The 288,358-nt window shown below is 38.4% G+C and overlaps 1 protein-coding gene across 1 annotated transcript; it reads left to right on the forward strand.

Moving 5' to 3' along the window:
- Nucleotides 1-77,111: 77,111 nt before the first annotated feature.
- On the forward strand, nt 77,112-199,373 carry MAN2A1 (mannosidase alpha class 2A member 1; the record flags this gene model as incomplete). Its single annotated transcript, XM_082013450.1, has 22 exons — nt 77,112-77,246; nt 89,662-89,922; nt 100,925-101,069; nt 110,857-111,028; nt 112,742-112,869; nt 114,421-114,594; nt 117,624-117,810; nt 123,003-123,180; nt 127,782-127,984; nt 133,443-133,628; nt 134,960-135,074; nt 137,965-138,032; nt 157,095-157,260; nt 159,203-159,433; nt 159,544-159,666; nt 167,689-167,803; nt 171,502-171,635; nt 172,742-172,883; nt 175,272-175,405; nt 192,452-192,646; nt 197,575-197,685; nt 198,609-199,373. 22 exons carry the CDS (start codon nt 77,112-77,114, stop codon nt 198,759-198,761), a joined length of 3,456 nt encoding a protein of 1,151 aa, XP_081869576.1. The 3' UTR covers nt 198,762-199,373.
- Nucleotides 199,374-288,358: the final 88,985 nt, after the last annotated feature.

Consider the following 288,358-nt stretch of genomic DNA (forward strand, 5'->3'; position numbering starts at 1 on the left):
TATTGTGGCATTTCACTACTTAAAGGGGGCTTCTAAGAAAGATGGTGACAAACTTTCTAGCAGGGCCTGTGGTCATAGAACAAGGGGTAATGGTTTTAAACTAAAAGAGGGTAGGTTTAGACTAGATCTATGGAAGAAATTTTGACAATGAGGGTGGTAAAACACTGTCACAGGTTGTCCAGAGAGGTGGTAGATGCCCCATCCCTGGAAACCTTTAAGGTCAGGTAGGACGGGGCTCTGAGCAACCTGATCTAGTTGAAGATGTCCCTGCTCATTGCGGGGGGCTTGAGTCCCTTCCAACCCAAACTATTCTATGATTCTGTGAAAAAGGGAGGAAGGGGGGAAGAAATTGGGGAGTGAGAAAAAGCAGAAGAAAATTAGAAAATTAGATGTACAGTAAAGGAAGAAAGCAAAGCCAACCCACTGGTATTTAGGATGAAGTTTTCTATCTGAAGTTACTTTTAGACTATTTCAGTCAGTAACATGTTGTCCTTCTTAGTTGACCCTTTGCTTAGGCAGGTATTGAAATATTGCAGATTGTTACTCTCAGGATTTTAAAACATCTCTCAGGTTTGTCCCAGAGATTTATGTCTTACTAGTAACCAGTCATTATTCCTCCCACAGAAGATTAGTATTTTTCTTCAGCTTACATAAAAATCTTACAGTCACAAATTTGATTTATCCTATTCAAATTATTTGTGTTTGGAAGATATTGAATAAGCGTTTTCAAAGTCTGTTAACACTGACACAATAATATCCTCTCCCCATCAAATCATGCTTGAATTCATATTACTAATATTCAAAATTTACATCTAGATTAAAAGTAAATCAATCAATATCATAATGGCAGTCATCAATTTTAAAGTAGAATTATGAACATTTTGTGATATAATCTAAAATATGTACCAAACCTGAAGCACAGAATCAAAAGCCAAAATGAAATGACTCACACAGAAATGCTTAGAAACAACAAAGAAGCCAACATCCAGAAAAGAATCCAGGGAAATCACATGTCTTGAAACAAAAGGAAAACAAACTGGGTAATGGAAGGCATGCTGGCAGAACAAGCAAATACAAACAGCATACAAAAATGTACAGGAATGACTGAAATACGGTATGAAATACAAGAAAAGGATTAATGAGGCAGACAGAAAAATGAGCTCCTGAAGTGCCTAATAATGATAATGAAAGGGAAGAAGGAAATGGAAGAACAGTATGGCTAAAGCAAATGTGTTGCACAGAGCCCATTTTTCCACTGGTTTTGCTTTGACATTTGTTTAAAACAAGCAGGGTTTTGTCTAGCGGTCTAATCCTAGGCATAAGGCTAAGAGAGCAAAATCTTTGCACCCTGATACCCTTCTCTGAAAGGAATCCAAAGGCATATTGAACTCTTGTTCTGAGAGCACCCACGTTGCGCAAGTGTAGTCTTTAAAAAACTGCTTTCTATTGACAAAGCAGTGTCATGGAATCTGTTTGACAAGACAGAAGGATAAGGAGGAGGATGTAGAATAGTAATAGGAGGCAGATTACAGAGCTGTTGGAAGCAGCAGACTGCCACTAGTCTGTACTAGTCTGTTTTCAACAGCAGTTTAATTTCCAAACTGACTCCTAGTAAAATGGTGTCAAGCATATTTCTCACCAGCCCAGACTGTAGAAAAATCTGCAGATTGCAGAAAAATCAGCAGCCGCCAGCTGAATGATGGCTGTACAAGATGTAAGGAAGTGACCAAATAGACCCTGAAAGTTTCCAAGGTGTTGGTATGCAAATGATGAGCTGATTAATTACAGAAACTTTAATGTCTTTAAGAGATCAAGAAGATTTAGGGCAAGAATGTTGGTGAAAAAGTAAGAATTTCAATCAATTTCAATCAATTTTCATCAATGATAAATGAATCCAGTGAAAATTTTACAATTAAGTCCCCTTTTCTATGGCCCAAATAGAAGACTGTCCAGATCTTTTAAATCAAATTCTAACTTTTAGCTAATCCATGAGTAAGTGCTTTAAAAATAGTGATATTAGAACTGGTAGCAGTATAGATCTGCTGAGCCTATGTTTATTAACATATAGATGTAGATTGATGAAAATGCCGGCACCTTGTGATTTATCTCTTCTTAAAGAGGTGCCTAGCATGAACAGCTAGTCAGAAAGTTAAGATGTGAGTACTGGTAAAACAGATGTTAAAATCCTGAAGACAACAAGTAAAGAAAGAGGAAGCCTTTGTTTTATTGCAGTTTTGCTACTCTGAAGGTTACTCTGAAGGAAAAGCAAAACAGGTGTGTCAGATCACATGAGCATTTCAGAAGGCTAAAAAGCTGCCTAGGGAAAAAAAAAAGAAAGGTCAAGGTGAAGGCATCTGCTGTGAAGATAAAAGCAGCTGTTCAGGCATGGTCTGAAGACAAAAAGCTGGTGTCTAAGGAAGGGGAACAGCATTTTGACAGCTGAAGGGTATAGCGTTCTCACCAGAGACCACCCGTGACTGGAAGAAGTGGAACTACCTTCAAAAGTCATCTGCTTTCAGGTAGAATCACAGGATTTTGCTTTTCTTACCCCATAACTGTGTTTTAGCATCACCTTTTACCCAGCTGTCTCCTAAGTATTTGAGACACAATCTATGGTCCAGACTGGTACCTGTCAATAATAGAGAAAAGAATTCAACCTTGTTTTCTTTTAAAAAGTGTAACTGTACGGAAACCACAGTGGGAATGGTTTGTTTCAACTGTAGGACTAATCTACAGCTATCATCTTGTAACTGCACATGCAAATAGATCATTACATGAATCCATTATCACAGACAAGTACTAGATGTGCCGCTATCATGGTTGTACCAAACATAACTTCAATAAGAATGAACACCCGAAAAAGCAGTAGGAGTCTGTATTGCCACTGAGAAAAGCCAATGAAAACAGAAAATGCTGTAATGCAAAAGCTGTTCATTATGGGAAGCATTAGTAGAACTAATTTCATGTTTAAATTTCTGTCACTTCATTTTAATTCTAGATGCTCACTATTAATGGATAATAAATTTATTTATAATATTTGTAACAAGCTTTGAGGATCCTTTCATTCAACTTAACCAAATCTATCACTTACACTTCCTGTCTTTTTTGTGGAAATGCAACACTTTTTGCTGATATCAAACACTCCTAATGCTTTGTTACTTCAAGTAGGTGCTATGTATCACTCGGTTGTTCAGTTTATAATGCAGGCTCATTACCATACTCATTATTGTGAATTATAGAAGTTGCCTGGCTGGCCTTCATTAACCATCTGGCACTTAAGCACTGATTTGTGTTTATATATAATGTTAATTTTGCAAAAGCACCTGAACATCCACTGTATACATGGATTTAATCTGTTTCTCAATATTTTTGGAAGACCTCAATCATTGTTCCAGAACCATATTTTGCATTATCTTTATTATTTTGTTTACATACACAGATGACATCACACAATTGCATGTATGCAATAAGAGAGAGAAATGTTTTCCCTTCTTCTGCTCTCTATTCAGTAAAGTGGTTGTTTTTGCTGTCTTAGCTAGTGGCTGATTTAATGAAGCCTTGACCAGGATCAGATTTTGAGACTGTGCTCTTTACAAAGCAGTAGTTTTGGGCCTAATACATTACAGCTTGGCTTCACTGCTTTAGATAAGTTTCAAATTTCTTTGATGAATTGCTTCTGAAACATTCAGGAAAAAATATTTTTAAAAGTACAGTATTTCAGTAATTCCATTCTATTCCCCACAAGGCACTGGAGTCTAGCCTTAAAGAATCTAAAGGAGAAGTAATGCAGGTTGCATATAGCTCCTTCTTCCTTTTGAGGGCTGAAAAATTGCTTTTACTTCTAGGTCTTGATCACACAAAGTCTTCAGTGGAAACAAAATAATTTGTAATTACTGCACTATCATTATCAAATATATTAAATCATCAAGGTTTCCAAACAGTCATTTAAAAACATTTCAAAGATATCTTACAAATACTGTATTAACAGTTTGAAAACTTCTGTAATGTCAGAATCACTCTCTAAAACTCCTGAAAAATGTATTAACCTCAAATTACAATGCCTGTGTCTTCAGCAAAGTCTCCATCTTTCTCAGTTGTGTATTTCTTCAAATTATTTGCCTGAGCATAGACACTGGTATTTTTTCATAAGCTTTTCCAGCTGAACAGTTGCTTTATCTAACTCACGGCCTTGTGTTCCTGTGCCATTAAGAAAATTCACCCTAGCATTGACAATGTATTTAGTTCCCCCAGGCCAACAAAGCCTCATATGATAAAACTTTGAGATGAATCACTCTTCTTGAAAGTTTCCACAAAAGACCTCGGTGAGCAGGTTCTGTGTGACCAAGAGAAGTCACTGTGATCCATTTAACCCCTTTGCAGCACTGGTTGGTGAACCAAGATACTAGAGCCCTGTGGTAGAAGACTTATACAGCTAAAGTGGGACTTAGCATGTGTGGGGGCGTGTAAGGATCTTGATCTACAACTAGGATTTTGAAAGGTGATCCTAACCTGCTGCCTGATCCTGGATGAGCTTGAAGGTGACATACCTGGTGCTGCCCTTTCAGACTGATCCTCAGAGCCCATTTCGGAGCACTCATGTTGTTTTGAAACGAGCTACAGTGTTTCCTTCTGTTTTCATATTCAGTTCGGTTCTCCCCCTCAAAGGATATAAACACACATTTTGTGCCTTTCTTAAGAGTTTGCTGTGTATAAGCTACTGTGGTTAGAAGAGTAGGTGGGTAGGAAAGCTGCTGAAGTTGTGTCATTGTGCAGCAGAAAGCAAAAGAGGACTTGGACCATCTTGTGAAATAGGTAGTTAGAGGACTTAGACGGCAGCATGTCTTCAGGTGTTTTCTCCCAGCACGGTTTTTATCATGCTCCATATATTGTCATGGGTGAATGCATAGGGTGGACTCTCAATGACACAGGCTCTTCTCTTCCTGAGGCCGTGTTTGGAAAAGAAGAGCACCCTACTAAGAGCTTTTAAAGAAGGACTTTTGGCCTTCTTGGGAGCTGATCCTTAGCAGAAGGTGATGTCTCCAAAGGACAGGATTGCATTTGCTTTGGTGACCTCACCAAACTCTCTAGACCAGCTCTGACTGGTACCCCAATCCAGTGGCTTCTTTGTTTATCCCATGTGCCATTCAGGGTGTTCGTGCATAACGTTAACTGGATTCTGTCCTCCATTCCTGGGCCAAGCAGCTAACCCAGCTTTTGTTTGGCCGCATTATTAGCAGTAAGGGGGTTTCCTCTTCCTGCCTGCAAAACTTTTCTACTTCACACCAATGAGAGGCATGTGTTTTTAAAGCAGAATGCTCCTGTCCAGCCAGAATGAAGGGAGAGTGTGAAGCTACCAGCATAATAGCCCGGTTATAAGGCTGTGTTAAAGACCAGTAGTATAACAGTAAACCATAGACTTGGTGTAGATGAAATTAGGTAAAATCGGTATTGTCCAGATTTAAAGCAGATAAACTCCACTCCTTTGCATTTCCCCTGAACTATGCTATCAAGTAGATATATTGACCATTCTTCCCCTGGAAACATGCAATTTATCTAGAAAGTTCCTGATTATTTTGATGTGGGCCTACAAGTTAAATGAAATAGATATTCAGGCTGACATAGCCAGACTATCAATACTAGGCAGTATTTACAGCAGTGAGGCTGGCAGTAAACTAATCTTAATATAATTAAACTGGATACTGCAGACGCCCTACAAAAGCTTCCTTTTAAATTGAATTACCATTGAGATTCTGCATTAGTGATCTCAGCAGGTATGCCCTATTAACTGGGATTAAGACCATTATGTGAGTATCATTGTTCAAGGGTAAACGATAAGACCTGTGAGAATCTGTGAACAAACCCTTGGTCTTCTGACACTTGGTAAAGCCGTCAAGGACTCTGAGCACCTCAGTAAGGTGTAATATTCACCGTCCTCACTACAACTGACAAGGAGTTTGTTCCTAATGAGTACGGAAGGGAGAAAGCGTTCTACAAGATGTGTGTGAGCTTGTTCACAGTTTGGGAATAAAAGCTCTACATGTTTTCCAGACGTCAGATTGAAAAAATACAAGCCCTACTCTTTAATCTTCTCTGTCTAATAAAATGAAGCAAATGCACTAGCAACAATTTCTTGGTGCAGACACCTCCTGCCTCTCAGGCATTTTCTGCATGAGTTTCTCGTGCTCTGCGGTACCCGAGGCTGTTGAACAGAGGGGTGCTGCTGCTGGCCCCCGGCGGAGGCGGGCAGCCCCTGTGGAGCTGCTGCCGAAATACTCCCGCGTGGCTCGGCTCTTACGCCCTGCTCTAGCTGCTTGTTTCTGCCCCCGTTACAGGTCCAGGTGGGCAGGCGGCTTGATCCCTTAGGGCTTGTTTTTTTTTTTTATGTCCTCCTGTGCTTTCTCTGTACACGAGAGAACTAGCCTCATTCCTTATTTAAATAACATAATTTTAAGTAATGCTTTCATTACCTCCTTTCTCATTTCGAGCTCCCACTTCTTAAATTCTACTGACGGTAGGAATAGCACAAAGAGCACGCTTTCTGGATTCACTGTTTGTGTGACAATTATCTTATTTAAAATAAGGCTGTATATGACCAGTTCATTGCAATAGATGGACTAGATTACCATTCATAATAATACCTAATGATTTTTGAGCAATTTTCATTATTTGTCAGCCCTTGTTTTGCCTTCAGAATCTCAGAAGTCAACAGTTCATATAAAGGATTTCTGCTCTTTACTGTACTAATACATACAATTAAGCTTAGAGGCTAATAGGTATTTGGATTGTGATGGGATCAATTAGCTATGCTATTCCTTTGGTTAAATTGCCAGAATGATAGAAGTACAATGGTAGAAAATTGTTTGCTTAAATGAAACTGTGCTTCTCCATCTTCTATTATTATCATCAGTGGTAGAACTAGTTGTGGAGCAGTAGGAGTAAACATTATAGGAGTAGGTGGTTTTAATAACAATAGAAAAATCATCTTCTATGTAATCAATGTGTACTGACATGCTTTCAAATCAGCGTAAAACTAATGTATGGTGGGGACTTCCACAACACTGTTACCTTCTGTTTCTCTTAAACCAATACTCATTACTTCTTAAATCTTTTGAAATTAAATATAGTATGAATTTTCATATAATCAGAACTGAACAATTATTAATTTAAGCACCTTTGAAACATGAATTGCCATTTAGGGTAACTGTAGTGTTTTCCAAAGAGTTAAGCCCCTAATGTAGGCATATACAGAATTTTCAATTACATTTTATAGTGCCTATTGCAAACCATTTTGTTCTACCAGAAAATCACATTCATTTCTGAATTGTACTGTCACTTTTATTGATCATTATTGCTTTAGTCACTGCTGCCATAGCCTCTCTACCCTGTTCAATAGAATATATCAGTGTAGCCCTTTTCTTTGAAAGAAAGCATTATATTTTATCAGAGGTTAAGACTGTCTCTGTATAAACAGTTGTTACTGCTGCTGTAAAACTTGCCTGTTTGGAGACTGACCAGTTGTTCACATATTTGGTCTGAAGCAATATGCATACATTTTCCAGGAAACATTGTTATTGCATGGATAAAATTCAAATTAATTTCACTATTATTCTGTGCAGCTGCACATTGTGATTAGGTGGCAGAAGCCAGTAATCACTGGCTCAACACTGCTCTGTATTTTGGAATATCTCTTTCTGGGAATATTTGTGAGAGCCATTATAGCAGACATTTTTGGGGAGATACTTTTGAGTAGGTGCCTTAGTCACTGCCGTGATTGTGGGTTTGTACAATGCATCACGTGCTGTCTTCAGCCTGCAAGTTCTTGGAGAATGGCTATTTATTTTGAATCCTTTATGTATACAATGGTGAAGAAGCAATCTCTGGAGGACAGCAGTATTACCACTGCTGAGTGAGATTTGCCTTTGCATAATTACCTACGTGTTCTCCTTTTTGGATGCCACTTGTTCTGCCTAATCTTGCATTGCTTGCCAACTTGAGCTGAAAACACAGTTAAGACTAAGTGTCGTGTTGCGTATTCTCCGTGCTGGCTCTGCAGACTTCCCAATGAGTCAGAAAAGCTGTTTGTCAGCGGTTTAAAATCTTGTCTTGGCCTTATCATGGCACCGCAAGCTTTTTCTCAAGTTCCAAATGAACATCAAACTGTTCAAAGTCAGGGGATCAGGATCTGCCTCCATCTGTGAACATACCTGAAAATAAATGAACTAAGCATTGCATTGGAGTGCAGAATGTGGACTGTACAAGGAACAGTCTGGACCAGGTCATCCATAGGAAAGAGCCACAGATTCATTTGAGTGATGCATAAATAGTCATCGCAGCAAGAATATATATCAAAACTTGCACTGCTTTTCTTCGCTTTTATCTATTCAGTGAAATATATATAAGTAGGTGATAATCAATTTTTAATCTAGTATTCATTTCATGTTCCTGAGTGTAATATGATTGTAGTGGGCATTATCTTTGTACAAAATATTCCTTCTTTTTTGTAAGTTTTGCAAATTACATATATATAGTTAGTATACTTCATCATTATATAAGTTTTTAATCAAATACAGAGCCAACTGAAACTGAATTGCATCAGAAAACTTTCTGTAATCACACAGTGTATTTAGATACGTCATACATTATAAAATAAATTACTCCCCTTGCAGCTCAGTAGATTGGACTGGCCTTTAGGTTTCATTTACAATGATCCAGAACACTGGTAATTAACTTGCGAAGCTGGTCCATGAATATACAGTTGGAAGTATCTGCCATTTTGCGGAGGCAGATTTAAAGGGAAGAGAGCACAGAAAAGGGCACATTCATTTTTTCTGTCATGTTTTGATAGCCCAGGAGAATATCTTAGGAGATTGCTTTTGTATATGGACAAATACAATTCCACTTAAGAAAGGCTGCCATATGGATACTGAATAGTTGAGAAAGGACATCTGGTGGTATACTAGTTTAAAAGATTAATAATTATTTTCTCCTACCCAGTGCTATCTTATAGTGGTAATATCAGAAACCAATATCCAAAGTTTCCTATAAACTTTTGAAGTTTAGCATTCACTTTCAAAGGTGTATTTCTTGAATTTTTGTTCTTTGTATCTGGAAAAGAACCTGTTACGGGTGCCAATACCTTACATTTTAATCCTCCCCCTCAGCCCCTCTTTCACCCCGTAGATCCATTGAAAGGTTAGATTCTCTGAGGTACAGAATATGGTGGACAGCCACCAACAAAATACTTAAATGGTTACTCAGCTGTCATTGAAGCCAGCAGGATTTAAATGTGTTTAAATCCTTTGCCAAGAAGGGGGCTTTGCAGAAATAGGATGCAACATTGTGAAGGAGTTAATTCCAGCTTCTTTTTACTTATTCAAGAAGTTTTATTTATTCACTCTATTAGTCTACCCTCCTGCAAAAAAGTCATTAAAACTTCCTTTAAATGGTTGTTCAAGTAACGAAATGAGCTCTGGGGACAATAAAAAGGAAAGAGCTACACATATCACCCACTCTGAAGTGCTAATTAGAAAACTTTGCAACTTCGATTGAAGTGGCGTAAACCAAATTAAAAAAGAGAAATTGCCACTGAATTTAGGTATTTTCTGTGTGGACAGCTGTCAGTGGCAGTGAATCCAAAAATATATGAACAATCGGTGATGATTACAGTGACAATGTAGATGACTGAGGAGAGTACAGATAAGTAAGCTGATCTACATTTACTCTGAGACACTTAACAAAGTAAAGTCTTCAGTCCTCTTACTCACTTCTTTGCTGAATAAGGAGTAGATCAGATTTTGGTGATGGTCCTGAGAAGGAAACAGTGGGGTTGTTTGTTGAAAAATTTCCATCTGGACTGAAACCATGGGTGTAAAGAAAAGAAAGAGGTAGGTGTGGGAAAAGCTCTGGTTACCTGTTACCCAAGGAAAACAACACACTGGATGTGACTGTGGAAGATAATCTACTTCATGAGGGAAAGTAAACAGTAATTTATTCCCCACAAGTTGTAAAGAAAATAGTACTGGAAGAAACTTTTGTCCTGGGCCACTGAACTCTAACAGTGTGCTGAACCCAGTGAGTCAGTATAGCCTAGAAAATAAAATACTCTGATTTTACTGGACTGAAATTTACCAACTCAGTAGAGCCCCTGGTTTTATGATGCATTTGAATTTCTCCCAAAAGCCTTTACCAGCTAATTACTCACCCTTACCAGAGCGCTGCTGCCAATGACCTCTTCTCTCCCCTTGTCTTCAAGTGCTAATGACCATCACACCTTTTCCCCTGTTGATAATAAGCCTCTTTGCTCTCTATATAAGCAAGCTCCTTTTATTCCCCTCTTCTTTTTTTTTCCCACTTTTATAACTAGTTGAAAGATTTCGTTTAAAGTCATAGCAATTGTTCCCAGCCTGAAGAGAAGCCTGTTGATTCTCTTTTAAACTTGAAGAATGGATCACATGTCTGATAGCCTGCTTTTTTCCAACAGTATCAGTTAGTATAATAGGGGATGTAACCTCTCCCAGCAATCCTTTTCTCATTCTGGTCCCCAGGGACTTTAAAATTCATTCAAGTACACTTTCTGAATTATGAGTACTGTGCCTAGAAGACACAGATGGACACCTGCACAGTTTGTTTGTAGAATTATTGCTGTATCTAACAGCAGTCAATCACTGGGCAGACATTATCTAGACTGACAGATGAAGAAGCTTAAAAAAATTATAGGGACATTAATATTGTCATGGGCAGCAAGAGCCTGTCAACTTACTGTGTTTGGACATACAGTCCTAAAAATTGGCTGACATGAGAATCATAAAGCCATTTGGCTATGTAAACCAGAGATAAACCACTACAAACAGATTTTTATGTTTATCAGTCACGCATCTGTTATAAAACATGGCAGTCTCATATGTGATTGGTCAGCACAGTATTATTTGTATGTAGCTTATGTTTCTAAGAGTCCTGTACAATGCAAAAGCTAACCTAATTATTTTTAAAAACACAATATTACAAAGCCTGCACTACATGTAAACATATTTTAAAACAAAACCAAAACCAACCACAGTAAAAACATCTTGATATAGTTTTATTTTTAGACAAGAACTAAAGATTCAAACAGGAAAAATAGGTTTAGATGTGGCCTGCCCATTGTAGCTAGATATATTCTACAGCTCTTCAGGGTTCTTGCATTTAACAGCCAACAAGCTAGGTATGTACAGTTTTCTGTAGGAGTAGCTCATTACATGAGTGATTGGTCCAGTTACCAACTACAGAAAGTCATGGCCAGAGTTTTTTTCTTTCTGCTTCTTAGTGGAAAATCCTATTCTATTGATCTGTCCATTGAAGCATTTACTCCTCAACATTTTAATGGTATAGTAGTTAAAAGGAAAGCAGAAGTCTTGTGTCATGCCCTTCACTTCTCTTATTTCAGGGTAACAGTTTCTGCTGAAATGTAAGCTTCTATTTTCTTTGATTAATCATAATCCAAACAGCAGTACACTTAATGGCACACTGAAGGACTGTTGGCTAAGAGTTCCCATTCTGTACTGTATTTTGATACCAGTCTGTATGACTACTTTTCCATGAACGTGCACAGAACTCAAATATTTGCACATGCAAATCTAGTAAATCTAGTAGCTGCCTGAGCAAACATGGGCACACGGTTCAAAGTTCCTGTGAGCTTTTTTTAGAAAATCTGCCATGAGAATCTGATTCAAGGTCTTACTATGTGACAAAATACCCAAAGTCTATGAAAACAAAAAACCAACGCTGCTTTTGCACTTATTTAAAGGCTGTATTGGTAGGCATTGGTAGTTATTTGCCATTCTATCATTTATTATGCATTTATTATATATTATTTATTTATTATGTATTTGTATTATTTTGAGTGAACAATACATTACTGTCTCAGTGCTGCCCAGCCCCGTTCCAGGAGCCCTTTGTTTTTTTCCAACCCCCACCTGTGATCTCTTGATCCCTCTTCTCCAGCTGCCCTGGGCCTTCCTGTCCTACGCTCCCATTCTCTTTCTCCAGGATACACCTCATCTGTGGAAGGCTTTTGATTCTCCTTCCGTTTACAGATGGGAAGAGAGGAAATAGTGTAAAAGTTCAGGAATGCACCTGTCATTTCCATGAAAATATTTACACCTTTTCCTTCCCCTTCCCCTCTCTGCTTTCTACCCTGCCTGTCTCCCTCTTTCCCTTCTCCCTCTCCCCTCCTCTTCTGCCACAGGATGGAAACTGCACAAACCAGTTAATTTTTTTTTTGTTCTCCTGGGTATGTGTGCTTTCTGTCAGTGAAGAACCTGTATACTTTTAAAAGTTTTGGGCATAAGGAGGAGGAGAAGACAGTAACATTGTGTGACTGATTGATCAATATACATCATTGCTTAGGCTCATAGCCAAAGCTACTATTAGTCCTATTACACAAAGACTGGAGCTTCTGAAGCACCCTGTGGAAAAGTGCCGTATTCTCAAGCAGTGGAACCTGCCAGACTTGTGAGCCATTACTGAATGGATAAACAGTACAGATTCTGGGTAATAAATGTGACGTGGTATTTTATGTACTGCAGACTGACAACATTGCTGCAGTGAGGAATGACACATTTTTAACATCCTACAATTCCTCAAGGCTAACTCCCTGCCAGTGATAGTCTCTGCTTGTGACATAACCATTTTCTCTCCGGTAGATAGAAAACCTTGCAGTTATGAGTAATGAATTCCTGGCAATTGGATAATAACTATTCCCTACATTAACCTGTTAGCATCAATGCCCATGGGACAAGTTCCTTGCTGGTGTGGGCAGGTTGGGGGGAACACAGATGGGAGGAGGAAGGTGATGCTCTCTGTGTGCATGTGCATTTGTGTGTGTGTGCATGCACGTATATGACTGTGTCTACAAGGATTACTTGGGTCATTAGAAAATCTTCACATATTCAAATTCTATAAAACACACTTTTTTCTTAGATTCTATGGAAAGTACAGTAGCCAACAATGCATGAATACTGGATATAATCAGGCATGAAGTGTCTTATTTTCTGAAAAGGTTATTTAATCATTTAGATGTTTTCTGTTTGTATAAAAAAATGTTTTCTCAATCACAATGAAAAATGCTACAGTGTGCTTTTTAACCTTTTCTGCTACTATATTGTAGACTATAATATTAGAAATACGTTCAAGCAAGGATGAAGACTACTCTGTGTTAGACAGTTCTCTATTAGTTGTTAAGTCATTTATTTACGCTATGCTTTGAATAGCCCCACTAACATTTGCAGTATGATTCTCAGTGATTATGGATTCACAATGGTAGTTTGAATCGCTACAGTCAAGTCTCTGAAGAAAATTAATCGCTTTTATTGCAAAGGTAATTAAGCTTGCTTGTAACAATTTTCAGATCTGATTGGAAAGAAGACAAGACTAACAAGTATATCTGAAGTTAAAAAAAATGCTACAGTATGGCTTCATTTTTCCTCCTTAGCTTCTGATATGCTGATAGAAAAGTAACTTGCTTTAGGGAAAGATCACACACTATTTTAATAAAAATATGAAACAGAAAACTGTGCATGTTTGTTTATACTTACATATTCTATAAAACGTATTTCCTGAGAGCTCATAAAAACTGAGGGAAACATGACAGCATGACTCTTGGGTGATAATCAGCCAGGGTTTCTTTTTTTTTAATAGGTCAGTTAATGAAAAATAGTTTAAAAAATTTTTTTACAAAAATGCTGACAGATATTTCCAATACAATGACATATGTATGGATGCAGATGCATAGCTATGCATGTTTATATACATATATGAATGTGTGCATATATGTGCATACAGAGATGCACAAACATGTATACGGGTCTGTAGTGCCCACTCACACTCAAGTGTTTTGGCTGCTCTGTCAACAATCACGTGGCATAAGACTACTGAGTCTCAATTCAGATATTTGCCTAATCACATTGTTTACTTCTAGTTTACAGACAAGAAACTGAAAAATAACTTCAGAAATAATCTCATAAGCTTTTTTAAACATGAATAATTTTACAGTAAGACAATAAAATAATAATTTTATAAGAACATGACCCTGAAAAACTTTTATATCTTGAAGTCCAGTGAAGGACTGAATGATAAATATACTGCACCTTGGAGACAGAAGACCTGTGAACTTTTCTAATGCTTTGGCAGCAAAATGCTATGTCAGAAACAATAAAAGACTTAAATATAACATCCAACATGAAGCAATTGTTCTTTGGGTGAACTTTTCTAAAAACCACACTAAATCTGTGCTATTTTAATCCATGGGATTTCAAGAAAATAACGCTGGAAGTGAAGATGACCTCGTGTATCTAAAGCCATGATCTACCTTAAACTTACGATCTAGAGACTCTTACTGGCAATTTTAAAGCTCAGAATCTTTCAGCACCATTTCTGATGCTTACCTGAAGACATATTTCTTACATAAGAGACAATCTGCAGGAAACAAAAAGGTTTTCTTGATAGGTGGAAAGATGTCATGCATTAGTTTTTATGTTATTTTATAAAAATTATTGAAAGTCAATTCAAGAGTACTGTTTAATTATGTTAAATCTGGACAAATTTGCCTTTACTTCCTACATGTCAAGTGCTCGATTCTGCATGAGAAGAACACCTCATGCCCTGGAAGGTCCTGCCTTCCTGACCTGCAAAGCACTGGATGGTCCCAAGGACCTCTTCTTGGGAGTTATCCATGCACTGTTGCCCTGTTCTTGTTTTATCCCTAGACATCTGAGTCTACAATGTAGGCCTGAGACAGGAGACTGGGTTAAATGAACAGGATAGTTGGTCTGATTCATTATGACTACTTTCATTTTATGTTCTTATAGTCTGTTTGAACTCACCTCAGCCCCAACAGCACATAGCTCTTCAGGGAGACAGCTGCAGTTAATTACTCCACCTCAATCTGGGGAAAGTTAGAATTGCTGAAGACAGTTTTATCTTAAAACACTGCAAGAAAAGGCAATAATAGACTTCCATCCCTCGTTGCCCTGTCACACCTCCACAGTCTTCCTCAAAATTGCGTATATTGTCGTATCTCATAAAGGCCATGTTCTTTTGACAAGCTTAGTGAGAGCTGTATTAGAGAAAGCTTTCTACTGGTGGTTTCTTTTTAGTCTCATTCAAATGACTGGATCGATAATGCCAAAGGTTCCAGATGGATGTATGCCACTAACTGCTGAAACTCTTCCAAAACGTACCCCTGTTTCCTTAGTCCATACTTGTAGATACATAATCACACTTTTGAAAACATTTTTGTGATGTTAGGAGTGATTACTTTTATTTGCTTACAATTACTTTCAGAAGCCCCCATCGTGAATTCATGACTGTAGGCCTGTACAAACCTACGACATTTTTGCTTTGCTGCACTGCACTGCGTTGGATGGGAAGCCTCACTGAAGTCACGAGAGCTGCTTGTGTGTTAAGGTACTGCTCATTGTGAAGAGAATCAGTCATCTGAGCATACTATGGATAAAAATAGTAATGCAAGTAAATTATTTTTTAATATTATAAAAATTATTATTAAAATTATATAAATATGTAAATCTCTGATCTGCTTTCATTAATTGGCTGAAATGATACTAATGTTGCCGAAATTGTAAACACAAATCAAAACCATGCTTTTAGCTTTTGATAAGGTAAGAAGATGGCTGGGGGTGGGGATTGTTGTTCATATTCTTGCGCAGATAACAGAAATAAAGCATTCTTAAACTATGATTAAATGTATTGGTCAGTCTTGAAGTCTGTCAACACAAGATAATATGTACAAAAGCACACAAACAATAGTTCTTGCAAAATAAGTGACTGAAGATGTCACATGCTAGGAAGGTATTGATTTGTGTGTTCGGGGCTATAATTCTTGCCCAGTTTGGCCATATGTATCCAGAAGTCTACCTGCTGAAAATTGATTCTTTAAGATTATTTCAGAAACAATAATCTTTTCCCATAGAAACATGCATTTAGAGGTTGTTGAGCTCTCCGCTTTCTACTCATCTTTTTTGTGGAATTTTCTCATGATTACAGGATGCAGTACAGTAGCTCTTTAAAATTAACCTTGTAGTTCTGGCAAAAAGGGGAAGACGAGTAAGTGCTGCTGGAGACAGAGACTGGCTTTATGATTAAGGTTATGTCTGCCCAGTATGTTCCTACCGATATACCTAAAGACCCTTCAGTCCTATGAAGATAGTGTGAGGGCTGTCATCTCTATATGATGAATATAACGGATGACAGCACTTTCAAGAATATGGTTAAATCCTTTTTCTTTTTATACACCTTTCATGTCTCCTCCTGGAACTCAAATAATGTCAAAAGAAACATAGCTAAGAGACAGGCTTTGTGAAACAGATTCTTACAAACTCTTAGAACAGGAAAAATGTTTCCATGTTTTTTTCTTTCATTTCTTAATCCGGCTAGGACTGATTCTTACAAGCGTGGCCCCTTACAGATTTCACAACAAGGCCACTGCAACACTGTACCAGTGTACAAAAATGCAATTAAGCTATCTGTTAGAAAATAACAGTGGCTATAACCACTTCCTTTGTTTAGATCAAGAAGAGTACTGAATATATTCAGGAAATGCAAAACAACATGCACTACGTGAAGCACTTCTGTTAACACAGAAATGCCGCCAGGCACAAAGGGAACAAGAAATCCTTGAGAGGAAGACTGAAGAAAATGAAGAAGCTGTTCCTATGCAAGTCTGAGGACTTCCACATCTTCAAATTACGCATTCCTACACTTCAGTAGCTAGTGTACCGACTGAGTCTTTCATTAACCGGTGAGGAGAGGCCAGGCGTGCATAACATACTTAATGTTTGGACCTTGCGACTTGAAAGGGTTATTGCCGCTCACCAGGCAGTAGTGATTAAAGACTAAAAGCTAGTCCCACAAAGACTAAAGCTAGGTTTGTGAAGAACATATTTTCTACACAGAGAGGGACATCTCCATTACATTTCTGCGTGGGATTAATTGCCAAGCAGTATACCACCTTCTGTTGTGCTTTTCTAGTGGACTTTTACAAAGAAATATGCTAAGAATAGGCTCAATTCTTATCATTATTCATCTGTAAAACAGCTGGAGAATATAAAAGCTGTAACTTCCATGTTTGGGATATTTATGATCCTAAAATAGCAAATTTCTTTCTAAGTGTGTTTATTTAGAAGAAATGACAGTGAACTCAAATTGCTCAGGACAAAAGCTGCACTGAAATTAAAGTGAAAGCACAGCAGTTAGACTGTATGTACATTTCAAACCAAAAAGGAGTCCACAAAGGACTATCAAAGCCTCATGCCTTGTAGGTGGAAATATTTTATGCATGCAGATGGGTCTGTGGTATTTGGCTTGCTATTACAGTGAAAATAGGTAGTTACATAATGATATGTTACATAAACATGTTTCTTTTTTGTAATTTTCAGTTGTTTTGCTTGTTTTCTTTCACTGTTATGCATCAATTGAAAAGTACATTTGAGCAACTGGTCATTTCAGTCAAAGAGTAAATTCTGCCCTACTAAATGAAGCATTTAGTACTTAGGAAATCTTTTCTGAAGCTGTGTAAAAATGAAAAAGCTATTATATTGTATCTCAAAGGCAGCTTATTACAGTTTCCTAACAGGTATACTGTATAAAGCCTGGACTCCAAAAGCACAATATGAATCATTCTAAAAAATAGTAAGTTGTAAACTGGAGTTAGGCATATATGCAAACCTCTTCCTGTAGCAGCTTCCTATAATCCACTGCTTGACATGGAGTATATTTTGCAGATACCTCCATAACACACTAACTGATGATGATAAATATCTTATGATGAGATGTTAGCTATTAGCATGTTGGCATAATAAAAATTTGGGGATAATGATGACATCTGCTTCCCTGCAATTCTAAGCAGTCTGGAGAATATTTTTAAATTTGAAGCTCTATTTATATTCCCTCCTTAATGAATAATGATAGACTCCACACTAAAAGAATATTATATGTATGGTCTTGTCATTCTTTCTTTGATGCAAAGGGTAAAACTTCATTAAAAAAGTGTGTGTTGCAACTTTGCAAATGACAAAATACAGACTTGGCTTCTAATAATCCAGTCCTGTGACTTTTATGGTTCTGGTCCTGGCAGGGAAGAAGTTTTTCTGCTTCAGGAGTTCTTGTCCTTTGCTACAGTACTTAGTAAAGAGCTAGAAACTCTTACCAAGTGAGGGTTTCTGTTATTGGTGGTGGGGACACAGAAAGGAACAAATAAAATAGTAGTGTCTAGCCATCAAAGGGAAATGTTCTGAGAACAATGCAACACAATCACATTCTTATTCTTACCAAATCAATCTCTTTGAGCCACTTGGCTCTAGTATGGAAGAACCACATCTCTCTGGTGAGAGAGGCAGGGTGCTGCGGGGATAGGATAGTGACGTATTAATTTACAATGTCCCTTTCCATAGAAAGAGACAATAATAAAAGAAAAGATGTCATGAATTCCACCATCAACAAACCTACAGCTATGATTTTTTGCTTTGTACAGATTATTTTAGATGAACACATGTTCTTTGTCCTTCCAGCTCCATAGAAGATTTATGGAGCTGCAACATATGATATGGAGAGACCTTCAAAGCAGCTGGGAGAAGAATCTCCCTCACGTGAAGGAAATCTTCACGTAAAATTTGCTGTAGAAGGGAGGGTGATGTTATTGAGGAGGCATGAAGCTTTTCAACTGACATATCCCATGAGGCACAGGCTGTGCAGCACCTGGTGTGGGAGAGCACCATATTTCAGCCCGCCTTCATTCTGCCTCTGGAGGGGTGTGTTGCCATTTCATTTGTTCTCCCACCTCCAGAGACAAGGGTGTGAACCATAGTATCTTCTTGAGGTGGTATTTTTGGTCATTGCATCACAGTATTTTAAAAATTGAATATAGCAGAATTTCCCATTTTGAAACACATCTTTCTCACATTAACGGTAATATTCCAGGATTGTTATTAGTGTTTACAAGTATGCCATTTCTGCATCCTCATCTCGCTTCCTGTTTGTGGCAGTCTTGGTGTCTTTATAGTACCTGTCAGGAGCTATAACTTATATATGTCTGTTATCCCACTGAACATCTATTTTTCTTTAGACATTCAAATTTGCCTATGGCTGGCTGTCCTTTGGTTTGCTGTTTACTGCACTGTTATGCAGTACATACCTTCCCATTCTTTTATTATAAGTGCAAGAGAGACATGAGCACACCCATTTGTTTAATGGTGTGTGTAATGTTTTGTAATGGAGCTAAGTGGTTGCTGGAGCAATTGATAGAAAATAAGATTTGTATGACTCACTGTCACAATTTTTTTCCCCATTAATTCACTATAATAATAATTCTCACTAATTTGAATTATCTCTAATTTATTTTCTGTTCTTTCAGTATATTGGCTTACTTTATACACTTACGTAATTCCGTTAGCCACATTTTTTAGTTCCTCCACTGCAGGCAATGCTTAAAATATGTCATTAAAAAATCCTGAAAATCGTAATCCTGTGAAGACTTTGAAATTCAGATATGTTTTTTCCGTAAGACACATTAATTCAGGCGTGAATGACAAAATGTAACAATTCAATTTATTTTTGTATAATGGCATTCATACCAAATTTCATTAAATGCTTCTGAAAGACAAGAGTAGTAGCAAGATAAAACCTTGCAGAACTGACAACAGTGTCTTTGGTGCATGCAGAAAGTGACAACAAAGTAGTGTGATAGATTAGAAAGAAATGAAAGTTAAAATACAAAAGAGAGAGGTAAGTATTTTGTAATTGAGTCAATAGAGTAATATTAGTGTCAGGAGGAAGTAACAAAACTGGAGAAGGTGAGTGTGGTCCATATTCCTTGAATATGAACAGAGAGGTGAGGGAGTGATTAAATAAGGGAAAGTGGCAAAGGGGAAAACTGCCAATATGTGAGAAATCACAAAGGAAAGAGTAGTTCTGCACAGCCATGGGAGAGCCAAGAGGAGACCAAGGCAAGGGAAGTAGAAGTAGATGGTTCTTAATTGACAGGGCCAGTATGGAGGAAATCTAAGGGGAAATTTTGTAAATAAGAAGAGGAAACTTGCCTCTGTTGTGGCAGACTGGAAGTCTCCTGTGGTACACCACTTATTCTCTGAGGAAGAAAGATCTGGCTTCAATATTACAGACACTTTACATTTAGGGATTAATATTTTGCGTGTATTAAGATAGAAACTATTGAAGTACCAGTGTAACCCTGTGATAACAAAGGATGTTTGTTCTCAAAGCAACTGTTTTCAAGCATCTAAGAGGAAGAAAAAAGGGGGAGCAGAAGAGGAAAGCAATCACAGCTGTAATCTGCACAAGGAAGTCAGAAAAATTCTTGTAGATTAGGAAAATGGAGATAGTATTGCTATTTTTCATCTAGATTCTCAATATGTCAAATTTTCCCGTATTCTTTCCTGGCTGACTGGTGCAGTCTGCGCTGCACTGGCTGGTAGTACCAGGGGGGCTCTGGCTGAAGGCTGTCAGGCAGGAAACGCTGACATGCCTCTTACTACTTCTCCTTAGCTCCACAGAGGCACCAGGTCAGCTCGCTTGTCCTTCCATTAACTTCTGCGGTCCTCCTCTTCCCGAAGACAAGACAGTAAGAGGTGAACATAAAGATCTCTCTCCAGCTACGCGCACAGTTTTTAGTCACCAGTCCAGTGGATCTGCTGACTAAAAGGTCAGGGTTTGCTGGGACTGAGCTGGTTGTTTTAACACATCACACAACACAGCAGAACGATTCTTGTCAGCGCTGGCAGGTGTTATGGGGCCCAGGTGGTGATGATGGTGCATTGCATCGCTACTGTAATAACAGAGAGGAAAAAAAAAAAGCAAAAAAAAAAAAGCAGAAATGGGCAGCCACATAGCAAGAAGAGATTTTAAGGCTTGTAAGGATAAGTAATGAAAAAAAAAAAACCCACCCTTAAAATTCAGGAGAAATGAGTGTTACAAGAGAAGGACAAACAACATCAGTGGTCAAGGTGGGTTAATTGTTAAAGAACAGGATTTTCATAGTTGGGGGAGCTCTGCTCTGAGGCTAGAGTGATGAAGGAGCTACAGTGAGGTCTGATGACCTGACGATGGAGGTTTGGGAGGAGCAGGAGGAAGGGGTGGAGATGAAAGATTTATGCGTTATTTTATGTAGCATCCATTTTGAAGAAAGGTGATTAACATTTCTCTTATTTAGCTTTTGTATCTAGAATTTTGGTACTGGTGCTTCACAGATTTTATATGTTTTTTCTTTTTGGTATGTGGATTTGCTTTTCAACACAGTGTGTTTGGGTTTTCCCAAATGTGATGAGATAAGGCTTTTGAATATATGTGCATATTTATGTGTTCATTTTCCTGAAACTATTGTGGCTTGCTTTGCTAGATACTTGAAATCCGTACTGAAATCTAGCCTATCAATTTCAAAAGACTGAATTTGTCAAAAAGGAATTACATGAATTCAGAAAATAGACAAACCCAAGCATTCTGTATCAAAATAATCTCAAAGTATAATGCAATGGATGATTACAGTTTAGATCTCATTACTTCCTTAGTATTTATAACATATCCTTAAAATTTGTGTGCAGTATTTTGCACATATAACAGCATTCCAGAACTGGATTGTAATCTCTAATTACATGAATACTTTCATTGATTTATATGAGATGCTTCCTATGAATAACCATTAAGCAATGTATGTCTATTCCCCATGCTCACATTCTAGCTTGTAGTTTTATAAGGTTATGGTAGTGCAAAGTGCTTGATATTAAATCCTTACTGACAAATGAGGAGGTTTATTTTATTGACCAAATTGCAATGTGTGCAGATTAATAAAAGTATGACTTACTGGGTTCTATGTCACGTGTGTAGAAGAGCAGGAAGAATTTGTGCAATTCTGTAGGGGGATGCTGTGTTCTGAACAAGTTTATGAGTCCTCATCAAGTGGAAATGCATAAGTTATGAGCTTCTCTTTAAAGCACTGTTATTTGCAGTAGTAAAAATGGCCAGCTTCCTCAGCTGTATGAGTTTCATAGCCTACACTTTGGAGAGGGGAGGAGACAGGTAGGACTGCAAAGCTGGCATTGAATGGAGACATGTACAGACTAGAGGAAACGGCCAACAGGAACCTCATGAAATTCAACAATTCAATGCAAAGTGCTGAACCTGGGAAGGAAGAACCCCATGCAGCAATCCAGGCCATTGGCATTTTGGTCTGTATTGACAGGAGCACAGTCAGTAGATGAAGGGAAGTCAATGTGCCCCTCTGCTCAGAACTCTTGAGAACAGCAGTTACCGCATCCAGTTATTGGGCCCCAAATGCAAGAAAGACGTTGATCAACTGCAGTGAAACTGGGCTTGTTCAGCCTCAAGAAGAGAAGGTTTTGGGGAGAAGAAATAACAACCAATACTTATGAAAAAGATTATTGAGAAGATGGAGCCAGGATCTTCACAACAGTGTATGGCAGGAGGATAAGAGACAATGAGGACAAATGGGACCAACAGACGTTCAGACTGGATAAAACAAAAAAAACTTTTTCCCCATGAAGACAGTCAAGTCGTGGCATAGGTTGTCCAAAGAGGTTGTGCAGTCTCTATGCTCATTTTCAAGATCTGACTGGAGGAAGCCCTGAGCAACCTGGTCTGACCTCACAGCTGACCCTGCTGTGAGCAGGGGGTTGGACTGGAGGTCTCCTGAACTCTCTTCCAGCCTGAATTATTTTGTTCTGTGGTTCTTCACGGCTCCCAGGTAACTGTTGCTCCACTAAGGATGGTAATTGGACAGGATGTGTTCGTCCATCACAGGGAATCCCTGTGAGAGACATTAGCAGCTCTTCTTTTTGCTATAAAGAAGGATGTGGAATACCCAGCAACCTGACTCCACTATTTATCATGTGTGATAGCCCTGGCGTAAGAGGCATGAGTGCATTAATAACCACAGCCTTGCTATGCTGTGCTATGGCTTATTACACAAAATGAGTAAAAACTGTAGCAGTCAAGGTGGAAAGCCTTGTGCATGTCCTTACAGTGTAATATGAGAGGGCGGAACACTGTTTTTCAAAAGCTGCTGATACAAGAATCAAGGAGAGTGAACCTTGTTCCTCAGCCTGAGAAATGTGTAAAAAAGGCTGGGGAAAAGATCATAAGCCTAGGACTGATGTGCATTCTGGATCCAAGCCTGTAAAACTTCAATCAGCAATATGAAAGGGCTTCCTGTCCCCTCGTTCTTTTACCCTGGTTATACTCAACAGAAAGATGTGTGACTCTTTCATGACTCCTTTTTATTTTGGTCTCACCTACCTTGCATAGTGCACAGGGAAGAGGGTAAAGACAGAATTACGATGACAGTAAACTGTCACTCTTATCAGTCCTCTCAAATGTTGCAAAGAGTCTTACTCAACCTACCAAATATTTCTTAGCTCTAGGAGACAAATGTTAAGTCAACTTTTTTTGAGTAAATACATGTCCTTGAGTCTAGAACTGACATACATAAGTTTGCTATCCTAAAATGGAGGCATCCATTGTCACTGGATAGAATTGGTACACAGGCAGGTAATCCTCTGCAGAGTTCTACAAGATACTTCTATAACTTAAGTGTTGGCAATTCTGGAGAGGTAGCAGCCTTACGGATTTTAAATGTTCACTGAGCAGGCACACACATCTCAATACAGTTGCGTACTGTATTTTCAGGCACAGGTAACCTTCCCCTTTTATGCTGTGTGAATGGAGTTCCAAGGACACCCAGAGCTCAGCATGTTCTTCAGGGAATATAGCTGGCCAAAAGTACAAGCATGAGTCCCTGGAGCACCTGAGCACCAGGGCTATGGAATATACATGGACAGGCTGTTCACAGCCACCAGAGTTTTGTCTTATGGGCGAGGGTCGTGGTAAAACATCTTAAAACAGTTGCAGTATTCATGCATCCAGGAGCTAACAAGGTCAAAGATGTGACTATGGTAAGCCTATGGTAAGCCTCAGCTGCACTTTTAAAGAGCTCTTAATCAGTTCAGTGCCAGCAGCTACTGTAGTAGGGTTGCTTGAAAGAGCACACACTCTGCTTGCTATATGCTGTGCTAGCAAAGTTCCCATTCTGACAAATAGATTACATTGAAAATAGCTTGGTTATTAGCAAAAACTCTTGCTCTGTGCAGTCTTCAAAAACTGGATAAAACATGATTGAGTACAAATAAAAATATGCTCTCTAGCATATTTAGGATACCGAAGAACAGTCTGGCAGCATACTAGCAGGCACAGTTAGAAATCTATTAATAAATTCTGATCAATTTTGTCCTCTGGAGTTAAATGTGATTCTTGCTCCATTGGAGCCTTTCCTGGATAGAAGGAAGTTAATACAATACACTATGCCAGAAAAAAGTTATACTGAAATGAACAGAAAATGATTTAACAATAATCCAGTTCCTTAATGATTTTTATGTAAAAATTGGAATAATCAATTTAAGGAAAATCTCTCCCCATTTTCTTTTATTATAGTTAATGGCTAAGTTAGATCTGTTATTTAGTCATTCTAAATAATATGTCTAAAGACCACTACATGAATACAGTGATACAAAAAACCTGATTCATTTTGCACCTCTTCCTGCTTTTGTAATCTTTGTCAAGTGAATGGAATAATTTGTGCCATTTATGTTTCTTATTACAGCATTTGTCATTAGAATGAAGTGTCAGGAAGCATTTAGACTGTCTTACATTTTATGAATTAAAATAGTGTGCCATAGTGTTGTGACCTTTTTAATATTCTGCATTTTCCTCTATTCCTTGGTGTTACTCCCTTTCTCTGCATATCTTCTCCGTTCTATGACGGGAAATGTGAACTTACATAAAGAAGTATACATAAAGTATAAAGAAGCAAAGGGAACAAAACAGTATGCCTCATGAAAAGAATTCAAAGGTGATTATTCATGCAGCGTGGTATTGCAAGCTGTAGACCTTGCAACAAAATAAGGTTGCAGATACATCAATAGCCTTGATAGAGCAACACCCTGCTACACAGCACTTCGAGAACATGCTGTAATTAGGGGGAGGACTCACTGCCGTAGATCTGAAGGATACACAGAAGTTTTGGACTTTTCTACACATAAGAAGTCTACAGCACGGTTATAAAAATATTGCTAACAAACATTGGAAAGGTTAAAAAAATCTCTGAGGTTTAAACTAGTATCTGACTATGAAACATTAGGATGAAACTTTCAAAGAGGTAATTTATGTCACAGTGGCTCAGTGGAAGGCTCTTTTGCATTGAAATACCTAGTGCCTGCCAATCTTGGAGACAGTATTAGATGTTTGAGCTGCAGTTTTTAACTCACTCATACGGCTAACAGGAAAACAGATAGCCTGTCATTGTGGTTGAGTCAAACGACATGCAATCACAGTACATCCATGACACTGTTAAGAGGAAGAAGAACTGAACAAGCAGTGTAATGAATTATGTAATTGCTAACGAGATTTCTTTATTTTATATATGATTTAAAATGCAGCCTGAAACAGACAAAATGACTGCTGACTGCTTGTGTCGCTCAACCTTTCCTTCACAGTTGGATGATGATGGAAAAATGGTTGCAGAGATCACAAATATAGTTATTACGATTTAAAACTTCCTGATTAAAGGAAAATATTAGCTGACTGACAGCAAGATGCTCTAGCAAATCCTGATCACTTTCACCCAGTCCTTAGTCTTAGAATGGGCTTTTCCTACAATATGAATACATGACAAGAGGTACAGGCTTAATATTTCAAAGGAAATACAAATAACTCGCACACTTCAGCTAAGATGACCAAGGCATTTGTCAGAACAAAGCAGTATCAAAACACCTATTCTAGTGGTCACACAGCAGGAAAAAGACATATACAAATCTGAGAGTGACTGGGTAACTGATGACTGGTCCTGAAAGGCGTGTGAGACTGGGTACAAGACAAGAAGTCCAATGGAAACAGCAAAACCAAATATATGGTATCCGTGTGCTGAGAAGGACTCGGAGCGTTCCCCTGTCATGACAGCAGGGTATGGAAAATGGCAGGAGCATGGCTAGCGGTGGATGCACAAAGGCTGGTGGACAAGAGAAGGGAGGAAAGAATCAGACACTCCTTTTCATAGGAGGAAATGGAGGCAGGGGCAGGGAAGATGGTGCTGAGTACCCTATTACCACGCCTCCCCTCCTTGCAGAGAAATAGCTTGTCTTTCTCTTCATATCAAAGTTTTTGCATATCTGTATTAAACCTCCTTCCCCCTCTGATGAATCTCCTCTAATTTTCCAATATCCTGTTTGATGTTAAATGCACTGAAAGTATACTAAGTAACTACCGTTATCTTTATTTAAATTAAATTAACACATTTTAAAAGAAACAATTTTAAATTAAATGCAAAAGTATGACAATCTTAAGTTAAGGCCTGAAACTACTATCACCTTGACAACTTAATTTTAATAAATCAAGCTATGTGCTACATCTATGACCTCCCTCAGATATGGAAGTTAAAGGCTGTATAATTATATACAGAATAAGAAAGTTGGGAAACATTTAATTTTTTAAGCCAGCTCAAGCTTTATGAATATATCTTAGTGTAATATATTAGTGTACCTGTATTATTTTCAGTATTTCCCGTGCTATCGGTGTGGATATGTTTCACCCAAAAATAAAATCTTTTTGAATCCTTCTGTGTAGAAAATGTTTTGCCAGTACGTTTGCTGTAGAGAACTACTTCAGAGTAGATGTTTTTTATTTTTCTTTTCATTGAAAGCAGTTCTTCAAAAGGCTGGAGGCTGAAGAACTCAGAATTATGGTTTTCTGCTTCCAGGTGATGAATGAAAAACAGGCACTACTGGATGGGTGGCTGTGCTCTTACCACAAGGGCACACTGCTGACTCCCGTCCGATTTGCCCACCAGGACCTCCACCTCTTTTTCTGCAGATCTGCTCCCTAGCCAGACAGTCTTCTGCAGGTGCTGTTGCATCGAGCTATTACATCCTAAGTGTAAAACTTTGCATGTTCCATTGCTGATCTTTCATGAGCTTCCTTTTGGCCCTTCCAGCCTACAGTTTGGCTAGCCAAATACCGTGGGAGACTGTATAAGTCAAGATAAATTACGTCTGTACATAGCGCCGGCCATTTCTTCAAGGAGACAAACAGGTTGGTAAAGCACAAATTCCCCTTCATAAATCCACATGAGTTGTGCCCAATAACCTTTCTGTCCTTCCCGTGCTTTAAAATGGTTTCCAGGAGGAACAGCTCCATAGAGACACACGTGTACTAAGGTGAGTTTGACTATCCTGTGCTTTTCCAGACTCTCCCACTTGCCTTTTTGAAGACGTGTTTAACATTTGCCTTTTTCCAGTTATTGCTCCCTTTTCAGTCTTCTCTTTTTGTAAATGTATCCATTTCCACTGGCTTTTCTCAGACTAATTTAAAATACTTCTTGTTACATTTCAGTTTAATTCCTATTTAAATCCAAATAAGGCTTGACCCAAACTTAGAATAAAATGAATAGAATAAAATAGAATAGAATAAAATGTCTGAATGTAATAAAAAAAAGAATGTATAAAGAACATGAAAATGTAATAAATATAGATGAATTATTGAACACTTTCTCTCATGTTGAAAAGAAAAAATAATGTGAACAAATACCTATGACGCTATAGAGCTATTTTTTGAAATAACTATAAAGTGTTGTCTTTTTCAGCAAAGAAAGCAACTAAGCAAGTGTAAATGTTCCATGTTTTAATGCTTTTAAAGCCAATGAGAATGAACAACTGTGCAGGAAAATTACTGAAATTACAAATGCGGAACTTGATTAAATAGAAGTTTATTATTTCTGTTATCAATCTGCTTACAATAAGTGATTTCAATTATTTATTTACCGGCAGTGCTCAAAATAAGCATCTGTCCCAATCATTTTAGCAGAAGCTAATTTGTCTGTAGTTTTCCTTATCACCACTTCTCATATTTGTTTGTATCTTTTCATTTTTCCATCTGTAGCTTCCTATTGTAGCGCTGTCCAGAGTAATGCCCATGTCCTCGTCAGTTAGGTCACTTAATTTAGACTTAACATGTACAAGTAGCTCCTTTTTTCCCTTCAGTGTGCATTACTGATACATTTATCATCACTGAAGTCCCTCTGTCATTTCCAGTGCACTCCAATGAGTCCCTGTGAAATTCCTTGTGGGTTTTTTTTCTGACATAACTAAACAACATAGTTACCTTGCTTCCTGTATACTAAACAAAACTAGGACTTCATATAGACCTGCTTTTATCTTTCTGTCATGATAAAGTGTACCCTTTCATATTTTTGCTTATCTTTTTCCTTCCTAGCTTTTGCCCAAGGCAGCGATGTGTCTTTTATCTCCTGACTTTCTTTAATATCTGCTTGTGAAAGACTTTGTTAATTTACTTGGGGGGGGGGAAAAGTTCATTACATTACCTGCCTTCTTTTTTATTAATTTTTAACACATTTCTGTGGTTGCAATAGATTACTGAAAAATCTCTCCCAGTACTGGGTTAATTAGTTCTCACATAATAATCTTCCAGCCATTCTGATACTCCATTTTAAAGGTATTTTAAAGCTATTTATCTGGTGCCTATGTACTATGTACCTGCGCACAATCATGATTTTTTATAACTTGAGCAAAAGATTAACTTTGTTACTACTATTACTTCATTGTTATGCATATATCTGAGATCATAATGACTCATCACTATTCCTTGATTGGCAACTCTTATTTGGGATCATAATCAATCTGTACATTTTAGCTCCAGTGGTTTATGTAGATCATGCTCTGTAAAGGGCTGGGATGGCCTGTTCCTATGTCACTAGCTGTACTGGGTCGGGTCAACCCAGTACATTGGTAGTGACACAGAGGAATTACTGGCACAGATGTTGATTTTTTTACAACCTGCTTTCAGGTTTTCTGAAATTTTAGATGTAATATATTTTAACTAAATCATAAAATGTAGAGCATTACTGCTATAAATTGTTGTAAAGATAATATTGCAATAATAGAGCAGGTACACCTCGAAGTGACTGCAACTGTGGATAAGTCTATGCCACAGCAGATATACCCCTGGAGAGACTGTGGCTCATAGAAGGGACTGCAGTCTGTGGATAAGTCCAAGCTGGAGCAGGGGCAAGGGGAGGAGTTCATTGCAATGTTAAACCCTATGGTCCAGTACAAAGGGCCCAGGGGTGGAGATTGTAATGGACGTACCTTTAAACTGTTGTAACCCATGATTTGAGTTGCATGTTATAGGAACTACTGTAGCAGGAACCACCTGAACCAATGGAGGACAAGCCTTACAAGAAGCAGTGCCAGTGCAGCAGTGACCTGACCTGAGCTGGCTTTGGTGTCCAGTAACTCCATGTAACACCCCACCTCGCCTGTCCTGAGTGACCACCATAAGGGATGGAGCCCAAAGTCATGGACTAAATGAACTCAGCAGACATTTCACGGACATTTTGGAAGGAAGTCTATGGACTAAGGGGATGAAAATCTGTGTATTATATTAAAGGAGGGGAAGGGGGGTGGTGGTTAATGAGGTTATACTGGATACTGTGGTACCTGAGCATAACGTAAATGGTATGGAATAAGGGGTGGATAATGTCCTGGTTTCAGCCAGGGTAGAGTTACTTCTCTTCATAGAAGCTAGCATGAGGCTATGTTTTGGATTTGGGATGAGAAAATGTTGATAAGCTGCTGATGTTTCGAGTTGTTGCTAAGTAGTCAAGGACAGTCCAGCTTCTCATGCTGGCCTGCAGCGAGCAGGCTGGGGGTGCACGGGGAACTGGGAGGGGACACAGCCAGGACAGCTGACCCAGGCTGGCCAAAGAGATATTCCCTACCATATAACGTCATGCTCCGTATATAAAGCTGGGACAAGGAAGAAGAAGGGCGTGGAGGGACGTTCGGAGTTATGTCGTCTGTCTTCCCAAGAAACCATTACGCGTGATGGAGCCCTGCTTCCCTGGAGATGGCTGAACACCTGCCTGCCCATGGGGAGTGGTGAATGGATTCTTTGTCTTGCTTTGCTTGCGTGCGCAGCTTTTGCTTTACTTATTAAACTGTCTTTATCTCAAACCATGAGTTTCCTCACTTTTACTCTTCTGATTCTCTCCCCTGTCCCACCGTGGGGGAGTGAGTGAGCGGCTGTGTGGGGCTTAGTTGCCAGCTGGGGCTAAACCACGATATTTATGTAGTCAGAATTTGACATGGCCCTGTTACTTGACCAGACTAATAATTCTAAATGAATATCGATTTATTTAGACCAATTTTAGACCAACTTCATTCTGTCAAATTTATATAAGTTTGTATGCATATGTAGAGATATAAAACCAGTTTTTCTGTTGAACTTCACAACATTTTAAATAATGCTTAAAGCCAAAGTGTTTATCTATTATTTTTCACAGAATCACAGAATCATTAAGGTCATCAAGTCCAATCATCAACCCAACACCACCATGCCCGCTAAACCATGTCCCAAAGTGCCATGTCCACACATTTTTTGAACACTTCCAGGGATGGTGACTCCATCACTTCCTTGGCCAGTCTGTTCCAATGTTTGACCACTCTGTCCGTAAAGAAATTTTTCCTAATATCTAGTCAAAACCTCTCCTGGTGCAAGTTGAGGCCATTTTCTCTTGTTCTGTAGCTAGTTGCTTGGGAGAAGAGACCAAAACCCACCTCACCACAACCCCCTTTCAGGTAGTTGTAGAAAGTGATAAGGTCTCCCCTCAGCCTCCTCTTCTCCAGATTGAACAACTCCAGTTCCCTCAGCCCCTCCTCATAAAACTTGTTCTCCAGACCCCTCACCAGCTTTGTTGCCCTTCTCTGGACACGCTCCCACAATTCAATGGCCTTGTAGTGAGGGGCCCAAAACTGAACACAGTACTCAAGGTGTAGCCTCACCAGTGCCAAGTACAGGGGCACGATCACTTCACCACTCCTACTGGCCACACTATTTCTGATACAGGCCAGGATGCTGTTGGCCTTCTTGGCCACCTGGGCACACTGCCGGCTCATATTCAGCTGGCTGTCAACCAGCACCCCCAGGTCCCTTTCCACCGAGCAGCTCTCCAGCCACTCCTCCCCAAGCCTGTAGCGTTGCTTTGGGGTTGTTGTGACCCAAGTGCACTTGGCCTTGTTAAACCTCATACAGTTGACCTCTGCCCATCGATCCAGCCTGTCCAGATCCCCCTGCAGAGCCCTCCTACCCTCCAGCAGATCAACACTCCCACTCAACTTGGCATCATCCGCAAACTTCCTGAGGGAGCACTTGATCCCCTCATCCAGATCATCAATAAAGATATTGAACAAGACCAGCCCCAGAACCGAGCCCTGGGGAACACCGCGTGTGACCGGCTGCAAGTCAGATTTAACGATGTTCACCACAACTCTCTGGGCTCGGCCATCCAGCCAGTTCTTTACCCAGCGAAGAGTAAACCTGTCTAAGCCATGAGCAGCCAGTTTCTCCAGGAGAATGCTGTGGGAGATGCTGTCAAAGGTTTTACTAAAGTCCAGGTAGACAAACTAAAGTCCAGGTGGACATCCCTTCATTTAGCCAAAACTAGCTACATGTCAAAAATGACAAAACTTAGATGGAGCCAGATAGTCATCATTAAGATAAGCTTTTCTGTCTATAAAAATAAAATAATATGGTCTTATTTCTACTGTATCTAGGAAACTGTTAGTTGCTGTTGTTCCTATGGCCTGGTGAATGCTAACATGGTATCTGTTTTTAGAATACTGACTTTTAAATAATCATTTTGTTGAGTAGGCGACACTCTAGGGAAATTGAAAACTAAATACTAAGTTCTGATAGGTAGATAGTCAGAATGGCCTTGTGTATAACATGTATGTCAAACTGAGAACTGGTAAGGCAACAAAGTATTAATATGTATAGCCGTTGAATATCAGACATCCTCTTAGGTATGTGCAATTTAATTGTTCCTTTCTTTTAAAGAGAGTTGTATATCTAGGAAGAATATCAACTGTGAGATCTACCATGGTTAGAAACTCGTTAACTAGTATTTTAAACACCTACTTTATTGACTTTTAAAGATTTGTTTAGTATGTGTTTGTCTTTTAGTATGTTTAATTTGCTTGATTCTCTTTATATGTTGCCCTAGGAGGGAAATCAATTATGCAAATCAGATATTTCTTTGATGTTATCTTTTTGCTTATACCAAATGTACCTAACATCTCCTTTCCCTGAACATACTACAGGCAAACAGCCACACAAGAAAAAGTCCCATCTCCGCAATCTTTCTTTCACGCTTGCTTTTGTTGCCTGTCACATGCTCATGCACGTTCAGGCAACCAATACCCCTGAAAAGTTTTTTTTTTAATGTAGTTTCTAGGTGGGAACTTATCTTTATATTGATAATTTAATGATTTCTAGAATAAAATCATGACATCATGCGAGACTGAGTTTTACACAACTTCAGCTTGCAACAGCTGTGGTTCCACCTGTAACACTCTTCCCTGAATTCCTTTGGCTGTAATTCTCCCCAAGTATTCCCAGTCACATGCTGTATGTCTTGTCAGGTTTCCAGTGTGACCTAGTGGTTATCACTACACAAAAAGGCATTTTTGCTCTTTCTGCTTAAATTCAATCTACCCGTACGCTATATCCAGCTCTGTGGCTGATGGTAGCAATTAACATTTTCCTATATAAAAGTAGCATGCAACACATTACATGATTTTATGCTGAGGCAGCTGATCCCTTGAAAGAAAAATCCATTAATCTGTCCAGGTAGGTTCCTGAAAATATTGTCAAAGGAGAGTATCTCTTGATGCTCACATGTTCCTCCAGATTTACTGAATGCTTAGCACACAGGTACAAATGCTAGTCAACCTAAAGCAGGATTCTTGTCGCTTGCTCAGTTTGAGAGCACACAACAGTGAGATGGGCCAAATTAGGAACTGCTTCAGCTAGATTTACACATGCCTTTGTAAAACAATAGCGGAGGAAGGAAGTACACCGTACTCCTAGCTGGCGCAATTAAACAAAGGAGAATAGAAACTCTGCAAGGGGACTGGAAAGTCCCTGATCCTCATTAGTGAGCTTTTAAAAATAGTCCAGCATTCTCTGTGCCATGTGTCTGCTGAGAACCATTTCCCCATTTCTCATTATGTATGAATGCTGGTGCACTGGGCAGCTCCAGTGCACAGTTGATTAATAAGGTCAGAATTAGAAACTGAGAGCTTTCCTTTTCTTAGCATCTAGTGCAGTTTTCCCTCAACAGGATTTTCTTTGCAGATTTTCTGTGATATGAAAAGTAAAACTTACTGGAACAGAACTTAGGTGTTTTATCATAGAATCATAGAATCTTTGGATTGGAAGGTCATCTAGTCCAAGCCTCCTGCAATGAGCAGGGGCATCTTCAACCAGACCAGGTTGCTCAGAGCCCCATCCAACCTGACCCGGAATGTCTCCAGGGATGGGGCATCTCCCATCTCTCTGAGTAGCCTGTGCCAGTGTTTCACCACATTCATTGTCAAAAATTTCTTCCATAGATCTAGTCTAAACCTGCTCTCTTTTAGTTTAAAACTGTTACCCCTTGTCCTATCGCATCAGGCCCTGCTAAAAAGTCTTTCCCCATCTTTCTTAGAAGCCCCCTTTAAGTACTGAAATGCTACAATAAGGTCTCCCTGGGAGCCTTCTCTTCCACAGGCTGAACAACCCCAACTCTCTCAGCCTTTCTTCATAGGAGAGGTGTTCCATCCCTCGGATCATTTTGGTGGCTCTCCTCTGGACCCGCTCCAACAGGTCCACGTCTTTCCTGCGCTGAAGTCTCCTGAGCTGGATGCAGGACTCCAGGTGGGGTCTCACCAGAGCAGAGTAGTGGGGCAGAATCACTTCCCTCCATCTGCTGGCCACGCTGCTTTTCATGCAGCCCAGGACATGGTTGACCTTCGGGGCTGTGAGCATATGTTGCCATCTCCTGTCCAGCTTTTCATCCACCAGTACCCCCAAGTCCTTCTCGGCAGGGCTGCTCTCAATCCCTTCATCCCCCAGCCTGTATTGATAGAGGGGGTTGCCCTGACCCAGATGCAGGACCCTGCTCTTGGCGATGTGAGCCTCACGAGGTTCACATCAACCCAGTCCTCGAGCTTGTCCAGGTCCCTCTGGATGGCATCCCATCCCTCAGGCATGTTAACTGCAGCACTCAACTTTAGTGTCATCTGCAAACTTGCTGAGGGTGCATTCAATCCCACCGACTATGTCATTGATGAACATACGAAACAGTAGTGGTCCCAATATGGACCCCTGAGGTATTGACCCCACTTGTCACCAATCGCCATCTGGACGTTGAGCCATTGAGCACTACTCTCTGGATGTGACCATCCAAACAATTCCTCATCCACCGAATAGTCCCCCCCTCAAATCCATTTCTCTCCAATTTAGAGAGAAGGATGTTGTGGGGGACCGTGTCAAAGGCCTTACAGAAGTCCAGATAGACAACATCTGTAGCTCTTCCCTTGTCCCCTGATGCACTCACTCCATCCTAGAGGGCCAGTAGGTTGGTCAGACAGGACTGGCCCTTGGTGAAGCCACGCTGTCTGTCTTGACTCACCTCTCTGGTGGAGGATAAGTTCCATGATCTTCTCAGGCACAGAGGTGAGGATGACAGGTCAGTAGTTCCCAGGGTCCTCCTTTGTACCCTTTTTAAAAATGGATTCAGTGTTACCCTTTTTCCAGTTTCCAGGGACTTCACCTGACTGCCAGGACTTTTCAAATATCATGGAGAGTGGCTTGGCAACTACACCAGCCAGTTCCCTCAGGACCCTGGGATGCATTTCACCAGGTCCCATAGACTTGGCCTGTCATATGAGACCCTGGACACTCTGTGGTGTTCTACAGTTTTTTACAAATTCTATACATTAGGTTTTTACTAGTTTACACTAAAGTCTCTTAAACAGCATAAAATATTTTTGAGAAATACATTAATTGCCTGGACAGTCTTTTTTTTTCAATATACAATTGCTGTATATACAGACACCTTTTTGTTTTCAGGAGGGTAAGCCTTGGCTTTATCTGAATTATGAATAAAGCAACTCAGTAGCTTTCAAGCGTCACAATGCTGTCAATCCAGTGTGACTGAAGTTGTCTTCCATACAGTGATTAAAGCCATGAATTTCAAATCAATTTCAAATTATTTTAGCTGGTTACAAGTTACACAACTTTCTTCCCACCACTGCAGCCAAGGTTTTGCACATGCAGCTAGCTAATCCTTTATCCAACTGTATTTTTATTAGTATATTTTACAAGCATATTATTGAGTATTCATTAGCTGTTCCAAATAAAAGCCTGTGCCAAGGATTACAAATGTTTTTTGTTTTTTTTCAGATTCCTCCTTGTTTTGCCTGAGATTGTGCAATTTTTAATTATGTGATACTAGCTATAGTAACTGGTCCGGTACTTCCAGTTGTTTCATCTTCAACTACCTAGGATTTTCGGTTTGAAAAATTTAATGGAAATCAAACTGGAAACCATAATAGTCCCCACCAGCCTGGCACATAGAAAGAAGGAAAGATAAATTAAGAGGATTTTATCCATCTGCATCATCAAATGATCCTTGTGCAGAAAGCAGAGTTTGGGGTAATCACACATACTCACAGAAATGTTGGTTGGAAAGAACCTCTGCTGCTTGAAGCATGACTATTTCAACACAAGAACTGGCCCAGCTGTGACTTTGTCCAGCTGAGTTTTCCTCAAGGACAGTCTTTCCACAGTCCCTCTGGATACCAATACCACTTCCAGTGCTGCCCTGTTCTTCTACTGAAGAAGTTAATCTTCATGTCCAACCTGAACTTCCAGGTTAAAACTAGTGGCTTCTGCCCCTTGTTTCCCCTTCTGCTTCTACAGAGAAGAATCTGGTTCTGTCACCTTTGAAACAACCTATTCAGGTAGTTGTAGGAAAGTATTCAATTTTCTCTCAACCTCCTCTTTGCCAGACTAAAAAGGCCCAGTTATCTCTACTGCTCCTTCTATATCATGTGCGGTATGCCATTAGCCATCTTGATAGCCCCAGTGGATTCCTTCCAGTTTCTCAACATCTACCTTGAACAGATGGCCCAAAACTGGCCACCTTATTCTATGTGCAACCTCACCTTAGCCGCAGGGAAGAAGGTAACTGCTGGATCAGGGTCCTTCAGGGTGTGGCTACATTTTTGTGCTTTTGTGATTGAGGTGTACTGTTGGCACATACTCTGCTGTAACCCCCATGTCCTTTCCACCAGGGCTAGTGCTCAGAGTTGGTTCCCAGTCTTGGTTGATGGAAAGGATTTTTCTGTATCAGGTACAGATCTTTCCCGTCTTGTGGTGGAACTAATCCCTTGTTTGTCTGATCCTTAAGTTTCTCAGGGTCGCTCTGGACTGAAGCACTACTATTAGGTGTGCCAGCCACTCCCTCTGATTTAGTATTGTCTACAGATTTTCTGCTGATGTGTTCTGTCTAGTCACCCGGGTCACTGATGAAGCTATTGAACGATACAGACCTCAGTACAGATGCCAGGCTAACTAGGTATCCCAGAGAGATGTTACGGTATTGATTGATTGCTTGTGATTCTGGTTGTCCACCCAATTTTCAGTCCATCTAGTAGTCTGTTTGTCCTGCCTGTCTCATCTCAGCTTCCAAATGAGAATGCTGTGGGAAGCAGAATCAAAAGCCATACAAAATTCAAGCTATTTTACATCCACCACCCTCCCCTCATCCACATTGACAGTCATTTCATTGTAGAAAGCAGTCAGGCTGATCAAGCTCGATTTTCCTGTGGTAAATCCATACTGACTTTTTTTTGATTGCCTTCTAGTCTTTGTCAAACTAAATTCATAGAATGTATCTTTTTAATTTTTGGAGTAACAGTGACTCAAGAAGACATTTGCAGATATCCAGGTCAGCTTTCAATTTCTGACAGATGAGAGTAGAACCCACCTTGCAATGAAAAACTGCAGTATTGTATCAATGGTTCCCACAGAGAAGAGAGTTACTACGTAGTTTGGAGACAGCCATGGAGATTGGGTACTGAACTTTGCAGCTGATCTTTGGATTGTCTGAGGACACATTAGATTAATAATGTAGCAAAGTAAGTGCTAGTCAAAGTAGTCAAATCACTATGCATTTAAAACAATAAACTGGTTGGAATCAGCTGCAGGGACACTTTACCAAATCTGTATCTTCCACAAACACTGCAGTACAGCCTGGGATCTTGGCCACCAGTCAACTCCTTGCATCATTTTCTTTGCTGCTTCATTTATTATAGTTGTAAAATATGTAATGCATTTTAATGCATCTTTCTATATGCTATAGCCACAGCTATATATTCCCTGGTTGTCCCTAAAATTAACTGGTTAAGCCATTCCTGATGGCATACCGGCCATCATTTTCTATAACATCAATAAGAATATCTCTAAATTTTCAAAATAGTGGGAAAACAGACCTCTGTGCTGTTGAATGATACAGTTTTCTAATATACTGAAATCTGGTTGCAGGATTTGACACAGATTGGATTAAAAGAAAAGGGTAAGTCAGAAAGCTATTTCTGAAATTAGACACAAAATCAGACAAGACACCAGGTAAAAATCCTTTCCACTGTACCTAAACTGAGACACACATAATATGTATATGGACTCAGAGTTTCTCATCAGTTTCTTCTGTTGATGCTAGGGAAATACTTTTCTCATATTAATTTATTCATATAGTTCAGCCCAAAGACTAGATCCACAATTATGAAAGCTATAGGGAACTTAAGATGCAGATAGACTTTTTTTCACTTTCCTCACCTACAAGAGGAAAGTCCGAAAAGATAGGACTTGCTAGTTTTAAAAAAATTCATGGGATTATTAATTCCTTCCGTCTACTAACTGTATGTAATAATTTGTTTTCATTACATCAGTTCAAAGTAAAAACTATTAGGACATAAGATTATTTAAAGATGTCCTTCCAATAATGAATAAAATTATTTAAAATATTGCTTTATGTTTTTTTTTAAACTTGACCTAATTTTCTACATTTCTATAATTTCTACCCATACTGACATAAACAAAGAAGAGTTAAATATTCTTCATGGGCAAAGGAGAGGAGAATGATTTTCTAATAATAAAACAAGAACACATAAATGTAGACAAAATTTATGTTAAATTTTATAGCTGCTCAGACAAATCATAGAATCATAGAATCTTTGGGTTGAAAGGGACCTTTGAAGGTCATCTAGTCCAACCCCCCGGCAATGAGCAGGGACATCTTCAACTAGATCAGGTTGCTCAGAGCCTCGTCCTACCCGATATTGAACATTTCCAGGGATGGGGCATCTCCCACATCTCTGGGCAACCTGTGCTGATGTTTCACCACCACCATTGGGAAAAATGGTGGTGGTGAAACATTTTCTTCCTTATATCTCATTGAAATCTACCCTCTTTTAGTTTAAAAACACTACCCCTTGTCCTATCGCAGCAGGCCCTGCTAAAAAGTCTGTCTGCAGATATTACAGATCCTTCCAGAAAGCAGGAAGTATCATACTTACTATAAATTCTGTATTAGCTATAAGCAAGCTGTCCAACGATTTTACCACTAATGAGAATCAACCTTCCTTTGAAAAAGTAACTAAAAATTACTCATGAAAAACATGATAATAATGTTCATTAAAGCAAGATTTCCTGATTACTGATTTAAATTATGATTAAAATTATTTAAGTTTCTCCACCCTGCTTCTTTCCTTACCAGGTTCTGCTCTTGCCATTACAAGTATGGGGAACAATAAGTGTCCAATATATGTATATTTTTACTCCTGTGAGACCTCCTGGAGACTACGCAAAGATACTAATATATTTCTTACATAGAACGCCTTATTACAGTAACTAAGGGAAAATACAGCTAAAGATTATAGCTTGTTTCCTGGACTAGGCACATAAGGAAAAAAGTGTGCTTACTTTCCAAAGTGAACTCTTAAACAGAGTTAAGAAAAAGGTCAAAAGTACAGAGTAACTTGGATCTATTGCCAACTCCTGTTCTTTTTCTGTCCATGTCACTTTGTCCAACAGTCAAAAAGACATTGAGCAATGACAAAATTTCACCATTTTGTGCTCTTCTTTTCCTTTTTGCCTTTGTTGATCATTTCAGTCAAACTTTTTGCTATTTTGGATGGCTTACATTTTGGCTGACAGCTCAATCCGGCTATGCAAAAGAAGATAAGTTCTCTGTTAGTATTACAGATATTCACAAAATAATTTGTCCTATTCTATGGAAAAGTCAAAGGTCATTTTTCTTAACTTTTGTAAGCAGTCTACTGAACTTTCCCCCTTGCAAGGTGATCAGATCCCATTAAAGTAGCTTTATCAGCTACTAGCATTTATCAGAATTAAACTCACCTTGGATGTGCTTTTCATTCCAGGTAGTAAGGTAGGGCTTAGCTTTTCCTCAGGGCAAACATGTTATCCTGACCTACACTCAGCAAAGAGGTACTATTTCAATTTTTAAGCTCACGGTGGCTAACGACTCTTACAGAAGAATGTGACTGGAATAAACCAGGGTGCAGACTTTTTAATAGGGTTTGTCTGTGCAGACACTCAGCATGGCAGCCATCAGCCTCTCTAGGAGTTAGCAGTCAGGTACCTAGTGCTCAGAGGTAAGAGCTGAATGCATTTCAGGTACCAGTAATTACTCAGATGTGGGACTAAAGAGAAACAGACGTTTTCCAGGGAATGACTGAGAAGTGAATTGTTGCAAATACCGCAGGCTCTGGTTAAGCAGAGACATTTGGAGACGCAGCAATTCCCAGAACAGCTCTGGAAAACACAGACGCTGGGCTCTTCACGTCCCCAGTCCAGCACATACCCTCTGCAGTCTGGTCGCAATAGAGGTACCTGCATGAGCATTTTGGCTTAGGTCAGGTGTGCACTTTTGAAGTGAATCTCCTGCAGGTCCCTACATGCTCCGGTTCAGAGTTCCCAGAGGGCACACACTGCTTTCAGATGATGCTAAAGCAGAAAGGCAGCCCAGCGTAGCAGCTTTGATAGTGCAATGACCATCAGACAACCAGACTGGTGCTAATCTGACATAAAACCCCTCTGAAATGCCTATAGCACAGGTGTCAGACAGTGTGTCACAAAATCATTAAGGTTGGAAAAGACCTTGAAGATCATCAACCCACCACCACCATGCCCACTAAACCATGTCCTGAGGTGCCACGTCTACACGTTTTTTGAACACTTCCAGAGATAGTGACTCCACCACCTCCCTGGGCAGCCTGTTCCAATGCCTGAGCACTCTCTCAGTGAAGAAATTTTTCCTAATATCTAGTCTAAACTAGATCATAAACTAGTGTCATAAGACTCTTTCCAACTTCCCCTTCCATTTCACAGTAAGGTGAAAATACCAGTGGGTATTTGATCTCAGATGACTTTTCAGAGATAGGTTACTTGTCCCTTGCATTGATTAACTGCATGTTGCAGTGTACATCTAATTTCTCAGAGTAAATGGACTGTACACTATTATTAACTGTGTGTTTCTTGGGCACTTTGCCTTTAGCTAGCTATTTCTTTACTGAGCTAGAGGCCCATTAAAAATCTTTGCTGTAGTTAGGGTATGGTGTTAACCCGTAACATTTACTTCATGCACACTGGTTTACAATGGTTTAAGTGTGACTGAGCAGAAGCAAAGCACAGCTGTTTTAACCTACATCTGTGATAACATGTTACAAGCAATGAGAGCAATTAATCTTGTCATTCCCCTCATTTTAATGTCCTCCCCTACATTTTGCCTACCTTCTCCATTTGACATTTATTTACATCTACCTCACATATGGATTCAAAAATGTTTAAATAATATTTATTTATAGATATTCGCACAGAGCTCCTCTGTAGAGCAAAGAGAAGACAGGAAAATACTCTTAATTTTTCTTAAACATGCTCAAGATCATGATGCAAATTCTGTGTAACTGACACTTTTGGATATTTTCACATTTACTTTTTTCTCTTGAATCAAAGGTTACAAACTACAAAGGAAGACAAGTACTGATTTAAATTTTAAACTCTGGTTGCATTAGAAATACACCACTCACCCAAACTGACACCTGATCCTCCATACAGCCATGTACATTTCATCAGTTTGGCCACAAAATACATCAAATAAGCACTTGTTTCTATTTGCCGTTTTCTTTTAGTGCCCAGAGGACTTGTTGGTATTTTCATTACATGATTAATTCTCCGCTATGTCATGTACCTTGGGTGTCTGATTAGTCAGGATGTTTTAGTTATATGGTGATCTTAGCAGTGGATATTCATTATCAATATGTTAAACATTTGATTGTGTTGCCATTACATGTGCAGTAGACCCTTATTACAACACAAAAAGCTGTTGTAAAGCACGATATTCTAGATAGGTCCAACTGAGACAGCAGTACAGGGAGTCCTTAAATCATACTGACACAAGTCCAGTTATCCGTAACATTACATCAAATTAATGTTTAAATACAGAATGGATATTTAGGTGGACAAGCTGCTGAACAAGTGCTTTAATTTTATTAAATCTGTACATTCAATTGAGAAATAAAGGAACGAAGATTACAGTCTGGACTAAAAAATAATGGTTTATATGATATTACTTTTTACAAAGGATTGCTGAAATAATAAATTGCTGCATCCAATATGAAGCATGATATTAAACACAAGAAAGACACATTGCATTCACAGGTTTACTACATTATTTCTGTTCTAAATTTCAATACTGTAATATCTTAAAAACCAAAACTGAAAAGTAGATGATTGCTTTATACTGCAATGACACACCTTTTGTATTTTCAGAAACAAATACAACAAATAAGTTCTCACTGAAAAGACAGTGTATAACACAACTTGTCCACAAACATTAAGGGTTTTACCTTAAGTTTTTTGTTTGATTTTATTTGCTTTCCCTTTTTCAGTTTTCTGGAGCAGTTTTCCAGATTAAAAAGAATAGATTTTGCATAGAGGTAATATATTTTGGCAGTTTTGTCTCAATTTTTTAATGGAAATTTATTTTTGTGTTACATTTTATCTTATAGTTCTTCAGATTTTTATAGTAAACAATTCTACACTCAAACGCTTTGGTTTAATTTATAAAATTAAAAAGATCTGAATATATCAGCATAATATCCCTACAAAGAATTCTTTAAAAAGAAGTAAAAACGATTCTATAGGTGAAAATTATTCATGTACAGTCATTCAAAAGTCAAGACTGTTTACTAATAAATCAATTTTTCATGTTTCCAATTAAAAACTAATTATAATGCATGTGCCTGCTCCCGTATAATTAAAAAAATTTGTGAAAGGATTACAGAAAGACACCTGTGTGTTTCTGAAGCAGAAAGTATGGGGTCCTAAGCTGAGATCATTATATAAGCAATATTGTTCTGTTCCTTGACCAATTTACCATTGTTAGAACTGATTTGAAGTGTAAATATGAACACATCTGTGTACATGGATTGTAGCTAAGGCTGTGGTATCTAATTAGTAATATCATTAGTAGCTGATGATCTTATTAGTCAATTTTTAAGAAATGAAAATACTAGATTTTAATCTTCATGTTATCTATATATATCCATATCTATATCCACGTGTATGTCTATATCTATGTCCTTATCTATGTCTGTATCTATACCTGTATCTGTACGCAGCAATGCAAGTTGTATATTTGATGGAAATTTTAAATCAGCTATTTTTATTATACATTTGATGTATATTGTTAATCTGTTATTTTTATTAATGAATGTTTTTCACACTTAAAAATATAGCACATGCAGGGAAGAAGACTAAGTTCTCATTCAAATTTCTATTTAGTGCAGTTGAATTTCAGTGCAAAAATCATATTAGAATTGAAAAGAGTTAGAGAAGTTATTTCATGTTTACTTTGCATCAGTCATTAAGCACTTTTAATTTAGGCTTATTTTCAGACTTTTTATTTTCTATGATCAGTCATGACTTTAGTCAGTATATGCAGGCAAAATCTGAAGTACAGTTTACACACATTAACAAAAATTCAACACCTAGATTTTAATTTAAATAATACCACATGGTATATGTGGGCAATATATATGAATATATATAAAACAAGCAAGTTAGCCTGATTTTTTTATATACAGTAACCTAAAAACATTTTAGAAAACATGTATCATGTGATGTATTGAATATATTCTTACTCTATGTCATACACCAGAAGACCTTAAAGTGATTAACTAATTACCGAGTATGCTAATTCTTCAGCTCTAGAAATTAAGAGAGGTCATTTCTGAAATGGGCTTGACTTGGCCATCCTGCTGTGAAATGAAGCTTGGTTAACCAACTGTATGCCAGTCGTGGAGACGCATGTCTCTCTAGGGTGACGCTAAGAATACTGAAAGTGTGTCCTCATGAGGTCCTTAAGGATTTTTTAAAATGTGGTTAGTTACCAAACAGTGTAACAAAAATTTGCCTGCATGCGTTTAGTCATGAAGTACTCATATGAAATGACTAAAAAAAAGCCAGTATACAAAAGGGAGAGTCATCAGATGTGCTTTTTACAATAACAGTCTCAAGAGTACATGGTCAATTGAAATACCACACGGACAAGCAGCACAGCACCTACTTGACAGTCTGGCTGGAAAAGTTACTCTTGTTCCACACTGTATACCCTCTCCTTTATCAGGTTGTTTTCTTCTCAGAGCAGTGTTTCTGACAACAATAAGCAGTACTGTGAAAATACCTCCTGACAGCCCCTGTTAAGCTGTGCCTAGGCTGTCAGCCCTGCAGCCAAAAACATGGCATCAAACCATCTCGTAGGTCTTGATAAACCTGCCCGGAGTGAAAATAAGGACATGACAATAAGCTTGACAGGTGATTGACATCCTGAATGACAGCAAAGAGGCTGAAAGGGCAAGGAAACACAATGGTAATGGGAGACTGCAATTACCCACAGGTAGTTTGAACAGATGTCCTACCAGGTCATGAAGCCGAGACTAAATCCTTAGATACCATAAATGACTGCTTTGTGGAGCAGTTAGATGGGAAACCTCAATAGGAGAAGCAACATCTCAGCTGGTCCTGAGTGCAAGACTTTGTTCATAAGTTAAAAAACCACTTGAGGAACATGCAAAACTAGTGATAGGCAGGGATGGTAGACAAGATTATGGAACATATTGGGAAAATGGCCTAAACTAAAAGTTAACATTCCTAGGACCAGATAGTATTGACCCATCAGGTTCCATAGGGTTATTAGGAATTGCCAGCCACATAGTATAATATCTTACTTAAAACTCCCTGTGTACCAGAGGACTGGAAAATAGTTGATGCAATGCTAGTTGATACAATCCCCCAGCTTTATATGCTGAGCATAACGTCATATGGTATGGAATATCCCTTTGGTCAGTTGGGATCAGCTGTTCCAGCTGTGGCCTCTCCCAGCTTCTTCTGCACCCCCCAGCCTGCTCACTGGTGGGGTGGTGTGAGAAGGAGAAAAGCCCTTGACTCTGTGTAAGCACTGCTCAGCAATAACTAAAAAATCCCTCTGTTATCAACACTGTTTCCAGCAGAAATCCAAAACACAACCTCATACTAGCTACTGTGAAGAATATTGTCTCTATCCAAGCCAAAACCAGCACAGGTTCTCTGAATGAACCAAGGTTCATAGGGATACTGAAGTTCTGGCATCATAAGCCCTTGTAGGAAGTAATCTGTCATTAAAAAAAAAAAGGTGGGATTGTACACAGCTGAAACGTAAAAAACTAAAGGTCAGAATATATGCTCAGTTTTCACACATACAAGAATGAGTGTTTGGAAGTCCTCCTTCATACAACATGAACTTACTTCAACAGAATATTGTGCAGAACAAAAGTCTGCATGAGTTCAAAAGGGATTAGAAAAATCTCTAATACTTAGATGTACTTGTGGTTTAAACTAAAACTTTCTTGTTTTTAGAAATGCAAATAATAAAAAAAAAACCCTGTATCAAAAATACATGTCTTCATTGTGGATAGGACTTCGGAGTTTCTACATCCATAAAGTGAGGATATATAGTTCAGGGAAGTACAGTATATGAAGATCACTTACCTACTATTTACACAGCACTTAGAAGATTTTAAATACTCAATAGAAAAAGAAGACCTAAAAAAAAAGCTCATAATGATCTTTTTCTTAATAAGTTTATGAATTCTTTATAGGCTTCAATCAGTGCTCATCTTTACCTAGCAGTCAAACTCAAAGTACAATTAGGGAACAGTCTTATCTTCCTTTACCCAGGAAAACTGCCAATTTGGTTTTTGCATGTCTGTGAAGTCAGAAGGAGTATTCAACTTCACAAAATACCATGAGATATTTCTTGAGAATCAGACACAACTACTTTTTAACATTACCAAGATTCTATGCTCTTCAAAGGAAGCAGCAGAAGAAAAGTAAGGACTTGTAAAAAAAACAAATTAAAGGTTCAAATAATTGGCAAGCTGTAGCCAAGCAGAATCAATCCTGGTCCGACTGAATGCACTCCTGCTTTCTTACTTTGTGCACTGAAGCATATAGGGGTCAGGGCTCAGGCTTGGTGAGGGAAGGTGGAGGAAGTCACCACAGCAGCTCCTCTATTGCCCCCTTTTTTTCTCTGCCCCTCTGCTCTGGTGAGACCCCACCTGGAGTCCTGCATCCAGCTCTGGAGCCCTCTGCGCAGGAAAGACATGGACTTGTTGGAGCGGGTCCAGAGGAGGCCACAAAAATGATCCAAGGGATGGAACACCTCTCTTATAAGGACAGCTGAGAGAGCTGGGGTTGTCAGCCTGGAGATGAGAAGGCTCTGGGGAGACCTTACTGCAGCCTTCCAGTACTTAAAGGGGGCTTATCAGAAAGATGAGGACAGACTTTTTAGCAGGGCCTGAAGTGATAGGACAAGGGGTGATGGTTTTAAACTAAAAGACGGTAGATTTAGACTAGATATAAGGAAGAAACTTTTCACAATCAGGCTAGCGAAACACTGGCATAGGTTGCCCAGAGATGTGGTAGATGCCTCATCCCTGGAAACATTCCAGATCAGGCTGGATAGGGCTCTGAGCAACCTGATCTAATTGAAGATGTCCCTGCTCGTTGCAGGAGAGCTAGACTAGATGGTGAGGGACCATACCACTGACCCTAACTCGTAACCTTAAACCCAACACTAACTCTAAACTCAAACCCTAACTGTAACCCTAGCCCTAAACCCTAACCCCTAACCCCAACCCTAAATCCTTACCCTAATCCTAACCCTAACCATAACACTAACCCTAACCCCAAACACTAACCCTAAACCCTAACACTAACCCTAAGGTACCTTTAAAGGTCCCTTCCTACCCAAACTATTCTATGATTCTATAATTTAGGCAGCACATTCCATTCTGGTAGTTTAATGTCTCTTTCTGTACATGCATACAGTAATGTGGTCAAACTCCAGGCATTCCCACAACTGTCTCTATAGCTAACACGAAGGTATGGAAATACCTTTCTTCTTATGCATATGTGCAGCCAGCACCTATAGACTACAGCTATTAAGAAGCAGAATCCAGAAATCCGATCCTTGCAGCTCTTATGGCTCTATCAGGCTGCAATGGATGCTACTTCTGTCCTCACAGAGCTTTGCACAGGGCAGTGACATTCCTAAAAAAACAAAGGAGAAACGTATGGACTTTCTGGGATATAGCAAACTGCCTGAAATGCGAGGGATCAGGGAATAGATTGTATCTGAGTATTAAAGTGTTCTCTCCCTTCTTTCTGTAATCCATCAAGATGAAAGATTAAGAGTAATCAGATGTACAATTAAAAGGATTCAAAAAATGGCTTTCTCTCTGTTTTTCTAGTGAGAGAGGAAACTGAGTATGCAAAAACTACAGTAGAGTGGTATGTGATATACTGAGAACAACGAGTCTCATGCTCTCTCACTTGTTGAAGGCTCCTGAATCAGCTGCGTCAATTTTTGAAATGGAATAAATGTTCTGAGCCCTAAATAGGTTATTACGTAAATTTCAGGTCTCAGAAATAAGGATCTGAGGCAAAAATTTTAATCATGTTTAAAGTGATGAATATTGAAAAATGTCTAAAGCCCCTGAATTGTTTGCACAGAGTCAATACCACTAAGGTAAAGCAGCACATAGAAGATTTATGGGACTGTAATAGGAAATTAAACCTAAATTGATTCAACAAATTACTGCACATAAGAACAAGCTGAATAATTTAAAAAAGTCAATATGAATAATTTGAGTAACTGGAGAGTACAGAAGAAAAGTGTTGCACAAGTCAATGTTTATTGCACATCTATTTAGTGACTATCTTGAAGCAACAGTTGTTGAATTAAAATATGAGTATCAGGTATTTTCAAGTGTATGAGAGGAGAAAGGGTAAGAAACAGAACAGATAGTTTCTAACTATCTGAACACTGTGCTATACAGTGCTAATATCTGGAGTACACTTTTGCAGAGGAACATCTGCAAAATTTAATTGTAAATACAAAATTAATAATGTCCCGGGATGTAGGGTCATTAGAATATAAAACTTACTGGACTCAAAACAAGTACTAGCATTGCTTTAGTAGCAAAGATATACAAAGATTTATTCTGACAATGAATGTGTTTGTTTGTTTATTTTAAAAAATGGCACTTACTCGTGTATTTTCAGATCCAACTGCAGATTGGAAAAAATGAAAAGAATGACACCCATTTTAAAAATATATAAAATACAGAAAATTAATAATTAAAAACATATGTCTTTATTTCCTGAAAAGATAGCTATAACGCTTAGGAAAATTAATTTAAGATATTTCTGGATTTTAGAAAATATATAAAAACTATGATTCGCCATCATAAAGCAGTACATGAGTTCAAATTTCATTTTAGCAAATGATTGCTGCTATTTTCTAATTTTTCTTTAGGATTAGCTAAAGGCCACTTAGGAAGGAGTGCTGTAGCATACGCACACACCAACTGACTTAAATAATTTTGTTTGTTACTTTTGTACTTCCACAGCTAATTCAGGGGATTTTTTAATCTCCTTAACTTAAAGGCTTAAATCTTTTCTTCTGTGCACCCTCCAGAGAGAAGGGAAAATCAAGTCGAATTATAATTCCTGGTTTTCTGTCATTCTGCTGAGACAAGTGGATGGAATTTGTGTGTACTGTGATCTTAATTTTAGGAAAAAGTGAAGACAAATAATTAGGAAGTTTTATAGCATTGGAGACTCCCCAAATGCAAGCTGGAGTACAGTGAAAACAGTCCATTACAACAACCTGTAGGTGGGCTGCAGTAGTTATTCCGTTTAATTAAAATCATGAAAACCAACCAAACTACAAGCCTGTTGACTTCATTACAGTTATTTGGAAAATAATAGAAAAAATTACAATGTCTGAAGACCCAACATACGGAAAGCTTCAGACCTGAACAGTGAGGTACTAATGCAGATTTTGAGATCTGTGCGGAATATGATTGTATTCTTTGCAGATGTAATAGCTCACATAGGTGCATCTGTTCATGTACCACGAGGCTGTAATTTATTAATGAACATTCATTATGAATTACTGAAGGGGGAAAAAAGATGTCTCACTGTTGTGCTTGAATTCTTTAATTATCTCGCTGATTTAGTGAAAAAAAGTCTATCCATATTTCATTAAAGCATTTGATTCCGTACTCAAGAACAACATCATCTTCAAGAAATATCAGAATGCAGCACAGAAAGGCAGAACAAATTGAATTAAAGAGATGACACACAGTGAAAGAGAGGACCACAGTATCTTCGGACAGCAGCTTTCAGGTTGCGCACCGAGACCGGCGTTGCCGTTCAGGCAGGCAAGCAGAGCTGAGGTGGTTTTCCCATTGCGTGGCCGAAGAGGACTTCTGAGGGCGGGCTGGGCTCTGACCAGGCTCAACATGGGGTTGCCCGACCCGCAAGTGAGCGCAGAGCCTGCCCCAAGGCTGCCCGGGGGCTGTGCAGCCGCGTGGGTGGGAGGGGAATGGGCAGCAGAGTGCTCGCGGGTGCACCCGCTGCCTGCCAGGGACGGGAAATGAGCTCAGGTTCAGGACTGGGAGGTGCTGTAAGCGTGGATCATTTGCTCTGATTTGTGCCTTCCGACAAGAATGCCCAGCGCTCATGTAACCCACCGGTTGCTCTCAGGACACTTTCATAGTGCGGGCAATTGCCCCTGTGGTGGCTTGGGAAGAAAGAGTAACTGAGGAGAAGTGAAGCGAGCTGCTGCAGGCCACCAAGTGGGACGGCAGCAGAGGTCTGCAGAAAACCCCCTTCGCCCAGCCCTCGCCGCGGCGAGGGTGCGGGAGTGATGGCCCCCCTCCGCTCATGCACAGGCAGAAAAGAGAAGGAATGCTGCCATATATAGCACCGAGCAAGCAAGTAAGGCTTCACGGAAGAAATTTGGAAAAAGATGTGCTAGGAAAGAAACAATATGTTTAGAAGTTAATTTTCACTGTATCAAAAAAGGAGAAAAAAATCCAAAGAGTTAAAAGCTGGACAGATAAATTAATGGGGTTTTTTGACACCTGTTCTAAAAGAAATTTTGTAAAAGGGTACTTTTAAAAGCAGATACTTGGGTGTAAAATTTATTCTCAGTGAAGAGTTTTTCAACATACAAACACTTTTTTTTTTTTTCCCTAAAGAGCTTGTACCAGGTAAGATATCTACAGCCCAAACAGGACAGTCACTTCAGGAGTGAAATGTTACATCTGTTCCTCTGGACATCTGTTCCCTGCCTAGAAACCTTCTTTTTCAATAGAAACATGGCTCGATTTGGGATCCATTATTCAAGATGCTTCCTGCACATGGTGGCACACCATGGAGTAGACAAAGATATCCATCTTTAATAACATTTATCTCCCTGCGGGTCCTTTAATTCTGACCTTTTCTCCCTGCAGCTTGGCCAATTTCCACTCCTTTTCCCTTTCAGGCCTACCATGCAGGAAAAAGAAAAGAACAGTATTGAGGAGGTGGATACAGTAAATTTTTTTAAAATTGAAGCTTTTGATGCCATTATACAAAAGTTATATAATCAGGTTCTCCCAATGGCATTCTATTATGAAAAGATGTCTTTCCAGAGGCATTCTTGCTTCAAAATCAGTCAAGAAAGGACATGAATTTATTATTGCTTTACTAAGGATAGGTTAAAGGTCGTGAGAGAAAGCAGTAAGAGGAAGGAATATCCCAAACAAAACTGAAATGTTCCATTATTTTTAAATTAACCACCACGAGGTGCCACCTGAGCAGCTTTATGAAGTACTGTACTGTACTTCTGTTTTATAGGACATACATTTCGCCTGTTAGTGAATTTCATTGCTATTATTCTCTCTCATTAATATTCTTTTACTGCAGGTCTCTTTGTGGACATGAATGACCTTGAAGGGAGTATGCAATTTCAAATGTACCTAAATTCGCTGATAATGCTAACTTGGGCTGGATCAGTAAATAGAGGAGAGAGCCAACCATTTTTAAATTATCAGATTGGATTAGGCGTAGAGGCTGATAAAGTAGCTCATTCAGATTAGCATGGAGAAGTGTAAGATAATGAAACAGGCTACTAGAAATAATCATCGTTTCTTTGGGCTACAATAATATAAGTTTCAGAATTTGGAACAAACGGACAATTTAGGAGAGACTGATGGTAATTAAGACTGTACTTCTGCAATTTTACATGCTTACTTTCAAGTCACTTCAGTTCTTCTGAAAACAAATGAGGCATATGGGTCAAAATCATCTTGCACGGAGGAGACTGAAGACTGTATGAACAGAAAACATCATGTTGAAGAGCTTAGTTATCCATTTTGTTTCCTTTTGCTGATTGAAGCAATTTCCAGATTAATTTGAAACTGTGCAATCTCTTCTAGCAGCACCAAAAGATTGGTTTGCTCTCAAACCAGCATAAAGGTCTTGATCCTTCAAAGACATTTAAATAGCTTGATCTAGCAAAAGGAAGGAATATTTCTAGTTGGCTCATCATAATTTCTGAGCCCCTCCTGATTCCGCAAGCTCTATATTTTACAGTGACGTAAAAGAAATCCACCGGGCCCAGCAATTGTTGTTATTTATATTGTAACTTCTAGAACTCCTAGTCATGAGCCATATCTTACTTTTCCATTCACAAGGTAAGCACCTGTGTCAACTACAAATGACCTATTAAAGAATATTTGATTCATATGTGTACCTTTCAATGACAAAGAAGGTCTGAGGATAACTCACTTGTTTAACAAACATGAAGAAATGCTGCTGCCATGCACGAGTATTCTGTCTCTGGGTGAAGCTACAAAAGATAGTTGGAATGATTTCAAAGGAGGAGATCCTGCTTCCTCTGCCTCCTCCTGCCCTTGCATCTCATGTCCATTCTCCCAGCCATAGGCTTTCCCACCCTGCCTTGCTTGGGCTCTGGCCCCTCTCCCAGACTGCTTCAACTCACCAGACCGGCAAAAAAAGTGTTCAATTCACTGTTAGGTTTGTTTTCTCTCAGTTTAGGTAACCAAACTGGCATCACACAAGGCTGATGAGTGCTAGAGCTGGCAGAAGGCGGGTGCGGAGGAGGAAGCAGCCAGCCAGGAGCAGGGTATGGGAGATGCTGCTGCCTGTGGAAACTTGTTCCATTGCCCCCGGACACAGAGGATAACCCTGCTCCCAGCCCCTTCTCCAGCTCCCCTGGGCAAGAGTCTGTGTGCACCAAATGAAGCGGGCGGTGCACGACGTCACAGAACACATGGCGGTATCGCACTTCTCAGTAAAAAAATAGCCCTTTTCTAGCACAACAGGGTCAAGTATTAGTGTTCCTGCTAGGCTGTTCACAAGTCATGTTTAAATTGCCAAGTAAAACAAAACAGTTGATCCATTTCTTTCCATCTGTGAAAGAAACACTCAGTCTGTCCTTCATATCTCCCAGCTACTCATCCAAGAAAATATTTTAATGTTGTCTAACTTGGATATTTTTAAATATGAGAAAGGTTCTATGTTAGTCAGTACTTCTTAATTTAATTGGAAGAGTGGCAGGAATTTAAACAAATAGAAATACAAGCTTAGCTTCATTAAAACAATGCTTCCAAGTCTTTCTGCTTTTAGTTTATGACCAGGCCAAAACTGAAAAAGATTAGATGTCATTAATTCTTTTAAATAATCCGAATTCAACCCTGCCATATTTCAATTAAATCAAGAAAATAAAATAAGTCTTTTTGTTTGCTTCTGGTATTGATGGAAGACATTCTAGAATAATTTAGTTTATTTAAAGGCAGTGAAATGTGTTAAAAATAATCAAAGAAGAAAATTAATGATTCTTTGGAGAAATATAGGAGCAAAATCAAATTAACCTTTTCTAAATGAAAAAATTAATTAAAAAAAATTCCAAGAGAGTTTGTCTTGGTTTTCTTTGTGTATCTTTGTGTTTATGTCGTCAGGCTGCTCCATCCTTCATGCCATTCCATGGCAATTTCTGTTTGTTTGGCCAAGTTCAAAAGTGTTTACTTCCAGCTAATGCTCCCTCCCAGCTGTAAAACTTAATGAGTAGTATTGACAAAGTGAGTCTAAAAAAGGTTTGGAAATACATTATGTAAAATACAATGTATTTTTACAAGTCATATTTCCTAACTGATACTACACCTGAAGCACATTCAAATTCTTATAGAGATTTAATTTGTATATTTGGCTGGTTCAAAAGTTAGGGACAAAGATAGGTAAGAAAGTACCTGCCACATTTTAGTTGACAGGTTTCTGATGCTGGACAGCAAACCGGAGGCAAGTGGCTTTTGGTGAATTTGTATAGTACTAGTGCATTCTTTGACCCGATCCTGAAAATAACTGACCTGGCATACCTGCTCTAACTAAGGGAATTGGCTGTAATTCTGTAGGACAGGAGCATACAAAGCTTTTAACTCTGCTGCTTCATGCAGAAAATTCAAGAAAATTGCTTTTCATCCTCAGAGCAGAAAGTAGCATTTAGAGCCCAACCAGACTCCTTGAAGCTGCAGGAGTTTCTGCACTGCAGAGGTGCCTGATGCCCCATGGCCCGCCCTGCTCCCTGTCTGCCCCCGGGGGAGCATCCCCCAGCTCCTGGGGAGCAGCCTGGTACTATCCATGTGGCCGGTAGAGATGGAAGAATTTGCAGTAGTAACAGATATCAAGAGAAGGAAGCAAAAAGGGAGAGGCAAAAGGGTGGGGTGAATTTTTGCAGGATTTTTTGTCTGCCATGTTCAGGATACATTTCGGCTAATTAGCTTTACCATGCACATTGATATTCATTAGATAAACATCAGAGAGTAGAACACAGATTTGTTGTGGCAGGTGTTTAGAATTGTGTAAATCCAGGTGAAGTCTTCTTTTATAACTTAAGATTTTGCCTGAACGCACAACCTAACTAAACCATCTGGGCTTGTTACATGGTGACCTATCACAAGTTTTGTACATCTGTGTGGGGGCCTGATGAATTGTCTACAAAAATAAGACAAATAGGCAAATGTGTACAGAATGGATCTGCATGTGAGCTCAGTGCAGAATGCATTGAGACATAACTACTGGACCTTAATGCATTGGCACTCATTTTCAAGGAAACGGGAAGAACAATGTTGAGAACATACCTTTACAGATTCACTAGCTACATTTAAAAAGGGGGGCGGATCAGAGATCAATTTTGAAATTCAAAGCACTTCTAAAATAAAAAAATTACATACCTTTCCAAGGGAAAATGTAAGGTTTAGTATAAAATCAGAAGAATTCAAATTGAATGTTTGGTCCTGCTTTCCCACAAAATAATGATAAATATCAGTAAATAAAACTGATTAGCAGACATCCTTCTCGAATTTGAAAAAATGTAACTTATTTAGCTGGTGAAATAAAAAGTTTCATTACAGGGGATGTTAATTTTTAGGTGACTCATGTTACTAATTTTCATTTTTATACTTCGTTAAAAATTATTTTACCATAAAATTTGAATAAATATTTCACATTTTAAAAAACTATTTCATAAACAAATGTTCAAACAAAATATATGTTAATTTAAACTAGAAAAATAAAGGAAAATGGCGTAAAAATAATAGAAAAGGCAATTACAAATGATAAAACTTCAATAGGAAGAGTGAACAATTTTGGATGGAATAGTTGTAGCATGATTAGGCCCATCAGCTGCTGCACACTAAGCTTGGTCTTCTGACACTTGCAATACTTGATGGCAAAGGCCCAGTTGTATCACACCCCTGAGAAACATGCAGCAGCACTGACGCTAATAAGGTCAGCGTGAGAATGGGATGGTCCAAGAACATCTAAGTATTTCCCAGTGCAGGAACTATTCTAGGCCATGCTTTTTGATTGGCATGTGCCTCTTGCATATAGGCTGCCGCCAAGACGGTAGGAAGAGAGGCAGAGCGGCATAGACAAAGGGAGTAGAAGAAAGGATGACTGGAGCTGTGTTACGGTCAGTAACTCAGGCGTCTAACTGGTGCTGCTAGGTGATGGCTGCAATGCAGAACAGGCTTTTCAGAAAAATTTAGGTATGCTAGCATACCAGCTGCATTTTACATCGGTCAGCCTGCCTGAAGCTATCACACAGCATATGGTTGTTGGTCAGCATCACGCAGATTCACAGAGGGTAGGAAGCATGTGTCATGCTTCTGCCCATCTGGATCCAGGAGTAAGTGATACGATGGGCTGTGCTAACCCAGCTGGGTTTGGGTTGCTCCAATCTCAGTGGGATGCTCCTTTCGTAGTTTTACCTGTGAGACTTCAAAAATATGCCAACACACCTCACCCAAGTTGTGAGGTGCCAGGGTGGCTACTATAAACATGTTCTACTATGTGCTAGTTTTGGCTGAGATGGTTAATTTTCTTCATAGTAACTAGTATGGGGCTATGTTTTGGATTTGTGCTGGAAACAGTGTTGATAATACAGGAATTTTTTTTATTGCTGAGCAGTTCTTACACAGAGTCAAGGCCTTTTCTGCATCTCACATCATCCCACCAGTGAGCAGGCTGGAAGTGCACAAGAAACTGGGAGTGGACACAGCTAGAACAGCTGATCCCAACTGACCAAAGGGATATTTCATACCATAGGATGTCATGATCAGCATGTAAAGCTGGGGGAAGAAGAAGGAAAGAGGGGGATGTTCAGAGTAATGGTGTTTGTCTTCCCAAGCAACCACTATGCGTGATGGAGCCCTGCTTTACTGGAGATGGCTGAACATCTGCCTGCCGATGGGAAGCAGTGAATTAATTCCTTGTTTTTCTTTGCTTGTGTGCGTAGTTGTTTCTTTGCCTATTGAACTGTCTTTATCTCAAGCCATGAGTTTTCTCATTTTTACCCTTCTGATTCTCTCCCCCATTGTGCCGGGGGGAGTGAGCGAGTGGCTGTGTGGTGCTTAGTTTCCAGCTGAGGTTAAAACACAACAGACCTTTTTGGTGCCCAACATGGGGCTTGAAAGTTTTGAGGTAACAACAGATTTGATTGGAATGTGCTAGATTGAATTTATAGCTGTTATTGCTGTTTAGCTATTAATTGTCAGGCTTCTGTGCTTGCCATGGGGCTTGCTTGCCTTACTGTATATTAGAGTCTAGTGCTTATTAGTGGCTGATTTTTACTTTCACTTCTTGCTGTACTGCTTACAGTCTTACTCTGCTGTGCCTGGGAACATTCTGATAACAGCAATGCCATGCTCCTGGGCTGGCAGATGGCCAGGGCATCGCTGCTCTTTCTGTGCTGCTGTACTGGACTGGATCTCCAGTATGAACTTGAGTTGAAGCTTCTGTGACCTGTAGATGAGTCCACACAGGAGAGGACACCCTGATGTTTCTGTGGCTGTGGATAAGCCCATGACAGGGCAAGTACATCTTGAACCTGCGTCTGCGGCTGTGGTTATATCTGTGCCACAGCAGGTATAACTCTGAAGTGGTTGTGGCCCAAGGATAAGTCCACATGGGAGAAAGTACACCGCAAAGCATGTGTGGCTGTGGATAAGTCCACGCTGCAGCAGGTACACCTTTCAGCATCAGTGGCTGTGGATGACGTCATGCTGGAGCACCTCAAAGTGTGTGGCCATGGGATAAACACATGGCACCCAACATGGGGCTTGAATCCATGACCCTGAGATTAAGAGTCTGCTCTGTCATGGGCTCATCCATGGCCAGGGTTAAACCATGACATACTAGAAGACTAGGATCCAAGGAAAGCCTTAATTGCAATTACTGGAAGAAGTCATTCCTGGGATGTGTGCGTCTACTTCTCATGCATCCAGGCCCTGCCCTAGTTGAGGAGCTACATGGTGACCATGTTGCTCTACAATACTGGGTCAGGAATGGACCCTCTCTTGCTGGCATGCTGGGCAGTCACAGGCCTCACCAGGCATTGATAGGGCTGTCTGGAAGATGGGGCAAATGTTGGGGATGTGGGAAGCAGCTCTGGGGAGAGGAGAGGAAGGCTGAGAAAGCTGCTGGTTTTGTATACAGTAGCCTTGAGCCCAGATTAAAAAAAATGGCTTGAACAGTGAAAAGGGGTCACAGTGAGAGAAAAGTGCTGCACTGGATACATCATCACGTGTTATATAAATCAGATTTTTAAATTTTTTTTTTTTCCCCCTCAGCTCTGTGTTGCTTTCAGAAATGCATGCAAGAGAAGGATCTTGTGCTATGGATGAAGCATCCAGTGTCACTTTCCAAGAGTGATACCATGTCCTCTGTTGGGAGGGGGCAGAGCAGAGGATCATTTGGTATGTGTGCACACACATAGCCATATAAAAATGCTTGCCGGGTCATTCTTGTTTGGTAGACAAGTATGCTGGTTGTGTTTACTTTAACACCAGGTGAGATGTGGTGGCAGGATCCTGCAGTGTGGTCTAGCTGTCAGGTATCTTTCAGCAGTTGGTGCTTCTGTTTGCTGCAATTGTTGTTTGAGGCAATGAGCAGAAGAGCCCTCAGACTCTCACTTCTGAAGACCCAGGTTTCACTGATCAGAGGAGCCCCTGGACTGGAATTCACCACTGGGTCTGAAGGTACTAGAATTTATGTCAGTAACAGTTCCTCCGTCCATTGCTGATGTAATTTCACTGAAAGGTGGCACCTTGGAGTAGAAAAAGAGACTACTAAAGTGCAGTCCTTTGATTTCCAGGCCTTGCTTAGCATTTGGGAGACTCTGCGGTACCTCCCTCTGAAGATTCAGTTCAGCAAAGCTCAGTGCAGATACTTACACTGAACTGCGATGGGTTTGCAGTCCTGGCCCTGGACCTCAACATAGGTCACCTTGAGTTTTTTTAGTATGTCTATGCAAGCTCTGAATCTCCACCACATCCACACATCTGGAAGCTGCCCAGTAAACAGGGGGCATTAGATGGAGCTGAATAGCCTTGGTCCTGGCTGAGCTTCTCAGGAATACAAAGGACCTATCTTCCCATGTCCTTCCAGGGTCTACAGTTCTTGAAATATCTGTCTTTTTGAAAGTGACTGCTTTGCAGAGGACTATAAACGCCATGCTGCTAAAGCACAGCCTGCATGGTGTGAAATGATAGGAGGAATGTGGGGGACAGAAGACAATGTAGATCAAAAATGCCAAAATGGTACAGTCTCATCTGGAATACCAAAACGAAACATTCCCTGGAAGTTGCTGAATTATGTCAGTGAATTATTTAGAAAGTGTATTCCAAGAAATATGCCAAATCTGTGCCAGAAAAAATAATAAAAGCTTATTGCCATAGACTACTGCATCCAGCTTCTGGGAAATGTTCCTAAAAATACTGGACACGTCCAGGGGAAAAGGCAAGATAAACCCAATTTGATACTGAATGGTATCAAGGGATATAAACCAGCTCCGTAAATAAACTGAAAACTAGTAATACAAGAGCTTCAGACTAATACCTTATTTAAGCATACTTTAGGTTGCTGTTACCTTTATGAAAATACAGAGTGGATTAACTGAGGCCATTTTAAAATAATCAGAAATTCACAGTTTTGGAATGAGATCTGCACATAAATGGGGAAAAAGCAAGCACAAAGCATAAATAAAAACAAGGCTAAATCCAAGCACAGGGTTCTGGATGGAGAGCCACACAACCTCCAGGGAAGAGGAAGAAATAGGCATTCTGCCTCCCCAATGAACCTTCCCTCCTGCGGACCCTTTTTTCCTTGACTGAATAGGAAGCCACATACTTGAGAGAGCCAGATCATAAGCCTAATCAATTCTTAATAACTTCTAGGATATACTGATGTTTTGGTAAGGCTAGGGTTTAAGAAAGGTTTAACTGTATTTTGTTGTCTTCTCCACATTTCATAGTATTGTAACATTTATGACAACTATAGGTGTAACAACTATCACTTTTGCTAGTCCCCACAGAAATTAGGTTAAGCCACTGATAGGGAAAAGAAACTATTAAGCATCACTGTTCATGCACTCCTAATTGGATCTACCCTAATTGTATATATCTCTTATTATTCAATAAGTGCTGTTCCATCATTCTTCCACTAGCTTTAAACAGTACTTCCCATTCCTGTTAGGAAAGAATAAGCCTAACCAGAACTGGAACTCTTATTATATACATGATAGATGTGTCTAACTTGGCCTACGCAACTCGTAGCTTCTTTAGTGCTAAAGTAGGGCATAGCTAAATAGAGAAGAGAATTAGGCGACAAATGGAATAAAGGTCTGAAAAAATTTCCTCTGAAAAATTCCTCTGATCTTGTTTGGATTTTGAATCAGACCCTGGAAAAAAAAAGTGGTGATGAAGATATGTTTGACAGAACTGACTTCTAAGAGGGGAAAAAAAAAATTAAGAACATTTTCTTTTGTTCTTTGTTATGCTAATTTCTGTAGATCTGCATAAGCAAGTTGCTGATCACATCCTCCTAGGACTGCTGTGCAAAAGGACCCTAGGAATGGTCTGAGTGACTCAAGCTGGCCAAATTACTACAGCCAGCATTGCCAGAAATGTTATATATACAAATGTTATATATAATGTAACATATGGTAAAATTAAATAAATTCATACCTTTAATATCCAGTTTGATGTTCTTGATAATTTCTAAATCATGAGTGTTTAGATTTAACATGTCATGTCACACATTTCAAAAAATGAAATAATATTTTCTATAAATGCATGAGTTATTAGAAAATAAATTATGATAATACCATTCAAAAAAACAAGGAAAAAATGGTAGTCCTCTGTTTAAATTCATATAATAGGTATTAATTTTTTAAGTTACGCATAATAAATTCAGTGTGAAGAAAATATATTCAGCATAAACAATACAAATATTGTCAGCAAGAATGTATTTTAAAGAAAATCATAGTTAAATAATTTGCTGTTTTCATTTCATTATTCAGTGGACAAGATCAAAACAGGAGGAAAGTAGCAGTTTTATATGTTCTGTGGATCGGCTGCTAAAACACCTCCACCTCTTATTTAGTTCAGACGTATGAAATCTGGTGGAAGGTTATACCTCTTTTTCATATCTCAGTCTGTGGAATTTTAGCTTATTTAGAAAGTACTGAGTGGTCCTTTCTTTATTATCTACTCTCTTGGTAAATGATACTTGATAACTGAACAAAGAGGAAAACAGATGGGCAAGATAAAGGCGGTTTGTTAAGCATGAGCTAGAAAATACACAAAGATAACACAGGTCAACGCATATGCTAAGATATTATTTAGCATGTTACAAAGTTGGTGCATCTGGATAATATCCAAAAGTCAGGATTGCAGGACAGTGCCATTTTTGCCAAACTTTTGAAGCACAGCTTAGTTTTCAGAATTCAGAGGTACAAAAGTTTAACATCAGCAGTGAATTATTCTGCTGCAGTGGAGGTACAGGCATACTGGGTTGTGGTTAGTCTCTGAACGCAAATGTGATATAGTCCTCTGTTCCTACAGCCTCTCCAAATCTTAAATACTCGTACTTACTTTCTTATTATATCAATTTCCTCAAATGACACTCTTGCTGATTCATAACACCAACCTTTTAGAAAGACAGTTATGCTAATACATACCTCCTTAGAAACTTCCTTAGGTATTGAATAAAGAGACAAATAAGTTTTCTTTTAGCAGAAGGATTTTTGTCAAGGTAAATTCACCACCTGTTTAGGTTCATCAGATAGTATGATTTAACTGTCATGCTCCCAGAATGAATCACAGAATCACACAGAATCACTAGGTTGGAAAGGACCTTTAAGATCATCAAGTCCAACCATTAATCCAAAACCACCATGTCCCCTAAACCATGTCCTGAAGTGCCACATCCACACGTTTTTTGAACACTTCCAGGGATGGCGACTCCACCACCTCCCTGGGCAGCCTGTTCCAATGCCTGACCACCCTCTCAGTGAAGAAATTTTTCCTAATATCCAATCTAAACCTCCCCTGGCGCAACTTGAGGCCATTTCCTCTTGTCCTATCACTAGTTACTTGGGAGAAGAGACCAACACCCTCATCGCCACAACCCCCTTTCAGGTAGTTGTAGAGAGCGATAAGGTCTCCCCTCAGCCTCCTCTTCTCCAGACTAAACAACCCCAGTTCCCTCAGCCGCTCCTCATAAGACATGTGCTCCAGACCCCTCACCAGCTTCGTTGCCCTTCTCTGGACACGCTCCAGCACCTCAGCATCCTTCTTGTAGTGAGGGGCCCAAAACTGAACACAGTATTCAAGGTGCGGCCTCACCAGTGCCGAGTACAGGGGCACAATCACTTCCCTGCTCCTGCTGGCCACACTATTCCTGATACAGGCCAGGATGCTGTTGGCCTTCTTGGCCACCTGGGCACACTGCCGGCTCATGTTCAGCCGGCTGAATGTTGCAAAACAAATTAAAAAACGGAGGAAATGTAGCAATATACTAACACTCCCCTCTTTTCCTTTCTGTCAACTCATTTTTAATGCTCGTGAAAAGTGGAAAGAATATTGAAGAATCATATTCTTTTTCACAGATAAGTTAATTTCCCAGTGCTGCTTGGATCATACATTTCAGTCTAAGAAATGCTTGTCTACTGTGTAGGAGGTTTTACCAGCAGACACCGTGAAGCCAGTGTAGTTCTTCTGATAGGGTATAATCAGTGCTGGCTGCCTTTCCCAGATTCATCAAGCCCTGGTAGAAAAAGACCATAGCAAAAGATATATGGCTTTGGGGAAAGGCCTCCTTGTGTCTTGTAGGAGAGCATGTGATGCAGTATCCCATGGGTTCTCTTTTCTCTGTATTTTAGACTGGGTATAACGTATAGTACAGCTCCACAAAATCTCTCAGAGTACTTGGGCAAAATTCCAAGAAACCCCTCTGTTTCCATTCTTTTTAGTGCCATTTATCTTTCTTAACATGCATTTCTTGCTACTAACACGAACGCTGTATTGATCAGTGGAACTGTCTCATATATATTGAGAGGGTGAGAGGTACTTTTCTATTTGCAGAATGACAGCATCAGGAAAGACAATCAGCATTTTCAGAATAAGATTTAACTATCACCTGACTCAGCACAGGTTGTGGCATGTATCTTTAGCAGACAGAAAGAAGGCTTAAAATGCCTTATGCCTAGAACAGTCATTATTACAGAAAATATCACTCATGCTATTGAGTCACGATTGCATTTCATAACATTTGTGTGGCCCAGAGGACATTCTAGGTCCCAGGCTGATGGGAAGATGTTCAATTTACCTGCTGACTTCAAGCAATCTGAGATATGCCAATATTTTGCTATGTGGCAACATAAGATTAAAAGAATGGTTTGACAGAACAAGAAATCGTACAATGTGAAAAGGAATAATTGCTTTGGAAAATTTTGACGTCTGTGTGTGTCTCGGGACAAAGAAGATACATCCATTTTTCTCTTGAACTAGAATTGTCTAGAAAACATTTCTTAAGAAGCAGAAGTATTAATATGCAAGATTCTCAGTGTATGCAGTAGATACTAAAAGATCACAACCAAGGCACGGGCTGTCAGAGCACTTGCTCTGACTAGGCTAATACAAAGCCTGGAAGTGAGGACTGCAATCACAAAATACCAAGATGGAGAAGTAAAAGCCAAACCAAAGGCAAGGCAGGAGCATGCCTAGTGCCCAGTTTAGGTACCAGTAATCCTAGCAGTTTAACACTGCAAGGCAGGTCCTGAGGCATCTTGTGGGTCAGATGTGGAACGTGCTGCTGAAGGCAGACCTGTGCAGCAGTCACGACCGGTCAGCCGCGAGCCCAATCAATCCTGGGAACCCAAAGAGGACCCAGCAAAGGGGTAGCTGCATTTATGATCCTGGTGCGAAGCAGCGCACCGAGTAACACAGCAGCAGCGGAACTAGCATAGGTACCTACCAGTCGTTTAGGCTTAATGGCCAGCCTTTATTTCTTACACAGTTTGGTCAGGTTGTCAAGATGTGGGAGACTGGCTCCTGCCAGAATGCTGCCTGCTGTTTAATAGTCCACGCAGAGCATAATTGCAAGTGACAGTAAGTTTACTCATAGCGGTTCTTATTATTGTCTGCCAAGGTTAGATGATAGGTATACTTCTAGAAAGACTGAAAACCCGGTGAAGGGTTTTACATTATCTGGACAGAAGTAATTTTTTTCTGTATTGTCAAGTGGCTGCTGTGATGTAAGCCTGCTGATGTTTTGATCAATAGTGCACTCTTGACACTTAAGTCTTTTGCGCTGAAAGATGCAGGATTTCTTTGAGTACTAAAGATCAGTCTTTCCTACTCAGTTTTACAGTGTAACATAACATAACTACTTAGCAAACATCTCTGCAAAATATGTCTCATTTTTGACTGCTATCAAACACCATGTTATAATGAAAATAAATGTCCAAGTTCAAACAGGAAAGTACATACAGAAATCATTTTGAGAAGAAGATGGAGAAAGGATTTTGGAGAAAATAAGCTGTCTATATTCATGAAGCAGACACTTCTGCATCACATCTACTCAAATTCCTTTTTTACTGTAGCCAGAGACGTTTCCAAGCATTTAACTCTTGCTCTCAACATCATTTGCATTTACAGCTTTAACGTTCTCTCCCACAGGCACCAATTTAAGGACAACTCTCAGTTCAGATCAGATCGCTGTCCATCATTACTAATAGGAAGGTACCAGGATTTCGTTTTAAAATGTCAGTGATGAATACCTAAAAAAGAATATCTCAATAGGAATATTCAGGATTATGTTTTTGCTCCTTAATCTTGGTAAATCTGTTGCATTTCATTTCTCTTTAGCTGGCATAGACCCTATCCTGCTTTATCTCTGGGCTTCCCTGCCTCCCATTCCAACAAAAAATCCACACTATTTCTGATCCAATATGTGTATATCAATGTTTTAAGGAAATAGAAGATTTTTCCTAAAGCACATAAGAGCATAAAAGTGAGGTGGACCAGGCATCATTCCCAGAAAGCTGTGCTAGGATTTGACAGACAGGCTTTCAATCATGCTTTGCCCCATGAAGCAGAATCAAAACATTGGACAAATGAAGTTTCTTCTGCAGGAATAGCTGTATTGTCAGCTTGGGGGGGAAGAACTTTTTAAACTGTGGCATCACTCTTTGTCTGCTTAGGTGCTGAATAAATGCCAATATACTAAAGAGAGCTCTTACTTTGTTTGAGGAACAGGTTTATATCCACAGGTGAATGCAGGAGAATGACTTATAGAACTGTATGCATACAGACAGATTATGCTAAAAGAAACCAAGTGTCATTGATAAAACTCTGTAGTAACGACCAAGACAATGGTAACACTAGGATATATAATTTCGATTCCATAGCCTTTAATTCAGCTGAGACTTTGAGCAAGTGTGCCAACTGTGATGGGTAAATAGTTTTTTGTTTTGTTTTAATCAGAGACCAACTGTGAGATTACACATTTAAAATAATTCACTGCAGAAATGTAACATAATTGTGACATTTACTCTTACTGAGCAAAGATGGGTCCAGACTAACTGTTGATGCAGAAAAAACCACACAGCAATAATAAAATAATGTTTTTTTAAAACTACTGATAATCTTCTTATCTATTCAGACTTTGTTTTTCAACTTGTTGATATTCATTAAAATACCTGCCTCCTACACTTGCCATTATCAACATTAAAAAGTGTAATTGTAAGCTATTCTAAACTGTATTTGAATGCATAGCTTTCTAATTGACAGTTATTGCTGTATGCATTCTTTTGATGACTGTATCTTATCTTTGCTAACACAAATATATATTTAAATATTTCTAGGTGCATGTGAAATTCTTTCTGCAACTGAAGAATAATTATATTTTACAAGACAAAAAATACATCTATTCCCAAACTGTTGTTAAATGAAAATAATGTTTCACTTTGAAAATCTACACAACTAAATCAGAAGTCATGTTACTTTTGTAATTTTTCTATCACATCAAAGCATTCCATTATAAAAAAGAAATCAAGAAGAGATGATGATGGTATATACTAACTTCTATCTATTTACAAGGAATGAATAGTCATTTTTCAGAACTTGGGAGTAATCAAAAAATTGAAAATTGCTTTCATCACAGTTCTATTCCACCTGTAGTCAAATCTGGCTCAAAAGTTTTGTCTCTTTTTTTTTTTTTCCTTCCTTTGAAGAAAGACTAATATTTTGGTGGCTATTTATTCATTTGGGTACTAAAAGGCAGCACGAGTCTCTGCATAGACTTGTAGATGTTACTTAGGTCTGTGTTTTAACCTGCTATTATTGTTCAGCTATTTTTTTTTTAATATAAAAAGTTTAATAGCTTGTTTCATTCAACAAATTAAAGGTGACTATTCCATGCACCCAATTCTGTTGAGGTTTTATCTAGTCCGTGACAACAGGTAGCAGTAATACAATTTCAGAATTTTACTCTTTTATTGACAGATCACTCTGAAAACAGTGACAAAAGACATTTTTCCTAAGATTTCTCAGATTTGTCTCTTTTTATTGCAAGTTAGATAGTTTCAGAACAACACTGCACATATCTTTTCAGACACCTGGCCTAGGCTCAAGGTTAGGAACTGCCCTTTCAACCGTTAGGTGAAAAAAGAAAGAATCTGTTTCTATTTCTTCTACTAGAATTTTGTGGTTTTCACATGTGTTTTGATTAATTAATTCTATTCCAGAACTCAAGCTGCTTTAAGATAAATTATCTAGTTTCACTCAGTTTCACAAAGTTCTACATTTTTGGGATAGTTAGGCAGATGATTTCTAAACTGCATAAATTCAAAAATCCTGTGTAATCAGAACAATTTTGTTGTCCAATATGATACTCAGCTTCCTTCAACTTATTATAGATGCTTTCCAATATATTGTATTTCTTTCAAAGTAATAATACAACTCCAGAAAGATAATGCTATGTTCATCCATTATGACAGTCTGAATTCAAAATTCACATTGTTTTCTTGTTTGGCCCTGGAAAAGTTGTCCCAAAAGGTTTATGCTGCCTAGAGAGTATCTTAGCTCTGCAGAGGCAGGATACATCAGAAGAACAGAATTATTGATAGCTTTTCATTAGTCACTAGTAACGAAACAAATCCAGGACTCGGTAATGAATTTCAGTCTTTCATGTTTGACTGTTACACACAATCCAGACACACACAAAATTCAGACCACTGCATTCCTGGGTTAAAGTTGTAAGTAAATTTATCTTTGTTTTCCAGTTAAACTGCTTTACAATTAAAGGTGTTGTTTAATATTCAGCTTAAACCAATATAAGCTGATGTTCTCTTGCTTATGCTAGCACAAGTTTTTCTGCAATCAAAGGGACAGTTGGATTCAGGAACCCAGCTGGCTCAAAACAAATTATTTTTTGTTTCCTTAGGTATCAGCTTCAGTGGTTGGCTGATTGCACTGACCATACACCATCATGAGCTCTAACGCTGCAGTAGAAGACATGTGATGTGAATTCAGGAATGGGGTAAACAATAAGACTGACTCATTAGCATTAGGGACAACTTAGGTCACTTCAGGTCACTTAAGGCCTGATTTCCCGCCTTGTGTGAGCTGTGATTCAGTAAACTTCAATTATCACTCTTTTGAACTTACGTAAAGGTGGAAAAGTTAGCCCTTAAATGTCAGTTGACGTAGTGGCTAGCATTAGCACTGGTAGAAATAAAATACACAAAAAGAAAGCAGGATGTCTTAAAAAACAAGGCAAGAGAATTGTTCTGTCAAGAAACATATTATCTAGCAAAAGATTTGCTGCGTCAGCTTAACCGTGAAAGCAGTTCTGGCATAAAGCTATACTTTCTCATCTAAGAAACGTTTTTGAGGCTGTATCCCTAACAACTCTTTCGTGATGACAATAAACAGAGAGGTTCATTCTGCTAGGTGATAAGAACTTCAAAATCACTAATTCATTATCCTTCCAGATTCACCACCCTCCATCCTAAATTTAAAACAGATTCAGCAAATGCCACAACTGGAAGACAAATGCTACATTATTAAGTAAATGATAGTGGCAGATGGTTTTTGGTTTCTAAAAATGGAAACTAATGACACTTGATTTTCTAACTACAGAGTGGTTTTCAAATGTTTACCTTCTAGTTTAGTGTCATATAACTGAGGGAACAATTTAAATCTGCTTAAAATTGTAATAAAGATCTTGACTTAAAAGTTAAATTCCAAGATTATCTCTAGTCCTATGTACTACAAAATACTCACATTAATCAGTGAATAGTCTGCTGTGTAATTTATAACTAATACAACACATTAAGAAGAGAAAAAATATGTTAATAATTTAACATATAGTCATTATGATTTAGGAAATTACATTATCATATACTTTCATCAAGTTACATATCTACTTTATTGGCATCAAAGAATTTCATCAATGGCAAAGAGCTAGGAGTTTTTTGTTTGTGAGGTATCTGTAAGTTGCACATCAAATATAACACAATAGCCACAGTTCATAATACACACAATTTTGGTTTAACTGGAAGCACAAAAATACTCCATGGAACTCCTCAGTGTTTTTGTTGTACAGTTTAAATGCATAAATGTGAATATCCCCTTAATGGCTATCTGCAATTCTATCACAAACCATCGATCCCTTCCAAAGTTTTTTCATTCAAGCTTGTAAGTGTTGTAAAACTTGTTGAAGGTACATTCTCTCACTATTGGCATGTAGTTAAATTATTTCTTATCCAGTTGGCACACATCAAAATACAGCTTCATCTGAAGAGCAGCAAGGGGTTATTAGGTTTTCTGAAAGCACAGCAGGCATGAATCACTAGGAGCACTGCCCCAACTAGAGTTTTCTAGCACCTATCTGATCTGAAGTCTCTTTTGCCAGTATACACTGAGCAATGTCTTCAAGACCATTGCCATACAAGACATACTCTTGTATGAGCATACTGTCATTAAAGCACTAAGCAACCGCTTCATAAAAATGTCTTAATTTCTTTTTCTTCATGAAAAAGTTCTGAGCCCATGTTTGATCACCTTATGTTATTAAGCGGTCGCACCTATTCTTGAGGACCCAGTTTTTGTAGAGATGTTGTACCTGATCTATATATGCATGCTCATATGCTCCTTTTCAGCTGTTACACTATGCTGAAGGACAAATTTTTGCACGCCCATTTTCCCTGTCCCTTAAGCAAGCTTCACAATTTCTGCTGTTGCCTTCTAGCAGTAAAATGAACAAAGTTATGAACCACAAAATCAACACAAGCTCCTCAAAATTTATTTCCCTTCTGAAAAACAGATCTTGGTCCTAGTAATTACAAAGGCAAAGAATCATACCTGCAGCATGTGACTTGGATGAAATGACTTTTGCTGACTCGAATCCTTTCCTTCTATGATGATAAGCATGAGCAGGCAAATTAAACCCAGCCCTTACAAATGCAAGAATAAAATGACACAGTGTGAATTTCTGTGCACAGATCAGACACCTGTATTACTTGTCATCACCACAGAGAGTGCCAACTGAGTCTTGTATCTTACTGACATTGGCAATGTGGTCATGGAGCAGACATGGTCATGTTGACAAGCATGTGATTGCTTGTGATACAGTTAGCATGCCGTCAATAAAAAGCTATAGAAGTCAATCCTCTCCCTGTTGCCTCCAGCAGGGAGGAGATTGGGAGATAATTTCCTCCCTATCAGTCACAGCAGAAAGAAAGAGATGAAAGAACTAAGGAGCTAATTAATCACTGACTGAAGAAACACAACATCATCAACAGAAAAGCCAAGATACAATGTCAGGATGTTATCATACAGCTACTTAGTGACACCTATTTAATGCCATTTGATAATGAACTGTCTGAGGACCACTGAAGTTGAGGACAGTTGCAGTACTTGGTAGCACACATTTGTATTAGGACTTTTTTCCTGTCTTCTGTGCTGTGGTGGTGGAGGGCACTACGCTTACTATTAAATCTTTACATGACAGAGAACAACATTTTTTCAGACATCTCAGCACTGTTCCTTATTTAATGAGGAAAAATAAAATTCTGTAATAAGGCTCATGTGTGCTTTGTCTTCCATAATTTTTAAAAGCAGTAGCAAACATCAATCGAATATTACAGAAAACCAATTATAACAAAGACATTATGGTCTTACAGAATTAATAAAAATGGGCAATCAGGTAGAAGACAGACAAGTGATTAATGCCCTTCTGATGGAGAAGTTTCACAGTTAGCTTAACTCCTATTTAAACGTATCAGGTTTCCTAAGGGAAAGATAGGCTAATGAATGCCACCGCTGTTGAAAGTGGTGCTGTCCTTTATTAAATTGCAGCAAATCAAAGAAGAAGGAGCAAAATGATAGGAAACTAAGTCGTATTTGTTCTGTTGCCAACAGAACAGCCTCTTTTTTTCCTCCTACCTTTCCCTTTTTACTTTGAAACTGAAACTCTAAAATGCTTTAACTGTAGGACACCATGTTACAAAATTCTTCCTTTGTGCATCTCCCACAGGAATTGTGGGGGCATCCTCACCAGAACTGTATAAATAGTGCTAAAATCTTTCTTTATTTTTCTTTCTAAATTGTGACATGAAGTAATGGAATAATGCAACCGAATATTGTGCCTTCCTACAATGTAAGTAAGTCACGTACTGCAAGGATTATCTAAGCATGTTACAACATGCTACAGCATGTTAAAAACTCCCGTTTTTTCCCCGTTTGTTTGTTTGTTTGTTTTAAATTAATACTTCAACATCTCACAAAGTTCTTGCACAGGAATATTGCTGCCCAGTAGCCTTTAGTAGTCTGTCTATCTCCTTGCTGACAGAGATGGATATGTGGCAAATCAGTCTAAACACAAAAATGGGCTGGTGGGAGAAAGTTGCAAGGTACTTGACAAGTTGCAAGGTACTTAATGGGCATTCTCTCTGTTTTCCAACATATAACAACATTCTCATCTTGTTAATGTTCATTTTTTTCTACATTAGTGTTCTTTAAGTGTCCGCTTCTTTAAACTGCACATACAAATGCACACACACATTTCCTGCAAAACTTTCTGTTGGAATCTCAACCAGCTAAGCGACATTATGGCTGCCACCACCTCCTTGAACCTCAAGCAGCAGCCAGGGACTGTGGAAAGCACTCCCCTTCTGCAGGGGCAGTGCTGGGGCTGGTGGTGACATGCTGTCCATCCCTTTGGTAATGTGTGCAATACTCTGAGCTTTGTTCAGTTAGAATTAATCTTTAGCACATTTGTGAGATACATGTATGGGCAGCATAAAAGGTAGCTATTTTAGGGTTTTTTTAGGGAAATTTAGGAAGGTAAAAAGGATTAGTTCGGTCTGAAGATATGTAACTAGTGGAATCTGTACTCCTGTGATGTTTGTTACCTTTTGTCCATTTTTGTTTCTCTTCTTTTAATAATGCATGGACTTTTTAGGCATGGGCTGCTTATGCAATATTTTTGGTTGCTTTGTACAAAGCCTCACACATTAAGGACAATTTTTCACAACCTTCTTGCCTATAGTCAACTGCACCAGCCAGAAGAAAAAGGTATTTCTCAAAAGGTGAAATTGATTTGTAATATTCTTTTCACGATGTACTTTTCAGTTGAATTGAAAAGAGATCAAAGGAAAAAATAAGAACCAGAATATCATCTGAAAATATATTATACTTTGTTCCTTGCAATTCTGAAGCTTTATTTTCAGTAGGCAGTAAGCAACAATAGACATATGCAAATTCTGTTCCATATTGTCAACATTATTCCAAGAAAAGTAAATTCGTAAATATATGCTATGATTCTATGATTCTATGCTGTGATTTAATTAGTTTGTATACCAAACGTTAGATAGCTCTGACATTCTTAGGGATGTTTGCATTTGAAGTTATAGTGAATTAGCTGTTCAAATAAAGAGCCAGAACTTCTGTAGAAATGAACAGTTGTTTTCTATCAAGGTGGTCCATGAAATACACATTCCCATATGCCCGCATACACTCCAAGGCTCACTATCAAACGTACTTCTGGATCATCCTGGCTACCTAGGCCATTACTGCATAATGTGAGGGGGAGTTGTGGATGTGCTCAGCTTCTTTTTTATAGCATATGGTTTAAAACTTGTGGATTCAAAATATGCATAAAGAGCATTGTGAAGTTCCCTAATAATTATCTTTTTTGCCCCAGGTAAAAGTTCAAAAAGAATGAAACATCTCTAATACATTTAATCTTTACATTAATATAGATGACTCACATATTTGACCCAATTTTGTACTTTAGAGGCCAAGTCAGGTGGTCAAGGCTGTATTTTAAACAAATATATCACAGCAAAACATAAGCTAAGCTTGGTTTACATTTATTTCTGTTGCTTGACTTACAATGATAACATAGACTTTCTGAAGTAGATAGTACTAATTTTACACTTGTAACTGGCTGTTTTTGCAAGTATAATATGTGCTGCTCTGATGAACTTTTTTTGTTACTGTTTGCTTTTTAATATTTGTTAAATATTAGTTAATACAAGATATAAACTGATATTTCTATGTGACCTCTTACAGCATATCTGAGACATTGCTCTTTACTTCAATGTTGCTAATGCAGAACTTTATCTCCAGCCATTACTCGTTGCTTTATTCCCTTTAAACTATGTTTGTACTTAAAGATTTGCAGTTCCCAGAATGGTTTCCCAGTGGTGGATAATTCTGAGAATAATCAGGATAATACTATATTTTTTATCTTCGACTAAATACTGCCTTCCTGTTACACTTTCTAGAGATGGTATTTAGTATATTTAGGATACTTGGAGATGCAGAAAATTGACTATACCTGTTTTGGAGATGTAACCCTAGTATTACATAATAGCTCTGATCAGCATTTCTCTTGAGAACTGAATGACACTGGAAGAGGCCCCCAAAAGTTCTGTTCTACAACTTTCAGATCTTCTTTCCTTAGCTCAGCCTATGCTTTACTCTTAATGCCAGTGCTGCATTGTTTACAATAACAGCTTCTCTCTCTGTGCTCCCTTTTTACTTCATGTTGAATACTAAAAAATCAGCTTTTATTTTGAGAGTAAAATATATGTATAGCAGATACATTGCTCATTTTTCTTGTGTTTTTATTCTATTCTATTTTTTAAAGAATGTCCGTATAATTAAAGACTCATGACTGAGTACACAAATAAAAACCAGATATCCAACAGCATTCATCAAAGAAAGAAGGCATTCTTTCACTTTCTAAAAATACATTGATACATTGTGTAATGACTAGATGCATCATGAATGAACAGGCTTGTCCAGCAACTTTTTTTTGTTGTTATTTAAATTTTTGATTTGAGTATTTGTTATAGAATGGCATATTATTATTCTGTAAGAACTTTAGTAGGCTTTCACAATTACACACATTCAGCCAGGCTTAATGACATGTGGCTTGCACGGCTTACTTTCAGATCTTTGAAGGTAACTTTTTGATTTTTGTCATGCCAAGCTCCTTAAATTAACATTTTTGCGAAGCTGCCCCTAGAATCCATCTGTTTTGACTCAGCCTATCTAGAATTAAGGCAGGACTGTTCAGTTCAAGGTTCTTCAGTAAGAAAGGGCTTTGTTACAGTTAGTGGACAAACTGGCCTTCCATTAGGAAAAATTAATTCAGTGCTCAAGGCAAACATCCTTTAAGCAGGTTAAGACATATAGTTCATTAAAAAAGCTTGGAAAAGGACATCAGACAGCACTTGGTGAGAGGGATCATATAGTTGTACTTTGACCTGTAAGAATGGTCAGTACTGTTGTTTGCAGACAAACAAAAAATCTTCCATGGGTTTGAGAGAGACTCATGATTCTTAAAGGACATGCATTTAGCATTGTTTTATTCTATGCCTTTGCAGTTTAGTGCAATCTATAATAGATGAATATAATAATTGAATTACTTAGCCTATCAGGATAACAGAATACTTTCACAGATTTTTTTTACAAGTGTTAGCAACAATAATTATATCTTTATCCACTGAGTTAGCGTGCAGTTAAGAAATCTGTAAAAGTTATACCTATATAATATTTTTATATTTTCCTCCCTGTTTGGGTGGTAGATCCCTTCACATACGGAGTTTACTTGACTGTACAGTTTCTTAACAGCCAGAGATAAGGTTTCCATAGTCTGTAGCGGAAAATGTAATTTAGATACGATCAGCCTGATCAGTAAGAAAATAACTATTGAAAAACTAGTTTCCTCTGTTTGCTATTAGAGGCTAGATCCATAAAAAGAACTTGGCATCTGAGAAAGGGATTAGACAAACTTTAGGTCCCCAAAATCCAAAACTGGTATCTAAAAAAAATCCACTCAGCAGCTGCCTATGGCTTAAGACATATCTGTATTCAAGATGAAACTTCTTCATATGACTACAGCTCTGGTCCTGCACTTCCACATAAGTTTGTCCCAACTTCAGTACCCAGGTTCCCATCTAACCATAAATGGGTAGAAAAAAACACAGGCATAACTCTGAATATAAAGGAAGAAGACTGCATCCTTCACAAAATGCAATTCTTGACACATAACTAAAAAGAAAAAAAAAAGTGGGAAACATTGGTATGTCCACCTTCTATATTGTAGCCTAGCACACAGGTTACTGGCATGAGACAAAGGAGACCAAGTTTCAAACAGTGTAGTCTTGCCAGTGCTGAAATGTTTTGACCCACAAAATGTGTGTGTATGTACACATAGATAATATTGACATAATATGTGGACTACAGGCATATATAAAAGTATATATAATATGTATTTATTTAGGGCTTCATGCATAGAGAGATATGTATATAAAGCCTTAAGTAAACATGGCTAGTTATAAAAATGGTCAGCATCACCATTTTGTTCCTTACACACTTCAAAAGTGGAAATAGTATATCTCTGAAAAATAAACTATGAACATCTATATTCAAGAGAAAATTCAAAATTACAGAGCCAGATAGTTTAAAGTATATGTTTCCACTCTCCTACTTACATGCCTAAATCCTGGGAGGGCGCTGAGTTTTACACAAAAGACTGCCTGTAATGTTTCCTGTTGACTGCCCAGCTGGGTTCTTCGAACAGCTCCAGGTTTTTGAGGCAAATGCTCCTCCTTATGCCCTTTGTATCATAAGTCAGGCATCTAACAATGGAACCTGAATTTTACTCAAGAAGATTTTTTTTTAGGTCTGAGCACTACATCTCTAGGAGAATCAGAACTCCGCACAGGTTTTAATACTGTATAGTACTGACATCCATTTCATATTATGTGTGCAAGAAAAAAACAAAACAAAACAAATAACAAACCAGAACTGTAAAGATTGTCGTTCTTGTCTTTGATACGACCCATACCAGCTTTATAGATGCTACACTAAAAGTTTCAGTTTCACATTAGCTGAGTCCCTCATTCTACATGATACATTTTTATTTATCAGCTACTAAGCATGAGAATACTACAGTGTATCTAACACAACAGAACAGAGCATATCTGCATGTTATCTAATCTTAATTGTCACCCAACAAAAATCTGAGACCACAGGAATAGGAAGAATTGCAAAATCTAACACAGAGAACACTATATGTCACGATGTTGCCTAGAAAACCTGCATTGGTCCATATATACATTGTCATACGATTTTAAAGCAACCAGCATTTGCTCCCCTCAAACAAATATACATTAAGACACAGCTTTAAAGTATAAGACCAGATACTACTTTCCACTTCATCCCTGGTGGTGATTAAGATTCAAAACATGGTTTTACTGTAACCGTAAGTTGTTACGTCTCATTTTACTCCATGTACACCATTGAAACAGTGAACCGACAGTACAGTGGTGAATTTCCTTACCGTTTTATGATGTTCTAAGAAATCATAGTTTATTACAAACATTACAGTTTTATGCATAAAAGATCCTTGTGAGGAAAGGTCTAAGCTCGTTGCTAGAGTTCTACATATTTCTGCAATTTCTCTGTATGTCCTGAGAAGGAACGCAGAAAGCAAAAACTGCTTACCAGCTTTCCATAGGTATTTCAGTTCGTGTGACTTAATATCACTCAGAAACCCTGTAAACAGAGAGGAGAACAGGGTCTGTGGCAGTATTTGTTCTCTTAGCCCCCATGACCACTACTGTCTCTCTACGGTACTCTTGTCAGCAAGTCATCAGTTTCTGACTTTCTTAACAGGCAACACAGGTGGTCTACAGAGGACTGATTTGCTCACAGTCTTGTTTTTCCCCTTGGGGCACCGCATTACCCTGTTCAATGAATTAAGTAAATATTCCATAAAAAAAAGAGGGAAAACTGTATCTATCTGATCATGCGCAAGATGAACAAAGGCTTCAGAGTCAACCTTTAATAATACATAGCCCAAATCCTGAGGCCATTTTTTGTAATCTTAGTTTACTATAGATTTAAATATAAATTCCCTCTTAAGAAAAGGACATTTAGAAATGACATCTTACATAGATCACAGCAAAATTGGATTTTTGGATTCACAAAGATATCTGAACTCCACTAACAAAACAACAAATGGAATAGAAGCATTGTATTTTCTGCGGGGATCTGCCACTAGAGGGGGAATACAGCAGACCTGAAATGGTAAGATCCTTGTGTTTACAGTTTTTTTGCTGAACAGCACGCTAATGCCAGGTTTCAAAGCTCTTGGGTTTTATTCCAGATTTTGTAGGGGACCCATCTGCATCTTTCCTCTATTTTGCTTGACACCAAGCATTGGGCCTGTCCACCGTCATTCTTTCCCCCAACCTGCTTCAGCTCTTACTCCTTCCTAGCTTTCCCTGGTTCTCACTCAGCCCCTCTCCATTTCTACACTAGCCCCCATTTTTTTTTTTAATTCCCCAGGTTACTCCCTGTATTGTCCCTGATGTTCAGCTGCTTTTCTCTTCAACCTCTCTTTCTCACTCACCCGCTTTAGAAAAATCAGCCTTCCCAAACTTAAAGGCAGTCCGTAGGCACAATAATGCAGTTTCTCTGCTGCCAGAAATTCCCACCACAGTAGCTCCTAACATCCCCACCCAGTAACTGCAGGAGTCCTGTACTGCCTTTCAAAGCCAGAATCAAACACTTTAACTTTTTGTCCAGTGGGAGAAAGGAGGGAAGTTATGAATAATCGAGCCCTCAAGTAGGTTCTCTAAGATATTGGAACAAGCTCCAAACATGGAAAAACTTAGTAAAGATTTAAGCTTCTCGGCTCTTGCAAAAGTCTACTGAACTTTATTGGCCAAAATTCTGTGTGTTATTACAGTTTTAACAACTTCGAGGGAATTTTCATGGAAAAAGAAAGTAGGGACAGTAACACATACATCTTGATTTCAAGCCGTAGGGATATGTCTCAATGACAGTCCTTAAAAAAGAAGCACACACAAATGTTTTCAGCATGTCTCGTCCTCAATGGCAGCCAATGTGTAAGCGCTTCCCCAAAATACTGGTCAGAAGCAGACACCAGGCATGAACATTCTCAAACCTGAGCAGACTAAATCTGTAACAATTAGGAGGAGCTAAATGCTGCAATGGAGGAGCGGGGCAATCTGAACGGTAGGCCCACGACGAGCCGGTTACAGCTGTGGCCCATTCTTACAGGCACATGCAGTGCTTCTCATGAAGTCTGCTACTTATTCAGGTGTAGAAAAGCCTGATCCAAGCTGGAGCTTGACAGTGGCCCACAAACATGCCTCATGCCGCCAGCACAGGAACAGGACATGTACAGAGAGGTGCGAGGGGTCTTTGAGAAACAACGCGGGGATGCTGGGGCTCGTTGGGTGTCAGAGGTCACTCCACGCTGCCCCCTCCTCCGTTCCCCGCCCCGCAGCGGGGCACGGTAAGGCCCGGGAAGGACGGCGGAGGCCCAAAGCAGCCCTCTCACCTCCCACGCGGGAAGCTGCCACCACACACCGCCTCGCCCACGGGGCGCCGGGGAGCGCGGGGAGACCGTTACGCGGCGCCGCCGCGGGGCAGCCGTCCTCGCGTCGCCCGGTGGGAGGCAGCTCGGGGCCGGCTGCACCGAAGCGTGGAGCGGGAGGAGGGAGGTTACCCTCCTCACGGCGGCCCCGCGGGCAAGAAGACGGGGCGGCGGCGGCCGCGGCTCCCCCCGCCGCCGGCAGACGAGGCCTCCTCAACAGCCGCCGCGCGCACTCCCCCCGCGGCGCTGGGGCGGTACGGGCCGGTGGGGGCGGTGCCGCGCGCGTGTCACGGGCGCGGCACCGCCCACCCGCCCGGCCGCGCGGGGGCGGAGCGCGGCGCTCCGGCGGCGGGGGCTGGCGCTGGCGGGCGGGGGCTCTCTCGGCGCGGAGCGTGTGTGCGGTGGCCCGCGGAGCTCCGGCGGCGGCAGCGCTTTGGCCGCCGGGCGGGGGAGGAGGTGCCAGACTCCGGCGCCGCTTGCCGGCAACGAGGGGGAGCGGAGCGGAGCGGCTGGTGAGGCGGCCGGAGGAGGAGGAGAAAGGGGGGAGCAGCAGCGGCGCTCGGTCGGCCCCGTAGCGCTGCCGCCGCCACTTCCCCGCTGGGCGCTAGACTGCCCGGGAACCCGATCCGCTCCCGGAAACTCGGTTCGTCTCTCGCCGCGGCGGCGGTGTCTCGGCAGGGCTCTCCGCCCCGGCGCCGTGGGCCTGGGGTAGGGGGAAGTTCTCGCACTTCTCCGGAGAAGACTCGGGGCTGCCCCGCGCCGGGGGCGGCGGCACCTCGGGTCCCCGCCGCAGCGGGAGAACTTTCCCCTCCGAGCGCGGGGCGGCGAGTGGGGCCCGGCAGCGCCGGCCGCGGCGGGAGGAGCGCGGCGGCGGGGCCGGCCGGGCGGCCGCGGAGATGAAGCTGAGCCGGCAGTTCACGGTGTTCGGCAGCGCGGTCTTCTGCGTGGTGATCTTCTCCCTCTACCTGATGCTGGACCGCGGCCACTTCGACCATCCGAAGAGCCCCCGGCGGGAGGGCACCTTCCCCAAGGTGAGCGGGGCGGCGGCCGGGGCGCGGCGGGTGGGCGAGCGCCCGAGCCGAGTGTGGAGGCGAGGGCGACGGTGCCGCCACCGGGCCCCCGCCCCTCTCCCCGCCGCGGGTGCCGGGGCGCCGAAGCGCGGCGGCGCAGCTCGCCCCCTCCGGGCCGGCCGGGGCGGCGGCGGGTGCTGCGGCCGCCGGGGCGGGGGACGAGCGGTGCCGCCTCTGGGCGGCGCTGCTGCCGGCCCGGGCCGGGGCTGTGGGGAGGGGGGGCGGCTGGCGGGGGGGGCCCACCCGGGCGGGACGGGCTGGGGGCTGCGCTGCGGTTTCCCGGGCCGGCCTGCCTCCTCGGGACGGGGGCAGGCAGCCGAAGGGGCAGTGCAGGGCTCACTCTGCACTCTGGGAACCAGTGCTGAGGCCGGGTAGGAACTGGCGGGGAGAGCTGGGAACTGGAGGGTAGACCTTAGCTGTGGCATCAACAGGTAGGTTGGCAGAAATGCTGACTTTATGTTACTGCTTTCCTTTTCGCTAAGCCTTGCTTTGGAGCCATAACGGGCTGATTACCTGGCTACACCGCATGGTAAACGAAGCAGTTCTTTAGTTCCTCGCTTTCCTTGTTGTCCGTGGGAGAGTGAAATTTAAAGCTGTCTGTCGTGGTAGTGTCTAATAAGGAATGTTTAGCCATGACAAGAAAAAAGTATTTTAGAGAGTACCTGATATGCTGTGCAGAATGGCAGAATACTGCTGTGTATAAATAGCTTTATTTTCTTATGGCAGTAGACCAAAAAAATTATAGAAGGGAAAGTTATAGCTTATTTATGCCTGCACCATATTTTGCCTTTTGTGAAATAAAACAAATGAAAGTGATTTTTTTTTTTTTTAGTACATCAGTGAGGCTTCAAGTGAATAGAAGAACTCAGAAGGCTTATTTAAAAAGTAACAATTAGCTCTCTGATAATTTTTTGTTTAATGTGAACATAATACCTGATACCATTTTATTAATGGTAAGGATTAAAACCTTGAGGTAAATGTAAAGAAAGAGCACAAAGTTTGTTCTGCCTTTATTCCTCTGAGTTACAGTTCAGGGGTCAGCCGCTACTCTTTGCAGGAACTAAGGGAACGTGCAAGAAGCTTAGGAGAAGAAAGCAAGACAAGGCTGGGTACAGCAGCTGTGTCTGTTGAATATGTAACTCCAGCAGGAGAGTAATGCCATGTGTGGTCCTTGTAACAGCTAAGTACAAGTGCTGCTTTGGTGATATGGTCAGTATCTTATATAAGGAAATCACTTCATGTGTCTTTATGCCACCAGTTGAGTTTAGTCTGGCTAAGAACAGGAAGGCTCATACGTGAGTCTCTTTTTAATGTTAGATTTTGGTTTGAAATACTTGAGTGCGCAGTGAAGACTTATTAGATGTGTTTTGTCTTTCATTGTCAGTGTCCTGCAGTTGAAATTCCTGCCTCTGTCCTACAGTGTAATACTGGTTTACAGTGTAATGTGGTCTTATCTCTTGTGACCAAGGGTTTAGTACTTTAATCTGTTGTTACACCTCTTCCTTCTACGTGATCTAGCTAGAGACAAACATTTCTCCTTCCGTCCTCCTCCCTCCCCTCAGTCTTCTAGAACAGTCTGTCAGTGTTTACTCATTTTTTCCTTTTCCATATCTGAATTTCTTTGAGGCTGCTAACTCTGGAGAATCATCTGCCTATCACTGTTTTGGTCCTTCTTTAGGTGAACAATTACCTTTTCCTTTCTTACTGCTTTATCCTTTGAGGAAGTTACAGATGAAATTGGTGTGATTTTTGCCATTTCCTTTTGCTGCCCGTAGGGTAGAAATTTTTCACTTTGTTACAACTGGGAAACCTCTGACACCTAGTAAATGCTTTCAGAGCCCTATAACACATCAGTTTAAAGTAAATGCAAAAGATAAAGAAGTGAAATAAAGTCGCCAAAAATATTTGAAAGGAACAGCTCTAATCCTACCTCAGCTGACAAAAAGCTGTTTGTGTCAGTGCAGTGTTGCCAGAATTCAGTGTAGTGTAAGTGAAACTAGCCACAGATGTAGAAACTTCAAGCTATTTTTGTTTGTGAAAAGCTAGGGCAGCAGTACGTAGTCTACCAGCAGATCTAAGAAGGCATTCTCTTTCATGATGATGAAGGTCAGAACTTTTTTTGCTTAGAAGAAGGAATTGAGACTTTTTTTTCACAAATTATTGGATAGATTAATTTCGTAAGTCTTTCTGTTCTGACAGTGTGCTAATTTTTCATCTTTGCTGTTTGACTGTGCAGTTCTGGGAACAACATACGTCACCTTTCATGTCCTGGAAGTTGCATATTGATTAGTTTCTTCTTCTTGGGCTACGTGGCTTACACTAAACTCAGAGGACAGAAGTGGGTAATTCTGGAAGCAGTCTCCTGTTTAGCTTATGAGTGCTTGTCTACCTAGGCTTTTTATTTAATTTCTGCCAGGATTAGAGTTGGAATTTTTCAGCTGGCAGTGCCCGTTGGTCTGCATTCACCTAAAGTGGCATGGTGCTTAATACCAGTAGTAAAGTAAATCATTAGGATTGCTGCTCCATTTTCATTTCCGCTTTTTATTCCAGACGAGGCGCCTTCTTTTTGCAGGGTGTTGGGGTAGTTTGCGTCAGACTTGGTCTTGTGAACCTGTCCTCTTTCAGGCTTATCTGCCAGTGTAGTCAAGAGTTGTCCTTCCTGAGCCTGCTTTCTAGTTTGAGAGTTCAGGTAGTTGTTCAAGGACACCAGCAGAAATGTCTTGCAGAAATAATTTTTTCTCCCAAGATCTCCCAAGGTGGGTCAGTATCCATAGGCAGATGCCTTTATGTGTTCTTTAACCGAATACTTGTAAGTGCCTTTCACTGCTGTGCTAAACAGCACTTGTGGTTAGGCTTAGGAGGCATTGGTGATGTTGTGTCTTTTTAGGTGCTGGGTTTGCAAAAGCTGGCATCAGTAGTCAGTTTTACACTGAATGTTATCCACACCTATCCATGGTAAGGTGGCATTGTGGTGACTGCAACAGAGCTTGAACTGAATTGATTTATAGCCCTGTCATCTTTGGTGGTGCATTTAAATCCTAGTATTGGAAAATCTGTCTGTTGCTGTAGAACTGAAGTCCCTGCTAATTTTTGGAAGATTAGGTCCCTATAATACATGGAGATCAAAACTTACTGGCCTCTCCTCTGTAATTCCTGCATATATCTTTCTGGACCCTGCACAGTTGTCAGGTGTATATTATTCTTATGAAGACCATATCACAAGCTCTGTCTTTCTCTCTGAGCCTGTTCCTAGCCATAGGATGCTCCTGTCTCAGGACACATCTCATGTGTCCTGTCTCAGGGTAGGAACAATGTTACAACATTGCGCAGAGACAAGCACAAGGTGGAGGAATAGCCTTAGGTGCATTTTTAGGTTATTATTGTACCAGTTGTCAGTACAGATCATTGTATAAGAGTCTTCTAGTGGAATACAGTGGAAAAATGGTTGAGTATATTGTTATTGTCTGTAATAAGGTGAATTCTCTGAGAAATCTTGTGTGCCTGTACAGCAGAGGGAGGTTCAGGGTGGTGGTTAGTCTGGTGTGATCTCCTCTGCAATGAGTGTCAGGTGCAAGTGATTTGTGGGCTAAATTGATATGTACTAAATGAAAACTAAATTCAAATCAAGTCTGAAGTGGAATGAGTCTATAAGCAGCTTATCTGGAAGAACTTGTGTTACTGTATACAGGTGAATACCAAATACTGATAAGCCCATATTAATCTAGTCTGTATTTTGGACCCAAATAGGAAAAAAAAATCATTAGCCTAACACGGCTTGTTTTCTCAACTAACTTTACCTTGACTTAGAACAGATCCATAAAAGCTGTTCATTTACAAAAGCTTGTGTAGTATTTCTTTTGATTCTAAATTTTGCTAGATTCACACCTAAACATGCATGGCACATTAAAAAGCCAATTGAAAAAAATAATTAAGTGGAGGATTTGTTTGTGAGAGTATCTTGCTTCAGAAATACATGGCCTTTGTGTAGTCTTCACATTAAAGTTCATTTTTAGTGAATTCTATGCCTGAGAAAGGCAAAACAGCAACACAACACAGCATCCTTTGTCACTACCCGATAGGTGATGCTTTGGACGTGCGCTTTTTCCTCTAGCTGCTTTCACACAGCTTGTTTTGGCTTTTATAGGACGTATCTCCCCACTACATGCAAGGTTGTTTCTGGAAATACATTTTTAAAACTCATGTCTGCCATGATTAATGTTGATAACTGGAATGGCACCAAGTGATTGCTGCTTTTTTTCTTCAGTCTTTTCCTTAAACTCTATTAAAAGGCAAAGCACAAATGTACAGCAATTTCCAGCCTTACTCTTCCCCCTGCCCCAACAATTCTTATGTCAATAAGATCTCTCTCTTTGCCTGTTCTGTGTGTCTGTGTGTTGTCATTCCCCCTCCTTATGGCCTTATGGCCACCCTTAATTGAAGCTTACTCTGATCTTCTCATGTGTTAACAGCTTTTATGGGCTCAGCAGTTGCATTGCATTGAACAGAGGTGATCAAGTACAGTTTCTCTAAAAGCAGCTGGCTTGTTTGTTTGTTTCCAGTGTCCTTCCAGCAAAGCATTAAGTGGCCTGGCTCTTGGTGGTACTGCTAAGTATTCTTTACTGGAATCATGCTTTCAAGGCATCTGCACAATGCATTAAATACTTCTGCACAAATGGCGCAAGGGGTGATCATTTAGTATGGAGTGTTATTTCATCTGAGCTTGCCAATAATTTGATAGTAGTACCACTGGGCCAAAGTATGAAGCATGGTAGGGTGGAGCAGGAATAGTAGGAAATTAGGACCAAATACATGGCAGAAACACCAACAGTTCTTTGAATCTGTGTGTTGAACAAAGGCACCTTGTGAACTTTACCCTAGAGTACTGCAGAGGTAGTACTTCCCCTGCTGTAAGGAAGCACTATTCTCAGTCAGCCCTTAGTCTCCATTAGGTGGCTGTAACTGCAGCGTATCAGCTCATGCTTGGTAGTTACCATGCCCCAGTTCTGTGCGGTGCAAACCTCAGCTCCCTCCAGTGTCGGTGAGTCTGTACACTTCTTGTTTTGAAATAGCTCCTGGTACACTCTAAACACCTTTTCCAGCTAGAGTTTTGCTAGGTGCCTTGCCATAGTGAATTAGCTGAAATAAATTGCTTACATGGACTGTGAGTACATGTGTTTTGTTGCTGCATGTTCTTAGTAATCAGTGTATTTTTATGAGCTCTTTTGGGAGCTTTCAGACCCATGTTGTGTAACAAGGAACAGGACTTCTGTATGCAGAAATATTGGAAGCAGCATGATCAGATATTTAGGAAATGTTTATTTTACTCGGAAATGTGCATAGTGACAATTAAGGTTGTACATAATTTTGAAGCTGTCATCTTCTGACTTCTGAGCACTCAAAATTTGTGGGCACAGTGACCACGATTAGTAGTAGCATTCTTACGAGTTTCACATCAGAGAAGACTGAATGTTGAGTGAAGAAATCCACAGAAGGAATCATCGTTTTCCTGCATTTGAAACATGTTGACTTAATTAAAAAACAAACAAACAAAACCCTATTAACAACACTTAGTAAGGTCACAATCTAAAAGCCTTTGAGTGTCAAGGGAATGATCTTGAGTGTAAGATGATGAAAATTTAGGACTTCCTCTGTACATTGGGAGGGGCTGTCTTTGTGAACGTAATTTCAGGGCAGTAACAATTCTTTGTACTTCCTAATGTTCATAGACTGTATTTGTCTTCATTGCTTGCACATTTTCTGTAAATTTTTGGCTAAGCAGCAGTTGAGCAGAAGCTAATAGCTTCTTTCAATTACAGTTTTTAAATCCGGTGCAAAATGCTGAGTGAAATGCATTTTTCAGAAAAGGAGTAACACCATCTGTAAATTAGCACTTCCTTCTGCTACGTAGAGTCAATGTCTAACTTAAACTGTATAAACTAAATGGAGAAAGTTTCCTAGTTTGCTCTTACTTGACCTTTTCTTTGTCTGACACATGGTTTTGTTATTTTAAGTTTTGACTTGTTCAAATAAAAATAAACATTATTAAAATGCTTATACTTTTAATGCCATGTAAGCTGTGCTTCAGTTTTGTACTGCTAGCCATTTAAATAAAGATTCAGTATAGGGCAGGGAGGGGAATCAAAAAGGAGATGAACCTGAAACATATTTCAGCTGGAGTAGTTGTGAACATTTTTCAGATTAATTGACTTTAAAAAGGGAATCTTTCTAGATTTGTCTTCATCTCCCTTTCCTTTCTCCTTGCCTTCAGATCACTGATGATGGTGTCAAATTAGCCTGTAACAGTATGCCTTATTTTTATCTCTGTAAATTACATGAAACTTAAGTCTAGGATAATAGTACGTTAAACACACCTGTTATTGCTGCCTCCGGTAAAACAGAATGTGGAAGTCCATCAGCTTCTTAGACTCTATTTGTCAGCCTGATGCATTTTTGGAATAGAACTTTATCATTTTTTAAGAGAACAGACTTTTGTTTTGTACTTCAATTAATTCAGAAGAATTCCAGTGTCTTTGTAAAGTGAGCTTGTTTTGAATAGTACTTTAAAGGTAGGAAATTATTAACAAGGTTATTTATGTAATTTTCATCAGCACAAATGCACATAAGCCTTCTGCACATATTAATAAAGGCTTTAAACCTTGACTAGACCTTTTGACTGATCCATTGTACACTTGGTTTTTTGTTCTGCGTCATACCTCGTAGTGTAAATACATGCTGAAACAGTGTGTTCAAATATTAAGCTTTGATGCTACCTCAGGTTGCATTTTTAACTTTTACCTGCTTGCTGTTTTTGTAAAGGAGGTGACCATTTAATTCTACATTTAGTATCTTCTGTTTACTTTATGGTGCTTTAACAATGAACAGAGAATGCTTTCTGGTCTTACCATTTTGGTATGCTGGCATCTGATCAGAGGTTTATGTTAAGATTTTAGCAAAGTTAGTACATGGTTTGTAAAGATGTACCTGGAAATAGTTATTGACAAGACTGATGCAGAAAATTAAGATGACTGCCATTAAGTGCAGCCAGAAAACGAGACTTTTTGAGTCCTGTTTCCTCACCACTTACTGCAGTAGATCTCTATAGGCAACAGTCTTGACTTAACTCCACATCCCCTGGAGAGCTCTGTTCATTGCAGTACTCTGCTTTCTTCATCACAGCTCATCGGTGTACCAGAGCCTCGTATGCAGGACACTGCCAGCTCCTTTGCGGTCTCCTGCTTGTTCATGTGTGTGAGAAGGAGAGTGTGCTCTGGCTGGTTTTAAACCAAGCACTTGGTGGTTGCTGGCTGAGTTTGAATACAAATAATCAAGTTCAGCTGACCTAACATCAGAAGTCTCTAATGTGGATTTCTCCTCTGGCTGCCTGTTTCTGTGAGATTTCCTCATCTGTGGCGCTGTCATACTCCCATGTTAATTATTTGAGCTGGCTGTCTTTTTCCTGATGAAATGATCGTTAGTGGCCTGTTGAAAGCAACTGCATGTAGAGGAGGAGTGAAGGAGTTCACAGAGGAAATGGAAGTTGCAACTAATGTCCTTTCTGCAATGTACAATGCTTAGATGGGAGAAACTGTCCTCCACTTCCACGGAACAAAGCAGCTTGATCTTTCATTGTGTTACTGGACGTCCCTCCTTGTGCTGGGTGGCAGTGTGCTCCTTTCTGGAGAGAGTCCTTGCTACAGATCGGGCCAGCGTCAGAAGCAAACAGAGAAGGAGAAGCAGCGGGCAGTGTGAAACAGACTGCTTAGGAGTATTTGGGGCATGAAAACTGCTGAAGGGTTCAGACGGACTGAAGCATAAGGAACTGTTTATGTAGCTGGTTCATGTGGTGGTTAGCAGCAGGTTGCTCAGTGCAGCTAGTAGGTGTGGACAGTTTTTGTTCCAAACGGGAGGAGGGTGTGCTGTCCTGCTCTGTGCTGTCCTCACATGGAAGATTTTGTTGGTTCAGTCCAACCCTATGTAACACAGGGGTGGTGAACAGATGAGCTGCTCATGTGGTGCTGTTCTTCTACCAATGCAGCTGTACCTACTTTGGTACTGTTGGATTTGTTGGTACTTTGCACTTATACAAATAGTTGCTTTGCACTTATAGAAATAGTTGCTTTGCTGTGGAGTAACAGCAGGGTTGCCTTTCTTGATTTTTAGTAAAATCTTTATTTGCACAATCTTATCAATATATCAAAGCAGAGAGAAATGAAAGAAAGGAGTTTATACCAGAGTTGTTATAAACTTGTTAACTGGTTTGTAGGCCAAGTGATTCATGTAACTTCATATTGTATTTCCTTATGTTAAAACAAATATGTAGATTTAATGATGTTCAGTTGGACTAAGACATACTTACCCAGACAGCGTACCTCCAATTTTCTGTGCAGTCTTCTGTGCTCAAAGTCTTGGATTAGGATTGCCTCTTCTCTGAGAAGACTGGATGCTGTAAAGTCATGGCGAGGTCTGCTGACATTTGTGAATTGTGCACCTAGCCAAATTTTGCTATCCAGTATCTCCAAAGCCATGTAGATCACAAGATTTCAGGCAGAATTGATTAAGGTAAAATCGGTGCATCGCTACTCAGATTTAAAAGAAAAAAATAATCCCCCCCTCAAATGTGTGCAAAATTTTCAAACTTATTTAAAAAAAATGCTGTTTAAGTATATTTTTAGTAATGGAGAGGTCCTGTGCGTTTTACTTTATAATTAGACCTGTTTAATGCCCCCTGAAACATGCTTGTAATCTGTTTTACCAGTAAATCAACAACTGTTACAAGAAATCAATAAAATGAAACCGTTTTAGAGTAACTTCACTGTTTTGTACTGTTCGGCCTTGACTTTTAAGTTGAGCAGTGTGAGTTGTTTGCCTTCCTTTAAAAATGTTGAAACTGAATTTAATTTATTTTTCATATGTTAATTTTATTGTCTTGGAGAGTTGCAATATTTTCTACATTTAGCTCATATTTTAAAATAATCTTACTATTGAATACTGTGTTCTAGGCATTGTCTACTCCTATCTATTTAAAATGAGTAAGAAAAAAAGGTGAATGTACAATGAAAATAGACCTAGCTTTTGCATAATTTGGATCCATGTGAAATTTTCAGCTTGAGAATGGATTCCTAACATCAACAATTTTCATACTGAATGAAAACTGGGATCAATTTATAGTTTGTGACACTCTTGTTTCTTAAAGTTAACTTATGGCTGATGTATTTCAGAACAAAAATTGAAAATATTTTTAAAATCTCAAAAGATTTGGTTGCCTTCCAGTGTTAACTTGGGTACTGCATGAGGTCATAGTTACATGTTCTGAACTGTAGCTTTTTATTCCATGTTTTGCTTTCAAGTTGAGTTAGTACATGGTATGTTTAAATGCTTTAGGAGAGACGTGTGGTGCATCTCATAGTCTTCAGAAAAGAAATCAGGATTGTCTTTAATGTCCTCTGTTAAGCTTCACGGTGGGAGGTCTTTGTAAGATTTCTTTCTCCAAATATCAGAATATCCATCTCCAAAGTTAATGTACTTCAACGGAAAATCACTGCTCTTCAGAACCCTAGGTAGGCTTGAACACTCCACCTTAAAAATAAATTATTGCTGAAAGTATATAGTAACATATAAAATCAACTTGTTATTGCAGATATTTGAAGGTTTAGAGTATAATAAATTAAACGAAAGGTCCATCTTAGAGAGATGAAATATGACATGACCTCCAAACTGGAAGTTTTTATCTGACTGTTAGACTTTGGCAGTATTTGCCAATGGAAGGATCAGTCTAAACATGTATTTGGTGTCTTTTTAATGTGTGCATTTTGTTTTACCTTTTTTTTCCCCACTGTGTCTGTTATTGGCCAGTGCTGGTGAGACTATAATTGGCTAGATGGCATAAGGCAGATTGGTGGTCTAATCTATGACCAGGTAGAGGACAGGCTATTGCTAAGCTATAGAAAACTCTTTTCCTGTAGGAAGAAGTAAAATATTTCTAGAACAGGTGTAAATGAGAATATAAATTTTAAACGTTTTTCTGATTTTGCAGTTGTAGAGGCAGCATATATAGAGGTGGGATAGGTGTGAACAGCTTTTTAGTTGCTTAAACACTTGCTAACTTTGGTGAACTGTAGTCGCATTCAGTGAAGCAGGTAATAATTTATATAGAAGGCAGCTATACTTCAGCTTCTTAGGAATCTAAAGATCAGAGCCAATATTGTATTGGGCAGCCTGTAAAGCCCCAGTCAGAATTATTTTATATATATTATTTTGAGAGCAAGTGGCATAATAGGCTATTAGTTTTCTGACTAGAGAAACTGTCCTTTCTTTTAAAATGTCACAGACATTGAAAGTGAAAATACTAATTTTACACAAAAATGTGTACACACTATCTCTAATGCAGCATTTGAAAGATTTCAGTCTTGGCTGTTTCTTTTATGCCACCAGGGGGCATGGAACTACAGGTTTTTTTTCCTTTCTAGCATCCCGTAATCTACATATTGATTTCCTGTTGTTCCCAGTTCATCTATGTTATAAGTTTCTAGTATTTGTCTTTAAAATGTTGAGATTCTAGGATGTTGGCTGTACATCTCAATTAGCTTAATCTGGATCTGTTGTCAAAATACATTTTTGTGTTTTGGGAAGCAATAACTGTTTGCCTGTGTTGCATGTTAAAACCTGTTGTTATTTTCAGGATTTATCAATCTAAGCAAAAACCCAAAGCAGTGAGTCAGCAGTTTATACAGCCCAGAAAATAAGGGGACAAACTTAGCAACAGTTTAAAAAATACTAAAACATGTCTTCTGCAGAATTACAAAGAACTTCCATAAAGATAGAATTAGAGGAATGACCACTTAGTAGAACCCAAAAGGCTGATTGGTGTCTCTTGGTAAGGTCTGGTTTTTTTATTCCTGCAGACTTCTCAAAGGGAACAGAATGTAAAAGTCACAATTTAGAAAGGAGGCTTAATCCTTTGCAAACTATAGCCTAACTACAGAAGTTGGAATTTGCCACTTAAAAGGAAAATGCAAAGACCCCAAGTGAATTGTCGTCAAAGGGGAAAAAAGTGTCAAATACAGATGTTGTGTCTAATATTATTCTGTATAACTTAGGAAATAGGGCATCGGTTCTAGGAAGAAGTTTAACTTGTCATTAAAATCAGAGGCCACAGAGTCTGCTGAATCAATGTTATGTGTTGAATGTAATGGGTAAAATGTAAATGACTGAAGCTGCAGAAGGTTTTGTTGTAATGACAGAGTCATGAAAAAAAAACTCATAGATTGTATATTTTGGGGCCTGACTTTAATAATAGGAAGTGACTGGCTTTTTGTTCTCCATCTTATTATTGTTAGGTTGAAGTCAGTCTGAGGCAAGAAAGAAAGAAATTATTTTTAAGACAAAATATCCCTAAAAACACGTTTAATAGTCTGGCCTTTTGTGATTCTGTAAAAGCGAACATATTCATGCCAGAAAAAAAGCATATCTCAAATAATTTGGAAGGAGTGGCTAGTACATGAGAGGGCAGCGGCATTTCCTGGTATCTTGTTCTGTCCATCTTGTATTCCAACAATACAGTGATTAGATGCTATTAAATTGCTTTGTGGTATCTGTCTAGCCTTCCAAGTTGCTTTGGGAGATACATTGACTTCTTTCAATTCACGTAGATGTTTTTCTATATCGTTCCTCTTGTGGTGCACACTAGAATCATATATAAAATCCTGTTGTTTGGCAACTGAATATGACCTTCTGTCTAAGAGTAGTATCAGTTTGAGCTGTCTTTTATGGATAATCTTGATGTTTGTATTGGTCCGATTACACATATTATTACTATGATCAGGCTGTTAAGGGATCTTTTACTCTCCTTTAAGTGCTTTTGTTAATTTCTCTCTAAATTTCACTGAAAATAAGAAACTCAGTATTTATTGAAATAGTATTTTGCATGTGGAGGGGAAACCTAAAATGTATACATCCTGTTAATCCCATCATGATGTGACTGCCTTCTAAAAAAGACTTTCTCTTTGGTATTCTGATGTGATGATAAATGAAAAGATCATATGTTTTCAAATCTGTGAAAGACATGAGAAAAGTTGAAGTTGGCATGATTGGTACTTGAAACAGTGTGACCTTTTAAGAATATCTTTGTATCACTGATTCAATCTTGTGCTGCAAATGAAAGTTCATAGTGGAAAATATAACTTTTGCTCTTTTCTCTTATTCTGAAAGGAGAAGGTTTCATATGTTGGTTCAATTTTATTAATTTGTCTTTACATAAAATACAGAATGAAGATTTATTTGATGTTTTTTGTGTGATTATGTTCTATTGTGAAATTGACTTTTTAAAATTCTATCAAGAATTTGTCTGAGAAATAATTAAACTTTTCTTTTTTTACAGGGTCAGCTTTCAATACTGCAAGAAAAAATAGATCATTTAGAACGCTTGTTAGCAGAAAATAATGAGATTATTTCAAACATACGAGATTCTGTGATCAATCTGAGTGAATCAGTAAAGGATGGTCAAAAAAATCCAGAGGCTATAAACTTCAGTCAAGGATCTGTCTCTGAGCTCTTTCCTTCTGCCTCAGTCTTGCTTGCAGTTGATTCTGAGGATTGTTTGTTTGCTTCAAAAAGTGGAAGTCATGGTTCAGGTGTCCAGGTAAGCAAGTATGTCTTTCTCCTTTATGCTGCTGGACTACTAGCTGTCATTACCTTTTAATTCTGAAAATGTCTAATTACTGGTAAAAACTTGATACTGAGCTCCTAATCTAAGACCTAATAGAATTGTTCGAGTGACTTGTGTTTACCAGGTATTACGAAACTGCTCATTACCTTTTAATTCTGAAAATGTCTAATTACTGGTAAAAACTTGATACTGAGCTCCTAATCTAAGACCTAATAGAATTGTTCGAGTGACTTGTGTTTACCAGGTATTACGAAACTGCTCATTTTTCCCTTTTTTTAAACTCCAGAAATTGAATAGTGATTATGAAGAGCCAACATTTCAGAAAGTTTAAAAGTTCTTAACTCTTTTCTGTTTGGGCTTTTTTTATTATACTCAGATTATTGTCCAGTACTATCAGAAAGTCTTTGGAAAGAATTTATCTGAGAGCCTTGTTCAGTTGCCAGAAATTGCTCTAAAATTTGTGACAAATAAACTGGAAATAGTGGATAATCTTGATTTAAATAGGGTTTACATTTTAGAGGTATGAGTGCAGATGGGTCTTGATGAGGAGGTGAAGAATGTTCCAGAAGAAATAATTTAAAAAAAACCTCAGGTACTGTGTTCTCTCCGGAATGCTACTTCTGTATTTCAGTATTCTTGTGTGTCTCCAGTTTGTATAAGCACTTTGATCAGAAAGGAGGAACATATACCATGTTGACTGGTTGACATGAACTGTGGAGGCTGAAGTTTGTAAAGTCACTTCAAGTTGAATTTATTTTGCTTTCTGGTGATGCTTGTGAGTTTGTGGACTCTTACATATTCAGTTTTAATGGAGTGTTTCAGGAGTGCTGAGAATACAGTGTGAAGTTTGTGATCTGTACTGTTTTTGGGAGTCATGTGGGAGCACTATAAATATTCATAGTACTCTAAAGCAAAGATTAAATTTTGAGGTCCAGCTTTCTTATTCCAAATGTGAAAGTATTTCTATTGCAGGAGAAAGACAGTGGAATTAAGATGAATAAGTGCACATATTAGAACAATTGTAACCTCTGATGTATCATTCATAATGCCTTTAAGCTCTTCAGGGTTAGGCACCACTTTAATATGTCTTTTACAGAGAAAGTAGGTTTTTTTTTGAAGTCACTATCTGCCTTGTTCACAATTCTAATATACATTAAGACTTCTGTGCAAGAAAGTAAAGCATGTGGTCCTATGATTACATGTTTTCCAGTCACTGGATTGTTAACAGGTTATTCCTTGTACAGTCTGTTACCATATAAAGTGATGTGCTTTTTTAGGTGCATTGGAAATAAATTATAGTAAATGTGAATTGTGAATTTTGAGGTAAAATTTTTGATGCTTAAAAGTTTTTTGAGACTTAAAAGTCTTGGACGTGTTAACCGGTTATGAATGGAAGGAGAACAGTTTAAGCAAAGACGTTTTACATGTTTTGCTTCACATTTGCAGAATGTCAGAACACATAACTACTATCAGCTAATGTACCTACCTAATGGTAGGCTGTAGTGGTGAAACTGCTTTTTCATAGTTTACTTTTAAGGTTATATGCATGTACTTAAGTAACAAATGTAGCAGGTAATATTCTTCATGCTGTTCCCCTACTCACACTTTCTTGTCTTGTATTGCACAGGGAGGGAAAGCTCTAATGTTCTTCGTGTCATTGCATTAGTACCTTGTGCTCAGCAGGTTATCCACCATCATCATTAAGTCACTTTAATACCACTTCTGTATACAGCCTCTCATCCTACAAGTCTCACCCGCATTTCAGTTGTGGAATCTAAGACCTTAACTTTAGCAGAATTCTTGTAACACCACATTAATGAGCTGATCTAAATTACTGTATTTGAATACAGTTTTACTACTTAATACTTTGCCAGGCATGATGTATTCTGCAAGCTCAGTTAATTTATTTTCTTCTCAATTTTTTTTTGTTTTTGTAAAGACTTGAGAAATTCTGAGTAGGTTAATTGGACCATTTTTTTTTAATTTAATTTAATTTTTTTTTAAATTCTGAAACCCAGCTTGTTAAGTGCTAATTACCTGCTGTTCATAAACATTACCTTAAACCTCCAAGTTTGGACCTTACCTTTTTCATGATTGTCTTTTAAATGGGTGTATGAGAATGAAATGAGAGACTAGAAAGAAGTAAGAGCTAGTATAAGTGAGACATAGTGTTTGGATAAAAATCACTTTAGAGAATGAAGGCAAAAGAGGCTTCACTGAATAAATTATGGGAGTTCATTATAGTCTGATGTAATGGACAAACCACTATATGAATGCATTCAAATAGAGATTAAAAACCTTTGTGATATTTCAGTAAGAAATATTACCAGGACTTGCTACTCAGAGATGTATTTTCTTTCCTTAAATCGGACTAAACAAGTTACTATTGACATGAAATCCAAAAGATTCTTGGATAGGATAGCAAAAGGATTTTTTTCATGGAGGAATTCTAAATGAAGAAATTGTATACTTTGTTCCTTGTGGTGTTTGTAAGTAGGTAGAAAATTGTAATAGAGCTGGCCACTGAAAATAACACTGAATTGATGTAATTCAAATAAAATAGAAAACTAATGTATACTTTTTTCAAAAGATAAAAATGGAGCTAGGTAATAAAGCCAACAAAATTAAGAACTCTGCATTAAATATCACAGAATCACAGAATCACTAGGTTGGAAAGGACCTTCAAGATCATCAAGTCCAACCATTAATCCAGCGCCACCATGTCCCCTAAACCATATCCTGAAGTGCCACATCCATATGTTTTTTGAACACTTCCAGAGATGGCGACTCCACCACCTCCCTGGGCAGCCTGTTCCAATGCTTGACCACCCTCTCAGTGAAGAAATTTTTCCTAATATCCAATCTAAACCTCCCCTGGCACAGCTTGAGGCCATTTCCTCTTGTCCTATCACTGGTTACTTGGGAGAAGAGGCCAACACCCTCGTCGCCACAACCCCCTTTCAGGTAGTTGTAGAGAGTGATAAGGTCTCCCCTCAGCCTCCTCTTCTCCAGACTAAACAACCGCAGTTCCCTCAGCCCCTCCTCATAAGACTTGTGCTCCAGACCCCTCACCAGCTTCGTTGCCCTTCTCTGGACACGCTCCAGCACCTCAACGTCCTTCTTGTAGTGAGTGGCCCAAAACTGAACACAGTATTCAAGGTGCGGCCTCACCAGTGCCGAGTACAGGGGCACAATCACTTCCCTACTCCTGCTGGCCACACTATTCCTGATACAGGCCAGGATGCTGTTGGCCTTCTTGGCCACCTGGGCACACTGCTGGCTCATGTTCAGCCGGCTGTCAACCAGCACCCCCAGGTCCCTTTCCGTCGGGCAGCTCTCCAGCCACTCCTCCCCAAGCCTGTAGGGTTGCATGGGGTTGTTGTTATTTTTAAATTAATTATTTAAAAATCAAATATTATTTAATTAAATAATTAATGTTTAATTATTTAATTAAACAATATTTTTATTAAACCTCATACAGTTGACCTTGACCCATTGATCCAGCCTGTCCTGATCCCTCTGCAGAGCCCTCCTACCCTCCAGCAGATCAACACTCCCACCCAACTTGGTGTCATCTGCAAACTTACTGAGGGAGCACTCGATCCCCTCATCCAGATCATCAATAAAGATATTGAACAAGACCGGCCCCAGAACCGAGCCCTGGGGAACACCGCTTGTGACCGGCCGCCAGCCGGATTTAACGCCGTTCACCACAACTCTCTGGGCTCGGCCATCCAGCCAGTTCCTCACCCAGCGAAGAGTAAACCTGTCTAAGGCACGAGCCGCCAGTTTCTCCAGGAGAATGCTGTGGGAGACGCTGTCAAAGGCTTTACTAAAGTCCAGGTAGACAACGTCCACAACCTTTCCCTCATCCACTAGGTGGGTCACCTGGTCATAGAAGGAGATCAGGTTGGTCAAGCAGGAATTGCCTTTCATGAACCCATGCTGGCTGGGCCTGATCCCTTGGTTGTCCTGCAGGTGCCCTATGAGCACTCTCAAGACCAACCGCTCCATAATCTTCCCCGGTACAGAGGTCAGGCTGACAGGCCTGTAGTTCCCAGGATCCTCCTTCCAGCCTTTCTCGTTGATGGGTGTCACATTGGCAAGCCTCCAGTCTTCTGGGATCTCCCCTGTTAACCAGGACTGCTGATAAATGATGGAGAGTGGCTTGGCAAGCTCCTCCGCCACTTCTCTCAGTACTCTCGAGTGGATCCCATCAGGCCCCATAGACTTGTGGGTGTCTGGGTGGTTTAACATGTCCTTGACTGCTTCTTCCTGGATTATGAGGAGTATATTGTGCTCTCCATCCCCATCTTCCAGTTCAGGGGGCTGAATACCCTGTGGATACCTGGGCTGGCTATTAAAGACTGAGGCGAAGAAGGCATTAAGTACCTCAGCCTTGTCCTTGGAGACAATGTTCCCCGCCATATCCAGTAGGGGATGGAGATTCTCCTTGCCTCTCTTTTTGTTGTTAATATGTTTGTAAAAACATTTTTTGTTATCCTTTACGACTGTAGCCAGACTGAGCTCTAGCTGGACTTTTGCCTTTCTAATTTTGTCCCTGCTTGACCTAATGAGATCCTTGTACTCTTTGTGAGTTGCCTGCCCCTTCATATGGTCATGACCTGACACTTTTTTAGGTCATTAGTTCAAGCACTATCTGGAATTTGTGTTCAAAGAAGATAGAATTCTCAACAGCCATCATGGTGAGCTGGAAGGTCTTTTAACTGATACGGTGAGGTGTCTCCTCTCTTGTCCTTCTCAACTACTGAAGCATCTAACATTGTGCTTAGTAATGTTGCTCCTTTTAAAAATGAGGCATGAATCACTTTAAAAAAGGTGGCCTGAAGAGGCACGAACTGTGCTTTTATTTCTTCTGTGCAGTAGTTTAGTGTTCACTGAGGTAAGTGTTGTGATGTTTGTCCAAGGTTTCATCTGTTTGAGTCCCTCAATATAAAGAAAGAATAAGCCCATAGAGGAAAAAAAGACAACTGATAAGTTTTCAAATGTTTTAATTCAAAAGCTTGTATCAACATGACTCTAACTTCTGAAGCAGCCATAATGAAGACAGGCAGCATCCTTTTGGAATTTCTATTGGTCTGCTGGTCTTACTATAGTGCTTACTATATCAGTATTTTATACTTGGAAATGAACTTAAAATATGTCCAGGAAATACTTTTCTTTGACCATTTTTGCTTCTTGTTGACTAGGTACTTGGAACTTATTCTTCACTTGCAGTCATGTAACCTGGTCAAGTGATGATGTAATTTGTAATTAATCCTTTGCACAATTCTTACTGAGAATGGTGTTATATGAAAGATAAAAATAACATAGCATCTGTCTTCTGGATGCCTTGGATTCTGATTAACCTTTGAATCACAGAATGACTGAATGTTTAAGGTTATCAGGGACCTCTGGAGGTCACCTGGTCCGACCCCCTGCTCAAGCAGGGTCACCTAGAGCCAGTTGTCCAGGACTCTGTTCAGCTGGCTTTTGAATATCTCCAAGGATGGAGATGGTACAACCTCTCTGGGCAACCTGTGCCAGTGCTCAGTCACCCTCACAGGGAAAAAGTATTTCCTGATGTTCAAAAGGATCCTCCTGTGTTTTAGTTTGTTCCCACTGCCATTTATCTTGTCACTGGGCACCACTGAAAAGAACCTGTCTCTTCCTTCTCTGCATTCTTTCTTCAAGTATTTGTACACATCGATAAGATTCCTCCAAGCCTTCTCTAGGCTAAACAGTCTCAACTCTCTCAGACTTTTCTCATAGGCGACCTGCTCCAGTCTCTTCATCTTGGTGGCCCTTTGCTGAACTTTCATCAGTGTGTCCATGTGTCTCATCTTTCCAGGGATCAAGGTGAGGCTGACCAGCCTGTAGTTCCCTGGGTCCTCCTCCTTGCCATTCTTGAATATAGGAGTGACATTGCTTTCCTCCAGTCCTTGGGCACTTCTCCTAATCTCCAAGAGCATTCAAAGGTTCTTGAGAATGTCCTTGCAGTGACATCAGTCAACTCCCTCAGTACTTGTGGGTGCAGCCCATTAGGGCCCATGGACCTGTATGCCTAGTTTGTTTAAGTATGACCCTGACCTGGCCCTTTTCCACCAAAGGCACATCTACCTTTCTCCAGACTTTTTCCCCTGATTTCTGGGGCCTGGAATTCCTGAAGGCTGGTCTTCCTGGTAAAGGCTGCGGCAAAGAAGCCGCATGTCCTGTCACCAGGTCCCCCATCTCCTTCAACAGTGTGCCCTAGCCTTCCTTTTGTCACCTGTATACTTACAGAAGCCCTTTCTGTTGCCTTTGACATCCCTTGCCAGAGTCTTCCTTGCCAGAGTCAATTCCATTTGGACTTCAGCTTTCCTAACTTAATCCCTGGATGCTCAGACAGTGTGTCTGTATTCTTCCTGCATTATCTGACTCTGGTTCTGCCCTCTGTATGTTTCCTTTCTGTGTTTGAGTTTTGCCAGGAGCTTCTTGATCATCCATGCAGGCAGGCCTCCTGCATTTTTGTCTGACTTTTTACTTGTTGGGATGGACTGCTTTTGAGCTTGGAGGAGGAGCTTGACTATTAACCAGTTTTCTTGGGCCCCTTTTCCCTCCAGGGTCTTATCCTGTGGGACTCTGCTGAGCAAAGAGGCTGAAGTCTGCTATCCTGAAGCCCAGTGGTGTGATCTTGCTTTTTGCCCTCCCTCCCTCCTTTCAGGGTGCTGAATTTCACTATCTAATGGTCATTGCAGCCAAGGCTACCTTCGCCTTCACAGCCCCAATAAACCTCTCGTTGTCAAGTATGAGGTCCAGCAGAGCACCTCTTCTCACTGGCTTTTCCATCACTTGGGTTAGGAATTTGTCATTGATGCAATCCAGAAACCTCCTTGATTGTTTATGCCCTGCTGTGCTGTTCTTCCAGCACATAACAGTATGGTTGAAGTTTCACATGGGGACTAGGTCCTGCAAATGTGAGGCTGCTCCTACCTGCCTGTGGAGGGCCTCATGGACTTGTTATTCCTGGTCAGGTGGCCTATAGCAGACATCCACTACAATGTCACCCATGCTGATCTGCTTTTTAGGCCTTGCCTATAAGCTCTCAGCTTGCTTCTCACCCATCTGCAGACAGAGCTCCTTGCACACCAGCTGCTCTCTCACAGAAAGGCCAGCTCTACCTCCTTGTCTTCCTGGCCTGTCTTTCCTCAAGAGCTTGTATCCCTCAATCCCCATTGTAACTTTACAGTCACTAGCTCCAAGGCCAATTATTGGCCTGTACTGTGGGTATCCTCCTTCCACACCCCTACCCCTCACTTGGTGGGATTGCAGAGAACACAACCTGGGCCTCCGTGACCTTGATTACCACCCCGAGAGCTCTGTAGTCATTTTTGGTACAGTCTGGATTGCCTCTGGCAGTATCATTGCTACCCACATGGAAGAAAAACAAGGGGTAGTAGTCAGCAAATTGGACAAGCTTCGACAGTTCCCCTACAGCATCCTGGATCCAGGCCCCTGGCAGGCAGCAAACCTCTCTAGATGGTGGGTCGGGTCACTGAGCTAGTTATTTCAGGCAACTGTTGATTAAGGTACCAATATCTATTTCCTGAATTGCAGTTTCCGGCTCTTGAGCTCATAATCACAGGAGTATGGTTTGAGATAGCTGTAACATAGTAGATGTTAGGGAAAAAATTGTTATGGACTGCAAAAATTGGTATCTTGCAGACTGCAGAAAGTTGCTTGTGAAATTTGGGCTCCATCCATGAGAAAAACTCATAGGCCTGTAGGCAATTCCATAGAATCATGGAATCATTTGGCTTAGAAGGGACCTTTAAAGGTGATCTAGTCCAACCCCCCTGCAATGAGCAGGGACATCTTCAACTAGGTCAGGTTACTCAGAGCCCTGTCCTACCTGACCTTGAATGTTTCCAGGGATGGAGCATCTACCAGTGCTCTGGGCAACCTGTTGCAGTGTTTCACCACCCTCATTGTGAAACATTTCTTCCTTATATCTAGTCTAAACCTGCCCTCTTTCAGTTTAAAACTGTTACCCTTTGTCCTGTCACAACAGACCTTGCTAAAAAGTCAGTCCCCATCTTTCTTAGAAGCCCCCTTTAAGTACTGGAAGGCTGCAATATTAGGTCTCCCTGGAGCCTTCTCTTCTCCAGGCTGAACAACCCCAACTTCTCAACCTTTCTTTAAGAATTTTCAATTTTTAAACAAATAACGTTTTCATGGTTGAAATGTCAGAGGAGTTTATCAGTCTTAAGGTCAATCATTGGTAACTGGCACGTTTACAGAGTATGCACTTAATTTTAATTTTCTTCAGAAAGTTACATTTCACAGAAAAATTACAGTTCCTCAAAATACAATTTTAAAAAAGCAAGAAAATATGGTATTGGGCTAATTTAAATGTAACCCTTATGTAGTCCCTTCAAGCTGGCCATTCAGAACGCATATATCTGTAAGTATTACACCTGTATTTTCTATTAAGCAATGGAAAATACATTCCATTATCCAAAGGTAGATGCAATCCTGGTGGAGCAGTGACGTGACAAGAAGATCTCATACAGGCCATAGATATCTAGCGTATGGACATTGTAGGCGCGACTGAGGCTCTGCTAGTTCTAGGTGGCTTGTATTCCGATCTGACATTACTTACTTTTTTTTGTATCTTAAGCTGAAGGCCTGTTGTGGGTTGAGGTTGGCTGGCTGCCAGACACCAACGCAGCCAAGGTCAACCCACTGCCGTCCTTTTTTGGCACCCAATCTGGGGCTTGAGGAATGAGACATAAGGACAATAATTGGAAGTGGTAATGGCCAAAACTTGAATTGGACATTGCCAGAGTGAAATAACTGTGGGGGTTCTTTTGTTGTTATAATGAGATGAAGGGACAAGGGGTGGAGTTTTTTTGTGTGTTTAAAATTTCCACTTTTTCAGTGTTGTTATGTCACTTTGATGTGGCAATTTTCTTTCACAGGTGGAGCTAAAGTCTGTGAAGAGTGTGTGATGAATGTATATTTTATCAGCTGTTCTTAAATGTGTGTTTCACAGAAGTAAGGGTGGAATGTACTGGGTGGAGGTGCCCAGGTGTTGGCAGTGGGGGCTTCCAGGGGTGGTTTCTGTGAGGAGAGGCCAGTGCTGCACTGTGCTGGACACAGCTGTTCCAGTCAGCTCCAAAACAGACCCCCTGCAGGCTACAGCCAAGTCCTCCATCAGCAAGGGTATAGCACCTCTGGGAGAACGTATTTTAGGAAGGGGGAAAACATTGCATGGCACAGTGGTATTAAGAAAAAAAAGTGGGAGAAACAAACCCTGTGAACACCAAAGTCATTGAAGAAGGAAGGGGAGAAGGTTCTCCAGCCACTGGAGCAGGTGGAGGAGACCATTGTGGAGCAAGTATTTCCCTGCAGCCCATGGAAGACCCTATGCTGGAAAAGGTAAATATTTTTAGAAGGATCTGTGGCCCATGGGAAATCTACACTGGAGGAATCCCTAAAGGACTGTAGCTTGTGGAAGGGACCCCATGCTGGCAGAGAGGAGCCATTATGGACTGACTGTAACCCTTATACCCCTGCACCACTTGTGGTAGGGGGCATGGAAGAGTTGGGAACAAAGGAGTGAAGTTGAACTGGACTAGAAAAGGGGTGGGGAGAAGGTCTTTTAGTTTTGTTTTTGTTTCTCAATATACAACTCTATTGTAATTAGCAATAAGTTAATGAAATGTTCCACAAGTCAGGTCTGTTTTGTCTGTCATGGTAACTGGTAAGTGATCTCCCTGTCTTTATCTTGACCCATGAACTTTTAATCCTATTTCTGCCTCTGTCCTGTTGAGAAGGGAGTGCGAGCAGGTGGGTGGGGGTTTGGCAACCATCCAGGGTCAACCCATCACGAGGCCTTAATTTTTTTAGTCAGATGCTTGTTTCAGATGTCTGTATTTTTCTGAAGTTTCCTAGCAGGACAGAAACCAACTTGCCACCGTAACATTTTAACTCTTGTGTGTTCATGTCATAAATTACTTCTGTAAGCTATTTTTGTGGAAGTGAAATGTTTGTTGAGAAAATTTGTCAGGTGTACAATTGTATTCTAACATGGCGTTGGAACTAAACTAAAGTTTAGTTCATGTTTTTTAAACTACAGAGCCAGTAAAAGACTTGTCTAGGTGATAATTCATGTCCATAAAGTTTGCCGCCTTTCCTAAAGATGATAATTCATGTCCATAAAGTTTGCCGCCTTTCCTAAAAAGTGGACCAGAGCATTAAAAAAAAAAAACAAAACAACCAGTTGGAAATGGTAACTTTGGTCTAAACTCACACTAGGAGATTCTCTTTGAGGCTATCTGTTGGTATCTAAGTTTCATAGAAACCTGTTAAAGTAACTCTAGAGTTGCTTTATTTACCTGTAACATTCTTATTTGCATTGACAAGTGAAATTTGTCCTTCCATGTATAATTAGTGTACTGGGCAACAGTAAATATATAAGGAGCTTTGTTATAGCAATTGGCTATATTTCTGAAGGTTTTCCTGTGATAGTTTCTTTCAGTTCCCTTTTCTGAGTTTGACTTTTGCCTCAATCTCGCTCATGTTGCCATCCTTTCTTACTGCTTACTTAGTTTGTCCTCTTCATCTTCTGCATTCCCCTATTTAGTGTATTACGCTATTGTGTATAATCCTCTCCCTACCCTCCTGTCCCAGCGCTGTTGTGAGCTGTCATAATTTTTGTGACTTATGGGTCCTACTCCAACCATTTATCAACTCAATTTAAGTTTCCTCCGAACAAGGCCTGCTAAACGCTCCTCTTCCTGTCAGCTGTGACTTGGGTGTCCTAGTGTGACTTGAAACTTGCTCTCATTTTTTAGTTTTCTAGTCATTTGTCACTTCATCTCTCCCTGTGTAACGAACAAGCTGATCCATTTTTCATGAAAACAGCTGTGGTTTTTAATAGCAGAAGTGTTTTTGTGAATTCATGTTTTATATTCCTTTTACTCTTTTTTAGATGTTGGATGTCTATGACATTCTTCCTTTCGATAATCCAGATGGTGGCGTGTGGAAACAAGGATTTGATATCACATACAATGAAAATGAATGGGACAGTGAACCACTTCAAGTTTTTGTTGTGCCTCACTCACATAATGACCCAGGTAATATTTTAACTGTATTGATTTGATTATCTAAAGGCTTTTGAATTAAGAAATATACTGCCATTTCTGTTAAGATTTGGGGTTTTTGAAGTATACTATGTAATATATTAGATTTAAGTCTAGGAAGGCAGTTAAGCAGAAGTACAATTCAAGTGCCATTGACTTCAAGTAACAACTGTTATGATAAAAGTTTTACATGTACTTATTTATTAACTGGAGTAGAACTTCAGTGTTGATATTGGAAGGCAATATTGGATTGTCTGTGTTCGTTGTGCTGGTAACCCAGTCAGTTTTTTCATTGCTGCATTAAATATGGGCTGTTCTTATTTTGGCTTTTTGGACTGCCATAGATATTTAAACCCTCAGCCTGTGCTGAAGAGATGTGCTTTCTGGAAGATGTGACAATGGCAAATCTTTTACCACTTCCTTTTTTTTAATTACACTTCCTTTACTGTTTTGTGCACACCCCTGCCCCCAGCCTGCACTGGGATAATATAAAGTCTGGATTTAAACTGAAACCTAGGAATGCTTACATAATTTCATTTCTTCCTCCCACATGGATGTTTACTGTGCAATAAATAAAATGGAGAAGTGTCACTTCATTTTGAAATTACTGTAAAACACACCAAAGCAGTGAATTATACTGCTATAGTATCCTCCTGGCACATGTACACAGACCATGAGAAGCTGGTGCTGCTGCTTGTTATTGTGGAGAGCCACTATTTTCAGTGATTTTAAACTTCTGTGTGTATACCTAACAATTTAATTTGTTGTTTGAAGTACTGTGAAGTACTGAGTGAAGTAAGATACAGTAGTTTGAACATAAGTGACTTTTTATTTGCACATATCTAGCATTTTCAAAGAAAATAAACATGGGAATTTGGAGGGACTGTATTGTCCAGTTATGACAGCTAAAATAACGAAGTACGTATATAGTAAAAATATTCAGAGAAAATAATTATAGTATAAACTTTGATCTGCCTTTTTGTAGAACTGTCTTTAAACCTGTGTCCACCTATTTCCTCTCTCATTGTTGTTCTCCTGAAAACTTTCCTAGAAAGGAGCCACACTCTATACAGTCATTTAATGAATCTGAAGCCATCCTAAATGTTCATGTCAAGTAGAGTTAAATTGAGATACAATCCTGGTATATGTAACCTGTTCCATCACCAAAGGTGATCACGTGAGACTGGTTATTGTTAGCTTTTACAAAGAGTGTTATCATGGAAATTTCCTGATTTGGTATTACTTTTGGTAAGGACATTTCTGTGGAATTGTCTGTGGTATGAAACTGTATGTTAATAAGCACTTTAAAGAAGGAAAATTTATCTGTAACAGAGATCTGAAATCTCTTGTATAGCTAATGGTTACATTATTCCTTTCCTACAGAGGATTAAAAGGCATGGTGCAAAGGAAATGCCTTCTGGCAAAAAAGCTTGAGGCATAATGAACCTGTAGTGTAACAATACACATGAAAAATATTTACCAAGAAATGGGGTCAGTAAAGATATAACTATACTAGGTGCAGAAGCTTTAAATTCTCATTTCATTTTGTGTTTTCTTATCAGAGGCTACTTTAACTTTTCATGTAACTGGTTATGCTATTGAGAATCTGTAGCACAAAGGCAAAGAAACTGCCTTGAAACAGAATCTGGAGGGAAGGGGCTGGTCTTAGGTTCCAAATTCTGTTTTGGGGGATGACTTACGTGGTGATGCTCTGAAAAACTTTGTGTGGCTAAATTCTGATAAATCTGCGTTATCTGCTTCTGTGTGAATTCAACCAGGACCTAGAAACTTCAGGTATCTATGCTTCTCCCATTAGTAGCTAATATATTTACCTGTTACTGGGAAATCAGGTATTAGAATGGATCCCCTTCACTCTTTTATCAGTGGCAGGCATAATTATCTTTTAGTCACTGGCAGTTGATGAAGATTTGAGCACCTCAGTAACGTGTCTGATTTGGGGGGGATTCACCCAATGCAAATTAATCTCAAGCCACGGAGAGATGTTCACTTTACAGATAGCTGTGTTGTGTGAGGTTACAGCTATCGCAGATGGGTGGCATTTTGTTCTGGAGCAGATTAATGAGCGATCCTATAACCTGCTGTGCTGGCAAAGCCCGTAAGTTAGCTCTCAACAGCAGTTTCACGTGACTGCCTGAAGTGGATTAGGCAGCTAAACTCCAGAGGGGAGAACCCTGCTCGGGGACAGCAGTATTGTCAACCAGCGCAACTGGACTTGAAAGACGATGTTCAGATACGACCCGAGGGGTTGAAAAACACCTTCTAGCGTTTATTGCTCTGTTGGCAGTGATGATTTTGGTAATCTGTTCTCATTAAATCATTTAAGAATTGAGACTTGTGAGCTTTGTAATATATATGTGTACCAAATCAGAGTATTTTATTAGTGAATGTGGTTGTTAAAATCCTAGTACGAGCAGCACTTAAGTGGAATTGAGAGAGTAAAATAGATTTTCCCTCTCTCCTCTGCCCACCCACTCCCAATTTCTACCTAAATAAAAACGTATATGGAAGTGTATATGCACATATGTCAGGTCTAAGTACTACTACTACTGGTCAGGCGTTGGAACAGGCTGCCCAGGGAAGTGGTGGAATCACCATCACTGGAGGTGTTCAAAAAATGTGTAGACGTGGCACTTCGGGATATGGTTTATTGGGCATGGTGGTATTGGGTTGATGATTGGACTTGATGATCATAGAGACTGTTTCCAACCTTAATGATTCTATGATTCTACTTTTTAACAGTTTTTTAATTATCTATAACGTTGGTAACTTTGGACACCTTACTAACACCCACATTAACCCCTTTTTTGTTGTTTAAGACCGTCTCCATTTCTCAGGAGGAAATCTGTATAGCCCTATGAAGTTAATTGCAGTGTTAAGATAAAAGAAAACTTAAGTATAAAAGTTTGATGCTGTTAATGTACCGTGGAGTTTCAGGTTTGTTTTCTGTTGACCAGTTCTGGATATGGTTTTCAGATGACTTAGTTTTCCTGGCAGGTTTGTAACACAGATTATTTAGACTGTTGTCTGACCCACCAAAATATAAGAGCAGGTTAGTATAAAGCTGAAGCAGAAAAGAAAAAATGCTAGTTGAATGACATCTGAGAATTTACTTTTAAAAGTTTCAGACTGTAAATTGAAAGTTCACTGATTAATATGTTCATGTTGTGTTTTAATAGGAAGATTTAAAAATAATCAGTCACGAGTGATGAACTTGTTTTCCTTTTTGTAAACAGCAACAGTATATAGTGTTCAAAAAAAAAAAAAGAACTATGAAGGCTACGTAAAGACTATAAAATATACATTGAATGGTGAACATCTAATTTTTCTATTGTAGAGGAAGATCAGATCTAGGAATAGAATGGGAAACTGGGTAGCTCACAAGTCTTTCTTGGCATGCTGAATTACAGGAATCTAAGTTTTATTCCTGGGTCACTTCTCAATATTTCTGTGGTTGCATATGAGGTGGTAGCAGGCTTTTAGTGAGAGAGTTCTTTTGTTTTCCTTTGTCTGGGGGTGGGCAGAAAATTCAGGGCAGTTCATTGAAAATTGACAAGATTGTTACAGAGAGAACACTGTAAATCCCTGATCGGAAGAAATTTTCTTCCCCTCTTAGTTATCAGGGTGTCAGATTTGATATGTACAAATTAGAAATGAACCTTGCATTGTGTAAGCCTAATACAGAATAAATCTAACTACAATTTTAGAAATACCTCATGGTTCATGGTAGATTCTTGCTTTTGGTGAAATGTGCAATCATTTGAATTTTTAGCTATGCTTATGAAATTAAATGTGATAAATATTAAACGATTCTCATGGTCCATTGAGCAGAGATCTTTTACAAGTTAAAGTATGCCATTGGAAAAGTAAATACACTGTTGTACCTTCTTAATATTGGTGTCTCTGCTTCTACCTGAATGACTTTATTTCAGAGAATATTTTTGGGAACAAGGGGCTCATCTTCTATTTATCTTCTGAATCAGAATGAATGCTTCAACAAATTCAACAATTGAATGTTTCAATGTTCCAGGTGGCTTTTTTTCTTATTCTAGTTTATACTATGCCAAATTAAAAAAAAAAGAAAAATCAATCTTAGGCTGCTTTTAGTTTTAAATTTGAGATAGCCTTACTGGAGACACATCATGTTTCTCAAGTTTTCTTTCACAGTCTTGGCCAATGACTCATTCATCGTATTGAAAAGATACTTCTTTTTGGTGAAATTAGCACCGAAGTTTTATGAGAAACATCTGTAAAATATTAACTTGTACGTTTGTCTGTTTAGTTTTGACATCATAGAATGATGATGCAAGATTTCTAAATTAAAAATTGATTTGTATATTCTATACTTTAAAATAAGGGTATTTTTTTTATTGTTGAGTCTACAAATAAGCTTTCTTACTAAATGTAAGTTAAAACTTAGCTTTGTTTTTTTTTCTAGTATTGTCGTTATTGTGTGCCTGTGTCTGATCAGTTAAACACATATACTATGCTTTAACTTCTCCAAAGCACTGATGAGAACTCATGGCTACATGTCCCTTAATTTTTATTGTTTTTAAGAAGAACTTTTAACATTGCGGCATCACATGTTCTGTGGAGCATGGATGTCATTAAGAACTAATATATCCTCTTTCAGTTTATGATTTTTTTTTACTTCCTTAGGTATGAAAAGAGTTACTTAATTGTGTCTTTTTCCAGGAATGAGTTAGTTGAGAATTAAGGCTAACTGTAATAAAAATTACATAAGCTTTTTACTAACTTGGGTGTACATTTTAAAAATCCAAGAACTGAAGTTCCACTAATTTTGTTGCAAAGCGCTTACTTCTATTTTCTGAAAAGCTGTATAATGCTATCTGAAATTTAATGGTTTTATTTAATTCTGCCATAAAATTAATGAATTACTCAAGTTTCTTAGGTTGCAAGAAGCATCACTGATGTTTGAATTTTTGACTCAGTGAAATTAATTGTGACCTACTGTAAAGTAAATCGGATATGCAAACTGCCCTCAAAAATAAATTAATCTGACAAGGAGTAGCATTCCAGACATTCACTTGATCTGCCTCTTCATTAAAAGAGATTTCATGAGAGGCTAGAAATTTTTTTAAGGACACGTTTCCTCTTAACACTGGAGGGTGACTTAATGGTAATAAGCAACTGAAAAGTCTTTTTTATTTCATATGTCAAAAACTCAACAGCCTTGCAGATACATGCAAGCTGTGCTCATACAGTCTTGGTAGTAATGATTTCATGTTTTCAAAGTTGATTTGTGATTCTTGTCATGATCAAATTATAAAGTGCTTTTATTTAATTGGCTTACTTTTTGAGTAATGTTAATTTGTTATCTTCTGTTCTGACTTCGTCCTGAAACTTCTTGCCTATGTCTTTACAACTGTGTCGTAACTATGCTAAGACATAGCATAGTTACCTTTCTCTAGTGCAAGATGCTGATAGAGCTTCAAGAAGGAAATTGGACTGGAAAGTGTAGGCAGGAATAGCCGCAAATCAATTCATGAAATGCTTCAGGATTTTTTGCATAGCAATGGATTGTCTTGACATTTGGAGATGATTCTTGTAGTCCTCTGTTGACTCAAGAAAGCTTACATTAATGAAGCGGGGGAAAAAACGAAAAAACAGGCAACTGGATGATGATAAATCTTGGGGTGGGGTGCTGGGGAGTGAGGTGTCAAGTTTGCACACCTTTGAGGTCAAACATGAGTGAGCCAATCAAAAGGCATGCAGCTTAACAGTGTGTACCCTCTGTTGCTATCACATGTGTTGGCAGAAAATGAAAGTAGCTGGCATCCTGAATACTCAAGTCAAGACTAGCATAATGACATTGAAGACTACTTTTTCTCTTGTTTAAATGTTTATGTTGACAAAGGTACTCATGTAGATTGAAATTAACAAGTGTTATTTTGCTGATATTAGCATATTTAGTTTTTGTAATTGCAGCTTTAAACTATTACACTTTTTCCATGTGTAAATTGTATTTGTATTAAAACTTTCCTGATCCAAATACACTGATAAACACTTTCTTTCAAATTGTGAAGAAGTTCTTAGTTTATGGGTAAGCAAAAGAATGAACTTGAGTTGTACTAGATTCTTATGTGATATTAGGGACGAAGATGTGAAATAATAAATTTAATATGGTAGTCTTCAGTAGTAGGCTTATAGCTAGCAACTGCAAATTAATTTATTCATTGTTCTGTTCAGCTTTTTATTTATTTTTTTTATTCTTTATTGTTCCATGCAAAACTGGACAGCCTCTGTAAGTCAGGGGGTTAAGAGCTATCAGTGGCATGAAATTTAACAGGAGCAAATGCTGGATTCTGCACTTGGGTTGGAGTAACACCAGACATAAGTATAAACTGGGAGAGGAGTGGCTGGAGAGCAGCCCTGCAGAAAGGGATCTGGGGTGCTGGTCGGCAGCAGGCTCAGCAGGAGTCAGTCGTGTGCCCTGGCAGCCAAGAGGACAACCCACACCCCGGGGTGCATCAAACACAGCATGACCAGCCGGTCAAAAGAGGTGATTGTCCCACTGTATTCAGCGTTGGTGTGGCCTCACCTTGAGTACTGTGTGCAGTTCTGGGCCCCACAATTTAAGAAGAATGTGGGGGTTCTTGAACTTGTTGCCCATCCAGAGGAAGGCAACAAAGCTGGTGGAAGGTCTGCAAGGCATGTCCTATGAGGAACACCTAAGGACTTTGGGTTTGCCTAGTTTGGAAAAAAGGAGGCTGAGAGGCGACGTCGCTGCTCTCTATAGCTTCCTGAGGAGGTGAAGTAGAGAGGGAGGTGCTGAGCTCTTCTCCCTGAGACCCAGTGATAGAATGTGTGGGAATGGCTCAAAGCTGTGAGCAGACATTAGGAAACATTTATTTGCCGGGAGGGTAGTCAAACATGACCTGGCTTCCTAGACAGGTGGTCAATGCCCCAGGCCTGTCAGTGTTTAAGAGGCATTTGGTCAATCCCCTTCCTAATATGCTTTAACTTTTGATCACCTCTTAGCTGGACTAAATGATTGTTGTAAGTCCCTTCCAACTGAAAATGTTCTATTGTATTCTGTTCTGCAATAAATATATTTGAGTGCAAGATGCCAGACGCATGGTAATTAAATTTCTGAGGACTTTCTGTTGGCTTGCAACTAATTCTGTGAATACTTGTAAATATTTCCTAGGACTTTCTGAAGATTCAGTGTGTTAATCATGTTATGGCTTTCTTCTATAGTTTAATAAACTGAATATATTAAACCAAAACAACCTCTAATAATACTGCTCTTCCTACATCATAATGTATTCTTATGCCAGCTGCTTTATCATTTATCTCTGTGCTGCTTTATTTAGTTTGGTTTAAGTTTTTTAAGAATGTTTAAGAAGACTAATTCCATGTAAGTTTGCTTTAATTGCTGCAATATAGAAATATGCTGAAATAGTTTATTATTATGATATATTTCTGTATGGGAAAAACACAGGATGGTTTCAGTAAGACCTCTGTTAGTTGTGTGCTAGCATAATCTTGTCTCTTGCGGTAGAAATTCCTGGTAAAAAGCTGTAAATTTTTTGTCTGCTACATGTGGATCTTTTAATGTAAATATCACTAAAGTACTTAATTGATTTGCTGAAAAGTAAATGAGCATTGAAAAAGATTAATTGGTCATGAGATTTCAATTCTTTGAGTGAAAGCTTCCATTAAAAAAAAAACACTGAAGTCGGTAGAGATCACAACAAATTTTGGATAAAACCAAAAACTAATTCATTATTAATTGCCTTTCTGTTTTCAGTCTTCATGCAACTACTGTGTAATAGTAATTTACTGTCAACTTTTTTTGTATTAAACTGCATCCATGCCTCTGAAGAAAATTATGATTTAAATTTAGATTTTAAGCCCTCATATTAAGAGTCTTGACAAAATGTATTTTTCCCCTTTAAGATAGATTAGACCCTATTGTTCTGTCTGTATGGAAACTTATATCAGATGTGATGATTCTTCTAGATGCTAAACATCTGTTTAAAAAAAAAAAGATACTGAGCTAACACTTTTCCTCTGGAGTGTTACAGTTTTATTTTTTTCATTTGCAAAATAAAAACCAGAGGTTTTTTGAAATTTGTGGTGGCTTTGTTTTCTTCTGAATATTTTATTAAAATTTGACCTTTACAAAGTAAGAGTGTACCTTGAAAGCAGTGCAACCAAAGTAAGAGTGCACCAGTGTCTAGTGGTTATTCCTAATTATGGATTCTATAGTTGAAATATAATTATCAATTTCATGTGAGCGGGAAGAGAATGTGCATATTGTCAAATTACATTAGTTCTGCGTTTCTACCCAAGATGAACATCACTTATTTTTTATCATTAACATTAAGTAGAATATATCCTTTCTGAATCAATATTCGGACTCTATTCAGTAATAAAGTGGTTTGCTTTTATCAGACTTAAAAATGATTTTTTTAATACTAAAATTTTCTGCATTTATGTAACTGCCTTTAAATAATATATTTCATTCCAGAACAGCCTAATTCTGTTTCTCCTTACAAGCAGACTTGCATTGTGCTAGAATAGCAGTGCCTCTGCAGAACTGAAATGGATAATCAGAGTGGAATCACTAGGATCATATTTGTCTGGAGTACAATTCTCGTGTTGTGTGAAAGCTTTCACAGAATCTTAAAACATGGATGCATGCTATAGGACCAATTTGTAAGATCACTTGCATTCTTCTGTAGTTATTCTGTTGGATGTGATACTTCCTTACACTCAACTGTTGAGTCCCTTTTGGAAGCAGTTGAATGAAAATGCTCATAATGTGACAAGCACTGGTATGAAGAGTAAGAATATGCCACTTGTGAATTAAGTAGACTGCTTCTTTTTTCCAGTTATGGTTACAGAAAAAACATAACCCTTCCAGGTTCTGGAAGGGAAGGTGCATGTACTTTCTCATGCAAGATTTTAGGGAGAGGTTAAAGAATTTCATGGAAGGCTCTGCACTGTGAGGTTTGAATATGTGGTTAAAGTTGTTTTTTCCTTTATTCTGCATCTCACTGATATCTTTTCTAATGAGGGGTGCAGTTACAACACACTTCTCAGTCATTGCTAACAAGCCTCTCATTCATAAATGATGCTGAACATGTGCTGTAGGGCTTACTGCTTCTTCATTTGCCCCCGTTTTATTTCTTTACCCTCAAGGTCTGTGGTATGCCATTAGTGTCTCTTTAATTTTCTCCTCAAGCTGTAGGTGTAGATGCTGCTAGTAAGGGTTTTTGTCCCGTTGTTTTACATAGAATAGAGTGATAGGGTGCTTTATGACTTGAAAGAAAAGATAAGACATTGAGGAAAGGATTAGGGGCTGTTGCAGGTGTGTGTGTTGGGAGTAGGGCTTGGGCTGGGAAGATGATGTGTTAGTAGATACTACAGTCCTCTTGATGTGAGAGATGAGGAAAACTAGTGGAAGTTATTAAGAAAGGTCTATTTGCAGATATGTACATCTTCCTTTTCAACTACTTAATTTGTGCTTAAATGAAAAAAACCCATAATTTTAAAAATCTGTTTATTCTGTTGATCAAAGTAGGAAGCCTAATATTCCATATGCTTATACGTTTAGGAAATCTAATCTTTATAAAAAGAAGTTCCTGGAGAGTTTAGCACTTTGAACTGTCCGCAGTATGTAAAATCTGGCTTTTTAAGAAAATGCTTGACTTAACTTTTTGCAGGGAGTGGGAAGAAGCAGGTCTCTAAGATGGTTGGAAGCAACTTAAATTTTGTATTTTCTTTCTCTTAGGTTGGCTGAAGACTTTTGATGATTACTTCAGAGATCAGACACAGCATATCTTAAATAATATGGTTATAAAACTGCAAGAAGACAACAGAAGGAAATTTATGTGGTCTGAGATTTCTTACTTTTCAAAATGGTGGGATGGAATAGATAGCCAAAAAAAGGATGCTGTTAAAAGGTTTGAACACTGAACTATTGCTTATCTTCTATGCAGCATGTTCTGAGACTCTGTATTTGGTACACAGTAAACTTGAGATTTCACTTGCTGCAATGCAGAATTGCTAGAATAACCAACTAACCAAGTTCTGATTTTTTGGTGTGTTCTTTTATTTCCAATTACGAAATAAAACTCAGTTTAGAGAAGTGAAGCCAAATTACTGAGTTGCTGAAAAAATTGGCAAAAAGTTTCCATGTACAACCATGAAGATGTCATTCAAATTGTAATGGAGTTGTGATTATAAACTTTATTTGAAGTCACCTTGAAGTATTGGCAATGGAATAAAAATAATCTTTCACATTAGCTATTTATATATGGTAATTGTTTCTTCAGTTATAACACAATTATGAAATGAGATTATTGTTTTTAAATATATGCATTTTTTATAAACATGCAGCTGCTTAAATGGTAAAGTAGTACATTCTCTATACCCTTACTCTTTTTAATTCTTTTTAAAGTCACGTGTCAAAATGTAATACAGAAGTAAAAGGTTTGCCTAGACGCTCAGACAAGAAAGCATGCTGCTTGGATGAACTTGAAAACTCCAAACTAGATCCTTACTTCAAAAATGGTTGTATTTGTTTGTTTTGTTTTTTTTACTTTGCTTTAAGACAGAATCCAACAGTTCTTTGCTCATCTTTGTGGTGCCCTCCTTCTCATGCTCCCCTTCAAGATGCACAGGTTGCAGTATACGTTAAGGCTATGAGAGCCTCACAGCTGCAAAGCTGAGATAGTGCTGGAAATCTTGGGGATGACATAGAAAACTATCTATTTAAAAATTTATGTACAATGCATGAGTATTATAGCACAGCTGTTGTTTTTCTGAGATTAAAAAGATCCCTTGGAACACAATAAACAGTAAATGATAGTCACTAGGGAACCGTGTCCTTTCTTCAGGGGAATTGGATATTGGTTAAACTGCTGTAAGACTTACAGAAGCTGCACTGGAGATTATTTTGGCTATATGTTTTTCATTACTTTTATGGGTATTATTTATAATGTGATGAAGTTTTGGCAAGCTTACTGTATTTCTTGAATTCATTAAACATTTATATGCTAGTGTACAATGTAAGTACTAAAACTACATTATTTAGCTGTAGGGACCACCTGATGCTGGAAGCATGATCATTATGTTCACTGACATCTTAATAGAGAGACTGGATCATCCTGTGATCTGTTTCAAGAAGGCATTTTAATGAGTGAGATGGTCTGAAGGCCTTATATATATATAATGAACTTCGAAGCTCTGTCAGCTCTCTAAAACAATAGAGAGAACTGCAGATCAAAGATGGGGAGATATTAGTAGCACTTGAAATGTGCAATGTCTAGGCATCTCACACAATTGGCCTTCAGTACTGTAGCACATATGCTGTTTTATTTTTGTCATCTGTGTAGGAAATAGCCTTCTTTACTGACTTAGAAAAAATCAAATGTTATGGCACATGCAATAGAGCTAGTAGTTTTCGTTGCACAGAGGCATTAAAAATTTCACTGTTGATCTGTTCATTCTTTTCCTGTTTGATTAAAGAAATGTAGTCCAGAGATGTAAGTAGCACAATCAATTTAGATCTTGGCATCGTGTCCCTGGGAAGTACAAATTCGGTATTCAGAAATTGATTTTTAACAGTGTCTTTTTATATGCAAGTTTCTGAACATAATTTACATATTTTTCAGGTTAATAAAAGATGGACAGTTTGAAATAGTAACAGGAGGATGGGTCATGCCTGATGAAGCCTCTCCTCATTATTTTGCTTTAATTGACCAGCTGATAGAAGGACATCAATGGCTAGAAAAGAACCTTGGTATGTAGCTTCATCTAAAATTTACCCGGGTTAATACAGAAATTCAGTTAGAAAATGCTTTTTTATTTCTGAGCTGCTTAGAAGGCTCTGTTCATTCTGCTTTTCTGAAACATTAAATCACACCACTTACTGGAAGCTATAGGATTGAGTTTAGTATTTGCAATTACTGTTTGCAAATAGAAGCTCCTGGAGAAGTGTATTTAAACAATTTTATGTCACAACAGTTTGTCTCTTTCAATGAAAGATGTGCATTGTATATTAGCATAATCAAATATAACACTAGATAATGTTGAATTGTAGATCATGTGTGTCTGGTAACATGGAGTTTTCAATTGCCATTTCTGTCTTTTGAAAATCATGACAAAGACCTTAAAAGTACTTAAAAATTGATATTCCTTTCATGTGTTTGGATCTATTCTGCGGGCTATGTATTAATTAGTTTCTTTTATGTAAGGCTTTCAAAAAAGTGAATATGAAATTTAGTAGTAGTTGTTGTAGCAGTAATAGTAGTAGTTATTAAACCTAAACCCATTGTAATGTTAGTATTGTTCATATTTAAAAACCAAAAAGCCAACTCATTTGCTTTTGAAACTTTGAGGAATAACTGCCTGCAGTAACATTGGTTGAACTGTTTTGGTGGTTTTAGTTTAGATTTTTTTTTTTAGTTCTATAAGTAGACATAATGTTCCATAAGTAGAGATAACCCTTTTTGTATAGAAAATATTTCTACAGTGATTTTAATAGTAAATTATCATTACTTTATCCAATCAATTGAAACTATTTTGAAAAGCTGTTTCACTTATGTCTTTTGTAGGTTGCAATTTCTATAAATACAGCTTGACATAATTAAGAGATGGCGGGAGGAGGGGGAAGGCATAATAAAAGGGTAATGCATTCCTTACTGTTTTTTGGTGAGACACTAAAAATGTGCCTAAGGAACCATGCTTGAAGAATCAATTAAACAAGTGTTAGATACAGCTTCTTTATTTGCTAGTAGGAAGTTCAGTGAAAAGACAGTATTAATCCACATGATTCTAATGATTTTCAACCAAATAAATCAAATCAAAAGAAAAGTTAGTTCCAAAGCCAACAAAGGTTAACATTATTTAAATTACAGTGACAATTCAAGAAGATACAACATCATTCTGTTTCCATCCATTCATTTTCTTTCATCTTTCCTTTCCAGGTGTAACATCTGTTTAAAGTGAAAAAGGAGATGTATTTCGTTTTGATTCCCTGTAAAGATATTTGAGATAATAGAAACAGTCTGAGAATGCGGAGTACTAATCTCAGGTTTTTTATGTAATAAGACAGTCTGCCTTGCCTCTAAGACATTTGACTTTTTTTGTTGTTGTCAATTGTTTATCTGTTTAATTCTAGTTTGTTAATTCCAGGGTGTGTTCTGCAGGAGGCTTAATACTCAGCTGTATATTTTAATTTAACATCTTGGAAATTTTATCTTTAGTGTCTTGGTTTAAATTATATTGCTATAGCTTTCTTTCAGTGAAAAGTAAAATTTTTTTCCTTTTTCACTTTTTCTTTTGTCAACAGGAGTAAAACCAAAGTCTGGTTGGGCAATTGATCCTTTTGGGCATTCACCAACAATGGCCTACCTTCTGAAACGAACAGGATTTTCCAATATGCTTATACAGAGAGTTCATTACTCGGTTAAAAAACATTTTGCAACACAGAAGACACTAGAATTTTTTTGGAGACAGAACTGGGGTATGTGTTTTTCCCTTATGTCAATTTATTTTGTTAATTTACACACATAAAATATGGAGAGAATTTGAATAAATACTTTGGAAATCTTTTTACAGAACAGATTATTTAGAGAAGTTTGTCTAGACTTGAACATTTTAGACTTGCAGTTCTGTTAAAGTGTTTAATCTAGGTTAAGTTTTGGAGGTTTTAACTTTTTTTTAATAAGAAAGGGAAGGTGAGTACCTGGGTATTAGAAAAGGGATTAAAAATAAAAACTGTGTTATTGCCATTGTTCCTCTGGTTTTCTTGTTTCTTGACTTTCATTTGTGCTTTTACTTTCTCTTGTTTCCCTTCTAGCACATTCCTTACAAATACATATAAAGCAAGTAAATGGGGTGGTATGTTCTTTTTCCTTTTCTCACTTCTTTGTTTTCTTCCTCCTACTCCTACTATGTGGAAATATAGTGGAGGAGAAGGAACATTTCTCTTGGAGAGGGAAAAAAAAAAAAAGGCCAAAAGTGAGTATTTGAAGATGGAGAAATCTGACTTGTTTATGTTCTTACTAATGAAAAAACTTTCAAGCAACCAGTTTTCCTCAGCTGGTGTGTGACAAATTAGTGCCATTAGTTACAGTAGCTTTCTGTGGACTTGAAATTTGTAGGTTATCTTTAGTCAGAAAAATAGATTAAAAACATTTCACTATTTTAACTTGCAATGAAATTCTCATCTGAAACTTTATTCTTAGAATAAATATAATTTCTTTTTTGTTATTATTTATACAACACAGAGTATGAAATTTTTCTTAGGTAATGGAGTGTTTATACCTTAGCAGACTGATGTGTCTGTAAATGAATGTAGTTTTCTATATGAATATTTTGTTTTGCTGTGTACTGTACCAGCATTCCAATAGGCTGTATGATGAATGTGTGTAGTTGAGGTTTTGGTCTTCTGCTTTTTCAAATGCGCTAATCATCACTACTTTATCAATACAGGTTCAAACATACCTATTTAGTACGTAATATTGAAAGGTCGTGGTGCTTTTGAAGCTTTTTGGTTCCTCTGTTCTCAATCAGAAATTGTAGAAAGGAGGGTATTCAGAAAGAAATCTGCTGCAGAAGTAAACTTGACTTGAGAAAGACATACCACTGTGAAAGAAGTTGTCAGATAGTGACAGTTTAGAGGTTTTTCTTTGACTACCGGTATATGCCACTCAGTGTACAGTATATTTAATTGACACGCCTTTTTCTAAATAGTTGCATATGTAAATCACAGGTATGATATGGTCTGGTGTTTAGCCTTCAAAAGAAGACTTTCAAAACAGATCTGCAGTGGTTTAACCCCAGCCGGCAACTGAGCACCACACAGCCACTCGCTCACTCCCCCCTGGTAGGATGGGAGGGAGAATCAGAAGGGTAAAAGTGAGAAAACTTGTGGGTTGAGATGAAGACAGTTTAATAAGCAAAGCAAAAGCTGTGCATGCAAGCAAAGTAAAACAAGGAATTAATTTGGTACTTCCTATTGGTGGGCAGGTGTTCAGCCATCTCCAGGGAAGCACGACTCCATCAGATATAATGGCTACCTGCGAAAACAAACACCATTAACTCCCAATGTCACCCTTTCTGCCTTCTTCTCCCAGCTTTATATGCTGAGCATGACATCATATGGTGTGGAATACCCCTTTAGTTAGTTAGGGTCAGCTGTCCTGGCTGACAACTTCTGTGCTGAACCTGACCCTCCCAGCTTCTGTGCGCTCCCAGCCTACTCGCTGGTGGGGTGGGGTGAGAAGCAGAAAAGACCTTGACTGTGTTTAAGCACTGCTCAGCAATAACAGAAACATCCTTGAATTATCAACACGTGTTTTCAGTACAAATCCAAAACATAGCACCATACTAGCTTCTGTGAAGAAAATTAACTCCATCCTAGCCAAAACCAGCACAAGATAACATAACAAAGATCTTTGCACATTCATCTGTCATAATATATAGACGTGGTAACTGAGATAAAGAGAACTCCAGTAGTTGAAAAGTAAATGCATATATTTATGGAATATTACCTTTTTAGTAATAAGTAAGTGGTAGTAAAATAGGAGTTTTTAAGCAAAAGAACTGGATTGGAACTATGAAGACTTATGTTGTTAAGGTTTTGAAGAGTATTTTCAATATATTTTGTTGACATACTTAGGAGCCAGGTACTGTGGCACATCTGCAGCATTCATCCTTCTTCCAGCATAAAATTAGTTTAAGTACTTCGGGCTGGAAATAGGTAATTAGCATTTATAGGTTTTACCAGATGAGTAAATTTAAGGTTCTCTTAAGTTCTGTAGGAACTTCAGGTTCTCTTTAAAGTTAAGTTTTGAAAGACCTTTTATTGAGACTTGACAAAATGTATGTAGAGCCCTGCTCCTGGTGGGTTAAACTTTAGTGAATGGACTGACTAGATGTAAAACTTAGGATTGCAAAGATGGTCTCAGAAGTGCATAGAATTCTGTGTAATTCTATGTACAAGCACACAGAATCTATCTACAAGTACGTAGAATCTTACTGTTAATGAATTGAAGATGTGTGTTCAGGAAATTAAGATATTGCTAAAGCCAACAAATTCAGGTGTTGTGCTAATGAGGTAAGGACAGCAGGGTGGTTGTTTTCATTTTTTTGGGTGTTTTTTTGTTTGTTTGTTTGCAGGTTGGTGGTGTTTGGGTTGGTTTTGATTAAGTCAAAGTATAAAAGATGTGTCTTGTTCACTTCTAAAATTCTGGAAATAATGAGATTTATCTGGGTAAAAAACCAAAGCAACAAACATTTTGTTCCTGTCTTTCCCCATCAGCTGGTGTTTGATTGGAACATTCCAATCTTTGTTGTATCTCTGTTTTTAGCCTCTTTGTATGTAAGGTACATGCAAAGGTAGACCTCAAGCATGGGTATTCAAAGCAAGGAATTGTCTTGAACTGATGTTTTTAATACAATTCTTGGATTAAGAACATGGAACTGATTTAGTTTTGGCAAATCTGGGAGGGTTTATTTTAACAGTGTGCTCTATGCTTTTAATTCCAGATTTGGGATCCAGTACAGATATCCTTTGTCATATGATGCCTTTCTATAGCTATGATGTTCCTCATACTTGCGGTCCAGATCCAAAAATCTGCTGCCAGTTTGATTTCAAACGTCTTCCTGGTGGAAGAGTAAGCTGTCCATGGAGAGTTCCACCAGAAGCCATTCATGCTGGAAATGTTCAACACAGGTACAGTTTTTATATATTCTGCAAGGGAATAATTAAAAAATAAGCAAACAAAAAGCTTGTTAAAGGTGATATCTAGCATAGCTTGGTGAATTTATATAGTTCTTAAAATAAACTTGTCATAGGAAAATAATACCTATTTCTTAATATAGTATTTGCTCATAAGTTCAGAACATAACGGACAGTGAAATTTGAAGATAGGCTGTAATTAAAGAATCATAGAATCATTAAGGTTGGAAAAGACCTTTAAGATCATCAACCAACCGTCAGCCCAACACCACCATGCCCACTAAACCATATCCCTGAAGAAGATGCATTAGATTTTTTCTTTTCCATTCATGATACCTGAGTCTATTTATTACTGTCTCTGTATGCTAGGCAGAACATAGTTATGTGGTTATAGTCATGTTACTGGTTTACTGTAGTTTTTTGAAAATTATATAAATAGACGGTGATCGGTCTCCTTCCAGTGGAAGACTTCAGGGAGAACGTGGGGTAGTATGCTGTAACGGCAAATGTCAAGATATTTTTCCATGGTATATCCTTGCAAAACTTGGCAAACTGTGGCATAGGTTTCCTTAAGTGGACACTTAAATGAACCTGAGTCCCTGTGTTACATGTCTCAAGAGGCAAAAATGATTTTTTAAATAGAAACACTGACTTGTTTTGCCATAGGTAGGAATCAAGTCCTACAGTTTTACAAATCTGTTTTTCAATTTTGGGGAGAGAAAAAAAAAATAAAGAGAAGATAGAACCGCTAAAGGTCCAGAAAAAGATTTTATTCTACACTCATGTTACTATCTTCAGGCCTTCTAACCATCCCCAAGTTCAAGAGTTAGAAATTTAGGTAGGTGTTTACAATTGTTACAAATTGCTGAGTATAATAAATGTATTAAGGATAGCAGGGTGAGTTTCTGGTTCTAGTCTTGATGCTGAAGTGGTGAAGTGACGTGATGGTGATGCATTGGTTGTCTACATGTCAAGTCTGCATGACCTTTTTCTGAGCATGAATTTTGCCAAGCATCTTGAAAATTTCACTTAAGTGGTAAAATCTAATTACAAAATTTTATCAAAGAAAACCAAAACAAAACAGAATACATCACAATTGTCGTATTTTAAGGTAGACATTGAAGTGATGATAGGAAAAAGCAATTTTCCTTAAAAGTAGAAAAATGAAGGCTGAAGGTGACAGGAGAACATTAGAGTTAATAGAATAATCATTATGACACACCCAGTGCCTATCAGATGTCAAGGAAGACTCGTGTCTTTAAGTTGTAAAAAGGAAAATCTTGAATATGTATCCCAATTAGCTGAGACAAATACTTATAAAACAGTAACAGATTGTTTAACAAATACCTGGCGCATACTACAACAGGCTACAAGTATAATGTAGAGAGAGAGCCTGCTTGGAATGCTTTTTAAGGTTTTTGGTTTTTAATTGTATCTTAATTTATCCCTGTACTTCCAAGATGCAACCTTTGCCTAACAATCTAAGTTAGACCCTGTAATAGAAATGATTCTTTCATCATGTCAAATGAAATTGAAGAATAAAAGAAACGGGACAGGTATGTAGTGAATGTATAATCGAGTTTAGGAGATAATCATCTCAATATGGTCTCCGAAATGTAATCTTTTGCATCAGCTTTTGGTAGATAAAAACAGTTTCGGTGTCTAACAGGGAGCTGAAACAGCAGGGTGGTAGATAATACCTAAGGGAAAAGTAAAACTAACACATGGTCTTTGAGTTAGGAGCCTGGATTATTTACTGTAGTTTTTTGAAAATTATATAAATAGATGGTGATCGGTCTATTTGGAACACTGGAAGGAACATAGGAAACATACTCCGAGACTGTAGTTTCAGATAAATCCACTAAAACATAGGACGAAGTGTTTTGCTGGAGAAAGCTGAAAATGCTACTAATTTTATGAAAAAGTTGGAGTATTGTAAGCAACTAAAAACTTCTCTGATCTAACCTGTGTAACAGCACAAGTTTTACAGTTGTTGTGACAAGGACATATGAAATCCAGAAATAATTGGAAACTCTATCTTTACATCATAAGCTTTCCAAGGTTAAAGGTTTGTAGCACACTAATTAACCTGTCTCTCATCTCTGATTGCTTTGTTTTTTAAGACTGGAAAAATGCAGATCTACACTATTTGGATCTCAAAAAAGTGTTTGATATACCCTTGCTTAATTTAGAGGTTTAGATCACTGACCTTTCTTCAATGCCAAAGCTGCAACAAAGTTGATAAAACATGGATCTTGAATACTCAGCTGGGTCTGCTTTTGATTTCAATGCCGTTATGGCCATACGTATATGCTGAAGATGTACTGAAGTGAAAACTTAAGACCAGTGGCTCTTGGATTCATTGTTGCCTTGCCACTTTAGTTGTGATTTGGCAGGAGTGAATGAAACAGCAGCCTAATTGAAAGCCTGTACTAGTTTAATTAGACTTCATAACAGCTTAGGTTATAAAGATTGCTGTTGCACTTGCCCTCTTTTGCAGCTGCATCTTTATCCATATGTTTGAATGATGAAGATCAAGCTTTTCACACTAGCAAGAAAAAACAACACTCTGCTGGTTTTTTTCCTTGAATGGGAATGAGTTGTTTTGTTAGAGGAGGCCTTTTGGTTTTGGTTTATATCTCTCCCATGCATAGAAATAGGAAAGAATCTGTGTTGCAAGCTCTGCACTTCAGAGGAGGAGTAGAAAACTGACTTTCCGCATCACCCCTTACTGTTCAAAAGCCCAATTTTATTCTTCATAATTTTTGTCTTTATGGTTGGTCACATTGTACCACATGCAGCTGGTGTTCAGAATTATATTGCTGATGTGGCATTGGTGGTTAGTTTTTGTGATTGCCAACTTCCAGAATCTGGGATCACTCTCTTGGGCAGTACTCACCCTGTCTGCATAGCCATCCTGTCCACAAATTTACCTGAATAGAAAATTGCCAATCCACCAAACGGTTTTGTTTTCTAGTTGAGATAGTTGAGCAAAGAGCGAGTCCCTAATGCTTCATGTGCTGTATGGGCTGAAGTAGTAGGGCTGTGGAGCAATGACCACTGTCACACAGGACTTGCTATAACTGCTGCAAAATTTCTTGTGTTTCCTACAGACTCTAGGTAGCTATTATTCATCTTCCTTTGACATAGGAAGGGTCAAAACCAGACACATTAATTGTTTTGATATTTTAGCCAAATTGGAATTTTTAGTTAACAGAACACACTTGTGGTAGGAAGGGGTTTTCTTCATTTGTGGAATGTCTTTAGCATTCAGTGACACCCAAAGAAAGGTGAAAAATATTCTTGATGTTGTTACTGACAGTGTCGGTGCACTTCAGTGTTGCCAACCGAGTGCAGTTAGGGTTGCTTTGAATATTGAGAACTATATAATGAAACAGGTATTTAGGAAGTTATTTGAGAGAAACTTAAGAGGCTACACCTGACGAGTCATCTAATTTTTTTTTTGTTGGTTTGCAATTGAGACTGGTTTGCAATGGAGGAAGATCTTACTGCCCCCTTAAAACACCTAATAATCCTACATTTACAAATACTTTGAAGAAAGGGAGAATAGCAACACTGATGTCTTTTGCAGTAGATTTCGAAAGAAAGTAGAGGAGGACTTTCAGAGTCAAATATCATGTTAACTGTAACTCTTCCTGAAGTCCTGTATTTTTCAAGAGGCTCTAAAATAAAGTATGTTTCCAACTGTAGGCTGCATGTGGAAAATTTGAGTTAGGCTGGCTTCTTAGAATATAGAATTACAAAGTTTTGTGTTGTGCCAATTGTTCTGTTAGTTGTGTGGAGAGGAAGTCTTTATGTTGAAATTGGCAACCTGTTGAAGGTCATGGAAAATATGGATTCAAACGTAAATAGTTGGTAATTTGAACTATAAATCAAATGATGGGGGCGGGGAGGAAGCCACTAGTTAGATCTGTCCTAGTCTCAGCAGAACTATGTAGATCCTTAACTAAAGATGTTGTTGTACCCCCTTTCTCCCTCCAGAATACAGTCAGACCTTGTCTTTACTCAATACTTTAATATGAGAAACAAATCAACCCTGCCTTGCTAATCAAAGAAATAAGGGTTTCAAATATATTGGACTTGATTCAATTCTCATATAAATGTTTATATAACAAAATTTCAAGAGTATGAGTTGAAAGTAGATTTTAGTAGACTATCTATTAAAAAGACTTACAGAAACAAAAAGCTCACTGGAATCTGGATTTTGCTGCTATTTTCTCTTTAAAACTTTGTCATTTGTATTCCTGTTTTATTAAATAAGTTACTGTGCTTTATACCCCTACTAAAATTATTTCTGTAACTTTAATTAGAGAAGATCAGCATCTGAAAATTTTGAGAGGGATGAGGGGGGGAATGGACCTTTTCAGTAAACCAGACATCAGACTTGTAGCTTTTACTATATTGCTGCTTAGTGACAGAACTGATATTTCACCTGTCAAAGAGTTAGTAGGTGCCAAAAGATATTTTTACTGCCTTTTTTTGTGTGTGTGCATGTGTGTGGGGTTTGTCTGGGTTTTTTTTTTATTTTATAGGCCAAAAGCAGAAAAGCTGTGGGTTTAATTTTTCAGGACATATACTTAAAGCTGAAGAGGGCTGGCTCTAAGACAGGTAAGAAGCTGGCTGAAGGGAGAACAGTGATCGTTAGTAGTGAACTTCCTCCGGATTTTTTTTTTCTTTCTTCAAGGCTGGAGTTCCTCAAAGATTAATTTATGGACAGTTTTTCTGTCAAGGACATGAAGTGAAGTATCCAAGGGAATTACCAGAAGGGATGAGAAGAGCTTGCTTATTATTGTAAATAAGAGCTGGAGAGGATTAGGATTGTTATCTAAATATAAAGCAGGTAAACATTATTTAAACTGAAGGTTAGTTATGGCACAGGAACAAAATGATGCAGATTGACTTACTGTTTCAGATGGAGCTTGATAAGCTTATTGGAGGATTTAATTAGCATAGTGTCTGCAACAATAGTAGGTTAAATGTGGTATCCCAGTGGAGGGAAGTGCATTCAGCTTTTTATTACAAAATGAAATAGTAGAGTTTTGTATGTCTTGTTTAGGGTCACCCTAATGCACAACTTGATACCTAAGGATTGTTTTGTCAAATGCTGACCTTGATTCTTCTGTTTTCTAAATTGCCTTTTTTTTTTTTTTCCCCTCCTCCTCAAGGGCGTGGATAATTTTAGACCAATACAGAAAGAAGTCAAAGCTTTTCCGTACTAAAGTTCTGTTGGCTCCACTAGGGGATGATTTCCGCTATGCTGAGAGCTCTGAATGGGATCAGCAGTACCAGAATTATCAGAAGCTGTTTGATTACATGAATTCTCATCCTGAGTGGCATGTTAAGGTAAATACAACACTTTTTCTGGTTTGTGGACAAAACAATATTTTCAGTGTTTTGAGATTCTTCATGTGAAAAAGTTGTGGGTTTTTTTTTTTTTAAACTGTGGAGCTTTATTAATATATTATTTAACAGCAGAGTGGTTTGTCTTGGGAGATTACATTTTTTTATCACCTCCTCTCCCTCCTAAACAAAAACTTTGCTATTAATAATATCTGCTGTAAGATGATAGTGACCAAACTAGATTATTTTAGAGAACAGCTATTAGGTTTGATTGTTTTCTTAGTATTCTTGTTTTCACAGGCTTCAGGCTTTGTTATTTAAAATTATTGTGTTTTTGTTATTAGAAGTTCAAGCAAATTATGTTGCTTTGCTTGGGTTCTCTTGGTTTTATGTCCCAAAACAAACAAAAAACCCTAAGAGGCGCTGTTGCTGGCTGTTGAATACAATAAAATCTGAGAGATTGACCTGGCTACAAAAAGAGTGCATATACTAACACAGTTATCAGATGAGATACCAGTTTAAGTCATTAATTATGTCTGAGTGCATTTAATATACACATTCATACATTCTAATATGTAAGCTGAGTATTTTAGAGACTTCTTGTACTATAGATGTTCTCTGCACTCAGAGACCTTTTCATCATCTTTCAGCATGGGAATAAGAAATAGGGGACTACAACCTTGTTTTTTCTTGAGTTTCATGTGACAGAGCACTATTGCTACTTTCACATTTAGGCTTTTTAAACCCAGTCCGGTCTCTTTCATGTATTGTTTGTGTTTGCATCTTTTTTTTCCTCACCTTTTCTAAGACATCTCCCCATTCCTCTAACTGCAGATTTGAGTAGTGCATTAGTTCTTCCTGCTGACTTCTGGACTTGTGTTCTGTACGAGAAAGATGATCTCGTGGGATCACAGCTTGTCTGAGAGCTGGATTTTGCATCTGTTTCAAATGGGATGTGAGTGATGTGATATATCTGAATGCCTGCTATATCTTAGTGGAGGGAGATCGACCTGGAGAGTACTCCTGGAGAGTACTCTTCATTCTTTTAAATCTAAAGCTTGTTGCTATCACCAGTTTTACTCCCCCCAAAAATGGATCTAGAGTGCAGGTAGTTACTCTTTGGATACTAACAGCAGTATACTTTCTGTAGTCTCCATTCCTACTAACCTGGGCTGGATGATTTCTTCTCTGGGGCAAAATCTGAAGACTCTAGCTCTGAGGTAATTCTTTAAGGACCACTCGTGTCCTGAGGCACCTGAAAAATCCTTATCTGAAACATTCTACTCATTGTCAAGGACGCTAGGAGTCTACTTCATTAGCCCTGACTTGCTCACTTGAATAAATGCCTTGAGAATCACACCAGCCCTTGGGGCCCTTGTAGAAGTATCCAACCCTTTTTCTGGTTCTTAATACCCAGACAAAAAGATATGCAGCCCTCTGATTCAGCCACTTCATATGTTGGGTACTTTGCTCAGCTGGAGCACTGTTGGCACTGGACTATATCTCCTTTTCATTTTATTTAGTTGGGTTTTTTTTTTCTTTCTCTGTTTTTTGGTTGGGGTTTTTTTGCTTGTTTGTTGTTGGGATGGGGTGGTTGTTTAGTGATGTTGTTTATCCTTCGAAATACGAGCTTAGGTAGAGAATTTTCACTTTTCTGCACTTCCCTCGTGGACTGTAACTCCACAGGCAAGTATGAGACCAAGCTTAGCTTCCTAAGAACCTAGATTATGTAAAGGAAGAGTTCAAATTTCTTCCGTAAGTGTTGAGATGCCTAGGTTTTTATTACTTACACAAGGGACTGCCTACTCTGCCTTTCTGATGTTATGACACACATCGCTTTCAGGCAAACTTGAGATATTTATCTAAGGTTCTCATGCCAGCAGCTATTCTATGGTCCTAAAAGTATGTGGTAGACTACTGTAAAAGATACCTATTTTGCTCTCATGGAGTTGAATGTCCCATTTGGAGATCTCCTTTACATCTATTATGAGTAAATTAAGCTGAGACTTTTTATGTAACAGTAAAAGAGTCTACAAGGTTATTTCACTGTTTCTACTCACCTGGCATTAAGAATAAGTTTTCTTCAATTTTACTTGTTCCCCTGATGTAAGCCATCATACAGAAGGGACGTCACATATACCTGATTTCTCTTGGTCCATTGACTTTTTTTTTTTCTGAATTGTATCTTGTAGGTGTCTATGATAGCGAGGGAAAAGGCCAAGTTTCCTAGAAGTGCCTGATAAGATGAGGATCGCTAATATTGGGATTTCTGTGGCAATATGTCTCTTTGCTTTACTGCCAAAGTGGCCAGTTATCATACTGTATCCACCTAACAGATAGTTGCATCTTTGGAATGATATTTGAAGAGTGAATGCTGTTTTGTTAAGGGTTTTTAAATGTTGAAATAGCACATCTTTGTTGTCACAGTAGTAGTCCTTAAATTCCATTCCAAGTCACGGAATCACAGAATCACTAAGGTTGGAAAGAACCTTCAAGATCATCCAGTCCAACCATTAATCCAGCATCACAATGTCCCCTAAACCATGTCCTGAAGTGCCACATCCACACGTTTTTTGAACACTTCCAGAGATGGTGACTCCACCACCTCGCTGGGCACCACCTGTTCCAATGCTTGACCACCCTCTCAGTGAAGAAATTTTTCCTAATATCCAATCTAAACCTTCCCTGGCGCAACTTGAGGCCATTTCCTCTTGTCCTATCACTAGTTAGTTGGGAGAAGAGACCAACACCCACATTGCCACAATCCCCTTTCAGGTAGTTGTAGAGAGTGATAAGGTCTCCCCTCAGCCTCCTCTTCTCCAGACTGAACAACCCCAGTTCCCTCAGCCGCTCCTCATAAGACTTGTTCTCCAGACCCCTCACCAGCTTCGTTCCCCTTTTCTGGACACGCTCCAGCACCTCAGCATCCTTCTTGTAGTGAGGGGCCCAAAACTGAAAGAGTTTTGAAAACTGAAAAGAGTTTTGAGTCACTTTTGAAAGAGTTTTGCTAAAAGCTTGTTTTCTGCTGTTGTAAATTGTAGCATGCTACTTTGTATGCTTGTTGTTAAAAATAATCAAACAAAAAAGTGACTTAATGTAAATTTGAAGTATTAGCATTATAATTTATTACAAGCATGCTTGTGTAATGTGATCTGCGCTGTTCCCACTTCTTTTTCCACTCATTCAAAATCGAGTCTGCCTTCTCTGCCTTCTTTAACATCTCTCAATGCTGGCAACACCCTCTTTTTTATTCTCTCCCCCTTTTTTATTGTACCCCTCAAGCTTGAGGATACCATCTTTTGACCTACCCTGTAAATGGCTGTTCTGAGCATTTTTAAAAATGACCAGAAGGTATTGAATTTTTTGTACTCCCCCATGTTACATCTCTAACCACAACTTCTTTATGTAGTTTTAAAAAAAGAGCTTCTGAAAGCAAATACTAATTTTTTGATCAACAGTCATCTTGGGTTAAGCATATGCTGGAGACCTGGAGCACAACAGAATTAATTTTGAAACTGCAGGATTAAGACAACTATGCTCCTGTTGCATTACATTAAGTTTCTTATTTAGTCCAGACATCTACTTACATAGTAGAGAGAGTGTTCAAGCATTGGAACAGGCTGCCCAGGGAGGTGCTGGAGTCACCATCACTGGAAGTATGGTGATGTGGATGTGGCGCTTCGGGACATGGTTTAGGGGGCATGGTGGTGTTGGGTTAACGGTTGGACTTGGTGATCTCAAAGGTCCTTTCCAACCTTAATGATTCTGTGATTATGTAATAATGAGATGTTATTTAGCTTGTGTATTAGAGACTTAAAAGACACAAAAGAATGCTTTGCTTATTTGTTGAGATTTAGCTTGTATTTTAGTTACCAATTTATACTTAAAAAGAAGTATTTCCTATGATCAAACAAGATCATAGAATCTTTGGGTTGGAAGGGATCTTTAAAGGTCATCTAGTCCAGCCCCCTGTAATGAGCAGGGACATCTTCAACTAGATCAAGTTGCTCAGAGCCCTGTCTAGCCTAACCTTGAATGTTTCCAGGGATGGGGCATCCATCACCCCTCTGGGCAATCTGTGCCGGTGTTTCACCACCCTCATTGTCAAAAATTTCTTCCTTAGATCTAGTCTAAACCTGCTCTCTTTTAGTTTAAAACCATTACTCCTTGTCCTATCGCAACAGGCCCTGCTAAAAAGTCTATCCCCATCTTTCTTCTAAGTCCCCTTTATGTACTGGAAAACTGCAGTAAGGTCTCCCTAGAGCCTTCCCTTCTCCAGGCTGACAACCCCGACTGTCTGAGCCTACCTTCATAGGAGAGGTGTTCCATCCCTCTGATCATTTTTGTAGCCCTCCTCTGGACTGTCTGCAAGAGACCCATGTCTGTCTTATGCTGACTTGAAACTGAAATGCTTTTGGGAAGAGCTATTCAGCTTGTCTGAAAAGTGCGCAGGGAAACTTTATTTATGATAGGTTTTCTGCTATAATTCTGCTGGAAGACTAGTGTATTTCTGAAATGTATATGAAACTAAGCATATTCGTTCTCTTCATATGTCTAAATAAAGAAAATGGAGCTATGTTATAGTAATTTTAATTTTCTTTCAGGCCCAGTTTGGAACTTTATCAGATTACTTTGAAGCTCTGCGCAAAGAAAGCAATTTGGGTGAAAAGAGCAGCAATTCATTTTTCCCCGTTTTAAGTGGAGACTTCTTCACTTATGCAGATAGAGATCATCATTACTGGAGTGGATACTTTACATCGCGACCCTTCTATAAACGACTGGATAGAGCCCTGGAATCCTACTTACGGTAAATACTGCCATCCATTAAATTCATAACATATGTCTTGGCACATGAGAGAGATGAATGTGTAAGTACTCTAAATCTCTTGGACAGATGGAAAAGTGATTTTGAAATGCACAGTTTAAGTTTACTTACATTACAGATAGCCTAAATGGCCCCCAAATGAAGTTCTTGTTACAGTCAGTGAATCTGGGTTTTTTTAGTAAATTCACAGAAATACAATATTTTTTCCATCCAAACAAATAAGTTCTAAAATACTATTCAAGTGATCAACAAGTCCTGATTCCATGAAAATGGCAGGTAGTATGCCTTTTATTTCTGTATCAGATTTGGGTAGCTGTCAGCTCACTCTACCTACTGTGAACTCTTTTAAAGAAAAATACGAATGTGTGAGTTTTACAAGGGTTGTTAGAGGCAGCTGAAAAGTCAAGAATATTGTGTGCCAGGTCATCTCAGATTATAAGGTACTGGTCTGCTGAAAAATGTTTGCATCTTGTTTAAAGAAAAAATTGCTGCTTAATTTTGGTAGCAGAGTATTTAAGTGGCTTTCCCTTGTAACAGCTGTAGATAAGATGCATTGTAAAATGACTTAACTGTATTTTAAAGCTCCAGAAAGAAATCTGGGACAGATGCTTATGATGTACATCCTGGACATTTAATCTCTTTCTGGAACTTGGAAATTCTGTTTCCAAAAGATTATTCGTCAAAGGATACTTTTTGTCTTCTGGAAGGACCCTTTGGAATACACTTTCTATTCTTCTTTCAATGCTTCTATATATTATTCAGACCATTTTGTGCTAGAGAAGAACTTCTGTAGTGCTGAGAAATCCTTCCTTAAGGATTTCTTATAATTTTTTTTTGTGTTGTAACGGCTGCTGCAGTAGTGGAAGGAGCAAGTGAAGTGTGGCAAGTTGCATTTTGGGGGCAGATACAAGCACCTTTCAGAAGAGAAACCTCTGTGTCTAGCAGAATTTGTTTTCCTTCTTCTAAGGAATCAAGTCTTTACTCTGGTAAAGGGGAGGCTTTGCAATCTTGGGATGCAGCTACTCTGTGATCTGTAGTAGCTGTTTTTCTTATAATGAAAGTGGCTTTTTCTAGCCCTCTGTCTGCACTCTAAGAATACAGAGTAAGAGACCTCAAGAAATCAAGAAAATTAGTGAATAAGAAATGAAAGCAATAGAAAAACTAATAAATGTGTAAGGAGAAGTGAGGTCAGGGGCCTGAGAATAGAAAAGTGTTGGGGACGAGGCAACGTGACATAAGTTTGAACACATTTCATTGACCAGCAAGGAGAAAAGCTTCACAAATGGGAAAGCAGGGAGGAAAGAAGCCAAAGACTGTGAGGAAGGAGAACTAAAGTAAGACCAAAGCTGAGAGGAGTAACAAAAAACAAGGCAAGGATCCCTTTGGCAGAAAAATGTAAAAATAATATAGTGAGGAGAAGTTATCAGAGGAGTGAATTCTGCAGTGGTTTAATCAGAACTTTGGAACTGTGCAAGTGTTATGCTTAACTTATGTACATAACCAAGAATGTTTGAAGATTATGAAGAGAGCATTTTAGAGGTTAATAATAGGAGGTAATAGGAACTTTGACAACCATTCAGAAATAGTTTGGAAATAGAGTATCAAGCATCACTATTATTTTCTTAGAAGCATTTTACTTTTTACTTACTGTAGTAACATTATAAATATTAATTAACCCAGCTCTCATTAGCTTGTTTATTGCAAGAATCTTCGATTTTCAGTGAAAACATCCTTGTCCAATACCACTATTGGAAAAGACAAGATGTACAGAAAACAGGACAGATGATGTCCTTATAAACTGAGTTCCCTACTTAATTTTTTTCATATTTTTGCCTAAATTCACGGAACTACAGAATCATTAAGGTTGGAAAAGACCTTTAAGATCATCAAAGCCAACCACCAACGCAACACCACCATGCCCACCAAAACATATCCTGAAGTGCCATGTCCACATGTTGTTTGAACGCTTCCAGTGATGGTGACTCCACCACATCCCTGAGTAGCCTGTTCCAAAGCTTGACCACTCTCTCCATAAAGAAATTTTTCCTAGTATCTAGTCTAAACCTCCCCTGTTGCAACTTGAGGCCATTTCTTCTCGTCCTATTGCTAATTCCTTTCTGTTTGTTAAAATGCACAGAGGATTCAATTTTCTTTTAGCTGTATCATAGCCTATTTTATAAAAAATTTTAATTGTGTTTAATTTATTGTTATTTTTCTGTTTTTCATTACTTATATTGCAGAAAAGTTCATATGGATTGCTTTCAAGTTTGTTTAAACTATAAATCTTTTTATACTGTTAAGAGATTCCTTCATGTAAGCATTTCAATTAAGTTTAACTTCTGAAAAAGGTGCTAGACTTAGAGATGTGAAGAATCTCTGGAAGAAAACTAAACCTTCAGTCTTACGATTTAAAATGAAGTATGTTTCTTAAAATGTACCTGGGAAGTTTTTCATCTTTCATTATCCTCTGTGAATAAAATATAAGAACAAAATGTATAGATGTGTTCTTGTCAGTTTAACACCAGTTTTTTTGGCAGTTTTGTTTTCAGAGATGTGGAGAATCTTCAAGGATGGCATATTAGTTGTGAGGACAGCAGAATTAGGAATTTTGTCTTTTATTTTTCATTTTGTTTAAAGTCAGAGGAAGTACATTATAATCATAATTAATAACACTGTTGTCCCAACCTTGTCATTAAAATTAAATTCTTTTGGAGCTAACTTATATCTATCTAGTGTGTGTGTATGTTTGTGTCTATGTATATATATGTAGGGGAATGAACCACGAGCAGGAGGTAAGTGCATGTGTGTGTATCCTTTACCAAGGATGAATGGTTTTATGTTCCAGCAGTATCAGAATTAAGAAGTACTTCATGGCTACTCAATAGCCAGGAGACAGTGTTCAACCTCAGGAGCTGCTATGATGACTAGCCATTTAAGCAAGAAGAGAGTTGGTTCTTTGGATGTTTTTTCCCTGTTTTTAAAAAAGTTCAGGGGTTGAGTATTAAAGTGCATGGAAGTTTAAGGATTTTGTAATGGAGATTGACATCATTGATTTGAGACATAATTGATTTTTCAATCTTAAGTGAGAGAATGATGAATTAAAGTAGTTCAAAGGGTGATGAAATAGTGACCATAAATTTGTTTAATGTAATAGTGGAAAGATGCAAAGAACGGCAGCATAGTTGGGGGCAAGTTAGGAACACATTCTGTGATTTCATTCTTAACAGATATGATCAGGGAAAAATAATGGTAAGTCTGCAAAGAAGATTGTTGAAATAATTCAGAAGCAGGATGTGAGCTGCAGTGGTATTTCTAACTGTATGGATGGATGGAAAAGACCACATCTTGAGAGTTCAGAAACTCTAGGGAAAATTATTTATTTATTTATTGGGGTTACATATAAAGTGGACCTAGTGTAGGCTTTGAGCAATTAGTGCAGCAAAATTTGTTTTATTTGCAGTTTCTTGTTTCTTGTGTTTTCACTTCTGAGTGTCTTTCATCTCTGGCCATTGAACCATCCTAATGTTTAGAATAGCATGAGGCTTGAAAGAAAAATTCTGCATCTAAGAGACTGATGTACTGAATGGATTTGTAAAACAGAATCAGTTATTTTTCTGAAAGGCAAAAGAGTTCTAAGTGTTCCTTATAGAAATAATGGATTTAAAGTGAATTTCTGGAAGCAATATGAACTGAAAATGTTTTTACAGCTTCATTTTAATGTTACTTTGTTTGGTTTTCAGGTTGTTTTCTTGTTTATTAATAATGGACTTCTCTATTAAAAAAAAATTGAGGTGGATTTTTGGGAGGGAAATCTAACCTGTATTTTGAGAACTAGCATTTTTTGTGTTCTGTACTTCATAGCTACAGTTGGGTCAGTGTTTAGTGGCCAAGTCAAATTTTTAAAAAAAGGTAAAATGGTTAAACAGGGTTTATCTACTAGATGAATGTGGATCTGATACCTTGTTAACTACAGTATACTTGTTTTCCTTTCAAGTGAAGCTGTAATTGAAAAAAGTAGGAGGAATACATAGATGTAGGAATTTACACTAAGCAACAGTAAAATCACAGCCATTAAGCTTAAGTGCACTAGTAATAAGAAAAAGGAATTACAACTTTTAACACATGACCTTAGTTTTGTGTGTAGCTTCTGAGAAGTTATCTTACCGGTAAGAGCAAGATTTCATCCTATTCCTCAAATATTGAAAATATGAAAATTAATTGAGTTATTATACGTGCAGTATACCATTCAGTTTAGTTTGACACATGCTACTTGCAGTTCTTACATAATTGTCACTTATGTGACCCATAAGACAAAGAGGCCAAACTGAATCCAAAAGTATTTTTTTAATGTTTACAGTTAATATCAATGCACAGTCTGAAAACCCAAGTTGAGAATTATTTTAAAATTTGTTATTGCACCTAGTTTAAATTTGAACACATGCACATACAAAAATTAATGTATTTTCCTTTTTTATACATTTTTTAATTTACATGCTTACAATTTCTACATTTGTTTCAATAACATGTTATTTTGCTTTCTTTGCTTTTTAAAACATTAACCTATATCTTCTTGGTTTCTTCAAACACTTGAGAAACCTTCCTTCAGCTCAAATAAAGTTTGAAAAGGAATCTGACACTTTTCAGACTTACAAAAACAGAACTGTAACATTTTAGGAAAGGGAGATGGGAAAAGAAATTAAGAGATGGTTTCCAAGAATTTTGGCAGGCACCATTGTTAGTCAGATATCCATAATGACTGGCAATTATGGGGTTTTATTTTTGTAAAATGAGTTGAGATTCTCATGAAGCAGGTGAGAACCTAATGGTAATATTTTAGTGCTAGGCTTTTGCATAAGAAATAGGAAGGAAGGGCTCTGTATTCTAAGGGTTTTTGAATCCAGTGTTCTCACTGTTCAGGTGAATATAGTGAACAGGTGCATGAACTGCCTAAGTCTTCAGGAGACTTTAGAGTGCTTAAAGTACAAATAGTAGAATAGCTATTATATGGAGTGTACAGATCAATATATTTCTCTAAGATAGTTTCCTGTGTTTAATAAGTTGTTTTTTGAATGGGAATTGTGTGTCACCTGTCAGGCAGTCTATTCTTACTCATTCTAAGGTCAAATATGTATACCTCACACTGTATGAAAATGGTATGTTACTTTGGCATATTTTTTATTTTAAAGCTTTATTTTCCATCACTGAAGCCTTGCAGGAAGCTTACATAGTTTAAAAGTAGTTGATGATGAAGTGCGGCAGTGATTTTTAACTGTTTGAAGATAGAAACAGGCTGAAAAGTACAAGATTAAGGTTTAAAGAACTCACAGAACTAGGTGTGAGGAAAGATGTAAAAACATCAATGTATTCTTTAGGTAAAATGTATGTTGCTCTTTTGCTTTTTAAACCTGTATAAATATTTGATTCTTCTCTGCAATTCCAGGGCAGCTGAAATCCTCTACTCCTTGGCTTTGGTACAGTCCAGTAAATATGAGAAGATGAATGTGTTTCCGTCAGTGGATAACTATAAATTGCTGACAGAAGCTAGGAGGAACCTTGGACTCTTTCAGCATCATGACGCTATTACAGGAACATCTAAAGATTGGGTAGTTGTGGATTATGGCACCAGGTAATTTATTATAAATACATAAACTTAAATCTTAATTTCCCTTTGCTTTTTTAAAACAGAAGTATTTATTTAGAGATACAGATTTGCTATAGCTAGCAACATACTCAGTACTGAAAGTGTAGTGGTGCTCTACAAGAGAATTGGTTTTGATTACCTGTGCTCTTCTCATTTATGAAATATTTTTTAACCCTCTGAAGTAAGAATTTGATGTCCAAACAAAATTTCTGAGGTTTCAAAAGAAGCTAGGTAGACACAATACTGGAGTTCTTTAATAACAAGAACATTTTATATCTGTCTGTGCTAAGCAATGATCAGAAGACATGCTAATTTAAGCATACGTTCCTTGAAAAATCCCACATCCTCTGTAACTTTCCTTTCTTCTTCATGTTGCCAGTCTCCTACTTAATTTGTCTGTTGATGTTTATTGCTGTGATACCTGACGGGTAGTTGCTTTCTCAGTACTGACAAATTATTCTGCTAGCTATTTTGTGGAATTTTTTTGAAGAGCGTATGATATATATCTATATATATGTCTGTGTGTATATATACTTTAATTATGCATTTGTTCAGAAAATTATTACACATTGGAATATTAAGCACTAGTAAGTTTGATCAATTGAGGTAGATAATGATAGACCGTTGATGGTAGAGCATGCCCATTAAAGAAGCTATTGATTTGAATACCTCTAAAATACACTTTCTGGGTTTAAACTACTGCATTCATGACAAGTATTTTTAAATTCCATTAATTTCTTGATTTTTTAATCTATTAAAGCATAGGTATAAACATATGCAATGAATTCGGTTATGACAGTAAAATAAAGGGTTTTTTTCACTTTACAAATAAAATTCCACAGCGCTCTATTTAAGAATTTGTAAACCTTGTGTCAGTAGAAACAACGGAAATAATGGTAATAATTTAAATCTTTGTGTTTCTTAATGTTTTTCTAATCCTGCTTAACGGCAGTCTTGACTTTGTGACCAGCATTTCAGGCTTCCATCCACTATAGATATTGGAAAACAAACATAGAAAACACAAACTTTCCTAAGATTAGCATTTTGAGAAAGTACTTGGTATTTTGAGGGTGTATGTTTTGTAGCACAATAGTGGGTTGGAGGTATACCTCGTTTTCAGAAATTCATTTTGGTTCTGCATTTTGCAGTCTGGTCACCCATTACAACTAACTGTTCTTAATTTCATGCTATATTGATATATAAAGTTACATTTATTTTTCTGGAACTCATACTTTCGAGTTCTTTAATCTTTTGATACTGATGTTATCACATTGAATAAAAAACCCTGAAAATTAATACTTTAAAATTTTTAACAGGCTTTTCCACTCAATAATGAACTTGAAGAAAGTGATAATTGATTCTGCACATATTCTTATCCTAAAGGATAAAGGCGCTTATAATTATGACACATCAAGTCCATTCCTGAAGATGGTAAGCTGTCCTTTCTTGATTTCCTCCAAAAACAAAATGTGAACTATGTCTTTCCAATACATTTTGAGTGTCATGGGAAAAGTTAGGATGAAATTTGCTGCTAATACCTGCTTAGTAATATGCAGGTATTAATTGAATATTAATTGAAGGTATTGGAAAGGAAAAAGTGAAAATTTCAGGAGTTAATGCTGAAAAACCCCACACACGTAAAGTAAATGGGCATATTTTGTTCCACTTTGTGAATCACATAGTAAAACCAGGTGGTGCAATTTTCTTGTGGGCATAAATTTGTTGGTGACATCAGTGACATGAGTATGATACGTGAATATATAACAGTATGCAGTCCTGTAATTTGACTTTCTTTCATTTGTTAAGTAATAAGCAAGAGGAAAATTTCCATCCTGAACATAAATCAAAGCTGTATTTGCAAAACTAGGTCGAGACAAGGAAGGCCTTGTGCTTTTTCCTTAGCTGAAATTATTCAAAACAGGAATCTACAGATGATAAAGTCAGCAACAGATCCCTACATGTAATTTTGAGACTCATTTTACAGTGAAAAGCACCTTGAAGAAACACACTTGCTAATATGGTTTTCTTTCAGGATTCTTAGTTTCGTCACTTTCTGAACAAAAGCTCTGTGCTATGATAGCTAGGTATTCTTAGGAAGTCTACCTAAGTCCATACAGCTGGAATAGAGAGGAAACGAGGCTCTTTAATTTCTTTGTGCATAGACATAGCGGGATTAAGGCAATCTTTGTTGTGTGATTACCTCACACTTTTAACTAACATGACATATTTTGCTGGCTGTGCTGGTTGTGTTATACCTTGAATTATTCTTTCAGTCACATATATTTTAAAAAACTAGAATGTTGAAGTAGTTCATTAAACATTTTATGACTTTGGTACTACCTATATGTGCACTTTGCATGTATGTGCCTGTGGGTGTGTGCTATGTGGGTGTGTGCCACAAGTAATATAATTTTTGTCCTGGTTGGAAAGGCTAACAAATTGAATGTTCACCTTCATAAAGTAAGACTATTTTGAAGTTGTTCCTGGAATGAAGTTTTCACTTTTGCTCTGAATTACATTGGATGATGTTGTGATGTTACATTTTACTAAACATTCATTATTCCTGTTCTTTATGAATCTGGATTAATGACACTGGCTTGCAGAAGTACTAATTGCTGTTTAAGCTGTCTACTGTCTGGGAGCATACTAAGTCAAACTCACTATTTTATTACCACTGTGAAAGCAGAAATGAAAAACAAAGTTCTTATCTGAATGAGTTTGTTATATCTATATAAAACAGAAAAAAAGGTGATTACAGAAGCAGATTATGATGATCTGTATGATATACAGTAACTGCAGCATATCATAAGCCTGGTATTCCCCACAGTACTTTGGTTACCATGACAAAAGGTTTTTAATGTGGGATTTGTGAAATGCTAATGGGAGAACTTCCGGATATTTACAAAAAACCTTTTGCAAACCTTACAGAAAGTTCAAAGGCACCTGTTCTGAAATACCATCAGAGTATTTTGGTGGCTGATGAAAGCGGACATCAAGAATTGCACTGGGATGGGCATTCAGAATAAATGCTGAGAGTTGAGAGAGACAAATGATGAAGACTTTAAAATTGAAAATGGCTGTTGTCTCTGAGGGATGAAGAAGGAAAAAAACTGGTCAAAGGAATGTAGCAAGAGACTAGCAGCATTCTAGTGGCTGGGGAAACAACTAGGGGAAAATTGTCTTTCTTGAAGCCAGGAAAAAGGAAGCTGGAAATGAGATGAGATGGAAAGATTCCAGAATGGTATTACAGTGTTGCTTGCAGTGTGTTTCTGCTATTCTTAATTAGTTACACACAAAAGCATCATGGTTTTGTCAGCTAATAACTGAGTACTTTGTACATTATGTGTAAGTTTTACAAACAAAAACAAGCAAAAAATTCATGGCTTGGAAGACAACACACTGAAACACAGAAGAAATGTAGAGATCCCTGAGCTCCAACCTATAAAAGTAAAGCTATGCAACCATTGCACCATTTCTGTATATTAGTCTTATTTCAAGTGCAGAAAGAAAACTTTGTGAAGTGGCAATAGTTGGACTTGAAAACCAAGATTTGGAGGATGTTTTGGAGTATTCTGAGAAACTGAGTTTTGCACTTCAGTCGCCAAGTCTATAGTTGTCACCATTATAGGAACAAATAAGAATGTAACAGTATATCAACAGCTGGCTGTTCTCTTACTTAAAAACTAATGCAATAGTGACAGCAATGGCTTGTGGCTATCTTGTCTCACTGGAAGTGAGCTCTGTGTCATATTGTATTTAAGAAAAGCGAGAAACTAGTGAAAAATAAATATTCATAAATATTGTGAAACATCACATAAAAGTCACCACACACCCCCCAAATTATGTTTTTAAAAATTTTCTTTATGTACAGTATAAGGCAACAATGAGTTATGACAGAAGACTAAACTCTAAATCCTTGCAGTGTGTCAGAGAGTCAATTTATAGGATGAGAAAGTTAATATAAATATGTGATGAGTATCTGCAAAATTTGAAGTTAATGATTACAATGTCTTGTCACCCCCATGTTTTCACTTTCTGCATACAATTTGATTACGGTATCTAATAAGAGACATTTAATGAAAGCAAAGGTCTCTCAAATTGGTTGAATTGGTCAAAGTGAGCCTTTTTCTTTTGTTCAATCTGTAGTACTTAGTTTATAAACTTTTGTGGTTCATTGTCCTGTGTAATGTGCTGAAGCAGGCTTCTGTTTATGGTATGGCTACCATGGTTTTTTACTTCATAAAGTTTGTATAATAGGCAAAGTTAATGTATTACACTTTTAAGTGTATTCAAAAGCAAATTCAAAGATGTTCTCTTGTAGGATGATGTTCAGTCTTCCCAAGATTCTTTGCCACACAAGACAGTTATAAAGCTGACATCGCAACCGAGGTAAATAATTTACATAATACTTAGTGTCTGAGATTCTTTTAGCAACATGTGTGTTTTCACTACCAAGCAGGTTTTTATGCCATTTAATTTTTTTAACTTTCACTCAAAATAAAGGTAAAATAAAAAAAAAATCCAAAATACATTTTATAAAGGTAAAAAGGTAGTCTGGCATATTATGCTAATACTATTACGTCTAGCTGAAAAGAGGACACAACACTTTAAAATTACAGAAGTTTCTCACATACCACTAAGTAAGCTGCAGCAAGTAAAGTAGTCTGTTTACTATGTGCTTTTACAGCACTGTAATCCTTTAACAAATAATGCCTGAGAGCAAGCAGTATAAAATTCTAATTAAACATAATTAGAACTGGCTGAATGAACACTATGAGCAAAACCTTAGTTTTTATAAGGCCTAAAAATCACAATATATAAATCACAGAATCACAGAATCATTAAGGTTGGAAAAGACCTGTAAGATCATCCAGTCCAACCACCAACCCAACACCACCATGCCCACTAAACCATATCCTGAAGTACCACGTCTACACATTTTTTTTAATACTTCCAGTGATGGTGACTCCACCACATCCCTGGGCAGCCTGTTCCCATGCTTGACCACTCTCCGTAAAGAAATTTTTCCTAATATCTAGTCTAAACCTCCCCTGTTGGAACTTGAGGCCATTTCCTCTTGTCCTGTCACTAGTTACTTGGGAGAAGAGACCAAGACCCGTGGTGTCACAACCCCCTTTCAGGTAGTTGTAGAGAGCGATAAGGTCTCCCCTCAGCCTCTTCTTCTCCAGACTGAACAACCCCAGTTCCCTCAGCTGCTCCTCATAAGACTTGTGCTCCAGCCCCCTCACCAGCTTTGTTGCCCTTCTCTGGACACGCTCCAGCACCTCAACATCCTTCTTGTAGTGAGGGGCCCAAAACTGAACACAGGATTCAAGGTGTGGCCTCACCAGTGCCGAGTACAGGACTGCAATCACTTCCTTACTCCTCCTGCTGGCCACACTATTTCTGATACAGACCAAGATGCTCTTGGCCTTCTTGGCCACCTGGGCACACTGCCGGCTCTTGTTCAGCCAGCTGTCAACCAGCACCCCAGGTCCCTTTCCGCCGGGCAGCTCTCCAGCTACTTGTCCCCAAGCCTGTTGCGTTGGCATGGGGTTGTTGTGACCCAAGTGCAGGACCTGGCACTTGGCCTTATGAAACCTCATAGAGTTGATCTCACCCATTGATCCAGCCTGTCCAGATCCCTCTGCAGAACCGTCCTATCCTCCAGCAGATCAATGCTCCCACCCAACTTGGTGTCATCTGCAAACTTACTGAGGGAGCACTCGATCCCATCATCCACATCATCAATAAAGGTTTTGAAAAAGATCAGCCCCAAAACCGCTTGTGACCAGCTGCCACCTGGATTTAACACCATTCAGGATGACTCTGAGCTCGGCCATGCAGCCAGTTTGTTACTCAGCGAAGAGTAAACCTAAGCCACGAGCTGCCAGTTTCTCCAGGAGAATGCTGTGGGAGATGCTGTCAAAAGCTTTACTAAAGTCCAGGTAGACAACATCCACAGACTTTCCCTCATCCATTAGGCGGGTCACCGAGTTCCCTGGATCCTCCTTCTGGCCCTTCTTGTAGATGGGCATGACATTGGCAAGCCTCCATTCTTCTGGGACCTCCCCTGTTAACCAGGACTGCTGATAAATGATGGAGAGTGGCTTGGCAAGTTCCTCAGCCAGCTCCCTCAGTATTCTCGGCGGATCTCATCAGGCCCCATAGACTTGTGAGTGGCCAGGTGACATAGCAGGTCCTTAACTGTTTCTTGCTGCATCGTCTTTAAAATTCAAGTAGAAGATGACCTAGGACAGTGTTTCCTCTTAACTCCAACTTTGCATTATATTAATAAGGCTTATCTCTTTACTTATATAGGTCTAGAGTATTCAACTGAAATTAACATACTGCTGTCCCTATGAACATTCAGTATCCAACCTGAAATAACTTAAACATTCATTAAAAGTCAACTAATCCAAAGAAAGTGAATAAGATCTATGGATATGAGAGCTGCTCTGTGTGTAAATCAAGTCATATAAGGTTTTTGCTTATGGAACAGAAGATTGAAGATTCATTTAAGAAGTAGTGATTGCTATTTTTGGTCATGCTAGTACCTAATTGCGCTAGTTTTAGTATGTGGCAATCTAACAAAACATGCTTGCGTAATTCATGAAGATGTTAGACTATTCAGCAGGCTAACTGCTTCTATTAAAAATTTCTAATCAGATTCTTTGAAAAAATTAGTAAGGTTTCATCCTTTTGATCTTTTGGAGAAGCTGTCTTCAGTCCTCTAAAATTCAATGTATATAATGTGTGTGTGTATGTAGTTTTAAAATAAGCTTGTCTCTAGAGCAGTCATGTAGACATACATCTATTTATTTTTTTTTTAATAGGAGTTTTATTCTCTTACTGCATGCTAGATAGATGCTAATAGATTATCTTAACCTTGTCCAAAATGGTAAAAAACTCAGATGTCTAGTGACTTTATTTAACTAATACCTTTTATTTTTTTCAAAATAGCTGCTCAGATATTTTCACTGGGAGAGGATTTTGTATGTTGTATATAAACATGTGGCTGGAGACAAGTTATAATGTAGGCTTTCTTTGCCATTTGAGGATACCTTTAATGCTTTTGCTTTGCTTGCCTAGGTTAGCTGTTTAAATTTTCCCCATGCCCCTTCAATCCTGATAGGCCCTTTCTTTCGTGGGGTGGGGGGCGGGGCAGGGAGGGCATCCACTGTTATACTCATCTTTCTGCATGGTATGCTAAATAAGTTTTTCCCTTTTTGGTGTTTATGCATTTCAGGCATTTGCTTTTTTTTCCCCTCTTAGTAATACATTAAGTGGATATACATGTCATGCTTTTTTATTTTAAAATAAATATTATCCTAGCAGCCTTTTGCCTTAATTTAACAAAGAAGATAACATAGGTAGGTAATTGGTAATTTTAACTTGTTGCATATTGTGAACATACCATACAGTCATATAAGATGTGGTTCATGTTCCAAAGTCTGTATAATCAGAATTATGGGAGGTAGAATAAAGATGAAAAAAATGCTAAGGGGAAGGTAAGGAGAAAGATTACAAGGGAATATTGATATAGCTGCCTGAAAACCTGTTTTTTTGTAATGACTTCCAGTTTGGAAACACTTTCAAAGCAATGATTAAATACACACTACTTCATTTTCCTTTGTTAAAATTTCCATTTTAATATCTGCATGTTAAATTATTTTCTCCAATAAAAATAAGTTTAGTCTTTCTAGGCTTTTAGCTTTAGCTCTGTTGTTATCTAAATCTCCACTAACATTATTACCATTGTGAAAAGTGGTATGTAAGCTGAGACAGTAACTTTTGCTTAAATCTAGTGTGTGAATTTTATGACCGTGCATCTGAGTTTTCTAGGTAACTAGTAAAGATGTGAAATGTTAATTTCAGTAGATTCTTAAACTCAACTTGATGAATTTATCATGAAGAATTACTGTGCTTAAACTTCAGAGTGTGAAGCTTCCAAGACAGAAACTAATTTTTCATTTCAAACTTTGAGGCATCAGCAGATTGAAACTACTGATTCTCATCAAAACTTTATTATTTATCTTCTATTCACAGCAGTCTTTTATTGTTCATGTCTGTAGCATGAAATATCTGGATTTCTTTCTGTTAATGTGTTCTAACATACCACTATGTGGGATAGAAATTAAGTCAATGTAACTGGCAAGGTGTTACTTTTCTTTACTTGAAAACTCTGAAAAGAATTCTGCATTTCTGTGTCAAGATCTTTAAAAATATCTGTATTGTAAATTGATTATTCTTAGAAAACATTGGTTCATATCACCTATAAATTTAGAGGAATGCTACTGAAGAGACGCTCATAAGTTAATGTTTTTTTAATTCTGATTAATTCCTCAATAATGTTACTATTTTTTAATTCTTGTTTTCCTGAGTTGATACTATGAGTTTCAAATCTAACCTATTTTTCAACAGGAAAGTAGTTGGTAGTGTGCTTTTGCCTCTCATCAGCCTTCCTCTTTGATGCTTTTTAGTAAAGTGTCTTCTTCACTCCTTTGTGAAAGTTCCAGTCAGTAGTGAAAACTGATAGGACAGACTGTACAGGAGAGGTAGTACTACTTGATTATATGGGGAAAGAAAAAAAGAGGAACCAAAATTTATCTTTCAGTAGTCATTGTTCTAGTAACAAGGTACATCCAGGTTATTGTATAGTTGAGTGTATCTTTCAAACTGCTTCTAAGTAGGTGCCACTATTTGGTATTGTTTCCCCCCCCCACACCCCTATGCATCTCTTCTCTGCAGTGCTCTGTTGCCATCTTTCTATGAATCCATAATTTTATTAAAAAAAGTAATGTCTTAATTGTAATGACATAGGTATTTTAAATCTTACTGTGACTCTGCCACCTTAGAACAATTGTAAGTGGTCTTATGATCAGGCTTTTAAGTACTGAAGTTATGGTGTATTTAATTACACTAAACTCCTTTTAACTGATTACTGAAGCTGCTTTTAAAATTGATACTGCTAGATGAAGGACAAAGTTTTCACAAGATCATACCCAACTGTATATGGCACTACTTTTGTCCTGTTCTGAAATTAACAATTATTACAGCATATCTTGGAGACAAAGCTTGGAGACAAAGAGCGTGCTGATAAATTGCATACCGCATCATACTTCTGTGTAAGCCCTGTCCTTTAATATAGTCATGGCTTCTTGGGAATAGTCTGCTGGAGGTCATAATACCCAAATAGCAAGAGACTTGCACTCACTGGATGTGGTGGAAGAGGAGTATGGGGCAGATTTAAACCTCTTACCATGCAGTTTAAATTGTTGGCTGTTGATGAAGGGTATGTCAACAGGATGAGTGGCAAGGTTTCCTAGGTATTTCTATCTACAGTGTTTCTTGGAGACAACATTGCAGCTGAATGTGATAGAGCACCAAATACCTGAATTGACTGTCTGTACCAACTTGGATTTTGTAGTAGTATTGTTTGGCACAACATGGTGAACCTAGGAGTGAATGAGACCTAGCAGATCTTTTCTTCTCCCTTTTGTTTTTTTTTACTTCTGAACCTTTGTGTAGCTGGCTGGGGAGTTTCAATACTGAGCTCCATTGTATACTACAAGCATGGTGTAAGGCATCCCATCTGAACTGAGGATACTATGATGTTGAAAGATTTTCAAAAATCATTGATTTAGGATTATTTTCATTGCTAAACCAACAATACTTACAATTTGCCCACAAATGACTTGCATCAGCTAATCATAAAGGAATACTATGATATCCTTCTGATCAGGCTAGTTTAATACCTAAGCAGATGTATTTTCCACTAGTTGAAATATTCAGGTAGCCTAGGGGATTAATTCTGAGTAGGGTACACTGTAATCAATGACTTCTTCAAAGATCTGTCAAAGCACAAAGGAGTTCAGTGACATCTATCTTATAAAAGAAAGATTCATTTTTCCAAATATAGGATACAAAATAATCTGGGCTATTATTCTTCAATATATATGAGCAAGCTTTGGCATAAGGTTGTAATTAATGAAGTTTTGTCGTAAGTTGTGTTCATCCTGTTAGGTCCAAAATTTGTAATCTTTTTTGAGAAAGAAAATTCTGACTTACCTTTAAGATTTTGCAAGTTGTTTTCATTTTCAAAAATTCACTTGGCAGATATACCCACTGTTTTCTCAACAGAGCACTACAATGTAGAAATTAAAGCTATGTTATTAAGTTTAATGTGTGATAAAGAATAATGTACAAAGGTAAAAAATTCTTGTCAGAGTAGTATGTATGTTCCTGTATTTGGCTGGAAGATGACAGCAAGGAAAACTTGGCTGAGAAGGAAACTTTGTTGATGTGATTTGCCAAAAGGGAAAGCTGTCCTGATGATGTGAAGCAATTGATTAAAGCTTCACAGCGAAGGACCTGTATCTTGCTGAGCTTACAAGGTGACTGGATTGGTGGTAATGTTTTAATATTCTAATTTGGCAACTTTGTCTTTGGTAGTGGGTTTATTGCTGGGTTTTTTTTGACCTGTTTTGACCATGTTGGTACAATCAATCTAAACAGCTGTCCAATGTAGTTACAAGGAGAGCATGCTCTGAGAGCATTTGACATTTTAATAATGTACATTTTAATTACCTCTATGCTTGCATGAGTTCTAAGGCATATGTGTTTCTAACTTGAAAAAAAGACATTTGAAACAAGGGTATTTTTAATTATCAATGAGGGGAAAAGTGTTCAAAGAAAACAAGAAAGAATACAGTAATATTTAAAATTAAGCTAAAAGTATTTGTGGCAGTTCATACATTGTTAATAAGCACACCTGTTCCCCAGGGCAGGAAACAAACAAACCAACAATTTCAGTTGTTTATTGGATGACAGCAACATGCACAACTTTCTTAGTTTTTTATTGAAGTGAAGCTTCTGTATTAGTAATTCTAAGGGAGGTAGACAGGAAGAATGGTCATTCAGTCAAACATTAAGACTTCTGTTAAGAAACTACACTTAATTAAGCACTTGTATTCTCAGCACAGTAATGCAAGTACTTCAAAAATTAGAAAACCCTCTGAAATCATATGGGAAGAGCTGCACTTTCAGTTTCCAGTAACCTGGCTGCTTAGGCTGAATACAGCCTAATTTTTTTTTTTTAAAAAATTACTTTAAAGTGTTAATCTTTGTGTTCAGCTGACTGATCAAGTTTACTACATTTCAGGTGACCCGTAACTGCCATGAACATGTTCTGTTTCTAGTAAACTCAAGGTCATTTTGACTAATTGAATGGGTATTCAAAAAATATTCTCCCTCTCGATTTTCATGATGGAAGAGCTGCTGCAAAAGCAATGAAATGGTTAGCTGACACAGGGTAACTCAGACGTCTGATTCCTTAAACATCAGTTAATGTGAACTTGAAATAAATGTTTCAGTAAAAATTGTTCTGGAAAAAGTGGTGACTTCAAAATGAACAAAAGCAGATATGTTCATTCTGCTTTATAGGTGGAAGTTAGCTGCACAAATACCTTTATGACCCAAATTGGCAAATTCCGCATTGACAGTGTTTAATGGGAGAGGAAATGAAGGGCATGGAATTGTTCACAGCACCTTAATCTCTTAATTCCCACTCTTTCTGTAAGGTCACAACAGTTTTTCAGAGATTTCCATTTTTACTGCCTGACTCCTCTACTTCTTGTGTTAATTACACTACATGCAGGCTTATGTCAGAACTGACTCCCTACACTGGCAGCTGACATTTCAGTAACAGTTTATATGGGAGCTCTGAAAACAAAACACCAAATAAACTAAGGAATTAATATCTGTTTTGATGTAAGGGATAGCTCTTTAAAACTGAACTGTAGTTCATAGTTTGAGTTATTGTAAATTTTCATTATTAAGATAAAAAAAGCAGCTTTGATTTGTAATTAATTGCACTACAAAGCTTTCTGTTAATTTAATCTTTGTTTTTCAAGACTGTTTTGACTGTCGTGCTTCTGATTCAAGTTGTTCTAAAAGTTGTTAAATTTTGAACTTCTAATCATTACTTTTTTAGCACATAAAAATTACAAAACACAATTTTTTTTCAGTTTTTGGTCTGTCTTATTGTTGGTAAACCAGTGACAGTCTGTTGTAAATATTTTTGTTACTGACTGTCTCTGAAATTGCAGTTGCAAAATTAAACTGGTAAATAAGTTGAGATAATTTGTACTGCTTGTAGAATCTTTGCAGTTTCTCAAACCTGCACAAATTTAGGATTTTCAGTTCAATGCACAGAATTTCAACAGTTTTTGTTGGGATTTGCAGTGCCAGTGCAATCAGATTTTGAAGGTGTTTGATGCTTCAGTTGCTATAAGAAATTAGAACTTTAAAATGAAAAATCCCAAATTAAGTGTTAGAAGAAATTTCTGTGTTCCTCTGAAAACACTGTTTGTACTGGAAATGTCATATGAAATGCAGAAAGAATGGACTAACTAAACATACTTTGAGGGGAGGAAAAAACCTCTTTGTTTTTCAAAAAACAAAAAGTGATCATTATGAAGGAATATGGTAGTTAAGAACTGAATACAACTGAAAGATCTGCATTGTATGCATGTACTTGTTGAAGCACTTTTGGAAGTAGAAGATAACACATTTTCAGTATATTAGTATACATGTGTATTTTTTTTTTTTTTCAGGCATCGGCCCCTTCAGCCTTTTTACTGGAGTTGCTTTGAGGCAATACTTTAGTTAGTCCAAGTCTCTCAGAGCACAGACTGAAGTGATATGGCATAATTAAAGTCTTTCTGCTCTTCTGAACCAGATTTTTTTTCCCTTCTAAATGCAGATTTATAAAGCCTGCACTACAAGAGGAACAAGGAAAGGATTTTAGTGAAGGTACTTCCTGATCCTGAAAAAGTCAGGGGGCTTCAAGCCCATCTTGGACTTCAGAACACCTCACAACTTGTGGTAAAATAAAATTTAAAATAGTGCCTTTGGACTTAATCCTTTTATCCTTAATTCAAGAGTACTTATGTGCTCCAGATTAGGATATGTGTGCCACCAGAATCCATCTAAATCGTAGGAAGTATGTGTATCTGGCATATGTAGTAGGTACATAACATTTTAAAAGTCTTGTCTTAGGTTGATGTTGGTTTTATGTGTTCTCAAAATTTATAGTTCTTGCTGTGCTGTTGTCTGTGTTTATCGTGAATGCTGTTTTCTTGAGGGTGTTCCATGGTTTGTTCTTGAGAAAGCCACACAAAGGTCCTGTTTCCTATGAGAGTAGAGGCATGGAATATGTGCCTATAGTCTGCCTAATTCTCTGCCTTTTGCATAAGCAGTGGATCTTATAAAGATATATCTGTAGAGGTATAAAAGGAGAATTGATAGGAATGAGTGTGTGTGAGTTCTTAACCTTTATTAATTAATCTAAAGTTTGACTTCGGGTTTTTCATTAGGAAGGGCCTTCCTGGAGTGATTCAGAATGCTGAAATGTCAAGCTAAGATAACAGAACTTTTAAATCACAGTATCACTGTTTATAATTATTTGTATGTTAATCACAACTGTCAGCCATTACTGCTTTTAGAAAAAATGTGTAGTTTTAACATTATAGCTCTCTTCCTAAACTAAGCATTTAACTTCCTCTTCAAATGCTGTTATAATCATATCATAATTCTTGTTTCCACCTTTGTTTTTATACCTTATGAAAGCAACACAAATTTATGTTGTGTGCTTGTAGTTTCAGGTTGAGAATTAGGTTCTTACTAATTCTTCTGCAGGATTTTTTTCATAAACTGGAAAAGATGTCTTATTTAGGAAGAGGCAAAAATCTTAATATTTGTTCATATATGATAATATTTGATTACATATATTCAATATTGATATTCTACTTTATTTTAAACAGTTTAATTGGATTATAAGGGTTGCTCCTTAGATGGAAATTGATATATTTTTTTTGTTACATCTGTGACAATATTGATAGTCCCAAATTTAGATTCCTAAATTTACAAGGAGTTTAGATTGATGTGATGCAGAGGACCATATTAGCATTATTTATCTTATCCAGTTAAGTAAGCTGAAAAAAGCTCCTTAGACTTTTTTGAGTCAATGGAAAGCCCCTTGGGAAGGTATCAGAACCTCCTTTTGGGGAGAACTGGTTTTTCTTTGACTATATAGAGGAGGACTGCTTGCATAACTTGAATTTTTATTAAACCACCTATATTCCTACTGCCCCAAACTTCATGTTTACATCTGACAGTATATCTGAGACTGCAGCCCTTTAATCATAAGGTTTTCCTGATTTCTATTTAATTAAAGGTCTATGATTATATAGTTATGAATGCTAAGGGTTTCAGCGTCTACTGTATCTCAGAGGAGGTGTACGTTAAAGCTGTAGCAATTATTGAAACTAAGTGGTGTAATACAATTAGGTGTGTTGATGCAGTTTAAAGCACATTTTCACTGTAGTTGCATTTGGTGCTCCAAGCTTAACTTGGTATTGCTTTTTGTGAAAGTTCGTTCTCATCATGTGCAGATTAAATTTAAAAAAAAAAAAAACAACACTAACCCAAACAGGAATATTGAAGCAGATCTGATCCCCTTTCTTTAAAACTGGAAAGCAAAAAAGCAGACTTAATTCCACACTTCCATTTAGTTTCTAGTCAGTTTGTTGTAAATCCTTTTTTGCCAGTGCTACCTTCACTCAGTTAATAGCCAGACTTGCTGGTTGCCTAGCTATTACTTAAATGTTCATTGATAAATGTTGGCTATCACATATTATTTAACTTACATCCTTGGATATCCATCTGAGCAGGGTGGAGTTTTTTGTGCAAAGCGAGGCCAAAAACAAGCAAGAAATTCTTTAGTTCAGATAATAAAATCACAAATTGTTTTCTGTTTGTATCGATCATGCTAGTAGAGTAGAATGTAAATGGATTATAAAATTTGAAGTCATACTTGAAACAAACTCCCTATAGGAGCAGAATTTAAAACTATCTTAGTAAACTGGAGCCAACATTTCATAGTCAAAGAATGAAACGAAGCAGGCAAGTGGAGGTACTATAGACCAGGTGGAAAAATAATGTGGGAACTAACCAAAGAGACATTAGTGAAGCAGAAAAAGACTAGGCATTACAGAAGATCAGATTGAGAGAGTTACTTGTATGTTGTCAGAGGCAGTTTTGCTTTTGGATGATTTAAATGGAAATGTTCTGTGTAAAATACAGCTGAAGTAGTGTGCTATATTCAGAGTCATGAAGCCTTCATCAAAAATATGGTGTCTAATTTTAGAAAACATACTTTGGGAAATGAAACTTTGAGAAGGCTTAACAGGAAAACAAGAGTACTAAGTTGAAGAAAGCCACCAAAGACATGTTGAGAATATCATCTGTTTAGGTTGAAAAGGTTGATAATGGGGAACATAAATCTATAAATACATACAGGTTTGTTACAAAGAGAATCAGCTGTATTGTACTTGCAGTGGAAAAAAAGACATAATTGGAAGAAATGTTGTTTAATGTAAAATAATTAAAAATTTAACTATATATTAGCAAAATCGGTGCTTGAGCTGCAGAACAGTATGAACAGTTTCGGATATATTCAAGAATAGCGATTGTAGCATTTGTCAAAGGTTGCCCTACTAAATTTGCATTCTGGTTAAGAGGTCGAACTACAGCAACGTTCTAGTCTACTGTTTTTTTTATTAATATCTAGATTTGCCTATTGTCTCTTGAATTTAGTCTTGAGAGTCAGAGCAAAACAGCATATTTTGCAGTACCCAGCATGACTTAAGGTTATAGGCTAGTCTGTTTCATACATTTGCTTTTATTTGACAAACTGGAATAAATGAGAAAAGTGGGCTACTTTAAGGCATGCAAGACCTTCCAGTGACCTGAAACGTTCCTTTGATGTTTGTTTGAGAAGTAGTTGCTCTAATGAGAGAACAGCTCTACTTACAACTCCTGTCCCTACTGCACAAGCACAGCAATTCATGCTCAGTTTGTCATACAGGCAAAAGGAATTTCCTGTTTAGGATAAATAGTGTTTTTTTCCTCTGACATGTCATTTTGGCACTTGGCAGATCTGCTATAAAAGAAAGTGTTTCTGTATTACTTTTGGTGAGAGAGCTGCCTGAGTGGTCAGTATTTTAATTGTTTTACATATTAAATGTTTGCAGAGTAATAAAATTATTTAATTTTATTTTTTTTTTTTTTTAATATGGGTAGGTAGGTTTCTGGTTACATGAGAAGCATTGAGTACAGTAATAACTACATACACTAGTAGCAACAGATCAGTTCTCTATAGGAATGCAAAGATCAAGGTATTTCCTAATACTGGAAAATTCTGGATTTTCCCTCTGCCTCCCCCCGCCTTCCATATATGTAGCATATATAGTATATGTATGTGTATGTATCTTATAAAAGAAATACCCTAAATCCCTAACATCAGTTTTTTGTATGTTAATTGGTGTGGCTTGACATGGAAGTGTGTTTTCCCTTCTGGGAAAAAAAAAACAGGCACCCTCTGATGCAGAATTATTCTATCTTATGTGTGTTACTGTTTTTGCTTCTGTTCTGAATATGAACTAGGAAGAAAATTATTATTTAATTTTTGACAAGTGTTCATGCAGATCTCTTTTACATGTATTTTATTTAAATACATTAAATAATTCCTTAGGGGCTTATGGACTTTTTAACTCAAAATTAACTGACAAATTGATTTCTATGGTCTTTGGCAGGGTTTGCCACTATTAAATGAAAGTTGTGAGCCAAATGGCATTGATAATAGCTCAAGATATACAGAGGCTTAGAGTTCAGTGTTTGAATAACATGTATTAGAAAAAGTATGATTTGGATGAAATCAGGAGAACTTTTTACATTTCATAAATAAATATTCATGTGGCAGAGGGGGAGATGAGGATGGCTTTAAAAATACCTGCAGAGTCAAATTTTCTTTAAAATAAGCATGAATCGGACTTCAGTATACCTTCAGAAACTTTATTGGTCACATGATTTTCATGCATTAGATTTTTAATTACCTTGTCCAAAACTTTCTCTGTTACCAAACTCACTTGCTAATTAAATTCTAAATAGGACTGAAAGATGTTTTGAACTGTGAAACATTTAAAAGCTCAATTTTAGTAACTGATAGAAGAGTTGTAGAAAAAAGCATTATTCTTCTGTCCAAGAGAATATCAAGATCATGAGCCTGCACAACTGGCTTTTGATTAGTCTTTTTCCTACAATAGTATTAAGAACATGGCTTGAGATATTCGAAAATGTCTAATTTTTGAAGAACCAGAGGACCAGCATGACCAGGTGATCTCAGATGATACCCTGAACCGTTTTTTTTATAAAAAATGCAGTGGTTAAAGGACACTTCAAGTTGTATATATGGCATTTATATGGCATGTATTCTCAGAACAGTTATTTTGTAGACTCCTTCCATCTTTAGTAATTCATAGCATAAATGCATGAGAACTTGGCTAGTACGGAAAATAGTGAATAAGGGAACCTGTACTTAAAATGTCACTTTATACTTTTGACTAAGGAGGCCTTGACTCTTCTGTAGGAGATCATAAGAGCTTTGAAGAGAACTACGTAACTTGATACAACTTTTTTTACCTAGTGTTTTGAATAGATCTTTAGTGGAGTTTTTCTTAAGAAAAAGCGATAATTATGGTTACTTTTTGTTCAAAGGTTTTTTCCGTAGCCCTCTAAAGCAAGGAGAGAGCTTTTAAAATAATGAGAGAGTAATTTTTGTGGTCTAGTTATTCTTAGTTTTATTCTGGATTAAAAAATTGAAAATAAATGTCTAATAAATATCTGTTTTAACTAGATGGTCTTGGTTGTCTTTGTTCCATTTACCACCATCTCTAAAGACATGGACCATGCTGGACCTTGTGTAATGAGTATTCATGGGATTTTTTAGGATTCTAGCTTTCTTGGCCTCTTTTTTTAAGCTTTCGACATACAGCAGAAGTCACATAATTCAGCTTTTAATGGTATTTTTTGCAGCTACCATGCAAGCAGTGCTTCACGCAGTTTAAATACTAATCCTCAGTTCATTTCCACCTTTAGACATCATTGTTTACTAATGAAACAATGTTACTATCTACTGACTCTTCTCACATCTTTCAAAGTATTTTTTTTTCTTGAGTATTTTCAGATACAGAACAGTTTGGATTCTCTCCTATCCACCCATTTGATGTCTAGAGAGTTTTTACTGATTTATCATCCCAATGAGATAACTTTGTTCAGAGAATTTTAGCAGTTTTCTTTAGAATTCTAAAATCAGTCCATCAAAGTCCGTCCACTGCCAAGAGCTCAGAATACCTTTCTATTTGAATTCTGGTTTCTAACCCACCAGTCCTGGTGATTTTTATCATATGTGGAGTTACTTTAATTCCTTTTCTTTAGGGCTTAAAGCAGTTTAATGTGTATTCACGATTTTTTCCCCTCCTTTTCACTCCCCCTGTCCCTTTGACATTTCAGGAGAACTTAAGTGCTTCTGGTCTTTTTCATTCTTCAGTGGTAGACTGTTAATATAGTATATCACTTGGCTTTGTGGCTTGTATCTTTTCTCAATTTTGGATGTACTTGTAGTAGTTTTAGCCTCCATAATAGAAGGAGAAAAGAAACTAATCAGCTTCAAAGGTGCTGTTCATGTAACTTTGCGTTGAATTTTTGCAGGTATGCCCAGAGAACTGGTTCTGATGAGTTGTAATGGGAAATACTCTAATCTGTCTGTGAAGGTTTGTCAGAGAGATTCTAGTAAAATTGATGAGTCTAAGCTAGACTGTCTCAAGGAATTGGTTCTCAAAGCAAACGTGAATGAAGGTCGTCTACTGAGCAGTGAAAGCTGCTGTCCTAAAAACTGTTGTTTAGTCCAAGCATCTTGAGTAGGTGGTTTTCTGAATAATCCTTTGTCATTGATGATCCTCTGACATTTACTAGTAATGAGTTCTGGTTTCTCACATTAGTTGAACTGATCGCTTGTGAAGGCAGCATTGAATGAACTTGAAAAGAAAGTGGCAATGGTGTTGCAGGTGTTACCAGCAGATTTGTGTATGTGTCATTGTATATGTATGCCCATATGTTTATGCACATCAGTGAAACAAAAAGAACAGTGGTTTGAAACACTAACTTCTCAGTGTAAGAGACAAAATTTGCAATAGCATTCTGCTAGAAGACCTAGATTAAAGCTGTTAAAGATCTGAACCAGCTTTATTTACATATTGTCTGTGAATATAGCTACACCAATTTACATGTCATCTTGAAAATTTAATGAAGAAAGTATATGACATAAGAGTGGGACATGACTTTTTTCAGCTCTGAAAACGTTTCACAGCATGTTAAATCTTTACTACAGGAAAGACTAGTCAAAATATTCTTTGATGCTTGAATATATATGTTTAATAGAAGGGTTTATTAATAGCATATGGTAAGTTATATAGGGAAAATGAACATGCTTTATGAATAACAGATACTCATTCTGGGTTTCAGATGCCCAGAAAAGTATGGGATGAAAAAATTAAAAAAATCTTTCCAAAAGTGTTTGAAAAGCAGGTGGCAGGATTTGCTTTTCTGAAATTGCAAATATTTGCACATCAGAGATGCATCCAATTTAGGATTAAGAGCTCAAATCTGCACCTGTTTCTCATTTTTTGAGGGGCTGAGAGCAGTTTACTCCTGCTCCCAGTGCACAGATGGAATACATGGTCTCATGTAAGTAAATCTGCCGTGGTTTTATCTGTAGAAAGTTATATGATTTCCTTTTGTTTCAATACATTTTATATAAAATGGTTTCAGAATTCTTTGATTTTTTGAATAAATGAAAGAAATTATGGCTCAGACACAACCATAGTGGTGTTTGTAAAGGGAAATATTTAGGATAAAATTTTTCATCTTAATTTTACCAGCAGGCGTTAAAACCCCTTCCCCTTTATTTGGACAAAAGATAGGAGCTTTTGTAGTTTTCTTGGAGCTGTTGACAAAGACCAGTGATCTGAATAATGAAAGGAAAATAATTGCTTGCTGCTTCTGAAAGACAGTAATATTCATGTTTTTGCCTTGAAATCTGGAACATAAAACCTTTAAATATTGTCAAGTTGCTTCTCTGTGTAAACACAGTATATTAAGCACTTGTACTCTACATTCGTGGATGGCATTCTTTGTAATGATGCAGCTCAAGTGAAGTGTAACTGTTATGTTTCATACAGAATTTAAAATAGTGGAATGTTATTTAAGGGTGGGAGTTGAATGTTACTTCAGAGGTAATGTGATTTAATTATATTAGTCAGTGCTTCTGTATATGCACAAGAATTATATCTTACCGAGTATAAATACTTCAGTTCTGCTGAAATAGAATTTGAAAACGAGATATTAGCATCTAAGCAAAACTCCTGCGTTTTAGCTGCTGAAAATCTGCCCTGTCATTACTAGCTTTATCTGACTGCCTTGTTACTCTCTATACACATAATGCACTTATAATACATAGATTCAAGAAAGTATAAAATACATACCTTGGTACAAGAGCTTTGTTTTATCTGAACGTGAAAAAAAAATAGTCTGGTGAAATATTAATGATAATATGGCAGTTCCTAAGGTCGTTTATCATGGTTAAATTTGTCGTGTGACTAATTAAAGTTGTGAAACATATTTATATGGATGGGAAGGTGGACAAAGTTTCTGGAAATATTTTTACATTAATATGTTCTTTGTTTGGCAGATAATTTCAATTTAATGAGGATGTATGGCATTACTAGTAATGAATTGTATGCATAAGCAGCATTTTACATGGAGGCATAAGAATTGAGACATTCCACTATGTAGAAAGAATAAATAAAAGGGGTTTTTTTTAAGGTTCTGTTGATGGATGAGACTGGCAATTTATTCTGAGCTTTGGATCATCTCTTAGATCTATATTATTTTTGACACAGTTCTTACACTCTTCTTTCACAGTGTATGAGGAGTTCTTAAAAAATATTTAAGTACTTTTTCTTTGTCCTACTTTTTAAGGGGTCTAGACTGAGAGCAATGTTAGCTGAGTTTGCTTTTGATTCAACAGCTGTTTTAAAAAAACTATGTTAACATTTAAATTAAAATCTTAACAAAAAAAAAGACAACTTCAGTTAAGCAAAAGTGTAAAATTATCTCAGAAAGACTAGAGGAGTCTCTCACAAAGTCTTGCACAAGTTCCTAAAGATTCCAAAAGCTGACCAAGAATACAGTTAAGTATTGTGTTTTCTAGTAATCTAGGAGTCTTCAATATATAATAGGGCAAAAAAAGAGGTTCCCAAAGTGCTTTTGATTGTGCTAGAAGGCAACTAACCATAGTTAGATGCACAAATGTGCAAGGAAAATAGTTGTTATGCACAGAAGTCGTGATTTAACAATAGTTCAACATAAGAATCTTCATCTAAGGAGTTAAAAGGAAAATAATTTTATGGGAAGCTCATTCAATGTATGGCAGGTAATCCACAGGTTGTTGGTAGAAAAAGCTAATAGAGCCTCTGGTTTATTCAACTAATGGGAAGTTGGAGTTGACACTTCCTACTGATCGTGAGGTAATAGGGAAGCAGTGAAGGGCTATGAAATTGAACAACTTAGGTTTGATGCAGAAAAAAAGAGGGAGCCAATGAAAAGATAAGGGGAAAGTGGTAGCCTGGTAAGTGTTCATAAGGATTCCATGTATCTGTACAGCAAAACTGCATTTGTTAAAATGTGAGTAGTGTTGCAAAAAGCTCAAAAGGCGGGATGTAAAGAGAGTAGGTGAGATTTTTCAGCAGTATGGAGTGTGAAGAATTTTCCTTGTATGTCTGTATTGCATTCATAGTTTAGTGGTGGATGAGTCTTTCTCACTTTACAGCCAAATTGTGTAGAGTCCTCTCTCTCAGAATAAGGAGGAGTTAAATTTGTACTTCCTTTTTAACTCTAAGCAGTTTGCTGCCTTTCTGCCCTGAAATTTTGCTTTTTCACTATCTCCAAAGTTTCTCAGCAGTTTTGTCCACTGCCTGCCAGAATTTATGGTGCCAGGGGAGACCTCACTCTCCTCTGGCATGTGTGTAGAGGAGGGCTACCCTCAGTCTGTTTAGAGCTGATTTTGGAAAAGAGATTCAAGGGTTTAGCTGTGTAACTTGTTAGCAGGACCTTTGTTGTGCTGTAGTGCTAGGCTAGCGAATAATGGAGCATAGAGCATTTAAATATATGGGTAAAGAACCTAGAAGACTTACAGTCAGAATGTGAGATTATGGAAAGAGGTTCAAACTACAGGTGATGTTTAATTTAGACTGGAGTCACAGAATGAGATTTCTAGTTTGGTGGAAGGAGACAATTCTAGATGAAGCATTTTGACCTGTGAAGGTTGTAATTGAATTTGAAGTTTAAGATGTGAAAGGAAAAGAAAGAAAACCATTGACAAAACCCTGAGGAATCTGCATAGAAAATGGAGCAGAGAATGAGGAGATAGAAGAAATGCTGGAGTGATTTGATAAGTAAGAAGTGGATATCATGGAAACTGATGAAAGATGAGATTTCATGAAGTAAACTGTGTTTTACAGCGGTAAGGGTCAAGGAGGTAGAAGATAGAATATTGTTTCTGCTGTGTATCTAAGAAGTTATTAGAAATTTGGCAAGAACATTTTTCATTGTTAAATACCATTTTTTTTAAAGGGTAAAATGAATGGAGGGAAACTTCAGGCAACAGTTGTAAATAGTGCATTCTTTGAGCTTGGCAATGAAAAGGCAAGAAGTACAATGATAGATGCATGACCACAAATGTTCTAGTATTGTTTTGTATTTCTATAACTTACAATATGCCAATCTGTAATAAAAAAAATTATATAGGCTAATAAAGTTGCTCTGTTCAGTTTCAGGGATCATTATTTTGATTAGTAATATAATCAATGTTCAAATGGAAGAACAAGCATATTATTACATAAAAATTAGTTATTACATATGTACCTAATAAAAAGATCTCAATGTATATGTGGACAGTTGCCATAGGGAATTCTAGTAAATTATAATTTAAATAATTTTGAACTTTCCCTTATAGCAGAGAGAAACTAGTTGCTTTAAGGGCTATATATCAGATATATATATATACACAGCATGTTTTTTTTCATTACTTCATTGTTTCTAAATTATGTTAAAGGGAAAGCAACTGTTGATAAGAATTTAATAGTTCAGCCTGAAAAATACATTTAAAGTGCCCTGAAATATCTCAATTCTGCTTGCAACTGTTAATAGCAATTCTTTAGTAGTTAAGTTAGGAAACTGATGTATTCTTATTGTAAGGTGTTTTCAAAGTTCCTTGGAAAAATAATATAATTAAGAAAAGAAGCTCTGCCAAGAGTTGATGTTTAATATCCATTGTTTACTGGTTATGTTTTGCATATTTATTTGTTGTGGTTTGTACCTGTTGTTCTGACATTGTTTTAATGCTCTGTGTAAAATTTATGTGCAATAATATTAAACCTCAAGGAAGAAGCTTATTTGTCAAGAGACAATTTGGCAAATATGTTTTTGCAGGTACCTTTTGATATATAATCCTGTGGAACAAGAGCGATTTTCAGTGGTTTCAGTCAATGTGAATTCACCCAGAGTTAAATTATTATCTCCTTTGGGAAAACCTGTAACTGTCCAGATTAGTGCTGTTTGGGATGGAGCAACTACAGTATCACATGAAGCGTATCAGGTATGCTACTTTAAAAGCATTGAAGTATTTTTTTGACAGATGTTCTAGCTTCACAGTTGAAGAGAATGGAAAGCATAATTCAAATATTGGCAATTTTGTCTTCTGTAGATAATGCCATTAATTCAGTCATTTTAAAGAAAAAAAGAAACATATATATTTAGCACTAATGTTCTTAAACTGATAAATTGTTAAACTTTTGTGATACGGTGTATTACATTTAAAGGGTCGGTTCCAGCTGCCTGAACAGAAAATACAGGATGTGTCTTTTCACCCAACTTCCTGAAGCTGCTTTTTCCTTCAACTGATAGTCCATACACACAGTCACACAGTTTGTATGTCCTTGAGCACTCCATTTAGAAGGTTTTGTAAATGCAATGTCTTAAGCAGTTAGATTCTGATTTTCTTATCTTTTTTTTTTTCTTCCAGATGTAGAGGCTGGATAGTAATCTCCATTACTTGTGTACTCAAGCTAGACAGATGACTTTGAGTGCACCTCTTGGTTTTGGTTTTAAACAAAGTTTCTGAGAATTTTGAATCATTATAGAAGATTGTCCTCAATGATCGTGCATCAGAAACTGTATTTTATTAAATACTTAGTGATATAACAGTACTATATAAGCTCTATCATTTTACCTTCAGGCTTACATTCTTAGTCTGATTCCTTTTGACTTGGGAAGCCAAGTTGAATTTGTTTCAGGATAACATTCCTGCAAACATAATTCAATAAGTGTCTCTCAGTTGTCCTCTAAAGGGATAATTACTAATAATTGTTCTGGGTTAACCTTGGCCAGCAGCTCAGCCCCACACAGCCGCTCACTCACTGCCCTCAGTGGGATGAAGGAGAGAATTGGAAGGGTAACACTGAGAAAACTCAGGGATTGAGATAAAGACAGTTTAATAGGTAAAGCAAAAGCTGTGCATGTGAGCAAAGCAAAATAAGGAATTTATTCATTCCTTCCCATCGTCACACAGGTGTTCAGCCATTTCCAGGAAACCAGGGCCCTGTCACTTTTAAAGGTTATTTAGGAAGACAAACAACGTAACTCCCAATGTCTCCCCTTCCTCCTTCTTCTCACAGGTTTTATTGCCGAGCATGATGCCATATGGTCTGGGATATCCCTTTGGTCAGTTGGGGTGAGCTGTCCTGGCTGTTGCCTCCCAACGTCTTGTGCACCCTCAGCCCTCTTGCTGGTAGGGCAGCACGAGAATCAGAAAAGGCCCTGATGCTGCATGAACAGTGCTCAGTGATAGCTAAATCATCCCTATGTTATCAATACTGTTGATATCAAACCATAGCACCATATGAGTTACTACGAAATAATTTAACTCTATCCCAGCCAAAACTAGTATGATACTTAACACTGTGTGGGAATGGCCTGAAGAAGATGAAGAAATAAAATTCTGTATCTGTACCTCAAATTCTAAGCAAACTGCTTTGGAGATCTTCCTTGTATATTACTCTTCAGTACAGATTACTTTATAGCTCCTAAATAACCAATGACTAAAAATGACACCATTGCCTTATATTTTTCCTATTTAAATTTCTGGATTTTTAAATGCAACTGAAGTGGTAAGTAGGGTCTGCGTGCGCTTGATACACACACATCTTTAATGCACAGCAGATACACTCAGAACTGCCTATCAATGCTAACATACTGTTTTAACAAGATTAAAAAAAAATCATCATTTCATTAATGTAACAGTGATCTTGATGCAAAGCAAATTAGCGATACAGCCATTTTTGTTTTCTATTTCCTCTTAACATGCTTCAGCTATTAATTTTGGAATGTCATTTGTAATGTCATACTCATTTATGGAATATGGGAAAAGTTTAGCTATCCTAAAATCATTGAAGCAAAAGGAGTTACTCTGATTATAAATGTAGTATAAAAAGTTGATAGTTCAATGTTTTCAATAATGACTGCTTATTTGCTACCAACAGATCTCTTTTGTGGCGCACCTACCACCCCTAGGGCTTGGAGTTTACCAGCTTTTGGAAGTTCAGAGTTCAGAAGCAGTTTTAGCAGACTATAACATATACATGAGGAACAGTAGGCATGAGAAGCCAGACAGACTTTTCAAGATAAAAGAGATGCAGAATTCTGTGGATAATATAATCTTGGAAAACTCTTACATGAAACTGTGGTTTTCTGGAATGTCTGGATTACTGGAGGTATCTTGCATTGTATTTTTAAACACTATGTTTTACTTTTTTAAGAACTTCTGTTCCTATTCACATAAACCTAAATGTGTCAACTGTTTCCAACATGATTTTGTCCTTAGAAAATAAATACCAAAGAAGATGGTAAAAATCATCCAATGAAGGTGGAGTTTGCTTGGTATGGTACTACAAGTAACCGGGATAAAAGTGGAGCTTATCTCTTCTTACCAGATGGAGATGCCAAGGTAAATCTTTCGTTTGCAGAGATTCTAATCTTGAAGTAACTTGAAGCAAATACAAATTGGAAGAGCTAGTTTTCCTCAACACTGAAATACAGCTGTGTGGCTAGAAATAATTACATCCATTATTGAAATGATTGGCAGAACTTCATAACCCTGGATTTGTGTAGTGACACAGAATTAACTTGAAAGAGTAAAAATATGCAGAATATTTATGATTTACCAAAACACTTAAATAAGATGCTACCCTTACAAGAAATACAGTGAGATGTGACTATTCACTATCAATAAAATAAGTTTACTTTCACTTCCTGTGGTGAAAATGTATAGGACATACTGATTGATTTCCTTGTTTCTTCATTCTTCCGATTCTCAAATTTCTTTACTGTGAATGAGGAGCGTCCAGTTCAGTGTGTAGTACTTTTTTAGCTGATGTTAGCATAGGTAGTTTAATAGAGTAATTGAGATACTGAGTCACAGTTGATGAATGTAAAGATGGAGAAGCAATCAACTGTTCTGATTTAGTTGTCTAGGGTTGTCAGTATTCTTAGCTGCGTAATTATTAGAGGACAACAGCATACTGCTATTAGTTTTCAAATTGGAAACTGTTCTTACACTGACTTAATTACCATATGGAATCTACTGTATGACTTTTGGAACTGGAAAGGTGATATTTCAGAAAGCAAATGGTGAAATTGAGAAAACTTAAGCTAGCTGTTTTGGAGCATATTTCTTCTGCCCCGTTTCTCCTGGGGAAACTTAAGTTGCATGCATAAAGCAAACTGGGAATGCTATGTCTACCACTTCACAAAATAAGCAAGGGTAATCTTTTTTTGCGTTACATGTGTAAATCAGTCTGCAATCAGACAGAACAGTTTCCTTTCCTTTTAGTAGTCTCTCCTGGAAGTTTTGAGTTCTGTGAGTTGGCAGTTTTAAACCATGTACTATATTTAGTCCCATAATTGCATCAGTTGTGGTCAACAGGGTTTACTTATTCTTAATTTTTAAATGTCAGTGGTTTTGATTTGTGAAGATCTGAACGATATCACTTACGGTTTTTAATTTTTACCTTTCATCAGCTGCATGGTCACACTTTAATCTTATTTTAGATGCTACTTAGTCTCTTGCTTATAAAAACAATAATCACTAAATCTAACAGTTATATGATTTTTACTACTCTCTTGAATTATTTGTTTTATAAAAAAAATCTGGACAAATGCTATGGTTTGAACAGAAAAAGTTTGTCACATGACTGCAAGCACAGTTAGAAACTAAGGTACTTTTATGAAAAATTAAAGTACATTTTTAGTTAACATTTTAAAAGGGTAATATGTTCAGCTTTTGCAACTTTTTATAAAATAAACATGATATCATGATATTTCTAAAAATTCTGCTTCATTAACATACCATAAGGCTCATTTGGCTTGCATTTTAATAACATTAATTAGGTTGTCCCATTGGGAATAACAATGTAATTTTATAGTAGTTTCTAAACCAGTTTGAACTAATGATTTCTGTCTTAAAAGAAATGCCATCTGTTCAGAGTTCTCAGTTTGAGGTGGATTGACTATCGTTTCTAAGTCCCTGTGTGGAGTAGTGATAGGATGGATTACAGGCAGTTTTCTGGAATTTTTTTTTTTTTGGCTAGGTGTTTTTTTTTTTCCTATCCCATTCACCCTATGTATTACTGCAAGATTTGCAGACAGTAATTGTATTTGATGTTGTGTCATTTTCCTTTGGTATCAGTACAGTTATATGTTCTCTTTGCCTTTTTTAACTGATTGTTTTGTCACCTGGTAAGTCTTTTGATCCTTTCTTTTTAGTTCTGCAGTACTGAAATTATTTTTCCTCATCTATATAATTGTCTCTCTTACTATAGTGCTTATATAGCCTTTTTGGTCTTGAGTTCTTCTGCGAGTTTAATTTTGGAAACTTGGTGCTGTAACGTGCAAGGTTTGCAGGCCATGACTTAAAGCCATGTCAATTTAGGACACTTGAGACATACAGTGCACCTCTGGTAAGCAGTAGGCTGTTATGAGTGGGTATCGTGTTTTCTGCCGATGATGGTCTGTGTACTGGAATGTACACAGATCTGAGTCTTTCGAGAGGTTCCTTGGATTAATCATCTTGACGGCAGACCTAAAACCAAAAAGAGCACATTATTGCTAAGACGCAGAAAGCCTCTACTACCTGCACGAAGTTGGACATTGGCAGAGACGTGGATTAATGACAGTGATATACATGGTATGGAATAGGAGGTACACTGAACACCCATAACTCTTTGTCACTGCTCTGGAAAGAATAGCTGGACTTAAGGCTCTACAGTGTTTGCCATGGTGCAGCTAGACAGCACCCCAGTCTCTGGGGTTGTGGCATAGGGTCTTGACAATGGATGATTCTGTCTCTGAAGCATGAAAGTGTTTCAATGGCAGCCTCAGGTCAGGCCACCAGTGCAAAGTCCAGGGCAAGGACCAAGGCTCCATGCTGCAGCTGTGGCGATATCGCAGTGCTCCTACCATGTCTTTGTATTTTCTGCAAAATAGAATAAAAGCAAGGTGCCAGGGAAAAAGACAAGCAGTATCTTAATGTTTTAAAACGCCAGTGCTGCTTAACTGATTAACAGTGTTATCAAGGTTTGGAAGGAAGGAACTTCCCTGGATCTCACAACAAATGCAAACAAAAGCATCCTGCCTATGAAGGGAGAACATGTTTCTATCGCTTGTGATTTTGTGAAGGATGGCCAACTCTGCAAAGCTGTTTAGATCTGGGGGAAAAAAAAAGAGTAATCAAGAAACTCTGAAACGGTTAAATGTCTGTATTTTCTTCTATATATTCAAGACAATTCAGTATATGATGACCTACTTTATAACCATGTTCAGTATCAATGGGGAATAGAACAAAGCAGTTTTTTCCGAAGAATCAGATGCTTGTGGGATCAATGTGAGTGGTTCATTTTCTTGTTCTACAAATCAGTTTTTCAGTATCAAAGTGGACTTTTTTGATAGTCCCAGACTGGGAAATTGTGATTCTCCCTCAGGCAGCTGTGTACATGTATGTGCTAGTTGCTGTAGGTACTTATGTACTAACAGAATGTATAAGAAAAGAGATTTATTTTTTTTATCCTACAGGGTCTCTAGTACTAGAGCTTTTCTACCTTTTTTCCTCTTCAGACTTTTTCTCCATGGTTACACTTCCTTTACTGACGATGATCTCTGGCTCGTATAGCTGCAGCTGCTGCTACTAGCTTTAAGAAACTTTTTTGTGACAGGTCCTTTTTTAATATGTCAGGATTACCTGTTGCCTCTACTTCTCAGAGAAGAACACACATCTGAGTTATGTGAATGCTTGGCCTTCAAATCTAAGGTATAGATAAGATAATGGTATCTTTCTGCATTTTTATAAGTGAGATGGGGATGTAGCTACTGCTGAAAAGGAGAGAGACTATCCAGTTAGAGTATCCCGCTGTATCCATTTTCAGATCTTCCCTCTCAGAAAGGCACAGAATCCTCATTCAAGTGTAATATCCTTACCTTTCATGCTTCCCATGTTTCTGTATGCCTGATAACAGAAAGAGACAAGTACGCAGGCACCATTACTTGGAGGGTGCTCACAATCAGCTGCCTTTGAAGTGTCTGTTCTTTCCTTGGTGCTATGTATTTTCCTCAAGCATCATATCTATCATCTAAAAATCTGCCCTACATACTGGTGGGGTTGTTTGTGGAGGCAAAAGTTTTAAAATGACAACTGTTTCTCTTCTGACATGTAATTCTTAAAACACAGATTTCAAGATCTCATAGTATCTGATTTTATTATTTTTTTCCTCCCAAAGCCCAGTCAAAAAAACCCAACCTGCCAAATGAAGCATAGTCTGCTATTGAGAAACAACTTTTATTGAAGGCTTTATCTTGACTATTCTAAAATCTCAGGCATATCAATTCGGTCTGTATTAGAAAACTTTCCTGTGGGCGTAGTTTGTTTATCTTCCGCACCAACAGTATGCTGCACTGCCAGAAATTTCTAGGCCACACTAAGATGGTTAGCAGTGCTTCACTTGACTACAAGAGGAAAGGCTTACTGCCCATGCTTCATGACTTCAGGCTGCAATATGCCATGACAGCTTCTATGCAAGCCAGTAAACCTTTAGGTAAAGGCATCTCTCCAGTTATCTCTGCCCCTTGGCACTTTGGCACCCAATTTGATGCCAAGTATTTTAAGATATCCTAGGGAACTATGGGATATTATTTTGCGCCAAGTATTCTCCCTTAAAATTTCTAGCTTTTTTTTTTTTGCCTCCCACAGGAGGTTGTCACATTTCTTTTGAATATGAGTACTGAAAAATTATTTCTGGACCCTTTGACCCATAGTTTTGTTGTCCTGTTTCTGAAAATACTGCTTTCCAGGCTCAACAAAACCTTTCACAGCAGGCTGCTGAATCTTGTACAATGGAACTCATTCCAGTGGAGCTGAGGGGAACAAATTTTACAGGGCCTTTTCATTTTAACTGTTTAGGAAGTGGAGACTACCACTGCATATGAGACTCAAATATTTTTATTCCTAATAAAAGGTCTGACTAATCATAAAATCCTTCATGCAGGAAGGTCATTTAGATGAAGCTCCCACTCAAAGCAGAGTAAATACTAAATTCAGACCAGGGTTTTGTCCAGTCAGTTTTGCAAATAGCTCTATCATTGTTCCTTCCACTTAGAAAAGAAAGTAGTTTCTGTCTGAGTAGTAAGAGGCTTGTTTCTGCATTTTAGTCACACTTTCACATCAAAAGTATCTTTATACTTTTTCAGAGCCAGGACCAGGAACACTTCACAGGCTTCTGTGCATCTTACCAAGGAGCTTTACAATGATACTAGAACAATTGCACTTTCAATGCATAAAGATGTTTTCCTGCTGAAAGCCTGATACATTGGAATGTTTTCAGTGTGGCAAACCTGATCAATAATCTCTTTATAGGTTCTGAACTCCGTATGTCTCCAGATGACTATCAAGAAATCACTTTCTAGGATTAGTGCTTTTCTAGGCACTAAATATGAATTAGGAGGCTTCCCTGTTCTCTCAGTACCATATTTTTTCTTCACTTTTCCTGTTTTGCCCAACAATCAGGAAGCAACAGGCATCCTGAAGAACTCAAGTGTACATCGTATCTCCACTTTTTGTATCAGAAAGAACCTGTCTAACCCCCAAAACCACACGACAGCTTGTGTCTTTGTAACTCTCCTTCCTTATTTGTACCTTTCGCCCCTCACTGTGTCTGAATTAGAGTCTTACAAAACGGTGTTGGTACATGTCTCTCAATGCGTGTGCTAGTGGAATCACAAATTATGATTTTAAGAAAAATCATTATTTTCAGACAATACCTGCAAATTTACACTTAATTCCTTTTCTTTCCTATCGCCTTATCTTTCTGTATAGTTCAGAATGGTAAGTATGGTTGCCTTTGTCTTCAGCAGGGGGTCTGATCTGGCTGCATGTGCAGCTTGGATACTCTGCTGTGTGAACTTCGTGTTTGTGGCAATATCCCAGAATCTGAGAGTTGTTAAATACATCATATGGGAACAACGTATTTTGGTAGTTTTGTCAATGTCACCATCGTCTTTTATGCTAACAAGCTAGATGGAACAGAATTCCTCCAAGTACTTTTTTTTTTACTTTTTGTTTAAAAAAATTAGTTCAGGTAATTTTTTTTTCTTTTTTTAATAAGTGCACAGCCTTTTGCATTCCTTTGTCACTCATGCAGCATGTTTCCATTTTGCTGGTTTGGTCCTGGATACCTCCAGTGAGAGCCCTAGGGAGAAATGTTCTTACAAACAACAGAAATAAGCCCATAAGATAGGTGTTACTTTGCTAACAAAATGTATTTGGCAGGCTGCTGTTCGTGTAAGTAGTACTCCCCTTGGTAACAACTGGCGAGTGTATTTGCTTGGCCTGAAAACTTCAGTTTCTCAGTTCATTTTCTGAGAGTTCCTTTAGCTGCTGTTTCATTCCTTCATTGCTAACCTGAGGATCTTCATGTTGCCCTACCCTGCAGGCAGGATTTTGAAGGTTTTGTTAATTTCACCTTCCTGTTCATAATCCAGTTCCTTTGTGGGACGTAATCTAAACATATACTTCTAGCTGAATGTTGTCACAGGTTAAATGAGTTTGTCTTCTCTACCTATGTGAGATAGATAAGCAGATAGATAGCAATCTCTTCTGCCAGAAGAAAGGGGAAGATTGAGTCTACAGTTACTGATCTTGGCAGTTTTTCGTGGAAATAAGAGAACCCAAAACCCACTTCAAATTCTAACCTAAAATCTGGTCTTCAAATTTCCTTTATCCCAGCATATTAATTCACCTAGCTTTCCTGTCCTCCTAATACCATACTCTTCCTGTATTTCGCAGCTAGCAAATGGGTTTTTCATAATACATAACACTTGTCTGTCTTACTGACAAGATGAGACCCCTTAGAAGTATGCCATCTTTTTTTCATGTCAACTGTTAAGAAGTACAAAAGTTTCTTTACTCATTTTGGTTTTTGTACTGATCAACTGGATAAAACATTGCTGTAAGATGATCAGCAGAAAAATCCCTTTCTCCCTAAAACAACCCATCTTACCAAAGTGTAAGCAACTATGATTCCTCTACCGAACTCCTGTACAAAGTATTCCTGTAGTTGATAGTTGCAGAGTGGCCTCCTGAAACTTTGGAAGAGTTTTTATTAAACAGTGTTCTGTCTGAAGCCTTAAAAATAAGATCCCTTTCTTTCTAAGAGCCTTAAGAATAGAAAGGCAGGCTTTTAGTCTTTGAAAGTTTTTTTCAGTTTCTTCTTTTATACAAATACTTCTTGAAATGTTCTCTGTGAATATACGTATAACTATATGCACAAACAAGAAGGTAGGACTATAGGTACCTCTACTTGCTGTTTTCTGACATGTTCTGCACGTGTGTAATCTTGATTTCCTGTCTTCCTCAAGACACATTTGATCTTTGATTTCCTTGCTTGAGAAGAAAGAGCTTACTCTGTCCTTCTTATGACATCGGCACTTACAGGAGAACAGCCACCCTCTAAGAGCTTTCTGCTTGGATCCCTCTGAATAACACATTTTTCAAGTATTTTGTTGGGTTTTTTTTGAGTGAGGTCTATTTATTGCTGTTGCCCTATAGTAGTAATTGCATATCTTGTGTTTTCATTTTGGCTTTGTACACACTTGATATTTAACCCATTTTTAACTTTGTAGTCATCCATGTATTTCTGTGTAGTGTATACAGTTCAGTTTGGGATCAACTGTTTTAAAGAAAAGTCATTGTTTCCTTAGCTGAGATTTAAAATACTGTGACTACATGGAAAATAATTTTCTTTACCTCTTTGGTTTGCCTATAGATATGCAAAATTTCTACTAGTCTTTGAGAGACATCAGTAAGAAGCCAGTGTCCCTCTTGAGGTTTCTTAATGGTTCCCAGCTCTACCCTGCATTCCAGGGGGCTCCCCTGGCAACTGTAGCTGCTTTTGATGAAGCAAAATCTTCCTTTTTCACTTTCAAAAGGATATGCAAACTGATCCACAAGACAGTGTAGAGGCAGCTTTCTTCATGCAGTGTGTAACACTGATAAAGTAAACTATAAGCAAAGCAAACAGACAGTTAAACCATCTGCCACAGATTATGAAACTACAGTATTTGATTACTGGTTAGCAAGTATAATTTTGCTAGCAAAAAAGCTCAATCCAGATGTTTGCAATATTAGTACATTACCGTGTTTGTCTATAGGCCTTGTATCCATTAATCCTCATAAAATGCCTGTGAGATATGTAATGAGAGTTATCCTAACGTTAGCTAAAGGAAAAGTGGGGCTCTGAAGAGAAGTTGCTCAATTTCAGATTAGGAGTAATTTTTTAATTCCCAGTTTTTAGCCTAGACTTAGAGAACAGTTTAAAAAAATTAAAATACTTTTAAATATTTATTAAATACTTCCATTTATTGACACTCTTTTTATGTAAAACTTTTAAAATAATTATTCTAACTGTCTATTTTATTTTGGTAGCCTTATATTTTTACAGATCCACCTACCATAAGAGTTGCTCATGGAAAGATTTTCTCAGAAGTTGTATGTTTTTTTCACCACGTGACACATACCATGCGACTGTATAAAGTCCAGGGTAAGAGTTGTGAAGATTTGTCTCTATCAGCAGTTATCTGTCATCACTACAGTCTTGGATCATACTTGTCTTTTTAATGTTTAAATGTGCTTGTGAACTAGTGCAGAATTCATCAGACTGAAGTCTATTTACTAGGTTCAATTCAGAATGATCGCTTTCTGAGCTTTATGCTAGTCCTTAAACTGGCATGCTTAAACTCAACAGACTTGTTGGCGATACCTCTCAGTATTAGGAAATTTTATAGTATAAATTAACCTACAAGGAGATCCCAAACTTTACCAGGTCATCTGAATGCTGTAAATTCTGAAAATATTCAGAAATACTTTGGAGATGATGTAAAAATGTAGTTTCTAGCTTCAAACTTAGTGATGAAGGTGCAACAGTATCTGAGTTGCAAAGAATGTAAAGTCAACACTTCAGCACTTGAAGGAACTTAAACACGTTTTGTATTAGCGTTACTTTTACTGTAGGTGTTGAAATTGACTGCACAGTTTTTAAAATCTTATCATGTTTAATTATTTTCTAAACACCTTCAAAAACAAATAATGGAGCTATAAGTACTTTGAAAGTCTCCCTTGCTCTTTTCCTTATTCCTTTTAGGTTTCAAAAATAGTATTGCCACCAATACATACTTTGCAGTCACACAGAACTGATCTGTTTGATTTTTTTAATTATTATTATTATTTTTAGTTGTAATATATTTCCCTTTAGAACTAAAATTGATTCAAATGCTTCATTTTTTTTCTTACAGAACTTGATACTTGGAAGTTTGAAGTTGCTAGAGTTAACCCATATGCCATTTACTGATCACAGTTTAGTTGCCAACTTGTGTGATACAGCAATTCTAGATCACATTCCTTATGAACAAACCAAGATGTTGTATAGTAATTTGTTGTTGAAGAACCTGAGGAAAGATGTTTATATTCAAGTTTATATTTTTTGGTTTTATGTGACCAATATGTTAAATGGGCTTAGATGAATAAGAAGGTACCTTGTGGTCAAAATGCCAAAAATGTAAAAAAGTTACTTTGCTTTGTGGTTTTCAGTAACTTAAAATTCTTAGCAAGGAGGGGACTTGTATAAGGAGGATTGTTTATTGTAGTGAAGGGGAGCAAAAAAAGCCTGAAAAGTTTCTCTTTTGGCTAGGGTGAGGTTCGTTGTTTTTTTTAAAACAGGTTTTTTTGTAATACTCTCTTTTCTTTAATTTGTTAGTCAATGACTACCAGAAGTGTTATACTTCGTTGTCATGGAAAATCACTTACTTGCCAGTTCTTAATACATAAGTTCATCTTTCTCTCTGAGTGCACTATCTAGTTTTTTTCTCTCTCAGGAGGGAGGGGGGCAATTTTTAATTCATCACACTGTTTCAATACTTAAACCATTACCTATCCAGTATCATGGTGAAGTCCTGTACCATGCTTCCAGCTTTTACAAGGAAAAATGATGCAATTATTTTATATATTTTCTCTGTGTATTTTTATGACATGTTTTCATTTTAATTTCTTCATATGAAATTGCCTTTTTCAAAGTTTAAAAATCAGTGACTTTGCATCATAGTTTTGCTGAGGTCTGTTTCCTGGGCTTTGTAAGGAAAATTATTTATATACTATTATTTAAATTAAAAAAGTATCTTGAAGTCTTACTAGATATGTACAGTAACAAAGCATGTGGAGAGAAATAAATGTGTATGTATATACATACACTTTCTTTTTACATAAAGACCTGATACTCCTGTTGTAACCTACCTGCTTGCTAGGGGTGGAAAGCCTGATCATGCGGTTAATCTAACAGTTGCACAGCACTTCCAAATTCTATAGCTTCTTCAGCAGTTTTGGTAAAACACTGCTTTTTCCACTTTTGGCTTTAGAATTCTGTTGATTTTGAGCAGTGAATACTCTGGCTTGACAACTTTGTTCAGCTGTTGACTAATGAGTGAATTTTAAAATTGCCTACTTCCATTGGCATCTGGTTTTGACATCAGTATGATTTTCTTAATCTTTTTGTCAGAAGCTTCTATGTTTCATTATCTTTGTAATTGTATTTTTGTTTTAACTCAAATTATGCAGTGGAAAAGAGCTGAGAGTAATTCATGGTCTGGTCATTTTAAAATTGTAAACTGAAATATTGTGTCCTTGTTCAATGTATTTGTGCTTTAAAATGGTTAGAAAATGTATAACTAAGAGCATCATAAGTGGAGCATATAGATCCACTTTTTCCAGACTACGTCTGGGAAAATAGAAGTAATTACCTGAACGGAATGTTTTGCATTTAGCACTGTAGTATAATAGCCATTGGTAAATGTTAACATTTTAACAGTTGCTGGTATTGCTGCAGGTGGCATTCCAATTTTTAAAAAAATGAGGAAACAAATACAGAGCTTGACATCCTCCTCATTCAGGTGATAAAATCACAACTCTGACTGCATTTCACATACTAAACAGCAGCATAAAAATTGAAGCAGGCAGACACTTTCAGCATTCCATTGTGTAAAGGTTCAAAGTGTTTGGTGTAGAATTTGACAAAGAGCTTCTTAAGGAAACTATTCCAACATGCTCTCAAACAGAACTGCTAAAAAAATTGAAAACTATATGTGTAGAAGGAAAAAGAAGTTGTGCTAACCTCTGTGTGTGTGGTTAGGAATCTAGTAATTTTATTTGAAGATATTTTGTCCTTCTACAAAAGTTTTTAGAGTTCAGGAGCCCATGTATCCGGGTCTTGTGAGCTGACATACAGTGAACTGTTGAAAAAACATAAGTATTTATTATGTAAGATTTCTAAATACTGTCTGCAAGTTTTAAAGCACTAAGTTGGCCAATCAGTCCCTCACTTTGTACCATCTTTTCTTACAATTCATCAGAGAAGCACAATGTAATTTAATGTCACTACAAAGATAAATTTCATATCTCTCTTCTGCCTGGCAGAATTCTTTTCACAATTGTTAGTCCCATTAGACTACGGAAAGGGTAGAAGTGGTCATGCTGAATGATAGTATGATTCCAGTCCAAACTGTCTCGAACTGTTTGAAATGGTCAGGTTATTATTAAAGTTATTTAATTTTCAGTGCAAGGCACTGTAGAAAAAAAAAATTTCACTGAACATCTGTCTGCATTTTTAGATACTTAATCCTTCTTTTAATAAATGGTCATCTTTTTTTCCCTGTCAACGAAGACTTCTGTCCTGTTTGTGGTCATATCAGTTTGCAGCTTCTTAATTCACTCTCCTTAAGGAAGATTCTCTCTGTTTTGGTTAAAACAGCCTGACCAATTTCCTGCTTAGTGGAACAGTTGCTGTCAAGAAGCTCGTAACTTCATTCTTGTCTGTGAACTGTGACAGATTTACAATTCAGAAGTGAATGGCTAGGTCTTGCCTCCAGCATATTAGTTGCTGCTAAAGACAGCACTTAACAGTTGTGTGCTGTTTCCTACTGATTTACCGGAACCCACATTAATTCTTATGAATTGCTTCTGTTCTACTTCAGTGAAGGTTTCAGAGTGTCTGTTCAATGGGTATTGAATTAGAAGTACTGCTATATCGTATGGTACATAACTGAACTGTCTTCAAATACCTAGTTAAATATAACCGAAAAGGAAAACTAGCTGGGGAAAACTAGATCACTGTGTTCTGGGAGCATAGTCATTCTTACATATGTGGCAATAGCTTAAAAATTGAGAGATTTTAAATGTATCTTTTTCATGTAGGTTTGGAAGGCCAGTCTCTTGAAGTTTCCAATGTTGTTGATATTAGAGGAGAATATAATCGTGAGCTTGCAATGAGAATTTCATCTGATATAAACAGTCAAAACAGATTTTATACTGATCTTAATGGATATCAGGTAATCATTGTCTATTAATTATAAAAGCCTAGGGTCTCAGTTTTCAACTGTCTTAATACTTCTGATTGTAAAGAGTTTGAGTCATATTAATAAAACTCTCATGTTACACTCCACTAATCATTTAAAAGGAGAAAAGCTTTAAAATGTATGTTGTAAAATTTGATTTAGACCAGATGAAGCTACAACTGTTTTCTTTCAAGGAGTTTGCTAAATAGTCCTTTATATCCTTTTTAATGATTGTAATACAGCAAATTATGACAAGACACCATGTACTTGCTTGTATATCTGTATGCCTTCTTTCCCCTCTGCTTTAGCACAGGGAGAAGCTACCCTTTGGGTAGCACAATACTGGATGTGCATAAGGTCCAGCAACTCAGACCTAGAGAACAATTGCTTGCTGCTGTGGTGGAAATAAGTGATGTATTTTTGGAGTGTAATAACTTGTTCTATTGGTAACGCATCTGATGAAATACAGTGTGACTATTTTCTTAACTTGGACTGCACAGCACATACAAAAGAAGAAACGTTTTCTTTTCCTTACCTTCCTTCCTTACTAAAAGTAGTTTGCAAATACATTGAAAACTGTGCCTGTTGAGTAAGACACTACTGTTTTTCCAGTTAGTGTGTAATACTGCATTTTGCTGCAGACAGTAAAGTGAATATTTAAACATGAAAATAATTTTAATACTATTACTCATTTGTCATGTACCATTCAAGAATTCCACTAGCACCTTAAAAAGTTCCCATTATAAACCAACAATTCCTTTTCTGCTACCTTGAATCTATTCATTGCTTGCTCTCTAGAGGAGAAATAATTTTCTCTCATTCTATAACTGTGATTATTCCTTTTTTTGTAGGTTCCCTTGATGAATCTTTCAGGTTTTTTTTAAATATTCTTTGATCTAAAAGTACATTGAAGTTATCATTTCCAAAGCAGTAATTTTAGCCACAAATCTCGAAAAAGCTAAATAATAGTCACATGAATGCTTTGGTGCCAGTTGTCAATCAATGCTTCTAAAGTACATGGGATGAACGTCTGAAAAGGTCTTTGAAATTTAAATGCATAAAAATAATGTATTTTATTGAAGTTCGTGTTCATACTGCAGATTCAGCCCAGACTGACGATGAGCAAATTGCCTCTTCAAGCTAATATCTATCCTATGACTACAATGGCTTATATCCAAGATGTTGGCGTTCGTTTGACACTTCATTCAGCTCAGTCTCTAGGTGTTGCAAGCTTGAAAAATGGTAAGTATAAGACGATAGATGTTATAAAAGCCTATCCATCATGATTGTCAGAAATAATTTGATCAGATTACCATACCTACTAGCGTTTGAAGAAAGGAGATAAGTTTCTTCAACTTTGACAAGTTTTAGAATATGTCCATAAGGGAGGAGGTAGAGGTTGTTCCCACATGAGATCCTATCATCTGCAGTGGAAGATCTGTCTCAAACTGGAGAGAGAGAAAAAACATTACGAAAACGACAAAATGAGCAATAAATTGTCAGAACCAGGATTTTTCACTCAAGAACTCTGATGGAACTCAAGAATGAAACAGCAAAACTAAGTGGTTTATTCTCTTTTGTACTGCTCGGGTAGTAGATGGATAAAGTGATGCTAATCATGTGTTTTGATTTGTTTGTTTGTTTGCTTTAGGTAGAAAGAACTAGTCTTAAGGTATTTGCAGTATAGCCTAACATCCCTGTCAAGGAAAACAATAGCAGCTTTTTTGAAGACTAGAATTAGTGAAATAAAGGATAAAAATGACCCTGGGTAAGAATCAACATATTTATTCTGAAGCAAAATCATACCTCACAAATTTAATGGAGTACTTTGAAAGAGCTGGTGAATATGTTGACAAGAAAAATCAATTCATATTATGAATTCCGAGAGGGACATAGTCTTGTCCCTCACAACAGAGAAGGCTGTGATGAGTGGCCTGGAGGGATGGAAACAGAGGTCACTTGTTCAGTCTATACTACTACCAGAATGAGGAAGCATAGCCAGGAGCAGGCAAAATAAGGTATATAATTTGTAATTAACGATATATAATTCCTTGCTGTAATATATTGTGAGTTTAAATTTACGAAGTTTTGAAAAATAACTGAATGAATACTTAGAAGAAACAGGCCCATCAGAAACTATGCCAAAAAAATCTACTTCCCAGTTTCTTTTCAGAAAAATGTCATATTAATGTCTATTCTGACAAAAGATGAATACTGTACGAGATTCATGGCAGTATTAGCAAGCCTAATTCATTTTAGGGCAAAGAGTTAATGCTGGCCAATAGACTGAAGCTTTAATGAAACCATAGTAGAAAATATCAGTGTTTTTTTCCAAGACCAGCTGATACAAGACCCAAACCACACTTTTTTTTCATGCCTTCCATTGCTAGAAGCCAAATTCCCTTTGGCCTGATCTTGTGGATGAACTTGACACCACCAATGTTTGTAGGCACTAATGACATAGAATATTGTCACTAAAGAATGTTGGAGATAAGGTTAGGTAGTTTCAGATCTAGATCTTCTATGTTTTGTTCGAACAGCGATCCTCAAAGATGATCAATTTGAGGCAAAACCCTAGCCTTACACCTTAATTCAAAACGGGAGTTTTTTTCTTACTCATTTCCAGCTGACTTCTGTCAAAAGAAGTTTTCGGGGTTTTTTGTAAAAACAAAATCTGTTTTTACTTGAAGGAAGAACAAGTATTTAAGAAAATTGGGTAAGTATATGTAGAACACTGAAGAATTATAAGAGAGACCACTTTACTAAGCAGCCTTTTCTAGTAGCTTAAATTGTGCATTTCTTATTTAGGAAACAAGTACTTCAGTCCTCCAGTTTTATTTAGGAAACAAGTACACTTGTTTGAAGATTCAGTGTGCAGAGACCGTAACAGCCTTAATTACATGCCCTGAACTGGATTCCCTCTGGAGAGACAAACTTGAAAAGACAGGAACTTCATCTTCCATAAGACTATTTATGATTTAACATCATGCTTAAGGGGCTATTCTGAATGGCAATGCTACAGTTCAGTATAAACTCAGAAATTCATACTCAGTGTTCATCTGGTGCAAAGTTCTTTTCTACTCCCACAAGTGAAAATACCCTTACAAGAAGGAGTGATTGATAGTATTTATATACTCATAATGCCTCCCTGGTTTTTCTTCTGCCTCCAACTGCAAAGTAAAAACAAAAAAAAAAGAAAAAAAAAAAAAATCTATTTGTGAGGTACACACTCTTATGCAGTGTAAGATGAAGACAGTTCCTTTACAGAAGGTCTCTCCATACAGTTGCAGAGACTTGGGGTGATTCTTCTCTTGATGTTCCAAGTATCCTTGTTACAAATAATAGTTAACAGTAATAACTTTTCATGCTAAACTTCTATTTAGACTTTTATGTTAAAAAATTTTCAGGACCTTCTCCTGAAAGGCTTGTGAAAATTTTTTGGAAGGTTATAAACAGCCAAAGCCCAGAGGTATTAACTGTTTTCCTAATCAGTCCTAACAATATTGATCTGCTATTACTCTTCCATATGCAAGAGAACAATTGTGTTTATATTTTAGGGTATTTTTCTTATGTTTAATAGAAGCTTTACATATTCTTGTTACCAGTATAATCCTTGTATTGCTCTTTTAGGTCAGTTGGAAGTCATCATGGATCGTCGACTTATGCAGGATGACAACCGTGGCCTTGGACAAGGTGTCCAAGATAACAAGATTACAGCTAATATCTTCCGACTTCTGCTGGAAAGAAGACATGGAACAGATATGGTAGAATTCACTGTCTGTTTTTTTTTCTGGCTAATTAAGATATAAATATTTATTTCTGCTGCAGCAGCAGTGAGCTCAGAAAAAAATTATTCCATTAGCATTAGAACTAAGGAAACATAGCTTCCAAGGGAGTTTTGTCAGCTTGCTTGCATATTCTTATTGTAAAGACTTCATCTTTCACTATTCCTCATACAGATACCTGCAATACCAACCTTCTCACTCACACTACAACAAATCACTGGGGTACAGTTGTGGAATTCTCTTCTTTTTTTCTTCCTTTTTTTTTATACTCTTTTTTTTTTTTTTTTTTTTTTTAGTAAAGTTTTAAAAAATTATTAACCAGTGAGACTTCTGGTTCTTAACAAAGTTGACTGAGTCTGGAAAAAGGTTGACAAATTATTTCAGATGAATGGGTGGAAAGAGAAAACATTTTATAAAATTAATTTTCTTAGGAAGTAAGATTTAAGTGGAAATATTTAGATGCCAGATTCTCACTTCATTATGATTCTGGGAAAGTTAAGACCATTTTGGTGTAAGGTGTTTGTGTGGGGTTTTTTTGTACTTGCACAGATGATCTCTGTTTGCCTTTTTCTGTGTTAGTCTTTTGAATAACTCTTCAACTTTCATTCAGTTCTTTGCATTTTCTCTCTTTGCTTTTTTCCCTATCATTTTTGAGAAGGACAGAATAAGAAGTACATCTTCATATTGAGGCAGTAGAATCATGATGACAGCACTGAGTATATTTTAAAATCATCACATAGCTAAAGATGAGAGGTTGTATACTGAGATGTTAATGAATATGTAGATAAATTGGAATTAATTCTAGTTTATAATGGATGTCATTAACTGCTGTGAGAGGATGATAATATCAAGCTTAAAGGTAATTTCCACCACTTAATGATTGACTGTTTTTTTTTCAGGTTGTACATGTCATTATGATTTTCTAGTTTCTCATCCTGTATAACACAGGCAGCATATTAACTGCATTTATCAGTGTGGTGTGCAAATATCTGAGCTAACTTGAAAGAAACTGACTTAAGTTTTGCAGCAGTGTAGCTTTGACGACAATGAGCATTGCACAGGTTAATCTACTTTCACAAGAAGAAACTTGCAGAGAGATCTATACTGCACAGAAAACTTCTTTAGTACCCAGAGTAATTTGTGTTATATTACATTAGAATGTGAAGCTGGTGAGTAAGAATTACAGGACATGGAAATCTATGTTTACATTAGCAAATAATTTGAAACAAAAGGAGCAGATCAAATCAGTTAGTGCCATGGTGCTTGCATTGATACTGTGTGCAGTTTTGGTATTTTCCATAGAACCATAAAATAAGTCACTGAAACATATTTCTGTAAGTCTTCTAGTCCTGTCACTGCTTAAAGCAGGTCTATTTTTGTATCACAATGGAGTTAGAAAAACTGTCCAAAGGGTTAGTCATCCAAGTGAACATCAATGGAGATGTGAACGGTTAGCACATGTTAATGCATGCATCCAGGGGAGCTTCTTGGTTACTTCCTTCTAAAAAAAACTAGTCCGTGCACACTGAGACTCCTCTGCAAACTAGCACAGTGCCTGGTTAAGTGGGGTTAGCCATAGGTTTAATTTCATAAGGGCACTGCTGCTTCAAGCCGAAACACTCCTTTGGAAAATAGTTTGAGGTTACCTCAGAACAAAGACAGCCTAAACAACTCTGAGATTATTTGGTTACTGAAACGTTTACATGTGTCTTTGCATACATTTACCATTTTTTTGGGATACCACTCAGATCCCAGCTCAATAGAATAACAATATATTTCCCTTTTCTTACTAAAATCCTCTTCCTTGCCTCCATTTTTGAAAGATTCTGTGCAAGCTGATGAAAATCTTTCAAAGGAGAAGGGACAGTTGCCTGCTACCATCAGAGATTTTGAGCTGTTTTGAGCACCTGTGTTCCAGCTTCTACCTTCCTTCTCCCTGACCCTTCCTGCTGAGCTTATAATGGTTTTAAATAAGTGCAGACTAAGTCTTTAGGTTGGTTCTTACACACTCTTGCAGGGGCTTGAAAAGAAGGGGTATCAAAGCTATGGGGGAGTGGGCACAGTCAGAAAGGTGCTGTTGGCCCAACTGATACAGTGTGCACAGCCCTTGCCAGCCAAACAAGATATTTTAAGAAAACATTATCTTTCTGGTGTTTTAGCTGGAATTCCCCTTTACTATATTAAGAGTGTTCTAGCATGTTTTTTTTTTTAATTATCTGACCATCAGTACATTTTCTGATTCATGTAACAGTTTCAGATGTGTTAAAGTAAGGAAGGGTAGTAGTCCCCTTTCTTTCTAATTTGTTAAACATACAAGCATATTTTTTACTGCATTGTTACTCAGAAGGTACTTAAAATGGTTTAAAAGTAGCCCTATCAGAAAAATTATGAAGAAATTACATGCAGTTTATATATGTAATTGGCTGCAGTGTGACTCATACACTGACCTTAATTTTGTTGTCAAGCCCTATTTTGTTATTGACTTGAGAAATCATGGAAGCTACAGGAGGAGAAAGTTTTGATCACTTGGCATCTTTGCCAGTACAAGGTTTTGCTAAACTGTATTCCAAAATACTTCATTCTGTCTTTTCTCAAAAACAGTTCTAAAGAACAGGATTTTTTCTGACGTTTGTGAAACTTCTCCCTAAAAGGAGAGTGTGTGAAGTGTAGGTTGTGCAATTCTTTAAAATTAATTAAAGTAAGTGTGCATCACTTGGTAATTACCGTGAGTTTTTTTGGTTATGCCAATATCAACCAAAATTTTCTTTAAATTTACATCTCTGAAATACATCTTTCCTTCCCAACACTGAACAGTATATTTTAGTGGCGAAATCAAACCACACGAATGTCCTGAAGTGTAAGATTGACCTGTCTAATGGGTAGGTAGAATTCTTAATAATTGCTAGCATACTCAGGTAGCCTGTATTCTACTAAGTCCTTAATCCTAATGTTATGTGGGTTTTGGCTCTTGAATTCTATCTCATCTAACCAGTAGTAAATACTCCTGCTGATACTGCCTCTGTGCAAAAGACTTCAGGTTGATTTGCTTTGCTGAAGTGGTTTGGGTTGTTCTTTTCCTCCCCTAAGCTGGATACTACAAAAGATGTATTCAGACTGACAGCATTGTTCATTAAGTAAGCTATGTATGTAGTAAGAGCTGGACAAATCTCATTTTGCTTTGCATTATACTCACCTGATTTATTGGCAGCTGAGTCCCTCAGAACTCTGTTGATGTTGTTACTGTATTTTGATACGATTTCTATAATGCATCTTTTTCTCCTCCTACTAGATATAACTAATTCTGCTTATATGTACATTTTGTCCTTGCAAGCATCTTTTGACTCTGCATATCTTTTTGACTTCTCTTCTAATATTCATTCTTCTTTTTCCTCAGATTGTTAAGCAAGAACTGAATGCATTTAATTTTTAAATTGAAGGGATTATTATTTAGCTGAAAATGAAATGGAATACAGTTATCAATGCTTGCTTGTCAAAAGAGTAATTTTTTTTATTTTTTAAAATATAGACCCTTTATTTTACATATATTGTAAGTTTTGTTAAAAATAAGCATTGATACCTTTTCACCTTCTGGGCCTTAGTGTGTTGTATTAGTATAAGAATATGAATGAAATAGGATTTATAGAAAGTGGCAATATCTTTATTTCATCGGTGACATAGCTGGAGAAAAGATGCTATTCCAGGCATACACTTTCTTCTTCAGAGTCCTATTTCATACATTGCCTTGACTTGCTCAATTTATATAACTGGATTTATAGCCTAGTCTCAAGCAGAAAGGCAGGATTCAGTGGCTCAAATAGCTGCTGTGGTTTGGGGGAGGTTGTTTAGAGAAACAATAACACAGGCAGTTAATATAATCACAAATATGTGGCAGTCTGATAATCAAACTTCTTTTCTTTCACCACATACAACTAATCTTCTTCTTATTAAATATCTGTCAGTATCCACTCTTTCTGAAAATATATGCTTGGTGATACAGCTATTTCTGTTTGATTATTCAGTTGCATTTGCCACTTATTTGGTGTTCATATTTATACTACGTATGTGTTGTGGTTTAGCCCCAGCCGGCAACTAAGCCCCACGCAGCCGCTCGCTCACTCCCCCATGGTGGGACGGGGGAGAGAATCGGAAGAGTAAAAGGGAGGAAACTCATGGTTTGAGATAAAGGCAGTTTAATAGGTAAAGCAAAAGCCATGCACGCAAGCAAAGCAAAACAAGGAATTCATTCACCACTCCCCATGGGCAGGCAGGGGTTCAGCCCTCTCCAGGGAAGCAGGGCTCCATCACGAGTAAGGGTTTCTTGGGAAGACAGATGCCGTAACTCTGAACGTCCCTCCACCCCTTCCTTCTTCTTATCCCAAATCCAAAACATAGCCACACACTAGCTTCTGTGAAGAAAATTAACTCTACCCTGGATGAAACCAGGACGTGTTTCATGTACTAACTACATGCTGTACTGTGCATTGTTATGCATAATTAACTTGATGTTTCAAAAAAGCAGGAACTCAACATTGGCTTAAGTACTACCATTTAGAAGCATTTTCAAGCCCACGTGTGACAACCTCAGATATTCTAGTATCATTTTTAGTTACGACTACTGTACTGAACTTGTCAATTATATACAAAATCTTGAACTTTAATGTTTTCGGGCTTTATGGTGGCCACAGAATTAAGTAAAAAGACCTTTCGCTCTCTTTCTCTCACACAGAACAGAATGCATCTTCTTTAGAGCCTTGCCACATATATTTAGTAAGGGAGGTACACTTACTTCTTGTTTCATTTGAAGAGAGATTCAATTATGTGTTAGTTCTTTCCAACTCTGCTTAAGACGCTACATTTAAATGATTATTACTGCTACTGCTATGTATAGATGATACTTTATTTCTTATGCTGGAAGTTTGTGTCCGCTGCTCAAGAACAGTGTTTCCGTCTCCTATCTACAAATACTACCTGCTTTCAGGCCAGCACTGTCCTTGTTTTTATGCCAAGGCACCTTACACCTTAATTTCTTTCAAATACTGTTTTTTCTTGACACTGTGACAAAGATGTGTTGCAGAAGGGTTCTAAATAAAGATGGATTTGTCTCCAAGCACCATTCATGTGATACTGTCCAAAGCTGTAGTGAGTGAATGTTGTCACCCTACAACAGGGCATCAGCCACTCATAGCTGGCTCATGGTGAAGCAGGTAGCACAGAGGACTGCCTGCCTCTGATTTCTGGACTTAGAGCTACATCTCTTTTGTGGTTTTTTGTGTGTTTGTATGTACATCTCTACAGTGAATTACTTCCCTTTGTTTTTATTTGCCTTTATTTATGTGTACCTATCTTCCATCTCTCTCTCTAAAGAAAGTATTTTACTTCAGTAGTATGCAAGGTATTCAAGCTTGATCTCTCCACTTATAGCCCGTATAGTTCACCAAAGTGGGAGGGGAGACCTCTTTAAGGTCTTTCCTGAGGTTATGTGAGCTGGTGCAGTTTGAGATCTTACGCTTAAACCTTTATATATCACCACTTCTAGGACGGCCTACTTGTTCGTGCTGCAAGCTCTGGTGGTAGGGCAGAATGCCAATTAAAGAAGGGGGAAAGGGTGCAAGTCCAATTTCTTCTTCTTGTATTCTCAAGTGAAATAACTCTCAAATTATAATCTCCTTGCACATGGAAGTTTCCACCAGCAGCAAGGACTTCACATGAGCAGCAGACTTTGAATGCAGATAGCCTCTCTGGAGGCAAAAATTAGGAGGTATCATTGTTTCTGTCTTTATCATCAGTTTGGTGATCTAATTCCTTGTCGAAGCAGAACTCCAGAAAATTTCTGATTGCTGTGTTCTGCCATCACCGGGGACAGGATAAGCTCTTCCCAGTCAGTGGGAAAGAAAATCTAGGAGCGTGTCCCTTCCACAGCTCTGGCATGGGTTATTTAGGCATCAAGTCCCTCGTCCTTTCTTTTGCACCATTATTGAACAATATAAACACCGTAAGAGAATTAGAAGAGAAGAAATAAAAGTTGTGTGAGAATCTATAACTAAAATATAAAATACTTTTATTGTTGAGAAATTATGTCATGCTGTCTATCTGCTTTTGTGATCCCTTTCATCCAACTATACTGATGTCTGCATATTTGTCAACCTTGGTAGTTATGTTGGTGTGGTTAAGGTCATGGTGGATGCCATCTTTGCCATCTGCACTCTTCTATAGACCAGCAAAAAGCTTTTCTCCAAATGACCTGTTTATAGAACATGATTGCTGTTATGGTATCTGATTAAAGACTAACTAAATTAAACGCAAGGACCTGATGGACATTGAAGGAACAGTGGTGAAGTGAAGGTACCTAATCAGGGAGGAGTGGAGCATGCTGAACTGGCTGCTCCTGAGACCATGAAAGGAAGATTAGATTGTTCCTGGTGTGAAATCCAACAAGATGACTCAGCAAAAATTACTTTATGCATATTAAGGGCATTATTGCCTAAAGGGATCCAGGACTTACAGGATTTGGAGGAGGCAGAGAATTTTGAACTTGTTTTAAGAAAATGAAAAAAAAGAAATAAATAAGAGGCTTCTTGTGGGGTGTTCAGTTGAAGGGACATAGGTGGTGAAGGAGATGGACCGAGGAGGAACAAGTAGGGGAAACAGTGGTAGAAGGGACATAAAAGAGTCTGATAAGTCCAGTGCTTGATCACCACAGCCTATCCTATATTCTTATTACATCAGGTTTCTCTGTGAGTGCACAGACTTTTCTGAATCTGTGTGAGCCATTGTCCAACTGCAGAGAAGACTAGGAAGCAAGTAGAATAAGAGGTCTGTGCATCAGCTATTGGAGCTGGCGAGACAGAGACCATGAGACTGAGGGATGGGTGCAACTGGCTGCCAGTTGCTGGCAAGACTTGTATTTTCTATGTGTGCCTGTAAACTGCTAGCAGACTTCAAGCTGAGAGGTAGTGGGGCGGCACCTGGAAGAATGCGAAGTCTGAGCTGGTGAATGGTTAAGAGGGCTAAGATCCGGGCCTGGATGACAAGTGGTGTCTCTCAGGGGTCTGTATTGGGACCAGTACTGTTTAGTATCTTCATCAATGACATAGGCAGTGGGATCAGGTGCACCCTGAGCAAGTTTGCAGATGACACCAAGCTGAGTGGTGCAGTTCACATACCTGAGAGACAGGATGCCATTCAGAGGGAACTAGAGGAGCTCAAAAAGTGGGCCTGTTTGAACCTCATGAGATTCAATATAAGCTGGGGCATGAAGGGATTGAGAGCAGCCCTGCTGAGGAGGACTTGGGGGTACTGGTGGATGAAAAACTGGATAATGAGCCGGCAATGTGTGCTCAGAGCCCAGAAGGCCAACCGTATCCTGGGCCGCATCAAAAGAAGCGTGGCCAGCATGCTGAGGGAGGTGATTCTGCCCCTCTACTCCACTCTGGTGAGACCCCACCTGGAGTCCTGCATCCAGCTCTGGAACCCTCAGCACAGGAAAGACATGGACCTGTTGGAGGGGATCCAGAGAGGGCCATAAAAATGACTCGAGGGATGGAACACCTCTGAGGGCAGGCTGAGAGAGTTGGAGTTGTTGAGCCTGGAGAAGAGAAAGGCTCCAGGGAGACCTTATTGTGGCCTTTCAGTAATCAAAGGGGACTTCTAAGAAGGATGGGGACTGACTGTTTAGCAGGGCCTGTAGTGATAGGACAAGACATAACAGTTATAAACTAAAAGAGGGTAGATTTAGACTAGGTCTAAGGAAGGCGTTTTTGACAATGGGGGTGGTGAAACCCTGGCATAGGTGGTTACCCCATAGTGGATACCCCATCCCTGGAAACATTCCAGGTCAGGTTGGACAGGGCTCTGAGCAACCTGATCTAGTTAGAGATGTCCCTGCTCATTGCAAGGGGGTTGGACTAGGTGACCGTTAGATGTCCCTTCCAACCCAAACTATTCTGTGACTTTATGATCAGATGGACTTAAAGTCCACACTGATTTTTGAGGGATCAGGGGTTGTTGAGTATACTAGTGAATCAAGAGAGTGAGGGTCTTTGACTAGTGAACTTCAGACCTTATCAGCTGGAGGGCACAAGCAGGTTCGGATTACCTGTTCTTCCCATATTACCCAAGTAGTCTGTGTTTATGTGAGTATAAGCTGGTATAGGTGCTGCTCTCTACTCATTTGTATGGCTGGCCACGCGTGTGGGTGCAAGCCTATTGGAAGTACACGCTCTGCCTTTCTCCTGCCTGGTCTTGGAGGAGCAGAAGCACAGCAGGCTCCCATCTGTCGACCTGAGACAAGAGGAGTCCCCTGGTGTTAGAGACTAACAAATTTGGCTCTAACAGACTGGGAAGAACTCCTCCTGTGGGTCCAAATTTCCCTGGATTTGGTTACCTGTAGCAGTCCCAGGTTTCCTCACCTGCAGTATCAGTGCCAGCTAAGAATCCACAGGCAATATAAAAACTCTGGTGATTTTAGAGTCGTTCTGAACCAATTTACAGCTTCATGGATATTTTACAGTGCAACAGAATTTTAATTTCTTCTATAACCAGCCTCCATGGACCTCTTTCACCTAGTGTGGCAGAAAGGTGTTTCCAGTGTAACAGCCTCCAAGTGAATTGATAGAAAATCTTCCATTCCCCGAGGTAAAGAGGAAATAGCAGGTTTTGTCTGCTCACTTGAGTCATCCTTTGCTGGTCACTTCAATAACTATCAAAAAACCCTAAGCATTCCAGATCATTGTTCTCAACAAAGGACTTTAAATATATTGTCCAAAGAATTGATACTTTGATGTGCAAAACTGTAAAGTAACTAATGAATATTTCAGTGTTGACAAAAATATATACATGAACAACTCAGGCAGATCTAATCCTTATAGTTTATATGGGTTTTGCCCTCCAGGGTTTCAGGAAAGACTGATGCTCTAGTATAGCAGAAAATAATCTGCCATCAGTGTTCTTGTTTATAGTCTTTGTAAGATTTCAGGATAGCTGCTTGTTCAGTATTCACATTTGTGGCTGTTACTTCTGTTTGCAATTTATCCAGGGCTCCCTAAAAGTAATTCATTGTAGAAGACCTGCTTTTGTACAGAGATTACCTGAAGATTGTTCTGCTGAAAATTCTTGTGCAGCTTCGAAGTCTTAGGCTTTCTGAATCCCACTGCTCGGAGAAGATCTTCCAATCACCTTATTTGATTTCCATACAAAATTCCCTCTGCAACCACTAGGCAGTTTGAAAGCTGCTGGAAGTGATGGGCAGTGTTTTCTTTGACACATGTTTACATCAGCATTGCACCCTTTGACACTGAAAAGGAATTATTCACCTCAGAAGAATTAATCCAATTTTCATCAGTGACTAATTGCTATTTTCTGCATTATGGGTGTAAGCTCCATTATCTAACATCCTTCTTCTTTCCTTCTCAAAAGCACCAAGAATTCTTACAGGCACACAAAAATCTATCTCCAGACATTGACTTCAGAAGAAAAGGAATGATGCATCCATATCTGGAGGACTTTCAGAACTTCTCTGATTATTCTTTTTGTATTACAGTGTGCAACTTTGGATGAATTTAAAGCAAGTGGTTCTGATTTTCACTTGGTGAGATAACAGCCAGGCAGTCTTGTCTGTAAAGCCTGCAACTAAAATGAAGCCATTTATTGCTTATTGGCAATTTAATGATTTGTCTAGTATCAGTTCCAAATAAAACCTGAATCTCTCTTCCAAGTTGGGAGCTTTAGGGCAATGTGTGTGCAAGAATGTTGTGCAATTTTCGCACACTCTTCCTGTTTACAGACATCTCTTTCCTCAAGTGGGGAGCACCCTGTGTAGTTAAGGATTCAAGATGTTTGCGTTTGAGGAAGAATGTATGTGATTTTAAAGCTAAGGCAGCTGTCCTTACCTATCCCTTATTTTTGTCATGTGTTGCAAAACTGCATATTCATATAGTCAATTATGTTGTCTGCCATTATGTTTCTCACCTACAAGCAGGCTAGCACAATATCACCCAGCCAGTTTCTCATGTAGAAGCAGCATGTCATCCAGACATGCAGGTGGATTGTCAGTCTTTGGATTGTACAGAAAGCAACAATTTTTTCTTTCCATGTTTGTCTTTGGAAAGCTTTAGATTCTTTGGCTGACCGTCTTGGTTGCTGTCAGTTTCTAGATTATGATTGAGAGATATTTAATAATATTGTCTCCCTACGTTTTGAGACTAGAGGTGCTCTGAACAGTCTTTTTACTCCACAGATTAGATATTCCAGTCCAGAAACATTCTTCTTCAAAGAGTGCTGCCAGTTGGTTTTCTGTGCCTGTGACACAGAAAGTTCATAAAAATTGTTTCCTCACACAACATGAGAGAGAGAGATTTTCCTTCCACGTGGTTTGGTATCCGACTACTTTGTTCTGCATCCCTTGGTTTAGCAGACCTAGAATTCTGTTTCCAGATTTCATTTGAATACACTGACATCCAAAGTCAGCATCCACATTTCAGCATGTTTGATCAGATAGTTTGGATGCTGGTGGGGTTTTGGAATTATAATTAAATTTATTTATTGCCTGGGGTTTTTCTGGTTCATAGCAGAGCGCAGTCTAGAGAGGACTAAGTAGTCAAGATTTGTGATTTGATACTCTGTCTGCTTCAGTTTCCTTTCCTTACTTTCATATGGGAAATTTTCAACTACTTGTTTACGTTGAAAAGTTAATTGTTTCTCTGTTAGCGCAACTGAAATCCAATTATCAACTGTTTCAGCTTTACTTTCTTCTCTACAATATTTCCCATTTCTTTCTTCCATTCAGTTGCTAAATGATTTCTGAAGAGTCTAATTAGTGTTTTTCCCCTCTAATTGAGGACTTCAGTTCCTCAATTTAAACTCTTACAAGAAAACCCTTTAAATCTTTTCTTAGTATGTTCCATCCTCCATTTATTGATAAAATAGCTCATTTCTAAGTGCACTTTTTATAGATGAGGCCATTCTTAGAATTTGCTGCAAATTGTAACCTAAGGTTGTATTGGAGTGTGATTTGTTGTGTTGGTTGTTTTTCCTCAAAATGAAAAGTTTAGAAATATTCACCTTTTGATAACAAGGAAAGATCCTATATGAGGATTTGTTGACATATATTGCACAGTCATACAGCATCACAGAATCACTAAGGTTGGAAAGAACCTTCAAGGTAATCAAGTCCAACCATTAATCCAGCACCACCATGTTCCCTAAACCATGTCCTGAAGTGCCACATCCACACGTTTTTTGAACGCTTCCAGAGATGGCGACTCCACCACCTCCCTGGGCAGCCTGTTCCAATGCTTGACCACCTTCTTGGTGAAGAAATTTTTCCTAATATCCAATCTAAACCTCCCCTGGCACAACTTGAGGCCATTTCCTCTCATCCTATCTCTAGTTACTTGGGAGAAGAGACCAACACCCTCATCGCCACAACCCCCTTTCAGGTAGTTGTAGAGAGTGAGGAGGTCTCCTCTCAGCCTCCTTTTCTCCAGACTGAACAACCCCAGTTCCTTCAGCCGCTCCTCATAAGACTTGTGCTCCAGACCCCTCACCAGCTTCGTTGCCCTTCTCTGGACACGCTCCAGCACCTCAACATCCTTCTTGTAGTGAGGGGCCCAAAACTGAACACAGTATTCAAGGTGCGGCCTCACCAGTGCCGAGTACAGGGGCACGATCACTTCCCTACTCCTGCTGGCCACACTATTCCTGATACAGGCCAGGATGCTGTTGGCCTTCTTGGCCATCTGGGCACACTGCCAGCTCATGTTCAGCCAGCTGTCAACCAGCACCCCCAGGTCCCTTTCCACCAGGCTGCTCTCCAGCCACTCCTCCCCAAGCCTGTAGCGTTGCATGTGGTTGTTGTGACCCAAGTGCAGGACCTGGTACTTGGCCTTGTTAAACCTCATACAGTTGACCTCGACCCATCGATCCAGCCTGTCCAGATCCCTCTGCAGAGCCCTCCTACCCTCCAATACTCCCACCCAACTTGGTGTCATCTGCAAACCTCCTGAGGGAACACTCGATCCCCTCATCCAGATCATTAATAGAGATATTGAACAAGACTCGCCCCAGAACCGAGCCCTGGGGAACACCGCTTGTGACTGGCCACCAGCCGGATTTAACGGCATTCACCACAATTCTCTGGGCTCGGCCATGCAGCCAGTTCTTTACCCAGCAAAGAGTAAACCTGTCTAAGCCGCGAGCTGCCAGTTTCTGCAGGAGAATGCTGTGGGAGACGCTGTCAAAGGCTTTACTGAAGTTCAGGTAGACAACATCCACAGTCTTTCCCTCCTCCACTAGGTGGGTCACCTGGTCATAGAAGGAGATCAGGTTGGTCAAGCAGGACCTGCCTTTCATGGAGCCATGCTGGCTGGGCCTGATCCCTTGGTTGTCCTTTATATGCTCTGTGAGCACCCTTAAGATGAACCGTTCCATGATCTTCCCTGGTATGGAGGTCAGGCTGACAGGCCTATAGTTCCCAGGATCCTCCTCCTGGCCTTTCTTGTAGATGGGTGTCACATTGGCAAGCCTCCAGTCATCTGGGACTTCCCATGTTTACCAGACTGCTGATAAATGATGGAGAGTGGCTTGGCAAGCTCCTCCGCCAGCTCCCTCAGTACTCTCGGGTGGATCCCATCAGGCCCCATAGACTTGTGGGTGTCCAGGTGGTTTAGCATGTCCTTGACTACTTCCTCCTGCATTATATTGTGCTCTCCATCCCCATCTTCCAGCTCAGGGGGCTGAATACCCTGCAGATACCTGATCTGGCTATTAAAGACTGAGGCAAAGAAGGCATTAAGTACCTCAACCTTGTCCTCATCCTTGGAGACAATGTTCCCTGCCATATCCAGTAGGGGGTGGAGATTATCCTTGCCTCTCTTTTTGTTTTAATCTATTTGTAGAAGCATTTTTTATTATCCTTTACGACTGTGGCCAGACTGAGCTCTAGCTGGACTTTTGCCTTTCTAATTTTGTCCCTGACGAGATCCTTGTACTCTTCGTGAGTTTCCTGCCCCTTCTCCCAGAGGTGATAAGCTCTCCTTTTTTCCCTGAGTCCCGACAAAATGTCCCTGTTCAGCCAGGCCAGTCGCCTTCCCCGCCGGCTCTTCTTACGTCACATGGGGACCATCTGCTCCTGCGCCTTTAAGATTTCCTTCTTGAAGGCTGTCCAGCCTTTCTGGACCCTTTTGTCCTTCAGGACTGTCTCCCAAGGGACTCCCTCAACCAGTGACCTGAACAGGCCAAAGTCTGCCCTCCGGAAGTCCATGGTAGCAGTTTTTCTGACCCCTCTCCTTACTTCACTCAGAATCGAGAATTCTATCATGTCATGGTCACTATAGCCCAAGATGGCCTCCAACCACCCCATCTCCCACCAGTCCTTCTCTGATTGTAAGCAGCAGGTCAAGCAAGGCACCTCCCCTGGTGGGCTCACTCACCAGCTGTGTCAGGAAGTTATCCTCCACACACTCTAGGAACCTCCTAGACTCTTTCCTCTCTGCCGTGTTATACTTCCAGCAGATGTCCGGTAGATTGAAGTCCCCCACAAGAACAAGGGCCAGCGAATGCAAGACTTCTGCCAGTCGCTTATAGAATGTCTCATCTGCCTACCATTCAAGGTAGGTTGTGTTTCAACATAGACAGTTTCCAGTTGGATAACTGTATATGAATGTTGCTGTAAGGTAGTTTAAAAAGGCAGTATTTGCTTTGATTAAGGCAGCACTCAGCTATATCAGTGGCAGTTGTCAGAATCTTGCCAGTACGTTAGGTTTGTAAGGCTGACAGTGAGGCTCCATTTGCACTGAGTGCTAAACACTGTCATTGAAGTTGAGGAAATAATGCCAATTTTGAGAGAGCAGTACTTTCATTAATACTTTCATTTCTCCTCGTGAAGGAAGAGACTGCTCCAGCATGGGTTTGCCAGCAGACCTGCTCCAGCCTGGGCTCCTCTTTCCATAGGTGCAGAGGTCCTGCCAGGGACTTGCTCCAGCACAGGCCTCCCATGGGATCACAGCCTCCTTTGAGCATCCACCTGCTCTGGTGTGCGGTCCTTCATGGGCTGCAGGTGGAAATCTGCTGTGGAGCTCCATGGGCTGCAGGGCCACAGCCGGCCTCACCATGGTCTTCACCACGGACTGCAGGGGAATCTCTGCTTTGGTGCCTTGAGCACCTCCTGCCCCTCCTTCTGCTCTGATCTGGGGTCTGCAGAGTTGTTTCTCTCACACATTCTCACTCCTCTTTTCCAGCTGCTGTTCATGTTGTGCAGGTTTTTTTTCCCACTTCCTAAATACATTATCCCAGAGGCGCTGCCACCATTGCTGATTGGGTCAGCCTTGGCCATGGTGGGGCAGTTTGGAGCCAGCTGGCACTGGCTCTGTCGGACACAGGGGAAGCTTCTAGCAGCTTCTCACAGAAACCACCTCTGCAGCCTCCCCCCTACCCAAAACCTTGCCATGCAAACGCAATACATTCCACCCCTCACCTCTGTGAATCACATATTTAAGAGTTATCCATAAAACCCACATTCATCATGCAATCTTCACAAACTTCACTCACATCAACAAAAAGAATTCCCCACACCAAAATCAAACCAACGTCATGGGAACACCAAAGTGGACAATTTACACAAAATCCAGGCCTTGTCCCTTCGCTACAATTACAACAACAGAAATTCCCCACAATAGTTTCACTGTCTAGCTTTGCTCAGTACATGTTTTGCCCATTATCTCTCACAATTACTATCCTTAGCAATTCCTCATGCTCCACATTGGCCACCAAAAAGGACTGTGGTAGGTTGACCTTGGCTGTATGCCAGTTGCCACCAAGCTGCTCTATCACTCTTCAGCAGGACAGGGAGGGGAGAAAACAAGATTGGAAAAAAAAAAACCCTTGTGGGTCAAAATAAAGGCAGTTTAATAAAGCAAAGGCCGTGTGCAGAAGCAAAGGGAAAAAAAAAATTCTCTACTTTCCATCAGCAGGCAATGTCCAGCCACTTCGCAGGAAGCAGGGCTTCAGTACATAGCACTTGCTCTGGAAGACAAATATCATAATAACAAATCCCCACCCCGCCTCCACCTCCTCTCAGCTTTTATGGCTGAGCTGACATCATATGGTATGGAATATCCCTTTGGTCAATGTGGGTCAGCTGTCCTGGCTGTGTCCCCTCCCATGATCTTTCCCACCCCCAGCCTACTGGTGAGGAGGGGATGTTGCAGAGACAGCCTTGATGCTGTGCGAGCACTAACCAGCAGCAGCCAAAACACTGCTGTGTTATCAACACCTTTCTAGCTACCAGCACAAAGCACAGCACCATGAGGGCTGCGATGGGGAAAATTAACTCCATCTCAGCCAGACCCAATACACTGAGGAACGTCTTTTCTGACATTGTGAAGACAGCTAAATGAGTTCTGTTTGTTTTCAACAAGCACTGTACTTCCACGTGTAAAGTTGCTCTTGGTAGAATGATTTTTCAATCACTCTTGCCATAATAAACTGTGGCTCTTCTGCAAGTACATATTTGGGATATCTTACAGTGAGAATTTGCATGTAGATAAAACAATTTTTAAAACATTTGTTTATATGAAGGCTCACCTTTCTTCTTCTTTCCAACTCCTTGGATTCCCTTAAATCTGAGAAATCTGGAGTTGAGGGGAACTGTGCTGGCTATGGGGCATGCACTTCTTTCTTCAACGTGTTTGTAGTGTATGTTAGGCAATGATTGAAAGCAGAGAGGGAAATGGATGAACGTGAATTCTGATTAGGCAAAATCTCTGATCTCAAGTGCTTTGAGTAGGAATGCCCATTGTTTAAAAGTGAATATGAAAAACTGATCTCAACTCACTGTTGTCGCTGGACAGTACTTCTGTCTTCTGCTTGTTCTCAGGTAATATGCCTAGAACTAGGAATTAATTGCAAGGGCTATTGATAACGTCTTTTGTTTTAAATATTATACTAGGATGAATAAATTATTTGACTTATTCACGTGTCATTTGTAATATATTCTAGGAGACCTTTTTTTAAGTTCTCAGATGCAAGCAATCAATTTATTTTACGGAGAAAAAAATGACTGGATAATAGTAACAAAACTGACAATAAAATGTTTTGACTGACTTTAGCACATCTATGGTAATTGCAAAATTTTCACTAAAAATCACCTATAAACAAGCAGGGATTTATCTGATTAATTATGCCAGGAAAAATAAGAGCAAAATAAGTTTTCATTAATTTCTACCTTATTTGCACTAACATTCTAAAACAGAAATTGCCTTTTTAAAGTTCCTTTGTTTTCTTTTCTAGCTTCTGTGGAGCTTTAACTACCTGTTGTGAATATGTAGGACTTGGTCATCCTGGGTTTGTAACACAGCTTCTGCAGCCATGTAAAAGCACTGAAAATACAAAACTTGTAAAAACTTGGGAGGGAGTTCCTTCACTTCCTGCTGGCATAACATTGAAATAAAACTGCTGAAAGAAGTCTTTTACATTGCAGACCAAGACAAAGATGCTAGTTGCAATTTCTTCCAGAAAACAGTTTTAAGTTAGATTTAAAAAGGAGGGATGTAGGATACAGGCTAGAAGAAAGCAGATAAGAAATTTATGCAGAAAAGGAAGCCTGCAAAACACTATCTGGCTGTCAGTATTCAAGTAGATACTGAATAAATAGGAGTAACTTGCTAAAGTAGTAGCTAGTCTCTTTTTCTAAATGACTTTTGTTTAGACATCAAAAGCTGACATGGAAAACTGAGGAATGGTGTAAAATGAAGTGTCATTTAATTATAATTTTGAAAGATGTACTAATGATTTGTAAAAACAGGAAGTATAACTAGTGCTAGAAAAGAGAATTAGTGAATGATCAGAAATTTCCAAAAGTCATTAAATGGACAATCCATAAATTAAAATTTTCTATTAAATTAATGGAATCCTATCTAAAGTAAGTGGGTTTCAGAATTTAGACATGATGTCTGGTGTATTAGACAAATATTAGACATAATACTGGTGTATTAACTTGATTCTACAAATATTTTCTCTTGTATTTTGCAGAATGAAGAGAAAGCATCAGTCAGTTTTCCCTCACTTCTTAGCCATATGACTTCTTCCTTCTTAAATCATCCTGTAATTCCAATGACAACATATGCAGATTCAGGTGTCCCAGAGATGCTAAATAGTTTTTCTCCACTCGTGTCATCCATGCCTTGTGACATGCATATGGTCAATCTGAGGACAATCCAATCAAAGGTAAGGTCAAACCACTATTGTTATGAGCAAACATGTGATATAGCTTATTAAAATAGTCTAAATCGAATACTTGATTCTGGGAAAGTAATTTGTGATTTTGTTTTTAATACGATACGATAAACTGCAGAGTGATGACTAGTTTTTGCTAATTCTGCAAAAACTAGAGACTTGTGTCTGAGTAATGTAAAATACAGGAATTGTTTTTTCATAATATAATAATATGCATAGTGCATTATTCTGTCTCAGAAGGGGACACATTTCAGTGCATTCCCAAACTTTGAAAGCAGAAGAGTTCATATACTTTGGCTTCTTCTGTATTAAAAAGAATTAAATTTAAGGTCATTAGATGTTGTTCTGGGTACAATAATTTGTGTTTTTGATAAAAAGTATAGTTTTAAACCCATCTGAGTACATTTGGAAGACTTAAAGAAAATGTACCACATCTTAGCATCCATAGAATAAGTTATTAAAATGCTTTTAAGCTTAAATTCAAGACCTGTTTTAATTATTCTAACATCAGCTTACAGACTTTGGTTCCTGTGAAACTGTTCTCTGGTATGTTTACAAATAAAACACACCAAAAAAACCCGAATAAAAAGTCTGTTCTGTACTTAATTTTTTTTTCCTTGCAAAGGAACTTACAGAATTGTAACCACTATATTTCAATTTTCTGTTTGATAAACTAGAATTCTTTGTGCATCCTTCTTCCTCCAGCTCTTGTATAAATTCTTTTCAGTTTTTCAACACTTTTTAAAATGTGGGTATATTAACTTTATGCTGTATTGCAGTATGACTCACCAGTGCTGTTACGATAGATGAAATCCCTTTTTAATTCTGGCATACTTAGATACTTACAAACTGCAGTTCTCCCTTTCTCGCTTAGAGTCTCTGTGGTGGCTGAGGTAGAACTGCTTATCTAGAATAACCTTAATTTATATTCAGAGTATCTGCAAAACTTGCCATTAGCTACTCTTTTATCATAATTCTTCATTTTCAGTCTTAAACCTTATTTTAAAACTTAAAGAATCAGTTTACTTTCTCACACTTTGTCTGATAGTAGTTCAATCTCATACTCTCCTTCAGCTGTGACTGTTTCTTATTTTGAATTTTAAAGTGGAATAATTCTTGATTCTGTTGGTCTTAGACCTTTGAAGAGTTAGGAAGGTTTTTATTGAATTAAATCTTCATGTAAAGTGTGTGTTCCAACCTTCACTGTAAAATCTTTTCATTTACCTCAGCCAGCTCAGCACCAACTGTTTGCTTCAGCATGTCAAGCTCAGGGGCAGACCTTCATGAACACACGCGCTCTCTCTTTTCGAGGCCTAAACTTCCTCCCCCTTGTTGGTATCATGTGGCCATGAAACCTGTTTAATGGAAGACTGGCTTCCATTTGTTACTAATTCCAGATGTTACTACTCATAGGTGAATTCTATGATTTTATTTGGGCTATACCATCCGCACTATCCCAATTGGTATAAGATTGTTTGAGGCTGTGATCTCTTCCCTGTCCAAAACTGTGTATTTCAATGATTACTTGATTGACAGATCTTGAGTTTGCAGCATTACTTTGTGCACTTCATAGTGAAAGTTATCAGTAGTCATAGGATAGAAGCACTATTGTATAGGTACAGAAAAGTTCTTCCCCCCTGCAGAAATGGTGCTTGCAAAAAATTCTTGCATGCCAAAATGGCATTATTAAATCTCTTCTCACTTTATGCTTCCTTTCTCCATCTTCCAAGAATTTGAATGACAAGTGTGATAATTCTGGCTAATTGACACAATGCAATTTTTTACAGAAATGTAGACTACTCCTCTATTGCTTTAGCTGTTGAAGTTATCTTCAAGAAATTATATCATTAGAATTTCACATAAAAATGTACCAAATTAAAATAAAGTATTATTAAGATTTTAGGTAGAAATCAGAATACATGAAAATGCATTAAAGCATAAATGAGAAAAAATGTAAGGGAATTCCTGTCTTCCCTTTAAACTCTGCTCCTCTCAGTGGGAACAATATTGCTATTGTTGTAAGATATATCATCCTGTCACGGAATAGTCCAATGCCTTAGGAATATGAATTTTAAATAAATTTCTAATAAAGTGCCAGTTTTTAAGTTGACACAGATTTTACCTGCTGTAAATGGACTGGGCCTCAAGACTTAAAAACTGAGTACATTTGTCCCTTTGTACTAAATATAAATACATATTTTTGTCATGTTGCTTGAACTTTTCAATGCATGTCTGTTAGTTTACAGTAATCAGATAAAAAAAGTGTTTAAATGGTTTTTCTTTCTCATCAAAATTTTGACAGCATTGCCCTGGGATACTGCTTATGAGAAAGCCTAGCAAAATTTTTTTCCATCTAGAAGCCTGATGGGAGAACTACATTTTGTTTCTCAGAGATCTGAATCAAATCAAACTTTGGCAGCTCTTCCAAGAAAGACAGACAGAGATTTGATAGTACAGTAGTTAGGGAATTTTTGACATATAACAATGCTGTGAAGTTTTATAAGATTAAGGATATTGTTGTTTGTTGAAAATAGAGAAATTTGTTAACAGGTTTTCATGCAGTTAGCATGGTCATGTTTAGAAGGTATATTTGATGTAAATTAGGTTCATCCTTGCTCATACATTCCTTAGGCTTGCATACCCTTAATCTAATGATATAAGCAGAGGTAAGTTAAAATAAATGCAGAGGTTTTGGCAACTTGCTCAGTCTTACACCTGCTTTGGTTAGAACAGCTTAATTTATTGCACATGGATGCTATGTGCATGATAAAGCCCTGGGAATTCTAAAAAGTTGACTACTATATCATACATGTTTATACTTACCAAAACGCTTTTCCTGACGGTATCATTAATTGTTTATTACCTTGCTGTTTTAAATCTTTTGAATGTTAATTAAGATAATATTTAATTTTAAAAATTTACGAGATGACATATGCATACTATCACTTGAAATGCATGAATGTGTTTGTTATGCAGGTGATGACAAGATAATTCCACTGTAACAGGGAAAGTGTTGATACCCATTACTGGCTTGTAATTTTTAACATCAATTTACCCCATAGGAAGTTAGGCTTTTGCAATATGAATTTATTATTTCACTAACCTCATCTTTAGGCAGATGGTACTGTTTTGTGTGCATAAAAATGTCTACTTTTAAGTGCAACACTGTCACACCAGTGACAGTGAAATCCAAGTAAGATATCTCATAGTTGAAGACAGAAAACAATTTTGTCACATCTTCATTATTACCTTACTTAATGTAGAAAGTGGTACTACTCTTCCAATAATAGGATAAGAACTTTTTCAACCATCAATGGTAGCAAGTACTGCAAACTTGTTTGAATATGCTGACTGTAGACACCATTCATTAATTTAAAACCTTATTTTAGGTGGTTATAAGCTAATGTTGTCCATAAAAATCTTCTCAAACTCAGTTTTATTAATGATTTGTAAACTATGTAAAGCTTTTACCAGTGTTTTACTGCAAAGTATCTAATTTCAATTCCAAATACTGTTGAGTAAATTTTTACTATTTTAAATGAGAAACTCACTTAGAAAACACTTATTAAGTTTAGGAGTTTACCATTTTTTTGTTATCTGAGTACTTAATACTATGAACTTATCGTACAATCAAGTTGTTCCAAATCTCCTTTATTAGGAGACAATTGGTTTGGATCTGAAGCCTGTTAGATTAAGACCTCTCTTGTTTGTTACACATTCAAGAGCTAAAGCATCACAAAATGCCTAATGCCTGTTGGCATAGGTTTCTCCAAGGCAGTAGATACTTACTGAAGTACCAGAAACGAACTTAACTCATGTCAAAGACTTTTGAGAAAAAGCACCAGGACAAAAGCAAGTAAACTAGAAATAAGAGAAAAATAGCCCGAAGAGCTGGCATGGCTGCAGATAGAACCATCTGTTTTATTCCATTATTATGTATGTAATAAGATGAAGAGCTGAAGAATGTAAAACAACAACAAAAAAATAAAGTAATGCATCATAGAAAATAAATGACTACGGTCAGTGTAGCGATACAGCAAACAGCTTGCAGCATGAAGAGCATCTTGTCATGTGCCACTTGTGTGGTGTGAAGATCTCTTGAATGCATATGCATCTATAATGTGAAGATGAATTTCTTTTCTGCTGCTCTTTCTGTACGATTTCATGTTTTTATCTCTTAGTGTAAAAGAAAAAAAATGAATTTTTTGTATAAATTGAAGTTTCCCAGCCAGTTCTACAATATGGCACTGTTTTCTGAAGTACATATCAAAACAACATTCTGATTTGAGGCATTTATATGCTGTTCTTGTGACCATGTGTCCTAAGTGATTTTAGTGATTTGGTCCAAACTAGAAAGTTGAGATTGGTTACTCTTTGATGCCCATTGAGGCTAAAGAGCACTCTATGTCTTACCTATAAACATAAATGTTATTTAATATTTGTATTTTAGTGTGTGGTTTTGTGTACACCTTAAGCTGTGTTAAATATTAGAGGGCAGCTTTGCAAAATGAAAGCTTGATGGCAAATAGTCACAATGAGTATTTAAAATGGACTATTGTAATTAGCATATGATTTCTAGTTTGGTTTTGGTATATAATTTTGCTGTGAAACCACTTAATACAACTGTGATAGCTACACTTAAATTCTGAGTTTGTACATGTGCACCTGTTGAGCTTTGCAGTTCTTGGTTAACAACCTTTATATTCTGTATTGCTTTCTATATCTACACTCTCTTTGCTGTTTAGTTCTTTCTCTCTTTAGTCTTAAAAACATTAAAAGAAACACAACTTCAATCTAGGCTGATTATTTAAGGCATAAGTGGCTCTATTACTGTAAGGTAATGATAATTTTATGAGGTTCTAAAACGTCTTTCTAGCTCTGCTGCTTTCTGAGTAATTTTATATTTTGTTTGTTTGTAGGTAGATATTGAGCCATCTGATGAAGCTGCTCTGATTCTTCACAGAAAGGGATTTGACTGTAGATTTTCAAACAGAGACATGGGTCTTCTCTGTTCCACTACTCAGGGAAAGGTATACTGACATTTTATGGGTACCTTAGCTATCAAGTATTGCAGAAACACTGGTATTTAAATCAAATTACGGGTGAAGTCTAGGTAGCTATTTCTCAAGAGTTATACTTTCAGGATAATAGTTGAGTTTATCTTGAAAGCTGCTTTCCCTTTGATAAAGATATGGATCTGCTGGTGTATGGGAGTGACCATGTAAGCATCAACAAGTAAACTTCTAGGTTGGTTTTAATCTCATTAAATGCTGTTTTCATATAACACAGATCAGTATTTCTCAAATAATTTTTAATAGTGTTTTAGAACTTTACTAAGAAGAGTCAAATTACTTATTCAGAAGTGTATCTTTAGAATACTATTAACATATACAGAGATTATGTGAATGTTACTTTGAAAACTGTTGCTTATTATAGCCTGTACTTTGTCTACTCATGCTCGCTTATATGACCTCCACCATTGCAAATATCTGAGTGTTTTGCAACTGCTATAGAATTGATGTAATACATAAAATTATGAAATACAAATCATACAATTTTAATTCTGACACTTACGGGTGGACTGGATGGTTTTGAATCTGTAGAAATTTTGTAATCAAATTTGGAAGTAGGTTTGGAATTTTCTTTAATCAGAAGACTAAGTGGTGTTTTGTTTAAAACAAGAAGAGGTTTAATCCAAATATTTCTGATCAGTTTTTTAATATATTGATTTAGCCTGCTTTGAAACATGGCAGGTGAACACTGCTTAAAAAGATCTCTTTTAGTTTATAGCATTTGCGATATAGTACTTATAAATATTCATAAACTTTGGTGTAAGTATTGCTGTGCGAATACGTGCAAAGAGATGTGTCATTTGGATATTGTTACTGTTTAGGTTAAAGTAAATTTTAACGTATATACTGTGTTTTCTAAATACATTTCTTTTTTTTTCTAGATAAAGGTGCATAAACTCTTTAACAAATTCAGAGTGGAAAGTCTTACACCGGCATCTTTGTCTTTGATGCATTCACCTCCGGATGCCAGAAATTTAAGTGAAATATATATGAGTTCTATGGAGATAAATACATTCCGGATTCGACTAAGATGAAATCTGGCTTTAATACTCAGATAGAGAAGAGGAATCTGCAATTATATCTCCTCTAAGTTTCACGTGCAATAAGAAGCACATTATTATTATTCCAGCTTCTGGATACTGTGAGAAAAACATGCATTCTGTCATTTTTTTGACCAACACAGTGAAAAGCCATGTTGCAAGCAATTTTTTTGGTTGGTGGGGTGTTGTTTTTTTTTTCTTTTTCATAAAATAGCAACATCAGTATAAGTTAATGCAACAAGTGAAGAAATTTCTAAGGATGTTAACCTCTCAACAGATTAAATCTCAGGTTAAATGGTAACTAATTATGTTTCTGGTGTTTTAATTTTCATAAAGAGGGGATTGGATTTTAAACAGCCTTCTTCGCTGATTGTTGATGAATTTATGTACAAATAATTCAGTGTGGAAAGTCCTGATGCAGCTTGGAAATAAAATGGAATAAAATGTTCTTGTGTAGTAGCTAATGTCCAAATATTTACAATCATTTATATAAATGACAATAATCTCAATTTGTTCCACAATTAATTTCAATTTATTCAACAAAAAGGGGATTATTAATTGTGGTAAAATGAAAGCCTGCAGTACTTGTCATAAGTGATGGTAGATTTTAATACTGCTACCATTCACCTGAGTTATGTAAATAGCAAAACATGAACCTACAAAGTAATTTTGCAATGGAAATGTTTAATAAAACTCCCATTTTGTTACTTGACACACTGGGATATGTGCAATTATTCCATTATCATGTATGATGAAAAATGTCCATAATTAACATGAATACAAGATTTTTTATAAAACTCATTTAGATACCGATGTTCTCTGAAATGAGTTTTCTATTTCAAGATTACCATATCAAGATAAATGTGCCTTATTTTTTGATATGTCTTGTTACAATTTTGGTGTCTATGTTAATGTTTTTGGGGGAGGGGTAGTTTATATAATACTTAAGCTGTGTATCTCCTATTTGACAATGCTGGCCACACTCTGATCTATGTCCTCCTGCACCAAGTTTTATTCTAAACATTTTGACTATTTGAATGTATTAAAAGATGTCATAATATGAAACACAGACAAAAAAAAAGAATTACTGTAAAATCTAAATTCAGCTGCTTTCAATGAAATTGCAACTTGATGCAGAGAGTTGATAGTAAGCAAGACATAGTTTGCAAACCCATCAAAACATGTGCTTGCATGTCACAGACTGTGGTGACCTGTTAATTCAAAATCATGTGCCTATATTTTAAACAACATTTTTCAAACTTGCAACCTCACTTACATTGCCAGTGTTCACATTACTGAGAATGGAGTCTTACTTTTTGCTTTGTTTTCACATATTAAGTAATTCATATTTAGTGCTGAAGCCATTAAAGTGTGAAAAATATATTCCTAAGTAGAGCTGCTGTTTACAGTTAATATATAAACATGCACTTGACTATGATCCCATTTCCTGGTCTTCATTTATCTTCATAATTCTTTCTTCTGTCTCTTGCTTATGCTTTACTTTTCCATACATCATTGCTTATCTTTAATATTAATGCATGAAAATTCATCGTAACTGGTAAAAAGCTGTGCTATTTTCTAACTCTAATATTGCCTACTGTATTTAATTTCATCACTGTTGTTCCACAGTGTATCAAATTATATCACGTAGCTACAGGCTATCTTAAAAAAAAAAAAAAAAGAAAGTAAAACTTTGCTTTCATGCATTGTCATAGGTTGGATCTCTGTTGGGATTGTGTGGATTTCCCTACTAAATTCAATCTATTGTGTGTTTTGTAATTAATGGAATACTTAGTACGATCTGGTGCAAGTTACATCAAGAATGTAAGAACCACTAACCACAAATGGAAGAATCAGATGGATCCAGTAAATGGATGTTTTCATGCAATAAACACGTACTGTAAGTTTTCTTAGCTGTAGTCTTTGAAAATACTATTTTTGTTGGAACTCAAACTTGGTAGAATTGCCAGCAGAAAGTTCTCATAACATTTATTTTGTTGCATCTTCAGAATTAAAATGCTTCAGAGACTTTTATGTGTTCTGTGCAAGAGAGCTTTCAATATACTGTTTCAGTTTTGTTGGGCAGAGGAGTAAAATTTTGATGCAATAAAGTTTTAAAGTATTTTACCTATTGGATTTACATCCAAAAGATGTTTCATATTTGATCTTTCCTTTTATCATCAGCTGTACAGTCATGATGCCTGAATCTTCCTTAACCAGCAGATTTAATCTTTCTTCCTTTATTTTGCATTTTTTTTGTGTAAAAACAGAACAGCCTTCAGTCTGGGATCCTTCCCTGAAATCCTTAACGAAGTCAAAACTCCAGTCAAAGTCTGATAATAAATTTTACTTTAATTGGTTCAGAATGTGGCTGTTGGTGGGTTCTGTTTTGGGTTTTTTTCCAACAACTCTTAATGAACTCTTATGCTGTATTTTTGTTATATTGGATATTTCAATTAAGTTCTTGTTTTTTCTGGGCGTTGGCCATCTAATTTAATTATATTATTTTCTTTTTTCTATTTTTACAGCTGCTGGGTTTAGAACTACTGGTTAAGAGAACCAAGCATCCTTATATTCCAATATGGTTTTAAAGACAATGCTGTGTAAGAAATGTTTTAAAACCCTGTAATTACTTTCCATACCAGAGTTGTACCTGTACTGATTTTTTTTTTTTCATTCCTTTATCATAAATGTCTTTGGTTTACTTGCTCATATTGTCCAAAACAAACTGATTTCAATTGAAGGTTTTTGATATTTTCTCTTGGAAGGTTTTATACCTTATGGGGATATGTAAAGTAAGATCTCTAATAAAAGATAATGTTATTGTGAGATATGGTCAGTGTCATTAATGCCTTAGTCATGGCTAATTTACATTACAAAAAAAGAATGAAACAACAAGCATACCTTCTTCGAGAGGCTTGATATATTGGGTAGCTTTTGGGAATGACAGTCATCTGTAGTTAGATGAACTCCTGATGAAAGATGCAATCTGTTTCACAGGTGCAAAGCAGAAGGTAGAGGCTAACTTCAGAGATGTAAACACGTGTGATTGCACCGTGTGGGAAAGGAATGGGTACCTCTTCTTCACAAAAGAGACCTTGCACAGCCTTAGCAGAAAATAGTAGAAGGTGTAAAATTGTAAATTTATTTTTTACTTGAGTTAATCTTATTTCTCTTTTAAGCATTTGAGAGTAATGGAATGGAAGCTTTCCTTGTAAGTTAAATTAACAAATACACCATTAGAAAATAAGGTCAAAATGACAGTCCAACTGTAATTAGACTGAACACTTTTAGGAAAATAGTATGATGCTAATATAATATGCTGTAATTACATATAACAGGTTGAACAGGCATAGGTGCTTCACAGCTTTGCTTCCCAAATTGCTGATGGAGCTTCAGAATAATAAGTTGCAAAGACATTTAGTATAAATTTCAGTCAGTGCCTGAAACTGTTTAATGTTGGACTGGATCGTCTCAGCTATAAATATAAAAGTATGCGTATACATACACTAAGTAAGTACTCATAATTTAAAGCTGGTGTTTTGAGATAAAAGCTGATCACATCTAACTGCAGCAGGCAAAAATGGGTATGGATCCAATTTAAAGCACCCCTTCACCTTTTTAAGGTCATTGTACTCTGGCATCCATTACTATCAGCATGATCATCTGTACGGAACATATTCCACTAATTCCAATTACCAATAAAGTTGTCGTTTACTTTTTGAAATTAAAGTATCTATAGATATTAAATTAACTATGTAAATTAACTGTCCATCATGTTTTAAAATAACAGGTGCTAGGTCTGTACATATCTTTACTAACACTAAACTACATTGCTGAGATTTAACAGGCTACCGGACTTGTGATGCGTTGTTATATAAATGACAAAATAGAACATACAGATTCAATTTGTTGTCCTATTTATTTTAGGGTAACTATTCTGTTACTATTCGCAACAACAAAAATCAGGCAGATCAGCCAAATTTTGTCTTCTAAAAGAGGGAACATATAAAAAAAATTTAATACATTATCTAGAATAAGCTAAATTAATTGGAGAACTATTGGGATTTTCAGGCAGTGTTCTTACCAACACAAAGTTTCTCTGTCTCCAAACATTTCTGTAAATTGTAATACTAAATTGTGGATCTGTCAGTCTTTTAATATACAGAGTTTGTGGAATAATCAATATTTAAACTCCATATTGCATCACTAGATTTTGTCTGCCAGAATTTCAATGCAGTAGCAATAATGCATTATTTACATTACTCTCCTTCCTTTAGGTAAATAATTTAATAACACTGAGGGTAATGAGAAAATAATTAAATGAAAAATTTCCATCATGTATGTAAACTTGTGCTATTTAAACTGTAAAGACATGGATATTTTTAATTGTACATTTCAGAGGTTCAGATTCTCAATATAACATATTCTTCCAAGCTAGGATTTGAAAGCAATTTTCTAAATCCAAGAAAAAAATGTTTATGGTCCACTGACTTAACAAGAGAACAAGAGCTTGGTATGGTGGTCAGTGTGAAACAGGCATCACCTAAGTAAACATCACTAGCCAAAAAAAAAGAAGAATTGAGATGGCATTCCTCAGGGCTTTATCAAAATTCGTAAGGCGTCTTCCATCAGTCCTTGTCATCGACCCATGTTTCAATTAAAAGCACAAAACAAAAAACACCCCCACTCCCAACACACGTATATTTCATCCAGTGTCTGGGAATGCCATAGTATCTCTGTCATGATTTCTAGAATTACACCATTTAAGGTCTGTAAAAGTCCAGTTCAGTTATATATTGCAAACTGTGGTCAAAATATGGGTTTTACTGGGCTTTCTAGGCACTTTGCTTTCACTTTGGCACTGTCTAAGCCATTAGGCACCCAAAACCTCATGACTATGATGACAGGTATCATTTCACATATGCAGGTCACAGAGTAACTGAGTTGGAAAGGTCCTGGCTATGTTGCAATGGGTGGATGATGGTGCACTGTGGATGATCAGGGTAGGAGCTTACTCAAAAAACTGCTTTAGTTCCTCTAAAAGTGAGGGCAATCACCAATTCAATGCAACCTTAATTTGGACCAAGTTGGAAACTGAGATTAAAAGGATTTTTATCAATTGGCTTTGATGCATGGTAACTTGGCACTGGTGTTAGGTTTAAATTTATATTCTACACTTGGCTTTAAAAGTAGGTACCAGCTAATGGAAACTAATCCAAAGGGCAAAGGAAAAATGTTTTTGTGGTAATGCCAGAGCCGTGATAATACAGAGTGATTTCTCCTGTCTTGCATAACGCCTCAAACCATGTTTGAATGCTATTGCTTTTTTGCTGAGAGGTGGTATCTTGGTACATATTACAGTCTTTGAACAAGAATCAATATAGTTTCAGTAAGCCTGTGAAAACACAAGATTGTTGATATGGACAAATGTGAGGACCTGTGAATAATTTCAAAAGATATTAGTTTACTTTAGCCACACAATCAACAAAGAGAAATTTCCATGGGTAAAAAAACAGAATTGAGAATGCTCAAAACTGGACAATTTCCCAGACAGCCATAGATGGAAGGAGTTTTACTGGACTTTTTGCTCCTATTATACATCATCTCCTTGTGGACTTGTCAGTTTTTCAGAACTCTTTTATGGATTAGATTAGAAACACCAATTCATACGCTAGTGGTCAAAGTTGGGAAAGTTATGGTGGCTGTTCATACACTCACCTACCTGTATTGTCTTTCACACTGGGCACCAGATTGGCAACATAGAAGTTTTGCAAAGCTGATGTCCCTATTACAAAAAAAGCTAAAATCTACTTTAAGAACTTCTTGATAAAATCAAGTATATAGATATTTTCCTTATTGTTTGTATCACTATTACTATGGGAGAAGGTATGCAGTTACTACAGAGATCTTTGGTCTAATTTAACAGACAACTAATCAATTGCTAATCAGCAAATCTGAAATTCTGTTACATCAATTCTGAATTCAGTGCTTGTTGAATCACTGCCCTTCAAGAAAATAGCAATAAATTTGCTGTGGAAAAGGTTTGGTTTGCTCTGTAAGATGAGATTTATGTCTACGCTCTAATGATTAGAAGAAATATAAATATTCCTGTTTCCACTGCTGAGAAATGGGTATAGGATAGCAGGTTTGCACTGAAAGACAGCAGATTTTTTTAAGGTAAAGAGGCAATTAAGTAAATTTATTGAACTAGAAAATCAGCAGGCAAGGATCTATCCTAGAAATACAGTTCACCTTCAAGTCCATGATAAATTGTTCCTGATCGCAGGGAGAATGCTTGGATCAAAGGCTAAGTATTCCAGTTATGAGCAGAACATGGCTCCACTGCCTGTGTCAGGAAGAGGAAGGTTTTAAGATTAAAGAGTTACTTTAAACTGTTGGACATTCTGCAGTTCTAAAAGCTTCAGTCAAGGTAAGAGAGAATTTATCTGGAGAAAAAATGAAATTTGGCAGTGGAAAACGTGCAGAAAATGGGACCCAGCGAACATCTAGCCAAGACTGAGGGAATTGAGTGTTCTCTCAGAGGGAATTGAGTGCTCCCTCAGTAAGTTTGCAGATGACACCAAGTTGGGTGGGAGTGTTGATCTGCTGGAGGATAGGAGGCTCTGCAGAGGGATCTGGACAGGCTGGATCGATGGGCAGAGGCCAGCTGTATGAGGTTTAATAAGGCCAAGTGCAGGGTCCTGCACTTTGGCCACAACAACCCCATGCAATGCTACAGGCTTGGGGAGGAGTGGCTGGAGAGCTGCTCGGCAGAAAGGGACCTGGGGGTGCTGGTTGACAGCCAGCTGAACATGAGCCGGCAGTGTGCCCAGGTGGCCAAGAAGGCCAACAGCGTCCTGGCCTGTATCAGCAATAGTGTGGCCAGCAGGAGCAGGGAAGTGATCGTGCCCTTGTACTCGGCACTGGTGAGGCCGCACCTTGAATACTGTGTTCAGTTTTGGGCCCCTCACTACAAGAAGGATGTTGAGGTGCTGGAGCGTGTCCAGAGAAGGGCAACGAAGCTGGGGAGGGGTCTGGAGCACAAAGCTTATGAGGAGGGGCTGAGGGAACTGGGGTTGTTTAGTCTGGAGAAGAGGAGGCTGAGGGGAGACCTTACCGCTCTCTACAACTACCTGAAAGGGGGTTGTGGCGACGAGGGTGTTGGCCTCTTCTCCCAAGTAATCAGCGACAGGACAAGAGGAAATGGCCTCAAGCTGTGCCAGGGGAGGTTTAGATTGGATATTAGGAAAAATTTCTTCACTGAGAGGGTGGTCAGGCATTGGAACAGGCTGTCCAGGGAGGTGGTGGAGTCGCCATCTCTGGAAGTGTTCAAAAAACGTGTGGATGTGGCACTTCAGGACATGGTTTAGGGGACATGGTGGCGCTGGATTAATGGTTGGACTTGATGATCTTGAAGGTCCTTTTCAACCTAGTGATTCTGTGATTCTGTGATTCTGTGACTAGCTCACTGGGAGAGCAACAAAGTACATTGCTGTTAACATATCTGGGACTTTAAATTGTATTAGAGATCGGAAACTTAAAAAATAGAAAGAAAAGTGAATACACATTTTTTCATCTATTACAGACCAAGGGAGAAACATGAACCTATAATGCTTTGGCAAACTCAGATATGTGGAATCTAAAAACACGTATTGTCTTAGGAAACATTCAGTCTTCTCTAGAATTTGAAGGGGACAGTGGGGAGTGGCATGATGACTTTGAATGTTATAAATGTTATTATTGTATAATAATAAAATTATAATAAAATTATAATATAATATAATATCATTATTATACTAATTAATAATTAATTATATTATAATTAATGTTATAATGTTAACGCTATAAAGATGAGATCAGTGTACAACATCTGGTGGCTCAACAACAGTCAGTAACAATCTGGTTGGCACACAGCAGCATTTCTGATAGCTGGGCATCAGCAGACAACCCTACAAAATTCTTGTCTGGAGATCTTGGAAAGCACAAATAGATTTCTGTCATTTGGAGAGTGTACGGATCCTGCCAACTCAAACTGATAATTATTTCAGAGTAGAGAAAATGTGATGATAACTGCTGACATGCCAAATGGAGAAGCCATTTAAAAGAAGTGGACATTCGATTTGTTTCACCCTGGGAAGAATAAACAATACAAGCCCCTATCTGAAAAAGAGGGAGATCCTATAACTATTCTGACTTGTGTAATGAAACAATGTGTAAGTTGAACGCAGGTCTCGAGGGTTTACCTAAATTTCTTCATTAAAGTCTGCTTAAGTTTTCTATGATAGAGGCAACACTACTAATACCCTCACTTTTTGAAGTTTTAGCTGAGGAAATGCTGTAAAAACTTTGTGCCTGTAAATTAAAACAGAAAAGACAGAAAAAGAAGATTTTGGAAAAACACAACATTCCTCAGGTTTACTTTGAAAGATGGCTTACAGTAGTGGCTGAAAGGAGAAAGAGCTTGGTCTAGCCTCCATCAGGTGTTTGAACATTTAATCTTGACTGAAATTCTAAGTTTCTTACTACTATCATATTCCTGTGGAAATAATTTATTTAGATATTGTGTTCGAAGTCATAGGAATCTTAAAGGTTAGAACTGAGACCTTGGACTTGTTTCTCTATGATATAAGGGACCAGTGCATAAGGCAGAGGGGGTGTTTTGACATGTTCGTGCTAGATTTTGTCATAAAGCAGACGTATTGAAAGCATTCTGCAGTTTCATGTGGGAGGGTACTCCATGGTAGCAACCATACGCACTAGTGTGGAAAAGCAAACTTTGCCACAGGAGACTAGTTTCCCACTTCGTTCTCTGCTTTCAGGAAGAGTAAACAGGTCTTCTGCAGAGTGACTCAGAGTAGGAGTCTGCTTTCAGCTGCACTGAAGCATTCCCTGCACAGCCCTCTCAGACTTATATACAGGTGCTTATAGGGAGATTAATCTTCTGGAGTGGAATTTTAACTTTTGGAATATCGTCTCACATCAAGAGATAAACAGCTCAGACACAGCAGTCTTTGAGACAAAAGGATATCTAAAAAAAAAAGAAAAAAAAAGATACTGAAAAAAGTTTATAACAGGATATAAAGCCAAAAAGTAAAAAGAGATATTTTTTGAGGCTGTGATATAACAATTTAGTGTCAGTGAAGACTGCAAGATCAATGCTAGAACATAGGCTATATTGAGTAATTGTACGTATCTGCCTTTGATCACAAAAGGATTGGCTGTGGCTGAAAGTTATTGCAATGACTACTGCAAAGTCTGTGAACTCAGTCTTCCTCCTGCAGCTGAACAGAATCAGTTTTTCATTCAGTACTTGATTTAATTAAAGCATGGGAGCATTTCACTGATCATACACAAGTGATCTGACTATCAGCTGCGTAATGCTAGAACTTTGATTTACACCGAAACACCAGATTCCCTATAGGCAGCATGTTGGCTGGTACTGCAAGCAAAATGCTCCTCTGAGATTTGGTGGCTGCCAAGCCAGAAAGTCATGATGCAGGTTCACATAAATATTTGTGGGCTTTCTTTCTCCAGGAATGAATTTCAACACATTTGCTTACACACAATGTTTTCCCAGGTGACATGCAGGTGTAGAGGTGGCATGGCCAATGGTGACCAACGCTACAGAAGAGGTGAAGAGGGCAGAGTGGTGGTGCCAGGCAGGCAGGTGCTGCTCAGGCTCTGGAAAGCAGATTGCTGGCTTGGGGAGCTCAGTTGACAGCTACCCTCTGACTTGCTGAGGAACCAAAGATTTGGTGCTAGGCAACAGTTAGAATTAGCACATTTGGGATGGAAGTCTGGTAAGACTGCGCCGTGTTAAAAATGGGAGAAAAGATATTTTCCTTTAAACCTAACCTGGTACTGTGTATACCTCCCATGAGCAAAGAAACAAATGACTCAAGAGTCCCAGCTTTTAAATTAAAACGCCTTCACACTTTCTAATACTTCCCAAGTATTTATGTGTTAAATGTTCAGCACATAATGCTTGAAAGTGTTCAATGTATTCTGCAAATATTGGTGGATGATAGTACAGGATCATTGGATCTGTGCTCTTCCAAAAGCCTTTTCAAATGTATGTAATCCTCTTTTAAAATAAGAAAGGAAAAGAACACAGTTAAACAACATGTACCTACTAGATTATTTAGTGAAGTGATAACAGTGAACTTTTTACAGTGTATGGCTTTATATACTATAGTGTGCAGATACATATATTTGGTTTGTATTTTGAATTTCAGGAAATAATTTTATTTAGGACTTACTTTTTGGAAAACAGAATATTTTCTCAAGATAAAATGCTAAGACACAACTGTTCAGAACAGATCTTTTTTCTTTAAAGAAAACATTTGAGAGATTTTATTTTTATATAATACATGTACACTATTCCACATTATTGAAAATTATACTATCTTTAGATTAACTAATACACAAACCTGTTTCTCTGAATCTTTTTTCTTTGCAATTTATATGAATTAAACTATAATTTAGAGGTGGAATTAACAAAGAATACTGCACCTACAGTTTAGACACAGATCATTGTCACGTATCTTCTAGAATACAGTCAACAGGAGCATTCACATCGGATTCTTGTTGCCATGACAATGGCTTTGGTCCCTCTTCTGTGCTTGGAAGAGCTTGCTTTCTCCAAACCTGATGTTCAGCTTGCTCTTCCTGCTCCAAATTCCTTACAAGAAGAAAGATAAGATAAGGTTAATAGAAGACTAACAACAAACAAGATAAGAAAACATGTCTGATTGTAAGTATGCCTCCAAATACTATTGAGGAAAAGTTGTGAATGCAGAATTTCTTAAAATGCGGCCTATGCATGGCCAAGCTTGTCTGACTATACATCTCTGTTTTTATAAGAGGAGTAATACAGTTCAGTGGAGGATATAAGAATTTTTATATAGTTTTCACTGTAATTTAGGATGTGATGAGGTTTGTGTCGGAAGCCAGTGGGCCAAAAGTAAGTGTCATTCACATTCCTGAAGCTCTACTGAAGCCAGTGTCCTAGTGTTGACATTTCAGACAACAGAGAGCTTTGCTATTCCATCTCACTTGCTCACTATTAAAACATTTGCGTTCAACCACACAAGCAATTAACTAGTGCAGCATCATCGTCACTTCATCTGAAAAAAACCATGTCTCCAGACATCCTCTGCTAGTTACTCCAAGGCTGTAAATGCAATTGTGAGTTTAGGACAGTGTCACCATTTCTTCCTCACTGGCTTAGGAGTTTTTACCTCAGTGTCCTCTACCTCTTAGCAGGTAGCGTAACATTTCACCAACAAAAATCTCTTGAGTCTTCTGCATGGTACCATTCAGTACCTGTAACACTATTACAGTCCCTTCAGTAGCAAAAAACAGTAACTCTCACAGACATGGACCTTACGCACGTCTTGCTCTTCACCCATTATGCAACTAGCAGTTGTGTGCCTAGTTTTCCACTTTTTATTATCACTAGGCAAAACTTTCCTGAGAAAGCTGCACAAAGTATAAAGTTCTCACCTAATTTAGGTATGAAACGTCTGAGAAAGTGTTTGAGAGTCTAAGAATGGTAATCAGTGCTTGCAGCTATCACAACAGGATGTTAGTTTTGGATTCGCAGAGAGGATACATAGTATTAAGGCAACACCATTAACCTTCTGTTCACATTCAATAAAACAGAAGAATCTAGCTTCCAAATCAGTTTAATATTGCTGTATCTGACTTCCTAGCTGTAGAGATATAGCTAAAAGCCACAGTTTGCCATAATAAAGCCAGAAATGCCTTATGCATTGTGATCATAGCCACTTCCATTGTAACAAGTCAGTTCTGGTTCTAAGAAAGTTGGAAGCACTTTATACATCCATTCAGTGTTCTGCAAACATCTCTGTCATTTGCTGTATTGGAAAAATGGTGTGTTGGGTTGGCTAGTTGTATTTTTCTTTCCAAAATTAAATCTAATGTAAGCTCTTAGAAACTGTGGAATCGGAGCATGCTACCTCTCAAAGAAATGAGTTGTTGACAAGAATTGCCCGTTTGCATGAAAGTGTCCTTGGCTGCTTCTGAGTTTAGACCATATTTTTTAGCTCTCACAGTTCCCATTCTTTCAAGATGATGTAGCCTTCCATTGCTAGCTTTGCTGCATGCAATTTAAAACTCCTTGTGTGCTTTGGTGGCTGTGCTGGAGATTGTGCTGTGGGTTAGGTCATTACGCAAGTGGCCTGGGGAGAATATGTCCGCTGTTTCTTATCCTAAAGGGTGTCTACTCTCTGTTTTCTGTGAGAAGCCTCAGGTCACTTTCCAGAGGGCTCTGCCAGTTTGTTATTCACATCAGAAACTAATGAGTATATATTGTAGATATTTAGCTATTTCAACTAGTCCTTTCTGATTCTAGGATTCTCTTAGCTGCAGATTGACAAGACTGTCTGAACTAGTCTTGAAATACATATGTAGTCTTGAATTTCCTCTGCAGATGCCTGCTGGAATTCCTAGGGATTCAGACCTGGATGTGCCACTCTTAAGTTTAAGGGCTGTAGGGTTAGGAAAACTGTAAACCCCCACAGTTCAGTTTAGCTGTCTTATAAACTTAATTATCATTATTCGTTCCAGTTTTCTAATGAGTGCTTTTCAGTGAGTTGAATTCTGCTAGTCTCCTTTATAAATACTAGAGGAAATCACACTATAAAAGTGATGTAGGACTTTCCCAAGGAATACTTTCTAGCAAAAAAAGAGCATCTTTCTGGCAAATCATTCCATTAGGATATTTCTTGGAGTTTAAAAAGAAGCCATTATAGATACAATCAACAATAGTTGTGTAATAAACATTCTTATGTGGATGTTAACTTATAGTAAGGTAAAAGAGGTAACAGGAATGTCACACTTAGAGGTAACTGTCAGGAACTTTGTTTCCAGTCAGCTACTGGTGTTAGGAGAAAGGATGCTAGACTGTGAATCTTAAGAAAGGTTCCTCCTCTATACATGTCAGAAAAACACTGACCCTATTCCAGTATACAAAGCTCTTTCAGCTCCGTCAGTCTGTCTGGTACCAGAAGGCCAACGATACAGAACTTGGAAAGCACTGAGAAAGAGAAAGCATTCCTCTTTTGGAGACTCAATTTAATCTTCTCTTTAATAGAATATCCTACATTTTAAAAGCAGAATAGCTTGTGATTCCTCAACTAGAATTATATTGACATCTGTTGGGAACTGTGGTATTTTTACTTATTCAGTTTGTAAATATTATCTATTAATATTAAGCTATTTGACAGTGGAGCTTTAATTTTTATCAGTGCAAGTCAGAATATTGCCTGTTGTAGACAGCAAACCACACCTGTTCCTTAGCTGGGAATACACAGGGTTGCTCTAGAGTTGCAGGAGAAGGGGGATAATATTGTGAAAAAATGTGCATATGCAGTAGAACTGTGGGAGGCATTTTGGCTGAAATGGCTAAGCCAGAGATCCAAATCTGTGAATTTTCCTACATCTAAATGAATATTCAAAGGAATTACTTGTTCTTGAATATTTTTCTGGGATAAAAGTTTCAAAATATGTAAAATTTAAAAATGTATACAAATACCTTGATGCCCTCTCTTCACTTTGTCTTAGAACAATAGAATAATTTATGTTGGAAAAGACCCTTAAGATCATCAATTCAGCTGATGTAGCACTGCCAAGTCCACCACTAAACCATGTCCCTAAGCACCACATCTACACATCTTTTAAATACCTCCAGGGACGTTGACTCCACCACTTCCCTGGGCAGCCTGTTCCAAAGCTTGACAACACTTTCAGTGAAGAAATTTTTCCTAATACCCAATCTAAACCTCCCCTGGTGCAACTTGAGGCCCTTTACTCTTGTCCTGTCGCTGGTTACTTGGGAGAAGAGACCGACACCAACCTCCTACAACCTCCTTTCAGGCAGTTGTAGAGAGTGATAAGGTCTCCCCTCAGCCTCCTCTCCTCCAGACTGAACAACCCCAGCTCCCTCAGCTGCTCCTCATAAGACTTGTGCTCCAGACCCCTCACCAGCTTCATTGCCCTTCTCTGGACACGCTCCAGCACCTCAATGTCCTTCTTGTAGTGAGGGGCCCAAAACTGAACACAGTATTCAAGGTGCAGCCTCACCAGTGCCGAGTACAGGGGCACGACCACTTCCCTGCTCCTGCTGGCCACACTCTTTCTGATACAGGCCAGGATGCTGTTGGCATTCTTGGCCACCTCTGGGCACACTGCCGGCTCATGTTCAGCCGGCTGTCAACCAGCAGCCCCAGGTCCTTCTCCAGCCACTCTTCCCAAGCTGGTAGCATTGCATGGGGTTGTTGTGACCTAGGTCCAGGACTCGGCACAGCCTTGTTGAACTTCACACTATTGGCCTTGGCCCATCAATCCAGCCTGTCCAGATCTCTCTGCAGAGCCCTCCTACCCTCCAGAAGTTCAACACTCCCACCCAACTTGGTGTGGTCTGCAAACTTACTGAGGGTGTGCTTGATCCCTTATCTAGGTCACTGATAAAGGCATTAAACAGAACTGGCCCTAATACCGAGCCCTGGGGGACACCGCTTGTGACCGGCTGCCAACTGGATTTAACTCCATTCACCACAACTCCTTGGGTCCAGCCCTCTAGCCATTTTTTAACCTGAGCAGCCAGGAGAATGGCTGTGGGAAACAGTGTCAAAGGGTTTACTAAAGTCTCTATAGACAATATCCACAGCCTTTCCCTCATCCACTAAACAGGTCACCTTGTCATGAAAGGGAATCAGTCTGGTCAGGCAGGACCTGCCTTTCATAAACCCATGCTGACTGGGCCTGATCACCCGGCTGTCCTGTATGTGCCACATGAAGGCCCTCAAGGTGATCCACTCATAAACTTCCCTGCCACCAATGTCAATTTGATAGGTTTGTAGTTCCCCAGATTCTCTTTTGACCCTTCTTGTAGATGGGCAGCACATTTTCTAACCTCTAGTCAACTGGGACCTCCCTGGTTAGCCAGGACTGCTGATTACATGATTGAAAGTGGCTTGGTGAGCACTTCTGCCAGCTCCCTCAGTACCTTGGGGTGGATCCCATACAGCCCCATAGACTAGGCGGGGAATGTCTAAGTGGTGTAGCAGATTATGAACCATTTCCCCTTGGATTATGGGGGCTTCATTCTGCTCCCCGTCCCTGTCTTCCAACTCTCAGGTCTGGGTGCCTGGAGAGCAACTTGTCTTACTGTTAAAGACTGAGGCAAAGAAGGCATCAAGTACCTCCGCCTTTTCCTCGTCCTTTGTCACTGTGTTTCTGCCCACATCCAATAAAGGATGGAGATTCTCCTTAGCCCTCCTTTTGTTGCTCATGTATTAATAGAAACATTTTTAATTTTCTTTTTTTGACAGTAACCAGGTTGAGTTCTATATGGTCTTTGGCCCTTCTAATTTTCTCCCTGTATAACCTCTTGACATCTTGTAGTCCTCCTGAGTTGCCTGCCCTTTCTTCCAAAGGTGATAAACACTCTTTTTTTTTTTTTCCTGAGTTCTAGCCAAAGCTCTCTGTTCAACCAGGCCAGTGGTCTTCCCCACCAGCTTATCTTTCGGCACATAGGGACAGCCTGCTCCTGCACTTTTAAGATTTCCTTTTTGAAGAATGCCCGGCCTTCCTGGACCCCTTTGTCCTTCAGAGCTGCATCCCAAGTGACTCTGTCAACAAGGCCACTCCACAGGCCAAAGTTTGCCCTCTGGAAGTCCAAAATAGCAGTTCTGCTGACTGCCCTCCTTACTTCTCCAAGAATTGAAAACTCTATCATTTTGTGATTGCTGTTCCCAAGACAACCTCCAAGATCATCCCCCACAAGTCCTTCTCTGTTCACAAATGACAGGTCCAGGGGGTACCTTCCCCAGTTAACTCACTCACCACCTGTGTCAGGAAGCTATCATCCACACACTCCAGGAACCTTTTAGACTCTCTGCTGTATTGTATTTCCAGAAGACTTCTTGTAAGTTGAAGTGTTTCCCAAAAACAAGGACTAGCAATTGTGACACTTCTTCTTGCTGCTTGTAGAATATTATATCTGCTTCTTCATCCTGGCTGGGTGGTCTATAACAGACTCCCACCATAGCATCCATCTTTTTGGCCTTCCCCCTGATTCTTACTCCTAAGCACTCAGCCCTATCATCACCATCATCAAGCTCTATACAATCAAAACACTCCCTAACATACAGGGCTACCCCATCCTCCCTCCTTCCTTGCCTATACCTTCTGAAGGTATAGCCATCCACTACAGCACTCCAGTTGTGCAATACATCTCTCCATGTTTCTGTGATTCCGTGTCATAGTTTTTCTGCTGCACCGTGGCTTCCAGCTCCTCCTGTTTGTTGCCCATGTTGTGTGCGTTGGTGTAGATGCACTTCGGTTGTGCCATTGATTCCATCATCTTCTTGGGGAGAAGCCCCAATTCCTATGTGACCATTCTCGGTGCTTCCGTGGTTTCTAACACATCAGTAACACTTGTGGTCTTGTGGCTGTTAAAGACGATGAAATATGAAAAATTATGTGAGCTGGTTTGGAAATAGCAGTGGGCTGTATGATTTTCAGGAAGGTTTTTATTCAATATTGAGATATTATTTAAAACTCTGTTGTATGACAATTTGCGCTGGCCAGCAGGATGGTGATAGAAGAGCATAGTGAGTAGTGTATACATTAGAAAATGAATGTAAGCTAAAATGAAAATATATGCATGTATTATACTTGTATGTCATTTGCCAGAAGACGCTGCTCTTCAGCAGCCCAAGCATCCATTGACTATCATTTAAAGTTACTATAATTTTAGCTGGTGTGTCATGGAGTGCTGTGATTTGCACTTGTTTACCACCTATCCAATTTAGGAAGGTACCCAGTTCCAAAAGGCTATAAATTTAGCCAACTAATGGAGTGAAAATGTTTTATTATAGGTTCCTGAATGTCTGCATCCAGGATGATGACAGAAACTGATAATGAGATATTAAGATATATGAAGGGTAATTCTTAGTTACTTAAGAATTACCTTCTATTAGGCTGGTGATTTGGGGTTTCCCCATAGGTAAATGTGGCACAATATGGCTAGTCTCTGGTGCTGAAGAGGTTTCACCCAGAAATGCCTAGGGCTCATCACTTACTCTTGCTATCTGATTTGATAGTCTGCTTGAGTTGTGGTGAAAAAATTGTCTAATTCACTAAAATGTAAATGACCCCTTCAAGTGGCATTCTGTAATGTTGCTACTGAATGCATTTGGTCCTGACTTGCTGGGGCATGACTAACACCCAAAAGTAGACTGATATGTATAAACCTAGTATCAGCTGCCTAGATGGCTGATCTGCTTTATCCTACAGAGTATACATAATTTAGAGGTGTCCCCTTGCACTGTGACATCCTTCAGTTCTCCTTAACTGCTTGTTTGAAACTCTCTCTGTCATCAGTATTAAAACTGATGCCAGACTTTCTTTGCTTTCTTCAGGTTTTTCTTATACTTAAATGCCATTCTTGACTTTTTTTTTTTAACACAGTTTTATACTTAGCAACAGTCTCTTATAATGGATAAGCTCAACAATAAGACTAAGCTTTTGAATAGACGCTAGATAGCATAAACAAGTGCCTATTTTTTACCACAAAAACTCCCCACATAACACTTTTTTCAGAGATCAGAGATTGAGAGCAACCTATAATTCCTAAAAAGCGGGCCTTAAAAACATTAAATCATGGCTAGTCTACCCAGGAGATTTTGGGAATCTTCCCCAATGTGAATACATCCAGAGATGATCATTCAAAGTATTAAAAAAAAAAAAAAAAAAAGTTACTTAAGACTAACTGTTCTTTCTTTAGATATGTTTCCAATATGTGCATCCATAACTTAACTTTCTGTCTTTCTCCCTCACAGTCCTGACTCCAAATTCTTGGACTGAGAAGAAGTGACTGGGAGACATCTACCCACTTATATTTCTGTATAAATTGAAAAAGAGAGCAGCTTGGACTGCTCCAGGAGTGTAAAACTCTCTGCTTAACAATGCCACTACACTTGTACCCATAGCACGAATATATATAAATGGATACAAATACAATAAATGGTTTATTTTAATGTTAAGAACAAAGCATAAAGACTTTTTAAAAGAGATACTGCTGTATACATCTATCCTTCTGTTCCCTGGAAGGCTTATCATCTGCAGATGTTCCAATAGTGTCTGTGCATTTATCTAGTCTGCTATAAAAGCTACCACAGCAGCTAACCTCTTCTCCTTTAAAAAAAAAAAACAAAACAAAAAAGAATTACAGTAGTCTTTCTGATCTGTTATATCATCAGCCTTGTCCTTTCATAGGATTTTCTCTTAACTCTTTATTGCTAATGAGATGTGAGGAAGTTATTTTGATTTCTCTTTCCCTCTTATGCCAACCCCTGTGTCTCTGTCCTATTTGCCATTACACTAAACCTGTATGTTCAAAAAGAAAATACCCAGTACCAGATTAACCACATTTGTAAATTATTAGAGGGGATTTCTATTTCTGTTAGATTGATGTCTGGTTATTTCTGAGTTCATATTTTAAAACTCATAAATAACCAATGGTACTTGTCTATGATTGATCTATAACCTAGCAAAATGTATCTGCTAATGCTTTTTGTAGGCATCTAGATAGTAATGAGTCTTAGGAAAAGATTTGAAAGGAAAGAGAGGGCAATACCTTATTTAAAGTATAAAACATCCATTAGTTTTCCCAAAGGCTTAGTACATAATTCATGTCAATGTTTGCATTACATGACCAAAAGAGAGCATACAAAGTTATTGGTTGCTATGATCACATGCTTACTTCTCTGTATGCAAATTAAAAGTTTGATTTAATTGATCTCTTCTGATTGTAACCTGTTTGAAAGATTTTAATATTCATTTCAATCATCTTTTGTGATATAAGGAGTTCTCTGAATTGTCTTGAATTTCTATCCATTAAGAAAAGGTTTTTTTGTCAATTGTAAATTTTATTACAGGCCTTCCAGGTCTCTTCACCTATCCATAGTGAGCTGAATATGATATAATAGACATGTGCTATCTCTTAGAGAAAGAAAAATGTCTTCTCACAGCACTTTTCATTCTAGATACTGTGTTTCTTGGACCAAAAAAAAAAAAAAAAAAGAGAAGAAACGCATGTTGCGAATGATAGTGGAAAATATCCTTCCCTCATTTTTCTGATTTGGTGATATTTCTTTGGTATCAAATCTTTCTGACGTGAATGTTCTCTGTTTTCAGTAGCTTCAGGCCTGCATGAAGATTAAATTCCTGTTAATATTTCCATAGTCTTTGGATGTGGTGGGTTGACCTTGCCTGGACACCATGTGCACACCAAACTGCTCTATCACTCCCCTCCTCAGTTGGAAGGAGTCAGGGGAGAGAAAATATAACAAAAAGCTTAGGGGTCGAGATAAGGACAGGGAGAGATCACTCAGCAATTACCGTCATGGGCAAAACAGACTCAGCTTGAGTAAATTAGTTTATTTTATTGCCAATCAAAATCACAGTAGGATAATGAGAAATAAAAACAAATCTTAAAACACCTTCCCCCCACCATTCCCTTCTTCCTAGGCTTACCTTCATTCCCAATTGTTCCACGACCTTCCCTCCTCGAAGGGCACAGGGTGATGGGGAATGGGGGTTGTGGTCAGTTCATCACATATTGTTTTCTGTTGCTTCTTCCTCCTCCAGGGAGGACTCACACTCTTCCCCTGGTCCAGCGTGGAGTCCCTCCCACAGGAGACAGTCCTCCATGACCTTCTCCTGTGTAAGTCCTTCCCCATAGTCTGCAGCTCTTCATTAACTGCTCCAGCCTGGGTCCCTTCCATGGTGTGCAGTCCTTCAGGAACAGGCTGCTCCAGCGTGGGTCCCCAACAGGATCACAAGGCCTGCCAGCAAACCCGCTCCAGCCTGGGCTCCTCTCTCTGTGGGTCCACAGGTCCTGCCAGGGACTTGCTCCAGCATGGGCCTCCCATGGGGTCACAGCCTCCTTTGAGCATCCACCTGCTCTGGTGTGGCGTTCTCCATGGGCTGCAGGTTGACATCTGCTGCACCATGGAGCTCCACGGGCTGCAGGGGAATCTCTGCTCCGGCGCCTGGACCACCTCCTCCCCCTCCTTCTTCACTGACCTGGGGATCTGCAGAGTTGTTTCTCTCACACATTCTCACTCCTCTTTTCCAGCTGCAAATGCTGCCTGCTGTTTTTTTCCCTCCTTCTTAACAATGACATTATCCCAGAGGTGCTGCCACCATCGCTGATGGTCTTGGCCTTGGCCAGCAGCGGGTCTGTCTTGGAGCCGGCTGGCACTGGCTCTGTTGGACACAGGGGAAGCTTCTAGCAGCTTCTCACAAAAACCTTGCCATGAAAACCCAAAAACATTTTGAGACTGGAGTCTCTTCTGTGAAACAATTTTGGCATTTGCTAAACTAGCTTTCAACTAACCTTGCAACAGTGTTAGTAGACTTGATGCTTCAGCGTCTTCCCTTAAACATATCTTCTCCATTGGCATGTAAATACCTTTAATCAGAAAGACGTCTTTCATTTTGGACATACATGTTTCTATTCAATTTTTTTCTATAATTCATATGCTTTTATATTATCTTGGCACCACACATAGTATTCAGGATTAGGCATAGTAATATATATTATTATATATGTTACATATATATAATATATATATATGTAATATATACAGTATGTCCTGAAGACAGGACAACTGGACTGGGAGATGAATTGCAGAATGGGTAAGTGCATAATGCGAAGATATATATATACACACACATATACAAAATGACGGGCCCTAAATTAGCTATTAGTGAGGAAAGAGATCCAGCAGTCACTGTGTACAGTTCTCTGAAAATGTCAATTCCGGTGCTCAGCAGCACGCAAAAAGAAAAAGAACATTGGGCTTTATTGTTAGAAGTAGAGTAGAGGGAGGGAAAAAAAAAAAGCAAACAAACCAGCAAAAAATGTGGTATGAATTTGCACAAATGAACAGTATGCCTCTGTCTTGAATATTGCCTGCAATTCTGATTATTTCATCTTTAAAAGGATATAGTAGAACTAGAAAAAGTAATGGATTCCTAACAGAGATTATTAGAGTGGGTCCCTACAAGGAATGAGTAAAAAGCTGAAAAAAACCAACAAAATGGAAAAACTGAAAGACATTTACAAAATCATAAAACTATATCTGTGTGTGGATACAGGATATATATGACTTACTATCTTTTTACCTCGTAAAAACTAGTTATGACAGAATGAAATTATTCAGTAATAAATATAAATCAAAAGAAGTAAGTGGTATATCTTGTGGAAACCCTATGGGTAGATAGATTCAAAAAGAGGTTAGATAAATTCAGAAAAGATAGGTCTTCCAGTGGCTGTTAAAAACCAGAGCCCAGGTACAACCTGCAGTTCTGAAAATCCCTAAACTGTTAATTGTTGGAAGTCAGGAGAGTAAAGCAGGGGAAGGATTATTTTATAGCAGCCCTGTAGTAACGCCCTTCTCTTCTTAAAAAAAACTGTTTGTTTTGCTACATACACTCCAAATCTGACCAATCTAGCAATTATTATGCAAAATTGCATACACAAAATGTAAATCATATATTACTCTCCCTAAACCACTTTATGGCTCTTCTTATCAATGGCATCCATTTATGAAGAATTATGCAGAATAATTGTCAGTCAAGATACCCTGAAATGGTGGTTTTAAGAAAATAGGTGAAATTCAGGCACATGGACTAAAATTTATAAATAAGCATTACCTCCCTTTTAACTAAAAATAAAAAGTATGAGTAACATCTTTGCAACACTACTAAAAAATATTTAATGACTTATTAGGTGAATTACTAATAAAACTTTGCTGTTTCTTAGAAATGAAGGGTTATAGACTCTTTTACATACATGATATAGATTGATATTATAGTCTAATTCTGATGGCAAAGGCTTAAGAGCAGTTGTGTAGAGTAACTGACCTCTTTATTTGGGGTACTTCATTCCAGTGAAGCTCACCCAGCTGTCTGCTGTTATTTGCCACAAGTACACAGAAGACTTTCCAGAACAGAGGCACAATTCCACATACCTCAGAATCTTCAGTGAAAAGAAAACGAAAGGCCTACAAAATGAAAACAATAATCTGAACAATTAGCAAATATGTTTTTCTTGGGTCCTCAAAGATCACCCAGCTTTGAACTCCTATGAGTTTAGAAACAAAAAGTTACATTTTCTATGAGACTGGAATACTTGAAAAGCACGTGAAAGGTACATAGCCTCAGAACACATTATTAAAGACAGACCCACATGTTGTTCTTATTCTTTGTAAAATACTTATAACAAAAGAAAAACCTTATTAAACTATGCACTAGAAAGCTGGCTGACTCAAAAAGCTGTTCTGATAGAAACCTCAGCTGTATCCTATACATTTACTTTGTGCTAAAATAAAAGTCAACAGAAAGACAGTCTGGAAGCTATGTTGATCCAGGGGCGTTATTCATACATCAAGAACATTCCTAAGTAGGATATCTGGGTAATTCACAGTTTGTTTCCTCAAAAGCCTTGTCAGGTATCTTAACCTAGGTAACCTTTGACCACAGAGGTAGTTAAATCTGTAACACAGGATTTCTTTCCTATTCTTTGCCTTGGCAAAGAACCTGTCTATAGAACATAAGATAGGACACTCATACCCTTTCTTCCCATGTGGCCTGAAATGCATGTGTGGTCCCATTCCCTAAGTCAATGTGTGTCTGGTATGTGACCGGGTCATGTCAAGCCAAGGACATCAAGAGTTCCTCAGGAAAGCGAATGATAGGGAAGAGGCTGCAACCTCCCCTATCCACCAGCCTGCCCAAAACAGTCTTCAGGTTTGAGTCCTGCTCCCTTTCTACATGTGAAGGGGCTTGGGAAGAACAGTGACACAGAGTGGGCCAAAAGCCAAACTGCTTTGGCAGCAGCAGCTTATTACGTAATGAAAAGAAATCCATATGGCCTTTTTTATTGTAGCTGGAATGTAGCCACTACCTGATAAAATAGGAATACATGGCACTGCACATTGCATTAGCATACTCCTACTCTGTTTGCCAAGGTCATTGATGACAATATTTAAATACCATCAGTTCTAAAACCAATACTTTAAAAAAACCCTAATTACCTTTCTTCAGCCCAGTAGTTCTTTTTTCATCAGAGCTCCATGTCATCTTCCTTTCAGGCAGGTCCTCAAACATTTTTTACATTCATACATTAATTCCTAATGTTCAGTAATGTTGTGTACTTTCAGGCTGTTTAATTTCATGAATTATATATGTTTAGATTCATATATTTATTTTTCCATCTCCAAATGACAATAAAAGCTTCTTTGTGGTATGCTAAGTCACAAGACTCCTACGATGCTTGAGCACATATGTCAAAGGATTTAGCTAAACTTTATATGAGTTGTTAGTAATTGCTAATAAAAAACTAGATAGTAAAGTAAAAAACAGAAAAGTAAAATTGTCATGCCCTTGTTATTTAAATGACAGGAATTTCACTTAAAAGAGTTCATTATAGTTAATGAAATGATCTGCTTGCCACAATGTAGTCAAGATTAGGGATAGGGAATTCAAAAGATGAAGGCTCAGACCATTTGAATAATTTTGTGGGTAAAGTTGAGTGAACAGAATTGAACCTCTTCCATCCTTCTGCTGACACATGATGCTCTACTGTGTCTTGGGGCATAAAACAAGGCTGGCACAGGAGAGAGAGGCAGATTCCATCTCAACTTCATCCAGTGAAACAATCCCATGGCATCTGTGCAGGAAAAAAATACAGTACGAATGACGAAGTGAGTCTAGAAGGCTTGAAGGGATTTGGATAGTGCACAGCTGGGGAAAAAAAAAAAGAAAAAGCCTTGCAAAATTAGTGCAATAGGTCTGAATTTATGTTATTTTTTAGTCGCTATCTTTTCAGTTATGTTATATCTCTACAAATGGTCATCAGTCTACATCTGTGCTGTAGATGAGGATTCAGAGCCTCTGTGTAGTTTATTTTGTAGTGAGGATTTGATACTGTTTATATGATTACTTTCACCTTTATCCATTCATTTGGCTTTATAACTCCAGGAAACTTAATAGGAGTTTTGTGTTGGATAACCCTTTTTCAAAAGATTTGCTGAAATGTAAGGTAAACACAAAAGCTGCAACTATATTCTGAGTAAGAATAGCGTTCTCACCAGTGCTTTATAAATCAAAACTCCCTTGGAGAAATGTAAAGCTTGAAATAGGGTACTAACAAAGGGTAAATTTGGTCATGTACTCCCAAAAGGCCTGGAGGTGAGGTTCAGGTTCATTTCAAATAATTGTATAGCACAGGTATTGTTTGACTTCTTAGTTAAAATATAACAGCTGTAGCAAATAAACATATCACAGACCTTTATGTCTGTTCTTTTTGTGTGCCTTCTATAGAGAAATAATACTTTGATGTTTGTTTTCTACCCCTTTTTGCCATCAGCTTAGACCTTCCAACCTAAGCAATACGACATTTTAACTTATTGTAATGCAGCACATGGGAACACAATTCCTACCACTATGAGGGAAAAATTCTGTATTGATGCAGAAAATGTTTGTTTGGATTTTTTTATTTGCAGGAAACACAGTAGAGGTCTGCATGTTTATAAATAAAATTGACTTCTGTGAACTGCTGAGGAGAAACAGAACAGCTGCCATACGGACTTTGAAAATATCACCATTTGATAAATGTGCAACATAAGAACCATGACTTCAACAAAATTAACTTTAATTTTCCCATCAGCAACGGAAGAACAAGTTCAAGATTAGTTTTGCATTAAACAATCAATTCATGGAGACTAATTGAAGACGGGAAGACCTTGAAATGGAAGTCATACAAAAAAGGAAACTGATTAGTCTTTATATTAATGTTTCTGTTCAGTATCATTCACATTTTTGTCATTCATTTAATGAAGGATTGCAAGTCCCAGTCTGAAATTCATGGAATAATGAATGACTTTCTGCTAGAAACTAAACACAAAGAATCTCTCCCTGTGTGCACACATGTATAAATACATAGAGATGTAGTGAAAAGCAATTCCGTGCCAGAACCTTCTCAGCTGTGGCTGGTAGTTGTGCAGTTTGTGCTGAAAATTGTGCCTTGAAAGCTGGGGGATTCTTCTGTGCATAGACGGAGGTCTTCAAATTAGAGTGCAAGTGACAGTCAAAATCTAAACTGAACAATTTGTATGAAGAATGTGTAAGAAGCTTTCCAGGCTATATGAATTGCATCTCAGTTCACAGAAAGAATGATCAATTTTGATTAAGGGTTAGCCAAACTGTATTTCATATGAAGGCCAGTAAAATGTAATACTAGATGCTCTGACTATTCTAGCACTTATTCACCTAAGAAATCTTTTTTAAAATTTATAATCCATGTGTTCACATATTCAAAAACTTCTTCTAAGGTTTCAGCAGAAAAGCAATTTAGGTTCTGCTCCAATTTATAGAATGTAATTTTAAAATTCAAATTCTAATTCTTACAAAATTTACCAATATTTTTTTCAAGAAGGTAGAAAGTTTATTTTTAAAGTGAAGATGTTTTACAAGAAATAATGTGCTTGCACAAAGAATGTTTTATGAAATTTTTACAGAGCAATTTGCTGAAAAATCTAAGTACTTCTCACAGATTAGACTATTTTATAAGATCGGATATATTGCCTACTAAGGACATCTGGATGTAATTTTAGCTGCTTTGTATAAAGGAGTTCCCCTAGCAGAGAAAATTCTGTGACTTTCCAGCTGCAAAAATAAGCATGAGTTAAAAAGATATGGTGGTATATCCAACCAAATTTCAATGATTTTAGCTTGACATTTAAACAATAATTTGGAAGTAACAGATGAATTTGTCTCATAGCTTTTCAAGAAGAGAGTCTTCCCTGGATCTCTCTTCGTATATGATTGCAATGACTCATTCTAGAGAAGAAATATTAGCTATCTTCTTATTTCCACAAGACTTTGAAATGGTGAGGCAGAAATACAGTTAACAAGAGTTCTTGAAGAAGAATATTTCTTTACCCAGATTCATCAATCTAGATAAAATATAATTGTTTTCCTAACTATCAGCTTCCAGTCTGGAACAAAGCAAATAGTTTGTTTTTATTTTTGTATAATCACATGGTTGTTTTTTAAAAATGATTTGTTTTTATTAGGTATACAAAACAAAAGAACAAGAGACCATGCTCTGCAGAGAAAGAAGATGACATTAAGAGATACAAGAAAATTTACTGATACAGGTGATAAAGCACTAGCTCGATTCAATCCATAATCCTGAAGTGATCAAATATTCTTTCTGTGAAGTCTTTCTGACAAAGGGGAAAGAGACTAACTCTTTCAGTCTCACATTTGCATTGCTTTGGGGAAGGGAATTAGCCAACTGAAAAGACTGCACCTACGGAGAACAGCGATGCTGTGCAAGCATTCTCTACTTCACCTGAAGGAAATCTTAGAAATGTAGTTGCTCATTAGAGTATTTGCAGACCCCACATGGCTTGCAAAGCAGTGATGGTGGCTGAAAGGAGGTTAATGTAATAACTGGTAATGCTGAAGATGGAAAGAGGAGACAGAGAGGAAGGTATACCAATGCAAAGCAAGAAATGCAACAGATACTACAGGTTTGGTCTGAAGCTTTGGTTCTGTTATCACTCTTCCACTCTTATGACCAGTTCACCTCTCCCTCCTAAGCTTGCATTGACTCAGCTGCAAGCAATGAAGTTGGCACTGCTGCAGTCACTTTGCTACTCTGAGGGCCCTGCACAAGGAACTGCAATTCCTCTGGGTCTGCACTGGGATCCTAGTGACGACAAGTATAAATCATTCTGGGACAGCATCAGACACAGTGAGGAGCTGTGGGGGCAACAGCCATCAAAGGCAAGTTTGGAGTGCTGCTGGGGTCCTTCCCCTGACATATTTCCCCATAAGAACAGGCTTATGTGGGTTGCTGATGTCCCAAGTAAGATACTTCTATGCTGTACCATGCAGGGGTGAAGCCTGGGAAATTTCTGAAACTTTTAGGTCACAGCACTGGGATAGGTGTAACACTGGTGGGAATCACAGCCAGTAGTAGCCAAGCCATGGTAGCTTGTCCTTCGCTACCCTTTTCAAATTTACAGAATTTCTACCACAGCAAGGCAACTGCTGTATCCATAACTGGAGGCAGTTTGAATGCAGAATTTTTCATCCTGGCTTCAGACATGAAGCTTAGACAACAGAGGATAAAGCGCTAGAAACACTGGGCAGCTGCTGAATCCCACGGGGTAACGAATTAAAATGGAGCTGAGAAAACTGCCTGAATGAAAGGCTGAAGTGGCCAATGACCAAAAAATGTATGGACGGACGGAGGGTGGAGTAATTGTATTGGTGTTGCACTCTGTATCTGCAAGAATCAAAAGATAGAAAAAACTTGCCATATTTTTGTCAAGTGGCTAATTCTGACACAACTGATGGGTACAGTAGTTAAATCAAATAGGAAGCAGGCTGAAATCTTTGAAAAATTTTGAGAAATATTTTTGCATTTCACATAAAAGTAAAATCTTTGGAGGCACTGTGTTTAAATAGAATGAAAATACAAAAAGCCAGTTACTTTATTTAAGAATGAAAGGTGAACAGTACCCTAGAAAGAGGACTAGACCTTGATTAGATCTGGAATGAAAGAATTGAGGGAGGACAAGGGAGTGAAAGAACAACAAAAAACCTCAGTCTGCCTTTTGACAAAGCAATTGGGCAGGCATCAGAAACAGTCCAGACCAGAATGAAGTTTATAAAATGTGGGCACCACACCAAAGCAACAAGAATGGTTAAAAAAAAAGGTAGTCTGAAATATCTCATGCAAATAGACCTAATTTAGAATGACAGAACTCAGGACTGGAGAGCTATGAAAACAGCTCAGGAGGATATTGGAGCCAAGACCATGCTCAGCACCCATGTAAAGTAAACACAATTATATAATTTTACAAGAATTTGTAAGAGCTTTCAAAATATGCACAAAATTGGCAAAGGTGTCAATAACACCACAGTCAAATTCTCTACAAAAGCCTGAAAGGAAATGGGTTATTAAATGTTTTTAAGCTGGACACTGGTATCCAAAGGGTGTGTTGCCAGCAGTGGTACTTATTAGTATTAACAACGAAAACAGGCATGGGTATTACACAAGTAATTCTATAAAAAAGCATACCTGAGTCAAAAATCACCCCCAAAAGAAGAAAGCCTAGGAGTAGCACAGAGTAATACTTTTGCTCCAGCAAAAGTCCCTTGGAACAATATGTTTCATAAGAAGTGTGATAATCTAGCTGCCGAACACAGTAATCTGGGAGTGCTACTCTGGGCTGATGTCCTGTGGACATTAAATGAAAACCTTAACACAAAGTAAAAGAAGCTGAAGGAGTTAACTGAGGAAGCAGCAGCTGTCAGGAGCAACACCAGGAAGAATAATTGCAGTTGTCTACAGATGACTCCAAAGGGGGTATTAGCATAATCCTCTTTTCAGAACTGTTGAAACTGCTGCTCAAAACTGAAGACTATTGGTCTGTATGCAAGCCAAGCAAACAGAAATGAAGCATCATAAATGCAGAAGATCTCTGTGAGTACAAAAAGCTTTAAGTCTTTATGGGAGGCAAGCATTACCCAAAATGGAGAAAAAATCACAAATTATTTTGCCAGCAGGGGACTTGCAGTCTGGCACTCTTACCCTTCCTTATTCATTCCCCCGAGAGAAAATGGAGAAGATTTTTTTTCCATCTATACAGGCTGACAAGGATTCTTAAAACTGATGAGAGCAAAACCAATTTTTACGTAAGTGGTTCCCAACTACTCCATTTGGAGTCCATTTTCATCTCAGAAAATTCTTCCTCGTCCATGATATGACATTATTGTAAATGTTTTAATCGAAAATATCAGAAAGGGTACAAGGCGCTTGGGAGCAGCTGCAGCCCTTCTGGCATTTAAGAGTAATATTGTGGAGAAAAGTCCAAATACAATAGTGGTTGATTTGTTTAGCAAAAATAAAACCATAAGCTTGAATTATCACAGTCTAAGGTACTGCTCTGGGAGAGACCACAAAGAAACCATTATAACTTTTAGCATGGGCAGCTGTGAAAGTGTATTCCTGTGCTATGTTGCAATCTGGAGAAGAGAAGAAGGTGTGTTTTCATTTTTTTAGTATTATTTGGTTTAATACAGGGACAAAGATTCATAAAGTGTTATGGAATAATTTGTGTAAAAGGATAAATGAAGGTCTTTAGGGGTGGGAATTCCTGAGAAAGTCTAATTTTTATTCTAGCCTTGGATGACCAGTGTTGAATATCATGAACTTTGCTATAATATAACTAAACAGACCAGGTCAAGTGAAGGCCCACATTAGTGCCACAGGAAAAAAAATGGTCCTCTGTAGTAAAGCAAATATAACTTTATTTAGGTTGTCTAAAAACATATATATGTTGTCTAAGGTATTATTTTAACTTCTGTGTGAAAATATTCCCATGCCAAAGACCATCAGCGTAACTGGGGGAAGGTGAAGTACAACTCTGTCTATAGAGCTCATCACAGCAAAGAGCCAGTTTGTCAGCCCAGCAGTGGTTAAGTTCCTACTTACGTGTTGTTCTTGCTTCAGCGGACAAATGCTTTGAAACTGAGAAACATACAGCATCAGTGAATAGTATGTAATATCTGATTTCTTCTAAGGATAAAAAAAGAGTTTATTTTATCAGCAAATGACATAGGGCTCTTTCCGGAGTGTCTGTAGGAACTCGAAGAAACCTTAGCCAATGAAACCATAATCTGGAACCATGTGGAAGTAGGGCACAGAGACAAATTTTTCTCTGGGTGAAGAACACAACCATCCAAATGAAATAAACTACACATTACTTTGGGTTAAAAATACGCTACACATGAATCTATGCAGCCAGAAGTAAGGTGACTGGCACACTTTGGGATATATATCCATGCCAGCTCTAAACCAGGCAATTTGGAAGCCATGTAGGAAAGAGGTAGAATCATAGATTTCAGGGTGAAGAGAGTCACATCTTGAGTAGGTCACTCAAATTTCTGGCAGGCTTGCACTGAAGGCAATAATCTCATAACCCAACCAGGTAGATTAAGGCTAGCATGGGCATGCCTCCATGTGCTTCAATCGCATCTCCAAATTCAGTGTAGGTATAGGATAAATGGATAGTGGTATAAAAGCATTAAATGAAAATACCTAGTCCATGACAAAGGAAACGGTAAGAAAAGCCTGAACAAACAAAAGTGGTAAGGTGATTGCAAGAAGGGATTAGGGTCTGGATGTAGGTAGGGTCACAAAGTGCAGTGATTTAAAAGGAAGGGGAAGGCAGAACAAAATGTTTTGAAGGAAAAAAGCTAGTGCAAGCTTCAAAAAGACATGGTCAAATCAGGTTTTTGCTGTACAAGAGATTTTTTTTTTTTTTTAATTTAATGTGGAATTGAAGGAAGCAACTGTAGATAACCACATGAGCTCTTAGTTACAGGACTGTGACCAAGCTGTGTGGTGTGAAAAACTGGCTGTGAACTTTCTTCGGACACAATCTCTTCATTTAAAATCTTTGTCTAAAAGCCTGTGGGTTTCCTCAAAATGAGAAGATTTCTGCAATAAAAAATTTTGACTTTTTACTTTACAAGAATTTCTTTCTTTATCCTAACCCAAAAGACAAGATAGAGTCCAGAGCTTTATTGATGTGTAATAATGAGTAAAAAAAGAATAAAGTGCCCATCTCAGGCTTTTGCAATACTGTTAAGATGAAGAATTCATAGAGGAATACTTTCAAATGGAGCAAGGTCAAAGGTATAAAGCTTTCAGTAATCTCAAAAGAGTCCAAAATTTTATCCACCCCTTTTCCCGCTTGCTTGACATTTTGATGGTAAAAAAGCTATATCTAGTTTTCAGGTGCATATTCTAGAGGGAAAAAACTGACATGCTAGTTTGATCACAGTAATAGTAAAGCTTCTGAAGAGCACGGCTTCATAGTGAACGTACACAATATTGTACAGAAAAGCCCAGGGAAATAAAAGGAGGCAATTGTATGAATCAAAAGGAAAAGTGGGCCAGGGTGTTTTCGTAATAATTACAGTTATCAATAAAGGACACAACAATTTGAGGTGAAATTTCCTGGAGGGATCAGAATCTTATTTTAAGCTTTCTTTCAAAAGCTTATCTATATATAAATGCAATGTGTTTCGTTCTCCATTTGAATAGACGTTAATCAGAAAAGCTTTGAAAAACAAAATCTCTATGAGTAGCTTACATTCATCCATACTCATTAGATGCCCAATTAGGTGAAACAAACTTTTCATCACATGCCAGAAGCTTAATTTAATTTGACCAGGATAAGCAGTTAACCATATCTGTAAAGCTCTGAATTTTTTGGAAATTACTTCAGGGTAGTGAAGCAAAAACTATTAAATGCTGGAAAGCTAGAGGCAGACTAAAATTCAACATTGTTTGTCCTAGATCTAAGGGTATTTACTTGAGGTATTTGTGTAAAAAAAAAAGTTAAATTCCATGCTACACAGTGGCTCATTGAAGTAAACTGTCATCAATATTAGGGTAAAATAACCTTCCGTTTGCGTTGCAGGAGTGTACTTTGGTTGTTCTATGATATTTCAGGAAGAATGTTGTCTTAAACGTGCTGAATCAGAGGACTTTTTCCAGTAATTTACAATCAAACATTAGCAAATAATTTCTTTTCAAAGGGGTAAATAGTCACTCCCCCTCCCTGGAGGCAAGGGGAGATATTTTTTAGAAATGTAATTTTTTTAATGACATCAATTAGGTTTGTATGCAGTATCAAAACTGATTAATTAAACCCAACTTTGATGAAGAGAAGAAGCTTTGCTAAACTAAAACAGGCAACTTTCCTACTCTGGACTTCTTTGCTTTCTTTGAAAACTAAAATGAAGTTAGAAAATATGAACTAAGTAGATCCATCTACAGTCAGTATACTGTCCCTACCTGAAAGAAAGCTTCAAAATTCAACCATTTCTCATATGATTGTAGAGAAATCCTATTTGAATCCCATTTTTATAAAGACTTGGAAAGTTTGACTACTTTACTGTATGTCCTTCTATGAAAATATTGTATTAAGCTGAGTTATCACTAATAAATGTATATCAGCCTATAATTTTGGAACAAGAAGGGACAAATCAGTTTCAAATACTAGGTCACTGGATAACTACTCCTCTGATGCAAAATAACCAAAGTGTTCCTCCAGGTGGAAAAGGCTGTACATTGGCTTATCTCTCTGCCATAAGACCTACTTAGGGCAATGACACACATTTTCAGCAGTCTATGTAAGACTCCTTCAGCTCATCAACATCCAAGGTTAGATAATTTAAAAGGGTTTTGGCAAACTCTTTTTGACCAATATAACATATGTGACTTCAGAAGCAATGTGGCATTTGCATGTCTAAAGTTACTCCAGTTAAATGACCTGCTGTTCCTCTAATAGGGTTCTGATGAGGATTTACTGTCTTAAAATTAAGTTTTCTCTCCAGTGAATACACATTACCCAAGTCATTATTATGATCATATTAATTTGCTTGCCCCAACCACTGAGGTACTTGATGCAGTATAGGCAGCCAAGAAAAATTTTATCTCTTGCTGTTTAATGTCCTTAACCCAATTCACTAGGCTTGTTTTGAAGCTGTGTCCTGAATTGGGCTCCATGAGAGAAAAAGGGTAATAAATCATAGAATCATAGAGTGGTTTGGTTGGAAGAGATTATCTAGTTCCAGACCCTCCCTTCCATGGGCAGGGATATCTTTCCACTAGATCAGGTTTCTCAAAGATCTGTCCAACCTGACTTTGAACATTTCCAATGATTTGGTATCTACAGTTTCTCTTGGCAACCTGTACCAATGTCTCACCACCCTCATCATAAAAATTTCTTCCTTACACCTACTCCAAACCTACATTCTTTTAGTTTAAAATGGTTACCCCTTGTCCTATCACAACAGGCCCTGCTAAAAACTCTGTCCCCATCTTTCTTATAAGTCCCCTTTAAGGACTGAAAGGCCACCAGAAGGTCTCCCTGGCACCTTCTCTTCTCCAGACTGAACAACCCCAACTATCTCAGCCTTTCTTCACAGGAGAGGTGTTCCATCCCTTGGATCACTTTTGTGGCCTTTCTCTGGACCCGCTCCAACAGGTCCATGTCTTTCCTGTGCTGAGGGCTCCAGAACTGGATGCAGGACTCCAGATGGGGTCTCAGCAGAGCAGAGTAGAGGGACAGAATCACCTCCCCTGACCTGCTGGCCACGTTTCTTTTTATGCAGGCAGATACAGCTGGCTTTCTGGTCTGCAAGTGCACATTGCTGGCTCACATAAAATTTTTCATCCATCAGTATCCCCATGCCCTTCTTGGCAGGGCTGCTCTTGATCCCTTCATCTCCCTGTCCATATTGATACTGGGGATTGCCACAAGACAGGTGCAGCATCTTGCACTTCATCTTATTGAACTTCAGGAGGTTCACATGGGCCTACACCTTGAGTCTGTCAAGGTCTCTCTGGATAACATCCCTTCCCTCAAGTGTATCAACTGCACCGCTCATCTTGTTGTCATGTGCGAAATTGCTGAGGGTGTACTCAATCCCACCATCTATGTCATTGATGAAGATATTAAATACTATTGGTCCCACTTTGGACCCTTGAGAGTCACCACTTGTTACTGATTTCCATGTGGACATTGAGCCATTGACTACAGCTCTTTGGACGGATCTATCCAGCCTTGTCCATCTAGCAGTCCATCCACGAAACCTGTATCTCTCCAGTTGTAGGAATTGGAGATTCCTATATCTCCATCAGGAATATTATGGATGACTGCATCAAAGACCTTACAGAAATCAGGTAGATGACAACCCTAGCTCTTCCCTTGTCAACTGATGCAGTCACTCCATTATAAAAAGTGAAATAGTCAGACACAATTTACCTCTGGTGAAGCCACACTGGCTGTCTGTAATCACCTCTCTGTCTTCCATATGTTTTGACATAACTTCCAGGAGGATCTGTTCCACTAGGCACAGAGTGGGGCTGACTGGTTGGTAGTTCTCAGGGTCTTCCTTTTTATCCTTTTTAAAAATGGGTGACCTTTTTCCAGTCACTGGGGACTTTGTCTGCCTACCATGACTTCAAATGTGATGAAAAGGATCAGGAGTACAGGTCATGTTTCCGTCAGTGGCAGGGAGGAACACTGAAAGGAATATGAAAACACATCTGGTTAACACATGGCTCAGAGGCTGGTGCCATTGGCAGAATGTTGTTTTTTTTGACCATGGGGTGGTTTACACGGCACCGGGCCTGCTGGCAGCAGATGGAGTTCAACTATCTCTAGGGTGGAAAAGGATTCTCGCTTATGAGTTGGCAGGCCTCATTGAGAGGGCTTTAAACTAGATTCAGAGGGGGAAGGGGATGAAACCAAGCTCACTAGAGGTGAGCCTAGGAGTGACATGCCAATGCTGGGGGCAAAATCAATAGCCCAGCTCAAGTGCATCTACACCAATGCACATAGTGTGGGCAGCAAACAGGAGGAGCAGGAAGCCATTGTGCAGTGGGACAGCTATGACCTAGTCACCATCAGAGAAACATGATGTGATGACTCACATGACTGGAGTGCTGCAATGGATGGCTATAAGCTCTTCCGAAGGGATAGGCAGGGAAGGAGAGGTGGTGGGGTGGCTCTGTATGGTAGGAAGTGTTTCAGTTGTATAGAGTTCAACGATTGTGATGGCAAGGTCAAGTGCTTATGGGTAAGGATGAGGGGGAAGGCCAACAAAGCAGATATCCTGCTGGGAGTCTGTTATAGACTACCCAACCAGCATGAAGAGGCAGACAAAGCATTCTACAAGCGGACGGTAGAAGTCTCACAATTGCTAGCCCTTGTTCTTGTGGGGGACTTCGACTTACTGGATGTCTGCTGGAAATATAACGCAGCAATGAGGAAACAATCTAGGAGGTTCCTGGGCTGTGTGGAAGATAACTTCCTGACACAGCTGGTAAGTGAGCCTACCAGGGGAGGTGCCCCACTTGACCTGCTGTTTACAAACAGAGAAGGACTGGTGGGAGATGTGATGGCATCTTGGAGGCTGTCTTGGCAACAGTGATCACAAAATGATGGTTTTCAATCCTTGGAGAAGTAAGGAGGAGGGGCAGCAAAACCACTACCATGGACTTCTGGAGGGCAGACTTTGGCCTGTCCAGGTCACTGGTTGACAGAGTCCCTTGGGAGAGAGTCCTGAAGGGCAAAGGGGTCCAAGAAGGCTGGACAGTCTTCAAGAAGGAAATCTTAAAGGCGCAGGAGCAGGCGGTCCCCATGTGCTGTAAAACAAGCTGTCAGGGAAGACGACTGGCCTGGCTGAACAGGGAGATTTTGTTGGGACTCAGGGAAAAAAGAGACTATCACCTTTGGAAGAAGGGGCAGGCAACTCAAGAAGAGTACAAGGATTCCTTAGGCCATGCAGAGGGAAAATTAGAAAGGCAAAATCCCAGCTAGAACTCAATCTGGCCATGATCATAAGGGATAACAAAAATTGTTTTTACAAATATATTAACAACAAAAACCGAGGCAAGGAGAATCTCCATCCCTTATTGGATATGGTGGGGAACATTGTCACCAAGGATGAGGAAAAAGCTGAGGTACTTGATGCCTTCTTTGCCTCAGTTTTTAATAGCCAGACCAGATAGCCTCAGGGTATTCAGTTCCCCTCCTACCCCTCCTTCCTTGCCTGTCCATCCTGAACAGTTTATAACCATCAGTTGAAGCACTCCAGTTGTGTCATTTCGTCCCACCATGTTTCAGTGGGACAGCAATTAGATCATAGCTTTCTAGCTACACAGTGTCTTCCAGATCCTCCTGCTTGTTACCCATGCTGCGTGCATTGGTATAGAGGCACTTCATCTGGGCTGTTGACCATGTCACCTTTCTAGAGCAACACCCTATTTCATTTGAGGCATTTTACAGCTGTTTTTCCCTGTTGGTTCCTAATACATCAACAGCCCCTGTCTTGTTTGAGAAGTTTGATAAGGTTTGGTTTTGATTGTATTATTGATGCAAGTATCTAGATGATGCCTGCTGTCATAAAACAGCCTTCTGAGAAATTCAAGTATCTATCTGCTACATGTGTAGAGTTTGGATCTCATGCAGATGCCGATATATTAGACTTATACTAGGTGACAGACATTTTCTTCAGATCTGCCTAGATATAGTCCAAGCATTCCCATTACCTAGCTATTGTCACATATCTGGATTTTTCTAATGACCACCTGCAAATTTGTTGTGAAGTAAGACCACAAAAAGCAGCACTCAGAGAAATCCTCTCTGTTTATGAGGCATTAACATCAGTGAGTTATGAGCAGAGCACAGTCCATCTTTACTCATCACTAAATTTGAAATTGATGTACCTACAGTGAGAAATGTGGTTTATGCTCTTTAATTTAAGAATAAATATGCACTTTTTGGTGTTAAATGGCAGTAGATTTTGAATGAAATTCTTTATGCATCCAAAGAAGCACAATGAAAATGGTGAAGGGTCTAGAGAACAAGTCTTATGAGGAGCAGCTGGGGAAACTGGAGTTGTTTGGCCTGGAGAAAATGAGGCTGAGGGGAGACCTTAGCGCTCTCTATCCCTACCTGAAAGGAGATTGTAGTGAGGTGGGTTTCAATCTCTTCTCCCAAGTAACAAGTGATAGGACAAGAGGAAATGTCCTCAAGTTGCACCGGAACAGGTTTAGTCTAGATATTAGGAAAAAGTTCTTCACCGAAAGAGTTGTCAGATGTTGGAACAGGCTACCTGGGGAAGTGGTTGAATCACCAACCCTGGAGGTATTTAAAAGACATGTAGACATGGCACTTCAGGATACGGTTTAGTGGTGTGTGTTGGCAGTGTTAGATTAATGGTTGGTCTCAATGATCTTAATGGTCTTTTCCAACCTAAATAATTCTATGATTCTGTGCTATATGCTCTGTAATTGGTCTGGGGATATCACCAGCTTACAATGTTGCCCTTTTTTTTTTTTAAAGGCTGTGTAACATTCAGGCCATTAATTACATTTGTAGCCATAGTTAACTTAATTATGTAGGGGTAATCAGGCTTCTTGCTTCAGGCTGTAATCTAATTACCACAAGGGATAGCTGCATCTCATGGGCAGCACTGCAAATTTAGAAAGTGCATATAAGGTTCTTCCTCTTCTTTTCAGAGACAGTATCGATCACTAATTGGACCAGAAACTTACTTCCTTTGTGTGAAAAAGCTTTATTGCATGTAAATTACATGGAAGCATGGTCTATTCTATTGCTGAATAAATGAAATGGTACCATCACCTGTAGAGCTTGGATCTTTTATTCTAATTCAGGAAGGAAAGAAATCTGATAAACTGAACAAGGCTAATGGTCTAGTGCTGTATCAATCTGTTATCACAATATAACTGATTCCTTATCAACTTTAAGTCTCTTGTGAATATGGAAATTAGTGATTTTCCATATGGAACTGGAATAGAACTTGTCAATGTGAGACAACACTTTTCTGCAGAATAGACTGAATATTTGTACACTTGCAGTAGAGTGTTGTGAAGTTACACACTTTTACAGAGATCAAATAAGGTACTTACAGCCATCTTTGATGTAAAAAACCTGAACTGATGGAATATGTTTTGACTTGGGAAGAGACCTTTTCAGAGTGATGAAGAACTGTGAGAACGAGTGTATTTGGTAAAGAGGCTATTTCTTGCAGAGGAGTATGAGGAAACCAAAAGAGTGGCTTATCTCCACAAAATGATGATGATGATGATGACCATTCAATTGTCTCAAGATGCTTTCTAGTATTTTGTTCTTCTCTGTGTTCTTCTTTGTTCTCTGACAATTTTTAAGGCGTTTGGCTTCCTAGCAACTGAACAATATTAAATAACATACTCAAGTGTATCTTGTTTTCTGCTAGTAATATTTCAGAAAGATAAAAATTAAAATGTCATCAAAGACATGAATAGTGTGTGAAATGGCACAGTGATCACAACTAGGGTGAGTGGTTAAAGAGTCAAAAATGGGATTGAGAACTGATGTTTGGGATTTTTATGAAATCTTATAGAAATCACTAAACTCTTTATATCACTCTACTACAAAACAAAGTTCATATTTATGAAGTTTTGTGAATTTCAACTGATTAGTATTTATTAGTGTTTTGAGACACACCCATTGGAAATGTTCTGTATGCAAAAAAATAAATATTGCTATAAAAGTTCTTCAGCATATATTTCAAAATACATACTAAATTTGTAAGAAAATACAAAATTATGTGCCCCTCTGAGATAAGAGAAGGACTCAGCTTCCAGGAGAAGTAACGGAAATTAATAAACTTTACTGCTGCAAGTTACCCAGCAGGCAATATTGTTATAATTATAATTCTCAAACAAAGTACTGAATAAGATTCAGCATTCTTCCTGTTTGAAAAGTAATCACTAAGATTCTGTCTCTTAAAAGTAATTATATGGTGCCAAAAACCTTAATGCATTTGTAGTTTTTAATTGAGCTTTAACTCTAATTGCCTTGGCAAGCTTTACAAAGCAGTCCCAGCAAACAGGTTAAAAAAAGTTCAAGAGTGATGAAGGCGCAGACTTAGTTCCACAGAATACTCGGTGACAGACAGGACCTAAAGCAGATACCGGGCTGCATGCCCAGTGTCCATCTTGAATGGGAACCCAGAATAAGTTTATCAGCAAAACTGATCCTTGATTAGATTTCAGAAACACAACACATTAGAACTCATTTAAAGTTACAAGGATAAATATCACAAGCTACACATGGAGAATTCATATGCCTCTGCTAAGAATGTCAAAATAAGACACTTGAAGATAATCACCTGATTGGTGTTTGAAGCATCTGTTCTTGCGAGCAATTACTCAAGTCTAGACAGTCATTGGAATCAATGAGACCCTTACGTCTGAAAAAGACATACCATTTTAGGTGGCTATGAACATCCATCTCCCCTAAAAAAGTTGAGCTGATTCACAAAATGGTACTTATGAAAAGGTCAGAAACAACATTCTTTATACTTACCTTCAGAAGAACAGTCTCTGCTTATCATGTTGAACTTGGTTCTTCTACCTGGTCATAGGCATTCTGCAGACTTGCCAGATCATTCATGATTTCTATGTTTTCCACCTGAATTACTTACTTTGCTCCTGCTCACATATGTAGGGATTACAAGAATTCTCTTTCAGAAGTCATTGGCACCCTTGCCCTCTACATATGGAGACTGAAGAGTAGATTTAGCCACTATTTCTATTATAGTAATGAGAAACAGAAGCAAGAAAAACACAGTGTTTTGGTTTGCTTTGATCTTTCATAGAGAATTGCAAACCATTTTCCTTGTCTTCCAGTGAATGACCCATTGGTTACCCCAACAAAGCTTTTTGGAATATTCAGCAGCCAGTGATAATGCACAATGCAGAGGGTAGAGGTCCTCCTGTACCTAAGTTGCTTTAGATTCTCTCCAGTGAAAATACTGAGACAATTTTCTGGTTGTAAAATCCAGAAGGGTTTTGAAAATATTTTGTAGCACCCTTGTTTTGTCTTCTGTTTGTTCCATGCTACCTGTTAAATGCTATAACAATTATATTGTTACAATTCCAAGTGAAATTCCTGTAGTTAGGTAAGTTCGCACAAAGCACTGTGATCTCACCAAATTGTGGAACTATATCTAGTGACCATCATCTGTTATTGAGATGCTTTAGAGTCTCAGCTGTTGAGGCTTAGACCATACTAACTGCATGAAAAATGCTTGGTCAAGCAGTGTGCATTAAAGCAGAGGCAGCTGGTGGAGGCTCCACAAGCTCCACAGGGATCCCCTGTCCTCTTGCTGCTGGGTAGAAGGAGGGGACCTAAGAGGTGAGGGGAAATGGAAGCAGGTCCCTCCTCGGAGAGGTCGGCGAATCCCATCCCAGCCTCCCTCACCATCCCAGCTGCCCTTACACAACAGGTATGGGGCTCTGGAATGTGAGGGATAGGAACATGAGGACCCTGACAAAGGTCCGTCCAAGGGGGTGCCTAGGGTGAGTCAACCAGCCCCACGCATCAAGATGTCCTCTGTTAAGAAAAAAAGGAGGGTAATTGTCGTAGGTGACTCCCTTCTCAGTGGTACAAAGGGCCCAATGTGTCGACCAGACCCAACTTACATGGAAGTCTGCTGCCTCCCCGGGGCCTGGGTGAGAGATGTCACCAGGAAACTCCCTGGTCTGGTTCGGCTCACTGATTACTACCCGCTGTTGGTCCTACAGGTTGGCAACAATGAGGTTGCACTAAGAAGCCCACAGGCAGTCAAAAAGGACTTGAGAGCACTGGGGCGACTGGTCGATGGAGCGGGAGCACAGGTAGTGTTTTCATCAATCCCTTCAGTGGCAGGGAAGAACGCTGAAAGGAACAGGAAATCACACCTGATCAACACGTGGCTCAGGGGCTGGTGCCGTCGTCAGAATTTTGGGTTTTTTGACGACAGGGTGGTTTACACAGCACCGGGCCTGCTCGCAGCTGATGGAGTGCAACTGACTCCAAGGGGCAAAAAAAATCTTGCTCATGAGCTGGCAGGCCTCATCGAGAGGGCTTTAAACTAGATTTGGAGGGGGGAGGGCATAAAACCAGACTCACTGTAGTTGAGCCTAGGCGTGGCGTGCCAGAGTTGAAATCGATAGCCCAGCTCAAGTGCATCTACACCGATGCATGCAGCATGGGCACCAAACAGGAGGAGCTGGAAGCCATTGTGCAGCAGGACAGCTATGATGTAGTTGCCATCACAGAAACATGGTGGGATGCTTCTCATGACTGGAGTGCTGCAATGGATGGCTATAAGCTCTTCCGAAGGGATAGGCAGGGAAGGAGAGGTGGTGGGGTGGCTCTGTATGTTAGGGAGTGTTTTGATTGCATAGAAATCGATGATTGTGAAAACCAAGTCGAGTGCTTATGGGTAAGGATGAGGGGGAAGGCCAATGAGGCAGATATCCTGCTGGGAGTCTGTTACAGACCACCCAACCAGGACAAAGAGACAGATGAGACATTCTATAAGTGACTGGCAGAAGTCTCGCATTCACTGGCCCTTGTTCTTGTGGGGGACTTCAACCTACCGGACATCTGCTGGAAGTATAACACGGCAGAGAGGAAACAGTCTAGAAGGTTCCTGGAGTGTGTGGAGGATAACTTCCTGACACAGCTGGTGAGTGAGCCCACCAGGGGATGTGCCTTGCTGGACCTGCTGTTTACAAACAGAGAAGGACTGGTGAGAGATGTGGTGGTCGGAGGCCGTCTTCGGCTTAGCGACCGTGACATGATAGAATTCTCAATTGTGAGTGAAGTAAGGAGGGGGGTCAGCAAAACTGCTACCATGGACTTCCGGAGGGCAGACTTTGGCCAGTTCAGGTCACTAGTTGAGGGAGTCCCTTGGGAGACAGTCCTGAAGGACAAAAGGGTCCAGAAAGGCTGGACAGCCTTCAAGAAGGAAATCTTAAAGGCGCAGGAGCAGGCAGTCCCCATGTGCTGTAAGAAGAGCTGGCGAGGAAGGCGACCGGCCTGGCTGAACAGGGAGATTTTTCTGGGACTCAGGGAAAAGAGGAGAGTTTATCACCTCTGGAAGAAGGGGAAGGCAACTCACGAAGAGTACAAGGATCTCGTTAGGTCAAGCAGGGACAAAATTAGAAAGGTAAAAGCCCAGCTAGAGCTCAGTCTGGCCACAGTCGCAAAGGATAATAAAAAATGTTTTTACAAATATATTAACAACAGAAAGAGAGGCAAGGAGAATCTCCATCCCTTACTGGATATGGCAGGGAACATTGTCTCTAAGGATGAGGACAAGGCTGAGGTACTTAATGCCTTCTTTGCCTCAGTCTTTAATAGCCAGTCCAGGTATCCGCAGGGTATTCAGCCCCCTGAGCTGGAAGATGGGGATGGAGAGCACAATGCTATTCCTCATAATCCAGGAGGAAGCAGTCAAGGACATGCTAAACCACCTGGACACCCACAAGTCTATGGGGCCTGATGGGATCCACCCGAGAGTACTGAGAGAGGTGGCGGAGGAGCTTGCCAAGCCACTCTCCATCATTTATCAGCAGTCGTGGTTAACAGGGGAGGTCCCAGGTGACTGGAGGCTTGCCAATGTGACGCCCGTCTACAAGAAAGGCCGGAAGGAGGATCCAGGGAACTACAGGCCTGTCAGCCTGACCTCTGTACCGGGGAAGATTATGGAGCGGTTGGTCTTGAGAGTGCTCACAGGGCATGTGCAGGACAACCAAGGGATCAGGCCCAGTCAGCATGGGTTCATGAAAGGCAGGTCCTGCTTGACCAACCTGATCTCCTTCTATGACCAGGTGACCCGCCTAGTGGATGAGGGAAAGACTGTGGACGTTGTCTACCTGGACTTTAGTAAAGTCTTTGACAGCGTCTCCCACAGCATTCTCCTGGAGAAACTGGCGGCTCGAGGCTTAGACGGGTTTACTCTTCGCTGGGTGAGGAACTGGCTGGATGGCCGAGCCCAGAGAGTTGTGGTGAATGGCGTTAAATCCGGCTGGCGGCCGGTCACAAGCGGTGTTCCCCAGGGCTCAGTTCTGGGGCCAGTCTTGTTCAGTATCTTTATAGATGATCTGGATGAGGGAATTGAGTGCTCCCTCAGTAAGTTTGCAGATGACACCAAGTTGGGTGGGAGTGTTGATCTGCTGGAGGGTAGGAGGGCTCTGCAGAGGGATCTGGACAGGCTGGATTGATGGGCAGAGGTCAACTGTCTGAGGTTTCACAAGTCCAAGTGCAGGGTCCTGCACTTTGGCCACAACAACCCCATGCAACGCTACAGGCTTGGGGAGGAGTGGCTAGAGAGCAGCCTGGCGGAAAGGGACCTGGGGGTGCTGGTCAACAGCCGGCTGAACATGAGCCAGCAGTGTGCCCAGGTGGCCAAGAAGGCCAACAAGCGTCCTGGTCTGTATTAGAAATAGTGTGGCCAGCAGGAGTCGGGAAGTGATTGTGCCCCTGTACTCGGCACTGGTGAGGCTGCACCTCGAATACTGTGTTCCGTTTTGGGCCCCTCACTACAAGAAGGATGTTGAGGTGCTGGAGCGTGTCCAGAGAAGGGCAACGAAGCTGGTGAGGGGTCTGGTGCCCAAGTCTTATGAGGAGCGGCTGAGGGAACTGGGGTTGTTCAGTCTGAAGAGGAGGAGGCTGAGGGGAGACCTTATCACTCTCTACAACTACCTGAAAGGGGGTTGTGGCGACGAGGGTGTTGGCCTCTTCTCCCAAGTAACTAGCAATAGGACAAGAGGAAATGGCCTCAAGCTGTGCCAGGGGAGGTTTAGATTGGATATTAGGAAAAATTTCTTCACTGAGAGGGTGGTCAGGCATTGGAACAGGCTGCCCAGGGAGGTGGTGGAGTCGCCATCTCTGGAAGTGTTCAAAAAACGTGTGGATGTGACACTTCAGGACATGGTTTAGGGGACATGGTGGCGCTGGATTAATGGTTGGACTTGATGATCTTGAAGGTCCTTTCCAACCTAGTGATTCTGTGATTGTGTGAAATGCTGAAGTAGGTATGTAGAAGAACTCATAAAATCCAGGTCCAGTGTTACTGGTGTACAAAGCAGAGCTTACTGTCATGCAATGTGCTGCAAAAGAACATTTGGCATTCTAGGGAGGTCAGCTGCACAGTACAATGCATTTGGGGACTCCGATATTGCAAAGCTTATCCAATCTACCTTTTTATTAACTTAGATTGTACATTGAAAAAGAACTGTGCAATTCAACCCATCTTACCTTTGGAGGAAAAACTGGTAAACTTTACAAAACCTTCTTAGACTTTTAGTTTTAACATGCATTGCACACAGATGTTAACAGGATTGCTGTTGACCCATAATTCTTTCTTCATCAAGGGCTGCTGAGAATTTAATACTAGCATGTTAAAGGGACAAGCTTTTAGGCCTGGAAAAGTGCAGATAAATAAAAACAGTGATATTCCAGCTCCATTGTTTTTGAAAGAAAAATGAGCCATGTTCTGTCTAGGGATAACTAAGTCTCACAATGTATTTATTTCAAGATTTAGGTGCTAATGGAACTTATAACAAATCACCCAACAAGTATTAGTGAGCTTTTGTGCATATCCAACCAGCTTATTAACTGCCTGTAACCTTTGTCCTATATCCTGCACAGGAAAACAAAAGCAGTTTCTTGGAAAAAGATAAACTTAAAAAAAAAAATTCAGATGAGCCTTTGAAGAGCAAATATTACATACAGATATTGACTGTATGTATGCTTTGTTACATTGACTTATTTCCACCTCAATATATTTTTCAGAAACACTATATATGTTACCTTGCCCAGGAAGCTTGCCCATCATCCAGGAAGAGAAGTGCTATGGAGAAACTGTGGAGAGAACGAAGCTGATGTAGATGAAGCTACATTGGTTAAAGGGTTTCCACAGCAAGTGGAAGGGCAAGGGCAAGAGCAACAGTAGAACACAAGAAGGGCTTGTTAGGTAGTGACTATGGATCTTCCAATGGGCAATGAGATTAATAGGAGCTGTGGACAGAGAAATATGAAGCACTGGGAGACTCGATCATCATACTGAAGGAAAAAAAAAGGAAGAATGGGCTGAGAACAGAAAAGTCATGGATGGTGAATCACAGAAAGTCACAGAAATGCTAAAAGCCTGGGCATAAAAGTGATACTGGTAGGTACTGTGGCAAAAGACCAAAGGATGATTAGAAAGGAGAATTGCAACAAAAACCAGAGAAGTTAAAGTAGCACCTGGGGAAGGCTGTCATCAAATAATAGCTTTTTAGGTGGATGTGGAACCAAGATTCCTGATTATATTAAAATAAAGGGGTGAGATAATGTGCGGAGCAGGGGGTGAACTGATCATTAACATGCAGGCTAACATTATCATAGATGAGCTTAGCAGATTATCACAAAAGACAAAAATCCAGGAAACCAAAAAGCTTAACTCCAGAAAACAGGTTGATGACTAGGTACATTTGATATGAGAACAAATGGAGGAAAGAGGCTTTGAGGCTGCTGCCCCTAAAAAGGAGAGAAGCTATGAAGCCAGAGGTGGTGGGGTGTGGAAGGAGATGAAGAAGACCATTGCCTAAATTATTCTCTCTATGAGGAAAATTGAGGTCATTTCCATGTCAGTATATGTGACACAGGGATCCAGGAAAGACATTAGCAGAGAGGAGCAAGCTGAAATGTCGTGAATATCTCGATTCCTCAGAAATGGCAATTAGGAATCATGTTAAAGATGGAGTGTGCATTCCAGATACTCAGAGTGAAGGCTACAGGGTAGCGTGTGAAAGAGAGGAAGGAAATAAAGAAGGGGACTGCATGGAGGAGGGATATGGTGGTAACAAGTACAGATGGAATAAATGCAGTTTTGGGACAGTGCCATCCCAGGCGATGAGGTAGGAGTGCAGGTGGTGTCTGGAACCTGCTCGTGTTTCAAAAGGGAAACTGGAATGCAGGGAGAAAAGGAACTGTGAGCTTCGACTGCAGCAAGGATCAAAAATTAAAGAAAAAAATGGAGCAAATGGTGAGAGACTGGTGAGAAGCATGGGTGAACTGTGGAGAGTGTTTAAATAATACTCTGAGTAGTATTTAAAAAATGCTGTAAAGTCAGCATCTGTGGAAGCTTAACATTCTTCCCCTATCCTCATCCTGGCAGCTAATGCCTTGTTCCATGCTGCTGAAGTCAACTCTCTTCTTCTAGTATGACAGTATGTACGCTGCAATTGCTTTTTAATCTTTCTCGGGTTTAGCTTGGAGCACGATGCTTAATGGCATGCATTTATGCATGTAAAATTTCTTCCTGGTCTGGATTTGAAGGATGAAAAAATCCATAACCACCATAAACAAAACAAAAAATTAAATTTCTCATTTTCTGTGTAATTCTTGTTTCCAGAAATCTGTCACTTAAGGTTTTGTGGAGTATTTTTAATAGAGATTTAGAAGACTAATGTGTATCCTGGGGGATTCAGGGAAAGATAATCATTATAGCCGGCTATCTGACACTAACTTAACTTGCATATTTAGGCAGTAAATTCTGTTAAAATTTCTTTGTACAATATATTTTTCTAGAACACAGTATAAACATAAGCTTCCAAGCTCTGCTTTCAAGATCTGGGTTTAAATTAAGGAGTTCTGTTTACTTTTCTTCTGAGTTGCTTTGCCTTTTGTTTGGTGGTGGTTTTTTTCTTCTTTTCGTGGTGCATAGGCTTCACCGTTCCCGAGCATGTGAGGAATTGGAGCTGGCCGTTCTGTACACCACATTCAGATTGACGCGTTGACATGGCACTGTAAATTGCTAGAGTGAAAGGAAGTACTTAAGGTATGAAGCTACATAAAATATGTTTTCTGTTAATTGTGCCCATTTTGCCTTGTACGCTATTTTTGTAATCATATCCTATTTACTATCTGCCATGAGTCGTTGTAATCAATTGACTGTACAATAAATGTACTATAAATTGAGCATGGTAATAATGCTGTCTGGCTTTGAAAGCATTGGCAGAACGACATTTGTGTAAAGTCAGGTTTTATATCTTCAACTGTAGATGCTTTAAGGCAGTAGATGCCTTTTGGGTGTGCCTTTGAAGGACATTAGTACAGAGCTGAGGGCTGCAGCTGCCAGCTCAGTGCATGATGGACTGCCGACATAGCACAGTGTGCATGAGCTTTGGCACAGTCTTGAGCTGAAGGGACTGCACAAGTTGTTTCAGAGGCTAGCTTATGCCACATTTGCCCAGGAGTTTCCATGACATGCTGCTTTCCATGATACAGACATACCCTTAGGTCTATAAAGACAAAATGTTTTCCCTCCATTTTTCATTTCTAAATATAGCTGGGGTTGCAAGAAATGAGGCACAAAAAAATCTTCCAGGGTGGTGGCTGGACTATGATTTATTTATTTTTGCAACCTTGGAGCAATCTAAGATTCTTAATTTCAAAGCTCTTCTTTCCTTAGTTACCTTTGTAATCTGGCCTCCAATAATAATAAATCTTGCCACCTGCAATCATAGTTTCTGAAAATATTCACATTTACAAGACACTAGTAACCATCTAGTAATCATAATAGCTGAGCCTGTAAAAGGCAGAATCTTAAATTCCAGATGCTCAAAGTGTAATTCTTCTCTGTTATTTATAAGAAGTTACATTTTGTGAGTTAAATTTCATGTGTATTTTGGCTTCAAATAGTTTTCAGTCAATGCAGCAGCTCTCCAAAGTATTTTATGTAATTTTGGTCAGCATACACTAATATATATGTCTTTTACCAAAAATAATTGCAACTCATAAGCCAACCTGGAGCCTTGGAGTTCTGTATGAAGAAACTGAATTCACTGACACAGCAGTCAAAGCAAAGTCCCTTGTTTTGTACAGCCATTACACATGAACAAGAAGAATATACAGAGTATTCTTTTCAAATACTAACTTAAGATTCTGGATAGTATGGTTGTTTAATTTCATGGTAGCCTGGAAATCTTTATGAACGAATGTTCCAATTTTGGCTGTAAATGCACCACTATACAGCTTCCGTTCTATATTTTACACACACACTTCTGCATTTCTGTGGACTATATTTTTAATGAAGACTGAGAAAAAGGGGGCCTTTTAAGTGTACTTTACAGGCTTTCATAGCTATTCTGACTGTCTCAAAAGCACATATTGAGCAACACCAAATCTTTAACTGTTCATATGGGAAATTAGTTATTAAAAACGTTAATGAATGGACCCAGTGTGAGCGTTGCATTATTTTCTCACATTGTGAATGTCATTTTCTCATATTGCATAAACTGTAAAAGAAGGCTTGAATAACACATAGTAGGAAGTCTAAAAAACCTTATTTTTATATTACAAAGAGTCTGACACAGAGAGTGCTGAGCAGAATGAATCTTTCTACTGTTTTCAATAAGGTTTAGATGAAGCTTATGACAACATTATGTTTTGGAGGCGTGATTGTTTATGCTTTATGATGAATCAGAGATACATACTAATGAATCACTGTCTTGAATGTTAGTGCTATATTTAAATAGAGAGTAATTATTGCCACATTTAATTACTTATTCTGTCTCTCTCAAGAGAATTCAAATAAATAGGCTTGTTTTATTACATTAGCCATAGGCAACACAGAATAAAAACATGGTAGTCCGGGTATTATTCTGGTTTCAGTATTTTGGTTTACTTAATGTACCCTTAAAACACTTTTACTCAGCCTGTGATAAGCTCTTGTACCTCAGGCTATATTTTCTCCACAGAAGATGAAGAAACCTGTGGATTCTCTCTGAAGCAAAAATACTTCCTGATGATCAAAATGAGGAAAGGTGCTTTCCTACCCAGCAAACAGTGCAATCTCAAAGGCATCGTCTAGTAACATCTGTATTCTATTTCTGAAATCTGTTTTGATGACACTGACAACACTGCATGGTGTTCACCCCTCACTACTCATAAAGAAATTGCAGAAGATCACTTGAGCGCCTGGGAAGCCTGGGGCTGACACAGGATGCTCGCTGTGTGCTCTCTCAACCCGCAGTCTCTCTCGGAGGTGCACAAATGTCAAGGTTATTCTGCTGACTGCCTTATAATGCGGGCACATAGGAGTGATGTGGTGAATCAGGTCTGTAACCACCGGTGGCTGCAGGGCAGCCAACCTGTCAGGAAACGGCCTGCTGCACACATAGCTCTTTATTGCCTTTGCTAACAGTTGCCTTCATCAGCGAGCAGGGAGAGTGCACGCAGCTGTGCATGCAATTAGGCGCTCCTTTTCTGGGGAGGCAAAGGAGCTCTATGAACGCTCCTTGTTTTGCAAGGATGAAATGTGACTGTGCCAGCGGAGAAGGGAAGTGCAGTGGCTGCAGACCCTGTCAGGACTGGGCTTGTGGGACTGCATATGGAGCTGGGGCAGGTCTAGTTGTGAGGTCTTGCAGTCAAGACCTGGGCAGGGGGAAGTTTATTTTGTGACTTGTGAGGGGGTATTTGTGTGACTGTGGCAGGGGCAACAGATAGAGGCAGACAGGTTTAGCAGCACTGAGTGGTAGGTAGTGAAATGAGTGGTAGGTAAAGAGAAAATGAAAGAGACTTTGCAGTATGGACAGTTGAGTATGGACCGCTGGGTGGGAGAGCACGGCTGGGCATGTCCTATCTCTGTCCCTGCTGTGTGCCAGCTGCAAGAAAGGCCATCTGGAGCACCAGTTTATACTGTGGTTCACCAACATTAATGACAAAAATGGCTGGCTGCCTCGGAGCTGTGGGTATCACTTTGATAAAGAAATCCAGTGGTCCTCTTTCAGGCAAAGGTGTTTCCACACATACCCTTATGAAAGTTCCAGTAAGAGTTACACTGCTGTCAAATTTCTATCATCTTTGTAATTTGCATTTGGATAATTTCCCTTTTAAGCCACTGGGTCTTTGAAAGACTTGTGTACCTGCCCACTCAAGTGAGGGCACAGCATGAGGACCTAAACTGTATCCCATACTAACAACCAACCTGATCAGTGTCTGCACAATTTAAGAAGGTCTTGAAGATACACTTTCTAGAGATCTCGCTTCAGGAAAACACCATACAGCAGAATCCATTCAAAAAGCAAACAACTTTCATAAGCTTCTTGCACGGATGATTTAGCTACGTCCAGAGAAAGTGTAAAAGCTATTGGAAGAAGAGATATTATCTTAGCTGCGTCTTTGGTGTCAGAAATTTAACAATGCCTCATGGGATCATTTCTAGCTTGTCCCTAAGTGAAACTAGCAGCCCAATTTTGCTCTCGGTGAAGTCAGTGAGAAAAGGAGCACTCCCTAAATTTGTTAGTATGCAAGAGGCAGGTTTCAAGATAGTCCAGATAGTCTGTCCTTTCAGTTTGTTGTCTTTTGACATCTTCCCTCAGAGTATCCTGGCAACAGTGGCACTTCTGACAAACAAAAGCCATACAGACACTGCTGCATCCCGCCAGAATGACAATGACTTTCCGTTTCAGTATTTGTTCAAACAGTTGTTTAAATACGTGAAGCACTACAGTTAAGAAAACAAAAAAAATTGTTGCTGAGCAATATTATATTAGAGCATTTTTGGAACATACAGCAGAGCAATACTTACACATGTGGAATGGACTAAACAAGTATAATTTTCCAAATAGCTTGCTGGTGACCTTCATTCAGGGTTTTAGCAAGTAAATAGCTTTGGTTGTGAAATAAAAACTGGAGAAAAGAGTCTTCCACAAAGCACAAACCCCAATTTGCAGAATGAAATTCTTACAAGGTCAAGAAGTTACTACTCTTCAAAAAATGACATTTAAAGAAAAAACCCGGTCTCACCTAATGCATTAGCACCTACAGTGACACAGACATTTAGCTATCTGAATTTCTTTCACAAAGTTTTTATATAACTATTTTAAGAACAGTCATATGTAGTCCAATATAAAGATGAAGCAAAACAGTGAAGTGCCCTATAGCCCTCAGCATGCTATTGGATCTATGAGAGGTACAAAGGAATGATCTAGGACTTATGTAATTAATTTTTCAACTTATTTTATTTTGAATCTAAACCACTGGCAGTAGTGAAAAGAGGAAAGATACATTTCAGACAGATATCCATATCTCTAGCACTGAGCAGAATGGCATTTGAGGAGTATATTTACCACAGTCCTTGGTAACACACTCTTGATTGATCTGACCATTACAGAACATCTTCTGGAACACGAACATAGCAAAATAACCCCCACCAGAGAGGCCGAATATAAAATGTGTAATGCCAGCATAGGGCTGCATGTAGCAGCATCATTTTCCTACTTGTTTCCAGCTATTATTCCTTCAACTTTATCTTCCTTACACATGAAAAATAGGAAAATTCTAGGCTTGAAGGCACTCCAGGTACACTCTGGAGCATGCTGACACAGCAGCTTAGTGCAGAGACCCTCCTTGTAACACCGGCTGAGCTGCACCAGACCCAGGTTAACCCACAAGGCAGTTTGCTCAACTGAAAGGCAGATGTTGCTGGGATGCATTGGCAACCATTTGGGAGGCTCCCAATAAAGGGCTCGTTTTCCACTTCAACAGCCAGGTTAGAGTGCAGGCAGGCAAGCAAGAAGTCCTTATACCTATGGCTGCACTATGGGCCTCCTCAAAGGGCCTCAGCTTAAGGGGTGCTGCTGGAAGTCAGCTGTTCATCCCTCTGCCCAAGGGACAGCAATGACCTGGTGTAATATTGTACGCAAGAAAGAGAATTAGATGGCAACACTGAAAGGAATATTTCTAACTGCAGTGTGTGCAACTTATTCACTATCATAGCAAATCCTTTGTGAATTCTGTGCAAGCTTCTTCAGTTTAAGTCTACTGTACATTCACGCTATTTAAAAAGATTGGGTTTGGTCTTACTTTAAAGTTGTGGTATATAAGCATGACTTGCATATGAATGAGGTGAATGAATTCATGACTGAGAAGCTAGATTAAGTTCTGCAGCTGTTCAGCCTGGGGAATTGGTTCAAAGCATGGCCAGGGTAACTGAAAAATCCTTTACTGATCGAGGTGGTTTTAGGCTGCAGTCTAACATAGCAAGTAGCATTAGAAATGCTAGGCTGGAAAAGAAATTAAAATTACTTGCTTACACACATTATCTGCAGAACAAAGATTTTTAAGAGGGCTACTCTGCAGGTAAGTAATGATAGTGTATGTGTTGTCCCCACAGCTGCCTGACCTTGAGGGTGTTAATTTGTGTCTTCAGTGCAGCTGTGACACTCACAGCAAGTATTCACAACCAAGATGTCAAAGGAGCTTTACAAATTGCAGATCAAATACAGGATGTTTGTTATGGCAGAGAACAAAATGAGAAGGAGGAGAAGAATATCTCCTTTCTTCATGTTTGGGTTTTTATCCTGTGTTCTCTCACAGATGATCTTTCAGGTATGCTCAGAATTTCTGAGAGACCTTTTTCTCTTTGTAGTAATTTAAGTGCAGGCTATGTAATACTGTGAATGCAAGCCAAGTGGTGGCTACTTTCCTCACATTGTTTAAGGATGTTTCTGACTGCCTGTTAATGGCAATGTTTCATTACTGCTTAGGACATGACAGTGCAGCCTTTTCATGTTTATTCCTTCCAGCCTTCAGAAATCACTGTACTGTTAACGTTATACATTCAAACTATAATGGTAGGGTATTGTATTGTTAGAATACAGGTTATGTAGCATGGTCTGCTTGGTAGTTCAGCAGTAGAGTTTATGGATCTGTGTTTTAAATACAGCTGGCATACTAAACAGTATAGCTATGTCTGCCATTAAAAGAGCTTATAAAAGGAAAAAAATTATAGTATAACCAAGCATGAAACACAATTGTGTGAACAGATGCCCAGAGGTCTAAAACTCCTTGTCATGACTCTGAAAGTAATATGTCTATATGAGTTGGAAAAAAGCTGAATTTCAAGTTAAAGAATATCTGAGACTACAAGTTGTGGAGAGCAGAATTAATGAGGAAAAAAAAAATACAGACAAAGGAAATCCAAATAGAGGAAAAAAAGTAGAGAGATGAGGCAGAGTTTCTGTGACAGAGACCACAGCAGAAAGGCATTGTACAACTCCTGTGTTGCTGATATAGAGGTCTGTAATTTGAGAATGTGAGACGCAAATAGTGTGGTTTCTCTTACTGCAAAGGCTTAGGCTGGTCTAGATACACTGACTGGAAAATTTCTTCTCACCAAAATTAAGGAGATACACTGGAACACTGTGACCAGCAAACTGCATTGAGGTTCCTCACTGCTGATTTCCTATGAGAGTTGTACTATTGATGAAGGAATTTCACCAATAACTGCCTTGCTTCTTTCTTGATAGAAAATAGTGACCAAGCAATAAAGCAACTAGTTTACACGAATGTCTTTTGTACCAAAGCTAGAACCATTTCAGTGTTTGAATTCTGCTAAAAAACCATCTTGACTTTATTATCAGTGATCAGTTGGCAGCGGATAAGGATCAAATATCAGAAAATCAGAAGAGAAACTGTTGATATTTGTATTTAAGACTCCATTTATATAAATTTAGTATTAGCAATGAGGATGCTTTTGATTTGCTGGTTGTTTTTCAAAAGTAGAGATGGCATCCAAGAGTGGTTTCTTTCTACTGAAGAGACTGACTATTCTGCTTGGAGGGATTTCTCACCTGTCTATGAGGATCTGTTCTGGTATCATGGCCTACTTGCAACTGTAAAATGCTTTAAAAACTTTACCTAATATATTACGTACCTAATTATTCCTGTAGCTCTTTCCTGTTCACACACAGTTCTGTACTTTTATGTTGGGTAACTGAATATAGTTGCCTATGACGTTTACAGCTTCTCTTGATCTTTGCGTGCTTTTAGTGTAATGTTCCTGAGATATTAGGCTAGATGCACACAATGTGCCGCAGTACTTTTTAGAGCACCAAGTTTTGTTCAAATCCACCTCTTTGAACCTATAACAGCAGCAGTCACGGGCTGAACCAAAGTTATCAAGTATGGCAGTAAGACTTCCAGGTTGTGTGGTGGTTACTGCTTGTGCGTTTCCATACAAAATGAACCTAAAATATTTTCCTTTAATTTCCCATGAACCATTGAGCATCCTGGACTTTGCTCCGCTTACTAGCAAGCAGCAACAAAACCAGAAGGAGTATCAACTTCACTGGCTGGCTTTCAGGGTTCTCAGCACTGCTTGCAGCCATCCACAGTCTGTATGGACTGCTCTGCTGCCAAGGACCTTACAAACTCCCCTAGGATTTCTATCCTTAGAGTTTCAACCCTGCAGGTAGGAGCCTGAGTACCTTGGCTCTGTTCGGGGTTCTTAAGAGCTTCCTGCTGCTTTTGCCTTTTGGTTATTATCCTCGTGCATTTGCAGCCTTTGACCTGGAGCCACCTACCAGACAAATCTACCTGATAAGCTGCTGGAGTCTACTTGGGAGGTCTGGCTGGAGTCCTGTGGGGCAGGAATTTCTCCATCACCTGGGAATCAGAGCTTACCAGATACTCAGCTTCAGAATGGGCTGGCCACTGTAGCTACCTGCAAGCCAAAGGTAAAGAGCCTGGCATCTCCAATTTCAAGTAGTCTGAAAGGAGTTTTTGTAGATTCCCTTAGAAGACTCCTTGGACTTGGCAAAATGTAATGGAAATTGTGATGCTTCACAGGAAACAATGAAAACTCAACGCATGTTTTTCAAATAAGTTATTTTACTAGAACATTATTAGCTTCTGCAGTAATCAATGTGTGTTCCCTTGTATCTTTGTTCTTAGGTAACTTGAATAATTTTATTTTTAAAACAAAATAATTCACAATAAATGCTCAGAATGAGAGAAGAAGTAGAAGAATTATGGGCATCTATATTAATGAATTCCGTGTAACCTTGCATGCTAGGCCAAGGATAATAAGTAATTATTGTTTTTCTAAATTTTATTTTATCTTTGCTATGATATTCCTGTAGTCTAAGCTATAATATGATCAAATTCATATCTCAAAACTATCAGCTGCAGATTTCACAGCTATTTCTATGATCCAGCTTTACAAATAGAACACACTATCACAAGTTGGTGAAAATATTGAAATACATCCTATCTCTGCAAGAGGGTGCCAGGATGATTCCTTTATACAACCTAATGTTTTAAGGCATGACCACATCAGGAGTGCCAGATCTCTTGTGAACCTTTTGACCCTGGAAGTGTGTGTGTGTGTGTAAGTACATGTAATTTCTAGCTGAATTACACAAGACAACATTCAGAAAGGCAATTACAGAAGACAAGATCATCTAAACATAACTTTCTTTATAGCTTGCTTAGAACCAGAAAAGGCCTCTCTGCTTCTCTTTTTTGTGCATAGAAGTAATTACGAGTATGTTTAAACCCTAAACCAGTGCATTTGCAGTGACAAGGAGGGAAGGAAACAGTAATGCTCCTAATTTTACATGACTCCACATATCTACCCAGATCACAGTTGCAGTCATATTGCTGATCATTCTGTCATTCCAGCCTGAGGTATACAAATATCTCCTGTGGTATATGTGCAGCATTTTAAATTGGTTCATGTTTCTGGCATGATCATTTATTATCCCTCAAATTTGCCCTACAATCTGTAGAAAAAACATATGTCTGATGTTTGTTTTTAAAAGTGGACAGTAATGCATACGTTCTTTGGTTTCGGAATTTGCTAAAAATTTTTTTGAAAATCTATCAACAGTGTTCTGAAACACAATTTCTAAGTATTTCTGAAAATGCTGCCCCTGGCCCCCCCCGTGATTAGATCCATGCAAGTTCTTGGCAGGTTCAGCAATAACCTTAAAAGGGTTTGGAATTCTGTGGGCAGCTGTACAACAAAAGATATTTGTACTTTATCTTGTTTTCAAAATGTATTCAATTCCCCTTCTGTACTGACAATGTCTCTGAACTTTGTTTCATAAGCACACGACAGCATATTATGCCAAGATCATCAGCAAAAATATTCACTTCAGGCTGGCATCTAAAACTTCTGGGGATAAAGTTCTTCAGGCATCTGCCCAGCCTTGTACCTGCTGGGTTGGTGATATTCTTCAGTTGTGCACCCTACATAACCACAGGACAGCATAAGTACTCAAGTCGTGGTCTTGGTGGCTTGTGACAGCAGCATCCCATTACTTGCACAGAGGTGTTTCCTGGATCCACGGTCCTGTACATCTGCAGTTACACGCGTTCAGCAATCACCAGGTTACAGACTGATTTAATCACGACTCACAGATAAGCAGCTCAAGACAAGCATTGAGGATCTCCACGCACCAGGTCCTGCCTGGTTTCCTGAGTGCAGGTGGTTACCTGAGCCCTGGGCCAGCCAGTTCCCCTGCCTACAGGTCTCCAGAACGTATGTCAGAGGTGGGCTGGCAAGGCAGGATGAGACAAAGAGCTCAGACCAACCTATGCCAGGGTGGGAAAGCAAGGAGATAGGACTAGTGCCTGTTCGTGGTGAGTGTAGGAGGTGGTTAGGGGGAAGTTGGTGTTGTGAATTTGGGGAAGAAAGGTGATACATAGCAGGGAGGACTGGATGGACATACATTCCTTCTTCATGGCCGGACTTGAGCACACCCAGGTACTGCAGTTCTAGTTCACCAGGACTGATGTTGCTGTCTTGAAAATTAGGTTTGGGAATTACTGTATTAAAATAAGCATTAGTATAAGCTACTTGAAGTGTTCTGGCAGCTGTGGTTTTAGGAAAGTATGAGTTTAAGGTAGATAAAACCACTATGCATAAGGCTCTGAGCAGCATCAGAGGAAAAGCTGTATGCTGTTTAGCACTTTTGCTGCAAATCAATGCTGCCCACTTTTCCAGACAGACTGGCAGATTACTCACCGGTTTGCAGCAGAGGAATACTACTCTGCAGTATTGAATTCCACCCTGGGAAACAGCCTAGCTCAAGACAGCACACTACGACCACTTCTGGCTACTATTGGCCCTGTGCACCAGTCAAATGTTACTTCTCTGGTCCCTAATACCTGCAACTTCATTGCAACTGCTAGAATCATGGAAATTAGTTTGTACTGTGTGTTGTATGAAGTAGAATGCTGCAAAGTAAACAATGACTGTAGTAATCATATGGTCAAATGGTTTACAGCTCTTTGTTTGAAAGATGGCATTTCCTAAGTGGTCAGAAGCTCACTAGAATTATCAATGTCTCATTGTCTAAATGAAAGGGTGTTATTGAGTAGGATTCTGCTGGGGACTGTCCTGAGTGATGTACGAGTCAATATTTTCATTATGACCTAGATGATGGAAGCAAAAGCATAGTTATTACATTTGTGAGCAGTGTCAAGCCAGGAGGGACAGCAAGAACACTGAAGAATTCAAAATAATCCCATCAAAATGGAAGCATGGCCCGCATCAACTGCAAAAGCAACAGGATATATGAACCCTCCTTAACTGCTCAGTACTTGAGTCACTGGAGCGTGTCCAGAGAAGGGCAACAAAGCTGGTGAGGGGTCTGGAGCACAGGTCTTATGAGGAGCGGCTGAGGGAACTGGGGTTGTTTAGTCTGGAGAAGAGGAGGCTGAGGGGAGACCTCATCACTCTCTACAACTACCTGAAAGGGGTTTGTGGCGACGTGGGTGTTGGTCTCTTCTCCCAAGTAACTAGTGATAGGATGAGAGGAAATGGTCTCAAGTTGCACCAGAGGAGGTTTAATTGGATATTAGGAAAAATCTCTTTACTGAGGGAGTCATCAATGGTTGGACTCAATGATCTTAAAGGTCTTTTCCAACCTTAATTATTCTGTGATTCTGTGTACAGTTTTAAGTTACAATTACTATCTTGGCCTTAGTTATTTAATGACAACTTTCCATGTGTAAAGTTCAAGTCATGGAGGCTTTTAAGGAACTGTAGTTTAATACTTACAGGGGAAATCAATATGTATCTTAACAAAGGTTGGACAAATGTCTCCTTTTAGGAGAAGAAAGGGTCATTTATGAGTTCATCACATTGATCCTTTAGTTACATAGGGGTGTGCTAATGGGACCTGAAGCATAGTTTAAACTGGATCTGTGCTGTTGTCCCTGTGAGACATTTGCAGAAAGAGCCAAGGCGAGAAATGTTGACTGAGTTATACCTGCGAGAATATTCCAGCTCTCTCCACTTCCCAGACAGAAATTAAAGCGGTAACATGATGAGACATCTTTAATGCCCTAAAGACATCTGAAAGCTGACCTCTTCTCAGTAAATACTAAAGAGGTTCTTATTGTGGCTTAATGGTAAAAAAGAGCCAGCAGTCACTTTCTCACAAATGAGGAATGAATTCTTGCCACATTTTCAGATTTCCTATTTAGATCTTTTTCTGTCTTGAATAGGAAAACCCTCAAAGCTATTACAACAGGTCTGAATCTTCTGCAGTATGCCAGAGCACCAGGATCTGAAGAAAAGAGACTTTCGGTAGGTTAAGGTAATTTATTTTCTGCTCCTTGCTGGAAAAGCCTGTAGATCTGCTACACTCAGAATTATCGCAGCCAGCTGCCTGTCACTTGGGAGGACCCCTGTGTGGACACTTGGACCAGAAGGAGAAGGTAGCCAGAAGGCAGGAATGACCATGGATGGAGCAGGGGGAGCGTGGGATGACAGCATGAGGTCGGTGTTGAGATATTGGTTTGTCTCCTAAACAGAGTAAACCAGGATCTCACTGCACAAGGGTCTCATGAAACTAAATAAATGCACTCGCCCAGAAATTTAGGTATTTAGTGCTGATTTGGGCCCTAAAGGAGACCAAAGGGAAATTAGAAATTCTGTCTTAAGAGCAGGGCTTGAATAATGTTATAACTACACAAGAACAATGAGGAGAAAAATAAATTATTAAACAGCTGCTTTTGAAGTAAGTACCATCCATCCTGTACAGTGAATAAATCAAGGATCCCTGGGAAAAAAATGGTATGTGATCAAGTTTAAACTGTGTCTTACTTTATATTCATGGTAGTGTTGCATTTGCTCTGTGCAAACACCTCACGTGTAATCTAATGTGCTTTGTGTGCTTGGTTGTGTGACATAACAAATGTCTCCGTGTGAATTGTGAATGCCTGTTTGCACACACTTACTCCTTTAATAATTTTTCCCCCCTTGTTGGTTGGTAGAAGGAGCTGACACAGTGTTGTAGGATGCTTTCAACATCTCTTGGCTAATCAGACTGTGAATGTCCCGCCCAGGGACACCACAGACTGCTGTGGAGCTTTGATAAACCCCATGATTTTGGGGATACTGCTCTCCCCACAGAATCGGATTAAATCCTCCCTCGGCAGGTGTGCACTCTTTGAAGGACAACCTGGAAAGGCACTGTGCCACCTGCCTGCCCACAGGGAGGAGAGCAATGTGGGGGAAGCCCCATTTCCTTCTCCACATGGGTGTGTGCCCCTGGGTGACTCATACAGCAGGGATGGAGTTTGCTGCTGCTATTTTGGGAAGGAAAATGTTTCTGCTGAGCTTGCCTCTTGGTTTCTTTAGTTCTCAGCATGGCTCTGAAGTGGCAAGTCCCCAGGTGATGGGCACCTGAGGAGCTGTGGACGCTGCCCTTACAGTCACCTCCCGGCTCCAGCATTAGCCCTGCCTGAGGTAATGAGCCCAGCCCACATCAGCGGTAGTGAACGACACATCAAATGCGCATATGAAGGACAAATTTCAAAAGCGAAGAAGGAATTGTCAACAGTATTCCAGGAAAATGAAGAAAACATGGTGGTAAAACAGGGACATATTAAAACAATAAATTACACATTTTGTACTGATAAAGAACACTTCTGTACCTCGTTACAGAATATAGGCTATTGCATCACAGTAATAAAATAAGAAGCCTGTTAAAATACAGTTATCATTTCATAGATCAAGTGCTCAAATATCATTGCTTATACATATTTACTGAAACAGATATATCTGGAAATGAACTGAATTACTCAACAGGTCACCCCTACCTCTGCCTTCTAGAGGAAGTCAAATCAATTCCCTACATGCACCCAGCTCCAGTAAGGGAGTACCAAGCAGGAGTTTAGTATGCAAGCAGCTGCTGTTCTGCTTCTGCCTAAGTGAGAAAACAGGATGGTTCCAACAAACATGTATTATGCAAATGCAGTCCTTTAAACATTAATTCGAGGTCAGTCTGGAAAAATGCCAATATTCTTCCAGTTAGTTGAGAAACTGCTCTTTGATAAGGTTAGTTGCTAATTTTGTTAATTTATTATTGCAACCCATATTAAGCCATTTGATCTTGTCATTGCAAATACCAATTTTCTTACACTTTAATCATTTCAATATTTATTAAAATTGTACCAGCCTGCTCAGTTAATAATTGACCAAACAAAATCCTGCACTCAACGGCATCATTTTCTTACTTGTGTAACTGCTACAAAATAGTGGCCAGCTGGGCTTGTTGTGGGGCTGAATGCCCAGAGTTTTCAGGAATAACAGAGCAAAACAATGCTGTATAGACTGAGGCCAACCGGTGTTATGAAGACTTGGACTTGATATGGCACACTACATATTCATGTTTGGAAAACAAGAAGCCTGATTATCTCTGCTGAAATCTAATTGTGACTAAACTGGTAGCTAAGGTGAGGTGCTTGTCTGGAAAATATATAAATTGCCTTTGTGGTTTGTCTTCTCATAGTGAAGTGATGAGTGTTGGAAGATTGCATTCCATTAAGCAGTGGAAAGTCAGAGGATATACAAATCACAAAGCATCTCAATTGGCTTTCCCAGTTACGTGGTTTTGCACATGAGCTAGCTCTGCCTGGAGGGCCCGATTAGTTTGTGGCTAGGTTAGTTAACTCATTAAGAAATACATTATCAGTATGTTAGAAGATTAAAACCAGCATGAAAGAGTAATGTGTTTTTTTCTACATTTTTGGGGAGCTGCAGCTCATCGGCCTTGCTAGACTTTACAATATTGTGACTTGACTGATAGCATACTTGCTATCGACAGTATGTTCTTTGCCATACTGCCTTATGCAGATCAATTAAGACATTAATCCAGTGCCAGTCTAATCTTTCTTTAAGATTAAATTTCCTGGTTTGTGAAGAGGCAGATTAGAGGACCCTGTAGGAACACTGAGTACTGGAAAATGGCTGAATGTGAAGCCATTTTGCCAGTTTTAGGAGAAACATGTCATGAATGGAGCAAATGCCAGTAATCTTAAACTGTGTTTATCCTGCTGTGCTTAGAGGTCAAAAGCTTCAAAGATTTGAGGGCTCAGGTATTACTGGTGATTTAATGGGTTTTGAGGAAGGAAAAGGGGTATAACCTCATCTCATACAAGTCATTTGTCAACAAACTTCTGCATGTGAAGTGGCCAGTCATACATACTAGTAATTTACTATTGTAAAACCACTCTTGCAAAGTCTGTTGCTCCGCAGAATGATAAAACCATTAAGGCACAGGATTCTGCCATCCAAACGATGTGTGAGGACATGGCTAGAGTTATGCGGTCAGAACAGTTAATTTTCAATGAAGATCCTCCACAGAGATCCAGACTCCAGCCCGTGTGCACTTATTTCTGGTAGAATAAATGCTGAACACCTCCAGCTGTTGTGTCTGAACGCACTCGGAACTTGTGTCTACTTTTAAAAATAAAGGCTGGCTTTGAAAACAGCATATGTAATTAAGCAGTTAAACTGCATACAAGTTTGCCGCAGCTATGTACACAAAATGTTTGTATGTGAGCATGTCTATGTGTAGAGGGCCAGCTATTTGTTACTGTTGTACTTTAACTTCTTTTGCAAAACAATTGACAATTCCCATTCCAACTCTCTAAGTAGCCAAGGAAAATGCAAGGTAGAAAGCAAGTATATCATATATATACAGGTATTATAAATGGAATGATCCTATGCAGCTATCTTTTTTGAGGTAATTTTTATTTGAAACTTTAAAAAAATAATTTCACTTTCATATGAAACAAATGAAACAGTGAGAGGAGAATTAATTTAATAATCTTTTTTGCTGGGGAAGGAGTTTATCTCTGTGACTTTTCTCATGTGCTGGAGATAAAAGCGCCCATGAGTAACACAAAAGTGAGTGTACACATTTGCTGTGTGTACCACTGCCAGTTGTCAAGCAAGTAATGGAGGGAAATGGTAGTTGTTCCACAGGCAAAGTGGCACTGAAAGAACGATGAAATTTGTTTGTTACTGGTAGGTGTCACAGATAGATGCTGACAGCTACAGAGTGATGAGTAGCCAGCACCTGATGCTCTGTTAAAGTAGGAGAGGGTTCTCCAGCACTCACAGACCCCACTTCTGCTTCAGCCTGTCTCCTTCCCATCTCTTCAGTCCAGCTCTGTGCCATGTTGTTTCAGTCAGCTCTCTTCTGCCTGCTAGACCCTAGACCCTCTATCCTACTTTGTTTTCTCCACATGGGTCTTCACATGACAAAATGTAAGTAATAACTCTTCCAGTCTCAGTATCTTCCTCCAACTTTTTTTTTTTTTTTTTTAGTTTTTCTTTCCCCCTGGCCTTCTCATACCTTGATGACCCCTCTTCTACCATTTTTGGTTTTGTTTCTGCTTAGTTAGTTCCAGCACCGTATTTTTCTGGATGTCTTTCTTCTGTCCTCTCTACCGTGGTCACTAGCCTCATTCTGAGTGACAATGGAACCTGAAATTTTTCAGACTCTTTGACTGAAGTCAGGGCCCTAGAATCCAGTAATATTTTTATGAAAGTATGAAAATTGAAATGCTGTTCTTGGGTGTACAAGATACAATCCTTGTTTCAGCATGAAAAAATAAAAATACTCAAATTCAATAGCAGTTACAATTAATTATTTATTATGAGGTGCTCAGAGATTCTGAATTGTGAACAGAAATGCTCTTCTAAATTATCCAAAAGTATACAGAACCATCATAAGGTTAGTTTAAATTGTTTATGATGGGAGACACAAAGGCACTGATCCTTCTGTGGTTTTGATACATGAATGTAAAAAATACATGAATGCAAGAATTGGCCAACAAAACAGGCATTTGGACTGATCTCAAGCTCACTTTCATGCTTTGCACTGTATTTCCTTGTTTAACAGTTTGTTCAGAGTTACTTAGTGTATGACTTAAATAGGATTATTTAATCACTCTAACCTTAGGTTTGCTGCATCTATTTACATGCTCTCCCGTATCAGTAACACAAGATCTGTCCTTCTGCTGTGGATCTTTTCAATATGAGCTCCCTGAAAATTTGAATGTTCGACGTTCATGAAGAATGATCATAGGTAACCATTTGTTTCCATATTGAAATGGGATTAAATGTTTGATATCAATGCATTTCATTAAAAAAAACCCAAACTAATAGTTTTGAAATATCAATTGTCTTTGAGGGGCTGCAAGGGAAAAATACATGTTTTGACAGACAATTCTGCATCTGTTCTATTTGTTTCTGCATCCAGTTTTGAGAAACAATGAGAGATACTAGCCAGCTATGTAGTGGTTTAATAAAAACCCAACAATTTGTAAATAAAATCACTTACCTACATTAAAGAGTTGTATTCATAAGGATAGAAATTGTAGAAAAAGATAATGCAAAGGACTGGACTCAGAAAGTAGTCTGCAGAAAAATTTTTTAGGATTACCCCCATAAAGGTTAAACTTTTTTTTCCCCTAAAATGATTTAATAAAAAGCAAACAATACATCAGTGGTAAGTAAAGGTTATTTGTAACTTTCTGCTCCTTAATAAATAATTTTTTAAAAAATATTTTCCTTAGATGTTTGAGAGAAATATGGACATATTTTTCCTATGTTCATTAAAATTTTATTTTGCAATATATGAGTATATGCCTCTGGAATATTTTACATTCATGTTTGTTTACTTCTTTGGAGGGAAAAAAAAATATGTGTACATATTTATTATTTGAGATGTAGGCTGCACTTTCTCAACTAATGATTCTCAATTTGAGAAGAATAGTCTTTCTGTTTCCAGCTTTGCATATGGAATGTGGTGCATGCTACAAAACAGCTGATCAATATTTGATGAATACTAATTTTCATTTAAGTTATGCTAGATATGTAACAACCTTTTTGTAGGATTTTTTTTCTGTGTGTTACCAAACCCCACAGCTTCACTAGCACAAATATTCAAGAAAAGCTTAAAAAAATGGATATTACAACAAAATTAATTTCAGTCTACACGATTATTGCTTTTATGTGGAGTATAATATTCAGATGCATAATTTAAAGTTCACAGAGGTAATGATTATTGATATAAGTTGTTCTGCTAGAAAACAGACAATATAACATCTGCTATATTCATGAGCAAAACAATACAAATTCAGTGTTCTAAACAATGTGCCAACCAGAAATTGTCAGTTCACTTTGTTCACCAATAATTTTGAATAATGAATGTCTAAGAACATTGCCATTTGTTAGTGGCCAATTTGCAAAGAAACAGGAAAATTCATCAAATAAATTGTGCATTATGAATCCTATGGTCTGTTTTCCTTGGGTATGAGGTTGGGCTTCAATAAATCTGCCCTTTGAAAATCTCTGAGCTGTTTCAGCCTACCAGTCTCTTATTACTTTACGGACTTCATATTTAACATTTCCTCAATACTGATATTATAAAAATAGAAGGACTCTTCACCTCCTAACAAAAATAAGTATCCAGATGTTGTGGAATCATTATTTACCGATATCTTCTAAGAGGTAATACTTATCTTGTGAAGTTAGACATTATGAAACATTTAATAGAATCAAGTGTTCTCATAGATTACATGATGCACTCATTTGAGTTGATACTGTTTGGTGTTGAAATATTTTAATAAGGTATATAATATAAAATTGTAATATATAGTATAGACTATATAATAACAATATAACATACATAATACATCTTTAATATATAAATATATATTATTATATAATATTTCTCTTCAGGGTTATCTTAGAACTTTGTCAGAGTATTTTTCCCATAGCCTATCCTGTTCATACCAGAAAAACCTCTAGCAATGGTTTGAAAGGTGATGATTTTAATATCTTAACAGACATACCTAGCACTATATGCTTCAGCTTGGTCGATGTCCTGGAAATCACATATGCTGGCTCAGTGGTTTTTTTAGCCTGTAAACTTGAATACCATCTCTGCTACACTTATATGGCATTTAAACAGAAACATATGCTGTTAGTTCAATACAGGATGTAAAATTTGTAACTTAAGGAACTATTCCCAATTAGTAGGGTTAGTGGTCTAGAAAGGTATGGGATTACATCAGTATGGTTTGTGAAGTTATTTTCTTAATGTTCCCTTTCTTAAAGTTTTTGATGTGTGCTTTCACTTTCCAAACTACTTGTATGAATAACTGGAAGCTACATGTGGAAGTTATCTACGTAAAATATTGTTGTTTTCTTACTGTCATGGACAGCACATCCATGTTAGGGGAGAGAGAATTGACTAAAGAGTTCCCAGCAACTTCATAACTCAGTTTATTGTAAATAATGGTTAAACTAATGGCTTATTCTACCTGAAATTCATCTCTTCCCCAATGTCTCCGTCCAAAAGACATACATCAATATTTACTGTTATTTTTTCATTCAGCCCTAGAGTTCAAATTTCTTTATCAAAAAAAAAAAAAAAAAGAAAAGAAAAAAGGAAATCTATGGGTCACTCTTGCAGACTTTTTATAATCTCAGTTCTTTGTCACTTGAATTTTCATTTTGGAATGTTCACTCTCTTTGCTTTGAAAGTACAATATTTCAGTAGTGTTGCAGGACATAATTGATTCCTATTCTGTGTTTCTGACATTTTGGGGAATGAACTAATATAGTAACTCTAGCTTCTGAGGGCAGCATCTTATACCATTTGGCCTAAGTATTACAGAAAAAAACTTTGTGGGAAATAAGATATAAATTAGTGTATGCTATTTATTCCAAAAAGAGTTATGATGAAAGTACTGAGAACACTACTTCAAACTGATTTCTCTTGAGTAGTTCCATAGGAAGACGAGGTTTCATCTCTCAAAATACAGTACTTTTTAAACATTAGTTTTCATTCTTAATTGTAACAAAAAATACAATTTTAAAGCAGCTTTTTTGTAAAATTGATTGGAGTGAGACACTTAACTTTTATGTGGTAAATCACAATGTAAAGTGAAAATGTAATAAATATAAAATTTCAAAGTTAAAAAGTATAACACTCTTTCAATAAGGTTGATATTGGAACATTTTGACCTCTTTGAATTCTTTCAATTAACTGAAAAATCATATTACCTCAAATTTAAATATATACATATTACAAATTACATAATTATACATAAAATTTTATATTTTAAATACCATATCTGGAAAATACAATGATAAAAACTTGAAGTATTATAAAGTTGTTACAAAGACTGTTACAGCAACCTTATTGTATGAGATTACTTGTTTGTGATTGAGCAACTTCATTATATCATATTAAATTAGTATTTCTAATATCAAGTGTATTTTTTAAGACTCAGTAAATGCATTTCTGCTAAGCTGTTTATTTTACAGTAAACCTCATAAAGCAAAAGGACTTTCCAGATACTGGTGCAGTATTTGTTACTTAGTGATTTGCTCCATAAAGCATGATGACCACATTAGAATTAGTATTAGATTGGACACATGAAAAATCCAATGCTTTTGCTGTCTTCCCTCTAAAGGAAAGTATAATGACTTCCTAAAAAACTACCATATCAGATTTTTTCCCAGCAAGTTATACCAGGTCAGTTTGGAATATAATTGCTTTTGTAAATGTTAGCAGCTGTAGGATATCAGGATTTTAATTTACTGGGGAAATAACTACTCAGCCATGTGGTGTATCTGACATTGATTTGATCCTGGTATGATTTACCAAGTGATAACTTTGATTCACTAGCTTGTACACTCATTTTAATTCACTGAGAGGTGACTGATTTGACATACAGTGGTTGCACTTAAAAGTTAATTCTCTTTTCATTTCTTCCCTAGGTTTGAGAGAGAATCCACATATTTAAAAGGTGGATACCACTGGAATTGACGACTCCTCCAAAGATGGAATGAACTTTTGAAGTGTGACCTCTGCACAAAATGTTTGCTTTGATAAATGTATCCAATTCCTATTCTGATAGGAGATGTACCTTAGAGTATTTTGATAGAATTGTTTGGTGTTTGGTGCTGGCTGAACCCAGACAATAATTGAAACGTGAAGTGTGTCATAGAATTTTACCATTGCAGCCCCAGTGGTAACACAATACTGTAAATTTCTATCCTAAAAACACTGTGAAAGTTGCAATCTGGGATTTTAGTCAGTCTGTTGTTTCTGTAGTGAGAATGTTTACATTATATACTAAATGATGTTGATTTACAGGCTGCCAACACTGCAGGTTCATTCAGGCTTGTAAGTGTTATATCACATTGGCTGTTTTCCACCTTGAACATCTTTGTTAGTAAAAGGAGGACAAATAAGCCTCCACTTGAACCTGTGCTACCCCATAGACTGCTGTTTGTCAATTACAGTCATAGCAAATCCACAGAATTTATCAAAGGGTGTTTTGGGGTTTTTTTTCATATAGTCAAGAAATGTAAACATTCAGGATTTCTTCCTGAAGCTGTGCTTAAGCTACAACCATATAAAAACACCCTGAAGTTAAACACAAATCTTTATTACTCACAACTCCTAGTTTGCATACCTTATTTGATATACTTTCATTGAAGTATAGTTATATACCTTGACTTTAAATCCAGTATTTGTGGGTGTCACTTAAATTTCTGGCAGATTTAGAAAGCGAGTTATCAAATTTATATTTATGAATACCTGATTTTAACAAGGGGGTAGATTTTGATCTTACATCAAGATTACATTAGGTTAAATCGTTTGGCAGATTGGAGTAAATCACTGAGTAGGGTTATTCTAAATTTATAGTACTTTAACTGAGAAGACCACTTATATCTTACTTCTTAAGAAAATGTGATGATTTATTGTTGTGTTTTAATGTTTTACACTTCTGCAAAAAAACACATTCCTTCAGTCATTAATATTAATAAAAATTAATTACTTTCTTGCCTTCCCAAGGTATGGGGGAATCCTATAACAGATTTTTTTTCCATTATAGAATCTGTATACAAACACCAAGTTGGGGAGACATGTTGATCTGTTCGAGGGCAGGGAGGCTCTGCAGGGGAATCTGGTCAGTTTGGATCAATGGGCCAAGGCCGGCTGTATGAGGTCCACAAGGCTAAGTGACAGGACCTGCAACTGAGTCACAACAACCCCATGACAACGCTACAGGCTTGGGGAGGAGGGCTTGGAAAGCTGCCTGTCGGAAAAGGACCTGAGGGGTTGGTCAGCAGATAGTTGAACAGCATCCTGGCCTGTATCAGGAATAGTGTGGCCAGCAGGAGTAGGGAAGTGATCGTGCCTCTGTACTCGGCACTGGTGAGGCCACACCTTGAATCCTGTGTTCAGTTTTGGGCCCCTCACTACAAGAAGGACATTGAGGTGCTGGAGTGTGTCCAGAGAAGGGCAACAAAACTGGTGAGGGGTCTGGAGCACAAGTCTTATGAGGAGCAGCTGGGGAAACTGGGGATATTTAGCCTGGAGAAGAGGAGGCTGAGGGAAGACCTTCTCCCTCTCTACAACTACCTGAAAGGAGGTTGTAGTGAGGTGGGTGTTGGTCTCTTCTCCCAAGCAATGAGTGAGAAGACAAGAGGAAATGGCCTCAGGTTGCGCCAGGGCAGGTTTAGACTGGGTATTAGGAAAAAGTTCTTCACCAAGCATTGTTGTTGTCAAGCATTGGAACAGGCTTCCCAGGGAAGTGGGTGAGTCACCATCCCTGGAGGTGTTTAAAAGACGTGTAGATGTGGTGTTTTGGGACATGGTTTAGTGGTGGACTTGTCAGTGCTAGGTTAGTGGTTGGACTCGATGATCTTAATGTCTCTTCCAACCTAAATGATTCTATGATTCTGTTTTCCTCTTGCTGAATAAATGGGCCTATCTGTGTTGGTAGTTCTCCATGCATGTATCAGGAGAGACTTTACTCTTCAAATTTAATTTTCTTTGATTTTCACAGCTTTGCATAGACATCCAGTTTGGAAAACCTCTCATACTGTCTTTTAAAAAATGAATTTAGTTCCTGTGAATAAATCAGTATCCTCAGAGGTTGGAATGTTCTCTTCATTCACTGAAAACACACAACAAAATGGAGGAAAGTTTTAAACTTTTGGCTGCTTTTCTTGTGCAACTAAATAAAGGGCTGAAGTGAAATGACAATCTCTAAATAAGAGTATTTTATGTTCATTGAGATTTAGGAGTGAGTGTTGATTCTACAAAGGAAAGTATATTAGAATATATATATATATATATATATCAGAGAGAGATATATATCAGAAACCGCATGGGTTTATGGTAACTGCATAGCTAATTCATTTCTATCCAGGATGCTAAGCAGCCTTCTCACAGTAAGGGTCTATGAATTACCACTGAGTTGAGCTGAACTTGAAGAATTAGACAGTGATGCACTCATTGATTTTCTATTAATTTGAGTCTGGACATGTTGATAATCAAGGATTGTCTAAAAGCAGAATTACAAATAAACTCTTTCCATTATTTTAGTAATGCTTATCTGTCTAGATCCAAGGGTAAGATCCATGAGCCTTCACATTCATACACTGTACAAAAGTGGAAAAAACTGCAAAAGTCCTTACGTGATTTAGTAGTCTGTTCTGTTTTCAAAACTCATGTAGGATCGTAAAAAGGTTTAGTGTGGAAGGGACATTTGTAGGTCCCATCTAGCCAAAGCAAAGCACGGATACCTTCCAAGTTAGAGTGTGTGTTCAAGAACTTATCCAACTGATTTTGAAAAGCATCCAAGAATGTAGGTTCCACAACCTCTCTACACGCTGTGTCCCTGCACTTACCTGCTCTCCCTGCGGAAGATTTTTCCCTTGGCTGGCATTTGCATTATCACGACTTTCACCTCTTGTCTGTTTACCCCTGAGCAGCCTGCCCCTGTTACACACTATTAGGTAGCTGATAAGGTCGATCTCAGAGTGTTCTTCTCTAGGCTGAAAAATCTGTCTTCCTCAGCCCCTTTGTGCTCCAGACCACTAATCATTTAGGTCTCTTACTGAAAGGTGGACCACAGGTACTAATCATTTAAGGCCAAAGCCACGAAGATGAACCTGGATTTTACTTGGTATCTCAGTACTTTTTTTTTTTTTTTTTTTTTTTTTTTACTGTAAACAAATGACTTTGTGGATTTAGCCTGGAAATTTCAGCTTAGGTTTCTGGTTTGAATGATTTCTTAAGATACTAACCATCAACACTGTAAATGAGTATGAGGTAAAGTGACAGGGTAGGAGGAGAGAAATAGCTGAAATATTTCCACAGCTTAAGAAGCTATATGTGCATTAAAGGGGATAGTATTGAATCATTTAAAACATTTCTCTTGTTCCCTGATGTAGGTGTCATTTTAAATTATCTTATTTATTGTCTGTGGTTTTTAATGTGCCATTTTAAAAATGAAGGAAAAAAGGCAAAGATCAATGTTCACATTTTAAACGAAATGCTGCTTGCAACTGCTGTGCAAAAAAAGAAGCAGATCTGTCATTCTAGAGACAGCATTAATCCTGCCAGTATTTGTAGAGAGCTGCTATCCATAAATGTGTGTGCAATAGATAGTCTAATTGCTTCATTCATAGTTGCAGGATATGCATTCTCTTCCTTGGTGGCAGAAAACTTCACGTTGTTTCCTATTCACTGTATTTCTTAACAAAGATCAGGGCTGCATATCAATCACAGAAGCATCTACTTGCATTAAACATTTCTTGCTCTTTTCCTGTGACAAGTGATTTATTGTCATGTTTAACAGTGCTTGTGTTTGTGTCATGTCAATGCTGTCCAGCGTCTTTTTCTTATAGTTCAGTAGTGTTTGAGCACTCGTCACTTTTAAATGAATTGCTTAACTCTCACAGTACTGGCATGGTCCAAAATGGCAGCCAACAACTTCTTAGAAGGATCTGAATTTTTTAAAGGCTTATTTAACCAAATTGCTAGATCATCTGTGTATCTGCATGTTATTTGTGAGCACTCATGTGTTTTTGTCCATTAGGAAATAAAAGATTATATTTGTGCTGCAAGAGAGAAAGCAAAAGATAAAATAGCTACTCAGGTTGCAGAGATGCTTTAAAATAAATATGAAATGTGCATGTACAGTAGTAGCAGGGGAATGTCTGATATTTGGTATATGTCTTTATAATATGAAAGTCAAATTATATGCTATTTCAAACATCTTACCTCTGAGGACTCTGGAGATGACTCTCCCATATATTTTTACCAGTCTTTCTCTTTTCATTTTTTTTTTTTAGTTGCAGACAATTTCCATTCTTTATTTTATTAATTGGTTTAAGTAGGTTTTTTATTCTTGCTTTATTGAAAAAATCTACAGAGATGCATATTTTCTGTCCAAATCTGGTGCAAATATAGTCATGCCACAAATCCAGATAGCATAATTGTCCACAGAGATGAAAGCTGGGATATTTCAGCAATAGAAGTATAAAACTCTATTGCCTGAGCTAATGGAAATACTTATTTTTGCTTATTGTAGCACTTTAGCCACAATACTTATCTTAAAAGTAACTTTATTGTCCTCATCCTTTTAGTTTGCTTTTCTTTTTCCTTTGCTTTTTTTTCCTTCACTCATTTTTTTTCTTCATTCCTCTCACAAATGCCTCTCACTTTTCATTGTCATAGAACTTTTTGCCCTAGGTCATTTTTCTAACTTTATTTTCTTTTTCTTTCCTCTTCTCTTTCCCTACTTTTAAAGCCATATACCCTGTGGCATCAAAAAAAACCCCAATGTATCTTTTTTTTTTTTACTGTCCTGCTTTTCCCCAGCATATCATCTGTGTGTTCTTATAATTTATTTTGTATATGTTCTTCTCTTTGTCAGTCTGTACTCATCCTTACCTTGTGAAGAGACAACAGTGAAGGGACAACACGAGTCTTGTCCTGCTGCTTTTCTCATGTTCCCACATCACCAGGAAACAAGCAGAAAGGAAAGCTAACTTTAACTCTCACATGGCTTGGTGCTTACCCTTCTCCTACACAAATCATCGTTGGTAACCACTCCTTGTTTTATTCTCCAGCAAGACAAAAGCCGTGTTTCATCTGAGCATCTCAGGATGCTCAACAGTGCTTTTACTGAGAACGTGGTGTAGTTTCTTTTTTAAGGACTTCTAAAGTTTTAAACTCTGTTGTAAGACACAAATGACTAAAAAATGCTACTCGCTCATTCCAAGATAGTGCTTATCTTATTGGATTAATCTTTAATTTACTTATTTTTGTAGTTCACCTCATCTGGATTGCATGTGTATTTCCTTCATTTGTGAGTCCAAGGAAACTATTTTGTGGACAAAAATTCTTTGCAAGCCAGAAAAGGGCTTTCTTCTTCTCAGAAGAGAAGGTTAGTGAGACTCATTCAGAATTTGTTTATTCCTTCTGACTTGTTTTTTTGCCATGTGTGAGTTTTCTACTGGTTCAATGCATGTAAGCGGTTAGCCTAAAGATCTCATGAAAAGGTTGTGAAGCAATGTCTAATTGCTTGACTGGGAGGCTCATTGCTGAAATTTATTCCTCGAAGCATAATGTCTACACCAGTTAGAACTTGTTCAGAGTGGAGGAACATACTTGTTCTTGGTTAGTGCAATTGTGAACACATAATGCTTGACCTGTTTTATTTTGTCAGACAATGGAGTGGCAGACTGGCTTTAAACTGTCTTTGCAGATCTAATCTACTAATCTACTAATCCTGCTTAATGGAGGAGGGAAAGGTTGTGGATGTTGTCTACCTAGACTTTAGCACATCCTTTGACACCGTTTCCCATAGCATTACCCTGGAAAAACTGCCTACTCATGGGTTTGACAGGTATATTCTTTGCTGGGTGGCTGGGCCTAAAGAGTTGTGGTGAATGGACTTAAATCCATTTGGTGGCCAATTACAAGTGGTGTTCCTCAGGGGTTAGTATTGAGGCCAGTTCTGTTCAATATCTTTACCAATGATCTGGATGAGGGGATTGAGTGGATCCTTAGTATATTCGCAGATGACACCAAGTTGGGCGGGAGAGTTGATCTGCTTGAGGACAGGAAGGTTCTGCAGAGGGATTTGGACAGGCTGGATCAATGGGCCAAGGCCGGCTGTATGAGGTCCACAAGGCTAAGTGACAGGACCTGCAGTTGGGTCACAACAACCCCATGACAACGCTACAGGCTTGGGGAGGAGGGCTTGGAAAGCTGCCTGTCGGAAAAGGACCTGAGGGGTTGGTCAGCAGATAGTTGAACAGCGTCCTGGCCTGTATCAGAAATAGTGTGGCCAGCAGGAGTAGGGAAGTAATCGTGCCCCTGTGCTCGGCACTGGTGAGGCCGCACCTCGAATCCTGTGTTCAGTTTTGGGCCCCTCACTACAAGAAGGACATTGAGATGCTGGAGTGTGTCCAGAGAAGGGCAACAAAGCTGGTGCAGGGTCTAGGGCACAAGTCTTATGAGGAGCAGCTGGGGAAACTGGGGATATTTAGCCTGGAGAAGAGGAGGCTGAGGGGAGACCTTCTCCCTCTCTACAACTACCTGAAAGGAGGTTGTAGTGAGGTGGGTGTCAGTCTCTTCTCCCAAGCAACGAGTGAGAAGACAAGAGGAAATGGCCTCAGGTTGCGCCAGGGCAGGTTTAGACTGGGTATTAGGAAAAAGTTCTTCACCAAGCATTGTTGTTGTCAAGCATTGGAACAGGCTTCCCAGGGAAGTGGGTGAGTCACCATCCCTGGAGGTGTTTAAAAGACGTGTAGATGTGGTGTTTTGGGACATGGTTTAGTGGTGGACTTGTCAGTGCTAGGTTAGTGATTGGACTCGATGATCTTAAAAGTCTCTTCCTGCCTAAATGATTCTATGATTCCATGGGTGTTTTAAAAGCCTTTTGTGAATTAGGACATAGCTGTTTAAGTATCATTCCTTCCCTGCTGAAGGAGTCATCACACCATGTAACTCTTAAATACACATCTTTTATGTCAGCATGTGAGTGAGCATTTCCTTAGAATGGAGAGCTCAGTCACTGCTATACATAGTTAAGGGTCTGTGTCCCCCAGTTTGAGAAAAACAGCTAAATTACTGTAATTTAACTTGTGCTTAAACAGCCATAGGAAGCTGTGGAGTTTTTATTTATTCTCCATATGCTTCCTTGATCTGGTTACTATATTTTTGCTTAGAATAATCTCTTTTTTTTAATGTTGTCTTTTAGGTATGTGTTGTAGTTTTCTATGGAGCTTAAATGTGCAATCTGTTCTGTGGAAATGGAAGCATTGTTACCTGGGAAAGCAATCAATAACGCATTTAATTTTTCATTTATTTTGTCAGTCTAATACTAATGTTTGCATACAAACTCTTCTCCTGGTAATCTCCTTTCTGTACTTTCTTTGATCATTGATTGAACTATTACAATACTTGTTTCTTGATGCTGTGTTACTTTAAATGTGTTCGACTACCAGTTATCTTCTGCCTTTATTTACGTACAAGTACTCGAGTGACTACTGTAGTGCATCCCAACAAAATAGCTTGATTATGCCTTAGTTATTGTTGAATGAGACGAAGACGAAGTGATGACCATTCTGAAGGCAAGAGGCTGTTACCTGTACAAATGAATCCCAAACCCTTTGGAATACCCCTGTGACCCACACTGTCTGTACCACTGTGTTGTGCCGTGCCCTGCACCACTTTTGAAAGGTTAAGGTTAAAAGCTTTTGCTTGCTATGGCTGAAGACACTTGTTGACATGAAGGTGCCAGTCATCTGGTGGAAATACGGACTTTTCACCTGTTCGAGCTCCTGCCTGCTTCAGGAATGAAGCACCACAAAGAGAAAATCAGCAGTCTGCTTCTTCTCATGGTTAAAATTCAGATGATACCTCAGATTGGGTTATTGTCAGCATCTATGCATCTTCTCTGTACCACTCAGGATTTTGTAGGTTTTTGTCATATTCACTCAAGGCCCTCTATTTGTCTAAAAAGTCCTAGCCTGATAAACTGGTGCTTGAAAGGAAACTCTTTTATACTTTTTGCTAAAGTAACAAGGAAATTTGAGTACCTTCCAGGTCTACCATACCCTTTCTGAGATAAATAGACTAGAACTGCAGATAGTATTCATGGTTCATCTGCAACATGGATTTATGTAGCAAAGCAATTATGTTCTCTTCTTTATTTGCTAATCCTTTCTTGACATTTGATGTCCTTCTTTGTTTTCTTATTTTATCTCTGCTGACCACCAAACTGCTTATCACACTACTCAGGAGGAAGGTTAGGGGTTAAAAGACAGTTTAAAAGAATTCTAACTTCACATGTAGAAATCTTCCCCCACAACCCCCCACCTAGTTTTACATTTAATCACATTGAATCTCATTTGCCGTTTTAAATAGATCCCTTGGTGATGTGAAATACAGTTCATCTTAATCGGTCCTCATCTTTAGGATGCTGAACAACAGAGCTCACAGCAAATTTTCACCCATTGTTCACCCCCTTTTTCGGGACACACACAAGTGTTGAACAGCCACATATACCTGTGGAACTGGTAACCTCCCTCCATTTCAAGAATTAATGAATTTTTATTGTTTTTCTGTTTCTTGTTTTTTTAATTTCTTTTTTAATTTGTCTATGCAAGGACCTTCCTTTTTATACCATTGCTGATTACTTTGATAAAAAGTCAGGTACTGTGATGAGTCCTCCACAACAGAGGGTCCTAGCACGGGAATCTTCACAGTTTCGTCTCCTTTGAAGGCAAATGTGAAGAATTCCTTTGGGCTCAAATCCTATGTTGATGCACTTGGCAAAGTAAGTAAATTTAGTCTTCACCTCTAGTTCCCAGGACTCTCAGTTGCATCCTCAAGATAGGTACATAAGCCCATGCAAGATACAAGATTTCACATGTGCATCAGTCTTTAACATTTCCTCTTAGATTTCTTTGGGGTCCCAGTGTTCAGCAAATTGGCTGTTTACTTTCCTGAACCAGCCTCCTCATTCACCCTTGTGCTATGTGTAAAAATTTTTTGTTTACCGAAGTCGGTTTCATATATTCCAGTCTCAGACCTAAATATCTATTCGGCTTCCCAGTGCTGAACACCACTGTGCCTGAAGTCCTTTATTGACGCCTGCATTGGGAGTTCATAACAGAAGCTTTGCCATATAATAGGGTTTCATCAACTGGGGCAATAAAAAAGAAAGATGTGAATAAGCAGCTGTCTAGTCTGACTGATTACAGCATAACTGTGAACTGTCAGCAGGAAGTAGCCTTGAAAAAGGCAAGTATGATTCTAAGATGATGGGAGAAGAATTCTTAAGCAACAGGAAAGTATTAACATATTAATGCTGTTGTTCAGGGCTTGGTTGAATTCTGGATTCTTATGTTAGAAACCAAATAAATAGAAGTTAGGCTGATGTAGATGAGGGTTCCTTGGATGGCTGGGGTGGTACGAATACTTTCTCTTGAGTTTAGAAGAGCTCACTTTGTTTAGCCTGCTGTTATCCAAGCATGGATGTAAGGACATCAAAGACTTAATCCTAGAGAGAATAAATCCATTTATACTAATGGACTAAGGGGGTAAACAGACCATGAATTAATTTTAGATATTACATGAAGCTGCTCAGTAATTAAATGCCTCAATTTCTAGAGGAACCTTCCCCTGTGGGCCAAAAAAACTTTTTTCAAAATGCAGAACACAGACTAAGTATTTGTGATGCCACGGGACTGCACTGGATGATGCAGGAGGTGCATTCCATTCATTTGTTCCTCATGTATAGTGAAGACTTTCAGGTATCTTCTCTGTGACAGGCATATTCTCAAAGATTATTGGCTGTAATTTTGTCTTCTATTATCAAATGAAGGAATTTGAATGAACTTCTTTTACCCAAGGCACATACAAATGACTGTATTTCGTTCTTGTCCTATTTTGGTTTGCCAAGAGTTGTGAATCTTGACTGGTAGACTTTGGTTAGCACAATGCCTGTAGTAGCTCTAGCTTGGTATCTCTGATGCGAGTCTCTGATAAGGCTGCATTTTGGCATCACTTTTTCTACATTTTTAGCTAGTTTTGGCCCAGCCTGGGCAACTGTATTTTGCAGGAGATCTGGGCAGTCAACACAAAAAAAAAACCCCTAAGTAATTTCTACAACAAGTTAATTCAGTGGTGCTCTTTGGGACATATTAAGCCAAACCGTAATCGTGTAAAACAGGACAAAGCCCATTCTGATGAAAAATTGGAAATTGTATTGCCAGTAGTTTTCCTTCTCTATGGAGTATGCAATTACTGCTACAAAGGATTTTGACATTTTACAATGTAAATTTTGATAATTGAAGCTTGTCAGTGTTTTATAGATAGGGACTGTTCTCATCCAATCTTTTATATTACAGTATATTTCATTTTTGCAATGATATTCAGCTTTTATTTTTTAAAGAAACAATTAAAATTTTGAGGCCCTTGCCCTTCACAGAATGCAAAATTACTAAGGCTATTTGTAGCTGATCCTCTTAGGTTTAGTTGTATGAATACCTGACTCAAACTGACTAATTCTGTGAAGATGCAACAAAGCAGGTGTCATAAAGGAACTGCCCTTGTTTTTGCTGAGCTTTTACTCCTGGAAGATATTTGGTGCCTTATAAATATTAACTGAATTGTTATAATAAAACCAATTTGTTATTTATAGCATGTCTTTATTTTTTGTCATGCATAATTTAGTAACTTTTAGCATGAATGTAATTGCTAGGCTTTTGCAAATATAATTTATATTGAGCTTAAAGGATGGGAAAAAACAGCTGTATTCTAGTCTCTGGATTTCTGTATTGTCTCTGCTGCTGTCATAGGGTAAAATTTAAATAAATAAATATGATCACAGTATGAAAGGTACAGCATGAAATGTACAACATATATTCTATGCTAATCCAGTTTTAGAGTAGTTTGTTAAGATACTCTTTATTTAGACATTCTTTGGCTCTGCTAGTCTGTATCTTCTTAAATGAACAGTTTCATGGCACAGAAGGAAAAACAGATTCGGAAGGAACAACCGGTCTCCACACATTCCTATGACTAAATCCCCAGACCAAAAAGATTTATTTTTGCAATAGTCAAGAGAGGAAGTATACTTCCTATACAGCTTAATAAAAATTATCTTTTGTATCTACCAGACTTGCCTACTTTATTTATAGCATAAAAAACTACTATATGGTCATTTAGCAGGCTATACAGAAGCTGCTTGTTCAAACTGGTTGTAATAATCCCCTTTTTCCTGGAGCATCTCATGGTAATTGCCTTGACTGAGATGAGATTGTTGAACTGTTTGCTTACTGCTATGGACCTCTTTGTTCTTAAAAACAATTTTACCCATAGCTTGAAAGGTGTTGTAATGTCTGTATATGGTCATCCTTTTGAAAACAAGAAAAACAGAACTATAAGAAATATTTTTATGAACAATAATTATAATCAATTTTGCATAATGGTGACCTAAACTCAATAGAAAATCTGTACCAAAAGAGAATTTTAAGAGTAATGTGACAGCATTAGAGTGAGCCCTCATGTCATGTCAGTAAGATAAATTCTTGTTACATGTGATTGTCCATTATCTTAGAACTTGGTAATTTACTGCATTCAGGTGATAAATAACTGCTTGATTTTGAGTGAACTTCAACACAAAGTACTTCTACAGAAATTACCTTTTTCCCCCAGAATTTATTACAGTGAATTTCAAATTCTACATGAAAGTATAAATCTCAACATATAGTTTTTTAAACAAAGGAATATGAAAACAACATATTTCAAAGTCTTTTATCATAAATTAGAAAAGTAAAAATGCATAAAAATTCACAGATAATTCTGGGTTTACTCATGCATTATATGGTCTAAATACAGGGAATTAAATACTTTATTCTTTTAGTCCATAAAATTCTCCAAAACCTTGCCTTCCAGGTAAAACTGAGCATAACTGCACTGTAAGCTTCTGTTACATTTGTGATATATTGTAACTATCTTCATTTAGGAATTAAACAACTTCACCTTCTTTGCTATTAATCTTGCTTGAGGAAGGACTTCAATATTAAGCTACTCATTTCCCACTGATTTAAAACTTCCCAGATAATCCAAATGTAAGTAGAACACAAACTTGTTCAGTGCCAAATACAAGCTAGACTCAGAAATTATTTTCCTGAGGCTCGTATTGTTTCAAAAGAATATATTTGAGTGACTTAAAAAAATGCAGTCACTTGTTATTGCTGAAGCATTAAATACGAATAGTTGATAGCAGAACATTTCAAAATGGGTAACTGGAATTCAAACTAGAATTAAAGAATTAAATCGATTCTCTTCATTCATAGCCACGTAAGTTGAGATCACTTGCAGAAATCTTGTTTTGTATTTGCTCAGTCTAACTTTTTCTTTTTCTGTGCCTGATATGAACGTGAGTACAATACAAACATATTGAGACAAACTGCCTATGATTAAGCACTCAATCAATTCTACTATGCTTGCATTATCTTGTTTGCAGTTGTTACCTGTAACATTATATGACAAATAACAATTACCGATCTAATGAATGAAAAGAATTAATATCTATGGAATAGTATTTGATCAACAAAAAAACTAAGTTCATCAAGTCTGAAGTGTCTTTCCTCTTTCCTTTCTTAGAAAAAAATCTCCTTTTCCTTCCTTCAGAAACCCAACATACAAATCAGTTCATTTCTCTGATCAGAGACCACAGTGGGTTTGGTGTGAAGGGAGCAGTCTGGAAAAGGGTCAAAGCTAATCCTGCTACCTCTGTTATTTTGTGGACCAAACCTCCCTTCAGTTTTGAATAAATGCTTTGAACACATCAGGCAGAAGTTACCTATTACTCTGATCCCATGTTTGAGGATGGTGGACAGAGACTATCTTTAGTTCTTTACCAGGGAGAAACCACTTGCCATAGAACATCAGCCTGGGGATGGCTAATTCATAGCAGTATTACTCCACTGAAGAGCCTGCAGCTGGAGAGCACTTACAACATGTCAATTACCCACCTGCTCCTTTCATGCTAGTAAAGTTGTCTTGAAGGGGGAGGTCCTTGTCAGCCATAGATATTTGACAGCAGCGTAGGATGTATATTTTAAGACTTGAACTGCAGCTGTCTTCTGCTCGCAGTGCACAACTGAATTCCATAAGTAAATGCATTTCATACTGTCAGAGAGCACCAACTAGTGGGGGCACTTTTGAGGGGGTTGGTTCTTGTACAAAATATGCATTGTGAATGACGTTGTGTCTGTGAATACATGCGAAAGTGATTGTTGACTACTTTTAAGCATATAATCTAGTTGCATTGAATTGTCTTTTTGAAGGATGCTGCATTTCCCCATTAGCGATATAGAGATTTACTTTCCTAACTTTAGTTCTCTGAAGTGGATAAGAGTATGCAGTATGCTAAATCTCTACAGTGTCATTCAACTCAGTAAATGTAGATTATCTCAAAAAATCCTAGAGTATTTTTCAAAGTATATCTATAACGTTGAGAATCATTTAACTGTCACCACATAGTAGGCACCCATGGGAGAAATCATAGCAGACATGAAATACTGTATCTCACCACTATGCAAAATAATTTAATTTATCCAGAGGTGACAAGTTCAACAGGTGACAAGTGACTTTCCTAAAAGTTACGATGCGTAATGAAAGCAGACTCTCAAAAGCGACAATTTTGGCCAAGTTCACTGCATCAGTCTGAAGGATTTCTGAGCAGCATACCTATTAATTCTCTCCATGTCACTATTTCACCACACAGCTGTTGGTGACCATGATCCTGCTGATCTGTTCCCCTCACCTTCGGTATACTGAGTTCTTTGGATGGTAACTTGATTTGTTTCCTTTGCCACAACCAACTGTCTAACTATTGTTGGTCAGGAAGTATAAAATATCTATGTATTTTAAAGTAAGCATCCCTTCTTCATAAAACTGTGGTGTTTTATTAGTATCTCTAATGTTTCTTTCCATACACAGCAGATACATACACTTAGAAAATTCTATGATGTTACTTTTGGGTATATGAAGAAGAGTAAAACAATAAAGAACTAGGTAAGCTTTTCCAATCATATTTTTAACATATATTACATATTTACTGATTTTATATATATATGTGTGTGTATGTTTGCTCAACTATTCAGGAAACCACAAAAGATCAGAAAGAAAACTAGGCACAAGTCTATCAATAAGATAAGCCAGTATAGATATCTAGTAGGACACAGAGTCTGAAGCTTCTCTTCCTATGCTTTTTCTAAAGGCTTAGGAATATAATCAACAACTTGAAGACCAGCTTATGAATTTTCAACTCATATGTTGTTTCTTTTGGAGCTTATGGACCTGAAAGCCTCAAATCCATCAAATATGTAAGTAATTCAGAAGACACAAATATCTCAGAAAAATATTGCTTTTCATGTGGAATACATTTATAGCAACATAAAAAACCATCAGAGTTCCACTGTTTGTGAATTTCTAAATTATCCACGATAGGACTAGCTACAGATTGGATTAGAAGGTTTAGAAATATGCATTACGGAACATATAGCTGGAAGAACATGCAAAAGAGCCTTACTAAAGGAATATTTGAATTGAGGAACATTTGCAGATGAGAAAACTGATGAGATAAAAAACTAAGCACAAGAAATGGGAAGAATAAAACAAAGAATATTTTCTCAATGTTTTATTTGTGTCTCAGTTAATGTTTGAGAAAAGATTAATATCTTCACATTTTTGTGTTTTGTTGAGACTTTGGTTAGAAGAAAGCTAGAAGGCTTACATGGGGAAGAAACTGCTGTTCTCATCTAGAGTTACATATGATCATGGAATAAATTTACTGAGATGCCTTGTAGCGAAAAGGTGATACTAAATGTAAGAGGTGTGTGTCTTTGGGTTAAAAATTATGAAGAAAAAATATTTTGGTGAAAACAATGAAAGTCATAAGTTTCTGGTGCTGGAGTAGTTTCCATGGCTGGAAGACAGCCTTGGAGCTACGGGATATGGAGTCATTGGCATATTCAGCTCCTAGCTGTTTGCCTTAAAGGTGTAGATTTTGAAAAAACAGCTTTCCCAGGCAGCGTGGAGGAAGATATTTTATACCAGTTTGACACTGAGCTTTTGTGATCCCAGTAACAAAGGCACTCAAACACTGAAGTATTATTTAGAATGCCATTTATTGGAGATAAGAATATAAGGAAAGAGGGGATAGTACAGATTGACTTCTATCCCTTCAGACGCTGGGAACCCCACATCACAAGGCATTTAGCGGGCCTCCATTCAGGGCACAGCAAGCTGTGCAGAACCCATCTGTGGAAGTTTCCCCCATTTTGGTCTTTTGAGCTCTTACATGATTTTCCTAATAGGGGCTGGGGTTTTGCACAGTGATGCAAATTCATAGTGAGATTTTCGTGGCAGAAAAAACAGTATTTCTCTTTTTTTAATGGATATGTATGTGAAAATATGATGCTTATATTTAATTAACTTGCTTCTGAGATAGTAGCTATACTTACATTGTTTTAGTCCCTGTATAAAGTGGAGAAAACCCTGTGTACAGCAATAAAGTTGGCTGCTAGTATGTCACAGAATATGATTCTGTATCAAGATCAGCTGAAATAAAGCAGAAATGATGGCATAATGATGGATCACAAGAGATCAGAAACATCTCTTTTCTTTTTTTCTTTAGGAGTATACCTTAGAGATACGTCAACTAGTCTTCCTGTTTGTTTTCAGGCTTTTTATTTCCTGCTAAAAAAATGCCGAAAGTCCTGAAATTTCCTTGCATTAATCTAGAGGTAGGGCTTTCTTTCCTGCATAGTCCTGGGGATAGCTTTTTTTCTTATCTGAAAGTCAAACCATATGTGTGCAGTTTATTCAACCTGAACTGCACATGAAAATGGTTCAAGGGGCTAGAAAAGGTGGGAAAGCATCTTTGGAAGTCATCCTTTACTAAATGCAGCAAGCAAAATGTGTGTGCATGCCAGGAATGATCTTGATTTTTTCTCTTTTTTTCCTTTTCTTTATTTTTTTTGTTTGTTTGTTTAAAGGAAGTTTAGTCAAAATGTTAAAAGTCCCATTTTTTATTATGCAGAATAAGAAGTCAGAATGTACATTGTCAAGTTCTTCAATTTTCCATTTAGCAAACATTACCTTTCCTTATACAATTATCCCCCATTACACAGTCATCCTTCTCTTTCTTGCATGGCTTACGATGAACATGGTTGTTTACTTTACAACAAGTAGATAACACAGACAACATCCAAACAATTCTGGGAATAGCCTTCATTTAATCTACTATTATTGCAAAAACAGTCAGTGTAGCTTCATACTTGTGGTTTTTGCTCATGTTACAACAAAGTCAATATAGGCCTGTACTGGCATAGCTGAAGTTAAACAAATGCAGTTACAGTTCTGTCTTTGTTAGTAATACGTTAGTAGTCTCTAGGTCTGCATCACATTTCTACCACAGAGACCTCAATCTACTGTACAATGCATGGCCACATCAGTATGGCACTCTGGCCAGACAGTGTCCATGTGCACAAGTTGACTTGCTTCTCACCCTTCTAAAGACTCAGGATGTTCTGAGAGACACATGCCTCATGCATACCCTAAGACTGCCTCATCACATTTTTTATTAGGTGCAAGCTAACATAAAACAGCGGTAGCTTTTTGGTTTTCACTCTAAACTTGGTATGGGACCATGCTCCTTGCATCTACTACCATTACTGAAAAGACAAGGTAAGTGTTGCTCACCTTGCATCATCCACACTGAGACACCAGACTCAAGGACTGTGCTTTCATTTTTCAGACCTATATTGTACATGATGCTAAATGGGATCAGGACAGTGCTGATGACTGGGATTGTCCCAGCCTATGAGCTGCCCTTGTCCTGTCCAGCCTGACTGCACACTGGGATTGGGCACTGGCTCCACATAGTTGATTATTTTTATGCTTAACTTTGCTTATTTTTTCCTCTTTGTCCTCCAACAATTGATTAATCACTTATCTGCAAAAAATAGTCTTTAGGCAGCCTCAGTGCCTTCCAAGACTTTATCCATTCTAGACCTTAGGTGCTGGTTCCTGCCCACCATATATTTAGCAGTGGACACAGATAATGCTTTTCATTGTTAAGGATCAGCAAGGTTTTTTGAGTTTTGGGGGGCCTTGTTTTCTTTTTTGTCTTCTTTTTAACCTTTGAAGTTTCTTGTGCTCTTTTGGGGTTTTTTTACATATTCTGTCTGTACTGCAGCTTTGCCTCAAGCTGCAGACTTTGAGAAACAGCATTTAAGCTGCTATTTTTAAGTTGAGAGCATGAAATGAAAGATGGTACAGAGGTAATGCAACAATTCTTGAAGGTACAGATCTCAGAGTTCAGAATTGTCAGGACCTTTATAGTTCTGACAGTGTGAAGTGTGACATTTAGAGTAGATGCATTATTTAATGTAGCTGAAAGGTCTGAAGAGTTTAAATTTGGGACCATAAAAATTACCAAGCAGACTGAGAAACAGCAACTAAACTGCTTAATTTTGAAGGACTGATATCACCACCAAAATCTGCAGATTTCTTCCTGCAGCATTAATTCACTGACTGTAAGATAACTTCAAAAACCCCAGCCACACTCACATGCAGGTCATTTTTTGTGTTGCCTCAGGGAGAGCAGGCAGGTAGAAATGTACGAGTACATCCTACCAACATAGCAAAAAACCCACGAGCCTCCATTTCACTTACTAATGGCTTCACAAGGATTTTAAAGAAGAGGGAAAGGAAATCTGAATTCTGCAGTATCCTGCAAGTGGACAGATGAGCAGGTGAGCATTTACCCATATGGTTGGCAGACCTGCTGTACCATTTGAAACTAAATAGTTAAGTAAATACTGAAATAGTTCTACAACTTAAACTTATTAAGACATAGCTGAATGTATTTCTTGCTCTGAACCATTTATTCACGTTTGAGATTTTTTAAATCTCTGTATTAAAATGCTGATTGTCAAAACAAGCAGGTGATGTGTTTCATGTACAGCAGGTAGTTTTTTTAATCTTCTTTTTCACGTGTCTTTAGATATTAAAATAGCAAAATGTACTATTTTAAAAATAGGAACTGATTTGACAGCTCTATTTTCTTCTGCTCCTTACCAGCTCCCTATATGTAGGTCTACAGTATCGGTATTGGCATTACGGCACTTGCAGGCATGTCTTTGGTATTTAAATTTCTGTTTTTACTGAATATCTTTGCTTTAGTGATAGACACAGAATTTACATCTCCAGAAATAGTTGGGGTTTTTTTAATATACTTCCCTGAACAGTCTGTTCCCTGGTGCATGCCTTTACTACTATGGGGCTATATGTAATGTAACATGCCAAGAACTCGGGAATAAAGATTGATATATATGAAGGAACTATAAGATGACTTGTGCTCTCTAGAGGGAGGTCTCAAGCCAAGTGCATCTGCAGCCTGTCAGTGCTTGTTGGCAGATAGAGGTACCCAGGCACACCGAGGTCTGAGAAACACAAATTTTTGAGTGATTACTCACTGCTGTTACTTTTCTAACTACCCAGAAGATCATTTTCCAGCTGCCTTTTCAATGCAGGGCTTTCTTCCATTTCTGAACAAAAGCAAACAAATTAACCCTCTGGGACCTGAGAACAAGGGAAACCAGATGTTATTTCTTATAACAAGATTGTATGTTTAATTCCCACATGAGTATGTTTTATCACATCATGACTATAACAACCTAAAAAGGCAAGAAGGGCCACTAGGGCTCATTATTTCCCTTGGTTTTTGTGTTGCCTGTTATTTATATTGAGCAAGCCCACTATGTCTGTGCTTGGTGGCTACCTAATGTAAAATATCACCGTTGCTCCTAATGAAAGACTTTCTTATTCTTCTGAGATTTCACTTTCTACTGTTGAACTGCATCTGCCATGAGAATAAAAATTATGAGTACCAGGAAACTGGGGGGGCTTATTTTATTAAGACTTCTATTTTGGTTCATATCTCTTGCTCTGCTGCATGATGTCATTTACAAGATGAATGAGGCAGAAGGATGATATCAAAGGGGGACTAGGTTGTTCAATGTTTAAGTGGTAGAAAAAAGATGGGAAACATAGTATGTACCAATGTTCTTTGCCAGGCTCAACCACTGAAGGCATACTTCGAGGGTGTGCATGCTGTTGCTAGGGAAAAATGGTCATATGAGTCTTACATAATGTCATTAATATTTCTTTTTGAAACATTGCGTTCCGGTCATCTTGCAGCTTATGCCTCTAACAGCTAAAGCCCTTACCTAAGGCACCTGGTGTTAAATAAAGGAAACAAAAGGTCTCTTTAGAAGGAATAATGAAAAAGCTACAACAGAAGAGAGCAGATTGCAGTGTCATTGAGGTTAGCTGGTACTGCCTTGGCTTGTTGAATTCTGAAAAGACAAAAGGAGACTGAATTATTGATTTGAGGCAGTTTTTATCAATAAACCAGAATATGTAGCCATTTGGCATAGGACACGTGGGAGGAGAGGGTCAGTGAAAGGAAGTGGAGGGGAAGTGTCTGTGGTACCCAGATGACAGATGAAACTAATTTTATCTTGTGCTTTTCCAAACACATGATTGTTGAAGTATTTTAGATGTGTTCAAAGCTATGTGTGGTAGAAAGGCATAGACAAACACATGCTTATAATCTCAGGATTTACTTTTCCTAGAAATTGAACATGTAAGGGAATGTTTTATTATTTTAAGCTCTCACATGACACCTGAATTCCTCTCTCATAATAAATTTTCTGTATTGGCATCAAGAGTCTTGGAATGATCATTATGAACAAAGAGACTTAATTAATTGTAACAAATTACGTTAAAATACACTTTAGAAAAGACCTAAATTAATAAAACCAACTGGTGGGTTGTCAGCTTCACTGAGGGTATAGTCTTCTCTTAAAGCTTGCCAAGATGTACGTATATGCATTAGAAATAGGATAATTTTGGATGACAAAATAGTGGTTACTTGTTTTCCTCGTAAGGATGGCACTTAATAATCTGATTTCTAGACAAAGTAACAATAATGAAACTCAATTGCAAGTGAATAGAAAAAGATACACTACCATGACTTCAGAATTGATTTTAGAGAACATTGCTGGAAGCTTTAATATTTGTTTTCATGTGAAGCTATAAACGATCTCACCCACCTGCAGACTTAGAAAACATAACTGACTGAAGATAATGCAATTGTACTATATTACTGATATGTATGTGAGACTTGAGTTAAAACTACAAACTTTGAATTCTTATCTATATCAGAGGACATCACAGGTAGGATATGTATGCATAGGACACAGGTTAAGATTTCTGGAATGTAAGGCAATTCCTTATACAGTTAAGTTTAATTGTAAATACAACATTTAAATGCAAACAGATAGTTTGTCCCAAAATCGTGTAAAAGGCAAACTCTGCCTTTATCATTTGATGAAAACTTGCACAATCTGTAAATACATTCCTGTGTCTGCCCCTAAATTGCCATGTAAGACCAGGTAATTCAGTTAACTTCTCTATGCCTGAGTTTATTTGTGTACAAAATGGACAATAACAATTGCTGAGAAAACATTTTAGAACTTACCATACATTCATGTTTGAACAGCATGGAAGCCACTACTCCATTAGCTCATGATGGAGCTGTAAAACTGTATTAGTTCATGTACCTGCATCCTATCCACTTTTCTCTCGGAAGCTAAAGTTGATCCCTAGAATATTCTGGCCAGAACTGAAGGACAACAAATGGATGTTTTACCCATCATCTGAAGTCTTGCAGAGGAAGTAAATCCAAAAGATAGGCAGTTGGTAACTTACCACATTAGTTACTGTTTAGACAGAGCAGTGGCAGTGGGTTTACATTTCTATTCCCTGTTTTGAAGTTTTATAGCATTATGAGAGGCAGCAGGTGTCCCTTCAAGCCTTGACCTTATCCACTGCCATGTATCCCAGAGCTACAGGATTTTGAGTAGAGAGGCTCAGAATTTTCTCAAACTATACTGCAAGGTGAATAGGTCATTAGGTGCTATGTCATCTGGTGCCCAAAGTTCTGTAATTTTTATCTGTTTATATTGCTATATTGGGAGTAGTTAGACCACATTTTGTTCCAGGCAGCGTAATTGGATCCATTTAATATTTCTCTCTTTTTGACTTTGTTATGATTTGTGAAGATTTGGAGAAGAGGCCACTTCACCAATTATGACCAGGGCAGTATGAAATCCACCAATGATGGGGCTGTATTTCTAGCAAATTAAAAAGATTCTGTGAAGTGATGTAATATCAGGATTTTGGTGCATTTAAGCATATGTTTAATACAGACTTTTGTAACTGTACACTGTTTATAGATTCCTTGCCTTGTTCATTGAAGTAAATCTATAAACTAACTGAAAGACTTTTCAGTCATTCAACTGTCATTATGCAAGACATTTCATGTCTTACTCACTGAAATGATGGGCTGATGTCAACTGTATGAAGTTTAACAAGACCAAGTGCCAGGTCCTGCACTTCAGTCACAGCAACCCCATGCAACGCTACAGGCTTGGGGAGGAGTGGCTGGAGAGCTGCCTGAGACAAAAGGACCTGGGGGTGTTGGTTGACAGCCGGCTGAACATGAGCCAGCAGTGTGCCCAGGTGGCCAAGAAGGTCAACAGCATCCTATATCAGAAATAATGTGGCCAGCAGGAGTAGGGAAGTGATTGTGCCCCTGTACTCGGCACTGGTGAGGCCGCACCTCGAATACTGTGTTCAGTTTTGGGTCCCTTCTAGAACAAGGATGTTGAAGTTCTTGAGTGTGTCCAGAGAAGGGCAATGAAGCTGGTGAGGGGTCTGGAGCACAAGTCTTACGAGGAGTGACTGAGGGAACTGGCATTGTTTAGTGTAGAGAAAGAGAGTCTCAGGGGAGACCTTATCACTCGTGAAAGGGAGTTGCAGTGAGGTGGGTGTTGGTCTCTTCTCCCAAGTAACCAGTGATAGGACGAGAGGAAATGGTCTCAAGTTGCACCAGGGGAGGTTTAGACTAGATACTAGGGAAAATTTCTTCACCGAGAGAGTGGTCAAGCATTGGAACAGGCTGTCCAGGGAGGTGATGGAGTCACCATCTCTGGAAGTGGTCAAAAAACTTGTAGATGTGGCACTTTGGGACATGGTTTAGTGGGCATGGTGGTGTTGGGTTGACGGTTGGACTTGATGATCTTAAAGATCTTTTCCAACCTTAATGATTCTGTGATTCTGTGAAATCTATACTTTTCTGTGAGTACAAAAATGACTATTTTTCTCATAGGTTTTTATTTGGCATTCGATATGCTAATGTTTGTGGAGACCACTTTATTTTAATTAAACGTAAATGGGGAGAAAGTATTCTTAATGGCAGTAACATGTAGGGATCAGAGGCACAAAAAGTTAAGACCTACTGCTTTGAAATTTCTGGAGACTGATATTCAGGTAGCAATCTATGGCACGCCGGAAAGTTCTCTGCATTGTTCTCACTGACTTTGGTTGTGCTAGCATGCATCAGTACGCAAAACTGTAAGATGGGGATCCAAGAACCAAACAGTAGTACACTGTCAACAATTGTTTATAGGCATTTTGAATCAAGTGATTTGCCAAACATTATCTAGTTATGCTGTGTGGTAGAAGAAGGGTTAAAATCCAATTCTATGTGGCAATATTTTACAGTCTTGCATTTGATTGACAGATTTTAAAGCCAGAAGAGACCATTAGATCATCTAGTCACATATGTCCTGTATATTACAGGACATTAAATTTCTTCCAGTGACTCCAGACTAAGTACATTTTCTGGAAGGGTGCTTAGCTTTGATTTGAGAGCACCAAGTAATGGACAATGTACCATTCCCTTTGGGACTTTGTTCCAGCTGTTAATCACCTACATTGTTAAATTTTTTACCTTATTCTTATTTTGTATTTGCCTGCCTTTCTTTTTTATTCATTGTTTTCTGTCTTTCCGTGCTAGATTAAAGAGTTCTTTAGTTCCTTGTTAGGGTGCTTATACACTGCAATCAAGCTATCTGTGAGTCTTTTTTTTTTTTTTGTAAGATAGACCGATATTTTTAAGTCCTCACTCACCTGAATT

This window comes from Phaethon aethereus (assembly GCF_964289735.1).
Source record: "Phaethon aethereus genome assembly, chromosome: Z".
NCBI classification, from domain to species: domain Eukaryota; kingdom Metazoa; phylum Chordata; class Aves; order Phaethontiformes; family Phaethontidae; genus Phaethon; species Phaethon aethereus.